Source organism: Dasypus novemcinctus, chromosome 11, assembly GCF_030445035.2.
Source record: "Dasypus novemcinctus isolate mDasNov1 chromosome 11, mDasNov1.1.hap2, whole genome shotgun sequence".
NCBI classification, from domain to species: domain Eukaryota; kingdom Metazoa; phylum Chordata; class Mammalia; order Cingulata; family Dasypodidae; genus Dasypus; species Dasypus novemcinctus.
Window position 1 is genome coordinate 80,615,128 of NC_080683.1, and position 288,358 is coordinate 80,903,485.

At 37.3% G+C, this 288,358-nt stretch overlaps 2 protein-coding genes, 1 long non-coding RNA gene and 2 pseudogenes across 7 annotated transcripts; 2 read left to right on the forward strand and 3 right to left on the reverse strand.

The window, feature by feature from the left end:
• Positions 1–17,581: 17,581 nt before the first annotated feature.
• Positions 17,582–24,067, reverse strand: LOC131280417 (uncharacterized). Its single transcript, XR_009188001.1, has 3 exons — positions 24,023–24,067; positions 19,504–19,550; positions 17,582–17,732 (listed from the first exon to the last, which is right to left on the reverse strand). It is a non-coding gene; the product is annotated as an uncharacterized lncRNA (long non-coding RNA).
• Positions 24,068–56,978: 32,911 nt separating this feature from the next.
• On the forward strand, positions 56,979–217,639 carry LIN28B (lin-28 homolog B). Of its 2 annotated transcripts, none has more exons than XM_058307202.2 (5): positions 56,979–57,363; positions 65,925–65,973; positions 73,584–73,768; positions 150,677–150,861; positions 212,815–217,639. In XM_058307202.2, exons 2-5 carry the CDS (start codon positions 65,940–65,942, stop codon positions 213,182–213,184), a joined length of 774 nt encoding a protein of 257 aa, XP_058163185.1. In that variant the 5' UTR covers positions 56,979–57,363; positions 65,925–65,939; the 3' UTR covers positions 213,185–217,639. The 2 variants fall into 2 exon arrangements, with proteins under 2 accessions (XP_058163185.1, XP_004478796.1); XM_004478739.4 differs by lacking the exons at positions 56,979–57,363; positions 65,925–65,973 and adding exons at positions 71,826–71,970; positions 72,513–72,760.
• On the forward strand, positions 143,327–146,070 carry LOC139440062 (CWF19-like protein 2 pseudogene; annotated as a pseudogene).
• Positions 217,640–239,200: 21,561 nt separating the features above from the next.
• Positions 239,201–241,622, reverse strand: LOC101414399 (microtubule-associated protein RP/EB family member 1 pseudogene; annotated as a pseudogene).
• Positions 241,623–246,246: 4,624 nt separating this feature from the next.
• Positions 246,247–285,844, reverse strand: POPDC1 (popeye domain cAMP effector 1). Of its 4 annotated transcripts, none has more exons than XM_058307204.1 (8): positions 285,677–285,844; positions 281,077–281,313; positions 277,980–278,104; positions 275,142–275,329; positions 274,259–274,367; positions 262,909–263,076; positions 261,869–262,010; positions 246,247–248,266 (listed from the first exon to the last, which is right to left on the reverse strand). In XM_058307204.1, exons 1-8 carry the CDS (start codon positions 285,708–285,710, stop codon positions 248,142–248,144), a joined length of 1,128 nt encoding a protein of 375 aa, XP_058163187.1. In that variant the 5' UTR covers positions 285,711–285,844; the 3' UTR covers positions 246,247–248,141. The 4 variants fall into 4 exon arrangements, with proteins under 4 accessions (XP_058163187.1, XP_058163188.1, XP_071074712.1 ...); XM_058307205.2 differs by lacking the exon at positions 285,677–285,844 and adding an exon at positions 285,213–285,477; XM_071218611.1 differs by lacking the exon at positions 285,677–285,844 and adding an exon at positions 284,900–285,064.
• Positions 285,845–288,358: the final 2,514 nt, after the last annotated feature.

Consider the following 288,358-nt stretch of genomic DNA (forward strand, 5'->3'; position numbering starts at 1 on the left):
CGCCCAGCGCGAAGGAGGGAGCAGCCTGCCGAGGAATGGCGCCGCCCACACTTCCGTGCCGCTGACGACAACAGAAGCGGACAAAGAAACAAGACGCAGCAAGAAGACACAGAAAACAGACAACTGGGGAAGGGGAGGGGAATTAAATAAATAAAAATAAATCTTTAAAAAAAAATAAAAATAAAAATAAAGTATAAACCATAATTTAAACTATAGACCATGGTTAGTAGCAATACTTGAATATGTGTTTATCAATAGTAACAAATGTACCATACTAATGAAAGCTGTTAATAAGGGAAAGTGGGGGAGGGGATGTGGTAGAGTATATGGGAATCCCCTATATTTTTCATGTAACATTCATGTAACCTAAATGTTCTTTAAATATAAATAGTTCCTTTTATTTTTTTTTTCAAAAAAGAGTTTAAGATTACTCAAAAGTCAGTGGCAGACAGGAATAGAATAGCTTTTTTTGAGGGAGAAAGTCCAGTTCAAAATTTATTAAAATTTCCTTCATAATGGAGGAAGATAATTACTAAATTCAAGCCATTCATTTTTCATAAAGTTGGGTCTGAGGCATTCAAATTTAGTATTACGTATGTTTGAAAATAGTCATTTTCTTCACTTTGGGCAGAGGACTTATTGATGAACATGTGATATCATGTTTCTCGCTATTTTTGTGCATAGGCTGGTCTCTTACTCCAAATCATTAGATTGCAGAGTTCTGAGGAGTCTTGTACAGGTTAGTCCTAAGCTAGATAAATTTAATAAATGTATCTTTCATCTGACCCTTGGTTTTCCACATCCATGTCAGTTAGCATGGGTTTAATTTCCATAAAACCACTTTCAATCACCAATCAAGCATTGATTTGTTCACATTTTCTCCAAGAGAAATAGTGCAGTGAAAAAGTAAAAGCCCTAATTTTCTGGGGTAGTGAGGTTGAAAACCAGGGTACGGAGTCACGGGCATTCTAGTGCTGGCCTCGATACCAGAACACTGTGATCCATTCAATCTCTCTGGTGTTAAGGTTCATCATTTGGAAACTGAGATTTATTCATCAGTATCTTTCCAGTTACAAGTGATAGAAATGTAATTTCAGTTAGTTTACAAAAAATGAGGAATTTACTAATACAATGGGATAGCTCATGGACCCCATGAGCAGGAATGAGAATAGAGCTAAGGATAGGAGTCACCATCAGAAGGCTCTGCTCTCTGTCAGAGTTATCTTTCCATATAGGACAACTAGAAACATTTCACTTCCCATCTCAAAACCCCTGTTTCTCTCCCCCTTCTCCATAATTAAAGTCCAAGGGAAGCAGATATGGCTCAAGTGATTAAACTCCCACCTACCACTTTGGAGGTCCTAGGTTCAGTTCCTGGTGCCTCCTAAAGAAGATGAGCAAGACAGCAAGCTGACACAACAAGCTGGCGTGGCATGCTGATGCAACAAGATGATGTAACAAAGAGACACAAGGAGGCAAATATAATGAGAGTTACGATAAAGCAGGGAGCAAAGGTGGTTCAACAAATTAGGCACCTCTCTCCAACATGGGAGGTCCTGGGTTCGGTTCCAGTGCCTCCAAAAAGAAGACGAGCATATAATGAACATAACTAGTAAGCACAAACAACAAGGGGGTTGGTGGTGATGGTGGAAATAAATAAATAAATAATAAATCTTTAGGGGGAAAAAAAGTCCAAACTCCTCACCTGCTATTTGACTCTTGACACAATCTGTTCTCAACCTTTTCAGTTTTATCATTTTAATAATTACTTTCATTTGTTAAGCTCTTACTGAAGCTAGGATTGATTTTAGAAGCAAGCAAGCCCAGATTAGAATTCTACCCCTATTAGCCATGTGCCCTAGAATACCTCTAGAAACCTCTATTTCATCATTTGAAAACTGAAGATAAAATACATGTCTTATTTCACTTATTTTATTCTCTATTTTGATGGGGGATGCATAGTTTCATATCTTTTTAGCTCTTCTTGATGGCCAAATGTAGAACTTTCAAAAAGGCTATATTCAGTAACCATGTACATGGCACCATATGCAGTTCCTCAAAATCATATGCAGTTCTAGTTAAAAGGGAGAGTCTGGGAAGACAGAATAATTTGGTCAATACAAAGGATATGGATTTATTTATTCAACTCTAAAATTCTGTGTCTGAGAAACAACATTCTTATTTGGTACATCTTTGACATCTAGTCTTCTGAAATGGTCTGCTAAAAAAAATTTTTTTCTTTTGCTTCTATTGTTTGTATGTCTAACCTTGCCTTTCGCTCCTGAATCCCTCTTCATTTTTAGCAACTACCACACCTGTAAGAATTCTCCACTAACAAGTCTTCATGCTTGTTGCTTTTAAGAGAAGGAAAACTGATTTAACAGAAGTTGCTCTTTCCTCGGCCCTCCACAATAGTCACCATGGAAGGTTATGCCTCCCTACAATCCCCTTGACCCAGATTGTCATTTGAGACAGGGTCAAGACTACTTAGTCAGGCCTTCCTTCTCTGAACCTTAGAAGGAGATAATGGGTTTCATGTTATCAAGGAAAGAAGCATCGCCTTATGGCTTTATTTTACCTGAACATATGTCACAGCTCCAAAATCCTTCTTTAACCTTAGCTCTACCTTAATTATCCATTGCCTTCTGTGCCCCAACCTGCTTCCTACCTCATCCTGCACTCCCAGTTTAACACTGACCTTTCCTACACTCATTCTTCAAGTTACATCTATGACTTCACATGCTAGTAGTATTTTCAAACGCAATTTGCCTTCATACACCAAACTAGACAGAAAGATAATGCATATACTTGACTCTATCTTTTCTTCCCAGAATGCTGTTAATTGCTTAAAATGTGTATACTCAGGTATGCAAGCACACATATTAAGAAGGAATTTGGGAAATCTTTGATGTTTAATGGTACTTCCGTGGCTGATCACTCACTCAGTTGGAAAGAAGTGATTTGCTTTCACTTTTCAAAATAATCTATCTAGAAGTTTATGTTTCTCTTTCCCTGGATTTCAGCACAACAGATCCAGTTACACTTCCTGGGTAATTGTAGAGAGAGGTTTGGTGGGCATAGGAGCATAAGCACAGATGGAAGTGGAAGTGGATGCTCCTAGCCTGGATGCCTGTGAAATAATAAGGGTAAGAATCATCTGCTTTCCTGTGTTCACAACTGTGCTGCTTAGAGATGCTTCCTGTCAGGAATACATGACCCTGGCCACCCCGTTTTGGGCAGGAAGTGTTCCAGGAGCACTGAGGGTGGAAAGCAGTCCGACAATCTCGCCAAGGGGCCCACATGGCCGTGTACTGCTTGCAACGATCCTCAGAGAAGTACTATCAGGCTGGCACTTGGGCTTTAAGAATAACTATATAACTTTTTTTTTCTGAACAGCTTTTTAGTTTTCAGAATGATAGTCAGGTTGATTATAACTTCAAACATTCTTAGAAGACATCATCAGATTGTGAGGCTAAGAGAAATAAATGGGCCCTTATCCTTCTGACACCGCTTTATTTCTCTAAATTCCTATTTCATCTTTTTTTTTTTAAAGGTTATTTATTTATTTCTCTCTCCTTCCCCCCTACCCCAGTTGTCTGTTCTCTGTGTCAATTTGCTGCATCTTCTTTTGTCCACTTCTGTTGTTGTCAGTGGCATAGGAATCTGTGTCTCTTTTTGTTGCATCATCTTGTTGTGTCAGCTCTCCGTGTGTGCGGCACCATTCCTGGGCAGGCTGCACTTTTCTTTTGTGCTGGGCGGTTCTCCTTACGGGGCGCACTCCTTGCACATGGGGCTCCCCTACGCGGGGGACACTCCTGTGTGGCACGGCACTCCTGTGTGGCATGGCACTCCTTGTGCACATCAGCACTGCGTATGGGCCAGCTCCACATGGGTCAAGGAGGCCCGGGTTTGAATCACGGACCTCCCATGTGGTAGACGGATGCCCTAACCACTGGGCCAAGTCCATGGCCCCTATTTCATCTTTTGTTTAATAGATGGAACAAGTGCAAAGCCTTGGGTTTCATGCTGAAAGAGATAACAATAAATAAACATAAGATACTGTCCTTGCCCCTAAAAAAACAATGAGCAAAAGCTGTCTGTGGCGATGGGGAGAGGTGTAAAGCAGGGCAGAAATATTAAAGTGTGCACGTTTACTTACTGAACACATTTTTTTTTTCATCTATGCCATTCCAGGTAATGTTCTAGGTACTGGGGATATAGCAGTAATAGGACAAACAACTAGCATGTACATTCTAGTGGAGAAAACATAAAATACAAAAATAGAAAGAAAAATACTATGTTAACTAAAAGTGCTGGGGGAAAAACAGGAAGGAACCACAAGTACAAAGCAAAGAGCTTGGAATGTTGTTAGAGTATAGTGAGCTTGGGAGAAAGTGCTAGGAAATAAGAACAAAGGGATATAGGGGTAGGTTTGATGAACCAGTTTCATCATGATTTAAACAAGTAGAGTGATATAATCTAATGTAATCTAATTTTGATTTCCTCCCCCCAAAAAATCTAATATTTTTAGAAGATTCCCCTGATTGCTGGGTAGAGAGCAACCATAGGGGAAAAGACAATGCAAGCTAAAAAGCCAGTTAGAAGCCCACTGTAAGAATTCAGTTGGTGGTGGCTTGGTTCACAATTGTTTCAGTGAAGGTAGTAAGAAATGATGGCTTTTGGAAGAGAGTCATGAGAATTTGCTTGTGGATAGGATGAGAGGTTTGGAAGAAAGAGAGAGGATTCTAATCCTTAAAGTCTAAGGATTTGGGCCTGAGTTTGTGGGTGACTGAAGCTGCCATGTATTGAAATAGAGGACACTGGAGGAGGAGCTGGTTGGAAGAAGAGTAATCAAAAATCTTTGTTTGAGATACTTACTGGACATCCAAGAGGAGATTTCAAGTAGAAGGTGGGAGATACAAGTTTGGCATTGAAGTAAAAGGTCAGGGATAGATATATCACACGTAAGAATCATTAGCATTTAGATAGTATTTAAACCACAGAACTAGATGAGCCCATTTAAGGAATGATTACAGATAGATAAATTTGAGGTAGTAAACCATCCAACACAGACAGGTAAGGAAGTGGAGGTGGATCTAGCAAAAGACTCTAAGAAGGAGCAATTACTGAGAGTTAGTGGACCAGAAGTCACATAAAGAAAGTAAAGTGTGTCAGTGTTTCCAATAGTTAATTATTAACTGGTATAACCCACTTGGAAGGTGTTTGGAAATATCTATCAAAATTCAAATGCACATATCTTTTAAGTTACAATTCAACTTGGAATTTATTCTGCAGATATATTTGAATATGTGCACAATAACATATGTGCAATATAATTTGTTATATTATATCATAGTAGCAATAAGGAATTAGTTAAATAAATTATAGTAAATAATGTTACTATGTGTAATAAAAAGAACGAGGAAGTTCTCTTTTGTGATATAGAACTCTTTAAGATACGGAATAGTCTCCAAGATAATTGTTAAGTGGGGAAAATAACAAGATGAGTCAAAAACCTATTAATAATTAGAGAAAAGGGACATTGTGCATCCTTTCATATCTTTTAAATTTTGGTTTTATGTAAATGTATTACCTTTCTAATAATTTTTTTAAAAGAGAAAAAAATGAGAAGTGAAGAAGTAGCAACAGACAGAATAAACTTTTCTTCCAGTTTTGTTACAAAGAGCAAAAGAGAAATGGGATCGTATCTGGAGTATAATAGGGTGTGCAGCTAGGGTTTCTTTAAGTTGGGTAATAGTACACTATGTTTGTATAGTGGTGGAAATAATAAAGTATACAGGAAAAATGGATAAATAGGAGAAAGAACAATTGCTATAGTGAACTTTGTAGAGAAGTGAGGATGGGATCGAGGGTAAAGGGAAGCCTCAGTTAGGAACACATACAGGTTACCATATGTAATGGGGGGGGGGGCGGAGACAGAATATGTCAGGATAGAAGACAGCTGGGAGATGTAATGTTGGAAACATGGCTATTCTCCTCTGATTGCTTCTATTATATCAGTAAATAAATAGCAAGCTGAGTATGACCAATGGACATTGGAATTAGAGAAGAAAGAAGGTCTAAGATAGTTACTTAGGGGAGCAAGAGAAGGAATAAACCAAGGAAGAATGACAGTTCTGTAAGGTCACTCATTTAAGAAGAGATCAGTCAGCACGGGTTTGCATTTTTTCAATTCAAAATTTCTAAAATTTACACTTTGCACCTACTAAGTAACAACTCTCCCTTCCCCTCTCCCCACAATCCCTGACAACCTGTAATCTACTTTCTGTCTCTATGTATTAGCTATTTCTAGATAATTCACATAAGTGGAATCATACAATGTATTATTCAGGGTTCTTTAAGGAAACAGAACTGACAGGAGATATCTGTAAATATTATGAGATTTTATAAAATTGTCTCACGTGACTATGGGGATGCACAAGTCCAAATTCTTTAGGGCAGGCTGTAAGGTCCAAGAAGCTGGCTTTCTGAAGTAGAGATGGGAATTCTCTTTCCTGACTGTTGAAATCACTTCTTCTTTTAAGGTCTTCAACTGATTGGATGAGATGTCTCTCATTGCTGAAGGCAATCTCCTTGGTTGATTGTAAATGTAGTCAGCCATAGATGCAATCAACTCACTAATGATTCAAGTACACAAAATGTCCTCATGGTATAATAAGGCCAGTGCTCACTTGACCAAACAGCTGGGCATCATTACCTGACCAAATTGACACATGAGCCTAATTATCACATACAATATTTTCCTTTTGTGTCTAGTTTATTTGACCACGCACACTATTTTCATGGCGCATCTATAATATAGCACATATCAGAACATCATTACTTTTTAGGGTAGAATAATATCTGATAGTGTGTGTGTACCTCATTTTATTTATCCATTCATCTGCCAATGGACACATGGGTTGTTCTACCTTTTGGTTACTGTGAATAATGCTGCTATGAACACTGGTATACAAGTATCTGTTTGAGTCCCTGTTTTCAAATCCTTTGGGTATATGCCTAGAAGTGGAATTGACAGGTCATATGGTAATTCTACATTTAACTTTTTGAGGGACTTCCATGTTGCTTTCCATAGTGGTTGCACCATTTTACATCCCTACCAACAATCCATGAGGTTCTGGTTTTGCAGTTTTATTGAGCCAAATTCACTGGTTAGATGAAGTTTCAGACTAGGTGGAAGTTTGAATTAAACCAAAATTAGGGCATTGCCAAGTGAGAATGATGAGGCAAGAGAGAGGGGCAAAGAAGTTTCGAGTAACTGCAAAGGAGAAATTATAGAGATCAATTGAGAAATCAAATCTGGATAAGGGGCATGCTGGATTGCTTCTTCTGAACTAAACTTCCCACAGAAAAACTGGGAAAAATATAAAGAGTAACTGCCAAAGGGATTAGAGAGGGATTATACCAGGCAGAAACTGGAAGAGTCAACATTCTACATTTGGAAGAAGGGACTAACAGGGTGTATTTCCTGTTTTACCAAGAACTGAGATAGACCCCAGTTTTGGCATGGGACAGCCAAAATTAATAATAGAAAATCATCAAATTACTAGCTTGAAGAACAGAAAACAAGGTAATGGCAACTTCAGTGCAGGTAAATTACGGGGGATTCCTGGGAAGAAGTGAGACAATGTGGGAGAGTCCCAGTTTTGTATTTAAACTCTGCCCATTTCTGTGGCTAACCTCTGAACAACAGCATGGAACAGAAGTACATGCATAGGACAGATCTCAATCAGCCCAGCTAAGGGCTAAAACTAAGAACTAAATTGAACATTGTTACTTCTGTTGCCTCACCTGCTTTGAAAGCATGTGGTTCCCTTTGAAGTTCTTTTTGTTTGTTGTGTGTTTGGACTGTCTCCAAAGGACAGTATAGTCAGATCACAAACACTCCTTGCTGCAGTTTTCAGTAGTTATATTGACCTTGATGTTATCACAAAATTCACATGTCTGCTAGTTAACTTGGCAGTTTCTTACCATTGAATATGCTTTTTTTTTTAAAGTACCTGGGCCAGGACTGAACCCTGGACCTCATAAGTGGGAAGCCAGTGCTCAACCACTAAGCCACATCTACTCCCCTGAGTAGGTTTTTTCATTTGCTTGCTTGTTGTTTTTTTTGTTTTTAGGAGGCACTGGGAACCAAACTTGGGACCTCATGTGTGGGAGGCAAGTGTTCAACCACTTAAGCCACATCTGCTACCCTAAATATGTTTTCTTTCTTTTTTGAAAAAAGATTTATTTTTTATTTATTTCTCTCCCCACTTTGCCCCCCCCCCATTGTCTTTTCTCTTTGTCCATTTGCTGTGTGTTCTTCTGCGTCCACTTGCATTGTCAGGTGGCACAGGGAAAATGCATCTTTTTTTTGTTGCTTCATCTTGCTGCATCAGTTCTCCATGTGTGCAGTGCCACTCCTGGGTAGGCTGTGCTTTTTTCAAGCAGGGTGGCTCTCCTTGTGGGGTGGACTCCTTGTGCATGGGGCACGCCTATATGGGGACATCCCTGTGTGGCATAGCACTCCTTGTGTGCAGCAGCACTGCACATGGGCTAGCTCACTACACGGGTCAGGAGGCCCTGGGTATCGAACCCTGGACCCTCCATATGGTAGGCAGACGCTCTATCAGTTGAGCCAAGTCTGTTTCCCTGAATATGCTTTCATAGATGGTTAATCCTCTCTTTGCTCCTTCTCCACCACCTCCCCTGCTTCTATACACAAAATATTCAGGTAAGAATTATTGTTTATGGACCACAAAAAAGCATTCAACATATATTAAATGTGCTCATGATTCCTACCAGAGTCTTGGGTAGGAAACAGAATAAAATTCAGAGCAAAGATGTTACTTTACATTCTCCATGGTGTCACTGAAGCCCCCTTATAACAGTTTACAGTCTACCTTTCCAACTGCAATAACTTCTGATACCGACGGCAATGCAATTCTGACTTTACCAGCATTAGGTCAGGCTGCACAGGTTCAGGGCACAGTCCCTACAGACTACCCTAATTTCAGATGCCAGCCCCAGGTTCAGGGTTTCCCAGGACATCCACACTTTTCACCAAATGGGTTCAAATTCAGGGATTTCCACTCTCCTCAGGTTTGATAATTCACTAGCACCACTCACAGAACTTAGAAAGTATTATACTATACTTATGATTACAGTTTTACTATAGCAAAAAGGATTTGAATATTTCTATATACCAGCAATGAGCAATCTGAAAAAGAAATCAAGGAAACAATTTCATTTATAAAGAAAACTAAAATAATAAAACATCTGTGATTAAATTTAACCAAGTTTGAAAAGAGCTTCTATGCAGAAAACTATAAATCATTACTGAAAACTATTAAAGGAGGCTTAAACAAATGGAAAGATATTCATTCCATGCTCATTGATTAGAAAACTTAATACCATCAAGATGTCAATACCACCCAAAACTATCTACAGAGGTAACAAATTCCCAATAAAAATTCCAGCACCCTTTTTAGCAGAAATGGAAAAACTAATCATCAAACTTATATGGAAGAGCAAGGGAGTTTGAACAGCCAAAACCATCTTGTACAAGAAAAACAAAGTTGGAAAACTCACAGCTCCTAATTTCAAACTTTATTACAAAACTACAGTAATCAAAACAGTGTGGTGTTAGCATGAGGATAGATATATAGACCAATGGAATAAAATTGAGAGCACAGAAATAAACCCACACTCTTACAGACAATTGATTTTTGACAAGGGAGCTAAATACTCTCAACGGCAAAGAAATGTCTCTTCAACAACTGGTGCTAGAAAAACTGGATATCCATTGCAAAAGAATGAAAGTGGACCCCTACCTCAAGCCACAACTAAAAATTTACTCCAAATGAATCAACAACCTAAATATAAAAGGTAAAATTATAAAATTATCTTTTAGAAGTAAACGTAGGGACATATCTTAAGGACCTTCTTAAGCAATGGATTCTTAGACTTTACACTGGAAAGAAAAGAAAAAAATGGATAAGTTTGTGGGGCAGTTTGAGATTATTTATGAACCCTCCAAAAGAGAAGGATTATGCTTGTAAACTGGTCTGTTCCTCTGGGTGTGATACCCTTTGATTGTATTAAATTCAAAGGTTTTAACTTTACTTGATTAAATCAATTTAGGGCTTTTGATTTGATGACATCACAAGGGTGTGATTCAGTGTTGAGTCCCTATCCCCTTGGCGGACTGATATAAATGGACACACACTCATGAAGACACATGGTAGAGGAGAGAGCTTTGTCATGTTTAGTCCTGGAGCCCCGAGAGAGCTGAGCCATTTTCCTGATAGTCTTCAGCTAAGTAGCTGAGCAGCTGGGAAAGCCTGAAAAGAAATGAGCTCTATGCCAGACTGATATCGTAAGCCCCAAGAGACAAGCCTTATGCTGAGATCAGAAGAAACTGGGCCCAAGGAACCTTAAGAGGAAGAAGGTAGGAGAGACCAGTCAGAGATCACCTGCCATCTTGCTTCAACATGTGGCAGCTGACTTTGGTGAGAAAGTACCTCTTATGGTGCCTTGAGTTGGACCCTTTCGGGCCTTGTAACTGTAGGTTTTTATCATAAATAAATACCCTTTATAAAAGTCAACAGATTTCTGGTACTTTGCGTCAGCACCCCTTTGGCTGACTAATACAACTGGACTTCATCTAAATTAAAATATTTTATTCATCTAAAGACATCATCAAGAAGGTGAAAAGGGAATCCACAGAATGAGAGAAAATACTTAGAAACCATATATCTGAAAGGGATTAATATCCGGATTACATAAAAAATGGCTTCGACCCAACAATAAAAAGAAAACCAACCAAATTTTTAAATGGGCAAATGGACATTCCTCCAAAGAAGATACACTGATGTCCAGTAAGCACATGAAAAGATGCTCAATATCATTAGGCATTAAGGACATGCAAATCAAAACCAGAATGAGATACTACCTCATATCCTCTAGAATGGCGATTCTTTTTCAAAAAAGGAAGGAAACAAGGATGTAGAGAAACAGTAACACTGATTCATTGTTAATGGGAATGTAAGATGGCATAGTTGCTGTGGGAAACAGTTTGGAGGTCCCTTAAAAAAATTAAATATAGAACTACCATATGACCTGGTAATCCTTCATCTAGGTAAGTATCCAAAAGACCTGAAAGCAGGGACTCAGATACTTGTATACCTCCATTCACACCAGCATTATTCACAAGAGTGGAAAGGTGGAAGCAACCCTAATGTACATCATCAGATGGATAAACACAATGTATTACATACATGCAATGGAATATTACTAAGCCTTAAAAGGGATGAAGTTCTGATACATGCTACAACATAGATGAACCTTGAAGACATTGTGTTGAGTGAAATAAGCCAGACATAAAAGGTCATATATTGTATGATTTTTACACTTACATGAAATAGCTAGAATATGCAAACTCATAGAAACATAAAGTAGAGTACAGGATACCAGGAGTGGAGGGCAGTGAGTAGAGATTTAATCCTAAGGTATAGGGAGTCTGCTTGGGTTGGGGTGATGGGAAAGTTCTAGTAATGGATGTTGGTGAGGGTAGCATAACACTGTGGATGTGATTAATCTCACTGAATAGTATGCTTGGGAGTGGTAGAGAAGGGAAGGTTTATGGTGTATATGTTTTCACAGTTTAAAACGAGAGGACCTAAAGAGACAGTGACAGCTCTGTATCACATCTACTGCAAAAGAATTGGTTACATTTTCAGCAACCAGACTGTCAACATTCAAAAAGTATAGACATCACACTGAAGGGATGGACTTTTGTGAAGGGCCCCAAAGAAACCCTGCAGGGTGACTTCAATCATAACAATTCATAACTCAGTCTCCTTGGAAAGAAAAAGGAGAGACTTCAGGTTGACCATCAGTGGGGAAATAGAAAGGAACTGGCTACTGTTCACACTATCTGTAGTCATGCACTGAACCCATCAAAGGTGTTGCACTGGGCTTCTGTTTTAAGGTGAGGGCTGTAGGCTCCCTTCTCTATCAGCATTGTTATTCACAGGAGTGGGTCTTTTGTTGAAACCTGAAATTTCTTGAGTGAAAAATATATGCTCAGGATTTGGATGAGGCCAGGTCTTGTTTGTTTGGTATCTCAAGCCTGGAAATATAAGTTAATATTTGAAGGAAAGGACACTGAACTTGTATCAAATTCAGCCACTTCAATTCAGCAAGTCACAACAGTTAAAATCAAGGACAACAGAAAATTTTTGGATAGGTCTATGTCCCTAAAAAAAGGAACAGTTCAGCAGACTGATGAATAAAATTTAAGAGTTATCCAGGGAAGCAGATTTGGTTTAAATGATTGGACTTTCATCTACCATATGGGAGGACCCAGGTTCGATCCTTGGGGCCTCCTGGTAAAGGTGTGCTCATGCGGTGAGCCAGTGCCTGTCCGGCGAGCCATGCAGCAAGATGATGATGCAACAACAACAAAAAAAGAGAGACAAAAGGGGAGGTTCAAGGCGAAACACAACAGAAACCAGACACTGAGGTGGTGACGCAAGTGACAGGGAACCTCTCTCCACATTTGAGGTCCCCAGGATCGAATCCCAGGGAATCCTAGAATAGGGAGAAGAAAAAAAAATAAAGTTATCCAGTCATGGTAACAACATAATGCCAGACCTATTCCTGATATTTTAAAGATGCAGTAATTAATTCATCTGTTGGAAAAAAAGAGAGACAATGACAATTAAATGCAATACATGATCCTGGATGGGAAATAATAACAAAGGAGGAAAGGATTGAGAGGTGAGTTGTGTTTGTTTGGTTTTTGTTTATTATTATTATTACTGGAATAATGAAAGTGCTCTAACAATTATTGAAGTGATGAATGCACAAATATGTGATTACACCACTGATTGTACACTTTAAATGGATTTATGCTTCATTAATATGTATCAATAAAATTGATTTGTTTAAAAAAAAGAAAAACTAGTTTCTACATCTATACCTTATATAAAAATATATTGCATATGGATTAAAATCTATACGTGCAAATGAAACTATAAAAGTATTGAAAGAAAAAAAAGGACTTTATTGCAACACATCAAAAATTAGAATATAGATTATAATTTTCATATCAATGTTAAAGTACTTGAACTTGATAACTGTACTTAAGATAGTTACATAAGTGAATATCCTTGTTCTTTGGAAATGTAAGTACATGGAAGTATTATATGTTCAAGGAGCATCAAGTATACAATAGCAAGACTGGGCCTAGAGGGCAGATCTCGATAAACAGACTCATCCTCTTAAGAGACATTAAGTGACAGATGAGTTTCTTTTCTCCTCTGCACAAAGAAAGTGTGTCTCCTAGCATAGATAGGAGACTGATATTTGGGGGACTCAAGATGCACCTTTGGCATTTAAGTTGGGCAGAAGTATCCAAAAAGTTTGTGAAGAACTATTATCTTTTCTTTTTCCTGAAGCTTTGGATATCCTCAGAACATTGTTCCTTGCAAGTTTGGGAGAGCAAATATTTTTGACATGAATGAGGTCTAATTTCTTAGTTAAAGGATTAGACCCCTGAGGATGTGCATTCTCTAGGTATGGAACCCTCAGTCCCTTGCTCCTGTTTCTTTCATATCAGTTCTCAACCAGCTCAACTTTTTCTAAATTCAACTTTGATCCCACTTCCCATTTCTTGCCATGACTCTAAATTTGTATTCCCTTTTCCTTCCCTTGAAAACTGCTATCTCCAGTTCATTAATGTCTCTGAGACACATGAACATATTACTTCTTTCTGTCTATCCATGTTCATTAATATCTTGAATTGCACATCTGATGTTTCCACAGTAGAGCCAGATTGTTATTATTCACTTAAAGGCAAATAACAAACCGTGGGGTCCCAAGCCCTAATTCTTACCTCTGCGACAATACAACAAAATCAGGTATTACTCTATACATACAGAGCTTGTATTGTAGGCAGGGAACACATGCACATACACACACACAATTTGGATATTTATGCAAGGAGGGGCTGCTGTCCCCTCTCCCCTCCTGAAAGTTTCCTTGGACATATGATGGAATAATGGAAAGATTCCTGGATTCGCATGTAAACAAATCTCTACAGGAAAAAGATAAGACAATTATTACCAGTTTTACAACCCATACTTCTGGCTTCCAGTTCCCCTTGAACTGTAAAAACATACTTCTCTGGAATTCTAATCAGTCGTAAATTACTTTCCAGGCCTTGCTTGTATCCAAGGAAGTAAATTTCAGTAAAATTTGTTAAGAAAGCCCTAGCTGTACAACAACATAAAATTGTTTTCTCTACAGCCCTACCACCTTACTCCCAAGTTTGCTAGTATCCATCAGAGACTTTAGTTGTCAGTATCAGAAACCCACTCTGATGGATTTAAGCTGAAGAGGAATCACTAGGAAGATTGGACAGTTTTGGGAACTAAGCGAGTTCAAGGGATTCTGGATATCAGTCAGGGCTACAGCCAGTATTACTCCACAGAAAAGTCTGGTGTAACTGTTGATGAATGCCAGATGCCATAGCTACATAGCTGCTATCAGCTGTTTTCTGCTGACAGCAAACACTGGAAACCACAGAAGAACTTCTGTTAATGCTATTGCCACCATTAGAATGGATTAGAGAACCTATCGTTTATATCATTGTTTCTGCATCAAACTCGGAACTGAAGCATCGGACTGGTTGAGCCTAGAATATTGCTTCCATTCTAGCTGCACAGGAGGATGGGAATGTGAGTCTGTCCCTTTAGGTGGAAGGTTGGTTATTACTGTAGCCAAGACAAATATGGGGAATTTTCCCAAAAAGGAAATTCAGATGCTAGGCAGCCGCAAAACCAACAAATATCCACAGCCTTGCAACTCAGCCTGTATTTCTTATCTCAGTCCTTATCTACAGCCATTCACGTGCATAAACCAGAAACCACAGTAATATCTTTGAATTGTTCACACTTACATCCAACTGTTTTCACAGTGCTGGTGAATTTTTTCCCTCTTAAGAGTTTCTTGTATCTCACCTTTTGTCTTCATCCCTATTACCAATGTCAGAGTTGAGCATCATTCCTCCTTGGATTGTTGCTATAGTATCTTCCTTGGTTCCCCTGTTCCAGACCTTACCTCTCACCTGACCTCTGGCCCCACAGTCAATCTTCCACACTGCTATCACACAGATGTCTTTCTAATATTTGATCAAATCATTCCACTACTTAAAATCCGTCAAGTGGCTGTTGTCACATTCAGAATAAAATTCAGACTATTGGAGTGGCATCCAAAGATCTTTTGATTGATCCCATTTTCAGCTTCAGCTTATTTCAATAATTTTGCAGTGTGACCTCCAGTCAGCACAAAATACTTGTTGTTCTCCAAATGTATAGTGCTCTATTACGCCATCATATCTCTGTATGTACACTTGCCTCCACCTAAGTGTGCTTCCAGCTTCCTGTACCTGCTTAACTCCTACTTTTTCCTTCAAGACCTGGCTCATGTCACCCTCTAGATAAATTAGGAACCTGTCCTCTGTGATCTCATAATCCATTCTACACATGTATACTACAGCTTAATCATCATGTATTAAATTATTTCACTTTTTTTCTCCCTCACTAAGTGATTTCTTTGAGGGTACAGTCTTCTTATCTTTCTACCTTCATTACCTTGAATATTCAATAAGGACTTGGTGATGGAATAAAGAAATTACTGGAGCAAAAAAGGAAGAAATTGCCACTGGATGGATGAAACTGAGATCTGAGATTAGATGGCTTGTCCAAAGCCACAGTTATTAATAGTTAATGGCAGAACTAAAACTACACTTCTTGATACCTAACTCACTACCCTCTCCTCTCTTCTTCACTCTTCTTCTGCAGGGCATATTGCCTCTTGTGAAAATCCCACTGTAGATTTGATTCCAAAAATTCTCTTCTACATGTGGAAGGGCCACATGTGATTTTAAGTAGAAAATATTCATAGACTACTCGGTAGAAACTATTATTTGTAGGATCCTGTTTAGCATCTCCAGAAATGTACCCAGGTTTTATCTACTTCACATACATGGAAATATTTTGTATTCTAAAGGATATGGAAGTCAATGTCTTATAACAGTCACCTGATGTGCCTCAGTGATGTTTGAGTTGATGGTACCTAACATGAGGGCAAAAATCTGGTTTGTAGGTTCTATTGTGTGCAGGTGTTTCAGTCTATTTCCATCCCACAACCCACAGGAGATGTAAGGTCTAATGAAAAGGCCTGGCCATACCATGACCCCAGAAACCCCAAATACTTATCAGGGCAGGAACTCTCAGTGGCAGGGCTCCCTCCCCCTGGAAAGAATAAATAACCAACACTCAACAGCACAGTTTATTTCCTTTCCTACGTGAAGTAGGATGTGTGGAGTTGCCATCCACCATCTTGACCCAAGCAGTTGGCCTCCCTGGGATTCTGACCACAGTGGGATCTCTTCTGATTTTTGGACCCTTAGAGCTGTGTAAGTAATAAAGTGGTCATTTGCTGAAAGTTTCTGTTGTATCTGAGCCTGTGTTCCCACAATGTACTGTGTAGCAATTTGCTCCACAGTGCTTTTGTGCTATCACCTTTGTTGACCAAATCAGATGATTGTTTATGTTCCCTCCAGTGCTTAGATGCTCTTATTGCAGCAATTTTCTGCTCATTAAAAGTAACAGGAGTGTATGGATGACCCTCACAAAGTTGACCAACTCTTCATGTAAGGCTGTAGTTATAGGGCTAGGGCAGAATCCACAATGATTGGAAGGCTAATCGTGGCTTAGTATCACGGCCCTTCCAGAAGTAGAGAAGAATTTCTAAATCACCACCCACATGGACTGTGAAAACAATAGGTGGCAAATATTTTATCTTTGAAATTGCGCTCTTTGTTTTGTTTTTGATACCAGGAAGGCTCAGCAGTTTGTCATTAGAAAAATGAAATAATAGGTTAAGTCCTAAGTGAAACAGATATTTTGAATAGAGGATATAAATTACCATTTAATGATTATTAGTATCTTGTAAATATAGGTAAGTTTAAAAATCAAGTGGCAGAAAAACACTATACAATATGATAACATTTGTGTGTACAACAGAACTATGTATTTATAAATTTATACATCAATGTAAATTCTTTTTTAAAAGACTGTAAGGATACTGCCCACAAAACTGATAATGGTGCCACTTTTGAGGAAGGACAATATATTAAGTGAAGAAAAGTTAAGATCACATGCAGCCCTTTATACTTAACATTTCTTTGTATTTAAAAAAAACAACTTCAAGTTGCATTAAATATTAATCTAGCCAATTTAAACAATTTAAAAATAACTTTTAAAAAACTTGCAAAGTGGTAGAACAGAATTTGACCTAGGTTAGACAGAATTTCTCATGCACGTAATAACTCTATTACTACAGCACAATTATATTATAAGCATGTGTACATAAAACAGTCTAAAAGCAATCTCTCATATGTATCTGGTATTTTATTGTACAGATGTAGTATAATTTTATTCATAGATCTTTATTTTGTTTCCATTCATTTAAAAAAAACTTTGAAAATTTTTTATTATGGAGTTTTTCAAAAATATGCAAAGTAGAAGACATATACATAAGGATGGAACACAGCCTCAGTGATTATCAGTTTATGGCCAACCTTTGTTTGCCTAAAATGAAAACTTTACTTTCTTTATATCATATAACTTCTTCCTCCTCTTTGTAATCATCTTTATCTGAAAATAAAGGAGATATTTTATGAATATCTGGTTCTGATCTACTCACCATTCTCAATAACTTTAATTACACTTTAAAATCCTCTTTTAATAATGGGGTGATTTAACAGAATTAACAACTATGTGTGGCAAACTTATTCAAAATCTAAATCTCCTAAGATTTTATTTGTCCCTGTGACAATTCAAAAATATAAAAATATAAAAATTCTGTGCCAATAACTATGACAGTTATATGCGTAAAGAGTTGAGTAAAATAGAAGGGGCCAAAAAAGAAAATAATGTGGACAAAAGAGATACAAAAGTTACATCCCGCACTTGTCTTTTTTTTTTTTTTTTCCCAAGCTCCAGCCTTTAGTTTTATGCCTCTTTTAAAGTCAAATGAAAATAAACTCAGATGGCAAACACAGGTCCAGTTCACTCTATCAGTGCCTCCACCTAGAATCCCCCTGGAGATACTTTAGAACTTAAAATAGTGTTCTTGTCCAATGTGCGGCAGAGTAGAACTCAGAGTCCAGGACCGCGAGCCAGGCAGGAGAGCAAGATGAATGGAGTGTAAACAGATTGGGGAAGACATCATGGCGTAAGCACAACAGTGATTCAGGACCATGGACAGTGGTACACATACGCTCCCCTCCCCTCCCAGAAAGCATTTGCCAAGCTGTCCTTGTGGATAGTTAGGTCATACAGAAAGGAATGTTACTGTATCAAGAGTGGTTAGAGGGATGGCATGAGCAAGGTTCAGAGGTCAACTGGGGAAGACGATCTGACATCCACAGAACCCAGACAAAGGCATGGTAAAAGTCTTAAAATTCAAGATAGATTTCAGAGGTCAACTCAGGGAAAGAAAAAGAATTTTGAGAACAAAGGGAAGATTGGAGTGTAAGCTAAGGGAAAGGGTTCACACAACAGTGAACCTAAAATAAGGTCCTCCCACCTTTTCATCTGAATTATATTCAATTTAAATTAATTCAAATCCACAAGCACTCAACATAGACCAATAATAATAAGGTAATGGTTTCAAACGGTGTAGCAGTTTAATATGGTTCATGAATTCCAAAAATAGATATTGGATTAAGTTTGTAAACTGGTCTGTACCTGACATGATTAAATTATGATTAGGGCTTTGATTGGACCAAGTCAGTAGGCCATTGGGTCTCTGCCCCTTAGTGAGATAAAAACATGGCAAAGGAAAGAGTTGGAGCTTTGATGCTGGAAGTTTGATGTTGGAGTTCTGATGTTGGAATTTTTGATGCTGGAGTTTTGAGCTGGAGCCCAGGAAGTGAACACACAGGAGAAGAACCCAGAGGAATAGAGATGGCTCCTTAGAGATGGCAGAACCCCTGGGGAGAGAGACAGAGTCATTTGCCTGATAGTCTACAGCTGGCCTTAGGGAGTGAGCACAGCAGCTGAGCCCAGAGAGAAATTGCAGCCCAGGAAGAGAGGAAACCAAGAAGTCTGAACTCTTGGCAGACATCAGCAGCCATCTTGCCCCAACATGTGGCAATAGACTTGGGTGAGGGAAATAACTTGCTTTATGGCCTGGTAACTGTGAGCTTCCACCCTAAATAAATACTCTTTATAAAAACCAACCAATTTCTGGTATTTTGCATCAGCACCCCTTTGACTGACTAATACAAATGGTAATTCTTGTGTAGACAGAAAAGAGTTCACATATGTGCACTGTTCTCAGGTGTGAATAGGATTGAAAAGATGCTATTGATTATACCTATTGATTATGTCCTAGGTCCTTTGGGGAACCCTCATGTCTTACCATTTGGAAGTGATTCTTAAATTCACTACCAATTCTTCTGCGCTAACCTAGAGAAGATAAAATAAACAGGATAAAAAAGAAATAAGGTAGTTAGGGGTGGGAAAATTTATGCACACTGACATGATTATTCCCATTCTCATCTTAGGTGTTTTACTCTTTTTTTTTTTTAATTTCTCAAGACACGAAATGGCTGTTTAGCGGACCTGCTTTAGGTTTTTGCTTTTGCCAGGGAGGAAAAAACACAAGTGTATGTGTGTGTGTTTGTGTGTGCACATGTACATAATAATTTTGTTGGGAGAAATGCACAAGTAAGCATAGAATAGAGAGGAAAGCTTTTTCCATTCAAGAAGAAAATCATCTCTTCCTAAGAACAAAAAGAAAATCTTCACACTATCCTTTTAAATATTTTAAATAAAGGACAATCTCTTGGAAGAAGCAAACCAAAAGTATATTAGGTAAAGTTCTAACTTCAGAGGTTCATCTCTCAGAGATTTCTGATACTGCCAACCTAGTGGGAAGAAACTGGAAAAAGAAGTTCAAGAGTATGGCAAATAAGCAAGCAGGAGTGCTGAAGGGCCATGGACTCACTTTATTGGCATAATTATCATGGGTGCAAATGTAATCTGGGTCTAGCATAGATATCTTTGTTGGCCTCTACAATGGACTTGGGGTGGTGTAACTGACTACCTGGATATTCCCAAACTTTCTCAACACCCCATGTGTACTTTTTTTCCAAATTTGTACTTTGTTGGCTATAGAATACTTCCTAGATTATAAAATCTTATCTGTCAGGGATACACAAGAAACTACACTTGTGATAGAACCTGTGTTCAGATCTTGCCTAATATATATGAACATTAAGGGCCAAGCCTAGACCATAGTGATTTTTCTGCAGATGCTATGACAGGGGATTTGAACCAGTTCCTAGAATAGAGGTAGATGGACTTTTTCTGTAAAGGTCCAAATAGTTAATATTGCAAGTTTCTTTGGCTGCATATTCTTCTTCACCATATATTCTCCTTTGGATTTTTATATACTTTTAAACAATTAAAAATGTAAAATCCATTCTTAGGTTGTGATCTGCCTAACGTCAGGCCATGGGCCATATTTGACACACAAGACATAGTTTATCAATCCCTACAAGGTAAAAGGTCTGAGGAAGATTAGAGATGATTGGTCTAAGGAAAGTATTGGAACAAGGGTACATCAATGAAATGCAAGATGTATAAATACTTTTCTAAAGAAAATGTGATACTTCTTTGCTTAAAGGAATGGTATATCCATACCATCTATATTTTTATTTCTTTGACAATTAAAATTATTTTATTCCTTGTAAAAGGATATTACATGTCCATTCCATAAAAACAGTGATGTTTGTAGGAGTAAATTGATAAGAAAGACTGCTGACAAACTCAAGAGTAGTATTCACTACCCTCCTTGATTTTCTTCTATGTGGTACTGGCAACAAATCCAAAAGAATAACACTTTCCTTCTATATTATGTGGGGAAAAATATGTATGTGTGTATTACATGCCTGCGAATGTTTATGTGGGAAATATACATAATATTTGTGTTTATGGATGTAACAATGAATGCATAGAATGTGCATAATATATATATAATAAATACACATATTTATATTATTTCCTCCAGATCACTGTTCCCACTTTTTAGGAGCTTTCATTTATAAATTCAAAAGATACATAATTGAGCTAGTATAATATGATGGATGAGTCAGTGCCTTATTTGCTCAGCCATCTAGTTACTAGTTTTGTGTGATTATTGTCTTCTATCCCTATAAGGTACTGAAAATAATCACTGATATAGCCAAGAAGTCCCCAATGTCACTTCATAGAGCAATACTCATGTCTGGAGTGAAGAAGCCTTTGTTCTTGCCTGACAACCACTGCCAAGGTATGTCTTACCTTTTTCCATTTAATTAATCAACTGGTCTTCTTGGGAAGTTTTTCATAAACATATGTATTTAGATTAATTAAACTTAATGCCAAGGAAGTGATACTGCCTGCTACAAATGGATTCCATGTGTGCTAATTACTTCACACAACACAGAACCTATGGAGAAATTAGAGTAATGACTTGGATGGCTGGAAAAAATAGGTCAGCTAGAGAAGAGCAACTGATTTGTCTAATATTAGAACAGAGCCCTACACCCCCTATGCCTGAACTAAGGCATTCAGTTGCTTCTGGAGTGTGGCAGTTTGATATGGTTATGAATTCCAAAAATAGATATTGGATTATGTTTGTAATCTGTACCTGGGCATGATTAAATTATAATTAGGGCTTTGATTGGACCACGTCATTAGGGCATTAAGTCCCCACCCCTTGGTGGGTGGGGACTCAGATAAAGGGCATGGCAAAGGACAGTGTTGAGGGATTTGATGTTGGAGTTTTGATGTTGGAGTTTGATGCTGAAGCCTTAAGCTAGAACCCTGGGAAGTACACTTACAAAGGAAAGAGAAACAAGTTCCAGGAAGAGAGGAAAGCTGAGCCCAGGAAGAAGTAAGCCCTAGAAAGAGAGGAACCCTTAACCCAGAGAGAAGCAAGACCCTGGAGGGGAGGAACCCAGAAAGCCTGAACTCTTGCAGACGTCAGCAGCCATCTTGCTCCAACACATGGAAATAGACTTTAGGGAGGGCAGTAACTTATGCTTTATGGCCTGGTATCTGTAAGCTCCTACCACAAATAAATACCCTTCAAAAAAACCAACAGGTTTCTGGTATTTTGCATCAGCACCCCTTTGGCTGACTAATACATAATTTGGTACCGAGGCATAGGGAAGTGTTTTTGCAATTACCAAAATGATGGAACAGTTTTATAAATGGGTAAAAGGTATCTTTTGGAGGAATTGTGAAATGCTTGGAAGGAAAGACCTACAGTGCTTTGAAGAGACTGTATAATAGCAATATGGATGCTAAAGAGACTTTTTATGATGCCTTAGAAGTAAATGATGAAACTATTATTAGGCACTGGAAAGGCGATCCGTGCTTTAAAGTTACAGGGAACTTAGCAAGATTAACTCCTGGTGTTTTATGGAAGGCAGAATTTGAAAATGGTGAGATTGGGCATTTAGCAGAAGAAATTTCCAAAGTAATCCTGGAGAATGTGGCTTGGCTTCTGCTTGCAGCTTATAGCAAAATACTAGACGACAGAGAGAGATGCTGAGCACTGAACTGTCAGATACAAAGCAAACAGAAGCTGATTCTGGAAATTCCAAGCCTCTGGAAATCAAACTCCCAGATAAAATGCACCATTGGAGGGCTTAACTAAACTTGGAACTTGTAAATCAGGATTGAAGATGCAGTTACATTGGAAAGACTTGTGCAAGTCTTACTGTCTGATGGCTTGGACTCCCGCTTCTTGCATGCTAAACCAACAAGGTTTTTGAGAGAACTGTATGAACAAAACTACTGTCAGCTTGGACTAAAAGGGATATGGAAATGAGAGATTGAAGGAGAAACAGCTGTAAGAGGAAAACCATGGAAGCTGAGATCTAGAATTAAGATATCACCTTAGGCCAAGAGAGGAATCCCACTCATAAATACAGAGAGGGTGAGTTTGCACTAGCGGTTGAAGAGGGTGGATGTTCCCACCTGATGTTTGGGGAGAGTTTTGCCACCCCAGGGTACAGAGAGGTTGGGACACATTCATCAAGGATTATGGCAGTTAAGGTCAGCACCCCACAGGTCTGGGAGTGGTGGACCTGTCCCCCATGGATTAGGGAAGGCCAGATGGTCAATTTGTTGCTCTGTGAGGGTTGAGCCTGCATGCCAAAGGTTAGGGAAGGTCAGGTAGTCAACTCATTGCTCTGAGTGGGTTGATCCTGTTTGCTAAATGTTAGGGGGAATGTTGTCTTCACATCACTGTACTAGGGGGTTAAGACTCTTACCCAAAGATTGGGTAAGGTGTGGCAATCACTCTTGGAGGGTGAGCTCTGGAGCTTGGTCGACACCCAGATGCTTGATGAGAGCGGAACCAAGAAAATGGCTGTTGGGCAAGCACATGGAAAGGATGGGTTTCCATAAGGCACCAAGGAGAAGAAACCATCATCTTAAGAATGACTCAGACTGAACTCAAATGGAAGATGTCCTGCAGATTTACTGAACAGTAGAGGACCTATGACTCATATTTCCCTCCCAATTTCTCCTTATTTTGGGAGAATGAAAATGTTTACCCTTTGTCTGTTCATTTGTATATTGCAAACAGGTAAATTGTTTTGTAAGTTTTAGAGGTCTATAGCAGACTGGACTTTGCCCCAAGACAAGCTCTATTTCTTTAAATTGATTTTGATAAGATTTAGTACTTGCATTGTTACCGATTTAAGTTTTTTTAAAAATATTGTTCACAATCTTGACTGGCTTGGAAGCAAGAGGAAAGAAACCCTTCAGTCTCTGCTGCAGCCTTCCCCCAGTGTGTCTCTCCTGGTGAGATGGCTGGTATGGTTTGATGAAAGTGTCACCTGGGAACTTAGGACTTAACAAGTCTTAGACCTGTCTCTTACCATATGTGTGGCCACAGGCAAATCTTTTTTCGTCCTTGTCATTGGTATGCTGGTAAAGCATACCAATTTAACAATTGGCTCTTGGGATGGGTGGTGCTATTGGGAGAAAAGAGGCCATGATTTGTAGCATTTGCTGATTTCAGTGGTATAAATACTCCTACCATGATCTATTTCAAACTATTAGCATGACATCAGTGAATGAAGAGTTGTGAAAAAATGCAAAATAGAACAACATGATTATGGTATTGCTATTATATATGTAAAATAGATGTAAATAATCTCAAGAACATAGATAATAAGATGTAGTGCAATAATGAAGAAATGATGAGTTCTGAATATTCCTTACCTCTGAGTACATATGTGTGTATTTTCATAATAGTTAAATTTTATTCAATTTATATCATAGGGCAGAGTTTTTAAATTGAGTTATGATTGACTTAAAATAAACAGCTCATATTTAAATGTACAATTTGATAAGTTTGACATATATATGTACCCATGAAACCATCAATGAAACAAAAACACTGAACATATTCATCATCCCCCAAAATTTCCTTGTGCCTCTTGTAATTCTTCCCTCCTGCTACTCCCTGCTCCCGCTCTATCCCCAGACAACCACTAATTTGCGTTTTGCCACTATTGATTGATTTGCATTTTTCTAGAATTCTAGAATTTGATATAAATAGAATCATACAGTGTGTACTCTTTTTTAAATTTTGAGTCTTTCACTTAGGCTGATTATTTTGAGATTCATTCATGGTGTTGTGCATCTCAATAGCTTATTTCTGTTTTATTGCTGAATAGTACAGACATACCTCAGAGATATTGCAGGTTAGATTTCAGACCACCACATTAAAACAATTATTGCAAAAAAAGGGAGTCACACATTTTTAAAAAGTTTCCCAGTGCATATTGCATATAAAAGTTAGGTTTACACTGTACTGTAGTCTATTAAGTGTGCAAGAGCATTCTGTCTAAAAAACAATGTACTTATCTTAATTTAAAAATTCTTTATTGTGAAAAATGCTAACCATCATCTGAGCCTTCAGCAAATCATAACCTTTTTGCTGATGGAGAGTCTTGACTCGATATTGATGGCTACTGACTGATCAGCGTGTTGGTTGCTGAAGGCTGGGCTGGCAGAAGCAATTTCTAAAAATAAGACAACAATGAAGTGTTCTTCAACTATTGGTTCTTCCTTTAACAAAATACTTCTCTGTAGCATGCAATGTTGTTTGATACCATTTTGCCCACATTTCTTTCCAAAGTAGTGTCGATCCTCTCAAAGGCTGCCGCTGCTTCATCAACCAAGTTTATGTAATATTCTAAATCCTTTGTTGTCATTTCAACAACATTCACTGCATCTTCACCAGTAGATTCCATCTCAAGAAACCACTTTCTCTGCTCATCCATAAGAAGCAACTTCTCATCCATTCAAGTTTCAGTCACACTTTCAGGCTCTACTTCTAATTCTATTTCTCTTGCTGTTTCATCCACATGTGCAGTTACTTCCTCCACTGAACTCTAAAACCCCATAAAGTCATCCATGCAGGTTGGAATCAACTTCTTCCAAACTCCTGTTAATGTTGATATTTTGACCTCCTTCCAGGAATCATGAATATTCTGATTGGCATCTAGAATGGTAACTCTTTTCCAGAAGGTTTTCAATTTACTTTGCCCAGATATATCAGAGGAATCACTATCTATGGCAGCTATAGTCTTATGAAATATATTTATTAAATAATAAGACTTCAAAGTCAAAATGACTCCTTGATCCAGTAGTACAGAATGTATGGTGTGTTAGCAGGCAAGAAAATAACATCAATCTCATTGTGCATCTCCATCGGAGCTCTCAGGTCACCAGGTGCATTGTCGATGAGCACAATATTTTTAAAGGAATCTTTTTATCTTGAGCGGTAGGTCTCAACAGTGGGCTTCAAATATTCTGTAAACCATTTTGTAAACAGACGTGCTGTCTTGCAGGCTTTGTTTACAGAGCACAGGCAGAGTAGATTTAGCATAATTCTGTAACAGCTCCTTAGGAAGTATTGAGTACCCTGAGGAAGCCATTCCTCACCACTATAGTCAGTTCAAGGCTGGCCCGGGTCACTGGTGGGTCCACGCTCCTTTCATGGCCATGGTGTTGGCGTCCCCAGAGCACTTAGAAACTCCCAGGCCACTAGTGACATGATTGCCTATGATGTGATGCGGAATCAGCCTGGTGACCAGCCCAGCAAAGCCAGCACCAGGCTCTTCTCTTAAGGACAAGGCCCTAGAGGAGCAGGTGTAGCTCAGTGGTTGAGCGCCTGCTTCCCATGTATGAGGTCCCAGGTTCAACTCCTGGTACCTCTTTAAAAAAAAAAAAGACAAGGCCCTGTCATTGCCACTACTGCTACAAGCAGCTGCCATGCTTCCAGGTGTACTTGGCTCAGAGGCCCTCCCTATCTCATCCTGCCCTATAGAATAGACAGGCAGCAGTAAGCATAAGTAAATTGTGTCTTATTTACATGAAAAATATAAAACACCAAAAAGGAAGTCTAGAGGAAGTCATTCTTTACTCTCCAAGCCACACAAGCTTTTCTGACACTTGTAACCATTCACATTGCATTGAGTGCAAAATAATCTTGACGCAGATTTGAAAAATGAAGGACATTGTATACTGATAAAGCATTCAATCCAGCAAGATGATATAATAATTATAAACTCACATGCTGGATGATATAATAATTATAAACTCACATGCACCTAATAATGGAGCTTCAAAATATATAAGCAAAAATTAACAGATGAAGGGAGAAATAGATAGTTCTACAATAATAGTTGGAGACTTTAATATACAACTTTCATTAACTGATAGAATATCTAGACAAAAGATGAATAAAGAAATAAATATTTGAGCAACATTAGGTATAAACCAATAACAACCAATAGAAATATATAGAACACTCAACCCAACAACAGCAGAATGCACATTCTTCTCAAATGCACATGCATAATTTTCCAGGATAGACCATATGTTAGGTCACTAATCAAATCTTAATGAATTTTAAAAGTTTGAAATATTAACTATTTTCTCTGATCACCATGGAATGAAGATAGAAATGAATAATAGAGAGAAAACTGGAAAATTTACATATTTGTGGAAATTAAACAACACACTGTTAAACAACAAATGGGTCAAATAAGGATTACAAGGGAAATTAGAAAATACTTAGGGAGGAATAAAAATGAATACACAACATATACAACCTATGGGATGAAGTGAAAGCAGGGACCACAGGTAGACTTATAGCTATAAATACTTATACTAAATAAGAAGAAAGATCTCAAGTTAGTAGCCTAACTTCACATCTTGAGGAAGAGCAAACTAAACCAAAAGTGAGCAGAAGGGAGGAAATAGTAAAGATTAGAGTAGAGATAAATGAAATAGACAATAGAAAAACAAGAGAGAGAATCAATGACTTCAAAAGTTGGTTCTTTGTAAATATAAATAAAATTGCCAAACCTTTAGCCAGATGCCAAACAAACTAACAAACAAACAAGATACAAATAATTAAAATCTGGGAAGAAAATGGGGCTATTACTACCAATTTACAGATATAAAAGGATTATAAGAGAATGCAAAACAATTGAACTCCAAAAATGAGGTAACCTATATAAAAGGACAAATTCCTAGAAACATACAAATTACCTTAACTGACTCAAGAAGAAATAGAAAATCTCAATAGCCTATGACAAATAAAGAGATTGAATTAGTAATCAAAATCTCCCAACAAAGCAAAGTCCAGGACTGGATGGCTTCACTGCTAAATTTTATCAAACATTTAAAGAGGAATTAATACCTATCATTTTCACACTCTTCCAAGATAGACAAGAGGAAGGAACAATCCTTTACTCATTCTATGAGACCGACATTACCCTGATACCAAAAGCAGATAAAGACACCACAAGAAAACAAAATTCCAGATCTAATATCCCTTATAAATACAGATGCAAAAGTCCTTAGCAAAATGCTAGCAAACTGAATCCAACAGATTATTAAAAGGATTGTACACCATTTCCAGAATGCAAGGGAGGCTCATCATAAGAAAATCAATTAATGTAGACACCACATTAATAGAATGAAGGAAAAAAACATATGATCATCTGTGTTGATACAGAAAAATCATTTGACAAAATCTAACATCCTTTCATGGTTAAAAAAAAACTCAGGAAACTAAGAGTAGAAGGGAACTTGTCTTAACAAGATAAAGGGAAATTATGAAAAACACACAGTAAACATCATATTCAGTGGTGAAGGACTAGAAGTTCCCCCCTAAGATCAGGAATAAGACAAAGATGTCTGCAGTCACCACTGTTATTCAACCTCGTGCTGGAAGTTCTAGCCAGAACAATTAGGCAGGGCAGAAAATTAAAGAGCATTCAAATTGGAAAGGAAGATTCAAAACTATCTGTATTTGCAGATGACACAATCTTATATATAGAAAATCCAAAGGAATACACAAGAAAATTACTATAACTAATAAACTATTTCAACAAAATTACAGAATACAAGATTATCATGCAAGAACCAGCTGTTTTTAAAATCAGTAATGAGCAATGGGAAAGGAAATTAAGAAAATCATTATATTTGCAAAAGCATCTAAAGAATAAAATATTGAGGAGTAAATTTAACCAAGGAGGTGAAATATATGAACATTGAAAATGATAAAACATTGCTGAAAGAAAATAAAGAAGACCTAAATAAATGGCAAGACATCCTATGTTCATGGATTGTAAAGACATAATATTGTTAAAATGTCAATACTTCCCAAAGAGATTTACAGATTCAATGCAATCCCTATAAAACTGCCAACAACTTTTTCTATAGAAACGGAAAAGCCAGTCCTCAAAATGATATATTGCAAGGGGCCCCAAATAGCCAAATCAATATCACAAAGGAATAACAAAGTTGGAGGTCTCACACTTCCTGATTCTAAAACTTACTACAATAGAATTGAGAGTCCAGAAATAAACCCAAACAGCTATGAGCTATGACCAGTTGATTTTTTACAAGGTTGCCCAGTCCATTCAATAGGGAAAAAAGTCTCAAATGGTATTGAAACCACTAGAAATCAACAAGGAAAAGAATGAATTTGGACACCAACCTATATATAAAAATTAATTCAAAATGGATCAAGGACTTAAATATAAGAGTCAAAACTAAAAAACTCTTAAAAGAAAACATAGGGATTTATAGGGTTTTGTTTTCTTTTGTTTTGTTTTGTTTTTGAGGTACTGGGGCTGGGAATTGAACCTCAGACCTTGTATGTAGGAGATGGTGTTCAACCACTGAGCCACACTGGCTCCTCTAAGTTGTTTTCTTCATTTGTTTGCTTGTTGTTGTTGTTTTTGTTTGTTTTTTGGAGGCACCGGGGACTGAACCCATGCCCTCCCATGTGGGAAGCAGGCACTTAACCACTTGAGCTACATCCACTCCCTGGGAATTATCTTAAGGACCTTGTATTAGGCAACAAATTAATAGATTTTACACCCAAAGCACAAGCAACATAAGAAAAAAGAGATAAATTGAGTCTCATTAAAATTTAAAATTTTGTGCATCAAACAGTATTTAAGAAAGTGAAAAGGGGTAAGGGGGGGTGGTATATGGGGATCTCTTATATTTTTTGAATTTAACATTTAAAAAAAAATAGAGAGAAAAAAAAGAAAATGAAAAGACAACCTACAAAATAGGAGGAAATATCTGGAAACCATATATCTCTGATAGTGCTTAGCATCCAGAATATATAAAGAACTACAACTCAACAAAAAAAAACCAAGCAATCCAGTAAAAAAAATGGGCAAATGACTTGAATAGACATTTCTCCAAAGAAGATGTAAAAATATCCAGTAAGCACATACAAAGATGCTCCTCATCATTATTCATTAGAAAAATGAAAATCAAAACTACAGTGAAGAAGTGGATGTAGTCCAGTGGTTGAGTGCCTGCCTCCTATGTTCTTGGTCCCAGGTTCAATCCCTGTTACCTCCTGAAAAAACAAACACAAACAACCAAAAAAAACCAAAAAAACTACAATGAGATAGCACATTATACCCAGTAGGGTGGCTATTATTTAAAAAATGGAAATTAACAAGTGTTGGCAAGGATGCATAGAAATGGGAAAACTCATACATTGTTAGCAGGAATGTAAAATGATGATGCCACTGTGGAAAACAGCTTGACAGTCCCTCAGAACATTAAACATAGAATTACCATATAATCTGGCTATTCCAATTCGAGATCTATGTCCAAAATAATTGAAACCAAGGACTCAAACAGATATTTGTACAACAATGTTCGTAGCAGCACTATTTACCATAGCCAAAAAGTAGAAGCAACCCAAGTGTCCATTAGGAAATAAATGGATAGAAACTTCTGGGAAGATGGAGGATTAGAGAGGCAGAGGATCACTTCTCTCCCAGAAAAAAATAGCTAGAGGACAGGTAGAAACTGTCCGGAGGGTTGCTCTGAGGCTTAGGACACCAGAGGAAGGTGAGACACCACCCAGAAGAGAGAGGGACAGAAGGAGTCTCAGCTGGTAGGAAAATTGCATGAGTAAAGCTGCAGCAGCAGCAGCTGGTGCCCATTCCCCACCCTTGGAACAAACAGCAGCCTGTGGACTGCAGTAGCTGTGGACTGCAGCATCTGCAGACTGAGGCAGTTTCCAAGAGAGGGGAGACGGAGGGATACAGTCTACAGCAAATTCAGATTTTGGCTAGTAAACTTGGTGTACTGCATTGGAGGGGTCCCACACTTCCAGGATGGGTGGGGCCATGACATTGTTTACCCTGAGAGCCAGCAGGGAGCTAAAGATAATTTGCCTTCTCACACACCCTCCCTACTGCCCTGGGCTGGCTACTGAGGGGACAGAGGGACAGAGGGTATGGCCGGCCAAGGGAGGAGAACAGCTTTGTTTGAGAGGTTGGCCTGCCCCAGGAGGTCATTGCTTCTGCACCAGCTAAGAGGTCTTCCAAAGAGCGCCATCTGCTAGCAGACCAGAAAAGTGCATGAAAAGAAGGGAAAAATAATAATAAATAAATTTAAGAGGCAAGCAAGTTCCTTTATTGGCCCCCTCTCCAAGGCCCTTGGAAACTGGCCTTCACCCCATTACTGGGTCTTTAGCCGTGGTTTGAGCAGTTAAACAAGGGAATCCTAAATATCTAGAACAAGTTAAACCAAGGGTCAAAGAACACTGGTAGCACATAGCTACTTAATAGTAAATCCCTAGGCAAGAGAGAAATGGCATGAGTAAACTCTGCATCAGAATCAGATGACTAGACATCAACAAAAAATCACAAGCCATACTAAGAAAAAGGAAGATATAGTTCAGGCAAAGGAACAAATCCTAGACAGGACACAGGACTTGAAACACCTAATCAATAAGGTACATAGAAATCTCCTAAATCAAATTATGAAGTCGAAGGACAATATGGCTGAAGAAATAAAAGACACTAAGAAGACAGTGGGTTAGCATGAAGAAAAATTTGAAACCTTGGATAGAAAAATAAAAGAGCTTATGGGAATGAATGGCACAATAAGTGAGATTAAAAATACAATAGAGGCACACGACAGATTTGAAATCATGGAAGGATTTTGTGACATAGGGACAGAACAGCTGAAATTGAAAAGAGAACAGAGAGAAAAGAATGGAAAAAAATTGAGCAGGGGCTCAAGGAGTTGAATGATAGCATGAAAAGCACCAACATATATGTTATAGGAGTTCCAAAAGAAGAAAAGGGAAAAGGGGCAGAAAGAATATTTAAGGAAATAATGGCTGAAAATTTTCCAGCTCTTATGAAAGGCACAAATATATGTGTCCAGGAAGCATAGCACATATTTCAATTAGAATAAATCCAAATAGACCTACCCAAGGCACATTATTATCAGAATGCCAAATGCCAAAAATAAAATGAAAATTCTGAAAGCAGCAAGGGAGAAGCAAAACATCACATACAACAGACATCCAATAACACTTAGAGCGGATTTATCTTCAGAAACCACGTAGGTGAGAAGGCAGTGGTATGATTTAATTAAAGAGAAAAATTGCCAACCAAGGATTCCTTATCTGGCAAAACTGTCCTTCAGATATGACAATGAGTTAAAAATATTCACAGATAAACAGAAACTAAGAGTTCATAAAGGGAAGCAGATGTGGCTCAAGTGATAGGGCTTCTACCTACCATTTGGGAGGACCTGGGTTCAATCCCTGGGGTCTCCTGGTAAAAAAGAAAAATAAGCAGAGAAAGCATACCTGTGTGGTGAACCAGTGCCCACATGGTGAGCTGAGGGCCTGCATGGCAAGAGTATCTGCGTGGTGAGCCAGTGCCTGTGCAAGTGAGTCACAAGGCAAGATGATGATGCAACAAAAGAGAGATGAAGGGGGCAGTCAAGGTGAAGTGCAGCAGAAACCAGATACTGAGGGTGGTGCATCTAACAGGGGAACCTCTCTCCACATCAGAGGTCCCCAGGATGTAATCCCAATGAATCCTAGAGGAGAAACAATGAGAAGAGAAGACCAAAAAGAGAAATAAGTGATACAGAAGATCACACAGTGAATGAATACAGACAACAAAAAAAACCAGCAGGGTGGGGGAGGGGGCAGGGAAGGGGAAAAATAAAATAAATTACAAAAAGAGAGAGAGGTCATAAACAAGAATCCAGCTCTGCAGGAAACACTAAAGGGAAAAGACACAGGAGAGAGGCTTGGAGGAGAGTATAGAAGTGAAGACTGTCAGAAAGGGTAACCAAAAGGATAAAAAGATGGACAAAAATAAGATATAACATATGAAAGCCAAAGGATAAAATTGTTGAAGTAAGGAATGCCTTTAGAGTAGAAACACTGAATATTAATGAATAAACTCCCCAATGAAAATACATAGGCTCATAGAATGGATAAGAAAACATGAACCATCAATATGCTGTCTTTCAAGAAACTCACCTCAGACCCAAGGATGAAAACAGACTGAAAGTGAAAGGTTGGAAAAAGATATTTCGAGCAAATAGTACCCAAAAGAGAGTAAGGGTAACTATACTGGTGTCAGACAAAACAGATTCTAAATGCAAAATAGTTTGAGACACAAGGTCATTACATAATTCTAAAAAGAGATAATCCACCAGAGAAATAGTCATAAATATCTATGTACCTAACTAGTGTGCCCGAAAATACATAAGGCAAACACTGGCAGAACTGAAAGAAGAAATAGCCATCTCTACCATAATAGTTGGACACTTCATCATTCCACTTATATCAATAGATAGAACAATTAGACAGAAGATCAACAAGGAAACAGATAACTTGAACAATACAATAAGTGAACTGGACCTGACGGACATACACAGAACACTGCACACAAAATCAGCAGGTTATACATTTTTCTCAAGTACTCAAGGAACTTTCTCTAGGATAGACCACTGATTTGGCCATAAAACAGTACTCAATAAATTTAAGAAGATTGACATTATTATTATAATTATTATTAATATTTAGGCAGTACTGGGAATTGAACCTGGGACCTCATATATTGGAAGCAGGTGCTCAAACCACTGAACTAAATCCACTTCCCAAGAAGACTGAAATTATACAAAGCACCCTTTCTGATCATAATGGAATGAAATCAATACTAGAAGGGAAAGGTGGAAAATTCACAAATATTTGGAGGCTAAACAACACACTTCTAAACAATCAGTGGGTCAAAGAAGAAACTGCAAAAGAAACTAGTGGATATCTCAAGATGAATGAAAATGAGAACACAACTTACCAAAACTTATGGGATACAGTGAAGGCAGTGCCAAGAGGGAAATTTATACCCTAAATGCTTGTAGTAAAAGAGAAGAGTTAAAATTAAAGACCTAATTGAACATCTAGAGAAACTAGAAAAAGAACGGTAAACCAATCCTAAAGCAAGCAGAAAGAAAGAAATAACAAAGATTAGAGCAGAAATAAATGAAATTGAGAACAGAAAAATAGAGAAAATCAATAAGACCAAAAGCTGGCTCTTTGAGAAGATCAAACAGAGGAAAAAAAAAAAGAGAAGATGCAAATAAATAAAATCAAGAATGAAAGGGGGGACATTATGACCGACTCCACAGAAATAAAAAGAATCTTAAGAGAATATTATGAAAAACTATATGCCAACAAATTAGATGACTAGATGAAATGGACAAATTGCTAGAAATGCACAACCCACACTGAATCTATAAGAATTAAAGGAACTCAACCAACCAATCTCAAGTAAAGAGATTGAATCCATCACCAAAAATCTCACAAAGAAAAGTCCAGGACCAGATGGCTTCACAGGTGAAGTCTACCAAACATTTTGAGAATAATTAATACTAATCTTATCTAAACTCTTCCAAAAAGTTGAAATGGAGGAAAAATAATCCCATACATTTAATGAAGCCAATATCACCCTAACACCAAAGTGAGATAAAGACTGTACAAGAAAAGAAAATTACAGACCAATCTCTCTAATGAACATAAATGCAAAAATTCTCAACAAAATACTTGCCAATAGAATCCAACAGCATATAAAATAATTATACACCATGATTGAATGGGTTTTATTTGATATACAAGGGTGGTTCAACATAAGAAAATCAATTAATGTGATATGCCACATTAACAAATCAAAGAATAAAACAACATGATTGTGTCAATTGATGCAGAAAAGGCATTTGACGAAATCCAGCACCCTTTCTTGATAAAAACACTTCAAAAGATAGGTATAGAGGGAAGTGGATGTGGAGGTCCAGAGTTCAGTACCCAGGGTCTCCTGGCCTGTGTGGTGAGCTGGCCCACATGCAGTGCTGCCGGGTGCAAGGAGTGCTGTGCCACGCAGGGGTGCCCCTGTGTAGGGGTGTTCTACGCACAAGGAGTGCACCCCACAAGGAGAGCCGTCCTGTGCAAAAAAAGCACAGCACACCCAGAAGTGGCACTGCACACACAGAGAGCTGACGCAGCTAGATGACACAACAAAAAGAGACACAGATTCCTGGTGCTGCCAGGATATCATTTTATAAGAATGCAAGCGGACACAGAAGAACACACAGCAAATGGACACACAGAGCAGACAATAGGGGGTGGGGGAGTGAGAAGTAGAGGGAAATAAATTTTAAAAAATAATTAAAAAAATTTTTTTAAAGGTAGGTATAGAAAGAAAGTTCCTCAACATAATAAAGGTATAGAAAGAAAGTTCCTCAACATAATAAAGAGCATATATGAAAATCCCACAGCCAATGTCATATTCGATGGGGAGAAGTTGAAATCTTTCTAAGACCAGGAACAAGACAAGAATGCCCACATCAGCATTGTTATTCAACACTGTGCTAGAAGTTCTAGCTAGAGCAATTAGGCAAGAAAAAGAAATAAAAGGCATCCATATTGAAAAAGTAAAGTACAGCTCTCACTATTTGCAGAGGACATGATCCTATATTTAGAAAATCCTGAAATATCTACAACAAATGATTACAGCTAATAGATGAGTTCAGAAAAGTGACAGTATACAAGATCAACATGCAAAAATCAGTAGTGTGTCTACACAGTAGTAATGAGCAAGCTGAGGAGGAAATCAACAAAAAAATTCCATTTACAATAGCAACAAAAAGACTCAAATATTTAGGAATTAATTTAACCAGGAATGTAAAGGATCTGTGTTCAGAAAACTAAAAAACACTGCTAAAAGAAATCAAAGAAGACCTAAACAAATGAAAGATATTCCATGTTCACGGACTGGAAGACTAGACATTGTGAAGATGTCCATTCTACCCAAATTGATTTATGGATTCAATGCAAGCCTACTTTACAGAAATAAAGAAGTCAACTATCAAATTTATTTGGAAGGGAAAGGGGTCCCCAAAACATCCTTAAAAAGAAGAGCAAAGTCAGAGGGACTCATGCCTCCTGACCTTGAAGTGTATTATAAACCTATAGTGGTCAAAACAGCATGGTATTGGCATAAAGATAGAAACATTAAACAACAAAATCAAATTCAGAGTTCAGAAATAGACCCTCATGTCTGTGGTCAACTGAGTTTTGATAAGCCTACCAAGTTCACTTTTCTGGGACAGAACAGTATCTTCAACAAATGGTGCTATAAAAAAACTGAATATATATAACCAAAATAATGAAAGAGGACCGCTATCTCATTCCCTTTACAAGAATCAACTCAAAGTGGATCAAAGACCTAAACATAAAAGCCAAGACCATAAAACTCCTAGAAGATAATGTAGGAAACATCTACAAGACCTTGTGGTAGGTAAGGGTCTCTTAAATCTTACACAAAGCACAAGCAACAAAAGAAAAAATAGGATGGGAAGCCAATGTGGCTCAGTGGTTTGAGCACCAGCTTCCTACATACAAGGTCCCAAGTTCAATTCCTGGCCCTGGTACCTCAAAAAAAAAAAAAAAAAAAAAAAAAAGGTAAAGGTAAATGGAACCCTCCTCAAAATTAAACACTTCTGCACCTCAAAGGATTTTGTGAAGAGGGTAAAAAGGCAGCCTACTCAGTGGAAAATATTTGGAAATCACACATCTGAAAAGGGTCTAATATCCATTGTATATAAAGAGATTCTACACTCAAAAATAAAAAGACAAATGATCTCATTAAATAATGGGCAAAAGACCTGAATGGACATTTTTCTAAAGAAGAAATACAAATGGCAAGGAAACACATGAAAAAATGCTCAACATCACTGGCTATTAGGGAAATGCAAATCAAAGCTATAATGAGATATCATTTCACACCTACTAGAATAGCCACTATTTAAAAAAACAGAAAACTACAAGACTTGGAGATGATGTGGAGAGATAGGAATGCTTATTTATCATTGGTCGGAATATAGAATGGTACAGGCATTCTGGAAGTCTTTCTGGCAGTTCCTAAGGAAGTTATATATAGATATACCATGTGACTGGACAGTACAACTACTAGGTATATACCAGAAGAACTGAGAGCAGTGACATGAACAGACATCTGCATACAGATGTTCCTAGCGACATTATTTACAATTGCCAAAAGATGGAAACAAAACAGGTGTCTATAAACTGACAAATGGATAAACAAACTGTGATATATACACATGATGGAATATTATCCAGCTGTAAGAAGAATGAATATTATACATTGAGATAATCTTTCAATAATTATAAGATTTATATTCTCCTTTTAAAGCATAATTATCCCAGTTATCTAAGTTTAATTCTGTTTTTAAACAGGCTCACTATCTACTGCTAGTCCTTTCCTACATATTCTTCACAATTTATTTTCATTTATCCCTTAAATATGAAGAAAAATGCTTTTTTGTTTGTTTGCTTGGTTTAGAAAATGATTACATGGAGGGTTTGAGACAGGGCTATTTGACATTGTCTTCCCATGTTTTCTTTATTTTCCTTCAGAATCAAAGCAATTACATAAACTTTTGTTTTTCTTTATCTATAATTTACATGTTTTATTCCATTCTGGTTTTGCTGCAGCAGTTCTGTGTAGGTCCTGTGCAGGTATTTCTTGCTGTTTGAAAAAAAAAATTGTGCTGGTGTTAATTGTAATTATCTTGATGCTTTTCTTTATTTACTTTGAGACCATTTGAATCCTTACCTTAGATTATGAACTTGATATTTTATTTTGATGGGTTTTATTCTTTAATCAGTTCCCTAGTTGCTGAAGGGTAGTGGGTAAAAATCATGGGGCTACAGGTAGCCACAGGTTTGAGACTTTATTTTAAAAGCCATCCACCTGTGTCTAGTTACACCAAACTGTTAAAATCATCCTATCTTGCTTGTTCAGTGAGATGTCCTTGAGTGTTGTTTCATTCTCTCGCTTCCAGATGAGTCACATAGTTTGGTAAAAATCAGGTTAGTGTGTTACCCCATAATATGGTAACCATTTTGATTTCTTAATTTTTTTTTGAATGGGCCAACTTCTGTTTTTCTCCATCCAATCACCTTTGTTCCTATGCTTCAAATTTGGTTCCTAGTACAGAATTGTTTCTTGCTTTCTTTCCAGGAATCTCCCTCTCTGATTAAAGAACCAGATCAGAGACAGTTAGTGACAACAGATTTATCACCACTGAAAATTTGCAGTTGGAGAAGGGGCTCCAGGCAATTTTGCCTTTGCCTTTCTTGTTGCCTCCTCATGCTTTCAGCTTGTACCCCCAAAATGGGGCATTACAGTGGACATATTCTTTTGTCTTCTCACAACCCTGAGCAATGACTTCAAGTAAGGGAATGCTTTGTTAACGCTTTAAAAGGCATATACTAAACTCTTAATTCTTACAATTCTATTTGTTACTTTATGTATTCTACAATGTTTTAAGTTTTTCAAAAATTGAAAATGAAAATCTTGTTTCATTTCTATTATTTTAAGATTAGGTTTTGTGAGTAATCAGCTTTTATATTACAGCAAATAAAATTTTAGTACATTGGCAATTTTAAAATGTAATGACTATATATAAATAATTAGAAAGTTCTTTGCAGAAAAAAATGAATAGAATTACACTTTAGGAAGCAATGGTAATGAAAAGTTTCCAAATAAAAATAAATACACTGGAGCAAGTACATAGGTTGAGAAAAGGCACTGATTTTATTGAAATCCAATGAATATTGCATTTTATACAATCTAAATATCAAATTGAAGAAAATATTGAAGGAAAAAAGGGTCTAGGGTTGCTTATTGAATTAATTGACTTATTTCAGAAATGTTAAAACATCTTAGAAGACTGGAGATGCTTTCATATTTATAGATGTGCGCTGAGTTTCCCAATTATCACAAAAGCTGTTTCAGCTCAGCAAACTATCGGCATCAATCATATACCCTAGCAACAACCTCCCAGGTGTTTGAGATGATTATGTAATAGATGCTCTCTCTCTCTCATACACATACACACACAGATATTATCAACTTGAATAAAAAAATTTTCTCATGATGCCCTAATTATTATCAAACCTCTTCCAAGTTCAGCCAAGTAGTGTTGTCTGTGCTTCAAGCCCTTGGGAAACCCTGAAGAGATCCAAGAGTCTAGGGGATCTGAGCGTCTCTTACATCACCAGAACCAACTGATTACCGCACAGCTAACTGCCCTGGGGCATTGTTTTAAAGATAAAGCATGGCTTTAAGAGTAGAGTGGATTGTTAGAGAAACACTGTTCTATGAATCAGTATTCTTAGACAATATTTTAGTCCCAGTCCTGCTAGTTCTTATTGTGTGAAACACAGTGTTCATGTGTATGATTATTGTCCAAACAACTCTTGGGATAATCATACCACCCCCTACATCTCTGTCCAGTGTAGTTCTGAAAAGCAAAGAGAATTGCCTTGAGCATCAACCACTCAGGGTCTACCAAGTCTGTTCTCTTGACATTGGCCCATGTGGCTCATATTCTTCCTTTTTAGACATCACAGCATTCTGTTCCTTGGCAATGCTTTCTGGGCTACTGCTTTCACTATCTGATTTTGGCATACTTTTTTGTGTCGCTGACACAGTGTGCTCATGGTCTCTGTTGTGTTGCCCCAAAAGTGGAAGACAGATAAGTGATAAAGAGTTCTTTTTTTAGGGATACACTTTTATCCTCCAAATATAATTCCTCATTCTACTGAAAAGATTCCCCTATGAGGGCAGGCACCATAACTACCTTGTTTACCATCACATCTCCAGAACACTTCATGGCGCTTAGGTAAGTGTTCAGTAATATCTTTCCAATGAATGAATTAATGAATAAATGTCCCAAGTCTCTCAGAAATTGGCTAGAGTATTTAATTGACAGCACAGCTTTGAAAATTATCCTTTATGGTAGGCTTCTGGTCCAGATGGCATAGACTTATTTCCCTATGCTCCTACTAAGTAAAACTTCAGGCCCTAAAATAACATAAGAGGCAACCATAGGAGAACTCTAAAAGGTAAAAAGTAGAAGGCAGAAAAACAAACAAACAAAAAGTAGAAGGCAGACTGACCAGGAACCACAGACTGGAGGAATAATACCCTATCGGCATCTTCGGACTCCCAGCCCAGCAACAACCCAGTCCTGGCTTCTCCTGATCTCAAACCTAGTACAAGAAGACAAACCCAAGTAGACTCATTCCTCCCTTGGATCAAACAAGAATGTCATCACCAGTACCAGCTGAGTCCCTTGGTACCAGCAAGGGGGACAGAGTGGGAGCTCCACTGACAAGTGGCCAGGGGAACCATTCTTTGTCCCTGTGGGCAGATTTCCTTCCTCCACGTGGAGGCACCAAGCAGACTGGCCTGGGAAAGTGCCTTTTGCCCCCACAAGCATCAACAATAGGGGTCCACAAGAACCCCAGCAGCACCAGAGAAACCAAAGAGACCAAAATAGTACAGAATAGCCTCTGAAAATTTAATTGTCATTGAGACCAGAGTTTACAAGACCCCTCAGGCTAAACCTAAGAACAGTGACTACCTGCTAAAAAAAGAAGAATTAAATAGCACCCAGAGTTTCCTAACATAATGACTAAAATGGCCAGTATACAATCAAAAATGACCTATTATATTTAGAGCCAGGAAAACCACAGCCTTAATGAGAAAAGACAATTAAATGGTGCCAATACTGAAATAAGTCAGATGTTGGCATTATCTGACATGGATTTTAGAATAGCCAATATAAAAATACTTCAGCATGTGATTATAAACTCTTTTGAAGCAAATGAAAAATAAAAAAATCTAAGCAAAAGAGAAGTTGTAAAAAAGAACCAAATGGAAATTAGAGAAGTGAAAAATGCAATAACTAAAATAAAAAACTTATTGGATGTACTCAATAGTAGATTGGAGATGAGAGGACAGAAGCAGTGAAATTGGGAGCCATGAAAAGAATTCACTCAGTCTAAACAACAGAAAGACTGAAAAAAATATTTAGCCTTTCCATGATGATCAACAAGACACTCTCTTTCTTACTATGCAGTAAATTATTTGTCTTTCTGATGCATTAATCCTACTCACATCACACATCCTCCACAGAGGCTGAATTTTAGCTAACAGGTACCTAGTTAGTGCCAGAGCCTTCTTGAAGGGGTTCTGGAACTCCAAGCAAAACGCAAACTTTGTAGCCTGCTTCTAGTGTCCATGTTAGGTTTATCAATAATTTCTGCTACCCTGCCCCTCCTTTCATCTCCCACCCATAGATATTCCTTTTATTTCCTCATACATGAGTGTCCCATCAACACTCATAAACACAGTCTGCTAGCTGAAATCTGTGTATGACAGTTCTGTGAACTCCAGAAGTTAGCTCTGTAAATTTGAGAAAGAAATTTTTAAAATATATAATCCTTAATTAAAATAATAATAAAGTTTGCTATTCATCATACATAAAAAGTAGAAATATTTTATACAAAAAAATTAATATAAAAGAAACAAATTTTGGGGTACAAGTCTTATTCCTTCCAGGGTAAATATCAACTTTTATTAATGACTCCTTAAATTAATCTTTGCTTTTCTTTGCTATCCATAACAAAAATATAAAGCTTCAAAGCCATACTTCAGCTGTTTCAGGCTTTGTAGTTTTAGCCTTTCAGACCTTGGTCTAGAAGTCTGTTTTAACTAATTAGCTTTAATTACTTACATATTCTAATTGCCCTAGCTATCTATGGCTATATCCATCGTAATCTCTGGGACTTGAATTCTTGGCACTCCTCTCATTTGCCAGATTTGGCTTCCCAGTGTTCTAAAGTTGGCTGCCAAAGCCTCTGCTCCTGGTCTCTCTCTTTCAGAAGAGAATAATAGTAGAGGAAAACATAGGCTCTAATGTAAAATATACTTCCTACTACTTCTTTCCCTATTCCTCCAAATTCATGATATAAGCTTGTTGTGGCTATTCACACACACACAAAAATTCTACAAGTGCTTAGTGTTCTAGGCAAGGTACTAGTCTAGCAAGAGAAGGGAATCACCAACAACCACACTTGCGTCTCTCCCAACTAAGTCTTTCTTCCCATCTGATCAACTAGGTTTTGTGTTTAAAATATTTTGCATATTATTTCTCCTGAGTTTAAATCCTAACTTAAGGACCTGCTTTTCTGTGTAATTGTGAGCAAAATATTATTGCTCCCTAGCCCCAAGACTCAGTTTCCTCATTAATAAGACTGGAATTATATTAGTGCTACATCACGACTCTGTGGTAAGGACCAGCTGTGTAAAACAGTATCTGGTATATGCTGAGCACCCAATAAATGTCACTCTGCTTATTTCCATTATGAAAGAATTTGTTTCCATCATCTTTCTCTGTTAAATTGTAAATACTGTGAGGACAGGGACAGTCATCTTTGTATATCATTTTAGGAGGCTTTACCTAAAACTGGCTGACCCTGTTTCACTGCTGTTATTGCCACCTCTAGCTCTACCACTGCTGTGGACTGTTACACTCCTCTGATTAGGGCTCTTTGCTATGTGGTCTACATGAAAATCCATCCATCTCTGTTGTTCTTAAAACCCTAATTCAAAGAGTCACAGGGAATTGGCATCAGGGCCTACATTTCTAAGAGCCAGTATGTGGCTTCTTGAAGTATGTATTGAGCAATTCCCATCAGATGATTCAAAATAAGTAATTCATATAATTGACCATGATTCTACATGATTTATTCAGTCTCTTCAAGTAAGGTGAACTTTGAAGCAAGGTGAACCTTAAAACAAGGTGAACCTGGTAGGAAATCTGTTATGACATCATATTTTCCCTCAATTTTTCTTTTCCTATGCTGAATCACTGGGAGAGAAGGCATGGACTTCAGGCAGTAGTCCGAAGCACATGCTGCTCCCACATTTATTCTTTCAAGTCTAGCATCCTGTCCCAGGGACTGAAGTTGGCTGAATTTTTTTTTTGAAGATTTATTTATTTCTCTCCCCTTCCCGCCCCCCCCCCCAAGTTGTCTGTTCTCTGTGTCTATTTGCTGTGTGTTTTTCTTTGTCTGCTTCTGTTGTTGTCAGCGGCACAGGAATCTGTGTTTCTTTTTATTGCGTCACCTTGTTGTGTCAGCTCTCTGTGTGTGTGGTGCCATTCTTGGGCAGGCTGAACTTTCTTTCGCTCTGGGCAGCTCTCCTTACGGGGCGCACTCCTTGTGCATGGGGCTCCCCTACGAGGGGGACACCCCTGCATGGCAGGGCACTCCTTGTGCACATCAGCACTGTGTGTGGGCCAGCTGCACACGGGTCAAGGAGGCCTGGGGTTTGAACCACAGACCTCCCATGTGGTAGACAACGCCCTAACCACTGGGCCAAGTCCGCTTCCCAGGTTGACTGAATTTTATTTAGGACTCCATGTTATAAAAATAGTTTCTTTTTTTTTTTAAGATTTATTTTTTATTTCTCTCCCCTTCACCCACCCCCTTGCCCCGTTGTCTGTTCTCTGTGTGTTCTTCTGTGTCTGTTGCATTCTTGTGAATGGCACTGGGAATCTGTGTCTCTTTTTGTTGTGTCATCTTACTGCATCAGCTCTCAGTGTGTGCAGCGTCACTCCTGGGCAGGCTTTTTTCCCGTGGGGTGGCTCTCCTTGCAGGGCGCACTCCTTGTGCATGGGGCTCCCCTATGCTGGGGATACCCCTGCGTGGCACGGCACTCCTTATGTGCATCAGCACTGCATGTGGGAGAGAGAGCGCCTGTATTTATTCTAAACATGTCCTAATGCAAAGTACTAATACCTGCACCAAACTTAAAACTGTCTTCTAGAAACATGTTTGGAGGCTACATGTTTCTGTTCTTCTATCTGAGCTTGACAGCTTTGAAGCAGTGATTCCTGGTGAGAAGTATTAGGAAGCTTGATTGTGGCTGGTGATCTAAGTCCCACTTTTCAATCCAGCTTTTTTTTGTTTTAAATCTCCATCTGTTCAGCTTCTCTTTATATATCTTAATTGGTTCAGTTCTGGGAAAAGGGAGAGAGAGTATTATTTAATGCCCCAACAAATCTCACCAGCAACTAGTTACATACCCAAGGCATAGCAAGGGAAGAAGAAAAATTGATGTGAAATTAGAAAGTAAATAGAAAAGAAAGACTGAAATAAGGAAAGAAAAATAAATAGAAAAGAAGTATATATATTTTACCTTTTTAAAAATTTACTGAAGTATATCACACATACATAAACATACATAAGCCATAAGTTGTACAGTAATAGTTATGAACTTAAAAAACAAACATATATAACATCACACAGGGATATCATACCTCAACCTACCAACAATACCTTGCATTGTTGTGAAACATTTTTAACTAATGATTATAAAGCATCCTCAAAATATTACTACCAACCAAACTATCTTATATTTGCTGTATTTCCCCCAACGCACCCATTATTATCATTTTCATATCATTTATATATGAACTACATAAACCATAAGTGTATATTAAAGTTGTGAACTTACAAAGCAAGCATGCATAACATCATACAGGGGTCACATACATTAACCCACTATCAACACCTTGCATTGTTGTGAGACATCTGTTACAAATAATGAAAGAAAATATCATCAAAATCTTACTACTAACTATAGTCCTTATCTTACATTTGTTATATTTTCCCACAACCCACTCTATTACTATTTCGAAAATATATTTTTATGACAGAAGTTGTAAACTTAGAAAACAATCATGCCCATGTGCAGGATTCCCATACACCACCCCTCTTTCAACACTCTACACCATGGTGGAATATTGGTTACAGATTATGAAATAATATCATCAGGCTATTACCAGGTCCATAGCATACATTTGGCACATTTTTTCCATACTCTGCCATTATCAACACTAAGATGCATGGCTAAGATGCATGAATATTACATTATTACTATTAACCACAGTCCATAGGCCACTCCAGTTGTATTTTTCCAATGCTTCTCCACATTCCCACCAACCTGCAATAGGGATGTAGATTTGCTCTAGCTCACTCTTGCATTTCAACCATCAATCACAATTCTCATCTCCTTCTGGGTTTACTGTGTTATTCAGTTCCTAGATTACTCTCTAGCTTTCTTTCAATTAGCATTTACATCCCTAGACTACCCTTTTCAGCCACACTTTGATTTGTAAATCAGCTGTTACTCACTATAATGTGTTACTATCAACTTTATACATTTCCACACTTTTACAATAAAGTTAATTAAAACTTCTGCATAGGGAAGCGGATTTGGCTCAACTGATAGAATGTCCCCGCCTACCATATGGGAGGCCCAGGGTTCAAACCCAAGGCCTCCTAACTTGTGTTGTGAGCTGGCCCATACACAGTGCTGATGCACACAAGGAGTGCCGTGCAATGCAGGGTGTCCCCCGTGTAGGGGAGCCCCACATGCAAGGAGTGTGCCCCTCAAAGAGAGCCGCCCCACACACAAAAAAGCACAGCCTGCCCAGGAGTGGCACCACACACACAGAGAGCTGTCACAGCAAGAAGATGCAACAAAAAGAGACAGAGATTCCCAGTGCCACTGACAAGAATGCATGTGGAACAGAAGAACACATAGTGAATGGACACAGAGAGCAGACAATGGGGGGTAAGAGGGAAGGGGAGAGAAATAAATAAAAAATAAACCTTAAAAAAAAAACGTCTGCATACATTAAACATCAGTAGTCCATCTCAGTCCTCCTCTTATCTCCTTTAAGAATCTACCACCTATCACTAGGTCTTGAAGATGCTTCCCTACATTTTCTTCTAGAAGCTTTATGGTTCTTGCATTTTTATATTTAGGCTTTTGATCCATTTTTAGTTAATTTTTGTATAAAGTGTGAGATAGGGGTCCTCTTTCTTTTGGCTATGGATATCAAGTTCTCTCAGCACTATTTATTGAACGAACTGTTCTGCCTGAGCTGGGTAGGTTTGACAGGCTTGAGAAGTATCATTTGGCCATAGATGTGAGGGTCTGTTATTTACTATCAATTCGGTTCCTTTGGTCTATGTGTCTGTTTTTATGCCATTACCATATTTTTACCACTGTAGCCAGGCAGTATGATTTAAAATCCAGAAATGAGAGTCCTCCAACTTCACCTTTCCTTTTTAAGATATTTCTGGCTATTTGGGACCCTTACCCTTCCAAATAAATTTGATAATCATAGTTTCCACTCATATAAAAAATGCTGGAGGAATTTTATCAAGATTGTTTTGAATCTGTATAATAATTTGGGTAGAATTGACATCTTAATGATATTTAGTCCTCCAATTCATGAGCATGGAATGTTCTTCCAATTATTTAGGTATTTTTTAAAAATTTCTTTTAACGATGAGTTACATTGTTGGTTAAGCTTATTCCTAAATATTTGATTCTTTTAGTTGCTATTGTAAATGAAATTTTTTCCCCTAACTTCCTCTTCACATTGTGCAATGTGACCCTCCATATGGTAGGCAGATGCTCTGTCAGTTGAGCCATGTTCGCATCCTTATTTCACCCATTTTGACCTTGGTTTTATCTGTCATAGTTTATTTTCAACACTCTTTTTGAGGCTTTTAATTACTTTTACCGATACAATCTTCATTTCTAGACTCTCTTCCAAGCCTCTCTCTCCTGTCTTTTCTTTTCAGGCTGTAGCACATCCATTAGTATATCCTGCAAAGCCAGTCTCTTGGTTACAAATTCTCTCAGTTTCTGTTTATCTGTGAATATTCTAAACTCACCCTCATTTTTGAAAGACAATCTTACCAGATATAAGATTTTTGGCTGGAAGTTTTTCTCTTGCAGTATCTTAAATATATCATACCACTGTCTTCTTGCCTCCATGGTTTCTGATGAGAAATCAGCACTTAATCTTATTTGGTATCCGTTATATGTTATGCATTGCTTTTCTCTTGCTGCTCTCAGAATTCTGTCTTTGGCATTTGACATTCTGATTAGTATGTGTGTTGGAGTTGGTCTATTTGGATTTATTCAGATGGGAGTATGCTGTGCTTCTTGGACACGATACCCATGTCCTTCAATAGGGTTGGGAAATTTTCTACCATTATTTCTTCAAGTATTCCTTCTGCCCCTTTTCCTTCTCTTCTCCTTGTGGGACACCCATGACATGTATGTTTGTACATCTCTTGCTGTCATTTAGTTCCCTGAGACTTTGTTCAATTCTTTCCATTCTTTTCTTCATCTGTTCTTTTTTTGTTTGCTTTCCAATCCTATCTTCTGACTTTTCAAATCTATTATATGATTGCACTGTATTTTAAATTTCATTTATTGTGTCTTTCATTCTCATGTTATTTTTCTATGTATGCTTTCAAATTCTTTGTGCTTATCCTATGTCTTTTTAATATCTTTAATCTCATTAGCCATCTCATTTAATTTATTAAGGAGATTTGTTGGGACATTTATGATTAGTTGTCTCCACTCCTTTGTCATCTGGAAGCTTATCTTGTTCCTTTAACTGGGCCATATCTTCCTGTTTCTTAGTGTGGATTGTAATTTTTTTGTTGGCATCTTGGCATCTGGCTTACTAGATGTATTTATTCTGGGTGCAGTTTTTCTTTTAGTTTAGGGCTTTCTTGCCCTTTCTCCCTTGCTGGTTGTGTAGTAGGAGCCATGGATGTAGTTGGTGCTATAAGCTGTGGAGGCTCAAGCTGCCTGCACTGCCCAAGGGACAGATGAAGCTTTTCCCAAGCTTTGCAGGGATAGGGACAGAACCACTGCCATATGTAATAATCCAAGTCATGCAAGCCTAGACTTTAGTTGCCCAGAGAGACTGATGAAGCTTCACACTCCATCCTCCCTTGCCTGGGGCAGGAAGGTAGCTGCAGGTGTGGAGAGCAATCTATGCTGTGAGGGTCCAAAATGACTACAATTACCCCAGTAAACTTCTGCCTATTCAATGTGTTCCAGCCAAACGTATCTACAGTTACCCAGAGAGGATGATGTAGGGCCTGCCAGCCTCTTTCCTGCTAGAGGTGGGCTTAAAGCCTAGGCTAGGGCTAAAACCCAATCTGGGTGAAAGAAATCAGTCCCTGTGATTTTCAGTCAGTCTGGCTTCCCCTCATGCCGGAGGCAGAGTCAAAATGGCAGCTACAGGCCTCTTTCCCATCTGGACAAGTTCAAACTTTAATTGTTCTTAGGGTTATACTTTAGCCAGCTGAACTTACTGATAGCTGAAGTCGGTGGCCAACCATCTCTCCCTCCCCCATTTTTGGGAAATGGAGCTTCCAACTCCAGCCACAGAACAGCTCCTGAGTTGGCTTGTGCTGTCAAAGTAGAATGATCACCAGTCTCTGTGGTGTGGCCTGTATTTTCCTGGAGAGGCTGGCACAGGTCCCCCTAGCTTCCTCCCTGCCAGAGGTGGAGCTGGGGCTTAGGCTAGAGCTGCAATCCACTTTGGTTGGAAAGAAGCCGGTCCCTACCAGAACTGTGATTTTTAGTCTGCCCTGCTTTCCCTCATACTGAGGGCAGAGTTAAGATGGCAGCTACCAGCCTTTCTGACTTGGACAGGTTCAAACTTTGGCTGTTCTTAGGGTTAAATGTTAGCCAGCTGAGTTTACTAATCAGTCGCTGAAGTTGGTTCCCAACTGTCTCTTTCTCCCCCACTTTTGGAAAGTGCTTTCCTCCCCCATGATGACTCAGAACAAATCCTCTCCTTTTTGCCCATCCTCTAAATTCTTCTCCAAGAGTCCTGGTTAGAGAGCAGACAGGAAAGTTGTCTGAAAAGCCATGTAAAAGACACTATCCAATAATTGCATGTGCATAGAGTTTATTTATCAGGTTATTCCTCACTAGAGAAAAGATGGGTCTGGAAAGAAAGGAAGGGTAACAAAGAGGCCAGGAAAAGTGCCCTGATGTACTTCCCTTGAAGTTGTGTGAGTTGCCTCCCACAACCTGGAGAAATCATGAAAGAAGCTGGCAAAGGGTCTGTCTGAGGATCAGAATGAATTTCAATTAACTTTTGCTATAAAACAAACCACCCCGAATTTCAGTGGCTTAAGGCTGCAAAATTTATTATTTCTCATCTATCTCTGGGTTGCATGGGAGATTCTTCTGGTTTGTACTGGCTTGGCTTGAAGCTAGACAGTCTTGGATAGTCTTACTTATATAAGATGCTGGTTGATCTGGGGTGTAAAGACACTTTTGAAGGCTAACTCCCAAAGAGGAGAGTCAAAGGTGTTCAAAGTAAAAATGTTGGAATCAGTATATTTAAGAAGTAGACCATTTTTAGGTACAAATTCAAGTATGTATGTAAAAGAAGCAACCATATTATCTTTTTTTTTTTTAAGATTTTTCTCTCCCCTTCCCCCCCCTCCACCCCCCAGTTGTCTGCTCTCTGTGTCTACTAGCTGCGCGTTCCTCTGTGACCACTTCTATCCTTATCAGCAGCACCGGGAATCTGTATTTCTTTTTGTTGCGTCATCTTGTTGTGTCAGCTCTCCGTGTGTGTGGTGCCATTCTTGGGCAGGCTACACTTTCTTTCGTGCTGGGCGGCTCTCCTTATGGGGTGCACTCCTTGTGAGTGAGGCTCCCCTACGCGGTGGACACCCGAGTGGCAGGGCACTCCTTGCACGCATCAGCACTGTGCATGGGCCAGCTCCACATGGGTCAAGAAGGCCCAGGGTTTGAACTGCGGACCTCCCATGTGGTAGGCAGATGCTCTATCCATTGGGCCAAGTCTGCTTCCCCACATTATCTTAACACTACCACTTTATATTAAAGTGTTGAAATCTTAAAATGACTGATAAAAGGAACACTAGCAGTGCTGAATGCAACCCACAAGGGCAAGGTATTGTGCAGAACTTGTGTTTGATTTTGGGATTCAGAATCTGGTTGAGCACTATGCATACTGTGCTTGTTCACCTTTGAAGTAAAAGTATCAACCAACATTTATTGAGAGCTTGCTACATGCCAAACACCTGCCCATTTTACACATGTAAAAAGTAAGGTTCCAAAAGGTTCATTGGTAGCCGAGCCTTCTGCCTCCAGAACCAGAGATCGTTATGCCTTTACTAGAGATCCTGTAGCCTTTCAAAATCTCTAAGGCTTTCTGACATAATGAGGCAATAATGTCTACATATCCAATTCAGGGCAAGTAAGGGATTGGTTAATATACTGAAGTGGACATACAAAACAAAAAACAAAATAAATAAAATAAACAAGAAAACTTCTTTTATGCTGATGACAACTTGAGAAAGTTGAGAAACTTGCTGCTTTTCATATATAGAGATATCATCCACCTGATTTCTAATTCTATGCTTAGCACAGGAACATCGATATTAAAATGAGGAGTGGCCAAACAGAGCCCTCTGATGATACAACCTTTAAATAACCATTAGAATAGTGTGAAGGGTCCCACCAAGTGTCTTTAGAGAGATCTCCTAAAATCTCCTAGGTCAATGGGATAACTTTGATTAGCTGTGGGGTTGCCCTTTTAATGTAAGTGCCAGATATCCTCTCATGGATAGATGCATACCCCAAATCACCTATCACTAATTTCTGTATCAAGCTGTCAATCTCAGGTAAAAAGGACAGGGAGGCCAAACTGTTCATAAGCACTTTTTCACATTTCTCTCGTTCCTTCTCTCACTGCAGTTTCCTACTGATGTAGGCAGTGGTGCTCCTAGAGGGGAAGTATTACTTTCTCTTCACACATCCTCTATGTCAGTGGTTCTTTATCTTCTGTTATGGACCTCTTTGAGAGAGTATGGTGAAAGGAGTGAGCTTTCCTACCAGCAGAAATGTATACATGAAGACACACTCAGCATTTTGCGTAAGGAACTCCTTGCAGATCATTTATAGACTTAGGATCCTTGGATCCAGTTAATAATCTTTGTTCATATCATCTTTTCTTCTTGGGATCATAAAATGAGGAAGATTAAGGAGATCATATATTATTTAAGGACTGAAAACCTGGATTTGAGGGACTCTCAAAAGTTTTCATTCCTGTGTGGGAGGCAAGCTCTAAGAATTTCAGAATCTGAGTAGAAGCAAGAAGTGTAATCTAAATTCATGACAACTCCTTGCTTCTGGTGTACCTCGTAGCAGCTGCATAATATTGCAAAAGCCTCACCTGTAAAACAGACTAGCAATTATCTAATAGTTTTGTTGTGATAATTAAATGAAACAATTATGTAAAGAACTACTATCAGGCTTCAAACTTAATAAGTATTTGATAAAAGTTAGATGTTATTATTAGTGGTATTATGACTTTAAATATATTTCTATTGAATGATTCTTTGTGGCAGATATATCGATTATTTGTATCAATATGTCATATTCTAACTATTTCCCTATTGCATATCAATATTCAATGTTGGGATGAAATATTTTTAAAGGGTAGTGAAAATGGGGGAAAGGATAGCTAAAACAAAAAGGCAGCTATGAAAACATAAATTAAAAATAAATTGTTTAAAAAAGTGAAAAGGCAATATTCTGTTAGAATGATTTAAATATGAACCTGAGCGAAAAGGTTGAATCACAATGTGAACTTTCTCTCAACTGCAAAATTCTAGTCAAATATAGGTGGATGAGGGAGAGATATTACAAGCAAGGTTGAGATTAAAATCTGAGTATTTAAGAGATCTGAACTATGACGGGAACATATGTAAGCTATGAAGGAGGCATATGAAAAAGTGATTGTTGAAATGGTCCCTCACTTGGAAGTTCAAACTCTAAAACAAAAATGTGTTGCACTGAAGGGGACCTATAGCATAGAGAGAGAATGCTGCACTGAGAGTCAGGTGATTCAAATTTGAATTCTAATCCTATTACTCAAAAGCTCAGCTCACTTAAGATGTCAGTTTGCTCATTTATAAAATGGGGCTAATAAATCATTTTCTTCCTCAAAGACTTGGGGGAATTACATGAAAGCAGTGCAAACAGTCATTTATCCAATCTATTCTACAGCTATTTCTTGGGTACCTACGATGAATCACATATTCTAGGTGCTAGGGATAAAAGCAAGCAAAAACATAGAACTAAATTATTGACAGTGTAGCATATGAAAATGACACTACTGATGCACCATCAGTAAATCTTGGTTCTTAAATTGGTTTTCCCAGAAGTGGGGATAAATTTCCTGTTAATCAGCACTCTTTCCATTTTCCTTACGCCCCTGAGAAATAGCAGGCAAGATTAGGGCTGTGCACCATCTCAGAAACCCAACCTGAGATTATAACTACACCAACAGGATACTCAAATCCAGTGGTTTCCAAGTGGGATGAACACAATGAGGACTCAGAAATACAAAATTACAACCTGATTTTTATCTCATTCTTTTAAATTTTTACTTTCTACTTTGTTTTATAATGTGCATAATGTATTAGCCTAGTTGTACATATGTACAATTTGTAAACAAACAAACATAGATATATTGGAGGTGTGGGCTCAAAAATTATTTTACTGATTGTGTGCAACATAAAAAATTGTACACCACTGCCTTAGTAATTTAAACTACAATTAAAATATAAATAAATAATAAAGATTATTTCAAAAGATAGGGTTGGATGTGGAAGTTTGATTAAAGAAAATTGTGGCTTGCAGTCTATGTAGGACTATGAAATGTACTAATAAATAGCTTTTCTGCCAAGCGTTCCTTTTCTCTTGGTCTGTTTACTTGACCAGCATACCTATTCAAATGAGGCTTTACTGGTTATTTCTAGCAAACTGCCCTGAAGTCCTGAATTAGCCAGATTCCCTCAAAAGCCTGGTATTTTTTAGTCATTAACTATTTTAAATGATATTCCTTTTAGACAACTGTTAGAAGATTTAATAATTTCTACTAAGAAAATTTTAAGTTTTTAATAAGAAAATCTTCAAACATGTATCAGACTAGTACAATGAACTACTACATACCCATTACTGAGATTCAGCAATTTTCAAAATTTTGCCATATTTGCTTTGCCTATCCCTTTTCTTTGAGAACTTAAAAAATTTAGTTTTACCATTTTTAAGTGTGTAAGTCAGTGATGTTAATTACATTCACAATGTCATGCTAGTATCACCACCTTCCATTACCAAAACTTTTTCATCATCCTAAATAGAAACTCTACGCATTAAGCAATAATTTTCCATTCTTTCCTCTCTCCAGCCCATGATAACCTCTAATCAACTTTCTATCTTTATTAATTTGCTTATTCTAGTTAGTTCATATAAGTGGAATATTTATCCCTTTGTGTCTGCCTTATTTCATTCAGCATGTTTTCAAGGTTCATCCGTGTTATAGCACATATCAGCACTTCATTTAACTCTGAATAATTTTCCATTGTATGTATATATCATATTTTGTTAATCCATTCATCTCTTGATAGAGCCTTGGGTTGCTTCAACCTTTTGGCTTTCTGAATAAATCTGCTGTGAACATTGGTATACAAGCATCTGTTTGAGTCCCTGTTTTATATTCTTTTGGGTATATATCTAAAAGTGGAATTTTTTTTTTTTTTTTTTTGCATGTGGCTATCCAGTTTTCCCAGGACCAGTTGTTCAAGAGACCATTCTTTCTCCATTGAATGTATCTGGCATTGTTGTTGAAAACCAATTGGCCATAGATATGTGAATGAGAACATGTTTAATATGGAAAGAGTTTTAAAATTCTTTTCCACAGAGGTAGCATAAATTTGTCAAAATTTATTTTTAAAAATTTTGAATAAGTAAACTTTCACACAGTTCAAATATTAAAGCTATGTAAAAAGCAAACATTAAGAAGTCTTGCTCTCACCCCTGTTCCCATCTACCCTGGTCTCCTCTACTGTCCCCAATAGGGAAACCACTTATACTAGTTCCATGTGCATCTTCTAGTGTTTCTAACTCACATATATACATATGTGAATATTTATGTCTATTTCTCTCTTTCTGTATATATAATATTCATTCTTTTTATCCTCTTCCTTTCTCACACAAAAGGTAGTACATGTGGTGTTTGGCATCCAGATTTCTGTACTAACAATGTATTCTGGAGCACTTGTCATATAAAAATACAGAGATTTTACATCCATTGTATTGATGTCCTATTGTTTATATTTATTTATCCAGTACCCTGTAAATGGCCATCATTTGGGTTATTTACATTCTTTTGCTATTATAAAAACATGTAGTCCACATACACACATTATTTCAATGTATGCAGTTATATCTGTAGGATAATTTCCCAGAAAAGGGTTGCTGGGTCATAGGGTATATTTATAATTTTGATAGATTTCACCCAATTGCCTTCTCTAAAAGTTGTGTCCATTTTGGACTCCCACCAGCAACGTATGAAAAGTGTGTTTACTCAGAGCCTCACTGAGTGTGCTGGAAAACTTTTGGATTTTTGCCAGTTTAATAGACGAGTACAAGTTTGCCACATTTTATGAATGTTAAACTTCCAGTCCACTTTTTATTTTGTTTTATATGTAAGAGAGCTCGATAGCTACCTTACAATTTGGATGACTGTCATTGCTTTATAAATGTTTAATTTTGAAAATGAGATATATTAGTGATAGGGATAGCTAGGGATTCAGCAGTCTAAAACACGCTTTTGTGACTTATTTCTTTTACTGTAATAAATGAGAAAAAATTACATGGATCTAGTCAGTTCTCTGTAGAAAGATAATTCAGTTTTCAGTGTAGCAGTAAAACCACCCAGTTCTAATGGGAATATTCTTACCCTCTTCTTAAATTCTATTTCACAAGTTGCTTTAGAGCATAAAAGATGTTGAGTCTAGTTTTTCAATATTTTAATACCCAGTACTTATAATTCATAAGTAAAATGACCTGTTTGGGATTTGCTTTCATGTACTTGGCATTTAAAGGGGGGTATGAGAAAGAGATATAATACTACATTTTATATTTTCTAAATGTCTTGCAATTATTTGCTTGAAAATGCTAGTGTACATTCCCATGCATTCATTAAAAAACTATTTTTTTTTACCTTTACTAAGTAACTGACACTGTTTTAGATACAGGAAACATAAAGAATAATAACATAGAGCTTGTTTTCTCAGGAAGTATTTTCAGACATAATTTTAAGAGGAAAGCAAATTACCACTATGGTCCTAGGTGGAAAGGTTCATTTAAAAAGAATTTGCCTTTAACTTTTTCCTGTGTCTTTTTATTCTCTTCTAATCATGCTAACATATTCCTTAGTAAGTGCTTAATCTATCGAAGTTCATCATCTCCTCTTCCCAGCACCTGATATGAAATAATACATTAAGTATTATAATGTCCCATTTTTCATTTTTTGTGGCAGTAATATGATGCCATGATGGTAATTAGTTCAAAACCAAGAAGAAAATCTCTTGATTGTTCTCGTATAACAACTTTGGGTTAGGTTTTAACAGCTTAGTTTTATTTTCTGCGTACAATAATCTCATGAATTTAAATAAGTAATACATAAATATACATTAGGTCTAAAGTTATACTTAAAGTCTAATAGAGCACCTAAAACAGTTATTTTTAAAAAGTAAAGTGCATTCTATAAGAACATCATTTGCAAACTCTACTCATAAATAAAATTACTGTAATGCTTTTAAGTCGAAGTTATCACATTTCAGATAGTGATATACAACTAATTGTTTTGTTTTTCATTTCTAGCTATCAATGCCTACATTCTTTTTACATTAAATTATATTTGGACTCATAATGCAAAGTAGGTAGCATTGTAATGAATCAGTTGAATTTGATTGATACAATAATAACTATGAATTGTATCTAAAGAATCCCTGCACTACTTATGAGTAATAGAAGAAACACTTTATGTACTTAGAAATGAAAACGAATGTTTAAAGTACATCACATTCTATACAGGTTGCCTTATATGGAAAATTGGGCAGCCATCTACACAATTTGCCAAGGTAGCTAGTTTAGAAAATTCTTAGGGATTTTTGCTTTTGATCAGTTTTCTCCATTTATCACACCTCCAGATCAGAGACGCTTTTTCTAGATGCAATTATTCCTGCCAGATGAATTGGTTTTTGAATTCTAATCCAGAAACTGTAAAGGGAAATATGGTCATTACACAGCAATGGTGTTGAGATTTGCTTATTGGTCAGAGAATGTTATCCAGATAATTAACCTTTATTTTACTTATCAATTTCAAGCTTTTCCACTTGTTATTTTTTTTTATTTTTCATTTTTACTTTCGTTCACTTCTTACACCCTGTATTTTTAATTTTTGAACACAGCTAGTTTCCAACACAATATTTAGTTTGCTGAAATGCCTACTCCTTTAGATTAGCTCCACCTAATAGTCTATAAGATAAAACTATATTCTGATTCTGTAGATAGTCAGACAATAGTTGACCAGGAATGTTTGGTTCTGAGAGAATAAAGAGAAACTTCAGGCAACAACAACAATAAAGAACTATGAAAATGTAGGGAGAGAAGACAGTGATATTTTGGGAAGATATACCCAAATACCATGCCTAGGTATTATACATATCACAGAATTTTCAGCCACAGATGTTTGCACTTTGCAGGATTAGTAAATTTGTATTTACTTTGAGGTTGGGTATTTTACTGTTTAGGAAAGTATAATGTAGATTATAACTCATACTAGGTTCTCCAGACTTCTGACACTGTCTGTAATGTAATGCTCACTGGAGTTAGAGATATATTACTAATTATTTGAATTGCGCAGTAGGAAATACCTCCTGATAAGTGGAGAAATACCTCCTGATAAGCGGAGCGTTTGTAGTGAAAGGAATGAAGAACTGATTTTGGTACTTTCTTACAGTTTGACTCCGCCAAAGTGCCAAGTTAGGGAGCTAGGAGTAGCATCGTCACACTTCCTCCAGGGGCGCCCCCGGGGATAGGTAACAGAGGGTCCCCGGGACCAAGCGCGCGTACGGCGGGACCCGACGGACAGTACCCGCGTTCCACAGCCTCCTCGGTAACAGCCCGCGGCAGCGACCGTGCGCGCCCACAGCCCGCGCGGGGACGCGCCTTCAGCGGTTGGGGCTGGGGTGAGGCGGCGCGCGTTACCGGGAACCGCGGCTGTGCGCGCCCGCCCGACCCAGGAATGAATGGAAAGTTTAATCTCGCGCGCCCGGCGCAGACAACCAATGGCGCGGTCGGGAGCTGCGGCGGGCAGGTGTGCGCGTGCCGCCGCCTGACGCAGGGCTCGAGCCGAACAGCCTGCTGCCGACGCCGGGCCCCGCGGCCCACCCCACCCCGGCCAGACCCCCTCCTCTCCGCGCCCCGCTCCCCGCCGGGCTGCGGCGGCGACAGCGATTCCGGGTCCGGCAGCCGAGCGCCGCCCTCGCTCCCCGGCCCCTCCGCGCGCGTCCCCTCGCCGGCTCACAATGTGCTGACCCGCCCGCCCGCCGCGCTCCCTCAGGAAGTGACAGACTACAGGCTCCTTCCTCCGCCCCGTCCTTCCCGACCGAACGCCACACACGTACTCACACCCTCGCCCCCGCTCACACCCGGGCTAGAGACGCGACCATGAGGCCCCGGAGGTAAGCAGCCAGTCCTCGCGGCCGTGCGAGTTCGAGTGTGGCCGGGTGTGCGCGCGGGTGCGGACACCGCTCGCGGCCCCGGGTCTGGCACGTGAGCAACGTCGAGGGAAGCTCCGCACCGAGGAGCAAGGAAGAAAAGAGGAGGCGCGAGTGCCAGGGAGGGGGAAGGACGGGGCAAGGTGGGGAAGTGACAGGTCTTGCGGCAGAAAGAAGTTGCCTTTCGGGAGCCGGAGCGCCGCGTCTTCCTTCGCCGGCCTTGATTTATTGCCCCCGTGTTGCCACTAAGACGCGGGCGGTCGATGTACTTCCGGGTTCACACCTTTCTCTCCCCGCTCCGCGCTGCTGAGGTCGGCCCTCAGTGCGGTCGCCGCGTCGCCAGCGCGGCCACCTGGTCTCGGAGCCGCCACACCGCTCGGCGGCCGGAGCCGGTTGGAGAGTGAAGGCGGGTCGCGGAGGGGGGAGGGGGGCGCGGGCGGTGCGGCGCGCTGTGGCGCGGCGCGGACTGGGGTCCTGGCGGCAGGTCCGCGCGGCCGGTGCGGGTGCCTCGGGCAGGCAGGGCCGCGCCGCCAGGGGGCGCCCGCATCTGCCCTTCGCGTTGAGAACAGAGCTGCTTTGTACCAGGCAGGCGTCGGGGATCCTTTTTGCCTCCGTATGGGTGATGTAAATTCATGAACTAAAACTAAGGATTTGAGGAGAACGGAGGAAAATGCACTTGGATGTTCGATTGCTTTTGAAAACGAAGAACCAAAGAAGAAATGATTCTTTTTCAGGAGCATTAACTGACTGCTGACTGGAACATTGGATGCGGGTGCTGTGACGACAATTTGTACTCCCAAAACTTTTTTTTTATTGGACTTTGGTAAATATTGACTGTTTTCGAGTAACATCTTACAGTATGTATTTAGTGTCCTTATTGCGGAAATGTCTTAAATGTAAGTAATAGTAAGTCCGCCATTTTGAATTGTTTCATGTAACACAGAATGAAATCTTAGGTTCCTGTGTTTCCTTGAGTTCCCTTCAATATTCCTGTGGATTTGTTTTCATTAATAGGTTTTTAATGTTACTGGTATTATTACTGTTGCTAGACCTAAATTGTCCGGTGAAGATTTTTATTCTACCGTTGTTAAATCGTGGAAAAAATAAATCATGTTCGTGTTTTATTGTAGTTTTTATTTTCTTGATCACAAATATTGGGCAAGTTAAAATTACACCGACAACTAGTAATAGAATTCATTTACAACATTGCCGGAAAAGTACGACAAAGTGATTTTTTTTTTTCGGGTCAATAAAATGCTTCATGTTTATTTTCTGTACAGATTATTACTGTATTTAGCTAAATTATGTATAAAAACCAAAGCTTTTTAAAAAGCATCTCTTAGTACAAGGAAAAACTTTAATCCAATAATGTTATAAAATATCGTAGTTTTTTTTACATTTATATAAGCTAGATTAGATTAAATTAGTTTTGATAAAGGACTCATTAATAACATGGCATGTAATAATTAGTGTTCTATTTAGAGTAATAATTAGACTCTTGTCCATTTTGGAGGCCATTCTTGCTCCCCAAATTCATTCTTTCTACATGTATGAAATATAGCAATTGAGTGTGTGCCTAAATTTCTCAAAGAGCTTTAAGAATTAACCTGATGCAAGGCCTTTTTCTAGTACTTAGCCTGCAAAGGCTAGAAAAGAATCAGATGCTTTATTTGACTTTTCCATTTTACAAATAGAATCAGCTGATCCTTGGTAATAAAATGTCCTAAGATTTTAAAAGACTGAATCAGTTTGTAATGTAAATTGGTTATCAGAACTATTTTTAGGTGCTTTTCAACCAGTAGATATGAAACCAAAGGATTTAATGATGACATTCTCAGTCATTGTCAAATTAAAGAATCTTGGCTTATATGTTTAGTGCCAGACTTCTTTCAGAAACAGTGAAAAGTTTTTGTGAAGTTAATCAGGATTTAAATTTTAAAAATATATTGGGTTATATGGGAAAATATGGTCAACCATACTTTTTTGTTAGTGAAGCAGATTGAGTTTTGGAAGGCTCAAAGTTAGTATTCAGAATGACTGGTTTTTAAAATCTATTGCACATGTCAGTTCCCAAAATGTCACCAGAATTTAAATATAGTGGATTTAGGCTTTTTCTTCATTGCACTCATTTGAGATTAAACAGATATTACCTGACAGTTTGATAATGCTTGGTGTCTGATCATGTAACTGCTTTTGGTATTTGAAACACACAATTATAATAATTTACAAGCCACAATAAAGGAAAAAAATAAGTTACTAAAGTATGACATTCTCCAGGTATTGGAACAATGTCTGTTTAAAATAATTGAAGTGTTATTCACAGCTGTCAAATTTGGGGACTGTATTAGCAAACTCAGGTCAGGAAATGATCTGTGAACATTTTGCTTAATCCAGAGTTGAGTGGATTAAAAAAAGAAAAGAGGACACTCTGAGATGAATCAATTTAAAAGTGATTAAAGCTATTGATTATGAAAGGGACATTATAAAGATTTGGCCAGCTAAGGGATTTTCTTATTTATAATTTTTAGTAGAAAATAAATTTCTTTCAAAATTCTGTGGTCTATAAATGCCCAAAGTTTTTATATTTAAATGCCTTAGAACCTATATTGTATGTGATTTCCTTGTATTTTTAAAGGGACTTATATTTTCTTTACAAATAATCTTTTTTAATGAACTGCAATGTAAAAGAATTTCTAGCTTGCCGAGCAAAATAAAGTTTCTTTATTCAAATATTAAAAAATTTTTAAAGCTAAGCACAACTAAAAAAATAGTAGAATCACATTGATTTGAGAAACTTTCCCACTACCTACATAAAAAATAGTATTGTGTTGCATTTCTCTGAGACAATGACAGTCTATGAAGTCGCTGACCATAGTGCTGAATCAAGGCAGCCATATTGGTCACTGCTAAATCTGAAAACTATTCAAATTGTGTAGAGGTTCAAGTAGCATCAAGTCAGTAGTAAATATATATATTTAAAATATGTATTTCATATGTATACACATATACAGATTTTATGTACTCTTTAATCAGCTGAAAGAATCATCTGGAAATTGTGATAGGGAAATTTTACTCTATGAAGTGTATTTACTATATAATTTTAATTTTAAATAATGTCAGTAAAATCAATGGGGTCAAAGGTTTTCTCTTTCTTTGAAAGCTACCACTTACACATGAAGACTCTTTTAAAACCAATTTAAGCAAGGAATGAGTTCATTCAAAATTTTAGTTGAGACAGCTGTAAGGTTGAGTATGAATTTAATATTTGTAAATTTTGAGGTTCAGAATATGACACTATCAAAATCAATTTCTAAGTGTATGATTATCAAAATTAAATTAGAAATCAAATTCATGAAATAAATTCCAGATATTTTATAAATAAAAGAGAAAAATACAAATAGTAAAATTACAGTGAATTTAATCTAGCATTTTGGGGAAATTTTTTATGTTTGAAGCAGGGGAAAAAAAATCAGGCTTTTACTGCCTACAATATTATTGTGTTCTACAGTGTGAGAACTGAGCACTAGTATGGTAACATTGTAGGAATTACCTGAAAAGGAATGTTGTGATAAATTTAATATTTTAGTAAAAAGTACTATTTTAAGCATCGAACTTTGACATTATTTTCCTAAAAATAGAATGGGTTGATATGCAGGATCATCAAATTAAGGGTCAAAGGTGACAAACCAGGACAAAGGGCATGCAGCTCATTTTCAAGCAATCAGTTCTAGTTTTTTCATGGCTGAACAAAAGCTTAATTATATGGAAAAGAGGACTTAGTGTTGAATCACCAGTTCTAGTGATGGAAAACATGTTTTAAAATTTCTAGAGAATATGTGATGTTTTCAAATCATTTCTTTTACAAGAGTTATTTGTGAATGAAAGGGCTGAAATGCAGCTTTTATGTTTCCCAAATAATTCATTCATGTAAAATATATTCAGACTCTATGAAAACATTTCAGATATAGTATTCTGTATGGTATAGGTTAAAAATAAACTTTGCTTTTATGTAGATTTAAATTTTTAGAAAAAATATTTTATTTTTTGCAATTAGTCTCTTGGTTTAATCTCCTTGTCTGCTACATAAAATCCTATTATTTTTATTTAATATTACATCTATTATACTAATAGGTCATTGTCTGTGATGTAAAGATGCTCAGCCTCTAAAACATCTGTTTCTCATTATTACATTAAAATATTTATTGGAAATATTTCTAATGCATTATAAGTACTCATAGTTGTTCATCTCTTGTGCTACATATTTTTAACTATTAATATTGTTATAAAAGTGTATGTCAAAATTATCTTGTTAACATTTAGATTGACTAGAAATAAATAGAAGTGTACAATTTTACTTGAATATATATATATATATATATATATTTACCAAAACTACTTGAACTAAAATTTTTATATTGTAGTTATAGTGGGCTTCAAAATACATGTTTTTTTTAAGAGAGGAGTTATGCCATTATATTGAGTATTTTCTTAATCTAAAATCATAATTGCTTTATTTTTCTTCTGTTCAATGTGACCTGAATAATGGCTCAACTGTGAGTTTTATTATCTAAAACTACTGTTTCATATGGTGGAAAATACAAACTGTTTGCTTGTATTAGGAAAACCACCTGTCTTGTGGCTTAGTTGTGCTTTCAACATTCATATCGAAGTCGAAGAACTGTGTTTATCAATTAACATGTATGCCATCCTCAATTGCCTTTAATCTCTCTTGACAGTATTCCAGTTTACTTAAATTATTTTTTCTGAACATTTTTATTTTCTATCATATATAGTTTTCACTCCAGTGTTTGAAGAGAATGCTAGAGCTGTCCATATCTTATGTGAAACCGTGTTTTATATAATGTATTATAAAATAAACTATGCATTTAAATATAAGAAAGAATGCATCTTTGGAATGTTTTTTCCTAAAAGTAATTTTCCATTTTTTCAAAAGAATAATTTTCAAAATATTTCACCAAATGTGAAATTTCCTCTTGTTGGTTAAAACTTCAATTACCAAAGATTTTTTAAGTTTTATTTTCACATGTAAATATTTCTTTCATTCTAAATAAATTATTTTCTTAAAATTTTCTCCTTCTGAGTATGATTGAGGATACAACAGTAACATTTCCAGTGATATATAAAATTACACTAGGATGCTCAGTTAAACAGTACAATAATTTATCCTGGTTTTTCTTGGCCAACATTTGAATTTATTCTGTTGATTAATTTGTAAAAAATTACAGTGAAAGGTTTTAATACATATTAAACACTTATTCAGGAAATGCAAGAAAACATTTTCATAAGGTACACGTGTTCACATTCAGTGCTGAACTTCCACATCTAATATTTTATTTGACATTTGTATGTGCTATATTTTAAGCTATAGTAAATGTAAATATTTTGCTTTAGAGTCTACTCTGGTGTTTAGGTAGCATGTTTGATATATGTTTTTAGGTAAATCATCTAAAGAAAACTTGTTTCCACAATTACACTTCTAAGAAAGAAACATCACATTTTTCTCCTATTTTGCTTTCAAAAGAATGTATTTAGTTCAGTGGTAATTGAAACACTGAGTTTTGGTATAGATCATATGGAAAGAATATATAGTAAACTGTAAGATACTTTATACATTTTAGAAAATACTAACATTTATCTTAAGTATTTTTAGAAATGTTGAAAATTATGAGGAGTATAATTAATGAAATGTTTTTTTATTGTGATTATTATTCTTGATTGCTAAGTCATATTTTGCTGACTTAAAGTAACTTGCATTTTATTAATATTAGAAGTCTAACATGATGTAAACTGAATTGAAATAAATTTCTGAGTGATATCATGCTATGTAGTTGTATTTAATTTTTAAATCCTTATTCAATTCTCTGGACTTAACAGTTTGGCAGTTTTTTAATTAACACCAGGATATAATGCATAGTAGCAGCCACTCTCCTTTACAATGAATAGTTATAGTAGTAGATTAACAATAATACATAAATACATACTTGAGAATAATATTGTTATATATTTTAATAGGATATGTGAAATCTAAGAATGTAATGTATAGTGTTTATAAGACAGACACTACGTTTTATGGTAGTAAATCACATAAAATGTGAAGTTTCCCTATGTACATATTTTATATTCGCAATAATCATATGATTAGTTTCTTATCACAGTCCTTTTTATGAAAAGATGTTTTAAATAAAGTTTTATATATAAATCTATTTCATAAGGTGTCCTAGCTATAGCCAACCCAGATTCAGAAATTCATTATCTGATTCATTCAAAAATATCTGTTGGACACTAAAGAATTCTGGTATTACAAGGAGCTAAATATATACACAATCTCTGCCACCATAGAGCCTAGAGTCAAGTTGGGAGAGAGACCATCTTCATGTGGTATTACAGTACTAATTCATGGTAGAGGCATTTTACCCAGTATGGAACAGGAAGAAAATGAGTTCTAAGTAGAGGTCTAAATGATGAACAGGTGTTTTTCTGGTGAAGGGGCAGAGAATTGTATTCCAAGATACATTATTTTTAATTAATTTTTTGGTTTCTGATAAAAGTTAGTGAGCACATTATATAAAATATATTACCAAAAGTGTTAAGTAAAAACACCTGTGAATAAAATATACTTTTTCTTGAAATAGTTGTGCATTTAAAATTAATTCTTGTCATTTTTTAAATTCAGAAAATGAAAACCACATGGTAACTATAAGAACATTTAAGATTGTAAATATTTTATATAACATTCACTTGTCTCACTCCTGTGCATATTAGTTCAGTAAATTTTGGATGAAGGGATTGTAATTTTCTTTACCAACTTTGAGAGTTTTTATACCATTAGTTAATACCAGTGAAATATATTATTAATGTCTTTGAAATAGTTCCATCTTACTTTTCCTTAAAAGGGGGGGATGTTAAAATGAAAACCAATCATAACACGGAAACATATGTAAGTTTGGATAATGAAAGGTCTGAACATCTTAATCATTCAAATTGACTGTCTTCTTTGCTAACCCTGAAAGCTCATAGTTAGATCTCTCAGAAAGCATTATTTAGCTAACTTTCTTATACCATTTGATTTTTACTTTTATTAAACTTACCATTTATGATAATTTATCATTGAATTTGAAAAGTTTTTTTTTACAAACCCTATTTGTGTTTACTCATGTTTATAAAATAAGTTGCTTTGAACTTTTCTGTAGATACAAGCTGAAAGGATTAAGAATGCACTGTGGGCTATTAGAATAGAAAAGCATACACTGGGGTTTTACTAAAATATGTATAATATTTACATCTCCACATAAACCAATTGTGCAAAATAAGATTTGGCATGGAGTTAATATAAAGGAAAGCACTATTTCAGTAATATTTAGTAATAAGTTTGTTAAAAGTTGGGATCTCGTTATCTTCTGTCTTTTGGTGGTAAGCACAAGATAACTGAAGGATTTAATGTACAGAGGTTCATGTGCCTTTTGTTCACATTCTTCCTCTATTCTTTTCAAATCTTACTCAGTGGGATTGTCATCCTTTGTAAGAAGAATCTTGGGTCAACATTCAGTAGAACTCTGCATTTGGAAAAGCCTCCATTTCCTTTTGAGAAGAATATTAAATTGCAATTTAAAGAATTTACACATATTGGTTTATTTGTGCGTTGATACAGTAGAGATAGTGTGTAAAACTTAGGTAAGGGAAGAAAGACAACCTTAGGTGGTAGCAGGTGAGTCGGTGCATGTTCAAACCAATTTTCCAAACCTTTATAATTCTGACCTAAGAATAAAAATGATAATTCAGTGGCCATCAGAAGTTTCTCTTCCAATTGCTGTACTTCATTACTCGTGGCCTATTTATTGCAAGTTTTATTGTATTGTAACCTCTGCAAGCAGATATATTAGAAACATCAATTCTTATTCATATTTTCAATGTGTGAACTGCTTTTGCTTTTTAAAATGAGTTAATGCATTTTAGATGCCTTGGTTAAATAATGGTTAAATGTATTACCATTAAAGTTATTTTTTCCAGTATTTTAATATAATTGATAGAGCCAGTATTATTGATACAGTACTATAATTAGATTCTCATGGTTAATCTTCTAAAATTTATCTGAGAATAATCAAAGTCATCAAGAAACAATATTGCTGATGTGTGGTAGGTAAGGTAGATTTTAACCTGGTATAAAAAATACTAGAATTCTTGAATGACAGTGTAAAATTAAGATTTAAAAATGTTAAAGCTATTGTTCTTGAAATTGGCATCTTTTGACTATATCTTAGTGGTCTTTAAAATGTTTTTCTAAACTGTTGTCTTTTAATAGGAATAAAACAAATTTATGCTAATTCATGATGTAATTTTGGTTTTGATGAGCTAGGTGAGTCTTAAACTGTTTTTAAAAAGTTTACAGGTCAATTCACAGAGTCAAAACCTAGGCAGTTTATAGTGTTCTAATGGGCCATTAAGCTGAAGAAGAGGCAATTAAATAGGCAATTAATATAGTACTGACTTGAGCTCTCTGATTTTAGGTTCCTCAGAAGACGATGAGGTCATTCAACAAGATTTCATCAGCCCCAGGTTAGTCTTGTCTTGTCTTTTGTCTTTTCTTTTGTCTTTTTTTCCTTCTTTTTTAAACTGTGTCACTTAACTAATGTTTAAAGAGATCTCTACAATCTTAGGAGAGAACTTGACAGTCCTTAGATTTTTCTACCGTGACTTTCCGCTTTGGTAAGATGGATACCATGTGCTAGTGTACTTCAGTTTACTCCATCTTATAAAACTGGTGTCTCCTCCAGAACTGCATGGATGAAATCTTCTAATTAACTCATTTTCCTCTCTGATTTTAGCAGTACTGAATTTTGTGATTTCCTTTTCATTAACTCAGGCAAGATAGGTAATAGATATTTAAACGTGCATGGAGCTGAATGTAAAGTATTCATCATGGCTTTATTTTTTTTTGTACCTCCCATAGCTAAATAGAGACCTGGAGCTGTTTTCAAATAATTTATTTTCACATAAATAGCAGAATATATTAAGACATTTTCCAGGGAATTAGGAAATTTCTATAATAAGGAAAGCTCCATTTAATTTGCTTTTCACGAACATGTCTCATAATTTGCTCCTCATTATCATATTTCAGAAATGACTAATTTGAACTTTTAACAGTTTAAACTTTGACTTTTGGAGAAGTAAAAATATTTTCATATATTATTGAAATAAATTTAAAGCATAACTATTTTAAAATAACAATTTATTTGATAATAATGTATTACTCTGGCTTCTGCCCTAATGAATTTAATGTCTTGGCTCTGCTCTCGACTACTATTTGAAAACATACATAAGGCTGTGACTTAACAAAGTTTAGCATTAATAACAAGTACAAGAAAATTATCTTCTTAAATCTATCAAATTAGATTGTTGGCCTCAGGAAGAAAAAGGTATGAATCAAAAGGTTTATGAAGAAACCATTCATAATAGTGTCAAATAACAATGGGTATTACCATTTGACAAACACTACTTTTTCTAGAGTGAATCCTTTGACATGTAGATGATGCTTTAATGAGAGTATCATGAAGATTCTGAAAAGTTGCTACAATATTTTAATTTGCTAACTAGTTTCCTCTTATTGATTGTGATTCTTCTTTGGGGGCAAAATGGGGGCAGTGCAGAGACCTTTTTCTTTTCCGTTGGGAAATAATGTTAACACCAATGTGTTAAGTGACCGCAATAAACTTTCATGTCTGTGTTTCCTTGTAAGTAAAAAGAGTTGGGGGAGGGGGAGAGGTACCACCTTCACCAAGAGAAAGGTTATTTCTAGAGATTACTGTAGTACATTTGCAGTTCACATTTTAAGCTGTGAAAGATTTTCAAAATCAACTGGTACAATTTCCTCACTTTACAAATGAGGAAACTGAGGCCCAAAGAAGCTTAGTGAATGGCCTAAGGCCACAGTTAGTAAATGGAGTAGAACTCTGGCCTTCAGGTTTCCAGCTGGATGCTTTTTCTCCATAGATTTGCTTCTCACACTGTTAGAATCTTTAAAGCCTGAGGATTTCTTCTCACTTGCTTCATCTTTTACTCCACTACTCTTTTTTCCCCTCCACATCAGACATATTAGCTCCCGCCCCCCAAAATTCCAAAGTAAATATTAACATAAATACCTGGCAGACAGCCAACACTCTTATTCTTGTTTCTTTGGATGAGATTTAAGTTTTAAAGAAATTCTCATTGATTGCTGAGGTGTATGTGTGTGTATGTGGGAAATTGTATGTTTATACTATTTAGTATCTTTTCCACAGACTCCAGTTATTTATTGCAAGATCTTTAAATTATAAAACATAAGGAGCATTTTTCTATGTTCAACAGGTGAAAATTACCAACTTTAATTTTTCAAACAAAACATGAAGCTTCTGTTTGTGCTGTTCTGGGCAAAGGAATGCAATGCTTATCACTAAATGGTTTTTTTTAACATGTTTTATTACTTTAATTAACATCATTTTAAAAAGATATTTGTTGAGAACACTTCAGAAGATATTTGGAAGGAGTAATAACATTTTTCCTTTTTACTAAGGGAGAAGTATGTAAATAAAATAGTATTTTTTTTTTTTTTTTGCTATTCGTTTTCTTTTAAAAGATTACTTTCTACCAAGATGATTGTCTTAAAAAAATGCCCCTTTTCTGAATTAGTTTTGCATTCTAAATGCATTATTGAAATATAACTGACCAAAAAGAAGGAAGCATTTGCAAATGCTTGTTTTTGAAATATAAAGGCAATTTTCCGGGAAAACTTAAAATTTATTATAATTGGCTCCTTATTTCCATAATTAGTTATACTTGGGGAAATGTATTGAGAAGATACGGGGGAAAAGAATATTATTACAGCTATATAAAAATTTCCAAGTTGGTACAATGCATTAAGCCAGAGCATTTTGCCTCCATATAAGGAAATTTAAATGAAATGAGAACGGAATTTTGCTTTTCTTAAACAAAAACAAAACGCCCTCATATTCTGAAGTGCCTATACTATAGACAAATACACCCAGTTGGTACTCCTTTTATTTGACTCCATATTTTAAGAATTTCAAGAAAGTTATTTGCTGAACAGTTTACCAAAACTCAGTGGGAAGAACTGGGAACGGATTGCCCGACGTGGGGGTCGGCAGTCAGCAACTTTCAGACGGGAAAGATCACTGCGGCCAGAGAGCGGGCTCCCTAAAATCGTGGCTGGCCGCCCCTCCAGCTCGTTCCAGCCGACGGCTTTTCCTGATGCCCCCAAGGCTCACGCTGATGTTTTCATGGCTTCCCGAAAGGATGGCGCCGAGGAGCCGTTTGAAGACATCTCCATTTTAGGAATGCTCGGGTGGCGGCGGAGGTGGTCATTTTCTTGCGTCCCCCTGGGCCTCCCTTCCCCCTTTGACCTCACTTATCTTAGGTTTTGGAGACTCTGACATCTTGTAGAATCGGGTCAATTTAGAAACCCCAGACCCGGGTCTGGAAATAGAGTAAAAATAGATTCTGCCAAGGGTTTTCTTGCCCTGGTGATAGCAGCAAGGTTTTCTTTTGTTTGGTGTTCTTGGGCAAAAGATGACAACTCTGAAAGTCCCTTAATTAGCGAGAAATCACCAGCCATCTTTGGAAGAGTTGGATTTCCTGAGAGATGGTGAGGTGATGGATAAAGGGAAAGGTGACTCTAGAGGAAGTTTCGGGAGCAGTAGATGGAAAGAAAGGACAGATCTACTGGCCTGGCGGTCTCGGAGCCCCTGGGGCGCGAGGTCCCTGTCGAAGATCCCGGGCTGCAAAGGCAGCGTTGTGGTTGCAGCCCTGGCCTTATTTGCGGGGAGGAGAGGACGGGTGGAGCCGCTCATCTCGGTGCCGCAGCCCCTCCTCCCAGTTTTAAGAAGAACGAAGCATTGTTTCTGGGTTAATAGAAGTCACTTGGCGCTTAAGGTTGAGAGCAACGACGGTGGGCACTGACACCTCTTTAGGCTCCTTGCATTGTACTGTTGGTACAAAAAAAAAAACCAGATTGAGAAAACTTGTACCTCGTTTTTAAAATGGAGAAACCTAAGGCTGTGATAACTAACAGGCATGTCACAGGCTATTTGCTTACATTTTCCCCCCAGTGTGTTGACGATTCTTTGTAGCTACTTGAACTAATTTTCAGGACTTTTGAAAAAGAACTATGATAAATCAAGCTACTAAAACTTTTGACTTTCACAGGTATAAAACATGCGTTTTGAGTCAAACGCAGGTTCTTTCTGGTACTGAGAACAAGTAGGAAATGAGAAAAAAATTAAAACCAGAAGACTTAAGGAAGGTGACAAATTGAAAGGCATCTAGGAAAGTCATAGAAACAGTTTATGTGAAAGAAGCCCCCTGTGAGCTTTAAGAAATTATAGTCAGTTTATAAAGGGATCTTAGGCTCAAAAGATTGGGGGGAGGGACTGGGGAGGACAAAAAAAAAATGAATCTATTTAAACAACAATGCCATATCCTTCAACTGGTGAGTGGTATTTTCTTTTCACGTTCCTTCATTTCTCTCCCTTCCCAAATTCCTTCCCACTCTTCCTCTCTCCTCTTCTCTCTCCTCCTGTTCTGTCCCCTTTTCTCTCTCTCTCTCCTCCCCCCAAAGGTATGTGAATGCATTTGCCTGAAATTCTTTGTGAATGAATTTTAGAGTATTTCTCAGTTTTACCAGTTGGAGAAAGCCTTCTACACAATTTGAAAGGCTGATGTTCCTCTCAGGAAATCTACACAACTTGAAAGGCTGATGTTCCCCTCAGGAAATGAATGAGTCGATAACCTCTGACACCAGTGACCAGTCCTGTGAACCCTACCTTAATTCCACTAATACTGGAGACCCCCAATCAGGCAAATCTGTGACTCTCGTAACTATACCATCTAATGTGGTTCAATTCTGGTATTTTACACTTTTCATCTATGTATGGATAGATGTGAATTTCACCAAGGATTCACCTATATATTTTTTATTTTATAATGAATATTCTAATTAAAAACAAACAGTAAAATATTGTTTACTCTAAATGCGTATCAGTAACAAAACTAAACTAGACTGGCTTGTGAATCTTATAATTATTTTCACATAAATAATAGCATATTCCCTCAATTTAGATGCATACTTTTTCAGATTTTTCTGATACCAATGTTGATTTTTTAAAAAGTAATTTAGAAAACCCACACAACCTATTTTAAATTAGTTTTTCTTTTATTATGTGCAATATTTATCCTGTAATGCCATTGTTAAAAGTTACTTTGTTATAAGTCAGTGTAATCAGTTTATTTCTACTATTACTGTAATGCTTAGTAAATGTTTTGTTAGCAAATAATTTTTCGGACCTTGGAGCTTTTGTTACATTTTTTAGATCATTTGGTTTTTTACATTTTTTTGTTTCTTCCTACCAGCTGGCATATCCTTATTCCTCTAGCCCCCAGTAAATAAAATGAGAGAGCCTCGCCCTCTTTCCTGAAAAAACAATAAAAGAAATAAAAGACGAAAAAAATCTTTCCAAATTGATCAGCCTTGATTGACGCTTTCCTCCAAAACTGAAATAACATCTTTGTTTATATACACTCATTTATTTCATCTCTGAACCAGTGAGCATAAATTTGTTTAGTTAAATATGGGGAGGGGATATAATGAGGTGTAGTATGTGAGTTTTTACAATAGCTTTTAGATTCAGAATCCTTACATTTTAGTTTGTGTGAAATTGTGTAGAGTTGGCAGTGTGGACATGTTTGGAAAGACAGGGTGGGGGATTGCCGGTGTGGTGGGGGAGGGTCAGCTCGTAGCTTTGCCAAAGGGAAGTGGTATCTGTACAGTTTCTCTGTAAACTGCTTGTTTAAGAAAATGGGGGGTGGGGTGGGGAAAAAGTGGTGTGTTTTAATGTTTTTTGAAACGGGAGATTTTTTTTTCAATATTTTAAAGAAAAGCCATATTAAGCATTTCTAATCAATGTATACTATTTACTGTAGTTCGATGAGGGTGGTAATATTAGTATAAGCATCTAGTAATCCACAATCGTTTGAACCAATTTGATAGGTAGAGGGTGAGCATTTTGAAACCAGCGGCCGGGTGGAGAAGGGATGGTAGGAGCCTAAATCCGTTGTTAAATCTTCGTTTCTTCGTCTCTTCTCCCCACTAGTAGTGGACATTTAAATGTCAGGGTCCGGTAAATACTGCGTGAATTTACCTTTCCTCACCTCCCCGCCCCCTGGCCCGTGCCCGCGCGGCTCCCCCCAGCTCTTTCTCTGACTGAGAAGCCGGCGCTCGCGCGGCTCCTCTTCACCTCCCCGCCCGGCGCTCCCCTCCCCCTCCCCCTCCCAGCCCGGCCGTCGTCGCGCTCTTGGGGAACAATCGCCGCTGATTGAGGTTCACTCTATGTTAGGCTGGAAAACTGGGCTGTTATTTAGGAAGTCATTAATCACATCTCCTCGCCCGGAAGGAGATGGCGGAGAAACCTGTGAAGTACAATTCCCACCAACCCCCTCCAAAATGTTCCGAAATGATAAACCTAAACACAGCCTGACTTACACGGAGGTGATAGCGATTTTCTGGTAGGATTTTTATTTCGAATTTGAAAATTTATTAGGGCATAATCAGGGAATTCTATGATTTTGCCTTACTGCAGATGTATGTTACCATTATCTAAAGTTTCACAGGGATGTAAATAGGTTTAATTAGATCTTTTGAAATTATATATTTTCCTCTCACAATTGAATTAAATATGAAGTTAGTGTCCCCATCAGGTTACTGTTAGTGAGCCCCTGAATTCTTAGGGTGGGGGAAAAGTAACATCGGTTGTTTTATTTAAATGCCTTTTTTCTTCCTAAATGAGATTGTTTAGAAAAGCTTGTGTGTAAGCGACGCGTGTGCGCATATGTGCCTGTGCCATTTTTCTAAATCGACGATTCACAAGGACCCTCCATTGTGTTTAAGTAGAAGCACGAAATCCGCATTCTGATTTATCGTAAAGAAGCGTCCCAAATTGTCTTTAAGATAACATGTTTGAGTTTTTCTTGTTCATTCATAAATTATTTTGATGTCAGCATAGATGAAATGGCGATTGGTTACCTCTTCCTCTTGCCTGCCCCTTAAGGATCCGAGGTGAAATTAGTAGCAAGAAAGCATGTAATTGACAAAGTCACGTGTGCTCAGGGGGCCAGAAACTGAAGGAGAGAGAAGAGAAAAAAATCAAGAGGGAAAGCACATTAGACCATGCGAGCTAAATTTGTGATCGCACAAAATCAAGATGTTAGACTGATGCAGAGGACCGCTCCGTTTCAAAGGGAAAGTTTTCATCTCACGAGTTTGGAACAGAGGGCCCGTGGGGCAACATGGCCGAAGGTTAATTTTCTTTTCTATTGTTTTACTGTGATTTTCTGTCTTCCTTTCTCTCCCCCCTCCCCCTCTCCCACCCTTCTTTGCTGGTCCCCTCTTCCCCTTTTACCCCAATACTGGGCATTACCCCCCACCCCCCATCACGCAGTGGGGCTTTCTGCAAACCTATTGTTATAGATCTCCAAAAATGTTTTGTACCGCCCACATTGATTCACAACTTGAAAAGCTTTCAGGGGGCTATTGTTTGAATTGTTTCAATGTGATTAAGCGCAGTTTCAGTTAGTGAGCCTAAGAAAATTTTTATACACCTGCCCCCTCCCCCATTCTACCCCAACTTTAATTGAAAGTTATTGGGGAGTGGGAAATGGCACATTGCAAATAACCCTGGATTCACTGTTGCAGCTTGTGCATTAACTGGTAGTTCAAACCATCTTCACGATTTCTCTTTTCTCCTCGCTCCCGCTGGAGAAAATAGTTTTGCTGAAAATTTCTCTTTGTAAATGGGATCAGTGTTAAATCCGCAATATGTAAGTAAAGTATCTCATGCTATAGTGTAATATATGGTTAAACAGCGGAATTAAGTGAAAAAGTACTCGAAAATACAGAAACGTGGAAGTTGATGTGATCGATTGAACCGTCCATCCCCTCCCACTTCCTTTTTAATCCTTTTAATTTTGAATATTTTATTTGAGAAGGAATCAAACCATTTAGTAACTTTTTTTTTTTTTCTGTCTTCTCTATGCTTCCATCCAGGCAGTTTTTTCTCTTTCAGTGCACACAGTGAAAGAATACAGACTGACTGACTTTTTTTTGTCCTGTTCAATCTCAGGCGGGGCAAGCAAAGGTGGTGAAGAACCGGGGAAGCAGCCGGAGCAAGCAGAGGAGGAATCCCAGGTTTTGCATGGAACTGGCCACTGTAAATGGTTCAATGTGCGAATGGGATTTGGATTCATCTCCATGATAAATCGAGAGGGAAACCCCTTGGATATTCCAGTCGATGTGTTTGTACACCAAGTAAGCAAAAACTTTTTTTTCCTCTTCACCTTTTTGCATATGGAGAAGTTGAGCAGTAATGTCAGTGGACCTACAATAATCTGACTTTTGGTGCATTGAAAGACCAAATCTTTCTTGAAATTACAAGTCAGTCTGGTGTTTAGAGTTTGTGTATGGGTCCTTCCTGGGTAATTTCCTAACCAGAAAATGAAATCTTCATAATTTCACTATTTAGATGCTGGCTGACATTATTAGCATTTCCCCCTCCTCATTCCATAGCGAAACTGCGGTAGTGTAGCTTCCGGTGTTATCGGTTACAATATACTCTGTAGCCTCTATCTACTGGAAAGACAAATGAGGACAAAAATGATCATTTTTCATGTAAAAATAACCTACCTCCAACAATAAAGCCATTTGCTGTTTAAAGAACTGTTTAGGTAATTTTATTTTCGATACCCCTAGGCACAGTAATACCCACCCCGACTATTTCATTTCTGCTTGCCCCTGTAGTTATTTATAGGGCCAAATCAAAATAATTTAATTTCACAGTAAAATAAAGAATAACATTGTTGGCCTAGTTTGGATTTGAAAGAATGTGAGAAGGGATGCTTGGTAATCCAGCATTTTAGAACTGTGCTCTGTGTGGGACATAGGTCCCAGGATACTGTCTCTTTAAGAGACTGAACTGAAAAAACATGTGGCCAGAGGCGGCTCTTGCTTGTGTATTTAAAAATGTGGCTGGCTGCTACTTCGGGTAAATTTCCACCTTTGCTTATAGTGTGTTGTAATTTTCTTAAGATTCTTAAATTCCAAACAGAATGTCATTGCTTCCCATTTTCAGTCTTTTACCCAGTTAAAAAATGTCTCTTCCCCTACTTAATTTCTTTATAGTTTTGCTGTTGTTGTTGTTTTTAATATTTGCAGTTTGCAAGCCTGGTTGTCTCATTGAAAGTAATTAAAGGAATATACATTCTTTGTAATGAATTCCTCAAAAGAAATAAGGGGTTTAGGACTAAAGAGATTTATTTTGACTTCACATCTAAGTTAAAAAGAATTGAATTAATGGCAGTTAATTTTACAGGTTGACTGGCATAGGTACATGCCGGAAATGCTTAGTATATTTGCATGAAAATTATATTTTATTTGATATTGTGTTTCATATTCCTGATAATATTTACTCCTGGTTTCTCCCAAATAATATTATCTTCAAATTAAGTATATAAACAATCAAAACATATGAAACCATTCTGTTTTGATCTGTTGTCCTGTGGTGCCTGGTAGCTTCCTGACCATGCTGTGAGGTGTGTGTTTTCCTTTCCTTTAGGCCTGGCCATCATTATTGGCTGTTTACATGTGGAAGGATCAGCATAATCTGTGAATTGGAATAGGGTTTAAATACATAAATAGACATCTACATACAGGCTACTGGATTTTATGCTTCCTATTTTATACTTCAAAATGAAGCCACATTTTCTGCTTTATTCCTACCTAAACTGAATGATTGAAATCATTGACAAATCCATCTCTCAGGTTCTTGCTTTCCCTCTTTGAACCTTCTTTAGGTTGTTAAATTGTTCTTTACGATCTCATAAATTTGTTTTATAGATGAATGAAAAAAAAAATTGCCTTCTTCTTCTTTGTCTGATCACACCTTGACATAATTTGGTTTTCAATGTTTACCTTTAAAATATTTAAGTATTAGATATTTTATTAGCCAATATTAATATAGTTAGAAATGTGAGACCTCCAGATTTAAGCTGTTTAATGGTCATTTGTTGATAAACATGCTGTATTCACTGAATTAAAAATACTGTTATGTATTGATAGCTACTGGTTTCTAGAGTATCAAAATGATTTTTAGTTGTAATCGTCTGTTATACATCATATATTTACTAAAAGGACATATTAAAGTTATGTACATGATAAAATATTTTTTAAAATAGGTGTTTTTACCTTCTCCAAAAGAATATATCAAGGTACATTTTTAAGGAAAATTATATAAAATTTAATAGGTGTCAGCATTTTTTGAGTTAAAAACCAGGTTGGAAATGATCTTTGAAGTTAAAATTAGAAAATGACATGTTAGGGGATTTTTTTGATGGTTATGTAGTATTTTTTTTTTTTTTAAACATGTCTAGGGAAAATTACTTTAGATACCAGTTGCTTTGTTTTATTTATTTATTTTTTTTGCTTTTTTTGACTTTTGAGGACTAATTAAAGGATTTTCTATCTTATGGTGGGATTCCTATAAATTGCAAATAAACTGTGTGAATAACTGTTTTGAAGGAGGCAGGAATCCTACTGATTTTAGGCAAGACACTGTAAGTAATAATTGGATGGTTATAACTGTTGTGTGCAGGTATAATGTGAGCATCTTTGATAGAATCAGTTTGTAATTCAGGACAAGTTTTTACATTTAAAAATAGTTGCGTTATTATTTCAGCTATCATTTTTATGGTATAAGATTTTTAAAAGCCTAACTAGGTCTTATACATAAAAACTTTTGCTTTTTTCTTCCATTATTTCTATATAATATTATTCCATGTAAGACTATGCATTGTAGATAATTAGCAATATTAATATTAATTGTACTGATATTTACTCAATATTTTAAATATGTGATGCAATTTTTAGGTGTTTGAAAGCACATGTGTCATTGGATATTTTTTAAGTATTTTAAAACATGTGCCTAATAATATTTATTTGGGGAAATTAAAAAAATTCATAGCTTTAGTTTTCTTGAAAATAATTTTTAAGCAAGGTACCTAGGTGTGTTTTTTTCCTCTTTCAAAAATACTGACTGCAAAACTGCACATCAAAAACAGTTCATTTGCTGTGAAATGAAGAGGATATACATGTTTGTGTTTTTTTCCAGTAGAGCCATACGTTTGTAGTTATATAATTCTATTTAAAATTTGTTGGCAACAATTCAAAGCAACTTACTTCTGGTTCCTGTGATGTCACCAACTCCTCAAAAAGCAACATGTACCCAGGTGCTGTACTTAGCATATCTTTAGAGATGTTTAGTAATAACAGGTTCTTCTATTATGGATAATGTGGGACCATTGGTGATTTAAAGTGAGAGTCTTCCTTTGACTTTAATGTTAAGGTGACTTAAAATGATCATATTTTTGTGGGTTGATAGTGAATATATGTATACTAGTGAAACATTGATAGTTTTCAATAATAATTTTTTTTAATTAGCAAAAGGAATGCATATTAGTATGTGAATTTTGTAGCAGTTCACTATTTTGAGGTATACCTTAAAATATTTCATAGAAATTTTAAAAGTATGACAATAACTTAGTTTGTAAATAGGTAAACTTCTAGGTATTTCTTAAGAATCCAAAACAAAATGCAGAGATCTGTCTCTCAATTGAAGTAGAGTAAATTCTGGTTAATACAGATTTGAAAATCAAGGTTCTTACTAAGGTGATTTCATGAATTAGAATATAACTATCTTGTAAGTGCTAATAATTAGTATTCCTATCAGTTTCTTATTTGTAATAAGTTTTAAAAATTTGCTTCCATGGTTAGGTTATAGAATAACATGTTTAAATTACCTGGGAAAGATCTGGCATTCTTGAGAAATTTTTCAAATGACAAAAGAAATTAATCCTAGTGATTTTTTCCCTCAACTAATGAATATGTAGTCAACCTGAAGAAACCTTGTCACTCTTATTAGGAAATTTAACGTGTTTAAATTACCTGGGAAAGCTCTGGCATTCTTGAGAAATTTTTCAAATGACAAAAGAAATTAATCCTAGTAATATTTTTCTTCATCTAATGAATATGTAAAAAAATCATGTCACTCTCAGGAAATTTTTGAAATATTATAAGCTTTTAATAATATATAAATGTTGGATGTTGCTTTAGGGTAGTTGCATCATAATTATTCATTCTTTTTGTTGAAGGGCAGTTACCCAATAACTACCTGTTGATGTTTACTGTCATGTAAGCTTTACTTTATTTAGACTTTGACATTTATTTCCAAAATCATCATTTCACCTAATAAGCTAAAATTTGAACTTTATTTTGTTGAAAGGATAGACAGAATCCTTTTGGTAGAATCCATTCTGTGTAGGGGTGGATGGAATCCATCCTTATAGTGCTCTCCTCAGGTCATTTGTATAGTAATGCTTTCTTCATATATTGGGTTCTTATATATTTGGAATTCTTGACTATTAAATATGATACAAAATTTACAACATAAATGAATGCCATTTATTTCACAAATATAGAAGAATGTTTTTCCTTAAGGGAAAGAGTAATTTTTGAAAGATTGTAATATAGCTACCATTATTCAGTAGGCTCAAATATTTATTAAAAATTTGGTTTTGAAATCTTCTTTCATTAGCAATTTTTAGAGCTTTCTTTCTCATTTTTATTTTTATCTTTATGAACAATACAAAACCCTACTATAAAGATTTCATATAATTAGTTTAACAGGAATATTTAAAGCATTAGTACTATGTGATATGGAAGCCATTTAGAAATAACTAATATTTAAATATATGAAACTTTTAAGTAATTTTTTACAGTTGAATCAATTGATGTAGCATTCATGCCTAAATGTTTTCAATATTAATTATACAACTTACGAAAACAAATATACTCTAATATGTTAGATAATTTATTATTTTCATAATATCATTAGCCATATCTGCTCATGTCATAGTTTAGTATAAAATTGTTTCCATTTTTTTAATATTCAGTATAGATATGATAATAACTAGACTTTAGGACAATTTAAAAAGTCAATTTCAGAAATTACGTTGTCAGAAGTTCTTAGAAATTTAAAAATTATATAAGTTACTTCTCCTTTGTAATATAATGATCCTAAATTACCAAATTTTCAAGATGAATTGTCCCTTTGACCAATTTTGAAGACTCCCAACACTAAATGGGATTAGTGTAAAATTAGCTGTTTAAATATGAAATCACATTTAAAGCCATTTAAATAGAAATTTTTATAAGACTTGAACTGTAGTTTTAAAGATATTGGATACTTTCCTTCTGATTTTGAAATGATGATGGATTTTCTAGACTCTTTAAAAATGCAAATTAGGTACATATTTAAGACATGGTCCTCCCTCCCCACCTTAAGCCATATTGTTGACATTTTTAAAAGATTATTTGTGTAATTCTTTTAAATATTTTTTCTTATTTTTGATTCTTCCTTTTAAAAAGCATTCACAACAAAGGAAGGCAATAAATCAAAGAATTGTTTTTTAAATAAATATTAAAGGCATGACAGACCTCTCACAAGTATAAGCTTAACATCTTTAACCTCTGCTTAACTCATGCCAGAGTTGTAAAGTTTCATAAGATTTAGCAGAGATGGTTAAAAAGTCTTTGATACGTGCACTCAACGTGGTGGATTAATGAGTGAGTCCTTAAATTTTGTTGTTTTTGAGTGGCAGCAAACCCTGATTATTTGAATTTAGTTTAATTCTTCCTGTCCAAGATGATATAAATACCTCTAGATAGTTTTGTATGTATTAAGTTAGCAGTTCTTTTAGTATTGTAATTACCTAAACTTTGGTAGTTAAAAATATAGTGAGCTGTAGTTTTATTTCTAAGATAAGTATGATCTAAACAAAAATAAAGAAATTTATTTATAAGAAAATTTTCAAGTCTAATATACATTTCTGACCCAATTAAAACAGAAATGTATTATGTTACATGTGACATTCTATAGATTTAATAGGAACTAAATATAAAGTAAATAAATCAGATTTTGTAATCAACTGTTTATAACTTCAGATATTTCTTCCTGAATTTTAAATAACAGGAAGTTCAGCTTGTTCAGAATATAGTTAGTATAGGTTTTGGCATTGTGACATATACAGTCTGTAAGAAACTTAAATGATTTTTATTCCTCCTTAAAATAATTTGATTATAACATTTTCTAATGTCAGAAAAGTTGATAAAAGTAATATAATCAAAAAAGAAGATTGTAGTTCAGTGAGTTGTATTTAGAAATAAGCTTTTGACTGTTCTAGCAAATGAGTAACAAAAGTGTTATATTGCACTTGAATTGCAGATTCATCTCTCTTCCATCTAGCAGCAAATCTGAAGATAGCCTCTTGGTTGCTTTTTTCCCTCTAATACTTAAATATTTGACAATTTGGAAATGTCTTCTAAATTACCGATGATTGGTAGACTTCATCTTATATCTTTCTATAATAAGATATGAAATAAAGTAGTAATACCTATCTTCAGGATATTGTAAAGAGTAGAAATAATGTTATATACACTGCCTAGCCATTTTTTGTTGATTAAATAAACTAAAATGTAAGTTGGTCTTTGCTAAAATAAAATTATGGTTAAGTTACTTTTGGTGGCCTGTACTCATGGTGAAAAATTAAATTAGCATCTTCTTTTTGTGCTTTCTTTAAAATTGGGCAAAATGAATTGTGTAAAATAATAAGCTAATTTCCATTACAGTGACTGCCAAGGCTTATTATGATTTTGTGGTATAGATTATTGTTTAATACTGTTTAAAATATAAGGATATAAATTATAGCTTGGGAATACAGAATTATAGCTTTTGTTATACAGATGTTTTTTGTTTTAATACTTTGTTGTACCATGAGATTTTACCTGTGTTATCCAGGTATACATATCCACCTTATATATTTTTCAGCATAAGCTGGGGAAAAATACTGTTATAAATGGATCTGCTATGATAATTTAATACGTATTGTTATATAGTATTAATAGCTATTTAACTGAAATAACTATTATAGTGTGGTACAGACTTTGGTCAGATAGACCTATATCCAAATCCCAGTTTATTATATGTCTGTTTGGAGGTAAGTTATTTTGTCAATATCTCAGTGGGTACAAAATATGAATGGGGGACAAAAATAGTACCTACCTAGTATTAGGTTAAATGTAAAACTTTTAACAGAGCTTGGCAGATAGTAAGGATTCAACAAGTGTTTGTTGTTCATAGTTATTCTTACAGAAAGGTAATGTGGCATAGTGAAGGAAAAAACATCGGAAATGAGAGTTTGGATTTGATTCTGCCGTTGCGTGGATATCCAACTTTTGGCAAGTACTTCCTTGGAGTGTGTAAAATATGGTCTATACAATCTTTCCTCCATGTTTTAGAGGGTTAGGGTAAGGATCAATTGAGGTAATATACAGAAAAACAACTTTAAAACTATAACAATCTCAGAGTTTAGTTTTAATCTTTATTTTGAGCAGAATATTTTAATATTTTCATCGTAAAAATGGTTGTAAGAATTTTTAAAAGATATTACGGTTATTTATTTATTTGTTTTTATTCTTTGCCTTGTCAGCTTTATTGAGATATAATTTATATACAATAAATTTCACCAGTTAAGTACATAATTGGGTGAGTTTTGACAAATCTTGTAACCATGATATAGAACATTTTCATCATCCCCAAAAAAGTTCAGCTTGTGCCCATTTGTTGGCAATTCCTTCACCTCACTTCCAAGCTTGAAAGGTCTCAGTTGTCTGTCCTATTTGATAATTGATGTGTCATATTAACTGATAAACTGCTCAGATTCCTTTTAACTTATTATATATAGGCTACAATCCAGTGTCCTGTATCAAATAAGCTCCACATCTATTTTTATCTTTTTTTCTCCCTAAGTTTGTCTCTTTTTAGTTATTTATGCCTGTCTGGAAATTACTTTTACATCAGTAGTTTCTGTTCTTATGAAATAAATATTAGTTAGTATGCATTTCACTTATGTTCAATCTTAATTTCATTTATCCTCATACTTTTTTTTTACCTAAAGGACATAATTGGGCTCACTGATGTTCATCTTTCTTGTCAGACATTTATTGAGTTTCTGTCTCAGTTGGGTTTTTGTATAAGCATTCTTAGATATATAAATCCTCAAGATATGGCTTATTGTAGAAAAGTATTAACTTTTTAAAAAATGGTTACTTTACAAAAATTTCATTGTTCACTGATTTATATATTCAACTAATTTTTACTGGTCACATACTAAGTGTAAAACACTGGTGGATGGTATATTTAATTACTCTGCCCTCTAGCTAATTATATTTTTTCTGTTTTTTCTCTTTTAGCAAACTTTTTAATAAGAATTTTACAATTCTCATTCTTTTCACAAGATATAAAAGCAAAGAATATTTCCTATGTATTACTTTCTTTTTATGAAGAATAATATAGCCACTACCAATTTAATTTAGGATTAAGGTGAAAATGTAATGTTAGCTTTAAAACTATGAGCTAAGTATGATTTCTCAATAGTCATGAAGTGTATAGTTTTCAGATTTCATAAAGAGAAGTTACCTTTGCCAATGTTTAGAATCATATTGGTTATTTTATTGAGCTATTATTAATATATTTAATTTTACCAGCTGCTTTAAAACCTTTGATGCAACAGTCTAATTTTTTAAAATCAAAACTCACTTAAATGTATTACTTTTGTTCATCTTAAAGTAGGCCTCTATTTTAAAATGTAAATTTAATTTACTAATCACTTTAAGGTTTTTATTTAGTTTTATGGTGCTATATGATATAAAGACTCCATGTAAATTTCAAAATAATTTTATTTTGGCCAGTATTTGTTCATGACCTTTTCTTTTATCATGAGTTGTAAGCAATTTCCTAGTCTATTACCATTAGTGGCTGGAATGTTCCCAGGTCCTATAATGCCTAAATTCTTTTATAAAACATTTTTTTTTTTCCATTTAAATGAATGATCTTCATTTTTAGGTAGTCTGTAACAAAAATCTTACAACAATGGGTATCTCTTTCACTTCAAATACTTAATAGATCACTGATCTATATTGTAAAGTTTAGAATGAATTATATCAACTTTTTTTGAAGGTATGATTTTAATAACATGATACTGCTTACATTATGTAAATGCTGGTGCTTAGAAAGTAATTCTACTTTTCAGCAACTTCTTTAAATAGAATAAATGATATTAGAGACAAGTCCATTTAAATAGGAAATTAATGAATCTTTCAGTTTTAACAAGGAAAATATGGTTCTCTTTTTTAGAGTTGAATAAACTGAGTCAGAAATGTAATCACAGTATTGGCCTCATGCTGTGTTTTTTGTTTTTTTTTTTTAGCTCTCTAATTAAAATTTTCAGTTGAATACTAAATCTAGGGACAGTTGGATTTGCATGTTTACCCCTTTCACTCTTTCCTCCCCCATGCCATTGAAGAATTTTGAATGGTGAGGAATTTGCGCCCTTTGGCTCAGGTTGCAGGCCTACTTGATCAAGTCAGGGAAGGGAGGGTCAGAACTATTCATGGCTTTATCTTTTCCTTGGGCCACTTGTAAACCCTGTTTTCTGCTGTGCAAAAATTCTTTTAATAATAGACTATTAGAATAAAACCCGAAGTATAAAAATGGGCCCAAAAATTGATGATTATGATTCCACATTGGTTAATTTCATTATGTTTTTTAGTCATTGCTGCTAATTTGCTGCATATAGTTTTATTTACATAAATATTATTTCTTATGGTCTTTTAAAAATACCCTGGTAGTGAAAATGTGGTGATACGATGTGCTATTTCAAGTTGAGGTTTTACACCTTTTTAATGCAGTGATTACTTATGAAGAGAATTGAATTAGTTGAATCAGAGCTCTGAAAAGCCCAGAAGTATTTTATTTTGATGTGTTTAATTTCTAGCATTTATGCTGACACTTAAAACTTGACTGAATCAATAATAGCACAAGTTTATAAGCTGTACCAATAATGATGTAAAGACTTTAAATCCAGACCCAGGTTTAAACAAACACAAAACACTTTGTTCTTATCTCAGCATCCCTTAAAAGTATACAGCTCTGGTTCAGGACCTCAGGACCACCCATCACCCTGGACATTGGATACTTCTATTTATTCAAGAGGCTTGTGAAGTATCTGTGTGACAGTGGGGGGATGGTGTGTGTATCTGTGTATGGAATCACAGTTAGGTGATTTTATCCCAACAAAAGCAGCAACATTGTTTATAAACTGAATAAAGTCCCTGCAGGATTTTCTAGTTGTAAAACCTAACTTAAATTAAATGCTTGTTATTTTACGAAAGTGCTGTTTGCAGTTTTCACATTTTCGATGCTTTCAAAGGTTAGAGTCGGCGGCCCCCATTAAGATTAACCTCAATCCATTACAGCTTTTTGGCTTGCAGGCCCCACCCATTAGTCTTGGATAGCTAATATGGAGCTTTTGTTTCTTCCTGCAAAAAGGAAAGGAAAGAAAACTGTTCTTTCTCTTTCATTGCTTAAGTCATGTGACTTCCCTTTTAGTTAGTTACAGATAGGGCTAAAGTGAATCTTAAAATGAGTAAGATATCAATGTTTTACATTTATACCAAATATTTACTGAAATGTACCTCTTAAGTAATTCATGTGTCTTATGCATTAAAATAGAGTGTTTTGAACGACTATTTATTTTATATCTATGCTTTTGTTTTTTAGGAAACCACAAAAAATATATTTCTAATTAGATTTTAACTATAAACAATACTCAGCTTTTTGTCTCTCCAATGGTAGTTTCTTAGTGTACTTATTTTTTTATCAGTTTTCTTCTTAGCAGCCTTTGAAGTTTATGAACTGTAGCTTATATTTTAGAATGGAAAACGAAGTAGGGGTGGTGGTTGGGATGATTTTAACAAGAAAAAACTGCTGGTAGAAAAAAAAAGAAATGTTATGGCATTGCATGTAGATATAAAAAGGAATTAACTAGACATATTTCTTCTTCTTCTTTTTTCTCCCCTCTCTCTTCCCCATAATAATAAGCATGTATAGCTATCTGTTTGGGAGAAAACACTATGGTTCTCAAAATATTTATATCAGTGAAATAATATTTCATCATGAAGTTAGATAACATGAGGATAAATGTTAGATTTTTAGTCTTAATTTGGTGACATAAACATTTATAATTTACTACAAACCATTAAATTTTTTTTTTTGAGGTACTGTAACTGGGGGTTGAACCTAGGACCTCATATGTGGGAGGCCAGCACTCAACCTCTAAGCCACATTGGCTCCCCTGAGTTGGTTTTTTCATTTATTTCCTTGTTATTCGGTTTTTGTTTGTTTGTTTGTTTCTCTTTAGGAGGCATCAGGAATCAAATCCAGGACCTCCCCTGTGGGAGGCAGGCGTTCATCTGCTAGAGCCACATCTGCTCCCCCCAGTATTTTATTTTTTAGAATTATTTTTCATTTGCTCTTAAACTACTCCTCAAACATTTAAATTCCATTTCCATAAACAATCCATCTATTGCCAAATAACAAATAAAATATGTGAAACAGTGGTAGTTTCAAAAGAAGTATCCTATCATTGATTTTTAAAGTATAGTGTTTTCTGGCATCTGGTATTTCCATGCAAATAAGTACTTTAAAAAGACTTGTAAGAAGAATACTATTTTAAAATTTAGTATGCATTTTATTTAAAATGTCTTATTTATTTCAATAAGTTGCTCCAGACTATTGCTGTGTTTCATAGTCTTTCCAGATCTTAAAAGGCAAAGATATTTAATCCTATGACTTTCCTATCAATGCAAGATAACCTGGTAAGTAAATTTGTAAATTTGATATTTTGTTAGTCTTTTAGGATAAAAATGAGAGAAATGGAATCATCTAATTTTCAGTAATGTGTTTCATGATGGAACTTTTTTACCTTTAAAAATTAAATGAGCACAACTTATCCCGCAGCCCATGCCTCAGCATGGTTCATGTACTTTTCTCCTTTTCTTATTTCTTAATAAACTCTTTACTCCCTTGGGAAAAAAGGTAAAATGAAAGAATTTGTTTTAGACATCTAGGAAGGCTGCATTAATTTCTGCTTATAACAGTGGGTTATCAACTTTTCAAAAACTGGTATCTGGTATGAAGTCTGTAATTATTGTCCTGGTCCATGCTTTCATTGACACTAATTTTTATAGTGAGTGACTTATTTGGCTTGTCCTTTACAGCCGAAGGGTTCATCTTCATTTAGTTAATTAATAAAGTCTTTAATTTTTATTGATATCTTAATGTTTAAATTGTCATTGAAATTTTGCTTTTGAAAATGAAAGGTCAGGATACTAAACCTTTAAATCCATGATTCCCTCTTCATTTCCTATCTGGCTAGCAAGGTAGTCATAAAATACTAACGACCTATTATAAGCATTTGAACTCTAGTACTGACATTTATCATTGAAATAATCCGTTTGATATCCTGGTGTCACTGTGAGTTTTAAAAATAAAAGATTAACAAACAAAAGCCTACTTTTTAAAAAGTTGCTGCCAGAGGTTTTCTTATGTACCACGTATTTTTTTCTCCTAACTTAACAAAATTTGATATTGAAAAATAAAAGTTGAAGAGTTTTTCCCATTATAACTCTGTTTTCTTCCTGGAGAGTTTTTCCAACTTGTGTGAAAAAAAGAAGTTTTAAAAATGGAATTTTTGCTATCTTCTTGTTTAGTCAGAGTTGCAAGGCTCATTTGAGGAGTAACATCATTTGGGAAATTGTTGCTAGTTTTCATTTGGGTTATTGTAAATATAAGGTTGATGAATGATCTAGATTCTGGAATTTTTTTCTCCTAAGATAAACTTTGAAATAAATGGGGGATTATAAATGGGATAATAATTAAAAAATGGAAAAATAGTTGCAAATATATGAAGGACCAAGTAAATGTACATTTGTTTCAGTACATATTCTTAGATCTGGGGGTTTATGTTTAAAACGATACTCTGATACTAAAAAATCCTAACAAATGATATCTGGGAAATTGTCTTATTTGTTAGGTGGTAGCCACTTTGCAGTCCTCTCACCCTTGGTATTAAAAGTGTCTTGTCACTATTAAACCATAAACATTCCTAAAGGAAATACAGAGAGAGTCAGTACTCAATCAACTCTTAAATAAATTTGCCCAACTCTTAAAAATCCAGCTAATTTCTGGATAATCTCACAAGACTGGGTAATGATTTCAGAGTGAATTCTTTATATAATAGAAAGAGTAGAATAGAACTCATTATTTTAATTTTTTTTCAAATTTCAGCTGTAAATTGAAAAAATTAATTACCCAAACAATTTAATGCCTTATTTTGTCCCCATATTGCTTCTTGCCCTAACATTATAATTTGAGATGCCACCAGTAGTTATTACTTTTTTTCTCCTTGTGGGTCTTTATTTAATCTCCTTTTCCCCTTCTTCCCTCCTCCCCCCACTCTCCTTGGGGAAGGAAGCTGGGGGCCCTGGCTCTAGAGATACCATGCAAAAGGAATCACTCAGCAGAAAATGTCTGTTCTTTAGCAGAACTTAAGAGTCATTTCTTAGAGAAGAATATAGTTGAGAAGACTTCAATAACAAATAATAGAGTTTTATAATTTATTCTAGATAAGCGTAAAATTTATTTTTGATAACTATTTTGATGCAGCCAAATACTGCCATTATGAAAAGAGAGGTCAACTTCTTTTCTGGCATTAGCAGAATCAAAGCCAGTTCTTCACTTTTCTTTCTCCACTTAACTTTGGTTACATTTTTTATACCTTTTCTATAAACTGTTGCCAACGATTTGCCTAACATTGAAGAGAAGAGTGAGTTCTGAGCCAAAATCATTGGTTAATAAGGTAACTTTAAGAATTGTAAACACTTACTGGTATTTGTAGTCTTTATGTAAATTTCCAAAGAAAGTACATATGAATTGTTTTATTCTCCATCATTTGTTGTCTAAAGCTAATCTTTGTGTCTAGCAGATTTTAGTCCAGAAGGCTTTTGTAATCACAAACTGATTCATAAAATAGACTAATAATAAACATAAATTGATATTGATCTAGAAATCTTGATAAAGGTTTTTTTTCTTATACTGTTAGTGAATTGCTTTTTGTACAGATTGAGTAAGAAAATACAGATTCAGTGGAGTAACTACAATAAAGTGTAGCATAAGATTACTGAAGGCCCCAAGTAAAAGCATTTCTTCATGTTTAAAGGCAGTCCTTTACCAAGGCTTCTTTTCTGCCAACACACATTAATCTTAACCTATATCCAGTCAGTATTGTAGCAAGGTTGATACTCATAATATCAATAACAATAATGTAAAATGATAATATTATTGTGTAACTTTTATGTAGTGTTTGCGTCTGCCAAGTTCTGTGCTAATTAGCATTTTACACATATTTTCACAACTCTAAAAGATAGGTACTATTATCCTATTTTACAGATGAAAAAAAATCATCGTAGATTAGCTGATCACCTAATTTTACACAGTTGAGCCAGCAGTATGACTCCAAAACATAATTAATATTATCATTAATAGCAGTTTTAATTCCATATTAATATGCTTTCTTGTGGTAACTGCTGGAGATCCAGTTATGAGGAAACACTGGGATTTTGACCTCGTGGAGCTTAAAGAAGAGTAGGTTAGATAATCAAATAATCACACAAATATGAGTAAAATTATAACTGCTGTGAAGAAAAGGTACATGATCTGTGAATATATAGCAAGAGGAACCTAATCTAGTCTGGGGTGAGGTAGACTTTGTTGGGGCAGTAAATTTGTGATAAAGGATGAAGAATGAGTAGGCAAAGAATAAAGAAAAGAATGAATGCAGGGTAAGTACAGAGTCTTTGTGATAGAAGGGAAAATGATACTTTATTGAATTGTAGATTTATAGAGTATTAGGATTACAAAGATCAGTAATGTCCAATCTCTGTCTTCAAGAAACTTACTTGGTAAAACTGTGTGTGTGTGTTTTACCAACAATGACAACAGAGCGATAGATGCAAGGGTACGAGCATTAATATAGGGCTTGCCCATGCTTTTAGAATCAGGGAAGGCTCCGCAAAGGAAGAGACCATTTGAGATGTACCTTGAAAACACCCAGGATTTTGCCAGTTAGAGAGGGCATTCCATATTGTAAATGTGCAAAGATGTGCAGAGGTGAAGAGCTTCTTGGAAAGGACATTGTGTAATATAGTTTCCACCTTAGAGCTTACAATTTAGTTGGAGAAATAAGAAAACTAGATATGGAGGCCTAACGGAAGGAAAAACCTAACTTTGGGGTTGGGTGCTAATAGATGGCAGTGATTTCCAAAAGGGAATGTAGGAAGGAATTGGGGTGGGGGTGCAGGAACACAGTACTGGGCAATGGGAAGAGGCAGAAAAGTGTGAGGTATCTTTACAAAATTGCAGGTCCCCCTTGGTCAGGATGCAAGTCAGTTGCACAAGTATAGGATGGGATAATTTGTCACAATATCTGTTCATGTGGGAAAGATCTAATGTTTTTGTAGTGGACATTGTTGGTTGTATCCCCAGCATCCATTTCTTCCCTTCTTTCATATCAAAACTCCAATTCTTTATTTTATTCATGTAACCACCTCTGACCCTATAGGCATATGGGAAAGGTGATGTTATCCCCAGCATAAGAGGTAGCGCTGCATCAGTCTAAGCACAGAGCATTCTTTTGGCAACTATTGTAAGTCTAGAAGAGGGAATGAGACTTAAATTGCTCCTTTCAGTCTGAAAGGAATGATTATTTACATTTCTAGTATTAGCAGAATCATTATTCTTTATTTCTGTGCTTCTTACCTTTTCACTGCCTTTATTCAGTTTCTTTGGGCAGAATTTCCACCAGTAACAATTCATTTTATATATCCTTTTATATGATTCCAATCTGGAGGATATACCTTTCAACCTTTACTGTCTCATAGTGGAAAGGCTGAGACAGTAAAGGTTGAAAGGACTATCCTACAGATTGGAATGAAATCATACAGGGTCATTTTTGACTCATGGCTCTTCTTTGTCCTCCAGGTCCAATCAGTAATTAAGTACTATTTTTTTAAAATCTCAAAATGTCTGTAATTTGTAATTCCTATCACTTGGGTCTTTTTTTTTTTTTTTTAGGAGGTACTGGGGATTGAACCCAGGACCTCGGACATGGGAAGCAGGCACTCAGCCACTTGAGCTACATCCTTTCCTCAATGAGAGTTGTTTTTTTAGTTAGTTTTCTTTAAGGAGGACCAGGGGTTGATCCCGAGACCTTGTACATGGGGAGCAGGTGCTCATCTACTTGAGCTACATCTACTCCCCCCTTGGGTCTTAATGTTTACAGCAGAGTCTTGTGTTTGACTGCTCGATAGTCCAAACCTAGAAGAACAAGGATCTGTAAATTAGGCAAATCAGATAAAGAAGTGTTAGAATTAAAGGCAGGCATATGATATGATTTAATGTCAGGTCCTGCAGTGTGAAACTCCTGAAGACATTGTGTTATAATAGGAAAAAAAGAGATTTAAAACTTAATTGGGAAATTGAGAAAAGGAAATAGAGGGAAACCTATCTTTGAGGCATTTGAGTTGCAAATTCCAAATAACAAATGTTGATGAAGTATGCGTTTTTTGAACTAAGTAATTGTTACAGCAATATTTTTTATTACTTTATTCCACTCGTATTCGACAAGTCTGAATATGTGAGTGATTTTTAAAAAATGTAAGTCCTTTGAGAAATTTTTTGCTCTCTCTAGAATAAAAACAACAAAATGATAATAATGTGATTTTATTTTCACATGCACAGTATGGAAAGGATTATGTGTATTGTTTTGTGTAAAATTCTAGAAGGTTATCATTAAATCCTCAGCTAGTTTTTAAGTTTTAAAAGCAATTTTCTATTTTTTTCTCATTGTTGATATGCAGTTCAATTCTGCTGACTAGAGATGACCTTCACTTCTAAGATATAGTTTAAAATTTTGTAACATAGTTGTCTTAAATTTAATAAAATGTCATGAAGTAATTACAGTCTTAATAAAACATATAGGTTTAATACAAGTAAAATACCTTCTCGTTGTCATTTGTAGTTGTAAGAAGGTGAATTTTTATTTTTACTTTAAGAAAGGAAGATGTTTTTTATGGCCACAGAGCAAAGAAGAAGAGCATTCTGGGTAGGGAAAATGATGCATTTGTGAAAAGGTAGAAACAGTCGTTTGTACTTGAAAATTTTATATGACATAGGGAATAACCAGGAGTCCCTATCAATTTTATATTCCCAAATTGGTTTCAGAGATGTACAAATGTATGTATTCCTTTTTATACCCAGAAGGTTATATGTTAACCTAAACTTAATCGGGAAATGTACTTTAGGTTCTATCCTGCGTTATAGAAATTAAAAACCTATGTTAAAGGAACAGTTTCCATTCAATATGTAAGGAAACAGTCTTTATACCCTTTTAGACATGTTCCCTTTTCTATAATGATTGATTAATTATCTGCTCATCCACATATTTATTAAATGTCACCCATGCATCTTCACTATACTCTGACCTTGTTCCTCATTAACTGAATTAACCTTTTTATAGCATGTTCACTTACTTTTTGGCCAGACTACTAATTTTCTTAACACAGCCACTAGGATCAGCCCATCCTGAATCATCCTATTCTTATTATATATTAAAATATGTGCCTGTTTCTGTTAGATATTTTCTCTTGTCTCCTGGGTAGTTGACTCATTCTTGAGATATAATGCTAAGCAGAATTGAGGTTGGACACCCCAATAAGTTCCTGAACACTCATTTAGCCAGCAGAAGTATTGTAATGTATCACAGAAGTATTGTATCACAAAGCATAGCCTTCCACATTATAAATTCACCATAGTCTTTGTTTCCTTTGTGCTTTATTTCCCATCTTTTCTTAAATACTATTTTAAAATCTTCCACTCATTTTTCTTCCCCTCACCACTTCTTTGTTTTTCCCACCTTCTTTTTCTCAACGTCCACCCCCACTCCTCCTTCCTGGTGTTAAGAGCTCCTGTAGGAAATTGATAATCGGTGTTTTTCTGCTTCAGAGTCTTTAACACATGGAGCTGGCTGCTAAGAGAAATTGACCAGGTTCCTGTGATCCTTGTCAGTTCCTCTGATAATCAATTTTCTTTAAGAGAAGCAGATCTTAACAAAAGAAAACTAGCTTAAAATTTCAGTCATTTGCTCATTGCAGTCTAGCTTGCATCTACTCTTCTGTTCCTGTCACTATACCATTTTATTGTAAACTTTTAGCTCTTGGTGTTCATTTACCTAATTTGTACTTGAGAGTGAAGAGCTAATTTCATGTAATTCATATATCCTGAATGATTCCAACTAAATTCCAATACTTGCATGATTCAATTTATAAAACTGCTTTCCATTCAAATAGCATTGGCTACAAACTGGAAATTACTTTATTTCTTTCCTAATTCTGTTGGCTTTCCAGCATAAACCATGGCAAACCAAGTCGAGTGCTTTTAAGTGAATCATGCTGTTATAGAAACAAATGCAGAGACCCAGAAAAACCAGGGAGAGTTGTTGTTATTTTTTTATAGAGATATTTCTTTAAACATGTCAAGTGCTATTATACTAAGATACAGAGTTAGAAGATTTGTCTTTAGTTCATGGACAAGTTTGAGCAGCCAGTTAGCCAACAAAAGGGTTATACAAGCTGTTCGGATGAGAATACTTAGAAAATGGCCAGTGTGTATTTGGACTGTCCTTCAGGCATTACATAATGGCGCTTGTACATAATGATATTAGATGTGGACAGGATTATCATAGGATGAAAGAATTAATACTTGAATGGCTGTCGGTGAGATTGAATAATGGCTAATGCAACATGCTTTTCAAACAGGTAATTCTATGGAATATTTTTAAGTGTTCCATAAGGGGAAAAAAAGATTCTTGCTCAATAAGTTTGGGAAATGCTTGGTTATACAAAATTCAACGCTTTTCTTCCTTTGATACCTGACTTTTTAACACCCATATTACACTAGACTTTGAGTTACCAAGAAAGGGATATAAGATGTAGCATTTTCTAAACTTGTTGAACACCATGTCTTTTTTTTTTTTTTTTTTTAAAGAAACGTCTCATAGGACATGGTTCCCTAGGGATAAGCACTTGGGAATGTTTGGCCAGTGGCTAGTAACCTATGTACTAGTCAATATTAACGTCTTTATTCTTTAGCCCATAATTTATCATTAAGTTAAAAAATTTCGAATGTCTTTTTTTAAAGTCTTCTAAACATTTTTAGAGATATATTTTTATTTTCCAAAGCCAGAGACAAATATTTTCTAGGGCATTAAAAAAGCTGGGAGCAGAGTTCATCTTGATATATTTAGAAAACATCAGGATAGTTCAAAATTGGAAGATGGTGGTGGTATAGGGAAGCTGAATTTTGACCAGGTTAGATTATTTGTCAGACGAAAGTAAAACAATGACAAATGATATATATTCCTCTTTAACTAGCATCTTCTGGCATTGGCCCTTGGCCAGTAGGGGTAGTACCTGGCTACCTTTTTTGTGTGTAGCAGAAGAGTTGTTTTAAAGCAGCCACCTCAGTTATTTAACAGGGCGAAATCAACTTTACTCTCATGGGAAATCTTGGTGTCCTAGAGCAGTGATTCTCAGTGTTCCCCCCAATCTATTGTACTATTGTACAAAACAATGAAAATGCATTACTAGAAAAATAGTATAAAAACAGACATACAATGGAAGCTTATTTAAAAATTATCAGGTTCCAGAGGTATAATACTTTTAAGTGCTTATTCTCAATCACTTTAATCTCTTGTCATGGTCCAGTAATGAATAGCTTACTGACCAGCACTGATCTTCAGAATCACACTAGTATTGTTTCAAGTTTCACCACTTCTATCCCTCTCCCAGCTTGCAGGTGTCCGCCATTTGCAAATGCCTAAATTTTTCCCTACTGAGGACTAAACTTCTTATTCTACAAGTAGAAAAAAAATTTTTTTTAAATATATGTGCCTTCTCTGTATCAGTGTTGTGATTTTGCTAATTTGTGGGCTGCTGCAATTTTTTAAAAAATTCAGATGAGCTGATAAATGTTATATAATCGCCTTATCACCCAAATTTATGAGTGTATATTATATATTGTACTGATATAAAATGTGTGGCATATAATGTATAAATAATAATAAATACATAATACTCTTTACTGTAAATTTCATGTAGCCAAATTGATTCTCACAGAATGCTTTTGATTTTTTTCTGAACTCTTGTATTAAGAAACGGATTATAATTGGTGAACAAAAATTTTGAATATTTTTTCTGCTAGTGAGTAAAATGAATGTGAAATAACAAAAAACATAGATGTATGTTGGGATTTTACTTCTTTGAAAATGATGTGAGCAACATCCTTGCTAAATTGGACAATAGTTTTTGAAAACTAGATGAATTTTTCCTTAAACTCCATACTATTCACCTTATAATAGGTTTTAACACTTTCTCTATCACTTGGTTATGTCTCCAGACAATCAACAAAACAATAAATCAAAAACTAATTAGTGGGAAGCAGATTTCACTCAACGGATAGAGCATCCACCTACCACATGGGAGGTCCAGGGTTCAAATCCAGGGCCTCCTGACCATGTGATGAACTGGCCCATGTGTAGTGCTGATGCATGCAAGGAGTACCGTGTCACTCAAGGATGCCCCCCACCTAGGGGAGCCCCACGTGCAAGGAGTGCACCCCATAAGGAGAACTGCCCAGTGCAAAAAAAAGTGCAGTTTGCCCAGGGTGGTGGTGCAAACATGGAGAGCTGACGCAGCAAGATGGCGCAATAAAAAGAGATTCCCAGTGCTGCTGACAAGAATATAAGCAGACACAGAAGAACACACAGCGAGTAGACACAGAGAGCAGACAACTGGGCAGGGGTGGGGAGGGCAGAGAAATAAATAAAAAAATAAATCTTTAAAACAAAACAAAAGTAATTTGTAGCATTTGTCCATTTCTATAGTGTTAATACTTCTACCATGGCCAATTTCAGTCTACCAATGTGACACCACTAACTGTAGAGCTGGGAAGAAATGCACAGTGGTACATCATTTTACACTAATTCTACCATAACAATATGATAAATATAAATAAGAACATAGACCAGGAGTTCTTAAGTGGTCTGTGAGCTCGAATTTAAATTAAAAAAAAAATTGTGGGGACATGTTTGTGCAGGTGTGTTGTGTTTATTAAATAATAGACAGTATAGTGTAGACTTAAAGGAGTCCATGGAACAAAAAAGGTTAAGAACCCCTGACAGGACCATAGAACTACTGGAAGAAAATGTAGGGAAACATCTTCAGGACCTTGTAATAGGTGATGGTTTCTTGGATCTTACACCCAAAGCATGTGCAACAAAAGAAAAAATAAAGTGGGACCTCCTCAAAATTAAACACTTTTGAACCTCACAGGACTTTGTCAAAAGGGTGACCAGGAAGCCACCTCAATGGGAGAAAATATTTGGAAATCACATACCAATAAAGGTTCAATATCCAGGATATGTAAAGAGATGTTAAACTCAACAATAAGAATACCAACAGCCCAATTAAAAAATGGGCAAAAATCTTGAATAGACATTTTTCCAAAGAAATACAAATGGAAAAAAAGCACATGAAAAACTAACGATTAGGGAAATGCAAATCCAAACTATAATGAGATATCACTACACACTTCAGAATGGCCATTATTAAAAAGACAGATAACTACAAGTGTTAGAGTAGATGTGGAGAGATTGGAACTCTTATTCACTGTTGGTGGGAATGCAGATGGTACAGCCACTGTGGTGGGCTGTTTGGCAGTTCCTAAAGAAGGTGAATATAGACTTGCCACAATAGCATTACTGGGTGTATACCCAGAAGAACTGGGAGCAGTGACATGAGCAGACATCTGCACACCAATGTTCCTAGCGGCATTATTCACAATTGCCAAAAATTGTAAACAACCTAGGTGTCCGTCAATCAATGAATGAATAAGCAAACCATGATGTGTTTACACAATGGAATATTATGCATCTTTAAGAAGAAATGAAGTCACAAAGCATATGACAGGGAAGTGGGCTTGGCCCAATGGATAGCTCATCTGTCTACCACATGGGAGGTCCGCGGTTCAAACCCTGGGCCTCCTTGACCCCTGTGGAGCTGGTCCACGTGCAGTGCTGATGTGCGCAAGGAGTGCCCTGCCATGCAGGGGTGTCCCCCTCGTAGGGGAGCCCCATGCACAAGGAGTGCGCCCCGTAAGGAGAGCCGCCCAGCGCGAAAGAAAGTGCAGCCTGCCCAGGAATGGTGCCGCACACACAGAGAACTGACACAGCAAGACGACGCAACAAAGAGACACAGATTCCTGTGCCGCAGACAACAGAAGCAGACAAAGAAGAACACGCAGCAAGTGGACACAGAGAACAGACAACTGGGGTGGGGGTGGGGAAGGGGAGAGAAATAAAATAAAAATTAAAAAAATAAAGCATATGACAGTGTGGATGAATCTGGAGGACATGTTGAGCGACACAAGCCAGACACAAATGGACAAATACTGTATGATTGCATTACTATGAACCAAATATATTTTGTAACATATTGTATGATTTAAAAAAATTGTTTATATGTATCCAGTACATCTAATTGAGAAATATGTTTTTATTCAACTGTGTTTTCTTTTTAGTTTTTAATTGTTTATATTTTCTATTATTAAATGTACAAAATAAAATTAAAAAAAAAACTATGGTCCCAAATAAAAAGTAAAATGAAAAAAACAAAAAAAAGAGCGCTGTCTGGCTCACAGTGGAATCTCACGATAGACAATTAAATTCAAGTTGTATTGAGCCATCAAGATTGCAAGGTTTATTTGTTATTGCAGCACAGCCTATCCTATCCTGACTTACTGCGGCACTACATTCTTTTCTAAGCCTTGTGTAGCTCGGAAACATTTCCTAATGTTTTTTAAAAATAAAAAGCAAGGCCACACACAGAGCCTATGACATGAGAATATGGTAGGGGTCACACCAGTTAAAAATGAAGGGGAGAAAATCAACAAGGTTGAGAGTGCAACAGGCACCTCCAATGAATATCTTTTGAATAGCAAAAAAAAAAAGACAGTAATGAGTAGAATTAGAAATTGGATTATCAAACTAAAAAAAATAAATAACCCCTGACCTAGATAATAGTAACATAATTAGGAAATGATGAGTTTTGAGTATTTCTTACCTTTCTTTTCCATATAATTATTTGTAAGTTTTTGAAATTGAATGTTTAATAATAGCTATGTTTATCAAGAGACTCATAGAATTCCTAAAATTTTGACAATCAGCTCTTGTGAGTGCTGGTACAAGCCTGCTCCAACAACTTGCTGCCTTGACTGTTTCTTGCATTAAAAGGAAAGAAACTACTGTAATTACTATCATTTCATGACAGGCACATAATCTGAATAAAGGAAAAGCCCTACAGAAGACAAACATTAAACACTGCAAAGATTAAACATTATTATTTTTTTACATTTCTGCCACAGAGTGGTGAAAACTTCATTGAGTTTCCACATAGCTCCTGGAGAACCACTGTCTTGGGTAACATAATAACATGCAAATGAAAGAAATTTGCATTTAAGTGTAGTCAGCCAATAAGTACAAATGATTTCCCAGATGCCTTTTTGTTTTGGTTGCGATAGGAATTTTTTATTAGGCTTGAGACCTTCATAATTCAAAGGAGTAATGAGAGGGCATTCATTAAGAAGATAGAATGTAGAGAACAAACTTCAAAGACTTAAAATTTTCTGCCTTTTTTTTTTTTCACCTTCTGCATTGCATTGATGTTATATGTAATATTTTTATCCAGGAACATATTTTTGAGCTGTATGATACTCTAACACTACTTTCTGCAGTTTATAAGGTTATTTTATCTTAACACTTCTTTTTCTTCCCTTCCTCCTTTCTTTTTACTTCAATACAGAATTTGTTTTATGTTACCACAAATTTACTGACTTGAAACAACACCCATTTAGTAGCTCACAGTTCTATAGGCCAGAGGTCTGGCACAGTTGGCAGCATTTGCTCCTTGATTTATCACAAGATTGAAATCAAGCTGTGTTCTTATATCTGACACAGGTGCTCTTCCAAACTCATTCCTATTATTGGTAGAAATCAGTTCCTTGTGGCTGTAGGACTGAAATCTCTGTTTTCCTGCTTGCTGTCAGCCAGGAACCACTGAGCTCCTAGATGCCACTCTCAGGTCTTTGCCTCATTCCTCTTATATCTTCATGCTAGCAACAATGTGTTGAATCCTTCTCATGCTACATATCTGTCTTCCCTCTCTATCACCAGCCAGAGAAAACTCTACCGTTAAAGAGACCCTGAGATTAGTTTAGGTCCAACCAGATCACCTCCTTTTTGATTAGTTCAGAATCATCTTATTAATAACTTTAATTACATCTGCAAAAAAAAATTTTTTTTTCTTGGCCAAATAAGGTAATAATCACAGGAAAGATATCCCATTGTATTCAAAAGGGAGGGAAACAAAAGAATGAGGGTCATCAGAGGTCATCTTTTTGTTTTTTAAAGATTTATTTCTCCCCCCAGCCCCTCTTGTTTTTTGCTCTCTTTGTTCACTGTCTGTCCATTCGCTGTGTGTTCTTCTTTGTCTGCTTGTCTTATCCTTTAGGTGGCAACAGGAACTGATCCCGGAACCTTCCAGAGGGGAGAGAAGCATTCAATCTCTTGTGCCACCCAGCTCCCTGGTCTGCTTCATCTCTTACTGTCTCTCCTCTGTGTCTGTTTTTGTTGCATCATCTTGCTGTGCTAGCTTTTCGTGCAAACCAGCACGCCTGCATAGGCTAGTACTCCTGTTTGGGCCAGCTCGCCTTCACCAAGAGGCCCCGGGAACTGAACCCTGGGTCTCCTAATGGTAAATGGGAGCCCAGTCACTTGAGCTGTATCTACTTCCCCAGAGGTCTTCCTAAAATTCTGCCTAATACAACTATAGTAAATATATCATCTCTTCTTTAAACATATTGATGGCCAATATGTTAAAACTTTTAATATAGTTATAAAAATTAAAAATTATACTTGAATCCAATAGACAATTACCTTCACATAGAAAGTTTCTAGTGTAGATATGAAAGTGTACTCTCTTAAATTAGTAATTTAAAGTAGTGAGGTTAGAATACTAACATTAGAAATAGAAAACAATAAAGTAGTTAAATCAAGAAATATTGTATTAAATTCTTAAGTGAAATTAGTAATTATAATTTTATTTTAATATCTGTTTAATAAATTTTTTATTTCTAGTACTGTCTAAATGTTGATTCAGAAATTGAGTTCAAAGTTCATTATCTGATCATGAAATACCTCATAGAAATGTATAAATCTAAACTCTTGCATGTAAGTATACAATGTTTATTTAATGGATAAATCAAAATGTAATTACGGATTTGTGTAGATACCCAAGAAGTTAGCCACAACAGACAGTTCAACTAATTTGCTTGGTCAAAAAGAACTCGCTTCACTAAGGTAGAAGGAAGAGATTGAAACTCAGAGTAAATTACAAATTAGTATTTTTTAGAAATCAATCCTATAAAAAGACAGGCAGAGATATAGGGGAAAATGAATTTCATTTTTGATAATGTAAATATTGCTATCAGCAAAAACGTACAAAAATCAAGACTATTACTATTGAATTATAATTTGTCCATACAAAGGAAAAACTTGTAACCATTCGTTCAGTATTTTTTGAATACCTACAATGTGCCAAGCATTTAGTTAGGCTCCATAAATAAAAGAATATATTAGCTCTCAAAAAGTATTTAATGTGTAGTATTTTGTTGAGGTGGAATAAGACAGGAAAGGAAGTGGGAAAGACAACTCATTTATTAAGCATTTGTTAAGGGTCAGGTACTGTACAAATTTATCTACCAGTTAATTTTATTATTTCATTTTAACTTTATATTAACTTATCTGGGGTAAAATGAGAAGATAAGTAAAGAGGTGAGAAAAGTCATAGAATTAATTAGTATTCTCATCTGTGACTGAAGAGCCAGTCTCCATTTCCATTAGACTTTTTGGGGGGAGGATGGAAATTTAATTTAACTTTATATTCAGTAGTTATAATATTTCAGTGAAGATTTTCCATGCAAAAGGACCTAAAGTAAATTGATGAAATTTTCTCTTTTAAAACCAAAGCATCTTTTCATTCAACATCTGAGATTGAGTAATGAGTAGTGTAGAAAAGCAAAGAACTTTATAAATTAACATAGATTTATTATTAAATCAACATTCTATTATGCCAAAACTAGATATTTTAGAATAGCTATGATGTAATTATACTTGTTTCTATCATGGAAATATTTAGAGCTATGTTGTCCAATATGGTAACCACTAATTATATGTAACTATTTACATTTTAATTAAAATTAAATAAAGTAAAAAAATTTGGTTTCTCAACAACAGTAGCTACATGTGACTAATGACTATCAGTTGGACAGTGCAGATATCAAACATTTCTATCATAGAAAATTCTATTAGTGCAGACTTACAGTTTTCATTTTTATTCATTAAGAAAAGACATGGCCCAATGTACGTCTGGTAGAAGTCAGTTTTATTTTTGCATGTTTAATTAAAGTCATACTGTAGATTCCTCCTTTATGTTTCTTTTGAATGCTAAGAGTTAAATTTTAAGAGACATTGTTATAATTTTTTAAACTATTAGATGGTTTACTGTATTAAATAGTATATATTTAAGATTCATCCATGTTATTGGATATAGCTGTAGCTGATCTACTTTCAGTGCTGTACGGTGTTCCATTATGTGAATATATCATCATTTAATTCTATACTTAATATTACTAATATTTTTAATCAGTATTTAGGCTTTTAGTTGTTACTAACAATGATGTACTGAACATTCATTTACAAATCTTCAGGTGCACATATGCAAGATTTCTTCCAAGGAAACATACCTAGATTCGTCCCTAGAAGTAGAATTTTTGTGTCTAGGTATGTGTATTTACAGTTTGATTAGGAAATGCTAAATCGTTTTCTACAATGGTTTTATGAATTTCCAGTCCCATTAGCAGTGTGTGATATTCATTTGTTCTGTGGCATAGCTATTGTCACTCTTTGAAGATTTCTAATCAGTTTGATCAGTGTGAAGTGATATCTCTTCAGAGTTTTAATTTACTTTTCCATGATTATTAATAATATTGAGATCATATTTGTATGTTATTAGCCAGTGTTTATGTTTGTGTTTCCTTGTTGTGAAAAATGTGTTCATGTCCTTTTTTTTCCCTCTTTCTATTATGTTGTTTTTTCACACTGATTTGTTGGAGTTCTTCATATAATATGGATGCCAATCCTGTTTTCGTTTTTTGTGTTGGAAATACCTTCTTCAAGTTTGTGGCTAATCTTTTTATTTTTTTCATGATAAATTTTTTTCTGTCCCCTCTTTTCTTTTCCTTTTTCTTTTTTACAAAAAAATAAAAGGTTTACCAAAAAAATAAAAATAAAGCAGAAAATACAGAGGTTCCATATACTTCCCTTCCCCCCATGCAGTTTTCCCTATTATTGACAATTTTGGTAACTGTTACAACTGATGAAAGAATTTTGTTATAATTGTTATTATAACAAATTATATTATATTATAGTCCACAGTTTATATCAGGTTTCACTGTTCTGTATAGTCCTATGGGTTTTTAAAAAAATATTTATTCTAGTAACATATATACAACTAAAATTTCCCATTAAACTGCATTCAAATATATAATTTAATGGTGTTAATTACATTCACAATGTTGTGCTGCCATTAACATCTTCCATTACCAAACTTTTCTATCACCCCAAAAGAAATTCTGAACCAATTAAGCACTGACTCCCCATACCCTACCTCAGACCCTGGGACCTGTACTCTATATTCTGACTTAGGAATTTCTTTTATTCTAATTATTTCATATCAATGAGATCATACAATATTTTTCCTTTTGTATATGTTTTATGTTACTCAACATGATTGTCTTCATTCATATTGTTGCATGTATCAGAATTTCCTCCCTTTTCATGGCTCAAAAATATTCCTTCCTAAGTAGATGCAACATTTTATTTATCCATTTATCTGTTGATAAACATTTGGGCTCCTTCCACCTTTTGGCAATTGTGAATAATGCCACTGTATACACTGATGTGCAAATACCTGCTTCAGTCCCTGCTTTCAGATCTTTTCAATATAGTGAGATTGCCAAGTCATATGGTAATTCTTTCCTTAACTTTCTAAGAAACTGTCAAATGATTTTTCACAGTGGAGACACCATTTTATATTCCCACCAATGAATGAGTGTTCTTTTCCACATCCTCTCCAATAGTTGTTATTTTCTGTTTGTTTTTTTAAATAGTAGTCATTCTAGGGCCTGCGAAATAGTATCTCATTGTAGTTTTAGTTTGCATTTCCATAATGGCAGTTGATGTTGAGCATCTTTTCATGTGTTTAATGGCCATTTGTGTACCTTTTTTAAAAATAAGAATGTTTATTACTACTACATAGCCTTCGATTCCCCCAAATTCCCCCTTTTCCTCCCCCTCCCCTGCCCTGTTGTTTTTGCTGTGTCCATTTGCTATGCGATCTTCTGTATCTATTTCTCTTTTTGTCTTCTGTTCTCGTCTTTCTCCTCTAGGATTCACTGAGATTCGATCTTGGGGACCTCTGATGTGGAGAGAGGTTCCCTGTCATTTGAGCCACCTCAGTTCCTGGTCTCTGCTGCGCTTCTCCTTGACTCTCCCCTTCGCCTTTCTTTTGTTGCATCATCATCTTGCTGCATGACTCACTTGTGTGGGCACTGGCTCACCGTGTGGGCACTCAACTTGCTGTGAGGGCACTCGGCTCACCGTGGGGCACTCAGCTTGCTGTGTGGGCACTCAGCTCACCATGCAGGCACTCACACGGGCACTTGACTCGCCACACAGGCACTCGCGTAGGCATTTGGCTTACCATGCAGGCACTTGGCTCACCATATAGGCACTGGCTTACCCCGCAGTCACGCTTTCTCCTTTTTCACCAGGAGGCCCCAGGGATTGAACCTGGTCCTCCCATATGGTAGGCAGAGGCCTTATCACTTGAGCCACATCTGTTTCTCCATTTGTGTATCTTGTTTGGAGAGGTGACTGTTAAAGTCTTTTGACTATTTTAAACTGAGTTTGTTTTTTTGTTGTTGAGTTGTAGGATTTCTTAATATATTCTGGATATTAAATCCTTATCAGATATGTGGCCTCCACATATTTTCTTCCTTTGTGTAGGATGTCGTTCTACATTAGTGATAAAGTCCTTTGATAAGCAAAAGTTTTTAATTTTGATGAAGTCCCATTTATCCATTTTTTCTTTTGTTGCTCATGCTTTTGGTGTAAAGTCTAAGAAACTATTGCCTAACAAAAGATCCTGCACATACTCCCCTGTTTTCTTCAAGGAGGTTTATACTTTTGGTTCTTTTATAAAGGCCATTGATCCATTTTGAGCTAATTTTTGTGTATGGTGTGAGGTAGGGATTCACCTTCGTTCACTTGTATATGTATATCCAGTCTTCCCAATGTGATTTGTTAAAGACACTATTCTTTCCCAATTGGATGGATTTGGCAACCTTGTAAAAAATCTGTTGATCATAGATGTGGGGTTGTGTTGAATCTGTCGATCATTTTGGATAGAATTGACATCTTAATGATATTTAGAATTCCGATCCATGAACATGGAATTTCCTTCCATTTTTTTAGGGCTTCTTTGATTTCTTTTAGCAGTGTTTTATAATTCATAATGTGTTCATGCCCTTTGCCTCCTTGGTTCAATTTATTCCTAGATATTTGATTCTTTTAGTTGCTGTTGTGAATGGAATTTTATTCTTGATTTCTTTTTCAGATTGCTCATTACTAGTGTATTGAAACACTACTGGTTTTTGCATGTTGGTCTTGTTTGCACCACTTGGATGAATTCATTTGTTATCCCCACTGGCTTTGTTGTGGATTTTTCAGGATTTTCTCTGTATAGGATCATGTCATCTTCTAATGGGGAAAGTTTTACTTCCTCCTTTCCAACTGAATGCCTTTTATTTTTCTTACTCTGGCTGAAACTTCCAGTACAATGTTGAATAATGGTGGTGATTGTGGACATCTTGTCTTGTTCCTGATCATAGAGGGAAAGTTTTTAGTCTTTCACCATTGAGTATGATGTTAGCAGTGGATTTTTAATATATGCCCTTTGATATGTTGAGGAAGTTTCCTTCTAGTCCCAGTTTTCTATTGTTTATATCAGGAAGGGGTGCCCCATGCGCAAGGAGTGTGCCCCGTAAGGAGAGCTGCCCACCGCAGAAGAAAGTGCAACCTGCCTAGGAATGGTGCTGCACACACGGAGAACTGACACAGCAAGACGACGCAACAAAAAGAGACACAGATTCCTGTGCCGCTGACAACAACAGAAGCAGACAAAGAAGAACATGCAGCAAATGGACACAGAGAACAGACAACTGGGGTGGGGGTGGGGAAGGGGAGAGAAATAAACAAAATAAAAATTAAAAAAATAAATAAAGCATATGACAGTGTGGATGAATCTGGAGGACATGTTGAGTGACACAAGCCAGACACAAATGGACAAATACTGTATGATTGCATTACTGTGAACCAAATATATTTTGTAACATATTTGTATGATATAAAAAAATTGTTTATATGTATCCAGTACATCTAATTGAGAAATATGTTTTTATTCAACTGTGTTTTCTTTTTAGTTTTTAATTGTTTCATTACTACTTAGCTTTGGTCTGTCATCTTGCTATTTTTTTCCAGTTGTCCTTTCTATTGGTTGTCCTTTATTCCTTCTTTCTCTCTTTGGATTGATCAAGTACTTTTAAATTATTCTATTTTCTTTATTAGCTTTTGATTTTACTTTTTAAAATTACATTTAGTGGTTATATTAGAAATCACAGCATGAACCCTCTATTTTTTCAGGGCACTTTGCATTAAAGTTTTTACAAAGAATTTCATAGTATCTTATGAGAAGCTGTTGCTTTTAATGTAATTGAAATTATTCATTATATTTGTGATTTGTGCTATTTGTGTTTTTAGGGCTCTATCCTCACTCTGAGATTATAAAACTATTTTCCTTCGTTTTATTTTTAAAGCTTTAAAATATTTTCACGCTTAAGTTTCTGATATTTCGTGTTTATGTTAGCATTAAGATTACTTTTATTATTGAATAAATAGCCACTTTTAAATTTTTTTCAAGTCAAATTTTAAAAGTTTCAGAGCCCAAATCTTGTTTACTTCTTGTGGGTATCAGCCCAAGTAGCAATTCTAAAAGCAATAAACTGCTCATCTTGTAAAATTATTCCTTTCTATAGCATTGTGCAGAGAAGTTATTTATTTTTAAGGTTATCATTAAAATAAACCAATACTTGATAGAGACATTAACTTTTTACTTTACTCAACCTTTACTCAACCTTTACTCAAGTGAAGATTCATGGCAAATAATTTTTTTTTCTTTTATTAACAAATTAATTTCTTTTATTTATAATAATTTCTTTTATTAACAAATTAATCACTTAACTTATTTTTTCAGTTCTTTTATGGGTCAGACATTGTGCTAGATAGTTAGGATACAAAGATTCATTAAGTCATGGGCTCTGTCTTTAAGGACCTTGCAATACTGAATAGGGAGAAAGAGCTTTAAATGTAGAAGTTCATTAAAGTGATAGATGCTCTCATGAAAATTTGTACATTAGGATTCCAAAGGAGAAAGTGTTTGATTTGTCAGAGTGTTAAACAATATTTTATAGAAAAGGTGATTAGTAATCTGAGCCTTGTAAGACTAGAGTACGTATTAGGCAGATATCTACGGGAAACAATTCTCAGCAAAAGGAGCATTATACCCAAAGCTTGGCATTTTTAGGACACTTCAAATATTTGATTATGGCTGAAGGGTGAGGGAGCAGTTAAAGAGATAATTGGGGTAAGAAGTATGCTACAGTTTGGCCTTTAACTTATTGACACTGGGGAACCATTAAAGGATTTTTAAGCAGAAAAGTAATTTGAACATATTTTTATTTTGGATAGTTCCCACTACATTATACTGAGGATGAGTTCGAGGAAGGAAAGAGCCCTGAAGTACTAGAAGAAAAATGATGAAGGCCTTAATGAGGCAGTGACACTGGAGATAAAGCAGAATATGAGAGATGTTAAGAATATACCAAGTATTTGGTAAACTAGTGGATGTAGAGAGTGAGGGAACATATGCAGATGACAGCTAGATTTCTGGCTTGGGTGAATGAGTGAATGGGAGGGACATAAGAATGAGTATTACAGAGAAGGAGAAGGCACCACAAATTTTGGAGGCAGGATTATGTGTTCATTTTCGAAATGTAGCATGGGGCCTTGTGGTCATCTACTTGGATATATGGGTGTGAATCTTAGACATAGGGTTTTATATTTATAGATTTATGAGTTATCAAATTTTATGACAGTGTTTTATTCCAAAACAAAATGTAGTGTGCGAAGAAGATTGAAGAACAGAACTTTGGAAACTAATAGTAACAAGATGGATTAATGAGATACTTGAGGCATTCTTTGTAGTTATGTGAAAATAGAAAAGTTTGGACCTGGATATTACTTATCTTTTTTATAGGGACGAAGGAAATAACTATGTGTTTGCAATGAAAAAACATTTACTTAGCAACATATAAGTAAACACATGTAACGTAATATGAACTTTAAAAGCATATGCTGTAACTCAAAATGGCTTGGGCTTACATAATAAAGGAAGATTTTTTAGATAATACAGATTTTGTTTTGTTTTTTTTAAAGATTTATTTATTTCTCTCCCCTCCCCCCCTCTCCGGTTTTCTGTTCTCTGTGTCTATTTGCTGCGTCTTCTTTTTCTCCGCTTCTGTTGTTGTCAGTGGCACAGGAATCTGTGTTTCTTTTTGTTGCGTCATCTTGTTGTGTCAGGTCTCTGTGTGTGCAGCACCATTCCTGGGCAGGCTGCACTTTCTTTTGCGCTGGGCGGCTCTCCTTACGGAGTGCACTCTTTGCGCGTGGGGCTCCCCTACGCGGGGGACACCCCTGCGTGGCAGGGCACTTCTTGCACGCATCAGCACTGCGCATGGGCCAACTCCGCACGGGTCAAGGAGGCCGGGAGTTTGAGCCGCGGACCTCCCATGTGGTAGACGGACGCCCTAACCACTGGGCCAAGTCCGCTTCCCGATAATACAGATTTTGAACAAGATTAAAAGAAATAAAAATTTTAAAAATGTATCTACATATATCCTATATATCCATCCATACATACAAACACACATATGTTTAAATACTACTGGGAACATACCTGAGTTATAAAAACAAAGAACAAAAAAATGGTTTTATTAATGTGTGGCAATAAGAGACACTGCATATTATGGGAACTTCGGGGCATCTTAGTAAGAAAGAACTTACAGGATTTGGGTTCATGTTAAGTGATTTGGGGGAGAGTCAAGAAAGTATTTGCTCTGGATTGGCTGCTATCAGAAAGCAAGGGTGATTTTGTGATTTAATATCAGTAATTTTTATTTGCTCTGGATTGGCTGCTGTCAGAAAGCAGGGGTGATTTTGTGATTTAATATCAGTAATTTTTATTTAGAAGGCAGGAAAAATGTAGCCAGGCCAAAACTAGAATTGGTAAAGAGGCAGCAGTCATTTATACTGGCTGAAAAAAGGGGATGTTTGGTCAGTTTTAAAGTTGGACAATGCTGTTGTTTTTGTGTCTGTTCAGATAAAGTGACAGAATGGCTTTGTCTGATGTTGGTGTTCCCTGAAATGGTTTGTGTTCAACAAGAAAACAAACACCCTGGCCTAGCTGTCATTGCCAGGGTAGCTCCCAGCAACATGAGGCCAGGCTGACTGATAGTGCCAGGACTACTCCAGGCTCCAGGGACTGTTTGTCTTTCTCCATATGTAACACTGACAAGGAAAAAAGGAGAATTTAGCAAAGGCTTTGTTGTAAAGAGAAATGTTGGGTGTAGTTATGAAGTGCTCTAGAAAGTCTGTCTTTGGGGGTACAATAAGGAAAATAATTATGGGAGTGTAGTGGAGATTGGAAAGATAAGAAGACCAGTTGGTGAATGGTTTTAATTGATAAACTTTGTGCACATTTCAGGTAGATCTCTGAACCAGGTTATAGTGTAATGACATTAGTGTTTGAGCACAATACAACTGCCTTTTAAAATTATTTCATGTTTAGATTGAACCCAGGATCTTGTACATGGGGAGCAGGTGCTCAACCACTGAGCTACACCTGCTACCCAATGAAAGTTGAGTTTTTCAGTTTTGTTTTTTTTTTCGGAGATACTGGGAATTGAACTTGGGACCTCATACATGGGAAGCAGGTGTTCAACCACTTGACTTACATCTCCTCTCTTAGGTGACCATTTTATTTATAAAAGTAATGATGGTTGTTTAATGAGTGAAATATTTTATTCCAAATATATTTTAATTTCAGAAAGGACAGTTTAATTATACGTTGGAGTCTTATCTAAGTAAACTGAGTAACATACGTAAATTAAAGATGTATGTATCTGAAGAATGAGGTAAACCAGTTAATATTGTTGACATTGTGTGACCATGGATCTTTGCCATATTAGCTAGATTTTTATTATTAATTAGGTTTAAATGACTTGTAGAATTTTTTTGGGAAATTGAAAGGCAAATTACAAAGTAAGAAAATCATTTATAATACATGGACAAAGAGCTAATATCCTTATGATGTAAAGGACTCTTGCCAATTAGCAAGAAAAAAACAAACCTTATAGAAGAAACACCCTTTTAGAAAAATGGACTAAGAACAGGAACAGAAATTCATGAAAGAATTAATGTAGAAATTAAAGGGATGTAAATTTAAAACAGTATTTAATAGATGAAATTTTGTCAAGTTATTATTAGTAGTAATATTTTAATAACACCTGATGGTGAGGTTGCAGGAAAATGGACAGGTTTCATATGTCTCTGATAGAGATAAATACTGACATAAATTTCTAGAGTATATTTTGACATTGTATGTCAAAAGCCTTTAAATAAGGATGGATAGGCACAAAAACTTTTATTACAGTCCTTTTTATACTACTAGAAACAACTAAATGCTCATGATATGATTAAAATAAATTATGAACATCCATATAATGGAATACTATATAGTCAACTTTAAAAATGATGTTTTAAAACAGATAGTTAAACTGTATTCAGAAGTGCCTTCTATTTCCTTGGTGGAACTTTGAGGACCACTGGGAAAGGGGGAACTGAGTACATCTCCAGCCTACCTCAATCAGAGCAGTTTTGATTTTATTTATTTATTTTTAAATAAATGCTTCAAATAAAAGTTTGCCTGGAAAGAATATGAGGAAGGGGACAGTGTTTGACTGCTAAAACAAAATTTGGAAACCAAGGCCTTAGAATGTTCAGTGCAGTGGAAAGATATTCACATTACCTTGTGAAATTACCAGAAAAAAAATTAATAAAAATTATATCTTCACCTGTCTATGCATATAAAAAGTGGAAGTCTATTTAAAAAAATGATAATGATGGGGTGGTATTTCAGGTGATTTTTACCCTTTGTTTTCCTTATCTCTCTTTTTTTTTTAAATGAACAGGTATTATTTGTGATATGGAAAAAAAGCAATAGCAGCTACTTGTAAATACTTTCAAAATGTTAGCAAATTTACATGCAAAGCCTCCTTTAATGCTGCTATGGCCAGAACTTTAAGAGCCAAACTGTTAAAGAGAACTTTTATCTATATGATAGCTATGTTATAACTGGACCCTATTGTACTCGTATTTCTTATTTAGTAGGTAAGATTGTTTGTCAAGTAAGAACACAAAATAAGGAGAACTTGGATCAAAAAATGTTTATTACACTTAAAAAAGAGAGAAAACGGTCCCTTAACGTAAAATAATAATTGCTAAGTATAGCATTTACTTATACGCCAGGTACTGTTCTGAGCAGTTGACATGTATTAGCTCATCTAATCCTTACAACAAACCATGGGGTTAGGTGTTATAATTATTACACATGGAGAGCCTAAGTAGTATGACCAAGAGCAGCTTGCTAGTAAATAGTGTGGGTCTGTGATTCAGACTACCTAGGTACATTGCCAATTGTTTTCAGAGTTTCCTCTCCTTGAACTTTGATTCATATTATTAATTCCCTTAAATTTCAGAAATAGTTTACAGGTGGTAGAAATGATCAAACATATAGCTATGTTAACACATATGGACTTATTTTATATATTGTTTGTATTTTCAGTTTATTATCTCATTTTTTTAGAAGCCTTTGACTTGCTCTGCCGTGGCTTTATTTGTTGCCACCATCATATGCAGTGAACCAGAGGACCTTCTAAGTGGATCAGATGCCTGTTTTTGTTAAAAATGTTTTAGAAGTCTGCGGTAGCCCTTGGACCTGAGTTACTATGTATCTTTCTAAGCAAGCTGAATGAATGCCAAGTTCATATTGATAGGTATGTTGTTTAATAGTGCCTTTAGGACACATATAAATCTTTTGCCCCTGGAACATATACAAATCACAGGATTTTGTACTTGGTAGCATTTCCTTTGGTATTATTTCCTAGTCCAGGCTTCCCGCTGTCAATTAGAGATTTGAATTATTAATGGAAGTAACTGATTGGGTTGAATCATCCACATATTCTCTTTTGCATGATTCTGTGAACCTTCACAGACTTAGGTGTCAAAGCTGAGAGATATCATAGTGTATTTAGAAACCATAATCTTTATGTATATGCTTTTTTCCAACACAGTCAGTGCATTTCTAAAATACTCTTTTGATTTGATTGTCAGAAAAGAATGCTAAGGGAAGAGGGAAATGTGTAAGAGAAAGGAAGAAATATTAATAAGGGCAGTGAAGTATGCAGAAGAAATATAGAGAAGAGAGGAAAATAAATATTAGGAAGTGTGCTAGTGAATATATCATAGAAATGAAAACATTGAAAGATGAAGAGCTGAAGAATATATTATTTTATGCCTGTGAATAAAACGAACCCTTCTCCAGTTTTTCTTGATATGTGGAAGATCTTCTTTATAAGAGACATTCCATCTCCTTGGTCCTCTCTGAGGGGCACTGCCAACTAGAGATTAGGTCATGTGGGCTGAAAGAAGCCCTTTAGGGTGGTGAGTATCCAACCTGCTGTGTATTTGGCAGGATCCTTGGGTAATTGGCTGTTCGATCCCCAGCTTGTTCACAAATATAAATGAGGCCTTTGGGTGGAGAAAGAAGAGTAAAGACATTGCTTTCCGACCTTTGAGACTCCTCTTGGTAGAGTTGCCATGGAATGTAAACAATTATTGGAAACATTTTGAGCTCCCTCATTGAGTTCCTGTTCTTAAATACCCAGACTGCCATAAGCACCCATCCCAAATTTCCCCAGGAGTTGGAGTGACACTAGAGTGAAAACCTGTGTCAGTGGCTCCTCTGCTTTCTTAGAGCCAAACACAATGAGGTACTGGTTGCACTAGTTATGTTGTGGTGGTAAATGTATAAAAAGCCATGCATCCTTTTGTTTTGTCACTCCAATGTTCCTGTTCTGTGGATGAGTTAAATGAAGTAGGCAAATTATTTGAGAATTCTGGAAGGAAAATACTTTTCAAATACAGTGTTTTTAAAACCAGTAAACTTAGTATTTTTACATATCCCTAGTTGGAAGATAAGTTTTTAGACAAGTATTTAAATATTAGAGAAAGGAGGAGGAAGAGAGTACATAGCACAATCATTAATGAAGCCTTCATTTAAAATTATGTCTTTTTTTCTCCCTGCCTGGTTATTTATAGTCATGTAAAAACCCTAATGTGGTATAGCTTGGACATCACTTTACATGTATCCAGTGAAAGAATTAGAGCAGAATTGTGGAACTTGTTTCATGCCTGGGAAGATGCCCTGGGGCTTTGTGACCCTTCTGTGATCATTGGAGCAGGCTTGGGCGCACTTGAAGAGATCCTCTGATTTTTTTTTTTAGATGAGGAGGGTTTGTGTATTCTTCACCCAAGCATGCACTAGCCATAAAGGTTTTCTCCCATGATATATAATACTCCGCTGCGTGATAATAGATTGGAAGATGAAGGTAGTTATGCAGATAATAAAAACATTTCAAAACAAATGATATTTCGTAGTCATTACTTTTGTTAATTCCTTTAAATCAATAGGGCTGAATAGTGTAGAGATGGAATTTATTTTCAAACCTCCTTTAAATCTTTATGATATAATTCTGACTGCATTGCCCAAGATGGAGAGTCATTAGCCATGTGTGGGTATTTAAATTTAAATTAATAAATATTAAATTTAATAAATATTAAATAAATATTCATTTGCACCAGCAATATTTCAAGTGCTCAAAAACTACATGTGGTTAGTAGCTCCTGTATTGAACAGCACAGACTAAAACATTTCCATCACCATATAAAATTCTATTGGTCAGCACTGCTCTAAAGGATATATTCTTAGAAGAGATCATCAGTGCTGCTGCATCTGTATTTTACAATACAAGAGAAATCATCATGTGTTTTAAAATTATGCAGAAATATTCTTGTACCTTTGCATATCACAGTGACGGTAGATTTGTGAATTAGCTAAGTTTACTAGGGTGAGGACTGTTTTAGTCGAATTAATCAGTAATAGAGGTTCTCTGTAGTAGGCTGTAGCATATATAAAGTTGGGCTTGTGGGAAACAGCATTCTGTAGGTAGTGAAATAGAATGCTTATCTCAAAGACATGTAATATTTTGGGCAAGTTAATTTGGGCCTTAATTTCTTCATCTCTAAATTGAAGTTAAATACTTTTTAAAAATGCTTTTTGTTCTAATGGTATGTAATCTGGGCATTTTGATCCCTCAGGTACAACTTTTATTTTTAAAAAAGATTTTGAATGGAGGAGGTAATGGAAAGGAAAAGAGAAGGTGTTGATAAAATTGCTAAGAGAACACTTCCCTTATTCAAAATAATCTTAAGACAGAGCAGTTAGCTGTAAAAACCACTGTCAGAACCCAGGAATATGAGGACTCTTTTGGTCTTATGTTGTAGCAGCTTTTCATAAAATACTGCTTTCATCTTGTCATCCTTCTGCATAAAAACCTTCATTATTTCTGAGGTTATACGGACCCAGATTTCCTCTGATCACTAGCTGTGTGACCTTGGGCAAGTTACATAACCTTTCTGCCTTGATTTCCTGTTTAAAAGATGCAGTGATTGCACATAAAAGCCTTTTTTGTAGTGTTGAAACAAAAAGAATTTTATTTGATCATTCCATGTAATACATACTACTCACCTCTCTTTTTATTCTAGTCCTACTCTCAGTTTAACAGCCACTCCTAGTAACATTTAGTGTTTCTGAAGGAGGCTTTTCTGTAAGGTGATGATTATTCAGCATCTATTTCTCAAGCAAGATGGGGAAGAGTATCTGCTATCTTTAAAACTGTATATTAATACAGTTTCTGCTAATGTGTTTTACCTGAGGAAAGACAAACAGAATGCTATGCTTGTGAATTAACAATTTACTGTCCAACATGTACTAAATAAAATATACTCTCGTGTGGAAAAATAAAAAGGTGCAATGAAGTGATATGTTCTCCTGGAGCTTGCAGTCAATTTAGAGAAAAAGTCAAGTGATTACAATAAAGGATAGGAAGGTCTGTCATAGACATGTTCCAGGTACTATGGAAACAGAAATGAAGGTTGTCCAAGTCTGGACCAGGATAAAGATGAAGAGAATAGTGGAAGGGTATTCCAAGTAGAGTAAGCAACATGTGCAAAGACTTTTGTAGGGGGGTTATGTATAAGTAAAGGAGTTGAGTAGCATGCAAAGAGTGAAGCCAGGGAATATATGCAGAGCAGAAAATAAAGGACTAAGAAGTTTAAACTTCCTCCTGAACGCTGTGGGAATACACTGAAAGTTTTTAAGCTAGTGTTGTATAAGTGAGGGTGTCATGGATACATGGGGAAAGAAGGAACAAATCTATGCTTTAGGATGTTCACTCTAGCAGCAATGTGAGAATGGATTAAAAGCAAGGAGACCAGTAGGAAGTTGTTATTCCAGGCTAAATGAAAAATGACAAAGGCTTGCATTATGAAAATAGAATGAAACAGATTTTATAGATAAGTAAAATCAGTATTAGGGAGTGGATGTAGCTCAGGAAGTTGAGTGCCTCCTTCCCACGTACAATGTCCAGGGTTTGATCCTCAGTACCTCCTGAAGACAAAACAAATTAAAAAACCAACTGGGAAGCCGGTATAGCTCAGTGGTTGAGTTCTGGCTTCCTTCGTATGAGGTCCTAGGTTGAATCCCCAACCCCGGTACCTCAAAACAAAACAAAAAAAGTATTACTTGAATTTAGTGACTGGCTGATGTGGGGTTCAGGGAGCTGTATGTTTCTGCCTCAAGCAATAGGATGATGATGGTGACTTTTCCTTGGGTAGGAAATACATAAAGAAGAAAAGACTAATGAGGTAACACAATGTGTGCCTAAGAGGCTGAACTTTGGAGCCAGACCTCTTGGTTAAAAATCCTGGCTTTGCCATTTAGTAACTCCATGTCCTGGACATGTTTCTTAGCCTCTTTGTGCCTCACTTTCCTCACCTGGAAAATGGGACACTGGTACTTACCTTACAGGGATATTGTGAGAACTTAATGAGTTAATATGTAAAATGCTTAGAGTAGTTTCTGGCATAGTAAGCACTGTAAGTGTTTGCTATTATTATTAGTGGGCAAACATTTTAAATTAAAGTTTTACATATAATGAATGAGAGCCCTGTGGGATATTTTATGTGGCAATTATGTAATAAGTGGTTAGTTATATGAGGCTGTTGCTCCAACCTAAACTGGTTGTTCTGGACAGGTTTGCTGGTTAGTTATTATTCCCATGCTTCTCTTTACTCCCATCTTGGGAATTTCCTTTTTCTCTTTACTATTTCTAGATCACATATTTTCCTTTTACTTGGCCTGCTTCTACAATGTTTTGTTGGAACATATCCTCACTGCTTCCTAAGAAATAGTACTAAGGAGATAAAATTTGCAAGACCCATGTGTCTGATAGTTTAGCTACTATAAAATTCATAGGGAAATCATTTTCCCTCAGAATTTTGAAATAATGTCTTATGTCCATTGTTGCAGTTAAGAAGTTACATGCAATTCTAATTCCTGTTCCTTTCAATAAGATCCCGCTATTTTTCTTTCTTCATAGTGATGTGGGCTATGGGTGGCAGGCTCTTTGTCTCTTCAGAGATAATCTAAACTATCTGTGACTTGTGGGTGTGGGATGATGAAAGGCTGCAGTCCTGCCCTTGGGGAGCAGGAAACAGTTTAACAATGCAAGGTCTATAAACTTTAAGTATTCAGGGGAAATGCAAACCAAATATGCTAAAGGCTTATCTAGAATGTCTGGAGTCCATGCTTAAAGCTTACCTAAGATGTGGAAGATATATATGCTAATTGAAGCCTATTGAGAACTGAAACAAAGCGACCATTTGGCCTTTCCTCGCGGTATAAAAGACATTTGAAAGTCTTGTTCAGGGCTCGGGATTCAAACAGAAAGCGCCCGAGTCTGGCTGGCTGTCAATAAACCATTTTTCCTTCTCAAAATCATTCCTGAGTCCTGGCCTCTCTATACACAAATAATTGAGCCTCTCTCAAATTGTACAACAGTTGAAGCTTTTAATGTTTTTCGTTCTCTTGCTGGGTTCTGAGTTTTCTCAGTGATATGCAGGCTACTTAAAATATATTATCTTCATGACTTGATCCTTTCAGTGTCAAAATTCATGTCCTCCTATTCTTGGAGTTATTTTCTGTAAGGGTCTTTCCACTTTACTTAGTTTTCTTTTTCTGGAACTCCTACTGGTGGGTGCTGGGATTTTTGTTTGTTTTTTAATCATTTCTCTCATTGTTCATCTTCTTTGTCTCTGTGCCTTTTTTGGAGTATTTCATCAACTTTACTTTCAAACATTTCAGCTGAATGTTTTATTTCTCTAATTGTATATTTAATTTCCAAGAGATTCTTGACTTGTTCCTTGAATGCAATATGATCTTTTATCTATCTTGAGAATATTGATTGCTGCAAGTGTTTGCTAATTCTTAGATTCCCCCTGCCAACACCCCCTTTTTTGCCTTGGCTGCCCATTTTAAATTGAATGAGGTATAAAAGTGTTGATCCAAAGCTATATATTAGGGGGAAGACTTTATTCGCTAGAGGGCTGAATGGGTACTGACCTAGCCAATTTGTTGTGTGTCCCCTAAATACCACTACTTCCAGATATTTTTGGGGAAGGTAGTTTACTCAGGAACATCCAATCTCTAGCCTAGGAGAATGAGTATAACCAGCAGTGTTGTGGTAGCTGAGTAGGGGAAAAGGGGCTAGAGGTGGGAATAGGCAGGCACCTCTCTGTTCTAGTATGTTTTCATTACAGTGTCTTCCTCAACCCTCAAATGTACCTGCCATTTCTGAGAGCAGAGCTTCTGTTTCAACCTTGCCAGAGAGTAAACATCTTTAAGTTTCGCTCATGTGGGAGGCAGGTATATTAGTTTTATATTACTGACATAAATTAACAAAGACTTAGTGGTTTTAACCACAAATTTATTTATCTTACAGTTCTGGAAGTCAAAAGTACAAAATGGGTCTCACTTGGCTAAAATTAGGGGGTCTGCAGGGCCACATTCCTTTCTGGAGGCCCTAGGGGAGAATCCGTTTTCCTCCCCTTTCTATCTTCTAGATACCACCCCACTCCTTGGCTCTTGGTCCTTTATCTCCATCTTCAAAGCCAGCAATAATAGGTCATTGTTCTTTTCTCATATCACCAACTCCCTTATTTCTCTTCTGCCTTCTGTCTTCCCCTTTTAAGGACCCTTGTGATTATAGTAGGCCCAGTTTGTTAATCCTAGATTATCTGCCTATCTTAAATTCAGCTGATTAGCAAACATTAGTTCCATCCAAAACCTTACTCCCCTTTGCCATATAACCTCACATACTCACAGGTTCTGGGGATTAAAATCTGAACTTCTTTGTGGAGCCATTATTCTGCCTACTAAAGTGGAGTCACTTGGAGGGAAGGGTCTGGGGGCCAGATTGCTCCTTTTGAAATGCAAGGACATGAGAATTAGAAAAGGAAGACCAGCATTCTAGAGATTTTAACAAATTTTGGGATGAAGGGAAGTAGGTAAGACCTGGTAACTGATTTAGGGCAGAGAAGGTTTCTAGCTGAAGGGGGAATTACTATAGGTGAGATAAGAGCCAGTTTGCCTGCAGAATTCTAAAAAGTCTTAGAATTCAGGTATAAGACTGAAAACAGGGAGATCTGTTGAAAACTGAATTCTATTTTTTTTTTAATTTATTTATTTTATTCCCCCCCCCCCCAAGTTTCTGTTTTCTGTGTCTATTTGCTGTGTGTTCTTCTTTGTCTGCTTCTGTTGTTGTCAGCGGCACGGGAATCTGTGTTTCTTTTTGTTGCGTCATCTTCTTGTGTCAGTTCTCCGTGTGTGCGGTGCCATTCTTGGGCAGGCTGCACTTTCTTTCGCGTTGGGCGGCTTTCCTTACGAGGCGCACTCCTTGCGCATGGGGCTCCCCGATGCAGGGACACCCCTGTGTGACACGGCACTCTTTGTGCACATCAGCACTGTGCATGGGCCAGCTTCACACGGGTCAAGGAGGCCTGGGGTTTGAACCGTGGACCTCCCATGTGGTAGACGGACGCCCTAACCACTGGGCCAAGTCCGCTTCCCTGAATTCTATTAATCTATCCTCCATGCCCTGCATATAAAATACCAGCAACCAGATACTACCCTTATGTAGGAGATTGGAGATTGGTTCATCGGGTTATGGGTTACATGTTTTTGTTTTTTCACATGTCTAGTAATTTTTGGTTCAGTGCTGGGTGTTATGTAAGTCAGTTTTTAAATGTCTGGGTTTTTTTGGCTTCCCATGTAGAGTATTATAGTTTGATTAATCAGGTAAGCATACTGCTGTGCACTTTGGTCCTTTGGAGACTTGCTTTTTTTTTTTTTAATTTATTTTTATTTCTCTCGCCTTTGTCCCCCACCCGCACCCCAATTGTCTGTTCTCTGTATTCATTCGCTGCGTGTTCTTTTGTCCGCTTCTATTGTTGTCAGCAGCATGGGAATCTGTGTCTCTTTTTGTTGCATTATCTTGCCGCGTCAGCTCTCCGTGTGTGCGGCACCATTCTTGGGCAGGCTTCACTTTTTTTTGCGCTGGGCGGCTCTCCTTACGGGGCACACTCCTTGCGCGTGGGGCTCCCCTAGCGGGGGACACCCCTGCGTGGCGTGGCACTCCTTGGGTCCCTCAGCACTGCACGTGGGCCAGCTGCACACGGGTCAAGGAGGCCTGGGGTTTGAATCACGGACCTCCCCTGTGGTAAGTGTATGCCCTATCCGTTGGGCCAAGTCTGCTTCCCGGAGATTTGCTTTCATGTTTTATCAGTGTGGGTCTCGAATAGCCTTTATTCTACTGCTAATTTAGCCCTACTACTACTAAAGTATGGCTTTTCTGAGGTCTGATATGAATACTCCAAGGTCTCCCAGCCTGTCTAAGCATTTGAATTTTTCAGCTCTCTGCTTCCCAGTAGCTTTCCTGCCTTGCCTCATAGAATTTTATCCTGTGTATGTACAGTTCAGTGTCAACCCAAAACTTAAGGGAACTGCTATGCAGATTTCTAGGCCTCTCTTTCTCTAAGTTCCCTCTTTTCTGGTACTCTTTCCCATAAATTCCAGATGCCTTGGATTCCTGAACTTCATTCTCTGATATCTCAACTGAGGAAGACTGCCGAGCTCTCCTTTTGTTTCCATACAAACCCTCCTACTCCACCTTCAGGTCCATAGTGTGGTCTGAAATGTGCTCTAGGCAGAAGGCTGGGCAAAACAGGGGGCTTAGTTAATGTTTCCCTTGCCTTAAAGATCACAGTCCTGTGCTGCCTGTTGTTAAATATCTAAACACATTTATTTCATATTTATATCTGGTTTTCTAGTTTATACAGTAAGAGGAAAGTTCTGTACCAGTTACTCCAAAGTGGCCATGAGTGGAAGTCCTCTCTCAGTGTTTTGGCTTTCTGCATTTCTCCCTACTCCAGCAGCGCAAGAACTCTGGTAGTGTCTCTAAGTCATTTATCATTGTATCTGGGTGCTTATCTAAATACATAATAAAAGCTTAGTAAATTTGGCCAAATAAACACATGCCACAAGGACTCTTTAAACACTGATATAACCATTCATTACTTACATAATTCTAGGAAGTAACATTCCACTTGACACTTTCTTCATGTATAAAAATGAACATAATAGTATTTATGTTGAGTATATTTTAAGTTTAAAGAACCAATTTAAATAATATAAAAATTGAGGTGTTTATATTTAAGTACTCTAATTATAGAGTATTAGCATAGTACTGTTTTTGAAATTATTAGATGTTTCAGGAACCTTAATATTGTCTTCAAATTAATTTTCTTGCTAGTCAGAATATGAATTTATAAAATATAAAAAGATACAGAGTTGCTTTCTTTTTTTCTTGATTGTAATAATAGTATATGGTCTTTATGAAAAATTTGGAAACTTATAAAGTATCAAGGAGAAGAAAAAATTCCCTATAATTTCAACTGCTCTTACCATATTTTTCTGTTTTCTTTCAGCTTTTTGTTCTATGTACAAACATATAGTTCATATATAAGTCCAATTTTAAAACAAAATTTGAATGATGTATGCTTTTTTTGGGGGGGGGGGCTGGGTTTTCAAGCTACATAGCTTGGATTACTACCCAGAATAATTTTTCTTGCCTCCCACTTGCTAGACCCTAAGATAATGCCAAATATTTTAGATATTCAGTGTGGCTGCAATTCACTTCTTGGTTCCAATTTTTCTACCACTCAGGTTAGTCTAGGTTATGTTTGGGTAACAAACAACCTCAAATTTTCAGTGACATAACGCAATAAAAAGCTTTATCTCTCTATTACATGTCCAATTTGGTCTGTAGGCGCTTCTCATGGTTCTCATTTCAGGACTCAGATTAATGGAGGTTCCATCTGGAAATTTATATCCATAGGTGTTGAGGCCGGAAAGGGATATATGGTAGATTGTGTACTGGCTCTTAAAATTTCTACCTGAAAGTACACAAGCTACTTCTACTCACATTTCATTGGCTAAAGTAAGTCACATGGCCATGCTTAACTTTAAAGGGGATAAGGAAGTGCAAACTTGCCACAAGCTAGAAAGAAGAGGGCAACCAGATTATTTGTAAAAACTGTAATGGCTACCACAGTGACATTCAATTTATGCATGTTGCATAATTTAATGATGTTCTTGCAACTTAAATGATTTTTACTGTATATGTATCATCCAAAAGTATGATTGTAAAGTCCTTTCCAACCTCAAATATTATGGCTCTATGACAAAAACTGCATACTCACTCCTGGCAAGATGTTGAAAATTACGTTCAATAAATGTAGTGAAAATATTAATATTCCATATTCCTCAATGGCAGTTTCAAAAAAAATAATTCAGAAGCATTCTTCATTGAAAAAGTTTCAGAAGTTTGAAAGATGAATTGTAGGACATCTTTGTTCCTATGTTGAATCACTAGCAGTATTTATCAGCTGCTTGCATCTTTGAATTTAAGGGTCTAATTTGGAGATTTTAAATGACCAGATTACTCAGCTAACTTAAATGTTCTTTGTTGGTTGAAAATAAACATGAATATTTAAAATATTTATTTTATGATTTTAAGTTATTCTGTGTTGTCATTGAAAATACCTCAAGGGAAGGGCTGTGACTCAAGCAATTGAGCTCCCATTTACCATATGGAAGACCTGGGACCTCTTGGTAAAAAAAAAAAGGAAAAAGGCATCCCGAACCTGCAAGTGTCACTGAGAGGCACCAAAAAGCAGATAATGGAACCAGATAGAAAAATAAATACATAAAAATACCACCTCAAATGCGAGTGTTCTTCTAACAGCAACATTTATTTTATTTCGTGCTTTATGTTTAAATTTTAAGTTTAATTTTATTTCTGACTTTTATCTGTGTTTGTAAGCCCAATAACATTGTAACAGTTCATTGATAAATTGACTTTGACTCTTAAAAAATATTAGCAAGGGTTCACAAGCTGATGTAACTGTATTATCTAAAAATACATAACTGACAAAAAATTGTGATTTCTTTACTCATTTGTAATACTCGAGTCAACATTTGAAAGTCTTACTCATTTTATATTCACTTGTGTAATACCAACAAAAATAAGCAAAATAGACACAAGTGCCCTATCTATAGTACTCTAGTTACTTGAATTATAAATATTTTAAGCAATCTCAGCCTTCCACAATTCATCTAGCACATTGGATGGTATACTTAGATTCTTCTCTGAATACATAGAGACAATGGTACTATTTATATCATCAGACAGTTTGTACATTTGACATTCTTACTACAAAGAAAAAATGCAAAATTTCAATAAGCATTTCCTTCTGTCTGGCAGTTTTTCCCTCATATTCAATGTAGTAAATTATATCATTTTTTTGGCCAGGTCATTAAAGTTGTTCATTTTACACTAAAATAAATTACAGCCTTATTTTTATTCTGTTTGAAAAAGACAGTGACAAAATACTTTCCTAAATTTCATTGTTTGAAACACATGTATGTTTGGGCAATTTTTATTTTCATAACAGAGTACCCTAATGTCTAATAACTGTTTGCCTTCAAATGATGATTTTCAGTGAGTTTTGAGCACACTTTTTCATTTTGTATGTTGTACCCTTAGTGGAAACAGTTGAAAAATTTGTTATAAAATTTCTTGCCTGCGTAATGGGATTTGTTTTACTGTGAGCCTATGACTTCCCACATTTTCTCCCCTCTTAATTTTTTAGAGAAGTTGTAAAAAATCATGCAGAAAGTTCAGAATTCCCATATTACTCCCTCCCACATACACACAGGTTTCTTTATTAACATTTTGTGTTAGTATGTTGCATACTTTGTTACAATTGATGAACAATATTATTTTAAGTATCCTACTAACTATAGTTCATACTCTTCAAGTTGTGCAGTTCTAAGGGTTTAATTTTTTTTTTTATTCTGGTAAAATATATACAACCTAAAATTTCCCCTTTTAATAACATTCAAATAAATAATTCAGTAAGTTAATTAAATTCACAATGTTGTGCTGCCATCACCATCAGTCATTACCAAAACTTTTCCATCACCCCAAACAGAAACTCTGTACCAATTAAGCATTACCTCCCCATTCCACTCTGAAATTACATATTCTAATTATTTCATATAAGTGAGATCATACAGTATTTGTCTTTTTGTGTCTGGTTTATTTCACTCATGTCTTCAAGGTTCATCCATGTTGTCACATATATCAGAGCATCAATCCTTTTTATGACCGAATAATGTTCCATTATGTGTATATACCACATTTTATTTATCCATTCATCTGTTGTATTCTGGGTTCTCTAGGGAAACAGAAATGACAGAAGAATCTGTAAATATTATGAGATTTTATAATGTTCTCTCATGCAACTGTGGGAATGAACAAGTCCAAATTCCATAGGACAGGCTGCAAGCTGGGAACTCTGATGATAGTTTTTGATGAATTCTTCAGGAGAAGCTGACTGTCTGGAATAGAAATGGAAATTCTCTCTCCTTTTATTTTCTTGTTGTGTTTTTGTTTGTTTGTTTGCTTTGTTATTTTGTCTTTGGAAATTCTCTCTTTTTACTACTGAAATCATCATTTCTAAGGATTGGTTAAGAGGTATATTAGTCTGCCAAAGTGGTGCTGATGCAAAGTACCAGAAATCTGTTGGCTTTTATAAAGGGTATTTATTTGGGTAAAAGCTTACAGTCCCAAGGCTATGGAAAGTCCAACTCAAGGTGCCGTAAGAGGTACTTTCTCACCAAAGTAGTGCCCATGTGTTGAGCAAGATGTCGGGTGATCTCTGCCTAGTCTTCAGTGCTTCAGTTTCTGGCATGGGGCTCATTTCTTTCTGGGCCTTCTCAGCTGCTCAACTGCTCTGTTTTCTTCCACTGCAAACTATCAGGCAAATGGCTGGGGTGCCAGGATCAAACATGACAGAGCTCTCTCTCTCTTCTTGTGTGTTGTCTTGAGTGAGTGCCCATTTATATCAGCTCTCCAATGGGGTGGGGACTCAACCTGAGTCAACACCCTACTGACATGGTCCGGTCAAAAGCCCTAAATTGATTTTATCAAGTAAACTTGAAACCTTTGAATTTAATACAGTCAAAGGGTTTCACACCCAGAGGAATAGTTAACAAACATAATCTTTCTCTTTTTGGGGAATTCATAAATAAACTCAAACTGCCACAAGAGGTTCTCATTGCTGAAGGCAGTATTCTTAGTTGATTGTAGATTTATATCAGCCATAGATGTAACTAATTTACTAATGATTTAAATCCACAGAATGTCCCCACAGTAACAATTAGGCCAGGCTTGCTTGACCAAACAAGCACTTTGGGTACCATTACTGGCCAAGTAGACACATGAGCCTTCACATCTGTTGATGTGAAGCAACTTTGGTTGCTTCTGTCTTTTGATAATTGTGCTATGAATATTGGTGTGCAAATATCTGTTTGAATCCCTGCTTTCAATTCTTTTGAGTGTATACCTAGAAGAGGGATTGCCAGGTCTTCCATAATTCTATACTTAATTTTCTGAGGAACCGCCAGACTTTTCCACATTGGCTGCACCATTTTACATTCCAACCAACAAACTACTGTTCTACTTTCTCTATATTCTCTCCAACATTTGTTTTGTTTTTAAACAATAGCCATTCTAGTAGCTGTGAAATGGTATCTCATTGTGGTTTTGATTTAATTAACCTAATGGGTAATAGCATTGACCATCTTTTCACGTGCTTTTTGGCCATTTGTTTATTTTCTTTTGAGAAATGTCTATTCAGGTTTTTGCCCATTTTTTAGTGGGGTTGTCCTTTTGTTGTTGCTTTGTATGCATTCTTTATATACTCTGAATATTAATCCTTATCAGATATGTGATTTTCAAATATTTTCTCCCATTATGTAAATTGTCATTTTAATTTCATGCTAAAATCCTTTGATGTACAAAATATTTTAATTTTGACCAAGTCCCATTTATCAATTATTTTCCTTTTTTGTTCATGCTTTTGGTATGATGCCCCCATGTTTTCTTTTAGGGGTTTTATAGTTTTGGTTCTTCTATGTAGGTCTTTGATTCATTTTTAGTTTATTTTTGTATATGGTATTAGGGTGGTATCCACATTCAGTTTTTTGCATAAGGATTCCAGTTTCCCCAGTACCATTTATTGAAGAAACTATTCTTTCCCAGTTGAATAGACTTGGCACCCTTGTCAAAAATCAGTAGGCCCTGGATGTGGAAATCTATTCCTTAACTCAGTTTGATTCCATTGTTCTTTATGTCTGTCCTTGTGAAGAAACATACTGTTTTGATTACTGTTGCTTTATAATAAATTTTAAAATTGGGAAGTGTAAGTTTTCTACCTTTGTTTTTCTTTTTCAAGATGTTTTTGGCTATTGTGGGCCTCTTATACTTCAATATAAATTTAATGATTGACTTATCCGTTTCTGCAAAGAAGGCTGTTAGAATTTTGTTTTGGATTGTATTGAATTTGTAAATCACTTAGGATAGAATTGACTCTTAATAATATTTAGTCTTCTAATCCATGAACACTGAATGTCCAATCATTTATTTAGGTCTCCTTTCATTTCTTTAAGCAATATTGTGTTTCCATGTACAAGTCCTTTACATCCTTGGCTAAATTTATTCCTAGATATTTGATTCTTTTAATTGCTATTGTGAATGGAAGTTTTTCCTTGATTTCCTCTTCAGATTGTTAATTACAGCTGTGTGGAAATAATACTTGTTTTGTCCTGAATCTGTGTCTTAGCACATTTCTTTTTAAATGTCTTGGTTATAGTTAAGATATAGAAAACAATTTTAAATGTTAAGGGTGGTTATTCTTCACAAACATCGGTATTTAGCAAAAGAATAGCTCTCAGAGTATTATGACTAGGCATGTAATACATTCACTTGCTGGTAAATAATTATGTGCCTGGACCTTGCCACATCTGTGTAGATCATATGTGCTCTAGTTGTAACTGCTTTTTTTGTAACACAAAAAAATCTGTGTGATTTTTTTGAGTAGTCATATACTAATAAGAAGCTTTAATGAAATACAATACAGAAGTGTAGTATTCTAAATCAATGGCATAAGTTTTGTGTTTTTTTTTAATGATTTATTTTATTTCTTTATTTCCACCCCCACTTGTTCGTGCTCACTGCCCTCTTTGTTCATTTGCTATGTACTTTTTTGTCTGCTTGTCTTCTCTTCAGGAGGCACTGGAAACTGAACCTGGGACCTCCAGGGAGAGAGGCTCTCAATCACTTGAGCCCCCCTCAACTCCCTGCTTTGTTGTGTCTTTCATTGTCTTTCCTTTTTGTGTCTCCTTGTTGCATCTTGTTCTGCCAGCTCGCTGTGCCTGCCGGTTACACCAGCTTGCCATCTTGCTCATCTTCTTCAGGAGGCACTAGGAACTGAACCCAAAACCTCCCATGTGGTAGATGGGAGCTCAATTTGTTTGAGCCACATCCACTTTCCCAATGGCATAAATTTTAATACATGCACTGAAAGATAGCAGTAGACACTCTTCTGAAATCTGCGCAAAAATTTGTAAACTTTTTGGTGACAGGTAACATATTAGGGATTCCACTGACATAATTTTGAATGTGTAATGTGTATGTTGTATGTTATAGGTTTTTTAATTCTTCAAAAATATACTTAAAATTTGAAATTCAAATCAAGCAATTTTCTGAAACATTTCCCTGAACTCCAGAGTTTATTAAATATTATAGTTTAAAAATCACTCTTTTGAAAGGACTTCGCATGAGGACAGGGAGGGAGAGTATGGAAAACCAAGTTCTTCTTTTTACATTGGATAAAGCCAAAAATATGTTTGGAATTTTTTTAGTTTCCTGTGCAGCTTGAGAAATACCTAATTATTCCTCATTTCCAAAGGGCTAGTAGACACAACTCTCATTGATTCATCTTCTCCACTAACTATCCCCATCAACGATCATTGTTCTGGGTGAATACCATCTTCAAAGCCAAATCAGCTCCTTGTAAAGGGTAGAAACTGCTTTAGAGAAAAGGTTCAAATGTAACTGCTCTCAGAAAATGTGCTAAAAGGAGAGCAAGATCTATCAGTTGTTCTCTGAGGCTTGGCGATCTGTGCTCCTCCACATCTTCCTTGTTTCTTTCAATTGCAGGCATCATCAGTACAGCAGCCAAAAGGGTGGGGTGTAAAATAATTCTGCAAATTACACTTAAGTTCTTATCTTCATTTTTTCTCAATTCCATTCATATTCATATTCATTCTTTCTCATTTACCTTCTCTCTCTCCTTTCACCCTCTTCCCTTTTCCAATTACATAAGCAAGTATTATAAAATGTCAGATTGTAAGTCACTAGAAACTGTAACTGCCTCATATATCTTTTATTTAAAGTCCAAAATAGTGTCATACACAAGCATGTCTTACTAACTACTTTATAAAGATAATAATAACACCTTCATGAATTAAAAAATTTAACATTTAGGAATAACAGGATTATCTCACCCATAAAGTATGTCTGTGTCCAAGATGTATTTTTCCAATATTTCTAAATGAAAAATTTGAAACTTACAAAAAGTCAAAAGAATATTAGCACTGACCACCATATACCCACCATCATGAATCTATAATTAACATTTTACTATATGTGCATTTTCATAGAACTCTTTTTTTATTATCTTTCTATTCATGAGTCTACTTGGTGCCTTTCAAAGGAATTACAGATATCAATAATCTCTCCCATGTTAACTTCTGCATGCATATAATTAACTAGAGTTCAATATTTCTTTTGCGGTAAAATTGATGTGCAATAAAATGCACAATAGTAAGTACATTATTCAGTAGCTCTGACACATGTCTGCAATTTTGTAACCTGAACTCTTCATATAGAACATTACCATCACCCGCAAAGATCCCTCTTATCCTTTTCCCGTCAATCTACACACCCATCCTCCTGACCTAACCACTAGTCTAATTTTTTCCCCAACTATATGTTAGTTTTGCCTCTTGTAGAATTTCAAGTAGATTGAATCATAGTCTGTATGCTTGTATAAAGCTTCTTTCACTGAGTATTTTTTCTGTAACTGGTCATGTGGTTGTAGCTTGTGTTTAAAACTACCTTCTTCCACTACCCATTCCATATTCCCTTTACCCTCAGCAAGCGTCTCAGCTAGCTGTGGTTCTTTGCCTGGTTGGGTGACCCAAATCTTCATTCCTGAAGTTTATGGGCCATTACTAATCTTGCCTGGATTGGGTTGCAGTTTTCCATTGACTTTAATCACAAGGTATGGTAGTACTAAGACTAGTCCAAGGGATTTCCTGTATTCTGGGCATATTCTTCTTTACCTCCACTGTGTACTTTATATACCGTGAAGTGCGTTTCTTGATCATAAGCAATGCTGTATGGGGTACCATGATGGTGGATAATGCATTCCATACATCCACACATGGTAGTTTTGACATGAGCAGTACATGCAATGCAGGGAAGCCAAACCTGTATCCAGAGTATGTGTCTACTCCAGTTAGAACAAAATGCTGCTCCTTCCATGAGGAAGTGGTCCAATATAATCAATGTGCCACCATTTAGCAGGCAGATCACCTCAAGGAATGGTACCAAATCGAGGACGGAGTGCTGTCTCTGCTGCTGGCAATTGGATACTTAGCAGTGGATGTAGCCAGGTCAGCATTGGTGAATGGAAATCCGTGTCGCTGAGCCTGTATATAACCTCCATCCCTACCACCATGGCCACTTTGTTCTGGAGCCCATTGGGCAATGACAGGACTGACTGGGGAAAGAGGCAGACTGGTGTCCACAGAAAGGGCATCTTACCCACTTGATTATTAAAATATTCCTCTGCTGAACTCACCATGTGATGAAATTTTACATGAGACACAAATATCCTCATGTTTTTTGAACACTCAGAAGGGCCTATCCACATTCCTCTCCCCTAGACCTCTTTGTCATCAATTTTCCAGTCTGTTCCCTCCAGATCCCTCACCATCTATCCAAACCCTTGACAACAGCACATGAATCAGGATACAAACACACCTCTAACCATTTCTCTTTCCAAGCAAAATGACAGTCAAGTATATTGCTTGAAGTTCTGCTTACTGGGAGAACTAATCCTTCAGGGATATCCCAGAAAGCGGCTGCAGTGCTGCAGCTGACCAATTCATCTTCCTCATTCAACTGATCGTAAAAATTTCCCAAGAGGCCATGGCTGTGTGCTGGGAGAGAAGATAATGTTGAAGGAGTTGGGGATGTGGGCATTTGGGCCACTTTTGCAATCTGGGCCTGCTCGAGAATGAGCTGGTAAATACCACTTTCATTTTGTAAAGGAGTGCTGCTGTGCATACCCAACTTTATGACTTGGCAGATCAGATAACACCCAGTTCATGATAGGCATCTTAGACCTCATGGTCACTGGGTGGTCCATAATTAAGGGTTCAGTCTCTATTAAGCCCCAGTAGCAGCCAAAAGCTGTTTCTCAAAAGGAGAGTAGTTATCTGCAGAGGATGGCATGGCTGTACTTCAAAATCCTAACTATACTGTGACCTGTCTATAGCAGCCTGCCAAAGGCTCCAGACATCTGTTTGCCACTTCTAGTACCTTTGGATCTGCTAGATCGTATAGAACAAGTGGTGGAATAGCTTGCACAGCAGCCCAGACCCATTGCAGAGTCCCCTCTCATTCCAGTTCCCACTCAAAACTGTCATCCTTTCAGGTCATTTGGTAAAGCATACCCAAATGAATATATTGCCTCTAAAATCCAAAGAGGCCAACTAGGCTTTGTGCCTCTTTTTCGGTTGTAGGAGGGACGAGATGCAACAGCATATTCTTCACCTTAGAAGGTATATCTTGTCATGCTCCATACCACTGGATGCCTAGAAATTTCACTGAGGTGTAAGGCCCCAGAATTCTTGCAGGATTTATCTCCTACCCTCTGACACCAGTAAGTCTAGAGTAGTTGCTACTTCTTGCTCACTTGGACCAATCAGCATAATGTCATCAATATGATGGAACAGTATGATTTTTTGTGGAAGGGAAAGGTAATCACCGTCCCTGCAGACTAGATTATAATAGGGCTGGAGAATTGATATATCGCTGATGTAGGACTGTGAAGGTGTATTCCTGGTCTTGCCAGCTGAAAGCAAACTTTTCTGATCATCTTTATTAACAGGTATCGAGAACAAAAACATTTGCCAGAAAAATAGCTGCACACCAGGTACCAGAGGATGTACTGATTTGCTCAAGCAATGATACCACATCTGGAACAGCAGCTCCAGTTAGAGCAGGGATTCTTAACATTTTTGTTCCACAGACCCCTTTGCCAGTCAGGTGAAAACCATGGACTCTTTACTAAGTTCACAGTATACTGTGCATTATATAATAAATATATTAAACTCACATCAACACATCTCCACAAGAAGAATGTTTTTTTGAATTTCAATTCAATCTCCCTAGTTAAGAACTTGAGTTAGAGTGTTAAGTTTATAACTATCTACCGCCATTCAAGATCCATCTTTTTTCTGCACATGCCAAGTAGGAAAGTTGGGTGGGGATGTGGTAGGAATCAGCACCCCTGCATCTTTCAAGTCATTCAGGGTGACGCTAATCTCTGTATTCCCTCCAGAAATGTGCTATTGCTTTTGAGGTACTATTTTCCAGGCAGAGGCAGTTCTAATAGACTTCACTTGACCTTTACTATCATAATAGCCCTTACTCCACAAGTTAGGGAACCAGTGTGGGGATTCTGCCTGTTGCTGGGTATATCTATTCCAATTATGCATTTTGGAGTAGGGGAAATAGCAACAGAATGTGTCTGGGGACCCACTGGACCCATTGTGTGACAGACCTGACCTCCATAAACCCCTCTTCTGGTTGATCACTGTCATGTTTTAAGATTCCTGGAATTGATGTAACTTCTGAGTTTGCCTAATAATCCCTGAAATATTGATCATTTACCCTTCCCCAGTGGACAGTTCCCCTGGTAATAGGCCATATGTCAATTTGGGGAAAGCTGGAAGGAAAATTAGCATTATAAATTTTAGGCAGTGTAGCAGGGTTCTTCACTATGGGAACCTTGTCTTCCTTTTATTCATGGAGTGCTCAGTCTGCAAACTCTCAAGTCTGAGATCAATTAAAGGGCTGTGACTCTGTCATTGTACAATAATTCTACTTGGACTTTTGTTCACTTGGCCTAGAACTCTTTTGCTTACACAGATCAAGAAAGAATTAGGTAACTGCCCTTTTATTTAACTTCTAGGTAGCCCATGATCTAGACAATGTCATAGGTCTCTCTGCGAGACAGACTGTTTTGATTACTCCTTTAAATCTGCTATCCACTGTGGTAGCCATGCCCACCTTGTCTTTGGCGATTATGTGCTGGCACGGAACTTTGTGCAAATTCGGAATCAGATCATCTCCATTGTGTTTCAGCATCTTAGTTCAGTGACACTAGTTCCCACAATACTTACTATCTGACCTACAGTGCTCTTAGGGGAATGATGGAGTTAGTCTCACGAATTTATTCCTTACAGCCCTGGGTGTGTTCCCTGGACCTTTCTGAGACAAGGTGAGCAGGTTTTACATGATAAATCCGTTCTAACATTGTAATCTCTCTAAGCATTTGGATCCCCTCATCTGCATTGTATCAAGGCAGTTCTGGCATTTTGACCTCAGGCAATGTAGGCCACGTTTTGGACCATTCCAGCCACCTGAACAAACTGTTAGAGCTTCAATATTGAATGTGAAATACTCTGCTTAGTGGGGCTACGTCACTAAATCCAACCTAATTCAATTTAAGGGTCCTACCACTATTATCCCACACCTTTAATATCATTCCCACACATATTTCTCTGATTTCTGCTGTTAATTGGAAAAATCATGCAGTTCTTTTGGAGTGTAGGGGAGCTCTACATGGGTCACACTTTGTACCTCACCTTTTGGGTCCTTTTGGCACTTCAGTCTAGTTATAAGTCTGGAAAAAAAGAGGGGTGGTGGGGGTGGTTCATAAGAAGAATTGCAAGCACGTTTCCTGAGGGCATTCCACTGCAGTTTTATCTGGTGAAACAGGATTAATCTCTTTAGTCAGAGATTTGAAGGTTGTTTCCTCAGGGGAGGTGTTTGCAGGTTTATCAGGCACAGCAGGGTTAATCCCTTCAGGTGAAGGTTGTGTTTGGCTGATTCCTCAGGACACATTGGAGATTGTATTGACTTGTTCCTCAGTGCAGATGATTACAGGTTTATCTGGCAATGACTCAGCAGAATTTAGGGTTTCAGTATTCCTACTGTTATTATTCTCAAGGCATATGTGCCCATTCCAATTTCAGAATCCCATTCCTTTCCCATCAATGCCCTCACCTTAATAGCAGACACCTGCAAGATGTGGGAATCAGTTTTTGTAATTCAGCCACTTTCTGAATGAGACCCTAGGTCTGGTGTTCCTAAATCTAAACTCTGATTATATGAAATAAGATATTCTTTCATGGCCCACATAGAAATAGTCACATCCTTCATCTGGTGCTTAATTTGAAGACTTGAGTTTATGCCTTTCTTTTACAGCTGTATCTAGCATATGTAGGAACAATCTGGCCAACATCATTGTACTTTGTAAGTCCACAAAACTCTGTTAAGGTGTCAAAAAACACTCTCACCCAGAGCCTTGCCTCTTATTAAGCATTGGAGTAGCATATTGTGGTGATATTTTACATATCCCTATTTTGTATCCCTATTGCCAATTCATACCATGGATTATCAGTGCCATATTGATTGTCGGAAATAGTCATTAGCACCTTTGAATCTAATAAGGTTAGAGAGCCAATTCCATAAATCTCAGAACCCACTCAAAAATCTTGTGTTCTTAAGATTCTTTTTTTTCCAGAACCACCCCCGATATCACAATTATTCATGGTTCTCCAATGAAACACAATGAACAGGAGACACACATACACACACATAATGTAAATATTATGAGATATTTAAAATAGGAATTGGCACATGTGACTGTGGGGATGGGCAAGCTGGGAATTCTGATCATGGTTTTTGATGAATTCTCTTGGAGAAGCTGGTTGGCTGAAGTAGAGATAGAAATTCTTTTGACTGCTGAAATCACTTCACCTTTTAAGACATTCATCTGATTCAGTGAGAGGTTTTTCATCGCTGAAGGCAATCTCAGTTGATTGTAGATCTAGCCAGCTATAAATGCAATCAACTTACTGATAATTTAAATCCGTGAATTATCCTCACAGTAACAATCAGACCAGTGCTTTCTTCTCTTTTTTTTAAGATTTATTTTTATTTCTTTCTCTCCCCTCCTCCCCCTTGTCTGCTCTCTGTGTCCATTTGTTGTGTGTTCTTCTGTGTCCGCTTATATTATCAGGTGGCACTGGGAAACTGTGTCTCTTTTTTGTTGCATCATCTTGCTGTGTCAGTTCTCAGTGTGTGCGGTGCCACACCTGGGTGAGCTGCGCTTTTTCCACGTGTGGCGGTTCTCCTTGAGGGGTGCACTCCTTGCGCACGGGGCACTGGGAAACTGCGTCTCTTTTTTGTTGCACCATCTTGCTACATCAGGTCTCCGTGTGGATGGTGCCACTCCTGGGCAGGCTGTGCTTTTTTCATGTGGGGAGGCTCTCTTTGTGGAGTGCACTCCTTGTGCATGGGGCACCCCTACATGGGGACGCCCCTGCGTGGCATGGCACGCCTTGCGCACAGCAGCACTGCGTGTGGACCAGCTTACCACATGAGTCAGGAGACCCTGGGGGTTAAACCCTGTACTCTCGATATGGTAGATGGATGCTCTATCAGTTGAGCCACGTCCGCTTCCCTTTTTTTATTTTTTTTAGGTACTGAGACTGGGGGTTGAACCCAGGACTTCATTGTGGGAAGCTGGCACTTAACCATGGAGCCACGTTGGCTTCACTGAGTTGGTTTTCTCATTTGTTTACTTGTTTGTTTTAAGATTTACTTATTTATTTCTACCCCCTCCCTCCATTGTCTCCTCTTTGTGTCCATTTGCTGTGTGTTCTTCTGTGTCTGCTTGTATTCTCATTAGGCGGCTACAGGAACTGGTCCTGGGACCTGAGAGAGAGGCAATCATTCTCTTGCACCACCTCAGCTCCCTGGTCTACTGTGTCTCTTATTATCTCTCCTCTGTGTCTCTTTTTGTTGCGTCATCTTGCTGCACCAACTCTCCACTTGAGCTAGCACTCCTATGCCGGGCAGTACTCTGCACAGGCCAGCGCTCTGCGTAGGCCAGCTCGCCACACAGGACAGCTTGTCTTCACCAGGCGGCCCTGGATATTGAACCCTGCACCTCCTCTTTGGTAGACAGGAGCCCAATTGCTTGAGCCACATCAACTTCCCTGCTTGTTTGTTTTTGTTTTTTTAGGAGACACTGGGGACTGAACCTGGACCTCCCATGTGAGAAGCAGGTGGTCCACCACTTGAGCCCCTTCTGCTCTCCTCGCCATACATCTTTTGAGGGACACTTGAGTTGCTTCCATCTTTGGCAACTAATGCTGCTATGGATATCAGTGTGCAAAAATATCTGTTTGAGTCCATGCTTTCGATTCTCTTGTATATATACCTGGAAGGGGAGTTACTGGGTCGTAAGGTAATTCACTTCCTGAGGAACCGCCAAACTATTTTGTACAGAAGCTGCAACCTTTTACATTCCCAGTAATGAGCAAGTGTTCCTTCTCCACAGCATTTCCAACACTTGTTCTTTTCCTTTTTTTTTTTTTAATGGAAACCATTCTACTGGGTGTGAAATGGTATCTTATTGTGATTTGCATTTCTCTAATGGCTAATGATGTTGAGCATCTTTTCATGTGCCTCTTGGCTATTAGTATGTCTTATTTGGAAAAATGTCTATTCAAGTTTTCGTTCATTTTTTAAAAATTGAGTTGTTTAGCTTTTTATTTTGGGGTTGTAGGATTTCTTTATTCTGGATATTAAACCCTTATTAGATTTGTGGTTTCTAGATATTTTCTCCAGTTGTGTAGGTTGTCTTTTTACTTTCGTGATAAAGTCTTTTGATGGAGAAAAGTTTTTAATTTTGAAGAAGTCCCATTTATCTGTTTTATACTTTGTTGCTCATGATTTTGGTGTAAAGTTAAGAAACCATTACTTAAGGTACTGAAGTCATTGTCCTGTGTTTTCGTCTAGAAGTTTTATAGTTTTGGTTCCTGTGTTTAGATCTTTGATCCATTTTGAGCTAATTTTTGTATGTATTGTGAGTTAGGATCCTCCTTCATTCATTTGCACATGGATATCCAGTTTTCTCAGCACCGTTTGTTGAAGAGGTTGTTCTTTCCCACTTGTCAGGAATTGACACCCTATTTGAATCAGTGATGAGTTGTGGTGAGTTATTTCTGAATATTTCAGAAATATTTCTGAGTTATTTCAGTGATGAGTTATTTCTGAACTCTCAATTAAATTCCATTGTCCTGTATGTCTATCTTTGTGTCAGGACCATACTGTTTAGATTACTGTCCCTTTATAATAAGTTTTAAGTTTGGATATTACAAGTCCTCTAACTTTGTTCTTCTTTTTCAAGATGGTTTTGGATGTTACTCTTTGATACCAATTTGATGATTGACTTTTCCATTTCTGCAAAGAAAGCTATTTGAATTTTTATTGGAACTATGTTCAATCTATGGATCATTTTGGATAAAATTAACATCTTAACAATATTTAGTCTTCTAATTCATGAACAGAGAATGTCCTTCAATTTATTTAGATCATTTTGATTTCTTTCAGAAATGTTTTATAGTTTTCTGTGTATAAGTCCTTTATATCCTTGGTTAAATGTATCCTAGATATTTGATCCTTTTAATTATTGTTGTAAATGGAATTGTTTCCTTGATTTCCTTTTCAGATCGTTCGTTATTAGTGTATAGAAACACTGCTGATTTTTACATGTTTCTCTTGTACCTCACCACTTTGCTTTAGTAGTTTTGTTGTGGATTTTTGGGATGTTTCTCCATATAAGAGCATGTCATCTTCAAATGGGGAAAGTATCACCTGGTAGGTTTTAGAGGAAACAGAAAAGTGTAACAAGAAAATTAGGGAATTAAAAGTGGGTATGAGTTGAGTATACAGGCCTATTGGAAACCTACTCCTTAATATTTAAAACGTTAGTCTTGTAATTATGGTTTTGAGAGACCAATGAAATATTCCAGAGTATGCTACATTAGGAACCATAGTGTACAAGGGCTTTTGGTGTTAAAGATCTGGCTCTGAGTTCTGGTTCTGCCAAGTATCATTTGTGGCCTGAGAGGTTTTTCATTTGTGAAAAACAGGAAATCACAGCTTCTTTTCCCTCTTTTCCTCCCACTTTCCCCTGTTCCCCACCTTTCTTAATTTCCCTGTCTGCCTCAAATGTATGTGGAGCAATTGCTATGTTTCATGGATGGTTTTAGACATGGGGATGTAGGAATGTAAAGTTAGGATCATTGCCTACAAGAAGTCTGTAGCCTTATATGAAAACAGACATATTATAATTAGGTACAATAAATCTTCTAATGATGATATATACTGTGTGTAACTGGAGAACTGGAAAGGGAGTCTCTGTATATGCCCAAGAATGTCATGAATGGTTTTGAAGAAGAGATAATGGTTAACCTGAAACCCATTGATAGAGAGGGGTTTCCCAAGTGGGATCTGGGTAAGGATCAGTTGGATTAAATGAGATAAAAGGTGAAAGCATTCAGCTGTACCTATTATTGAATAAATTCTAAATGTATGTTTGTTTTCTTCCAGATAGGGAGCAGACTGAATACTCAAAATAATAGTATATACTGTATATTGAGCTACTAATCAGGGTGCTAAGCACTGTTTGGACTCAAATAATAACTTAATAGATAACATCCCAGAAAATATGACCCCAAGTTTATAGATATGAAAATTGGGGTACAGAGGTTTTTTTTAGCATATACATGGTCTTACAGCTTGAATTGTGAGTTGTAGGATCAGAATTCAAATCCAAGATTCAGATACTTTCCATTATGCATTTTAAATACCGTAATAATAAGAATTACCAGTTTTAGTATGTCTTCCCCAGTTTTGGAGTTCTGGACAGACAGAGGGTCTTACCTAAACTTTCCTTTGATATTCAAGAGAAGTAGGAAGATCTCATATCTTAGATTCTAGTTATGTGAAATTTAGAATAACTTGACTGAAACTAGACAAGATTTTATTAATTTTTATATTAAAAATCTCAGGAAACATTGAGTTCTACAGTGCCACCGCATTTCTTTTAGCTTCTCAAGGGATTTGAGTTAACTAAAATTATGCTTCTCTTCAGTGAATTGGGAAATATTAATAATGCACGAAGAGAAATTTCAGCATTGACTAAAATATCTTACCAATATATTTCCATCTATTCCACATAGACAAGCAGAATTTTTTCCTCACAATCTATATAAGTAAAAAAAAAAATTCTTAAAAAGACAGAAACCTGTGTTTTATAACTGAAAAAGAAAAGAGGAAGATCTTCAAATGGTAAACAACTTCTCCAAGATTATACAACACGTTAATTATGGAACCAAGCCTAAAACCCAGATATCCTGATACTTAATCCAGTGATCTTTCTATTTTCTTCTTCTGTGTGCCTCAGACATAATGATCCCTGGAGTATGTTGGCATATGTTCCAGAAGCACAGAGTTCTTTTTTTTTTTTTTAATATTTATTTTATTTATTTCTCTCCCCTTCTTACCCCCGCCCCAGTTGTCTGTTCTCTGTGCCCATTTGCTGCGTATTCTTCTTTGTCTGCTTCTGTTGTTGTCAGTGGCACAGGAATCTGTTTCTTTTCATTACGTCATCTTGCTGTGTCAGCTCTCCGTGTGTGTGGCACCATTCTTGGGCAGGCTGAACTTTCTTTTGCACTGGACGACTCTCCTTACGGGGCGCACTCCTTGTGCGTGGGGCTCCCCTATGCGTGGGGCTCCCCTATGCAGGGGGCACCCCTGCGTGGCACGGCACTCCTTGCACACATCAACACTGCACATGGGCCAGCTCCACACAGGTCAAGGAGGCCTGGGGTTTGAACCACGGACCTCCCATGTGGTGGGACACCCTATCCATTGGGCCAAGTCAGCTTCCCGCAGAAGCACAGAGTTCTTAAGAGTCCTGGACTTACTCCCTTCTGTACAACTTCATTTTGCATAACAAGTAATAATCGCCCTTCTCTAATTGCATATTATTATTGTATAAAAGCTTTTTTTTGCCTCATAAAAATATTAAAAAAGAAATGGGATATATTTAATTTTCATTTAGGTTTTTTTGCTCCTCAGCCTACTAGTATTAGCTGTAACTCCAGAAATCTGCTCTTTTCTCATAGCATACCTATATCAAATAGCTCTGCTGGAATTAAATTCTTCTACAATTTAATTTTTTATTATATCCTCATTATATTACCTAACAATTGATAGAAATCACTTAAATTTATTGTTGTCATAGTTAGTCAGCCATCAAGATAATAGTTAACTTGTTCAAAGAGTAGTCGTAAAGAAGGCCAGAACAAGATTTTTAGAGCTTTTGTCTCTAAGTTTGCTGTGCTAGATATCCTTTTGTGAGGAAATACTTGGAAGAGTCTTGAACATATTTGTGTGTTAATAATACAACATTCCTATCCATTTTATTTTTTACATTTTTCTATTTAAAAAAAAATATTTAGATTACATAAATGTTACATAAAAAATATAGGGGGGAAGCAGATTTGGCTCAATGGATAGAGCATCTGCCTACCACATGGGAGGTCCAAGGTTCAAACCCAGGGCCTCCTGACCCATGTGGTGAAGCTGGCCCATGCACAATGTTGATTCGCACAAGGAGTGCTGTGCCACGCAGGGGTGTCCCCCACGTAGGGGAGCTCCATGCACAAGGAATGCGTCCTGTAAGGAGAGCCGCCCTGTGCTAAAAAAATGCAGCCTGCCCAGAAGTGGGACTGCATACACGGAGAGCTGACACAGCAAGATGATGCAACAAAAAAAGATACAGATTCCCAGTGCCGCTGACAAGAATACAAGCAGACACAGAAAGCAGACAACTGGGGTGGGGGAGGGGGCGCAGCGGGACAAGAGGAGAGAAATAAATAAAAAATAAACCTTTAAAAAAAAATATATATATATATATATATTTATAGGGGATTCCCATATGCCCTTTCCCACACTTCCCACATTTGCCCCCATTAACAGCGTCCTTCATTAGTGTGGTACATTCATTGCAATTGATGAACGCGTTTTGAAGCATTGCCACTAAGCATGGATTATATAGTTTACATTGTAGTTTATACTCTTTCCCACACAATTCCATAGGTTATGGTAAAATATATAATGGCCTGTATCTTTGGTTGCCGTGTCATTCAGGAGAATTCCCAAGTCCCAAAAATGCCCCCATATTACACCTGTTTTCCTTTTCCCTGACCTCAGAACTTTCAGTGGCCACTGCCTCCACATCAATGATATAAGTCCTTCCATTGCTAGAATCACAATAAGTCTATAGTAGAATACCACTAAGTCTTCTCTAGTCCATAGTTCATTCCCCAATCCTGAGGATTCTGAGATGGTGATACCCACTCCACCTGTAATTGAGAGGGAGTTGTAGCAGTTTGATATTACTGATAAATTCCCAAAAAAAAATAATTGAATTATATTTGTAAACTGATCTTTTCCTCTGGGCATATTAGATTATATTGGATTGATAGGGCATTGAGTCCTCATCCTTTGGTGGAGCGGGGAGGACTCAGAGATAAAAGGCATGGCAAAGGACAGAGTTGAGAGTTCTTAATGTTGGAGTTTTGATGTTGGAGTTTGATGCTGAAGCCTTAAACTAGAGCCCTGGTGAGTAAGCTTACAGAGGAAACAGAAGGAAGCCCCAGGAAGAGAGGAACCCTGAACCCAGAGAGAAGTAAGACCCTGGAAGGGAGGAACCCAGAAGTGTGAACCCTTGCAGATGTTGGTAGCCATCTTGCTCCAACACTTGAAAATAGACTTTGTTGAGGTAAATAACTTAACCTGGTATCTGTAAACTCCTACCCCAAATAAATACCCTTTATAAAAACCAACCAATTTCTGGTATTTTGCATCAGCATCCCTCTGGCTGACTGATACAGGACTTTACTTCCATATGGCCAATGGCTGGGACTCTCTCGCAATTGTAGGCTCTTTCGGTTCCTTGGTATGGTGGTTGTCCATCATCACCTCCTTATTAGTTGTCCTGGGTGAGTCCAATGAACTGGAAAGTAGGCATTGCAACTCCATTGAGGCTCAGGTCCTAGTTGGCACATGGACAGTCCAGAGATTCAAGTCTCTCGGACATACACCTACCAACTCTAGCACCAGCTATAGGTTGAAATAGAAGGGACTGAAGAGTCATGTGTAGGGAAACCACAACTGAATCCAGTTCTGTCACACTGAGGAACACAAACTCCAAAGTAGAGCCCACAGGCAAGGCACCAAACTCATGAGCTATCTGCCCTGACCATAGTGCTTCAGTGTCTCCAGAGCCCTCAGGAGCCCCACTCTTAGTTTCTAATTTGGCAGTCAGTGAGATCCTGCTGAGATGTGCGTAAGCGTAATCTCTGGAATACCTCCCAACTCACTTTGAAGTCTCTTAGCCATATAAATTCATTTGTCTTTACCTTTTCTCCCTTTTGGTCAAGATCTTTTTCCAGTTGCATTGCTAGTTGCTGCTTGGTAGTAATCCCTCAGTGCCAGGGAAGCTCATCCCTTGGAGTCATGTCCCATGCTGGGGGGAAGATATTGCATTTATATACTGTGTTCATTCTAGAGAGAGGCCACATTTGAGCAACAAGGAAGGTCTCAGAAGGTGACGTATAGGCACCCTATAATACTATGCTAAGTTTCAATTTTAAGAGTAAAGGTTCATAAGCACAGTGATCAATATCAAGGGCCCATCAATGGACTATCCGTCTTTGTGCTTGGGGAATTCTTGCTGTTTCATCAGAGAATGTGGCAGAGTTCCCCAGGATCTCATCGTTTTAACAGTAAATTGTTACATAGACAAGTAATACTTTATTGTAGGTGATTTGTATGACTCCTGAATCTTTTGCAAAACCAATCCCTCCCTTCTTTTTTTAGTATAATTGTGGCAGTCTCTTGCTAAGACTGTTAAGTTTCTTTGTAACAAGTATCTCCACATATATTCTATTTCTGAACAGCCAAGATAATTGTCAAAGAACTTCTTTTTTTAGCACAGATTTCATCTCACTATTTCTAAGGAAATCAGCTCTTCATTTTAGACTGTGACATGCTTAGGATGGTGTTAACAACCCAGCCCCTAGAGAGTACGGGTCAGGGAGGCTGCGAGACTAAAGGACACCACCTGGTACAGTGTCAGACATAAGTTTTATTTATTGGGACTTAGCAGAAGAGGTTCTCTCTGGTGGTGGCAGTCCAGAGAATGAAAATAGCACTCTTCAAAGAGGTGGGGAAAATGAGGGGCCTATATATAGGGTTTCAGAATAAAGATATTTCATAACAAAGTTTCTTCTAGGGTCACATGGAGCTCATAAATGGAATCTAGAGATGTTATTTTAGGAAGGGATTGTACTGGCCTGTAGAACATTACAGTCTAAGGATACTATTGTTCTCCTGTGGGGAGGTCTCTTACATTTTAATTTGTGTCCTGGATCATACAGGCGACTGCTTACTGCAGGCTGAATTTTCTGCTTACTGCAGGCTAGAGACTCCATGGACCCCTACAGATGGCAGTCAACACTTTCCATTATCTGGCCCTAATTTGCATTTTCCAACCTTATTTTTGGTCACTTACTTCACAGATAATATGTTTAAATTAAATTATGCTACTTGTCATCCCCAAGTATATATTTAATTGTCCTGCCTCCCAGGCATGTGGTTAAACCATTATCTCAGTTTGAATTACTGTCTTCTACCTCCATCAAAATCTTGCTTCATCTTCATGCCCTTAAAAATGTACCTCATGTGTAAAATCTTCCATAATGTCTCCACTCAGTGTAAACTCCTTCTCCTTGGCATTTCTGTAGGTTGGGAAGTTTTCTTATATTATTCATTTAATAATTTTCTTCCACCATTTTCTGTATTCTCTCTCCCTAGAACTCCAGTTAGTTGATTATTCTCCTGGATTCATCCTCTATATTTCTTTTTTTTCTAGTATGCATATTTAATTTTCTTGACATTATTTTTAAACTGGTTTTCTAATCTTTTGCTTTCAATCCACTTAATTCCAGCAATCATTTTTAATTTTCTAAGAGTGAGTTTTGTTGTTGTTGTTGTTCTCTAGCTGTTTTGTTCTTCTTTTCATTATGTTCTTTTCGGTTAATTATCTCTGGAGCTACTAATTAGATGATATTTTAAAAATTATTTTGTTCCCACTTTTATCCTGGCTTTGCTTAATTATGCCACATGTTTTATGATCCTTGGTTAGTTTTCCAGATATATAAATGGGGAGTAAGAATTAGGGGTAGGAATTATTTAAGGTTGAGTGGGTAAATAGCCAGCACTTATATTTGGTGGCTTCCTAATTGTCAGAATGAATAGGGGTTTGTGTTCAGGATCTACTTTTTGACCAATTGATCAGATATTTCCTTTAGTCTCTTTAATAAGGGCCTCATTGTTTGCCTTAGGGTAATATTTGGCTGTTTTCTTGTGTGTATGTGAGAGTAAGGGGTAGAAAAGCAGATTGGGTCTCTAGTCCATATATAGATCTTTCATTGACACCCTCTCCCCGCCCCCATTTTCAAACCCACTGTAGTCTCTCTAGGGTTCTCTTAGGAATGTTGGTCCCTATGTTTACTATAACCCCTTCTTAGGGTTTTCTAAGATATGGCTCCAACTCAATTAACCAGTCTTTCTAACTTCCAGAAATTTGTTGAATTCTCTTATCTGACGATATTACCTGTCTCATATTCTTCCTTACTGTGGATTTATTTCTTTTTATCATTTTACAGTCATTTTGATGGCTTTTAAGTAGTTACATGAGGAGCATGTCATTCATACTGCCATCTTGAACTGGAAGTCAGCTTATGCTTCCTAGAAAAGAAAATATTTTCTCATTTTCATAGGGAATCACACATAAAACCAATAGACTTCGGTGCCTTCCCAATCTAGTTGGAGAGAAAAATAGCACATGCCAAAAGAGATAAGTAATCCCATTACTAGCTGGAGCTCTGGATAGAAATAATTGGCATTATTATTATATTCTTTGAAAGTCATTTTAAAAGAGTTGGGAAGAGGAAAGAGAGTGAAAATCACCATTTTAAAATTCTGAAACAAATACGTACCACAGTGAATCTTTAAAAATTGGAATAAAAGGAAGTGGGAGAAAGGGAACCATAATTGATTGGAAGAAGAGGAACACTAATTAGAGGTGTTAGATGAACTAACATAATATATGCATATTCAAAACTTGTCTGTCCCATTGTAAATACATGTATCTTAGTAGGCATCTCAGTAGCTTCTAAATGTTGCTTCATCATTTGTTTGGTCATTCTTTTGTTCATCTATTTAATGATTGTGATTCACCCCTAGAGAGAATAAACCACTCTTTTGCCCAAACAAGTGGCCCAGATGAAAATATAAGCCCAAACTCCAAATAACCTGACATATTGGTTTATGTGCAGATTTGAAAAAAAATTACATTCTTGGTTAAGATAGGGAAAACGTCATTTAGAAGCATGTCAAATAGGGGTGATATTTCTTTAGAAAATATGGGTAGAAGGAAGAGCAAAGAAAACAGATCTATATTAACTTTTTTTTTTTTTTGAGATTTATTTTTTATTTATTTCTCTCCCCTTCCTCACACCCGCGTTGTCTGTTCTCTGTATCCATTCACTGTGTGTTCTTCTGTGACCGCTTCTATCCTTATCACTGGTACCGGGAATCTGTGTTTCTTTTTGTTGTGTCATCTTGTTGTGTCAGCTCTCTGTGTGTGCGGCGCCATTCTTGGTCAGGCTGCACTTTCTTTTGCGCTGGGCAGCTTTCCTTACGGGGTGCACTCCTTGCATGTGGGGCTCCCGTATGCGGGGGACACCCCTGCGTGGCACAGCACTCCTTATGCGCATCAGCACTGTGCATGGGCCAGCTCTGCATGGGTCAAGGAGGCCTGGGGTTTGAACTACGGACCTCCCTCCCGTGTGGTAGGTGGACGCCCTATCCATTGGGCCAAGTCTGCTTCCCTATATTAACTTCTGAGTGGAGTCAGAATAATTTTATTGCCATGAGCCAGTATAATCCTATAAGCATTTTATTCCATATATACTTTTATGCAATCTCACCTTGACACTAAAAATAAGAGAAGTTATTTTATATAGTAGAAGTAGGAACTAGAAAATTAGACTTTGCATGAGTAATTCACTTAACCTGGCTTTTTTTTTTTTAAAGGGATTTGGTTAAATAATCCTTAAGGATGTTACTGATTTATCGTTCTTTTAAAGTGCTTGCTAAGTAATAACTATTTGCAAGGAATTGTGCTAGGCCCTTTGGGAAACAATAATAGATATATATCACAGCCCCTGGCATTTAGGAAAAGATAAAGAGAAATTTGATGTAAGGCAGACACAAATATCTGCATTACGTGGCAATGTACTGTAAAAACTATGTAGAAGAATTACTTAAGTAAAAGAGGAGAGAATTTCCAACTTGGGGTTAGTAAGGATGATTGCATAAGGATCACTTGTACTATGCTGGAAGCTCAAGTAAGATTTTGATAGACAGTTACAAACTAGAAAAGTGCATTCGCAACCAGCCCAAGCTGTAGTACAGAGATGAAAAAATATGATGTGCATTTAGAAAAATACAAGTGCTAGCTTTACGACCACAACAACTACAGTGGCTGCCGGTGGTCGTTCGAAAGTGAGCGGAGTATCGAGGAGCATAAAGAACAGACTTAAATAGCCAGAGCCGAAGTGTTGCGTCAAGCTAAAGCCAATTTTGAAAAGGAAGAAAGGCGTAAAGAACTTAAGGGACTTCAAGGTGAAGATACATGGATGCTGCCTGATGTGAATGAGGGAATTGAACAATTCTCACAGGAACACTCTGTGAAGAAAAAGAAGAAAAAAGACAAGCATTCAAAAAAAGTAAAGAAAGAAAAGAAGAAAAAGAGCAAGAAACAGAAATATGAAAATGAGTCAGCTGATAGCTCTTCAAGCTCTGAAGGTAAGTGGGTTGAGGCTATTCCATCTCAGACTCCTAGCAAAGAAAAGGCCTGGAAAGCGAAAGACAGTAAATTGGAAAAAAAAGAAGGCACCCAAGTTAGTCAGAGGGATGAATGGATGACTGTTGATTTTATGTCTGTTAAAACTGTGTCATTATCACCACTCAAAGCTGAAAAAGAATCTCTGAGGAAAATGGAGCAAGAGAAAACCCAAGCAGTTGAACAGTCCAGACTATTGGAAAGAGAATTGAATCCAAACTGAAGGATGGTGGGACAGGTCTTCCACCAGAAGATTGTAATGTATCGTCAGTTACTGAAGTTTCAGAAGTAGAAGATGGCTGGATTAAGCTGGCTAAGGATGTCGTATCAAAGAATAAAGGAACAAGCTGAGAAACAAAATAGAAATTTTGAGGATGTTGTAGCTGAAAGACACAGGTCAATGGAAATATTTCAATTGAAATTAGAAGAAGCTGAAAAAACTGCATCCAAAAAAGATTATAGACGAGAACAGTGGAGGAAACCAACATATTCTATAAAGTACAAAATAGTCAAGAAAGTAGAAAATCAGACTTAATAAATTATATTTCAAGGGATAGATAATGGTCTGACAGATATTGCAAACAGTATCAATAAAGATAAGTTTATTGATGATGAAAAAGATAATAGATCTAGGTCTTTGGATGTATGTAGAAAAGAATCCAATCGAAGGCAAAATCAAGAGTTTTCTTCTCTTAGAAATTTGAGACCTAAATTCTTGAGAACCTCTGATGACGAAGAACTGTCATTTCACAGCAAATGCAGAAATTTTCAACCATCAAGTTCATCTTCAGCATTGGTAGCTCAGGGTTCTTTAACTTGTGGTTTTCAAAAACCCACTGAGAAGAGAGAGGGAAATTTGTCATCATGGAGTCGATCTAACAGGAGAGGAGAGGAAGATAAGAGCCATTTAGAAACTAGTAGCAGTGTTGACTACCAAAATATTCCAGAACATCTGCAGGACACAGAGTCTTCATTTGCTGGAAGGAGTTCAGAGGATGAGTCCATCCATATCTTGAATGTTGATGAAAAGAACAAGTTGGGTGCCAAGATTATCAAGGCAGAGATGATGGAAATATGGAATTAGCTGAACAGCTTAATGCTCAACTTGAAAAGGCAAATAAAGTCAAAGAAACTACAACACAGATATCATCCAGAAAATCTGGGAAAGAGAATGAGGATCATTAAGAAATGATCCTTGTTAAAACAAATCAGTCTGGAAGAGAATGGCCTGTGAACACACCAGGAAAATCTCTGAACTCAAAAGGAGAAAGAGGAGACAGATGGTTCCAACCCATGAGGAAAAAGAAAGGGTCAGATACTTTCACAATGATGATAATCTGAGCCTAAATGATTTAGTGAAAAATGAAAAGATGGGAACAGCAGAAGATCAAAACAGGCTTTTTATGAGAATTGCATCTTAGTTTATGGGAAAAACAGATAGAGACTGTTACACTCTGGATGACATGTTCGTCTCCAAGGCTGCTGAAAGAGAACGTCTTGGTGAAGAAGTGAACCACAGGAAAAAAGCTATTGCTGAGCACCAGAGTCTTACTAATCAAATGGAAAAGTATCTTATTGTTTTGACAGCTCTCAATTTCCCAAGCATCTTATTGTAGCAATAGGTGTTAAGGTTTATTTATGTTTACCCAACTTTTGGTCTCTTACTATCAGGGCACTGCTTGATAGTCCCGTTGCAACACCATAGAGCAACTACCTTATTGGATGAGGACATCTGGGAGGAAATTCAGATGTTCAGAAAATCACTGGTAAAGATGTTTGAAAATAAAGGATTGGACTGCATCTTTTTGGAAACTAACATGGGCATGAAGAAACAGTATCTTATGATTTATGAATGCATTCCTCTCCCAAAGGAAGTGGGTGATATGGCTCCTATCTATTTTAAGAAAGCCATAATGGAATCTGATGAAGAATGGTCCATGAGCAAAAAATTGATTGATCTATCTTCAAAAGATTTCAGAAAATCTGTACCTAAAGGCTTGCCTTACTTCTGTGTGGATTTTGGCCTCCAAGGAGGGTTTGCCCATATTCTTGAAGATCAGAACAAATTCCCTCATTAATTTGGAAAGGAAATCATTGGAGGAATGCTAGATATAGAACCAAGACTTTGGAGGAAAGGAATCTGAGAAAAGCTTTGAGGACCAAAGGAAGAAAGCACTGCAGTTTGCTCCATGGTGGAAACCGAATGACTTCACCAAAAGTAAAAAGTGTTGAAATGTCACTTTCATTTTTTACCTCCTTTTTAGATACCTTTCAGTTTTATTTCCATCATCTAACTAAACAACTGATCTTCAGGCTATAGGGAAAGAGAGTCATAGCAACAGAAGGGTGTGGGACACTGTCAACTCTCAGTTGCTTCTGTGGACTTCATTTTCATAACCATGGAATAAGCCAGCTATACTGAATGACCTTCTTCACATTCCTGTTCTGTTCCTAATTCTTGGTTTTCTTAAATATTCAGTTAATTGTAGAGAAGGACCTCTCCGAAAGAATATCTGGGCCCTAGCAAATCACCAGTCCAAAGAGAAGTAAGTCTGCTTCAAAATTGTTAAGTCTGTTACCTGGATTATTTTACAATTTTTAGAAAAGTGACATATTCAGTAATAATCGAAATTACATTCCATAGGATTTTGTAGACGATCTCTTCATTTTCAACCATCATATAATATCATTGCTATTCTTTTTGTTAAAGGAAAAAGAGTATCCCAAAAGTAATAAAGAATTGATAATGAAAAAAAATATATATATATATATATAAAAAGGTACAAGTCAGCTAGTTTTACTATGGGAGGGGTTGTGTGTTAGAATAATGGGAAAGGAAAATGTTATTAAAGATAAGGCTCTCACCTACAACCTTGGAGAGGTAGCATAGACTTCTGAGACGGGAAAATACATTTAAAATTTATTCACAGAGGATATGCACAAATGGAGCATGCTATGGAATAAGGAAGAGAATGATGTTGAATATTAGTCATACAAGTAGTATGAATCTAAATTGCCTTCTGTACTAATTTGGGGAGAAGGGCAGTAGATAGAATAAAAGAAAAGTATTATTTCAGAATATCATGAAGAATAAACAGAATTTAGTGGTTCATAAAAACTGAAATTTTATTTCAGATGTGGAAAAGCATCACTTACATATACTTATCAAAAATCATAATAATGGAAAATCAAATTTACTTGGTGAATCTATACCCATATAATAGGATCTGTAAAGAGATAAATAAATGATAATCTTTAATATAATAGCAAATGAATGAACTATGAGAGCTCCATTTAAAACTGTTGCCCCTTTTTTCTTATTTCAATAGTTGAACTTTGCTCTACTTCATCTGAATTTAAAAGAGAAATAACCTACTTTCTTGAATAGGGAGTGTTTTAGTTTGTTAAAGCCTGCCAATGCAAAAATACCAGAAATGGGTTGGCTTTTATAATTGGACTTTATTAGGGTAAAATCTTATAGATCTGAGGCTGCGAAAATGTCCAGATCAAGGCGTCATCAGAGATGCTGACTCACCAAAGGTTGGCTGCTGGCATATACTGGACTCATGCCACATGGCAAGGCAAAATGGCAGCCGGTCTCAGTGTTTCCTCCAGGTTCACTGTCTGCTTGAGTTCACCTGTGGTCCATCAGGCATATGGGGAGGTCATCTCTCCCCAGGCCTCTTCAGTTTTGGCCTGCTCCGCTGGTCTTTCGGGATTTCTCTTGTCTTTCTATGGCTGTAGGCAATCCTGGAGCCCTCTCTCACATGGCAGGGTAAAAAAGGCAGCTCTCTTTCTCTCTGTCTCTCTTCATGTTTCTCCCATTTATGTAAGACTCCATCCAGCAAGAGGGCTGAGACACACCCTGGGTCATGCCTTCATACTCCTGTCAAAGGCCCCAACTGAATTCAATCCAGTCAAAGCATCCCATAATCTAATCAAGGCCCCATAACTGAAGTAAACTCATCAAGTGATCGAATCAAAAGGTCCCTTAACTGAATCTAACCAGAAGGCCCCACCACATGTAGTAGGTTTACAGGCACAGGAATGGCTTAGCTTAAGAACATAGCTTTCAGGGTCCACAAAAGACTCGAACCAGGACAGGGAGGGAGAAAGGGAGTGAAAGCAAAAGGACTATTTATAATTAGTGAGGAGGATGCTTAGAAGATATAGTAAATTCTAAAGAGAAGATTCTTTAAAAATGTTAGAATAACTTTGAAAACAACAATTTGATATTGAAAAGAGTGTAGGCAGGTGTGAATTTTGTTTTCTGCATAGCATCACAAGGCTGAAAAGGCACTTTCAAGTTGTAGACTACTGTAGAAAGAAATTCACAATGTTAGATTACCTGCACTTCTTTTAGAAACAAGTTAAAAACCACCGTATTCATATACCATCTTACTGGCTGGTTTCATAGGTAGTCTCCTTCTGTGAGTTTTGATTTGCTCTGTGTAATTATTTGATTATATGTAATTATTTAAGCTGCTTTTATAATCATAGATTAGGGAAGAGTGAAAAATTTCTAGTCCAGTATTTCCCCAAGTATGCTAGTCACCATATTTAAAAAGGAACGGACTCTGGGATCAATTAAGTCTGAAAATCGCTGAGTTCAACACAGTTCAACAAGATTTTTATTTTGGTTTGGGGGGGTGCGCAGTGGGGAGGGCTCAAAGACTTTACTATGATAAAATGCATTATGACTTACCTGAGGAGGAAAAACCTACAGTATTATACAAACTTATTTAATATCAAAACCCTTTTTTCATGGAGCCTCTTTCAGAACCACTGTTCCTCAGATAACACATGGGGAAACCTAAATCCCTTCAATTTACAGACAAGCAGAAAAGAAATTAAATGGCTCATTCAAGATATATATATACTTGAAGGACTGGGCTTAAACCAAGGTCTTTTACCATATCAGTGTTTTCTTCCTTTTGTCCCCATATTTAGAAGTCTTTAAAAGCTATGTAATATTCCAAATTAGATCTATAAAATGTACACAGAAGGGTTTGAAGAAAAAAATAAAACTAATGATATAATTATTTTCCACTTATTTTGAATTGGCACATTGACTTTGATTAAAAGAGTATGATTGAAAGAGCCAATTAATATTTGAAACCAAGTTAACAGTTTTGCAATTAGGAAACTTTTCTTTTTCCCAAAAAATCAATTGTCTTTCAATTTATAAAGATCTACTCCCATTTGAATTATTAAAAGCTTGAAGAGTCAAGTTATGTGTATACCAGAAAACTTCCCCATTTTTCCATAAGACAACATTTATGGTTTAGTATCTGTCATTCCAGACTCCATATTTACGTAAAAAAACCTTCTATCTTTTTAAATCGTTTTTATGTGGATATCATCATGATGATAGACACACTATTCTTTCTTTTCTTTTTTTTTTTTTTTTAAGACTTTGTTTCTGCAAAGCCAGCCAGCAGGTATTGGAGGGATAAAGGGTAAAAGTTATTCTTGCATATCTGGGAATAGCAAGCACTTAGTTGGAGAAAACGGTGACTTTAAACAGTTGAATCAAAGGTAGTACCCTGCTACTTATATTTTTAAACAATGTTCTTTCTTTTTAAAGATTTATTTTATTTATTTCTCACCCCTCTCTCCATTCCCCCCGTTGGATGCTTTCCATGTCCATTTGCTGTATGTTCTTCTGTGTCTGCTTGTATTCTCATTAGGCAGCTCCAGGAACCAATCCTGGGATCTTCCAGAGTGGGAGAGAGGCGATTACTCTCTTACGCCACCTCAACTCCCTATTCCACTGTGTCTTCTTATTTTCTCTCCTCTGTGTCTCTTGGTCCGTAATCTTACTACACAGCTCTCAGCGTCAGCTGGCCCTCCTGCACTGGTTGGGTTTCCTGAGCTAGGCGGCATTCCTATGCAGGGGGGCGCTCCTGCACGGGGCGGCATTCCAGCATGGGCCAACACTCCACGTGGGCCAGCTCACTGTGTGGGCCAGCATGCGCTCACCAGGAGGCCCTGGGCATCGAACCCTGGACCTCCTATATGGTAGATAGGAGCCCAGTTGGTTGAGCCACATCCATTTCTCACAATGTTCTGTCTTAAGCAACATTTCTCCCTTCCCTAATAACTAAAGTACAATACAGACAGTACGCAGCAGCACACTTGAAAGTGCTAGAATCAGAGAATAAAAGAGAGCCATATGCCATCCCACTTGTATTTCCTCTGTGCAAAGCCTTTTGGGCTCTTGATACGTCAAGCATTCGGACACACTATACGTTAATCTTTTTTTTTTTTTTTCTCACTAATATTACATGCTGGTCTTCCCACATCAAAACATGTAGATCTTAAAGCATCTTCTCTTAATAGTTCAATAATATTACATTATATAGCTCTACTGTAATTTACTTACTTTCCCATTGATGGACATAAGGGTAGTTGTAATTTTTTACCAGAGATTATTACAGTGAGTTTTGACCAAGTCCTTTTTTGAATCCTTGCTATAAGTGTGTCTGTAGGAGAGTCCTTGGAGTAGAATAACTGGGTTAAAGGATAAGCACATTTAAATTTATGTGTTGCCAAATTATATTGAGAAAACAATGTTAGTTTATTCTACTATTGCCAGCATTGCAAAAAAAACTTTATAATGGTGTACGTTTCACTGAACTTAAAGAAACTGCCCCCCCACACACAAATAATGACTTTATGCTTTTTTAAAAATGGATTACAGAATATCTTTCTGTGTTAATCTTAAAATTATAAGATGATTTTAGAGATGATTTATAAGGCAGTGATAATCATTCTCTCTCTCTCTCTTTCCCTTCCCCCTCCCTTTTTTTGGAAAAAATTCCAAACCTCTTTACAGAGCAAATTGTTCATGGAAGGATTTAGAAGCCTAAAAGAAGGAGAACCAGTGGAATTCACGTTTAAGAAATCTTCCAAAGGCCTTGAATCAATACGGGTAACAGGACCTGGTGGGAGCCCCTGCTTAGGAAGCGAAAGAAGACCCAAAGGGAAGACACTACAAAAAAGAAAACCAAAGGGAGATAGGTACTCATTTTACTTCATTATTTATGAATTTATTATGTTTGGAAAAGATTTCTGAAAATATCTTCATCTTTTTTTACCTTATTGGACTTGATATAGTCTAAACAAATTATAAAATGAAATGAAATAAAATGCCACCAGCATGTATTTGAGTAGAATATATTGGGAATATAGGCTGTGCTGCAGTTGGAATTGCAGAGAATACTGAACTGAGCATTCAACAGAGAACACTGAGTGGTCCTCCGGCAATCAAACTCACCCAAATGTTTTGAGACCATAAATGAGGCACTGAAGAAGTTGGCAAGAGGCAGAGGTGCCCTTCTGTAATCCAAAAATTGTCAATGCCCCCTCATTGTTTTCAAGTGGAAATACACTTACTGAATTGTTTGTTTTTAAAAGATAATTCATATATAGAAAATTGAAACATTAAAAACTACAAAGAATTAAGAAAAAAATAACTTGAAAAATCCTAACCATGGGAATCATAGTATGTACACTATTGAAATTTGCTATATTTTTCACTTTATAGTATATCGTGTAACATTTTCATGTTAATTATTAGCACCTGCCTAAATTCCCCCTGTGTGAATGTACCAAAATTTAACTTAAACAACATTATGTTAATGGTTATTTACATTGTTTCCAATATTTGGAATTTATCAAAACACTAAAGTGGAAATCCTAATATATACATTTTTGAAAAGTTGTCTGATTATGTCATTAGAATAAATGCTTGATAGTAAAACTTCTGGATTGAAAAATATACAGTTTACATATTTTGATATCTATTATCAAACAGCTCTCTGGAAATAAGGCTAGTATGCAATCCCTCCAAAAGCGAGAGCGCTCATTAAATGTTGTCATCTTTTAATCTTTTCAATTACATAGGTTGAAAGAATCTCATTGTTTTTCTTTGCACCTTAAATTACTAAAGAGGTTGAATATATATATATATATATATTTTTAAAGATTTATTTATTTAATTTCCCCCCCTCCCCTGGTTGTCTGTTCTTGGTGTCTGTTTGCTGCGTCAGCGGCACGGGAAGTGTGGGCGGCGCCATTCCTGGGCAGGCTGCACTTTCTTTTCACGCTGGGCGGCTTTCCTCGTGGGCGCACTCCTTGCACGTGGGGTATCCCCACGCGGGGGACACCCTTGCGTGGCACGGCACTCCTTGCGCGCATCAGCACTGCACATGGCCAGCTCCACATGGGTCAAGGAGGCCCGGGGTTTGAACCGCGGACCTCCCATATGGTAGACGGATGCCCTAACCACTGGGCCAAAGTCCATTTCCCTGAATGTATTTTTATAAGTAATTTTTCCCCATGAATTGCATGTTTCTTGTCCTTTGCCCATTTTTCTGTTGAGAGGTTCATTTGTGTTTTTGATTTGTAATTTTTCTTTGGATATTTAGGATGCTAACTTTTGTCTCAAATAGATAGGAAATATTTTTTAAGCTTTAGAATTATATTTTAGTTTTAATTATGATAGTTTTTAAAAATAATATTGAAGTTTGAATGTTTGCATAGGCAAGTCTGTGACTCCTTAATGCAGGGGATCTTAACCTTTTTGGTTCCATGGACCCCTTTCCCAGTCAGATGAAAACCATGGACCTCTTACTAAGTCCACGCTACACTTTGTATTATTTAACAAATACATCATACCTGCTCCAACATATCCCCACAAAAATAATGTTTTTTTGAATTTCAACTCAAACTCGCAGACCCTTTGTTAAGAAGCCCTGCCTTAATACAATCTGACATTTATTATTATCTCGCTTTTGATATAGTTGTGGTACTAGAAAACTAAAAATACTCATATTCATCTGTATTTTATCATTTCTATTACTTTATCTTTTAATTTAATGATCTCCTATCTTTGGAATATAATTTGTTGTTGAAGAGAGGACTATAAGGATCTAACATTTGTTTTCTCTCCATGTTGCTAGTTAGTTGTCCCTATGGCATTTATTATCTAGTCTATAATTCCCCACTGATTTGAAAAGCCCCCCAGTAAGGAAATAAATACAGTTTCACCTAAATTTTAGGAACCCATTTTGTACAAAAGAAAGTCCATGAAAATATGTGAAAGTTTAATGTTACACGTAACGGTTAGAGTGGTTTTTGGTTCTAAAAAATCCTTTATCTTTCCATGTCTTTTAGATGAAATCATTAATATAGACTTCTAGCATTTTTCACATGTATGCTGCATTATAGTCAGTAAGGGAGGGAGAGTAATAGAGGCTGAGAGTAGAGAAGATAGCAGGACATCCCATCATGGAGAAACTTGTCAATCATTGTAAAGACTGACTTTTACTCTGGGGAAAATAGGAAGTCATTGGAAATTTTTAAGTTGAAAAGAATTGTGATCTACCGTCTACACATATTTTGGCAGCTGTGACGAGAACATAGTGTGAAGAGGCAAGGGTAGAAGTTTAGATACCCCTTAAGAGACACTGCAATAATGAAGGAAAGAGATTGTGGTGACTTGGACTGGGATGATAATAGTGGAGGTGGTGTGCAATAATCCCTTTATGTTTTGAAGATAGAGACAATAGAATGGATCTTATATGGACTGTGAGAGAAAGAGAAAAGTCCAGGATGACTCTAAGGTTTGCTTGAACTAAACAACTAGAAGGATGGAGGAACCATTTATTGAGATTGGGGAAGATTGTGGGAGGAGCAGGAAATCAGAAGTATGTTTTGGACGTATTTAGTTAATATTTACATATTAGACATTCAAGTGGAGTTATAGATAATGTAGATGGATGCATGAGTATGGAGGTCCAGGGATAGAGTTATAAAGTAAAAAGATGATATTTACAGCAGTAAGACTAAATGAGACCACCAAGAGTGTGAGAATACATAGAAAAGAGGACCAGAACCTGGGCTCTGGGACATTCTAGCATTTAGGGGTCAGGAAGAATAGGAGAGACATTAAAGGACATTAAGTAAGAGGGATGGAAATAGGAGAATCAGGTGATAATTTTGTCTCAGAAACCAAAGAAGAAAGTATTTCAAGACAGAGAGAGTATCAGGTATGTTAAATAGTGCTGATGATCAAATAAGATGAACACTGAGACTTAACTGTTTAGCAACACAGAAGTCATAGTGAAATTGACTAGAGTAGTTTCAGTGGACTGGTGGGAGTGAAAACTTAAGTGGGTTGTGTTCAACAGAATGAAAGAAGAGGAGGTGGAGACTGTAAGTACAGACAATTTTTGAGAGGTTTTCTTATAAATTGGAAGCAGAGAAATGAAGTGGTAACTGAGAAGGAGAGATTGTAGCTTGGTGAGGAGCTGGGGGGAATCGTCCAGTAGAAAAGGGAAAATTGAAGATAGAAGAGGGAGGAAGACAACTGCTGGAGTAATTTCCTGGAGTGGGTGAAGGAATTGGGATTTAAAGCACAAGTGGAAGAGCTGGCTACAGGAGCACAGATGGTTCATTGTTCCAAACTGGAAGTAAGGCACAGCAGATGGGTACAAATGCAAGGAGATAGGTAGATATGAAAGTGGCATAAAGTGATATTTCTCTTTTTGTACTAATTTTAAAAATTTTTTTATTTTTAAAGAAGCGTTAGATTACGTAAATGTTACAACAAAAATATAGGGGATTCCCATATACCCCACCCTCTCCTGCTCCCTCACTTTCCCCCATTAACAACATCTTTCATTAGTATAATACATTTGTTAAAATTGATGCACATTGAAGCATTGCTACTAACCATGGTCTGTACTGTTCATTGTAGTTTACACTTTGTACACTGTATAAATGTATAGGTTTTGTGTGGTACAAAAATGTGTAATGGCCTGTATCCATCAGTGCAGTGTCATGCAGGACAATTCTGATGTCCCAAAAATGCTCCATGTTACACCTATCCTTCCCACTCCCTCCCCTTAGAACCTTTGTTGGCCACTGCCTTTAAATCAATGATACAAGTTCTTCCATTACTAGAATACTAATAATTCTACTTTAGTCCATAGTTGCATTGCCCCTTATGTTTGTTCATTCCTCAATCTTGAGGATTTTAGGATGGTGATGCCCATTCTGTTTCTGAATGAGAAGGGGCTTAGATTCCATGGGATGGATGGAATTGTCTTGCTTGCAATTTAGATACTCTCTATTCTGGGTATGGGCATTGTGTGGGTCTCTACCCACTGAGATAACACACTATTACAAGTTGGACATTTTTGTATTCCATAGACCATGCCTCAGATGCGTCCTATCCCACATATTCCCCTTACCCCTGATACTCTAGACCAGTAATTGTCCCCTGCCAAATTTGACAAAAGAACATTCCCACCATTGTAGTTTTAACCAAAGACCTACAGATCTCCTGAGTTCACCTGTTCCTTCCTCCAGCCCTCCCCCCAGTTCCATGGATAGTCCAACCTGACCTCCCGAACCTTTTCCCCCTCATATTCTGGGACTGTCAAACCCAGTCACATCACTGTACCACTATCACCCCATCTATTGCCCAAACACCCCATCCCCCTTATCATAGATTTTTCCCTATTGAGCATTGGCTCACCACCCTCTACTTTCTTTAGGTCTCTTGGTAACCTATCTTCCAGAGTCTAGCTGTGTGGGTCTGCTCTATTTGCTTAGGTCATATCAGTGAGTGTCATGTAATATTTATCCTTCAGTAACTGGCTTATTTCACTCAACATAACGTCTTCAAGATTCATCCATGTTGTCCCGTGTGTTAATACTGCATTCCTTCTTATAGCTGAGTAGTGTTCTATGTATATACCACAATTTGCTTATCCATCTGTTGATGGACACTTCAGTTGCTTCTAACTTTTGGCAGTGTCACTATGACCATTGGTGTCTGTATATCTGTTCCTGTCCCTACTTTCAATTCTTCTGAGTATATACCCAGCAGTGGAATTGCTGGATCATATGACAGTTCTATATTTAGCTCCCTGAGGAACCACCAAACTGTCCTCCACAATGGCTGCACCATTCTGCATTCCTACCAGCAGTGGACAAGGGTTCCCTTTCCTCCACATCCTCTTTAATGCTTGTAGTTTGGTTTTTTTAGTAGCCCCCAGTCTAATAGGTGTAAGAAGATATCTCATTGTAGTTTGGATTTGCATGTCCCTAATAGCTAGTGATGTTGAGCATCCTTTTATGCTATTTTCTTAGTGAAATTTGAAGCAAGGTCATCAACTGAGAGTCATGGTAGAAGGGAAGGTTTTAAAGATTTAACAAGAAAGGAAAAACAGGTTACCAGGAGATGGGGTGGGGAAAGGAATGAGAAGTTAAGGGTAAATACAGAGTTCCTATTTGTAATGATAGAAATGTTTTGGTAATGGATGGTGGCGATGGTAGCACACTATTGTGAATGTAATTAACAGCACTGAAAGCTATATTTGAATGTGATTAAAAAGGAAAATGTTAGATTGTAAATATGGTAACAAAATTAAAAAAAATTTTTAAATCCATGGAGGGAAGCGGATATGGCTCAAGCGATTAAGCTCATACCTACCACATGGGAGGTCCCAGGTTCAGTTCCCAGTGCCTCCTGGAGAATTTGAGCAAGACAGTAAGCTGGGGCAATGGGTGGGTGCAGCAAGTTGACATAACAGTATGATACAAGAGACACAAAGAAGAAACATAATGAGAGACCCAATAAAACAGGGAGGAGAGATATCGCAAGTGATTGAGTGCCTCTCTCCCACATGGAAGGCCTCAGGTTTGGTTCCCAGTACCTCCTAAAGAGAAGACAAGCAGACACAGAGAGCACACAGTAAATGGAAAGAGAGAGCAGACAGCGAGCACGAACAATAAGGGGTGGGAGAAATAAATAAATAAAACAAATCTTTTTTTAAAAACACCTCCATTATAAAATGATTAAGTTTTTAAAAAAACATGAACATAACACTACACAAACAGTGAACCCTAAGTTAAACCATAGACTGTAGTTAATAGTACAATTATAAGGATGTGCTGTCATCAGTTATAACATGTCGATGCCAATGCAAGGTGTTAATAAGATGGTATATGGGAATCCTATATTTTATGTGTGATTGTTCTGTAAACCCACAACTTCTCATATAATAAAAAAAAAGTTTAAAAAAATGGAAGAAGGTGTGAAATAGAAAATAGAACAATGCATCCATTATGGAAAACAGGTGAAATGTTGGGCTCTACTAAAGACCCTCCTAAGGCTAGTGGGCATGAACTTAAAATAAGTCAGTGTGATTGTGCTTTTCTCTCCAGCCATCATTGACTTCATGACCACATCTAGGGAATAGGCAGAAAAATGTATTTAACTACAGTTGGGGTTTTCCTAGATGAGAGTGATAAAAGGAGAGAAGCGAGGACACTGAAAACGTATGCAAGGGAGTGACCATTGTGATGGATCATTGTATGTAAACCGGGTAAGGAGTGAAGACACTGATATGGTGACAGTCTCACAGACTATAGTTGTGATGGGATCAAAGAATTGTGCAGTTGGGGTACTGGAAGGAATGAGCTGGCAAGGTAGAAAGTGCTGATAGTTCCAATCACCTATTATACGTTTTTTTCATCTGAAGGACCAGCTCTTGGATTAATTTCTATTATATAATACTGTTTTTCCTAATACTTTCTGAGGTTATTCTTATTATTTCCTTCCTTTTTTATTTATGTGCTTTTGTTATGAAAATTTTCAGAACACGAAAGAGAAAAAGTGCTATAGAGAACACTGACATACCCACCCATATAGTTCAGTAATTACAAACATTTTTGCAAAACCATTTTAAAAGATATTACAGATGGCATAGCACTTTACCCTTTATCTTACAATCAAAATAAAAATATTTCCCTAATAGAATCTGTATTGGTCAGCCAAAGGGGTGCTGATACAAAAGACCAGAAATAGGTTGGTTTTTATAAAGGGTATTTATTTGGGGTAGGAGCTTACAGATACCAGACCATAAAGCATATGTTCCTTCCCTCACCAAAGTCTATGTTCATGTGTTGGAACAAGATGGCTGCCGATGTCTGTGAGGGTTCAGGCTTCCAGGGCTCCTATGGGCTCAGCTCCTCTGTATTCTCCACAAGGTCAGGTGTAGACTATGAGGCTCTCTAGGTTTTGCATCTCTCTCCATAAGGTCAGCTGTAGACTATCAGGTGAATGGCTCTGTCTCTCTCCCTGAGGTTGCAGTTTAAGACTTCAACATCAAACTCTAACATCAAAACTCCAACATTTAAAGCCCTCAACTCTTTCCTTTGCCATGCCTTTTATCTGCAAGTCCCCACCCAATTGACACAAGAAGTTTACTTGATTAAGTAATCAAGTAATCAATCCAGTATAATCTCATATGCCCAGAGGAAAAGATCAGTTTACAAACATAATCCAATATATTTTTTTGGAATTCATCATTAATATCAGACTGTTATAGTATCTAATATCCAGCCCATATTCAAATTTTCCCAGTTGTTAAAAGCCTATCATTTGGGGTATTTTTTTTCCAAGCCAGAATCCAGGGAAGACATATGCCTTTCAGTTAGATGTTACAGTTAGTTGTTTTCTCTTTTAAGTCTCTTGTAATCTAGGACAGTGCACATGTGCACACACATACACATATACCCACCCGCCCTTTCAGGAAACAGTTCTTGAAGAGACCAGTCCAATTGTCTTTTAGAATGTACATGATCTGGTTTGATTCTGGTGTCTTTTAAACTTGTTTCTATCTTATATTGCCTATAAATTGAAAGTACTAATGCAAAATGTTTAACTTGAATCTAAGAAAATCTTTTCAAAGTAACTGCCAATTTTTAGGCAATAAAGGTGTTAGAGGAAAATTTCTAAAAACAGTAGGATGAATCCAGATCATGATTTGGCTTTGTTCCTTATGATTAGATTGAAGTTACCCATCTTCGGCAAGAATATCATGGAAGTGATGCTGTGTTCTTCTCTTCCTATCCGGATGGCATACAGTTTTGATTTTTCCCATTACAGATGATGTCACCTTTGCCTTAATCAAAGTGGTGTCTGTCAGACTTCTCCACTTTACATTACTCTTTTTCCTTTTGTAATTAATAAGTATTTTATGGGAAGAAACTTTAAGGCTGTGTAAATATCCCATTCATCATACTTTCAATTATTTATTATATCACTGTGGACAATGTCTTCCTTTTTTTTCCAATGAATTATAATCTTTACCTATCATTATTAATTTTATTGCTCAAATTGTCCCAGATTTGGACAGTAGAAGCTCCTTCAGGCTGGTTTCTGGGTCCTTCTGACAAGACTCATCATTCTTTGATTATTTCCTTCCGTATTGGTATAAGATGTTTTCATGCTCATTTTATAGCCTACAAAATATTTTAAATAATAGTATTAAATAATTTATTTGGGTTTATGAAATACAAGAAAGCTAAAATTCCTATTAATTTCCATTAAAAGAGAAGTAAGCATTGGTATAATTCTGTATATCTGATTTGCTTGGAGTGTTATTTTTTTATTTTATTTTTTAAATTATCATACGGTTCTGTGAATTTTATTACATATAGAGGTTCTTGTAATCACAGCCATAATCTGTATAAAGAACAGTTTATCACCCCAATATTCATCTTGTCCTATACTTTTTAAGTCACCCCTCCCTACCCTATAATCCCTAACAATCACTGACCTGTTTTCCATTACTATATTTTATCTTTTGGTGAATGTCATATAAATGAAATCATACAGTGTGTAACCATTTGAAATTGGCTTTTGTCAATCAAGAGATTGCCTTTCATATTTATCCAAGTCGTGTGCATCTCATTTCTTTTTATTGGTAAGTAGTATTTCTTTTGGATGTGGTACTGTATCCATTCATCTCTTGAAAGACGTTCAAGTTGTTTCCAGTTTGTTGGCAATCATGAAAGGATTTTGTGTGAATATAAGCTTTCATTTATCTAAGTAGATCTAACCAAAAGTGGGAATGCTGGATGTCATGCATATATGTATAACTTTATAAGAAGCTGCCAAACCATTTTCCAGAGTTATTGTACTATTTTGTCTTCTTGCCAGCAATATATGAGAATTCCAAATGCTGTGCATCTTCACCAGCATTTGGTATTGTTAGCCTTTTTTATTTTAACTATTCTAATAGGTATGCAGTGGTATCTCACCATAGTTTTAATTTTCATTTCCCTGATAGCTATTGATATTGAGCATCTTTTTATGTGTTTTTGTGTCATCCTTTTATCATTTTGCTGAAGTGTCTGTTTATGTCTTTTGCCCATTTTTTAGTGGGTTGTTTTCCTTCTGTTGAACTTTAGAGTCCTTTTTATATATTGTGAACATATGTCCTTTGTCAGATATATGGTTTGCAAATATTTTCTCCCATCTGTATCTTTTCAGTATTTTAAGTGTTTCTGACAGAGTAAAAGTTTTAATTTTGAATCTTTTATTGGTCAGGGCTTTGATTTCATATTTAATAATTTAATAATTATCTTCCTAACCTCAGCATTCAATGATTCTTTCCTGTGTTTTCTACTAAAAGTTTTATCGTTTTGTATTTACATTTATATCTATTATCTATTTAGAGTTAGTTATTTATAAGGTATGAAATTTAGGTTAAGTTTCATTTTTTGCCTATGAATGTCTAATCATTCAAACACCATTTCTTTAAAGAACTATTTCTATAGGAATATTTCTAAATTATAAAGTTTAGTTTCTGTCATTTCAGGCTAAAAAATAGTTTCAAGTTTTATCACATGGAATTATGTGTAATAGACTCACATTTGGTTCTGTCATTCAGGGGAATTTATTTGTTCTGTTGTAATGTTTATAAATAAGTTGGAACTATATAAAGAATTATGACTTTGTGGTACGAAATTATTTTAAAGATAACTTCCTTAATTTTGAGTAAAATAATTACAGAAGTGGGATTTTTTTCCATTGTCTTTATCCTGCTTAGTATCTAGTTAATCATTAGCAGTATAAGCTTTTATTTTAAAATCTATACATTTTCAAATGTATAGATTTTAAAAGTTTGAAAAATTTTTAAATTTGAAAAGTTTTCATAAAATTTCAAATGAAATTACTTCAGATTTACTTTTATTTACTTTCCTGTGTAATTCAAGTAAAGAGATTTTAATATCCCTAAATCTTATTTACTTTTTCCTGCGTAATTCATGTAAAAGATTTTAATATCCCTATAGAACTTTCTTTATAATAAAATGAAGATTGTTTTTAAGAAAAGAGTAAGAATTCTTAAAAAAAAAAAAAAATCCTTGTGCTTCTTCTGAAAACTAGCCCTTACCTGGTACCTTTTTATTCTCTAAAAATAATTTAATTCATTATGTGGGAAAAGAAGTAACTTCTAACATGGAATGGCAATTTTGGGGGGGAGGTGGTGGGGATTGTAGAACAATTATTTTGTTGCCACTATTGATTTTTAAAATTTATTTGAATTAATCATGTCACTTATATCATATCATAGATCATAGAATTAAATATTTTCTTTAATAACATTTTAGTGCATATTAGCAAATATGTCAGATTTATATAAATAGATTTGGATTGAAACAGTTGGTCTGGAAATCTTTCTATGTAGGTTAGATTATTTTAGTCCTTAGTAATTAATGAATAAAATATATGTGATTTTTTAAACACTTGAAGTGCATTTATATATATCGAGTTTTGTATTTTTATTGTTTTATGCTTTCTCTTTTTACCTCATTTTGTTTTAATTTTTTCTGGTGTAGTGACTGTCTTCTTTGTTCTGTTTAACCCTGTATATCTTTAGGCCCAACCACACACTTCAAGAAGTACTATTCATAATAATGCAAGTTCTCTTCCAATAATATTGACTTGAGATTTTAAAAATAAGTTAGAAAATATACCAACATTCTACTGCTCTCATTCCATTTTATGCAATATTTAATTTGCTTCCTTACATTAACATAAGAAAAAGCTTTTAAATTTTCTGTGTCAGTTGAAGGTAGAAAATATTTTATTTACAAAGAAAGTTAATTGTTAGGATATTCTGTTTTTCTGTAACTTATGTTGAAAATTAGGGAATTCTTTTTGTTTTATCATATTAGAAAGATTTGTTAATTTATTCTTAGATGCTCTTTATTTAGACTTAAAAATTGACTATGATATTTAACATTCTTGTGGTTCAATATTAAAATGGCATATTATGATATTTTTTACCAATTATGGTCAGAAAAACAAATGTGAACATAAAAAATTAATTATGATGTTTAATTCATTCTCAGAAGATCTAACCACCTTTTTTCTAAAAGTGAAGATGTGTGATAGTACATATATTTTTACAGGGACTCAAGTTTATGGTTTCAAATTCCTCAATTTGCAAGAAGGTTTTGGAAACCATTAGACTTTATGTCTAATGAGGCTTTCCTCATTTTAGAGATGCATGTTTCTATTTATTTATTAAAAAGAAAAATATTTATTTACTTTCCTCATTCACCTTTAGAGCCAGTTAAGCTCTAAACTAACTAGTGGTAACTCTGCCCCACTCCTACTCACCCCTCCAGCAGCTAGGAAATCTGGTGCTATATTTTTTGAAGTCTCCATAGCAATCCTGAAAAATATAAATCTGTACTTAGCTTTATGAGGCTCTTCTATTAAGGAATATCTATTTTACCTTAAAAGTGCTTTCAATGATTTTATTTTCATGATTATTGTATTCTCGAACCTATTCCCAAAAGAACAAAAAAAAAAAAAAAAAAGGTTTTTTAAGTGCTAGAGATGTTTGCCAAATGTAAATCAACAAATTCCAATAAATAACTGTTTCACCCTGATACTTGTGTGATTAGATTTAGGAATTTGCTGTTTAGTAGGTTCCTTTTGTGGAAGAGAAATCTTTCAGGCATGAATTGATAGCCCAAATCCTTTGAGGTCTGTCTATTCTGACCTATGACCCCTATTCTTACAGGGTCAACATCTGAGGGCAGGAGATTAAGGCAGTTTAAAGACCGGAATGGTAAATGGAATGGAAAAATTAGCCAGCACATTTTGGGTGCAAAACATCAAAGTCACCAAATAGTTTGCTTATTTTAAACCTGGCTTATGGGTGTAACAAGCTAATTTTTTTGTGTTTGTTAGACTCAGAAAAAAATAATAAACATAATTCACTTCAGGATAATATATATATATATATAAAGTTTAACCGTTTAACTGTATAATACAAAATAAATTCATAAAGTTTAACAACTCAAAATATCAGGAAATAAAAAAATAATATGTCATAGTATAATTTGTCCAATTTGGATACTTAAATTAAATGTAAAATGGGAATGCATTTACCTTAGCTCTTACTCTGGGATACTCAAATTTAACGATGTTGAATAACATATATGCACTATATTAGCTGCTAATTTGAAGTGACTGAGAATTTAGTTGTAATCAGATACTGTGTTTACTTTTCAGAAAAAAAAGTATAGAGAAAATAAAAAAATAGGTAAATTGATCAAGCAGAGACAATTTATCCTTTTTTTTTTTCCTTCTTTGCCTTTCTGAGACATTGCTCTTATTTAACCTCTTTATCCCCTTAAAACATTCCTTATGCTTTTAAATTACATGTTTTTTATTGTAAATCCAAAATTTGGTCCAGCAGCTATTTCTTCTGAGTTTCTGTGTTTGGTCCCTTGTAAGAAATTCTCCCAACCCTTTATTCTACATTTGTTTGTATCCTGGACATCTGTGAATTTGCATCTTCTGCTTTCTACTAATGACTAGGAAGGTCTGGAGTTGAATAAGTGAACTATTGCATCCACGTTTTCATTCATCCATACAGCCACGAAGGAAATGAGTACAGCCATACCCAAGTCTCCTTAATTCTTCTGCATTTTTTATTCTCACTAAATTTTCTTTATTATAGACTTAATTTTAGGGTGGTTTTCCAAGTCCTTTCTTCTTGTGATTATTTGGCCAGAGATCTCTTAATGAGGCAATTATAGTTGTTTCCTTCATTCACATTATCTTAGCAGATGCTCTCCCTGCTGTGACCTCTGTTCAGACCAGGCAGACAATGTGCCATTCTCATCACCCTCTGCAAGACATTGTATGGGGCTGAGCTTCATTTGGCGCTGCATAGGTCTCCAAGATGCCTAAATGAAATGGTCAGAAGCCAAGTGGCAAATAATCATGATTTTAGGTTGATTTTCTGATTGCTATTTTATTCTCAGCACAATAAAGAGTAAAATAATACCTACAGGAAAAAAAAGTTAAGTAAGATAATATTACAAGTAGAAATAGTGGATTTAAGAAGCATCTTTACTTGAGTCTTCCTTTAGACTGTGGCCTTGGTAAAAAATGAGATCAAATATTTATTGTATGGTCTTAATATAAGTGGATTGTTAGACTTGGGTAATATTTCAAAACTTTGAGGTCACTTCAAAAAAGGAAGTTAATTTAATCTTTAATATTAAGTATGTACTTTTAAAAAAATGAACGGGCACACAACATTACTTTTAATGTAACCTTTAGATTTTAAAATATAAATTCTCGTGTTTTATTCCACTAACTATGATGTCTGATCTGTTTCTGTGTGAACAGAATGCAGGCTGATCAAAATGGTGATGATGCCACAAAAATATTTCCATATTTACAGTGCTAAACCCCTCTACTCAAACACTAGCCCTATCCCCAAGCTCAACTAATAATCCAGGGAATTACAATATTGTTAGCAGTCTCCAGCCAGCCTTTCTTTATTCTCCATTAATAAAGAGTTATAAGTCAAATTCTGTTCTGTTGAAATTGATGAGCCCATGCATGCAAATGTTATTTCAGATTTATACTGGAATTTTAATTTTTTGAAAACTGATTTAAATACACAAAATAAGAGCTACAATGTGAACTACTTTCTTATTATAAAGATTCTTTTTGCTGTTCTAATAGGTTTATATTTTATTATAATCTGCCTCCACTTGCTAGTAAGGGGTAGTAATTTGGTAGTTTCCATTATTATAAAATCAGATTTATAATCAGCAAGTTTCCTTATAAAGTGATTTTTTAAAAATATAAGCATTTTTACATAGTGAAGGGCTACTTTTTAAGTGTAGATTCTTTAGATATAAGCACAGAAAAAAAAACTGAATTTAAAAAAAGTTTTGGAAGGGAGAGAATGGTCTTCTGATCACCTTTTCTTAAAAGAAAATCAAGCAAGTTTATTCATGACTTTTTACCTCTAAACTTTTTAAAGTTAGCCTACCTGTTATATTTTAAAATTGATTTAAGGAACAAAAATCAAGAATTTTCCTTCCTTGAATGGCAGTTATTTGTTTGCTGTTAGAGTCTATAGAAAATATCCCAAATCCCTGAAATAGCTTCAAAAAAATATACTTGTGCCATTCTTCAAGGGCTAAAAGATTATCTATTCTGTTTATATTAATAAAAATGAGATCATACAATATGTACCATTTATGATGGCCTTCACAACTGGAAAACTGAGTGTGTGTGTGTGTGTATATTATATATATGCATTTTTAAATATTTGTTTATCCCTCCCCCTCTTGTTGTTTGCACTCGTTCTCTGCTCTTGTTCATTGTGTGCTCTCTGTGTCTGCTACTATTCTTTTTTAAGAGACACCAGGAACCAAACCTGGTACCTCCCAGGTGGTACTGGGCTTGAGCCACATCCACTCCCTGCTTGTTGTGTCTCTTGTTGTGTTGCCTCATTGTGTCATCTTGTTGCATCAGCTCACTGCGCCAGCCTGTTGCGTCAGCTCACTGTCTTGCTCGTCTTCTTTATGAGGCACGGGGAGCTGAACCTGGGACTTTCCATGTGGGAGGTGGGTGCCCAACTGCTTGAACTACATCCACTCCTTCTGAGTATATTTTTAAAAATAATTATTTTTAAACTCTTGCAGTTTTTCAAGAACACTAAGGACAACTACATTTCATAGTTGTCCCCATTAATTGGAAAAGCAGGGTATGATCATATGTAGAGGAGCCAAATTGCCTAGTGCTGTATCTCAACCAGGGCCTCTTTATACTTAGCCACCTCTTCACTAGCCATTCTGCACTGTCATAAATAAAAGCTACTGTAAACAGCAAGGCTTTTATAGGGTCGCTGTGTGGAACTGCTCTTTTCTACTTGACTGATTCCAGGCTCTTCTCTCATTTCAGCATTTGCTTTTATTCCTCAGTTTTAATGGCCCATTTAGAGTCTCTTCTTGGGTTTATTAACTTTGTACTGCAATAAGAGAAGAAAACAAAATAAAAGACCTAGGGTTTGGATATGAAGAAACAAGTGCTTTGTTATTCACAGACAATATGATTTTATATTCATGGCTTTCTACATATAAATTATTGAAATAATTGAAATAAATAAAAGAATTTAGCAAGATTACTATTTATAATCTAACATAGATATCAAATAAGAACGACTGAATATCAGGAATTTAAGTACTATCCTAGAACCCAGGAATTAACAATTAGATACTGTAAAAAGGGTTCATTTTACAACTGGAACAAAACCTGTAATATACTGTATTTAGGAATAAGTCCGAGAAAATTATAGAAAACTTTTTTTGAGAAAATGGTAAACTTACATTGAAAGATATAAAAGCAGACCTAAATAAATGGAGAAGGGTATTTTTTTAATGAATGAGAAGACTCAATATTTCAAAGAGAGTAATTCTTCAGTTAGATTTTTTAAAAATTTTATTTATTTAATTTTTAAATTTTATTTATTTCCCTTGCAGCTTTCTTGCTGTCTGCTCTCTGTGACCATTCACTGTGCATTCTTCTGTGTCTGCTTGTCCTCCTTTGTTGCGTCATCTTGCTGCACCACCTCTCTGCAGGCTTGGGCCATCAGCTCTCTGCGGGCCGGGGCCAGCCTGCCTTCAAAGGAGGCCCTGGGATGTGAACCCAGGGCCTTCCGTATGGTAGATGGGAGCCCAATAGATTGAGCCACAGCCACTTCCCAGTTAGCTTCTTTTTAGTTCAATGCAGTTATATTCAAAATTCAAATATGGGGAAGCAGATTTGGCTCAATGGATAAAGCGTCTGCCTACCACATGGGAGGTCCAGGATTCAAACCCAGAGCCTCCTGACCTGTGTAATGAGCTGGCCCATGTGCAGTGCTGATGCGTGCAAGGAGTACCATGCCACACAGGGTTGTCCCCTGCATAGGGGAGCCCCAAGCGCAAAGAGTGCTCTCCCTAAGGAGAGCCACCCAGTGCGAAAAAAGTGCAGCCTGCCCAGGAGTGGTGCCACACACACGGAGAGCTGACACAGCAAGATAACGTAACAAAAAGGGACACAGATTCCCCATAACGCTGACAAGAATGTAAGCAGACACAGAAGAACACACAGCGAATGGACACAGAGAGCAGACAACTAGACAACTTGGGGGGGCGGGGAGAGAAATAAATGAATAATCTTTAAAAAAAATTTCAAATATAGTTGACCCTAAAAAATTTTTTTAAAAGATTTATTTATTTCTCTCCCCTCCACCCCCAAGCCAGTTGTCTGTTCTCTGTGTCTATTTGCTGCATCTTTGTCCGCTTCTGTTGCTGTCAGCAGCATGGGAATCTATGTTTCTTTTTGCTGCGTCATCTTGTTGTGTCATTTCTCCGTGTGGGCGGGCCATTCTTAGGCAAGCTGCGTTTTCTTTGGCTGTGGACAGCTCTCTTTATGGGGCGCACTCCTTGCGCATGGGGCTCCCCTACGCAGGGGACACCCCTGCGTGGCAGGGCACTCCTTGCGCGCATCAGCACTGTGCATGGGCCAGCTCCACACGGGTCAAGGAGGCCTGGGGTTTGAACTGCGGACCTCCCATGTGGTAGACGGACACCCTAACCGCTGGACCAAGTCTGCTTCCCGATCCTAAAATTTTGATTCAGAAATTCATACAAACAGTTTTGTCAAAGAAAATGAAAGAAAAGACCTCTTCCAAAGAGATACCAGTATTATAAAACTGTGTAAGCATATGTAATTACGTGATAAAATGAAAGGACAAAGACCATTGGAAAAAAGAGGAAAACACATGTATTTTTATATATATATATATATATATATATATATGTATATACATGTTTTATATATACTCTTGAGAGTTGGAATTTCAGATCTTGGAAAAGAACAGATTAATAAATGGTCCTGGGAAAATTGTTGTTCATAGAAAAAAATAAGGGGAAACGGACTTGGCCCAGTGGTTAGGGCGTCCGTCTACCACATGGGAGGTCCGTGGTTCAAACCCCGGGCCTCCTTGACCCGTGTGGAGCTGGCCCACGCGCAGTGCTGATGCGCGCAAGGAGTGCCGTGCCACGCAAGGGTGTCCCCCGTGTAAGGGAGCCCCACGTGCAAGGAGTGCGCCCCATAAGGAGAGCCCGCCCAGTGCAAAAGAAAGTGCAGCCTGCCCAGAAATGGCGTCGCCCACACTTCCCGTGCCGCTGACAACAACAGAAGCAGACAAAGAAGCAAGACGCAGCAAATAGACACAGAGAACAGACAACCCGGGAGGGGGGGAATTAAATAAATAAATAAATCTCTAAAAAAAAAAGAGAGAAAAATAAAATAAAATTGGACCCCTACCTCATGCCATATTTACAGACCTAAAAGTGTAAAACAAAACTTTACAGTTGTATAAAAGGAAATATAGGAGAGCAACCTAATGACCTTAGGTTTGGGAAATATTTTTTTGAAACAGGACACAAAATTTACAACCATAAGGGATAAGGTTGATAAATTGACTACTTCAGTATATAAAACTTCTGCCGCCAAAAGGTTCATTCAGTAAGATAAAAACCACTCTATTATGGGAATTAGGGATTTAGACCTTATGCAGATATGGAGGAGCTGGGAAAGTGAAGGTATGGAAGGGAAGAGTCAATGGATTAAAATAGTCACTAACTAGTCCTTCAAAAGCAGTGGGTTGAGTGGACACATTAGAGCTTGCAAGGAAATCCAAAAAGACAAACACACCTGGCTATTGAAGTAGAAGTGGGAAAAGGAAACTCCTGGAAAGGTCTATGGAAATTTCTGCCTCTGTATAGCTACCACCTCTTTGAGTTTGCAGACAAGGGCTAGTGGTAGGCCTGGGGCTGCTGTTGGTCAACAGAACCAGCCATGGGGAAGACAAGCCTTTGAGGGAGCATAAAAGAAAGAGGACAAGCTGGGACCTGCTGAGCAGACCTGTGTCTGTCACCACATCAGCCAACGATGACCTTCTAAGATAATGGCTTCTGCTTCACTTTTGACGTACAAATCTTGTGAGTTTCTCTTTTGGCTGACTAACCCAGAACCATAAAGAGAAGAGGATTCTGGGAACTATAATTGCTTACCATAACCAAGTTAACAATGCAGTCTGCTACTGACAGTATAGCGAAGTTAGAAAGTAAGATGTAGAATGTGAAAATACATGTGCAAAGCATATAATTGATATAAAGAATTCATATCCAAATATAAAAAGAACTATAAATTTTAAAAAACTCAATGAACAAACAGTACTTTGTAACAGCAGAAAATAAATATTCGTTCAATAAATAAGACACCATTTCACTCCCATCAAATTAACAAATTTCAAAGTCTGCAATACCAGGTATTGTAAGACAATATTATGTAGTATTATACCCTACTGATGGAAATCTTAATTAGTACAATGGAAATTGTTCATATATTTAATTTCACTTCTTAGGGCAGTGTTTTTCGAACTATGGGATGGGACCCACTACTGCCTTTTGAAATAAATTTTAATGAAATAGATTTGAATGGAATAACAATCATCAGAGCCCATTGCATGCATGTAGTAAGGGTAACGTCTTTCAAAAATTTAGGTTGTGCTGTGTGTGTATGTGTGTATGTAGGTACTGAATCATAATGTAAAATGTTTTCTCAATATGTCATGGTCACATGTACACAAGGAGAATTGTACAAAAATGTTTATTGAAGCATTGTTCATAATAGCAAAAATCTGGAAATAACCTAAATGTCTGTTAACAAATAAATGGTTAAATTAGGGTATATTTTTAAGTGATATTGTTGTTAAAATTAGTAGATTAGAGCAATATTTATCAATGTGAATAATTATAAAAATTTAAAAGCCCACTATAATTTTCAGTAAAATATCAAGTTGTAGAGTAATGCATGCAATATTACTTCCTCAATATTAATTTTTAAAACAATATTATGATATTATGTATTGGTAAAACATAATATGTTTATTTATTTTCCATGGATACATACATGTGTGTGAAAAAATATCAAAATATGATAAACCCTGAATTCATGATAGTGCTTACTCTGGCGAGACCTAGAAGAGAATGAGGTTAAAGGAGTATACAGACTGTTTAACCATTTGTTCAAGTTATTTTGTGTCCTTTAGTAAGATATTTATGTAGATTCTGTATCTTTCTTGTGGTTTTATTCTTAGGTATTGTAGAGTTTTCTATGCTCTTGTGAATGAACTTTTCCTTCAGTTTTCACTAGTTATTGCTTCTAAGGGGAAAAATTATGGATTGGGGGGGGATAGTTTTGTCCCTTCTCCAATAGTTATACCTGTTATTTTGTTTTCTTTTCTCATGGAATGGACTAGAATTTTCAAAACAGTGTTGAATAATGCTAATGACAGAGAGCATTCTGTCTTCTGATTTAATGAAAATGTGTTTTAATATTTCAAATTAAATCTATTTGCTAATGTTTACCAATAAATAGCCGTCTTGTTTAATTCTCTCCCTTTTGCTCTCTTTTGCTCAGTTTTTATTGTGGGTGACTGCTGGATTTTATTTAATTTTTTATGGCTGAATAATGTATATACCACATTTTACTTATCCATTCATCCATTGGTAGACACTGGGTTTCTTCCATCTTTGGAAATTGTGAATAATGCTATGAACATCAATGTGAAAATATCTGTTTGTGTCCCTGTTTTCAATAATTTTGGGTATATACCTAGTAGTGGGATTGCCCGGTCATATGGTACTTCTAGCCTTAGCTTTCTGAGTAACTGCCAAACTGTCTTCCATAGTGGCTACACCATTTAACATTGCCAAGAGCAATGAATAAGTATTCCTATTTCTCTGCATACTTTCCAATACTTGTTATTTTCTGTTTTTGTTTTTTTTTTGTTTTAATAGCAGCCATTCTAATGGGTGTGAAATGGTATCTCATTGAGGTTCCTGCCCACTTTTTAATAATTATTTTGGTGGAATGATTGAGTCCTAGAGCCTCGTACTCTGCCATTTTCCCACAATACCCAGCATTGGTTTAATTTCTAAATTTTTTATTACCTTTAGATACCAAAAAAGCAAATCTCCCTTTATTGCTGTTCTAAAATACTCTTGTAGCTATTCATTATTCTTCTATTTAACTTTAAAATCACTTTGTTAGGTTTTCTCATCATTACCAAAAGAATCCTGTTGAGTATTTCAAAAGGAAATCTAATTATTTTATTCACCAAATTTCTGTAGTTCAGGAATCCCAATTTTATAGTTGGTCAATGTAAGCACAATACTAATTAATAGAAATTTTATTTTCCACAATGAAGCCGTACATACATAGCTGATAAACTATTACTTTAGTGCTTGATCTAATTATTTTTCATGCTCTAAGAATTGAATTAAAATAGTCATTGGACATTTTTTGATGGCAGCAGTTTAATGTTCTTTTCATATTTATTTAAAAATTTATCTCTGACATTTGCTATCGGTTTGCAAGTTTATAATAGGGAAAACTTGAATCCAAGACCAGAAAGACCTTGTCAAATATAAAAGGGAAAAATAATGCTGCAGGTATATGTTACAGGTTTATCTTAAACTATTAGTGGTAGTAATGGAATGAACAGATAATCCCATCACAGATTGAAAAAATTCTAGGAATGCCAGAAGGCACTGTTTGTTTATTCTACCTATGTTTTTTACAGATAGGCCTGTTTAGTTTAATTCTGAGCACCATAAGTCCACTCATTTTAAATTAAATTTTTTTAAAATTATAAAGGTATCATGTCTGCACACACTTAGATAATGCTAAAAAAATTTACTCAGTTTTGGCTCAGGAAGTAAGTCTGGGTGTTCTGTCGGACATAGCAAATTGGTGTGTTGCTGAGCAAAATCTGACAAAAACTCAGAACTATAAACTTGGCCATATCTCTTTCCATATGATCAGTAGATGATATGTTACCTATACCATCTTCTAAATAAAATTTAAAGTTGACATATTCTCTTATCCATATATTATTTTTGTTCTGTTTTCTTAAATGGTATTTTTCAATTAGTGATTGTAATTAATATTAAATGCTTTTTAAACGTCTTAAAATCACTTTATATTTTTATATTATCAGGAGAGCACATTGCCCCATTAATTTTCTTAAACATTTTTTTTCTTTTGACAGGCAAAGGTCACCAAAATATCCAAGAAATTTTGATTTAGGCACTGTGATTCATTAGGAAATTCAAGAAATGATATAGAATATGTAAGGTTGTATTTTACAAATGATACTTTAAAAGGTATATAGGGTTGACATAGATCAAGTGAATATATTTTTTAAAATGCAGTTATTAATGAATGAAACAGATATACAGGAAAATATAGTTGTAATTGGATTGTTGAGGTATGTTTTATTCCGGCTTTGTTCAGTTTTCTCAAGGGACTTTAAAAAGTAAAGGTACTAGGTATTATATAAAAAGGAGTAGGCCCTAAGATATAAAATGAATTCTGTTAATAGTATTCTCCATGAGGACAAGGATCTGATCTGCATTATTTATCATTCTATTTCTCATCCCAGGTGCAAAATGTGACCTATAAGTACTCAATAAATATGTATTAAATAAAGTAGTCATTACCTTGGGCAATTAACTTTTCCTGGGCCTCAGTTTCTTCATCTGTAATTCTTTCAGTTATTCCACCCACTTTTATTAAGTACCTACTAAGTGCCAGGCATCATTCTATGCACAGAACATACAGCAGAGAATGGGATCTATAAGAGTCTTGCCATCCTGGAGCAATGTTTTAGAGTGTGAGACATCAACAAACACAGATATACCAACAAAATTATAGCATTAAGTAGTGATAACTGCTGTGAAGAAAAGTGTAGCAGAATAAGGAGCAGAGTTGTCATGGGACTGGTGTAGATTAAGTAGTCAGGAAATCTGAGCAGAAACCTGCATTCAGTGAGGAACAAGCCTTATGAAGATCTGGGGGAAATGATTTCTTTTCAAGAGGAAAAACCCATGTAAAGACAAGGCTTGAATGAATTTAGTGTGTTTAAGGAGCCACAGCTGGCCATTGTGTCTAGAGAGAAGTGTCTAATAAGAGTGAGGTCGAAGGTGAGGGCAGGGGCCAGATTATAGAGGATCCATCATGTTTGTTTATGAATGTTGATTTTCTTCTTGGTGAGATGGATAGCCATTGAAGGGTTTTTAGGAAGCGAGTTTTTGTTTTACAAAGAACACTTTGGCTTCTGTGTGGAAAATAGGCTATGGTGAGGCAAGAATAAAAGCAATGAGACCAATTTAGATGCTGTTAAAATAATGCAGGTAGGTGAGAGATGATGGCTTAAATCAAGGATATGGATGTGGACGTGCTAAGAAGTTGTCGGACCCTGGATGTATTTAGATGCCACAAGAATTGCCAGTAGATTGGCTTTAGAGTGCAAGGAATTCAAACACTACACATTTCTGGTGTGAGCAGTTGGCTGAAGGATGGTGCAGTTTACTGAGATAAGGAATGGGGACAAGTAGATTTGGGGTTGGGAAATCAAGAGTGCAGTTTTGAACATATGTCTAAGCTGCCTAAAAAATGGAGATGTCAAATAGACATTTCAGTGATTCTTTCTGAAGTTCAGATTAGAGGTTGGGTCTAGACATAAAAATTTGAGAACCATCCATATAATGAAAGAATTTTCAGCTATAGGGAAGGTTGAGAGCACTTTGAGAAGAGGGTCAAGGACCTAGAACAGTTTAGAGACTGGGAATAGATGATATAGCTAAGGAACAGTGGGCAGGGAAGGAAAACCAAGAGAGTGGTTCCTCACATACCAAGTGAAGAAATGTTTCAAGAAGGGGATTAACTGAAATGCTGCTGAGAAGGGGAGATGAGAGACAACCATTGGATTTGGCAGGATGGAGGTCACTGTTCGCTTTAACAAAGAATATTTCTAGTGCCTATAAGTGAGTTAGATTAAATGTCTATTTCCTTTGGGAAGAATAATCACATTTGTTTTTACATACATGCCATGTAGTCTTTTTTAAAATTTTTAAATTTTTATTTCCCTCCCCTTCTCCCCCAACTCCCCCAGTTGTCTGTTCTCTGTGTCCATTTGCTGCATGTTCTTCTTTGTCCGCTTCTGTTGTTGTCAGCAGCACAGGAATCTGTGTTTTCTTTTTGTTGCGTCATCTTGTGTGTCAGCTCTCTGTGTATGCGGCACCATTCCTGGGCAGGCTGCACTTTCTTTCGCACTGGGCGGCTCTCCTTACAGGTGGGGCTCCCCTACTCGGGGACACCCCTGCGTGGCAGGGCACTCCTTGCACTCATCAGCACTGCGCATGGGCCAGCTCCACACAGGTCATGGAGGCCCGGGGTTTGAAACTTGGACCTCCCATGTGGTAGGTGGACGCCCTATCCATTGGGCCAAGTCCGCTTCCTGCCATGTAGTCTTTTTGTCATCAGTTTGGGGAAAAAAAGGGATTGAAATCAAAGCATAAAGAATCATTTAAACGCAATGTCTCATATATCTTTCCTCTTTATTATTTTTATTTTCTTACTATACTATATAAGGAGTCTAATTTAATATTTTTTGCTTCATTTACATTATCCAGTGTAGTGTTAATATGGTTATCACTGATTGGGGATCGGGTGGGCCTAGTGAGCTGATAGACATACCCCAGAGTATCAGGTAGGATTACCTAATATGACATTTCATAAAGATAAGAAACCAGGAATCTATCCCCACGTGGACAAAAAGCTAAAAAGACTGCTCATAGAATTAAGAGAACTGATCCAAGAGTAAGCAGTATACTTCTGTTATAATTTTAAAGGACAAATACAGTGCTTTGTTTTTCGTTTGTTTTTTTTTTTTTCACTTTTAAAAATCTTTTATGTGGTAATAGATACATAACATAAAATGATTTTAAGCATTTTAAGTGGACAATTCTTTGACATTGAGTACTTTGGCTTTCACCACTACCTATTTCCAGTCTATTTTCATCATCCCAAACCCAAACTCACACTTACTTTTTAAAAATTCCCCATTCCTCTCCCTACCTCAGGTAACCACTATTTTGCTTTCTGTCTCTATGAACTTGCTTATTTTTTGTATTTCATATAAGAGAAATCATAAAATATTTACCCTTTTGTGTCTGGCATATTTCACTCAACATGATGATTTCAAGGTTCATGTATGTTTTAGGATGCAGCAGCACTCCATTTCTTTTTACAGCTGAATAATATTCCATTTATGCATATACCACATTTTGTTTATCCATTCATCTGTTCATAGACACTTGGGTTGCTTCCACCTTTTTGGGTATTGTGAATAATGCTGTGATGAACACTGATGTACAGCTATCTCCCTGAGTCCCTGTTTTCAGTTTTTGGTATACATACCTAGGAGTGGAATTGCCTGATCATATGGTAATTCTTTGTTTAACTTTCTGAGGGACCACCAAACTTTTCCTTAGCCATTTTACATTCCCGCCAACAATGAGTGAGTGTTCCTATTCTACCACACCCTCTGCAATTCTTATTTTCCATTTTATTAATAGCCATTCTGTAAGGTATGATGTGGTATCTTATTGTTTTAATTTACTTTTCATCAGTGGCTAATAATTTGAGCATCTTTATATGTGCTTATTGGCCATTTGAAAAACTTCTTTGGAGAAATGTCTGTTGAAATTCTTGGCCCATGTTTTAATTGGGTGGTTTGTCTTTTTGTTGTTGAAATATAGAAGTTCTTTATGTATTCTGGATGTTAAACCCTTATCAGTTATATAGTTTCCAAGCATTTTCTCCCATTCTGCCAGTTCTTTTCACTTTCTTGAGAATGTCCTTTGACCACAAAAGTTTTAAATTTTGATGAAGTTGATATTGTCTATTTCTCTTTTGTTGCTTGTGATTTTGGTATAAAGTCTAAAAATATATTGCCTATTAACATGCTGAAGGTATTTTCTATATTTTTATAAGAGTTTTGTGATATTAACTCTTATATTTAGAACTTTGAACCATTTTGAATTTTTTCTATGTTGAAAGGTAGGTGTCTACATTCATTCTTTTGAATATGGATTTCCAGTTGTCCCGGTACCTTTAGTTGAAGATAAAATTTTTTCGCCATTGAATGGACCTAGCACTCTGGTCAAAAATTACCTGGCCATAGATGTATGGATTTATCTCTCGACTCTCAGTGTTAATCCATTCATTCATATGTCTGTCTTGATGCCAGTAATTACTGTGGCTATGTGGTGATAAGTTTTAAGTCAAGAAGTATGAGTTCTGCAACTTCATTCTTCTTCAAGATCATTTTGGCTATTTGGTGCCCCTTGCAATTTCATATGAATTTGAGAATCAGCTTTTTCAGTTCTGCAGAAAAGGCTGTTAGAATTTTGTGGGATTGCATTGAATTTGTGGATTGCTTTAGGAAGAATTGACATCTAACAATATGTCTTTCAATCCATGAACATGGGATATCTTTCCATTTATTTTAGTCTTTATTTCATTAATATTTTGTAGTTTTCAGGGTACAAGTTTTTTACCTCCTTGGTTAAATTTACTCCTAGCTATCTTATTCTTGTAGATGTTACTGTAAATGGACTTGTTCCTTGATTTTGTTTTGAAGTTGTTCACTACTGGTGTACGGAAACTCAACTAACTTCTGTGTGTTGATCTTGTACCCTACCACTTTGCTTAATTTGCTTTCTTTTCTTTGAGATTTTCTATGTACCAGGATTATGTCATCTGTGAAGAGGTATAATTTTTTTTCCCTTCCTTTCCAATTTTAATGTCATTTATTTATTTCTCTTGCCTATTTGGTCTGGCTAGAACCTCCAGTACAGTGTTGATTAATAGTGGTGACAGAGGGCATTCTTGTCACTTTCATAGTCATAGAAGGAAAGCATTTAGTCTTTCATCGAGTATGGTATTTAGTGTGGGTTTCTCATGAATGCCCTTTATCATTTTGAGGATATCATTTTGAGGATATTCCTAGTTTTCTGAGAGTTTTATCCTGAAAGGTTGTTGCATTTATTCAAATAACTTTTCTGCATCAATTGAGATGATCATATATTTTTATTTTCCTTCATCCTATTAATCAACACATTGGTTGATTTTCTTTTGTTGAATCATCCTTGCATTTCCAGAATAAATCACACTTGGTCATAGTGCATAATCCTTTTAATATGCTTTTGGATTTGATTTGCCAGTATTTTCTTGAGGACTTTTGCATCTATACTCACAAAGGATATTGGTTTGTAAATTTCTTCTTGTGCTGTTGTTGTTTTAATTGTTTTATTTGAGAAGTTGTGAGTTAACAAAACAGTCATGCATGCTGTACAGGATTCCCATACATTGCCCCACCACCAGCATCTTACATTGTTGTGACACATTTGTTTCAGCTGATTTTATCTAGCTTTGTTATCAGGATAATTCTAGCCTCATAGAATGTTAAGAAGTAATCCCTCTTCTTTTTTTTGGGAGCCTTTGAGAAGGATTATATTAAATCTTCTTTAAATATTTGGTAGAATTCTGCAGTGAAACCATAAGGTTCTCAACTTTTCTTTTTGGGGGCATTTTCGATTACTGATTCAATCTCTTGTTAAACATCTGATGATATTTTCTGTGTCTACCATCAGATTAGGCCATTTGTTTTTTAGGAATTTTTATATCTAGAATTAGGATTGCCAGGTCATATAATAATTCTTTGTTAAATTTTCTGAGGAGCTGCCGAACTGTTTCCCACAGCAGCTGCACCATTTTACTTTCCCACCAACAATGAACAAGTGTTCTTATTTCTCCACATTCTCTACAGTTCTTAATGTTTTCTGGTTTTTTAAAAATAGCCATTTTAGTGGGTATGAATGGTATCTCATTGTGGTTTTTTTAAATAATAGTAAACTATTTATGGAGAAGGTTTAGATTTACCAAAGAATTACACTGAAATCATTGTGGTTTTGATATGCATTTCCCTAATGGCTAATGATTTTGAGCATCTTTCCAAGTGCTTTTTGGCCATTTATTAATCTTCTTTGGAGAAATGTCTACTCAAGTCTTTTATCCATTGTTTAATTGGGTTATTTGTCTTTTTATTGTTGATTTGTAGGAGTTCTTCAGATATTCTAAATTGGATATGAGGTAGCCACGTTTTTTTTCCCATTGTGTAATTTAGGCTTAGTGTGCTCTTTTTCTAAATTCTCCAGTTGTGAGGTTAGGTTTCTGACTTGAGATCTTACTTCCTTTTTGATGTTAGCTTTTTGAGTTATAAATTTCCCTCCCCGCACTGCCTTTGCTGTATTCCATAAGTTTTTGGTATGCTTTGAGTTCATTTTCATGTGCCTCAAGATATTTCCTGTTTGCCCAATTGGTTGTTGTGAGTGTGTTGTTTGACACACATTTGTGAATTTCTAGTTCTCCCTCTTATTTATTTCTTAATTCCATTGTAGTCAATGAAGATAGATTGTATGATTTCAAGGTATTTGAATTTATTGAGACTTGTTTTGCAACCTAGCATATGGTTTCTCCTGGAGAATAATCCGTGTACACTAGAGAAGAATGTGTATTCTGCTGCTTTGTGGTGAAGTGTTCTATAAATTTGTTAGATTTAGTTGTCTCATGGTATCGTTCAAGTCTTCTATTTCCTTATTTATCATCTGTTTAGATATTTTACTCATTATTGAAAGTGGTGCCTCAATCTCCTGCTATTAATGCAGAATCAACTATTTCTCCCTTCAAATCTGTCAATATTTGTTTCATACATTTTTGGAGCTCTACCATTAGGTGCATATGTATTTATAATTGCTATGTCTTCTTATTGAATTGACCCCTTTATCAGTATATAGTGACCTTTTTTTGTTCCTCATATTTTGTTTTTGTGTTCAAATTAATATTTAGGTCTCTGCCTGACAAATCTAGCTTCCTTAGCCTTTTCGAACTCAAATCTGTTTCCTCAGTTCTGTGAGACCAGTGGACTCTGTTTGGGTTCCCCCTTCCTGTAGATTTGGAATTGCCATTAAATGGTAAGCAAGAGCACTTGTGTGGTTTTTCTCATCTAATTCCCTTTTCCCAGTGACCTGTTGTCCAAGGTGTAAAAATAACTGTTTCATTTATCTTGTCAGATTTTTTAGCTGTTTAGTTATGGTGGGAAAGCAATTCCCACTGCAGTTCATGGATAACAGCAGAAATCCAGAAGTATATATTTTGTTCAGTGATTTCCAGTTTATTATTTTTGTACAATTTACTTCTCTATTAAAAGTTTTTGTAAGCAGTCTCATCATAAAATTTTTTACTTGAAGTCTGTTTTATCTATTAATATATAGCAACTCCAGCTTTCTTTTGGTTACTATTTACATGGTATACTTTTTCCATCCTTTCACTTTCAGCCTACTTGTATCTTTGAATTTAAGGTGAATCTTTTATAAACAGCATGTGGTTGGGTCATCCTTTTTTCATCCATTCTGTCAATCACTACCTTTTGACTGGATGGTTTATATCATGTATTTTAATGTAATGATTGTGAATACACAAATTCATTCTGCCATTTTGCTATTTGTTCTTTATCGTATACTTTTTTGGTCCCTTAATTCTTCCATCAATGCCTACTTTTATATTTATTTTTTTATTTTTGTATTTACCATTTTGAGTTTCTTCTAATTTCTTTCTTTTTTTTTTAAATAAAAGTTTTATTAGTGAAATTGTAGGTTTCCAGAACAATCATACATAAAATACAGGTTCCTACACCCCACCCCACCACCAATACCTTGCATTGTTAAGGAACATTTTTTATAATCAATAACACTTTTTATAATAATAATATTTTAACAATAGTTACATTTGTCACAGTTGATGAGAGGGTATTAAAATAGTACTATTACCTATCATCCATTGTTTACACTAGATGTATTTTTTCTCTTCTCATTTCTCTTCTCATTTCTGTATTCTTATGAATATAGAATATAATGTTCATGTATTTTCTTAGTGGTGACCATGGGACTTAAATTTAACATCCTAAATATATATATAGATACCTTTATTGGAAGTCTTCATTTCTTTATGTCCTTTAATTCACTCTCTGATGTCCTTTCCTTTCAGTCTGAAGAGCTCCTTTTAACATTGCTTGTGGAGCAGGTCTAGTGGTGATGAATTCCCTCAAATTTTATTTGGGAATGTCTTCACTTTCCTCCATTTTTGAAAGAAAGTCTCACCAGATATAAAATCCTTGATTGCCAATTGTTTACTTTTAGCATTTTAAATAATTTATCCCACTGCCTTCCTGCCTCCATGTTTTCTAATGAGAAATTGGCTCGTGATATCATTGGGACTTCCTTGTGCATAAGACATTGCTTTCCTCTTGCAGCTTTAAGAACTCTCTCCTTGTCCTTTGCATTCAAGTTTCATTACCCTGTGTCTGGGTGGGACTATCTTGGAGGTTAGCCTGTTTTGAGTATGTTGGCCCTTGCATGTGCTATTCCTGTCTCTCATTAAATTTGGAGAGTATTCTGCCATTATTTCTTTAAATATTCCTTCTATTCCTTCCCTCCTTCTTCTCCTTCTGGAATTTCCAGTACTAAATTTGTATGTCACAGTGTCCTACAGCATTTTTAGGATCTGTTGCATTTTTAAATTCATTTTTCTTTCTATTCCCCAAATTGAATTAATGTTATGTTTGGGGTCACTGAGTCTTTCTTCTGCCAGTTACACTCTGCTGTTGAAACTCTCTAGGGAATTTTTTTTTTAAACAATGTCTTTTTTGCCCCACTCCCCAGCCAAGATGGCTCCCTCATTTGTGTGCTCGTTGTTTGTGTTCATTGTCTGCTCACTGTTTTTGCTTGTTGTCTGTTTTGTTTTTTCTTTAGAAGGCACAGGATCTGAACTCAGGACCTCCTGTGTGGGAAGCTGGCACTCAACTGCTTGAGCCACATCTGCTTCGGTTTTTACTCATTGTCTGCTTGTTGTCTTGCTCATTGTTTATGCTCATTATCTGCTCATTGTTTTTACTCAACGTCTGTCCATTGTCTGCTCATTGCTTGTTTGCCTTCTTTAGGAGGCACCAGGAACCAAATCCAGGATCTCCCATGTGGGAGGCGGGTCCTCAAGTGCTTGAGCTACATCCGCTCCTGGGAATTTTTTTTTTTTTTAAGATTTATTTTTTTATTTATTTCTCTCCCCCTTACCCCCTCCATCCCCCCCGGTGTCTGCTCTCTGTCCATTCACTGTGTGTTCTTCTGTGTCCGCTTGCTTTATCTGATGGCACTGGGAAACTGTGTCTCTTTTTTGTTGCATCATCTTGCTGCATCAGCTCTCCATGTGTGCGGTGCCACTTCTGGGTGGGCTGTGCTTTTTTCACATGGGGCGGCTCTCCTTATGGGGCACACTCCTTGTACATGGGGCACTCCTACACGGGGGCACCCCTGTGTGGCATGGCACTCCTTGCACGTGGCAGCACTGCGCATGGGCCAGCTTACCACACAGGTCAGAAGGCCCTAGGGATCGAATCCTGGACCCTCCATGTGGAAGACGGATGCTCTATCAGTTGAGCCACATCCACCTCCCCCTAGGAATTTTTTATTTCAGTTATTTTGGTCTTCAGCTCCAATAATTCTATTCGATTCCTTTTTAAAATTTCTATCCCTTTATTGAGAGTCCTATATTGTTCAGTCATTGTTTTATTCATATTCATTAGTTCTTTCTCCTCGTTTTCCTTTATCTCCTTTAGCATTAAGCATCATCTTTTTAAAGTCATCTTTTTGGTATGTCCAAAGTTTGGTCCTCTTCCTTGATGTTTTCTGAGCTCTTATTTTATTCCTTGGGATGGGCCATCATTTTCTGTTTCTTTAGGTAGTAATCTCTTATATATATATATACACACACACAAAATTTTTTTGTTGTTCTTTAAGAAGTTGGGAGTTAACAAAAGAATCATGCATACCATGCAGGATTCCTATATGTTGCCCCACCACCAACACCTTATATTGTTGTGACACATTTGTTATAAATGATGAGAGAACATTATCATAATATTACTGTTGTCTGTAGACCATAGCTTATATTTGGTGTGTTTTTCTCACAAACCATACTATTATTAACACCATGTATTATTGCTGTGTATTTGTTATAGTTCATAAGAGAAAGTTCTCATATTTATACTGTTCACCATAGTCCATCATTCACATTGGGGTTTACTGTGTTATGCAGACTCCTGCCTTTTTCAGTCCATCCAAAGTATACACTCAGTGGCTCTCAGTTCCATCACAGAGTTGTACTGTCATCAGCTCAGTCCATTTCAGAAGGTTTTCATTAATACAAAAGGAAAAAATCCCATACCTCCTTATATCACCCCATTGTTGACCCTTAGCATTGATATAGTACGTTCTTTGCCATTTCTGTAAAAAAATTACATTACTGTTAACTATAGTCTATATATTATATTAGTTGTATTTTTCCTTATATCTCCATATTCTTAACACCTTTTAATAAAGGAACATTCTTATTTTAGTACTATTAACCACAATTATCATCCACCACCAAAATCAGTCCTTAGATTATCCTCTAGCTTTCTTTCAATTGACGGTAACCTCCCTAGACTACCCCTTTCAGCCACAATCACTTTTATAAATCAGCAGTGTTTATTATACTCACTATAAGGTGTTAACTGTCAACTCTAACCATTTCCCTACATTTAAAATTACCCTTATTAAACATTCTACATACATTCAGCATCAGCTCCCCCTTCTCAACCCACCTTCTATCTCCTAGTTTAACTCCATGAGTTTACTCATCATATTTAGTTTATATTAATAAGACCATACAATATTACTCCTTTTGTGCCTGGCTTATTTCACTCAACGTAATGTCCTCAAAATCCATCCATGTTGTCATATGCATCCCAATTTCATTTCTTCTTACAGTGAAATAGTATTCCATTGTATGTATATGCCATATTTTATCAGTTTTTCTGTTGATGGACACTTGGGTTTCTTCCATCTTTTAGCAATTGTGAATAATGCTGCCTGAGTACATCATTATACAAATGTCTGTTCTTGTCCTTACTTTTAGTTCTTCTGAATTCTGGAATTGCAGAATGATGTGGCAGTTCTATATTTAGCTTCCTGAGGAACCACCAAACTGTTTTCCACAGAGACTGCACCATTTTACATTCCATCCAACAGTGAATGGAATTTTCCTGTTTCTCTACATCCTCTCCAACACTTGTAGTTTTCTGGGCTTTTAAAAAATAATGGCCATTCTGTAAGGCATGAAATGATATCTCATTGTTGTTTTGATATGCATTTCACTAGTAACTAGTGATGTGGAGCATCATCTCATGTTTTTTGACTATTTGTATTTCTTCTTTAGAAAAATTTCTGGGGAAACGGACTTTGACCCAGTGGTTAGGGCATCCATCTACCATATGGGAGGTCCGCGTTTCAAACCCCGGGCCTCCTTGACCCGTGTGGAGCTGGCCCATGCGCAGTGCTGATGCGCGCAAGGAGTGCCGTGCCACGCAAGGGTGTCCCCCGCGTGGGGGAGCCCCACGCGCAAGGAGTGCGCCCATGAGGAAAGCCGCCCAGCGTGAAAAGAAAGTGCAGCCTGCCCAGGAATGGCGCCGCCCACACTTCCCGTGCCGCTGACGACAACAGAAGCGGACAAAGAAACAAGACGCAGCAAATAGACACCAAGAACAGACAACCAGGGGAGGGGGGGGAATTAAATAAATAAATAAATCTTTAAAAAAAAACAAAAAATAAAAAAGAAAAATTTCTGTTCACATCTTTGGGCCATTTTAAAATTGGGTTGCTTGTCTTTTCATCATTGAGCTATATGACCTTTAACATGGAGATCAGACCCTTATCGAATATGTAGTTTCTGAAAATTTTCTCCCTATAAGTTGGCTGTCATTTCACCTTCTTAACAAAGGGAGAGCCCCACTCTCAAGGAATGTGCCCCATAAGGAGAGCTGCCCAGTGTGAAAAAAGTGCAGCCTGCCCAGGAATGGCGCCACACACACGGAGAGCTGACACAGCAAGATGACGCAACAAAAAGAGACACAGATTCTGGGTGCCACTGACAAGAATACAAAGCGGACACACAAGAACACACAGCGAATAGACACAGAGATCAGACACCTTGGAGAGGGGGGAGAAGGGGAGAGAAATAAAAAATAAATCTTTTAAAAAAACAAAGTCATTTGAAGCACACAATGTGTATAATTTTGAGAAGGTCCTATTTATCTCCTTTTTATTTCATTATTTGTGCTTTGGGTGTAAGATTTAAGAAACCACCACCTACCACAAGATCTTGAAGATGTTTCCCTATATTTTGTTCTAAGAGTTTTATGGTTGTCACTTTTATAATTAAGTCCTTGACCCATTTTGAGTTAATTTTTATGTAACATGTGAGATAGGGGGTCCTCTTTCTTTTAGCTATGGATATCCAATTCTTCCAGCACCATTTATTGAATAGCCTATTCTGACCCTGCTGGGTGGATTTGATAGCCTTGTCAAAAATCATTTGACCATACATGTAAGGGTCTATTTCTGAATTCTCTATTCAGTTCTGTTGGTCAATATGTCTATCATTATGCCAGTGCCATGCTGTTTTTTGCCACTGTAGTAAAATAATGTGCTTTAACATCAGAAAGTGGGAGTCCTCCAACTTCGTTCCTCTGATAATTGGCTTTTCCATTTCTTTAAAAACTGCTGTTGGAGTTTTTATTGGGATTACATTGAATCTGTAAAACAATTTAGGTAAAATTGACATCTTAAAGATACTGTTCTTCTAATCCAGGCACATGGGATGTCCCTCCATTTACTTAGGTCTTCTTTGGTTTCTTTTAGGAATGTGATTGTCATTTTCTGAATACAGGTCCTGTATGTCCTTGGTTAAGTTTATTCCTAAATATTGTATTCTTTTAGTCACTACTGTAAATGAAATTTTTTTTCTGACTTCCTCCCTAGAGTGCTCATTAGTACTGTATATATAAACACTATTGGTTTTTGCATATTAATCTTGTATCCCACCACTTCGCTGAACTCCTCTATTTAAGTAACTTTATTGTGGATTTTTCAGGATTTTCTAGATATAAGATCATATCAGTGAATAGTGACAGCTTTACTTCTTCCTTTCCTCTTTGGGGGCCTGTTATTTCTGTTTTAGCTAGGACTTCTAGCATACTCTTGAGTAACAGTGGTGACAGTGAGCATCCTTGTCTTGTTCTTGAACTCAGCGAGAAATCTTAATCTTTCATAGTTGAGTACAATGTTAGCTGTGGGTTTTTCATTTATGCACTTTACCAGGTTAAGAAGATTTCCTTCTATCTTTCATACTGATTTTTTATCAAGAAAGGGTGCTTTTTTTGTCCAATGCCTGCCTTTGTCAATCAAGATGATCATGTGATTTTTCTTTAATTCATTAATGCGGTTTATTACACTAACTGATTTTCTTGTGTTGCAATACCCTTGCATACTTGGGATAAAGCCCACTTCATCATGGTGCATAGTTCTTTTAATGTACTTTTGGATTTAGTTGGGAAGTATTTTGTTTTTTGTTTTTTGTGTTTGAACATTTGTTTTTTTGCTGCAAAAAGCTTTATTGTTTACACTTGGTTCAGGGCTCATTAGAGGGCTACAAGATGACAGAAAGATGCCTCCTGCCTAGAGGGGCTCAGGCAGAAGCCAGGATGCTGGGGGAATAGAGCCCCCCTCCCCCCCCCCCATGGCCTCTGGGCTCTGGAGGCTCCTAGTTGTGCTTGAGGGTGGGGCTTTCAAAGAGATACCCACCCGGGCCTGTGGGCCAGCCAGCCTGCTGAGGTTGATCAGGTAGTCACCTTATCTTTTTGATCAGTTTCACCTCCCCATCAAGGAAATGGTTCTCCGGGAAGTCACAAAGATGGGGGTCTGTGTTGGCAGATCCCAGGGCATGCAGATCCAAAAGGGCCTGGTTCAGAGTGTTCTCCAGGACGAGGGCAGCTTCCATGGCATCCAGGGTATTACCCCACTCATCTTTGGAAGGCTTCTGCACATCCTGGAAGAGGGCGCAGCCACAACACTGATTTTGCATCTTCAAGAGATGCTTGGCACCCTCGCACTTCTCCTTCGCCAACTCGCAAAAGAAGTGGTCCACACCCTTCAGGGCTACATCATCACAGTTGAAGTAGTAGCCCAGAGAGAGGTAGTTGTAGGAGGCCTGCAGCTGCAGGGTGACCAGGCGGTTCACAGAGGCCTCCATGTCAGTGGAATAATTCTGAGGGATTTGGGAGGTCATGGTTGGTCGACAATGAGGAACTAACCACAAAAATTGATGTTAGCTGGTCCCAGCAGTGGGGGGTGGCTGAGAAATTGGTCCCAGAGGTTGCAACTGGAGAAGCAGTTGCAAGGTGGCCGACGCTGAGGAGGTGTGGGGAAGAGCCCCGGGTCTGTTCCATTCACTATTGAAGCAAGAAATAGATCCGCGGGACTGCAGGGCGTGCTTGCTGAGGATTTTTCATCTTTATTCATGCAAGAAATTGGTCTGTAATATTCTTTTCTAATAGTATCTTTATCTGGTTTTTGTATTAGCGTGATGTCTTCCTAGAATGAGTTTGGGAACATTGCTCCTGTTCAATTTTTTGGAAATGTTTAAGATTAGTATGAGATCTTTGTTGTTTTTTATTTTTTGTGGTTTTTTGTGGGTTTGTTTTTTTTTTGCAATGATGGATACAAGCCATGTTAAATTTATCAAATATTTATAAAAGCGTATGCTCTAAAATGTAAAACATAATGTAAACCGTTGACCATGGTTAGTAGCTATGTTTCAGTATTTGTCCATCAGTTGTAACCAATGTACTATCCACATGAAAAAGGTTGTTAATATCAGAAGGGGGGAAAGGGAAAGGATGTTGAGATATGGGAGTCCCCTATATTCTGTATGTGATCTTACTGTGACCTGAAACTTCATTGAAGACAAAATGAAAAAAAGTAAGGTACTGGGGTAAATGCCACTGTACATACAGGACAACAGATACTGCAGTGATAAAAGGCAAAACGTCAAAAAAATATTTTTTCGTATTTTTCATTATTTTTTTAATATCCCAATTTTATTTACTTTTAGTTTTTCTAAATTATTTTGTATTTTCTTTCTTATGTTTAAACCTATCATTATTATTTCATTTTCCTATTATTTGTATTTAGTGATATTCTTGGCTTCATTTTTTAAGAAGTTTTGGATCACAGAAGGGTTACAGCTATGGCAGGGGAGGATCATTGGTGTGGGGTGTTAGTGATGGGGAATACATGGGAGGAAGTTCACCTGGGCATATGTATAAGGTATATAAATGTGTTCAAATGGCCATAGCCACAGTGAGTGGAGATTCATATAACAACCGAAAGAATACTGAATTCCCATTCTGGGGAACTCTGCCACATTATCTAATTGAACAGCAACATTCACGCAAGTACAGGGGCAATGACTAGTGAAGAAGGAGGGTCCATTGATGGGCCCTTGATGTTGACTACTGTTTTTAGGAGTCTTTGCTCTTGAAATTACAATTTAGCCTAGTGTTGGAGGGTGCCCAAGAGTTACCTCCTGAGAGCCTCCATGTTGTTCAAATGTGGCCTCTCTGTAAGCCAAACTCAGCATATAAATGCATTATCTTCCCCACAGCAGGAGACATGACTCCCGGGGATGAGCCTCCCTGGCACTGAGGGATTACTACCAAGCACTGGCTGATGATACAACTGGAGAAAGACCTTGAATAAAGGGGGAAAAGGTAAAGACAAATGAGTTTATATGGCTGAGAGACTTCAAAGTGAGTTGGGAGGGCATTAGAGAGGTAACATTTATGCACGTCTCAGCAGGATCTCATAGACTGCCAAAGGATATACTACTACTGAGGGCTCTGGAGACACCTAGGTCCTATGGTCATGACAGATAGCTCCAGAGTTTGGTGCTTTGCCAGTGAACTCTATATTGGAGTTTGTGCTCCTGAGTGTTGACAGAGGTGGACTCAGATGTGACTCTCTACACATACCTCTTCTGTCCCTTTTATTTGAACTTATAGTTGGTGCTAAAGTTGATAGATGTACATCCAACAGACTTAAATCTCTGGGCTATCCATGTGCCAGCTGGGCCCTGAGCCTCAGCAGAGTTGCGACATCTGCTCTCCAGTTCGTTGGACTCACCCATGACAACTAACAAGGAGGTGAGGATGGACAACCACCACACCAAGGAATCGAGAGAGTCTATAACTGCAAGCAGGAGAATCCCAGCCATCAGCCGTATGGGATCTAGGCGCCCTCTCAGTTAGGTGGAGTGGACATCACCATCCCAGAATCCTCAGGATTGGGGAATAAAATATGGACTAGAGTGGACTTACTGGTATTCAACTATAGACTTACTGTGATTCTACCAGTGGAAGAAATTGTATCATTGATGTGGAGAAAGTGGCCATTGGAAGTGCTGAATCAGGGAGAAGAAAAAGAGGTGTAATATGGGGGCATTTTCAGGAATTGGAATCATCCTGAATGACATTGCAATGCTAGATACAGGCCATTATATATCCTGCCGTAACCTACAGAATTGAGTGGGAGAGAGTATACACTACAATGTAAACTATAATCCATGGTTAGTGGCTATGCTCCAAAATGTGTTCATCAATTGCAATGACTGTACCACCCTAATGAAAGAAGTTGTTCATGTGGAGGAAAGTGAGAGATGTGGGGAGTGGGGCATATGAGAACCCCTTATATTTTTTTATGTAACATTTTATGTAACATAAGGATCTTTTAAAAATAAATGGTAATTTATTAAAAAATTTTATTTATCCCACCCCCGTTGTTTGTGGTCGCTGTCTGCTCTCTGCGTCCATTTGCTGTGTGCTTTCTGTGTCTGCTCATCTCTTTAGGGGGCATCTGGACTCGAACCTGAGACCTCCTGTGTGGAAGAGAGGCACTCAATCACCTGAGCCATTTCAGCTCCCTGGTTTGTTGTGTCTCTCGTTGTCTTTCTTCTTTGTGTCTCTTTCATTGCATCACCTTACCGCACCAGCTCGCCTTCTCCAGGAGGCACAGGGAACTGAACCTGGGACCTCCCATGTGGTAGACAGAAGCCCAATTGCCTGAGCCGCAACCGCTTCCTTAGATCTTCTTTGAATGATTGGTAGAATTCACTTGTGAAGCCATCTGGTCCTGGGGCTTTTCACCTTGGGGATGTTTTTGATGACTTTCATTACTTGTACTGGGTTGTTATGGAATCTCTTTCTTCTAGAATCAGTGTAGGTTGTTTGTGTGTTTCTAGGAATTTCCCCATTTTGTCTACATTGTCTAGTTTGTTGTAGTATGGTTGTTTGTAGTATCTTCTTATAATCTCTCGTATTTCTACAGAGCCAGTGGTAGTATCCCCCATCTCATTTCTGATTTTATCTATTTGCATCTTCTCTGATTTTGTCAGTCTAGCTAAAATATTGTCAATTTTTTTTTTATCTTGAAGAACCAGCATTTGGTTCTATTGATTCTTTATTGTTTTTTCCTTCTCAATTTCATTCATTTCTGCTATAATCTTTGTTATTATTTTTTCTTTCTGCTTGCTTTGGGCTTAGTTTGCTTTTCTTTTTCTCATTCCTCCAGGTGTGCAGTTAGGTCTTCAATTTTAGTTTTTCTTCTTTTTTAATATCAGCATTGAGGGCTCTGAATTTCCCTCTCAGCACTATTTTTGCTTTATCCCATAGGTTTTTATATGTTCTGTTCTCATTTTCATTTGTCTTGAGATATTTACTTTATTTCTCTTGCAATTTCTTCTTTGGCTCACTAATTATTTAATAGTGTGTTGTTCAATCTCCATATGCTTGTGAATTTTCTCTTTTCCCACCTATTATTGATTTCTAGCTTCATTCCATTATGATCAGAGAGGGTGCTTTGTATTAGTTCAGTCTTTTTACATCTGTTGAGACCTGTCTTGTGACCCAGCATATGGTCCATCCTGGAGAAAGATCCATGAGCACTTGAGCAGAATGTATTTCCTGTTGTTTTGGGGTGCAGCATTCTATAAATGTTTGTTAGGTCTTGTTCTTTTATCATATTATTCAAGCTTTCAGTTTCCTTATTTATTCTCTGTCCAGTTGTTCTATCCAATGCTGAGAGTGGTTTATTGAAGTCTCCAACTATTACTATAGAGATGTCTGTTACTTCCATCAATTTTGCCAGTGTTTGTCATGTATTTGGGGACACCCAAATTAGGTTATAAATAAATATTTATGACTTTTATTTCTTCTTGGTAAATTGCCCCTTTTATTAATATATAATGACCTTCTTCACCCCTTGTTTTCTTGTTAAGTATTTCAGGCTCCCACCAATTATACTGGCAGTGACATACAGTCCCCTAGTATATGTATAGGGGTTACTCTGCTTCCTCTGGAACAGGACCAGGGACCCACAATGACCTTCTTCATCCCTTTTAACATCGAGTATGGCTAGTTCCATACTGTGTTGGGGAAAGGGGTGCAGATGAAGCCAACAAGATTGCTATGAGCTTCTTCTACCTTTTTTTTTTTTTTAAGATTTATTTTATTTATTTAATTGCCTCCCTCCCCCGGTTGTCTGTTCTCTATGTCTTTTTGCTGCGTCTTGTTTCTTTGTCCGCATCTGTTGTCGTCAGTGGCATGGGAAGTGTGGGCGGTGCCATTCCTGGGCAGGCTGCACTTTCTTTCACACTGGGCAGCTCTCCTTACGGGTGCACTTCTTGCGCGTGGGGCTCCCCTACGCGGGGGACACCCCTGCATGGTGCGGCACTCCTTGCGCGGATCAGCACTGTGCATGCGCCAGCTCCACACGGGTAAGGAGGCCTGGGGTTTGAACCGCGGACCTCCCATGTGGTAGTAGACGGACGCCCTAACCACTGGGCCAAGTCCGTTTCCCTCTTCTACCATTTTTTAAGTTGCATTTTTTTGCTTTAGCACTCAACCAGTTACTTTAGCCCTTTAAGCATAAGGTATAAGTTGCTATACAGTATGAGTGGGAATATAGGCTCAAGCACAACAGCAATTCTTAAAAAATAACCACTTTATTACTTATATAGCACAAAGGGTCCAAAAGAACATGGGAAGAGGTTCTATTGTCGCTGGTCACCCAGGGAAGCCAACTGCTTTGGTCAGGTCAGTTGATGGTGGCTCTGCACACCCAACTTCATGTCAGAGATGAGTGACAACTATGCTGCCTGAATACTGGGTTTTTATACATGCCAGAGGAAAGGCACCCTGCTTTTGAACAAAAAGCATGTAGCAAATAACCTTTGTGCATTGTTCCTATCCCGGCAAGCAGCTGTAACTTTGTTCCTGGTTTCTGGTTCAGGGTACAGTGAGGTTGTTCTGTTTCTGGGTAGCTTGTTTTTCATGATTGAGACCTAATTTCTCCCCCAGGCTTCAATATAGAACCATACTAAAACACCTGCAGTCAAAAAAAGGAAGAGGGGAAATGTGAGGGGTGGGGGGAGATTGTAGATGGAGATCGGTGAAGACTGGGAGCTGGCCCCTGAGCTTGTCTGTGACTTCCCCAAGAAATTGTTTCCTAGAGTTTTGAGGAAGGTGACTGCTAGTTTTTGCTAGTTGTTTAAAGATTCAGAATGGTACCCTGAAACATCTTATGCTACCATCTTGGTCTCTTGGTCATCCAGCCGGATAGACTTTCTACCGTCTCTCCTATCATTATTGAAAGTGGTATATTGAAATTGCCAACTATTATTATAGAACTATCTATTTCTCCTTTTGTTTTAGTTTGCTAGGCTGCCAGAATGCAAAATACCAGAAATGGGATAACTTTCACAATGGGCATTTATAAGTTTGCAATCTTACAGTTTCATGATAGAGAAAAATGTCTAAATCAAGGCCCCATCAGGCAATCCTTTCTCCCTGACTGACAGTGGCCCTGGGTTCTTTTCTTATATGGCAAGGCACATAGTGGCATCTGAAGGAATTTCTCTCCCTTCTGGGCTAACTTCCTTTCAGCTTCCTTCTTTGTGGCTTGCTCTCCATGTTTGTGAACTTCTCTGTCTGCATATTCATCCATTTAGAAGGGACTCCAGGAAGAGGATTAAGACCCACCCTGGGTCATGCCTTCCTGAAGTAACCTAATCAGAAGATCCCACCCACAATAGTTTCACACCCACAGGAATGGACCAGCTTTTAAGAACATGATTTTTGGGAATATATACAGTCTCAAACTACCACCCCCTTAAAGTCTGTCAATTTTTGCTTCATGTATTTTGGGGCTCTGTTGTGATTTGCACATATGTGTATAATTATTATATCTTCTTGCTGGATCAAACCTTTTATCTATATGTAATGTCATTTTTTGTCTCTTTATAATGTTTTTGACTAAAAGTCAGTTTTTGCCTGATAATAATATAGCCACTATGGCACTCTTTTGATTACTCTGTGCATGGAATATCTTTCTCACCCTTTTCCCTTTAACCTCTTTATGTCTTCATACCTAAAGTGAGTTTCTTGTAGACAGCACATAGATGAATTATGCTTTTTTCATCCAATCTGCCAATTTTTGCCTTTTAGTAGGGGAGTTAATCCATTGTTTTAAAGATTATAACAGAAGAATTTACTTCTGCCATTTGGTTGTTTTCTGTATGTCTTGTATGTTTTTTGCCTTTCAGTTGCTTCATTACTGCCTTTTTTGTGTATTTAGTTGCTTTTTTTTTTATATAGTGTACTCCTTTCATTCCCTCTTCTTTCCTTTTCTCCATATTTTTTTAGTTATTTTCTTAGTGATTACCTTTGTAGTTACCATTAAAATCTTAAACTAATAGCAATCTTAGTTTGTTCTACTAGTCCCAACCTAGTTTCAGTAGTATGCATACTCTCTATTTCTATATATTTCCATCCCTCTCCCATTATATTGTTACTGTCTCAGATTAAATCTTTATATACTTTGTATGCCCATTAATGTAGATTTTAAATATTTTTTACACCTTTGTCTATTAAGTCTTATGGGAAGTGTGGAAAACAGTTGCAAACCAAATGTACAATATTACAGAATTTTTTAAATATAATTTTTTAATTTTTTAAAAAGATGCTTGGATTACATAAATGTTACGTAAAAACTACAGGATTTTATACTTAGTTACATAGTTACCTTTACCAGTGTTCTTTATTTCTTCTCATGGCTTTCAGTTATGTCTAGTGTCATTTTATTTCAGCCTAAAGGGACTCCTTTTGGATTTCTTGTATGGCAGATCTTCTTGTAATGAACTCTTTGGGACTTTGTGTATTTGTAAATATTATAATTTCTGCTTCATTTTTGAAAGATAATTTTGCTAGATCTAGTATTCTTGGATGATAGTTTTTTTCCCCCTTTTAAAAACCTTAAATATATCATTCCACTGTCTTTGGGCCTCCATGGTGTTTTATGAGAAATCCATCCACTGTTAATATTATTGGCAAATGCTTCCATGTGACAAGTCACTTCTCTCTTGCTACTTTAAAAATCCTGTTTGTCTTTGGACTTGGGCGATTTTTGCTATAATCTGTCTTGGTATTACTCTTTTGGAATGGATCCTGCTTGCAGTTCATTGAGCTTACTGGATATGTGTATTCATGTCTTTCATCAGACTAGGGAAGCTTTCAGCCATTATTTCTTCAACTACTTTTCCTGCCCATTCTTTCTCTCTTGTCTTTCTGGAACTCTAATGACGCATGTGTAATGCTTGATGGTGTACCACGGGTCCTTCTTTCTCTTTTCACTTTTCTTATTATTTTTTCTTTCTGCTCCTCATACTGAATAATATTATCTTGTCTTCAGATTCACTGATCCCTTCCTTCGCCTGTTCAAATCTGCTGTTGAATCTGCCTATTGAGTTTTTCATTTCAATTTCTAAAATTTCTGTTTCGTTCCTTTATTTAATTCCCAGCTCTTATATTGTTCAAATAATGCTTTTCTAATTTCCTTTAGTTCTTTTTTTTTTTCCCTTCTCCACCCCCCACCTCCACCCTGCTCTTTTTCCTATGTCCATTCACTGTGTGATCATCTGTATTTCTCTTTTTGCCTTCTCATCTTTCTCCTCTAGGATTCACTTGGATTCGATCCTGGGGACCTCTGATACGGAGAGAGGTTCCCTGTCAATTGCACCACCTTCATTCTTGGTCTCTGCTGTACTTCGCCTTGATCCTCCCCTTTGTCTGTCTTCTGTTGTGTCATCATCTTGCTGTGTGACTCACTTGCGCAGGCACTGGCTCACCATACGGGCACTCGCATGGGCCCTTGGCTCACCATGTGGGCCCTCAGCTTGCCACATGGGCACCCATGTGGGCACTGGCTCACCATGCAGGCATACTTTCTTTTCTTTTTCACCAGGAGGCCCCAGGGATCAAACCCAGTCCTCCCATATGGTAGGTGGCAGCAACCCTATCATTTGAGCCACATCCACTTCCCTCCTTTAGTTCTTTGTATACTAATTCCTTTCAGTCATTGAACATATTTACATGAGTTGCTTTAACATCGTAAATGAATTAATGTATGTACTTCCTTGGGGATGGATTCTGGCAAGTTCTTTTGTGGGTGTGTGTATGGGCCATATTTTCCTGTTTCTTTGTGTGTTTTGCTATTTTTTTATTGAGCACTAGATATTCTATGTATTCTCTTGTTATAACTCTGATAATCTAGTCCCCCACTCCACTAGCTTTGTTGAGATTTTTTGTTGTTGAGGATTGAAGCCATCAGCTTGTCACTTTTGCAGATTTTTTTGCTCCCAAACAGAATGGAAAGAGAAAAAAGAGAAGGAAAAGAAAAAAATAAGTACTGCCTCCTTAAGAATCCTCTGCCACTTATGCCAAAACAGTGGCTACCTTCAGAGTGTGCTAGATGTGAAATAGCTGATCAAAAGCTATAAACCTCAATTCACATTTCATACCACCAGATTTGGGAGGACCAGGTCCTTATAGCCCATCCTGGCTCCAGCCAGCTGCACCAGGAGCCCAGGCTATAGACTCCAGTGCCGCCTGCCATGCAGCTGGGGGATTGAGGCTAATAGCCGCTGCCTAGAGTGTGAAATTCACCAGTATTCACCATGGTTTACTCCACCTCCTCCCTGGATGTTGCACAGTGTTCCACTAGATGCCAAAGTTCCAAAAAGTTGATTCAGACAATTCCTTCCAGTTCAATAGTTGTTTTGTTGGAGGACTGATTTCTGGAGCTTCATATTCTGCCATCTTCCCACAGTCCTTTCTATAGTGAAGATTGTAATAATATTTTTATCTTTCCTTTGAACCAGCCAACCAAGTAATATACTAATAAACACAATGAATGCTTGGAAAACCAGCCAATATTGAAAGAGATTTGGGAACTAGGAGTCAAATTAGTTTTGAAGAGATGAGGTGAGTTTTGGTTACAGGAAGACACTCAAGTGGGAATAATTTGTTAGTGATCTAAAAAAAAAAATTGTAGAAAAAGAAATGGACTGAGTTTGCCAAGGGGAAATGATAGGCAAACATAGGTCAGGGTCTTGGTAAGGTATTGAGAATGAGACAGAAAAATGTCAAAAAGACAAAAAGAAAATCAATATATTAGAGCCTCCTAAAAAGCCAGATAAAAGAATAGTTTTTAGAATATAGGAATAGTGAGAAAATCCCCCATGCTTAAAACCATATTCTACATAGATTAACTTCTTTATAAATTGTTCATCTGCAAAATATTCTGACAGAATGTATGCTCCTATGTTATTCTGAGATTTGATTGTTCGAGACTTTGAGATATCAATCAGAAAATAACTGATCATTGGGCAGTGAACTACATACAGGAAGCACAACATCTGTTAGAAAACAAATTAATTTGCTAGTATCTCATCAAAATGCAAGAGTTGGAAATAGTGAAGAAAATCCCAGTGGTTAAGGAATGGTAAATTGAAATTTAATTATGGAGCACCCATAAGAGATTTGAGTATTATTATTTGGGGATTTACTTGGCTTTCTTTTCTGTTCTTACGAATGAAAAAATATTTTTTTAAGCTTTTCCTGTTATTTCTTTTTTATGTTGACTCCTAATTCAGGACTTCAGACCTACCATGAATTATCTTACCATTGTTAGGGTGGGATGCTTTAGGAATATGACATCCATGATTAGGAAAGAAAATTGCACCTATTATTTATATAGATACATAGAGCTTCATAGTTCATAAAGCATTTACAAATATTTATCTCATTTGAGTTTTACAGTAGTTGGTGTGTTTTTTCTTCTATCTCTGCCTGTTGATTAACATTCCTTTGTAAAAGGTAGGTGCAGAGGAATGGATGTGGCTCAGGCAGTTGAGTGCCCACTTCTGGGTTCAGTTCCCAGTGCCTCCTAAAGAATGCAAACAATGAGCAGACAATGAGCAAAAACAACAACAACAAAAAATAAAACTAGTTGCAGACAGGTCAGCTTCTTTACACAGCCATCACTATTGCTTTTGAAAAGATATAGCATCTTTTCTTTCTTAGACCATTTATAAAATTCTACATTTTACTATATATAAATATACTATCAGCAATAGTCATCACCATTTACCATCTAGGTACAGTGGACTCTTTAATGTTTCTAATATTTTTAGTCATTTTACCTATTCTTTACAGATATAAAAATAAAAAGATGATGAAAAACACCTGTATTAGAATTTGAAAGAATTTAAGTGTAACATACCCAAATTTTTTTTCCATATTTTTCTGGATTGAAGATATACATATCCAAAATGGGCATTGTCCTTTGAATACAAGCAACTGTTTATCAACTCTTGTGAATTAACCTGGAACATACCCATCTAGTAATTACCAATCCACCTTTCCAGTGCATCTCTAAGAGGCTTTAGTTCATCATTACCTCTGGTTCTTTTTGTGCTTGTATGCTCAAAATGCAAGATTTTTTTTTTAAGATTTGTTTTTATTTCTTTCTCTCCCCTTCCCCTCCTCCCCCCATTGTGTGCTCTCTTGTGTCCATTTACTGTGTGTTCTTCTCTGTCTGCTTGTATTCTCATCAGGTGGCATGGGAATCTGTGTCTCTTTTTTTGTTGTTGCGCCATCTTGCTGCATCAGCTCTCTGTGTGTGCAGCGCCACTCCTGGGCGGGCTGCGCTTTTCACACAGGGCGGCTCTCCTTGTGCATACTCATTGTGTGTGGGGTTCCCCTACACAAGGTTCACCCCTGTGTGGCATGGCACTCCTTGCACGCAGCAGCACTGTGCATGGGCCAGCTCACTACACGGACCAGGAGGCCCTGGGTTTGAACCCAGATGCTCTATCAGTTGAGCCACATCCGCTTCCCCTCAAAATATAAGATTTTTAAAACTTTCACAGCTCAGAATTTTGTTGAAGAGTGGACATTTTCTCTAGTTTGTCAGTGTAAAACATTTTCATTTTCAGACATTGATTAAAAATAAATCCAGTGATTTTTTTTCATTCTTTTCTTCTTCCTTTCAGTCACTACTTTCATCATTTGTGCACTTATGAATCATATTGTATGCACAACCTTCATAAAAGACAAATGAATATTGTCACGTGTCCTTTTAGAAAAAAGTACTTGTTGAAAAACATTACCTGATGAAGCCCTCTCTGTAGAATGAACTTAGTGGAGACAATACACGTTTCTTTTTTATCCTTAGAAATATGTCATTCACTTAGCAATTCTTGAGTTAGAGAAAATTTTTTCTAGAATAGTATCTTATCTAAAGACTCATAATCTGAGATTTAGCTTATACAATAAACTCTCTTTCATCCTTAGAGTCTATAGCCTGCTATCTGTCTCTTTGTATTTATGTTCTTATTCATCTAATAATTGTGAAATACCTTCTTCCTTGGTTTTCTTCTCTTTGCCATCATGGACAGAAAATGAAAATTTAAAAATTCCCAAGTGTGTCCGATGAAAGTTTTTTTTAAAAGACTACAAAAATGCTTTCTCCAGATGTATTTTATACCTTCTGGAAAGGGCATGCAAAACTTTGGACATTGCAAGAAGAAAATTGAAGGATGGTGAAATAGTGATGATTTCCCCCCCCTATTTTATGTAGGTAATTTCATCATTATTTAATATCCCTAATATTTTAATTTCCTTTTATCATTGTTAGAAATAATTCCCAGGAGTATATGCTTTAGGAGATCTAGAAAATGCATGGTTTTCCACTGAAGTATGAATTTTTCCCTCCACATATGTTGAATTCAATCAAATTACAAAAATAAAACATGTAAAGAGAACTTCACATTCAATGTGATAAATAGCATTTTGCCATTTGCAACTATATTTTTAAATGTTTATTAACTTAATTATATTCGTTTTAATATATATTAAATGTATGTTTATTTAAAAGGTCAAGTATTCCCCAAATACATTTGCCTGCTTTTACGAGCACCTGCCAAAATATTTTTAAGATTTTTTTTTAGAAAAATTATTTAGTGGCTTTGTTTCTTTTGTCTTACTAAAAGAATGAACCAGGGGAAACGGACTTGGCCCAGTGGTTAGGGCGTCCGTCTACCACATGGGAGGTCCGCGGTTCAAACCCTGGGCCTCCTTGACCCGTGTGGAGCTGGCCCATGCGCAGTGCTGATGCGCGCAAGGAGTGCCCTTCCACGCAGGGGTGTCCTTCCACGCAGGGGTGTCCCCCGCGTAGGGGAGCTCCACGCACAAGGAGTGCGCACCATAAGGAGAGCCACCCAACGCGAAAGAAAGTGCAGCCTTCCCAGGAATGGCGCCACCCACGCTTCCCGTGCCACTGACGACAACAGAAGCCGACAAAAGAAACAGGACACAGCAAATAGACACAGAGAACAGACAACCCAGGGGGAGGGGGGGGGGAAATAAATAAATAAATAAATCTTTAAAAAAAAAAAAAGAATGAACCAGATTCTTCATGTAAACTTCTACCACCCAGATCCAGAGGATGACCAAAGGAGATGAAAACACTATCGTTTGAATACTTAAGGAATTATCCTCATAACAAAGCCATTTTTGGAGTATAGGATATGCAGAAATAAATTAACAGATAGATCCTACTGGTCATCACTTATTAAGAGTATTGTGCAGACAATCCTGTCCCCATCCAGGGATTTATCTGTTCTTTTCATATTTACCTTCAGTGTTTACCTCTACCCATTGCTAGATAGCTATCTCTTTGTGTCCATGATCATGTGTTCAGGGTCACAACTTTAAAGTAATTCATATAAGGAGACAAGAATCCTTAAGGGATCAGTGATCACAGCAGAGATCTGTGGGGATGCCTTAGCAGCTTGGCTATAAAGCTTTAGTCACAGAGGAAGCTGGATGGCATGAAGGGCAGCCTCAACCACTAGGGAAGAAAAAAAAAGTATCCATGAGACCAGGGATATCTTGCATGACTTTACCCTTAAGCTCTAATTTTCAAGATCAAACCTCCACAGAGGTGATAATAGCACAGTTTAGAGGTTATCTGAAAGTAGTAGCAATTTTCCTCATTCAATTTCCACCTACCTACCTACATGGTGAACAATTTAAGAACTGCAGATTCTTGGCAAAGGACAATATATAGTCAGTCACAGGAAGACCAATTGGACTAGAGGGGGATGTGGACAGGGGTCATTTAGTTCCCATCTGTACTTCATCATTTTCCTCAGCAGTAACTGGTGCTGGAGCGAGAGATCAAACTTATCGATCATTAGAGGCCTTTCCTTGGTGATTTGAGTGAAATAGTTTTAACTCTTTCTGATTCCAAGTAGCCATAGAGATAGGAGATGGTTTGGCACAGTCTTCTTTTGCCTCTTGCACATGAATTAATTCTTAAAGTGTTATTTTGGATAGATGCCACCAAGTAACATGCTCGAAGACTTTTGGCCCTATATAAATATTTTTTATGCTACATATATAAACACTGTCAAAATAGACAGTTTATTCATAGTTCTTCCTAATTAGATAATATAGAAATAATTCCATGTTAATAATTAAATATTAATTCAGAATACAGCAATAGGTATGTTTTAATACTCTCTTGCCGTAGAAGCTCAAATGCTACTAGCATTATTACTTGCATCAAAGGTAACTCAGTCAAGGTAACTGCTAAGCTTTGAATAACCCAGAAAATATTCACTTAGCAAAAACTAGGATAGCATCTTTTAATCTAGACCAGTTTTTTCCTCCGGGTTGGAAACAACCAGTATAAATCTGGAACTGTTATCTAACCTTCTGTACAGCTCATCAGTCATGCCACTGAAACTGATTCTTGACCTCTATATATCTTTCTCCTTTCTTTCCTTTGAAATTTCTCATGCTCTGTCTTCCTTCTGTGTTTTAGTAGGGAGGTGTATGTGTGAGAAAATATGAGCTAGTCACTTTTTATTTTGCAGTCCTTAAATTTTGAATATCTAAGGTAATTTTGTACCTAAGGTATTTTTTATTGTATTATTTAAATTCTTTCATACCTTACTGTCTTGATGTTTACATCCACTTCTCCAGATAGCAAAATATTACTTCATTCATCAAGTAATTGTGATGAAATACCTCTTTTAAAATTTCTTCTGCTTCTGATCAAATATTTAATAGTAAAAAAATAAAATCAGCATACACATGGGAGAAGATAAGACTTCAGAATGACTTGTGAAAATAACACCAACCTTAAAAATAACCCTGGCTTACAAAACCAAAATCTAAAAGAAATCATATGTTGAGCAAGAAAAAAAATTTTGTAAAAGTTGACATAAAAGCAGCAGTGGAATTGTATTTCTTCAGGCCAAGATAATGTTTATTTACAGCAGATGTCACACCTCTGATGCTGGTGGATTTGAAATGATCTGGTGAAAAGCAAGTGGCCCTAGAGGCTTTAAGTTTTCAGTAAGTCCGCTGTAATAGATAAATGGCAAACATTTGCGGACAGTATGTTATAATCTAATTATTTCATCTAAGCAAACATCCAATTTTAACCATTTCAAGGTAAGTTAAATATTGAATGTCTTCTTTTGAATATTTGATGCTAGCACCAACCTTCTTAAAAAATTCTTTACTTAGTGTGACCAAATATGGTAAATAAACTGTCCTTAGTTCCAAAAAGCATGAATTAACCCCTCTGCAGTTTGGCTAGTTAAAACAGTTACTGCAAAGACACGAGGCTTTGTTTAGTTGTGTGTGTGTGTTATGTCAGTGACCTGGTCACTCCTCCTTAGTAGTCTTGGGGTTCTGGGAGTAGCACTTGCAGAGTGTCCACTGCATTTCTCTTTCATTATCAACTTCTTTCATTCCCCCAAAATTGGAATGCATTAAGCTTTCTGTGCCTGAATACATCTTTTCTCCCTGTTCTGTTTTGGGTTTGTTTGGTTTTTTTCAATTTTTTCATTAGCCATAACTTATTACCCATTTGGGATGTTATTTGTTACATAAAAGAGAAATAAGATTTCTGTTTCAAATAAAGATTTTAACTTATGACCTACAATTCATTATTATATTCCTTCTGGAGTTATGGTACCAAGTAGAAAACTCTCAACAAATGATTATTGTTCAGTGGAATTGCTATAAAAGATACCAAGTACTTTCAAATATAATGGAATTAAATAAAAAATGTCTGGCTTATGATTACACTTGATTGAAGTACTCTTACATGGAAAAGGCTCCCTTTGCCCTCAAAGACTGTTCTCCTTCTATGCTCTCCTCTCTTTTAAGGCTGCCACCCGCATCCAGTACCCATATGGAATCTAAGCCCTCACTTGACATAGATGTGCAATGGACACAACCAATCCAATGTCCACAGAGAAAATGTGGAATGGGTATGGGAACGGTAGCCATGGTGGCTGCTGGGTGTGGGGAACGGGAGGAAGAGATGAGATGTGGAGGCGTTTTCGGGACGTGGAGTTGTCCTGGATAGTGCTTCACGGACAATTACGGGACATTATAGATCCCCCCAGGACCCACTGGATGGAACGTGAGAGAGTCTGGGCTAGGATGTGGACCATTGACTATGGGGTGCAGTGATGCGCCGAGATGAACTTACCAGGTGCAATGGATGTGTCATGATGATGGGTGAGAGTGTTGCTGTGGGAGGAGTGGGGGGCGGGGGCGGTGGGGTTGAATGGGACCTCATATTTTTCATAATGTAATTTAAAAAAATAAATAAATAATTAAAAAAAAAAAAAAGGCTGCCACCTGTTTCATCCCTACTTCTCTTGAAACCCTACACCGCCATTCATTACATACCAGTACCTCAAGTTTTCCATCTTATCTTACTGTTTTTATGAGATGATGAAAGGTCTGTGAATAGAGCTATTACTGTATTTTAGGTGGTTTTTTGAGATACTCTGATGCACTTTTAGCTGGGTGTTAAGAGATAGAGAATAGCAAAAGCTGATAAACATAAGACAATACAAAAAGCAGTCAGAAGACATCAAATGAGATAAAAATATGTAAATATATAAATCTTACTGTTCAATTATCTAACTATTCACATATTTCATTGGCATCTAGTTGTTCATTGGCATAGATGTTCTTATGTGCTTTTTTTTCTGTTAGTCTTTTCATTTTTATGAAAATTATTGAATGGGTATTATAAAATGTTAAATCCACTTCAGGCAAGGCATCTGGATAATTTCTCATTATAAAATGAGGTGATAAAAATGTTAGAACAGCAGTTGGTAAGTGAAAAACAACCTTTGAACTGAGGTTTGGAAGAGGGCAGAGGGTATTCATTTCCACTGCTAGCAGTATTTGTGTTTTGAATTCATACTGATTCCAAAAGCCAATAGACTGACCCTTGCTTACAATGACTAGAACTAGGCAATACAGAAACCATCCAGACATCTACTATTTATTTACCAAAAAGAACTGGTTGGCAATTATGCTGAGTAAAGTTTACTTTTTCCTTAATACTATTGAGTGCCTATCTTTAGGGTAGTCTAATTAATCATGTTATTAAACTCTATCTATGATGGACTTTCTTTTTTCTGTAAGTATAGAAAACAGCAAGAAGAAGTTACTAATGACACTCCTTTTGGCAAAATGTTTTTGTCAAATATTTCTATTAATAATAGTTTTTACAAAAAGCAGAGATCTTATGTTTATATCCATAAGAAAGTAAATTTCTATTAAAAGACAATATGATTTGGCCATTAGGATAAATGTTTATAGGAGTATCCATATTAAACAGTTTTATATACTTTTCAAAGTTATTTTAGTTGTAGGCTACAGAAGATAAAGAATTGAAGGAATTATTATGGATAATCAATAAATGTTAATTGGTAAAGATGGTGAAATTTAGAGAAAGTAGCAATTGATTTGAGAGCTGTAAATTATCACCCATTTGATGACATGGTTGCCTAAACATTGAACCCATCCTTGATTGATGAACTAAAGATGAACAATATCCTTAGAAACAAGGGAAACACTTCTGAAGCCAAACTCAGTAGGTTTTTGCAATATTTTCCTTCTAAAATATATAGGGACTAGTAATGGTAAAAAGGTTGTGGGTTTCTCTGATATCACAGCCAGAAATTTCAGGGAGTCATTTTTAGTTCCCACTGAGCTATAAATATGGAAGGAGATAAAATACACTCACACTTTTCTTTTCCTCCCTCCTTCCCTCCCTTCCATCATTCTCTCCCTCCCTCCCTCCCTCCCTCCTTCCTTCCCTCCCTTTCTACTTTTCTGAGGCATTAGTGACATGTTAGAAACAACTTTTTGGAAGATGTATTCTGTTTTGAACTTTATTATGCATTGTTGGGATTTTAGAGTGTTCCTTTGTTAAGACTGTAAATGCTAAACTTGGGTGTGTACACAGCTGCAGTTCTCAACTAGCTGCACACTACTGTCTCCTGGCAAGCTTTTAAAATACTGATGGCTGGGGCTCCACTCTCAAAGATTCTGATTTAATTGGTCTGGCTTAGGACCCAGGCATTCATATTTCTTATAAACTTCCAGGATAATTCTAGAACAATTGGTATAATATAAAAGGCCACTGTCAGATGACTAACAATAATGAAGGTCATATTACAAAATGGAAATGGAAGCTTTATAATTTTAATTCTAATTATTCTATTGCTTTTTAAATTATATAAATAATATATAAATTTTTTCTTGTTATTTAATAAAGAAACTATACAAAAGTTTTTGGAGTAAAAAAGGAAGTTCCCCTTCACTTAACCTCTTTACCTCCCTAAAATATAGCCCCTTCAAGTTACTGTTAATGCTTCCAGAGGATTTTTTTCTAATTATTATTATTTTGCCTCATTCCTTTTAATATCTACAAAGTATTTCATGGTATAAATGGGTTTTAAATGTATTTGTCCTTTTAACTTATTTAGAGCTTGGTGGGAAGGACAAGAACTCTAGCCAGAAGACCTGGGTTTGATAATAAATGCTTATTTTATTGTTAGTATTATTATCATTTAGTTTTCCCAGTGTTTTACTGCTCAGGACAGTGCCCTAGTGAATATGTTGGTTCTCATCATTGTGCTTATTAGTGACTATTCCTGTTGGGCAGAATCCCAGAATTAGAGTTACTGGTTCAGAATATGTGTATATTAATATTTTGAAATATACTGTCAAATTGCTCTCTAAGAGAGGTAATCTCAATTTACATTTACTGCAATCAGTAGGATCTAATCGCAGTGTTTCACACCTAAATAAAATCATTCACAGCACACAGTGACTTCATGGGCTAACTAAAACATCAGGCTTCTTTATTTTTTTACTGGAGTTCTGTCAGGTCCATTTGTTAGCACTAATTATAGCATATCAACCAGAAGCTCTGATTTACAGTTGTAAACATATGATTGAGAGTAGAATATTTTTTATTAATTAATAAATTTTGCTAGCAAAATTTTCAATGTACAGTGCAGGAGGGATGGAAATAAAACTGGGTCAAGGCAGTGAAAAGTCTGGACTAGACTAGTCCCAGCCTCTCATTTAATAGATGGGATAGCTCAGAAAGAAACCAACTTCCCTAGAGCATAGTGACAGAGCAGTAAACCAAATCTCAAGAAGAATCTACTTCAAATCTTGTGTGTGTGTATGTGTTAACGTTTTCAATTCAGGCTCCTATATTTTTTAAACTTACATATAACATAATTACATCAATATTATAGGGTATAAAATATTTTTACATAGATTACAAAAACGCTAATGAAATTTATTTTCATTGAAAATTTCCTTTTACAGAAACATTGTGAGTCTTAATTTCTTCATCAGTACAATGTAGATATTGTACTACCCACTTCATAGGGTTTGGGGGAATATTAAATTACACAATACATTAAAAAGCTAGCACAGGCTCCCACCTCCACCCTGGCAGGTCCAATCTGCAACCTTGGCAAAGCCAGCGCAAGCCACCGCAGAGGTGGAAGAGGCATTCCAGGCTGTGGGAGAGGTGGGTATCTGTCTACCAGATGGACTTGTGCTTGCTGCCGGCCATGCTGCTGCAGGTGTGGGCTGGGGAGGTGCCCTGTAGCTGTGCCTATACCAGTGGAAGAGACAACCCAGTCCAGGCAGAAGTGCATCCTTCACAGCTTCTACATGTAATTGTGAAGTACCTATAGTACAGGGGGTAACTCAAGCACCCCACTGAAATACATGATCCAAGTGGTCCTGGGGCCACCCCCTGCTATCCTAAGTATGAGAGTGGATCCAAAGACTTCTCTGCCATAGTCAATGGTTGGAGACCATTTGGGCTAGGAAAGCTGGCCTGGGGCCTGGGCATACTGGCTATAGTTAATAGTAATACTTTCTTTGGCAATACTCTTTCATAATCTGTTACAGATACTTCACAGCAAGGCAAGGTGTTGGTGGTGGGGTGATATGTGGGAACCCTGTATGATGTTATGCATGTTTGTTTTGTAAGTTCACAGCTTTTACTGTACACTTATTGTTTATGTATATTCATGTATGAATGATATACTTTTAAGGTGGAAAAAAAAGTATATCCAGTTCCCTTTAGCTAGGAGACTTACTGATATACTCATTGCAAACCCAATTTTTGGAATCCTCCAGAGTGGTCAACTTTCAGTTACATAAGGAATAGATGGAAGGTGGATGTAACTCAAGCAATTGGGCCCATCTACCATGTGGAGGGTACCAGGTTCGATTCCTGGGGCCTCCTGCTGAAAAAGCAAGCTGGCCCACGTGGCGTGGAAAGCTGGCTAGCCCACATGGCACAGAGAGCTGGTGTGACAAGATGACGCAACAAAAAGAGACACAGAGGAGAGACAGTGAGATACAACAAACCAGGGAGCTGAGGTGGCTCAGGAGATTGAGTGCCTCTCTCCCACATCAGAAGGTCCTGGGATCAGTTTCTGATACCTCCTAAAGAGAAGACGAGATGAGAAGACAAGCAGACGCAGAAGAACGCACAGCGAATGGACAGAGAGAGCAGACAGTGCAAGAGGCAGGGAATAAATAAGTAAATAAATCTTTAAGGAAAAAAAAGGAATAGATGTATGGGAAGCAGATGTGGCTCAAATGACTAAACTCCCACCTAATACATGGGAGGTCTGTGGTTCAGTTCCCAGTGCCTCCTAAAGAAATCAGTAAGCTGGCATGATGGGCAAGCGTGACAAACTGACGCAACAAGAAGCACAAAAAGAAATACATGAGAGACTCAACAGAGCAGGGAACAGAAGTGGCTCAAGTGATTAGGCACCTCCCTCCCACATCAGAGGTCCCGGGTTCAGTTCCTGGTGCCTCCTAATGAAACAAGGAAGATGAACAGACACTGCAAGTGCAAGCAAAGTGGGGATGGGGAGAAGTAAATAAATCTTAATTTAGAAAAAAATAGATGTAGATTTTTGTAGATTTCTCTTCAGTATTCATCATGATAAGATGCATATGCCTCGATAATAGTAGTATGTGTTTTTTAAAGTACATAAGCAAAAAGCCAAAGGGAAAAATTCCTTTATGTAAAAATGGTTGTCTTATGAATAAGCAATAAGATTTGCAATTTTTGCAATTAGGAAAATTCTTACTGCCAAAATATACATGCTCTCCCTAGGGTGAGAGCTGTTTGTTGTATTTAAATATGAACAATTCTATTTACTTTACTACTGTTTCCATTTTCCCATGGTGATTCACAGTTGGCACCATCATCAGTATTTTGTGTTTGCATATGTGTGTGCTAGTTTGCCAGGCTTTCTGGAATACACTCTTTATTTCTTGATTCCTGTAGACATAAAATGAAAATGGACCCTACTTCTTTGTTCTAAACCCAAAGACTCCAGCTCCTTCATTTCCTTAGGATCTTGATGTGTAGATTGTAGTATAATTTGCATAGGATTTTAAAAATTCATTAACCCACAGGAACATGTAACCTGTAACAAGCATTGGATTTACCATTAAATTGCGATCCTACTGTAAACTTCAGCCTGAAGTGCAGTAATATAGTATTCAGGGATGTATTATTTTTATGTGAACTCTTAATAACCCCAATTTCATATTTCTTATCCTAGAATTACCAGTACATTCATATAATCTATGAAATAAATATCTTTTCACAGTGCTTTAGAAAGTGGTTAGAGAATGGAAAGCTGAAGAGGAAACTACAATCATCAATATATGAAAAGATGCTTAAATTTAGTGGTTACTGGGAAAGATACATTAAAATGACCGTGAAGAAAACTAGCAGTGCAAGTGTGATGAAAATGAGGAGAAATGGAAACTACCCACCCCATTTGGAGGCCAATTTGATACTGTAAAATAAAAATAGTCTCCAGTATTACACTAGGTATACATCCTACAGTATCTTGCACATATGCATAAAGAGATATACAGGTGGTAACCATTTATGTGGGTGAATGGACAAGGTCTGTTGTCTATTTGGGGGCCTGTTTTGTATGCCCCCAGCCCAACATCCATTTTTTTAAATTTTTTGAATGTACTTTTTTAAAAAACTAAGATTATAAAGTTAAAAAATTCTTTCAACCTTAGAACCATAAATAAATAGAATGCCTCAAATGGGCTTGATTTTGTCCTTAGGGCATCAATATTGTGTTGCTGCTTATTTAAATACAGTTCAGTTAGACTCACAAGAGTGCCAGTGTACGCCCATGCGTTCCAAATGGTGACTTAATTTTGTTTGCCAGTGCCTACTCTATTGAAGAACTGAGTTTTCATTCTTGAGAAGAAACTCGAGGAAGGGCACATTTCTTGTTATAGGTTCTAAACCTTCAAGTAATTTTGAAGAGTTTTTTTCTGAGGATTGCATGAAGGCTATGAAGTTGGAACAGGCAACTCCTGGGTGTGAAAGCTTTAATTTATCTACCTCACTTATTTTTTTAATTTGTGTAGCCATAGTCTCTATTTTCCTATTTTATGATACTACAACTATTCCTAGACCCTGTCTTAAACCTAAGAGTTATGTATTGATGGGAACAGCTGGACATTCAAGATGTTTTTGTGTTGTTTTTTTTTTAGATCCCGTTTTGTACATGAAATATTAAGCAAATGATGCAATGTTGCACTGATGGTTTAACCTATAAGAAATACCCTAATTTCGGGGACAGAGAAATCTTTCTCCTCTATGCGGAAGGCCTGCAAATTGAAATGTGGATCGAGACTATTAGCAAAAGTTTGTCCCTTAGTTATTGCACCTGATTTTTTTTTTTTTTTGCCAAGTTGTGCCTTTCCTTCTAGAACTGTAAGTGAACATAGTAATATTACCTGTTCAGACTCTGAGGTAGATGTTACAGAGAACACACCAGAGGCTTTCTCACTGTAAGCTAATGCCTTGTGAATGTATGATCTACGTAGAAACCCCTGCAGTTTTACCTGCTGATGCTTTCTGTCTATTGGAGAATAAATTTGGATGACTCCCAACCCCCCCCAAAAAGATACATACAGGAAGTTTATTGCAGAATTTTTCGTAATAACAAAAATTAGAAACCACCTAAATGACTCTTAAAAAGGGGCAGATAATTAAATTATGGCATAAATTTGATAGGATATAATAATATGAATGAACTAGGTCTGCATTATGACTACATAAATATCTAAAACACAATATTAAATGAAAAAAAAACCAGATACATACAATATGCCACATACACTTAATACAGAATTTAAAGATACAAAACAGTACTTTATTTGGTTTATGAATATATATGAGCAATGTTGTAGAAGTATAAACATACGGAGTAGAAGGATTCACACCTGATTCATGAGATTGGTTGTCTCTTAAGGAAGAGATGGGATGAGACTAGAGAGGGATACTAAGGGAAGGGAATTTCATCTGTATCTGTAATGTATTTTTAACATCTGAAGCAAATGTAAAATGTTATTCATTAATAAAAAACTGTAGCACTGTATCTAGAACATAGTAAGCTTTTAAAACTCACATAATTACATAGTTCAGAATGGAATTAAAGTTACAAAGTCCTAAAATATTTGTTTTTATTTATTTGGCCATTTGAAGTGTTTCTATTTGATCTATTGTTGACATTTTCCTTCATTTAAAATGCTTTTAATCTTATTTTGGAGGTCTTTAAAAATTGATTAATTTTATTGTCATCTTTCATCTTTTAAAAAGCTTCTAAAGTAAGAAGTAACATTTTTAGAATGTATTAGCTTATTAAAGTTAAAATATAAAATAATTTTATGAAGAACTTGATGAATTGCTAAGATTAAACTGAACATTTTTGTTTAGTGTATCTTTATGTTTGATATGTGAGAAAATGTCCTTTGTACCATTGTTTCAGCATTTTGTAAAATACTTACCATGGATAACTTTGTTTTTTATGTTAGGCTGTGAGAATGTATATAACAAAACATGATTATATTTTGTATAGTCTTTTGCTTTTAAGGCTATATCCTTATATTTCTTCAATATGTAGCTATACATGAGCACAAATACACACATCATAGTGTAAAATTCATTCAAACTGGTGGCGGACTTGGCCCAGTGGTTAGGGCGTCCATCTACCACATGGGAAGTTCACGGTTCAAACCCCGGGCCTCCTTGACCTGTGTGGAGCTGGCCCATGCCGCAGTGCTGATACACGCACGGAGTGCCGTGCCATGCAGGGGTGTCCCCCGCGTAGGGGAGCCCCACGCGCAAGGAGTGCACCCCATAAGGAGAGCTGCCCAACGCGAAAGAAAGTGCAGCCTGCCCAGGAATGGTGCCGCACACACGGAGAGCTGACACACAAGATGATGCAACAAAAAGAAACACAGATTCCCGTGCCGCTGACAACAAAAGAAGCAGACAAAGAAAACGCAGCAAATAGACACAGAACAGACAATCAGGGTGGTGGGGGAAGTGGAGAGAAATAAATAAATCTTTAAAAAAAAAATTCATTCAAACTAACGAAAGCAAACTGGATTGGGAGAAATGGGGAGAGTGAAAAAAGGGTACTGGTACCATGTACCATTTGTATGGAATATGTAGTCTGGTATCATTTGTGAGCCAAAAGGTAGCTGCACATTTCTATTTTGGTGTCAGTCCCTTGGGAAGGAAGGCGTTTCATAATGGGGTGTGATCTGCACTCATAGTAAGAGTGATTGACATTGAATGATTAAATAGAAGAGAATAAATACCACTCCTCCCCTTTTAAGGCCAGGCATATATACACTGAATGCAAATCTTTTCATTGTGAAAGGCAATCTTGCCTAATGATAGCACATATCTGAAAAGCTAGGAGGGTAAATTAGCCATGCATATCAAAATGCAAAGAAATCAAAATCATATAGCATCTTTTAAAAATCACTTTTATAGTCCAAATATAATGGTAAATGCAGATACAGATTATGATTGAAGACTCCATTTGCAAAAGTGGAATCCTGAAATCAGACCCTTGGTCAATGAGTGGACAAAATGGTTCCTTGAATTGGATAACACAATGCATACATAGCACAGTGACTGATAAAATTGATGTGTCCGCCACAGAGGCTGCTCTATTACTGAAGCCTTTAACCTATTTTCTCTCTCTTTGAAAATGAGCTCCTGAGTGGATGTTATCCTCAAGGAAGTGAATTTAATTCCAAAGAAGATATTTTATAGATAAGCAAATTTAATTTTAGGAATTTACTTACCCATTATAGAAGAGAACTATGTGGGAAAACATTATAAGTAATGAGGTTATATTTTTCAAAGATGCCATTTTTGAGTGTTATTTTAGGTACCTAAATTTCAAGCATTAATAGTAATTTTTATTTTTCTTTAATTTTGCATTATCTCTTAGAAAACATAGCTGAAACAATATTGAATCTGCATTGTGATGTTTCATTAATTTATTATATCAAGGTGTGTTATTATACAATAAATAATTTAATCAGTATATGTGATTTCTTGTTTTTCCCCTTGACTTTTTGAAAATATGCCATACTATAAATACTTGTTAATTACTGCAAAGGATAAATACCCATCTTATGAATCTGTTATTCTAAAACCTGTAAGGTTTATTGATACCTGGAGATGCAGGAAGTAGTTACCCTAGTTTTTGCCAACTAAAAAAAGAAATTCACCGTTTGTATCCTATCTCAAAAGATTAAAATGTACATGCAAGTACTGAGGAAGCTACATATACTCCTTACTAAGGTGGTAGTTACTATTTTGTCTTTGAAATATAAAGTAGTATAAGTTAATAAGCTTGTTATTCTAACACATTATTATTGTGTTATTATTTTGTTTTTGAAATATAAAGTAGTATAGGTTAATAAGCTTGTTATTCTAACACATTATTATTATTATTGATAATAATTAGTTATTAATTATTTTGTTAACATAGTTGTAATTTTCAATCACCACCTATTTTACTATTATTTCCTAAATGTTTTGACCTATTATTTGTACTACATAATGACAATTATGTAGACATAAATGTTTTTGGAAAATAAATTTAAAATAGAAAACTCTTACAATATTTCATTTGGAGACAAATCAGTAAGCAAATTCTATAACCAAAAGGATTAAATTCCTTTGTTAAATTTCAAGTTTCTTATTTTTTCTACTTTATGATGTCTTATTGTTTTTCTTTTTTTAATTAGAGAAGTAGGTTTACAGAAAAATCATGCATAATGTCTTGTTTTAAATTTAAAATGTTAAAGAAGGAAAATGTGATGGAAATTGAGTAAATATATAGTCCAACTAACTTCCTTGCTCAGCTTTTAGAGGCTAAGTTGAATTTTGAAACATCTAGTACAAAGACATCCCTTCAGTGCACATTTAAAAATTAATTATTACTGGACTTATGTTTATTTCAACTTAGAAAATCCACCCAAAAGAAAAAGTAATGTGCTTACAAAGAAAATATAATAATTTTCCCCTTCACTGAATGATCATCAACCTTTATTAATCCAATCTAAGAATTTAGAAGCATTCTTTTATAGCAGTATTCTGATTCAGACATTCTATTGCTTTAGAATTACTTGGTAATTTGCTAAACCTCTGACTTTCTTAGATATTGGATTTCACTGCATTACTTAATTTGTATATGGGGGCGGGGGGGGAGGGAATCTTTCCAGTTCAGGTGGTTCCCACAATCAAAATAATCAACATTCAAAAAATGTTAAATTTATGAAACTTAATTCAATCTGTAATTTTCCCAATTGCTATTATATATGTCAGCAGCTGTATTTTTAAGGGTCTTTTTTTTAAAGCTTGCTGTTGAATTTTGGCTGCCCTCTAGTGGGCTAAACTTCCCTTTGAAAATAATCTAACAGCCTATGTAAGGAGTCCCTAAATAAGGAGTCAGCTTATATTTTTTCTTTCCTGTTTCAGTGCTCTCGTTTTTCACTGGTGAGTGTGTTTGATACCACTAGTTTTATGACTTCACCCATGGTTTTTGATGATGATTATCTTCGAAGCAGCCAGTGTTATAAATAACATAGGTTTAAGAAGACACTTAATGAGATTGTTTGTTAGTATATTTTTCACTTGTTACATGTGTTTGATGACAAATGCTACCTCTATCTAAGATGTTTGTCTCATTCTTGTTTGCAGATGCTACAACTGTGGTGGCCTTGATCATCATGCTAAGGAATGCAGTCTACCTCCTCAGCCAAAGAAGTGCCATTACTGTCAGAGCATCACGCACATGGTGGCAAACTGCCCGCATAAAACTATTGCACAGCCGCCCGCCAGCTCTCAGGGAAGACAGGAAGCAGAATCACAGCCATGCGTTTCAACTCTGCCTAGAGAAGTCGGGGGAGGCCATGGCTCTACATCACCACCATTTCCTCAGGAGGCGAGGTCGGAGATCTCAGAACGGTCAGGGAGGTCACCTCAAGAAGCTTCCTCCACAAAGTCATCTGCAGCACCAGAGGAACAAAGCAAAAAGGGGCCTTCGGTTCAAAAAAGGAAAAAGACTTAACATTTCTTACCGTATCGTTTTCTTTACCCAGTTGGGAAGTCTACCTCATGCAAGTACAGGGGAACAGTATTTCACAAACAGCAAGCTGACCTGGAATTTTAACTACTGTTGAGGAACTGTGAATTTTTTTAAACAGACAAATCACTCTAAACAAATTACACTTGAGCAGGGTGCCGTGTTTTATGTTACTCAGCGAATGAGACATTGTGTGTATCTATATGTGCATGCATGAGAGGGAGAGAGCCTGAGTTTGTGTGAAAAGATTTTATATTTAGAAATGTAGACATATATATAAAGAGGGTTTGTCTTTATATATGTGTGTATATGGAAATAAGCACACACCCTCCCTCACATAATTGGACATCTCCAAGAACTGAATAGCAAGTGAAGCATTTTGGATGGTTTCAAAAATAACCCCTGTAGTTTTTTTTTGAAATTCCATTTCTTTTTTATTACATAAACATAAAAACATGACTGTTACCTTTTGTGTGAACCAAAGGATACTTCACATCTCAGAGCTGCCAATCATACGGTACTAAGGGATTTTTAAGACATCCAGTTCTCCCAGTTTGGGATTGCCTTTTTTTTTTTTTTCTTTTTTTCATACCGATAGAGTGGCTTTTTTTCCTGTTCAAAGGCAGTACCTTAATTTCAAATGTTTATGACTGCCATAGCTTTTGATTCTGGAATGCATAAATCCAGAAAAGACAATGAATGTGTAATTTCTGTGCCGATATCTCAATGTTTTAAATTAATATGTCTTGATTGTAAATTAGATGCCTATTAAGAGAAACAATGGGGAGGGTAATGTGTAAGTGTGTAGTGACTTGGTTGTTTTAAGTGATGTTTTGATACCAACTCATTGTGATTTTCTATGTGTTGTGAGGTTTTTAAGGGATGGTGGCAACAGCAGCTTCCCATGACAACTCAATTCTTATAACCATCGCGTAGCACAGGGGACCCTCCTTGTTTACTACTGAAGACCTTGGAGGAAAACTCCAATTGTCTGGTATATATTTTTGATGGCTGTTTTATTCCCCCTGGAGAGTTATTTAACTTCTTTTTAAAACAAACAAAAACAGTACAGAAGTGAATAAAACACAGGGGTTGAGAATGAAAATTGCCCAATATATTTAACCTGTGAATGATACTGTAAGTGCAGTGTTTGGTAGAAGACAACTAGAGTGATAAAGACTGGGGCAGAGGTATCAAGCCCTCTCCTATCAGAGCGCTGGAAATACTTTATATAATAAAACTGAGCCTCTAGTGGTTCCCTTCATTATGTATGCTAAAGTAACCTGTATGGTGGATTCAGGATGAATATTCATTGCTGAAGATAATCTTCTCACATCAGTTCTCAGTTATATGAATAAACTGGCTCAGGACCAGCCACAGTATTGATCTCTTCAGGTTTCAGTCAGGAAAAAAAATTTATTTTGGTGTCATCCTGGTTCTAGATGTTATGGGTAAATTTCTGAAATAGCTCCATGTAGGTATCAATTAATTAAAATGCTTAACATTGGCAATAAATGTACTTTTCTATGAGCCTATTGGTGTACGCTCAGATAATCAGATAAGGAAAATCATATGATTCAAATGAGACATATTTTTCTGAACCATTTGCTCCGTCCTCCACTTGTCTTACCATGGGAGGCTTGTATAGTTGCTGCTCCTTCAGCAAGTTACACATAAGGAGAAAATGCCTCTGATTGGGCCACCAGTCTACGACCGTGTGAGAATCTCCGTGGTATATACTGAAATGTCAGTGTGCTGTAATGCAAAGCTTACCTTTGACGATATTGAATGTGATATAGCTATAGAGAAATACTTCCTTGCCTTATGTGAGGATTGTAAGCTTATTTAAATTATGTAGACAAATCAAAGTGACATTGCTTAATTTTTAGCAGGTATAATAAGCTGGTTAACAGTGAAAATGTAAAAACAAAGTCACTTTGAAAATTCAAACCAAAGTTTCTTGACTTTATGGAAATAGAAAATTATGTACTTAAAAATTGGACATTCCCCATTTACATATAAAAAGTTCAGAGCTGAGATCACTGTTTAAAAAAAAAAACCTTATGGGTGCAATTTGAAATCATTTTAAGCATCTTACCAGACTGAACTACTAAGAGCACATACCAAACCTATCTTATGGTCAAAAGTTAGGGTTTATTTTTTATATGAGAATATTATCACTATTACATAACATGCTCAGGACAAAAAACTTTGCTCAGGGAACATACCATATAATGTTGTTGTTGTTTCTTTACAGAACAGTCTATAGTCCTGCTTTCTCAAAACAAACCAAATAATGTAGACCTTTATGTAAGTGTTATGTACTATTAGCAACTACCTCTGAGTTTGACATAGATCAAAATTCCTGAATAGATACCAATTTCCCTCTTTTTATTTCATGTGAAAAGAACTCTAAAGCAGAATTCCTGAACTTGCATATGTGAATATCACTGATGTGAACATAGTTCATTTACATGGGTGAAATTTTATTCTGTTTACAGCAAAAGGCTACCTCATAGTTGATGCATAGCACACCTTTATGCTGCTCCAGCCTTTCAGGTGGCTGATAATCCTCTGGTACAGAACCTAATTATCTATATTATAGACAACAATTCACAACTGCATGTTTCTAACAAACACGTGTGAATAATGAAGCATCTCATTTTAGTTAGTGAAGTCTCCAAGCATTTCCTTAAAGTTATCATGTATTTAGTTTGAAGAATCACGGGCACTCTTCAACTTAAGCAAAACAGAACACAGAAGCAATCTTGGAAATAAAATAACTGCTTTGCCCAGATATAGGGAGGGCGTGGGAGGGGGTAGCAGGAGGAGAGGCGTTGGGGTGTATTCCTGTTGGGCAAACAGTATAAAAGATGCCAATCTCACTCATTTAACTACTTGTCTGTGCTACCCTGAAGCCAAGCATACAGCAGCATTATTGTCCTAGGCAGGTCACCACCAGCACTGGCTTACCAAGGAGTGAAGGTGCAAGGCCATTCCTATCTGCTAAGGTGTAGGGTCTGTGTGGGAAGTGCCAGTTTGCAGGGCTTACTCAAGGGGGCCTCCGACACAGTTGTCCCTTGACCTCACCCCCATGTCAAATGGAATCCTTTGATTGGTCGACATTCCAACATTGAGATGATTCCTCAGAAAGGTGTGCTGCCAGTCTCTAGCCCTGGGGGCTGTTCATTTGCTACATGGCAGATAATAATGGAAACGTCTTTATACTTAAACATTTCTAGTCTTCACCAGAAGACTTTGATGTCTTTTTTTACAGTGAAAAGATTTAGAAAGATTTTTGCCTGCTTATAACTTGGGTGTTTAGTGTGCAATGTAGGGAAAATGATGAAGAAACGTCATGTATTACTAGCATCTGTCCACCTCCAAATCTAGGATGTTTTCATTACCGATTTTTTAAAATTCTGACTCAGTTTTAATTTTGCACCAGTACGGCCCCAAGTTACTGCTAGTTGTATTTAGTTTGTGAATAGAAACCTGTAAGTGTTAATAGATTTTGTAACATTCACTGTAAGATGGACATGGGAAATCTCATTAAGTCTTAAACTTAATTTAAATTAATTTATCTGTTTTCTCTAAGAAATGTTTATCATAAAATATATATGTGTATTTTCCCCTTTGGTTATAAAATTTGGGAAAGTATGGACAAGTGCACCCGCACTGACTTTAATTTCTAGATGTCTTAATGAGATTTATTTTAGAGAAGACCAAATTGTGAAAAGCATCAAATTCTGTCTTACATAAATGTCAGCCTCTTTAAGATGTGGTGGCTGTGTGACCTGCGTCATAGTTGTTAGATTTCAGTAAGAGGTTGGCCTATGATTTGCATTTAAGTTTTACCTTTGGAATGAAGCTGCAAAGATACGGTAAAGTGCTGTACTATGAGAAAGTATCATATTTAATCCATCTGCAGCTTAACACTTGTCAGAGTTACCAGCTTGAAAATGATGTCGTTGACTACCTCTTGAATTATATCTATCAGCCACTGGCGCCCACCACCAAGCTGGCTTTAACTAGTGTGTGTTGCTTTTTGGTATTAACAATTCTAACCATACTAGAGACCAAAGTGAACGCTGTTTTCTATATGTCTTTAATATGGTGTTTTACATAGTGTTTTTTAAATTATCCTGTGTAGTATTTAGATTACCTCATTGTCCATTTTGACTTGCCCATGTTGTTTACAAGTGAAAATTGAAAACACTTGAATTGTATGTTTTTTAAAGGACAAAAAGGAAATGTTTAGAATGTCATTTCTCTCATGTGCAGTCACCTTTATGGACTAAAGCACTGTTTTGCCTTTCTGCAGACCATGGATTTTATATTCTCACTTCATGCCTAATGTCTTTTTCTGTCAATTATGGATATTTTGAGGTTTAAAAAAATTACGTTGATTAAAAATAAAACATATAACGTTGGCATTTATGATGAGTTTTGCAGTCTTCATTTAGGTGATTGCTAAATTAAGTGAATGGATACAAAGCTATTTAGATAGTATTCACACCAATCTGAGAGTAAATTAAACGATTTTAGCAAACCCTCAGATAATGGAGATTGTGAATATGGGACTTGTGTACGACATACAAATAGTGAATAAATTCATTCAAATGTAGGCAGGGGTGGGGAGGGTGCTGTCATCACTAGGACTGTCCCTGCATTGTCCTGCATGGATTGGACAAGCTTGTGAATTAAGGCACATACTTCATGTCATCAGGAAGAGTGTTGTGGAACAAAAGTTTTCCAATACTTTTGGAAGAACCATTTTAGAATTTTTCCATAATTTTTTCTCCAATAATATAAAAGTATTTGAAAAGAAAATCGAAACCAGGTTATACCAGTACCAGTGATCTAAGTGTGAATATAGATTTATCATACTATTTTTGCAATCTTGGGGTACTCTAAAAGCAATTTGATAAAATGTGTTCTATAAACAGGCCAATCTTAAAACTGAGCCCATTTTCCACATTGATAGCAAGAAGCCTCTGTACGGATGGATCACTTTTCTTAGGATGTGGAGGGCTCTATTATGAAGCTTCATGAGAAGATGATTATATAAACATTCCAACCATGTTTAATTTTGCTGATAGTTATATAAAGATTAACTTTTTGTTACAAAAATAGCATTGTACTTTTACCATACAGAATATGGAAAACAATAATAAAAATAATACATAATCCCAATACCTGCAAATAGCCATTAACATTTGTATTACTTTCCCTCCAGGTTTTTTTCAAAAACTATACATGCACATATACAAGAGTGATTTTAAAAATAAAATTAGATTACATTATATATGGTTTGGAGCTTTACACTTTTTCCTTAATATCATACTATTCCATTCTATCAATAAACACTGTTCAAGAACATTCGTGATAAATGTGTGGGTGGTTTGAGGACCCAAGACTCAAGCTGAGCATAAAGGATGGGCCTCTTGGAAGGGATAAGGAAGGGAATCCTAGGCAGAAGAAACAGTGTAAACAAAAGGTCAGAGTCAAGAATAAGTGCTGCATGTCCAAGCAATCAGTAAGGAGACGAATTTGGTTAGACAAAGTATAAAAGAACTGTTAGAATGCGTTGGAGGGCAACTAGTGTAGACAGGACCTTGAGGGGCTGTAAACTTTAAAAGAAGCACCACATCCACCTCCAGCTTTTTTCCTAAGGGAACTTTCCAGTTCTCTGTGATACTACAGGGTGATGGAATCCCAACAAAAAGTCGCAGTCTTACTGAGCTGAGAAACAAATTCAGGGCTGGCAGTGGACAAAATTAAGGGACAAATACCAGAGAGCCACATCAAGAAAGGAGCCGTACATTCTGCATACAGACTCAAGTCATTGACTCTTAAGACTCAGCAGAAAACAGCAGCTGGGAGCAGGGCCGGGGATAGGGTGAGGCCAGGAAAGCACCTAAGGCACAAAACTGAAGGAGGTGCTCACTTTCTTGATGGTGCCTTGCCCGAGGCACCTCCCTTGCCTCTCCCTTGTCTCTGGCTGGGAGGCCAAAGGAGTTAACAGAGAATTGAGCAGCCATCTAGTTCTATGGATATAGACACTGAATTTCAATTACCCAGTTAGAGAGGGTTTAGCTAAACACCCTGGGCTTTTTGTCTAGACCCCAGAGCTATATCCTAAGAACAAGGAGTCCTGCACTAGGAGTGAGGCTCACACCCTAGGAAAACTGGCAAAATTGAAACAGATAAGCTATAACAAAGCCTAAAACTAACTCTGGATGGGATGAAGGTGACTAGCTGGTATACTATCTGCCTATAAAAAGAATACTACCCTCCTTGGAAAAAGATAGTCATAACCTCTCCAATTTTTCAGCTACAACGTCTGGCATCCAATCAAAAATTATGAAGCATACTAATATGCCTAACGAATTGGAAGCAAAGAAAAGCAACAAAAAATAAAAACATACATACATATGAATCAGATATTGAGATTATTATACAAGGACTTTAATAATAACTTTGACAAATAGAAGGAAGAGATAGATACAAGTCAAACAAATTCTAGAACCAAAAACTGCACAATTCACAAAAAACAGGATAAAGGCTTCTTCCCATTTCTGGTTGCTCTTTAAACCTCAGTGGTCATTTTGTGGGAACAAAGGAGAACTGTCAAGAGTTTGTATGGACATGGATTCTCAGAAGGAAATAACTAATTTTGATATTTTGATTTAACTCCTGGAGTCCCTCTCCCATCATTGGAAACCTGGGGCTTTGGGTGATCTGAATGTTTAGATATGTTTAGAGCTACACACCCATATTTTAATGCCATTGCTCCCCACATGTAAACTTCACCACATCCTCCTTTCCAGGGAAAAAGTATGAGGTTATAGTTTTACATGGTGGGTAAGATAATTCAATAACTAAAATATAGGTAGTCCAATATGGTTCTGTAATTAATGCTTTCCCCCCTAATAAAGAACAAATGTGAAGCCTATTCGGGGTAATAGAAAGACCCAGAATCCTAGACTTTCCTTATGCATATATGGAGCACTACACCTACATACCTCCAGCATAAGCTTTTTGTAGAAGCCTTGAGATGAAGGCCTGGCTTGCTAGACTAAATTTAAAACTTGCTTTCTGACAATCTACCATTTCATGGTAGATTCTGCTCCTGTTTTCTCATTTTCTCGAAATGGAATATTTCTCTCAAAAGCTCTTTCTGTGGGTTCTTTTGTTTTGCTTTCCTTTCTAGAAACAATGGGAAAAAAATTTTAAGCTTTTACTGTTACTGAAATATCATTTCTGTCATATTGCTTATTTATTTTTTTGACAATAAAATATTGCGACCTTTATTTAAAATAAAACACAAGTTGGCAAACCTTGTGAGACAACAGAAAGGCAGTATTCACTTGCAAGGGCCTCATTTATTTACACCAAATTTAACACTGTTAGCAGTTCACAGTCAGATAACAGAGTAAGAATATAAAATTAGAAAAGACAACTGAAAATATAAAAATGATTAAGGACAAATACCTGACAACTCTGGTGGTGTGGCCCATGAATGATGCATTTTCAGTTAAATCCCATATAACCTCACTGTATTCCCTCAGCAGCACACACAGGCCCTGGCCCTCCGGGCCCTGCTCTCTGTGCATCACACATATACCTGCACAACGTGGCCTTTGGTGTAAATGACAAAAAGTTTTAAGGAATCTGAAAATTCATATATATTAGGACAAAGTTCTGTCAACCACCACCATGTTCAAACTTATTTTTTATCAAGGAAGCATAAAATTGGTGTTTCTCTACTGATAGTCATTGCAAAATCAGGATGCAAAGAAGGAAAAGTTTCGGGCCCACACAAGAGGCAGGGGGTCCTGAGTAAGCATTAAAAGCTCAGTCTCTGTCCAAGGAAGCACATCCACAATGACCCTGCTTCTGTTCACCAGAGGAAGAGATCTGATTTATTCCCCTTTGACTTACTTCTCTCCTTTTCTAATGGGCACAACAGTGTATATGTACTCGGGGACACAGAACATGTACCCTCTCTGTGTATCTGAGATATGAGGATCTGCAAATATCTGCCCCAAAGAACTATAAGTTCCTCATTGTCCTTTCTATTTTCTCAATACTAATTTCCCTGAAGGACAATCAGCCTAATCAAGGTGATTTACTTTTTAAGATCTCAAATTTCCTCATAATGGAACCCAAGAATACTGACCACAGTGAAAAATGACTTGCAAAAATAGAAGACAGCTGGTTTATCTGCCCCTCATCTACTAGAAACATCCCTATCTTTTGGTTTTCTTGCCGCCCATAATACACAGTATCATACTTCTGAATTGTAACAAGCAGTACTTGGGGTGCACCATGAATGAACCTAAAAGACTGCACTAGTTTTTGAATCAAAGAATACATTTGATTTGGCATACCTGCATATTATTTTATTGGATTAAAATAGCTGAAAATTAAGTATCCAGATATGTGAAAATATATTATTACCCAGAAGTTCCATTCTCCAACTAAAGTTCATGGTACTTAATTACATAATTTAAAACCCCTAACCTGAAGGTCACAGGCAAATCTACACAAGTTCCAAGCACACAAATTCCCTGTATTTCATTTCTGAAAGCCAAAGCCAAGGCCTGCTAGCATTTGACTGTTCACCTCTGCTGTGAGTTATAGATAACTAGCATGCTCAGAAATCTCAGACTTGGTGGGGACTGCTAAGGTAGGCAGCTCAGGTGGATTTACATGTGTTACCCAGAAACCTGCTGTGGCGAGTACAATGATGGACTCAGAGGATGTGTATCATTATTCTGCCCTGAATATGATGCGATCTGAGGGCAATGTTGTACCTCCCCTAGTGACTCAAAGTAGATATCATTTCTACATTAGGTCTACAGATTTGAAAATCTGCTCACAATGCCATGTGTTACCTCTGGCGGAGTTAACAGGGGCTTTGCTACTGTGTTCAGGCGCCTCCTCAATGAAGAGGTATTCCTGAAAAGAATACAGTTTTTCTAGGAGAGGTAAACGATTTCAAATGTAAAGATGAACACGGACACAAAGAAGTGCACTTGGAGGGAGAGAAGGGTCCAGTTAAAGCATCTTTCCCCCAGTTCACCAAGTGAATAGCAGAAAAGTGCAGCATCTGCGAAATCAGCACCCTGTGTGGGCAAACACCTAGGTTGGAAATGCTCACTGACTTGGGTTTTGAGCCACTGCCACTTACTTGTGAAGCTCATTTCCACTAGTTCTAGTTCAATAATTTTGCACAATCAGCCAAACTGACAAATCTTTTCTTCTGCAAGATTTGTGAAACTCATCTCTGAAGGTGCAATCGTCTAGGGATTCGTTCTCAGTTTAGAAGTCAGCATGTTGCCCTTTGTAATTTCCAGCCCAATACACACACACACACAGACATTCTGAAGAGGTTCGAAGAATCTGAGAAATTGTACATGTTTCTGAGTACAATATTTTTACTTTAAGAGTTTCTTTTCTTTAGAATGCATGTGTTTGCTTTGTTTCTAAAATTAATCAAAATTTCTTGAAGCTGTGAGCTATTATCTAAAATTCAGAGGCTCAACTTCTATTTCACTTTTGAGCTGCTCAGCGGTCTTTCTGCTCCAGTTTGTAAAAATTCTTTAAAGGACCAGCTCCAACCTTGAGATTTTCCTTATATCTCAATTTCATGGTTCATTCTGTTCATTTGCCAAAAAAAAAGCAAAAGGTTGGACTCAAACTTAATTATTATAGGATGGGTAATGCTGCAAAATCAAAGGACAAGGAAAGAGAATTTGGATTTTAAGACATCAAACCAAACTTCCTGATTGTGGGAAGATGGCAGCAAACTAGTCAGAACTGAATGCTCTCACAAAAACACTGGAGAAAGAGCCAAAAGCTGTCCAAGGAACCTGCTTTGGGAGTCAGCAGACCAGGACAGAGCTACACAACTCCCAGGAGGGTGAGGGACAGAGAGATGAAGAAGCCTAAACAACAAAAGTGAGTGAACAAGCCCCTGTGGCAGCCAGGAAGGGCTCCCCTCTCCTACCCCAAGATATTAAGCCGGGGTAAAACCCCTGGCTCACTGCAGCCAACTAAGAGGGAAAGAGATATCTTCCTCTTTGTCAGCTGTTTCAAGGGAAAAGGGAGGAGAGGTCGGGGTGCTTTTCTTCATGAATTCGGCCAACAGAGTCCCCTTTGAATCTCCAATCTGGAGATTCAACACAGGAGCACGGCAAACACCTCCATAGGAAGGCACACTGACTAATGCCATCTGCTGGCCAGTCTGGAAATTGCGTGGACAAAACTGTTATCTGCGCTCTCTGTATACAAACCCTGGGAGAAAATCTGCACCCCACTACTGAGTCCCTGGTCCAATTTTGAAAACTTAAGCTGGACAGTTTTTTTTTAAAGATTTATTTATTCCCCTCCCCTAGTGATTGTGCACTCACTGTCTGCTTTCTGTGTCCATTTGCTGTGTGTTCTTCTGTATCTGTCTTCTCTTTAAGTGGCACCAAGAACCAATCCTGGGACCTTCCAGTGTGGGAAAGTGGCACTCAGTCTCTTGTGCCACCTCAGCTCCCTGTTCTGCTGTGTCTCTTATTGTCTCTCCTCTGACTCTTTTTGTCGCATCATCTTTCTGCGCCAGCTCTCCTGTGTGGGCCAGCACACTGCATGTGTCAGCACTCTGCATGGGCCAGCACTCCATGTGGGCCCACTCTCCACTTGGGCCAGCTCACTCCGTGGGCCAGCTTGCCTTCACCAGGAGTCCCCAGGAAACAAACCCTGGACCTCCTATATGGTAGATGGGAGCACAATCGCTTGAGCCACATATGCTTCCCTGGGCAATTTTAAAAACTGAGAATAAGTTGAACCAAACATCAAAGAAGAGCTGTGGAGAAAAAAAAAAAGAAAAAAACAAAACAAAACAATAGGCAAGAGAGAGAAATTAGCCATCAGAGTAAATTCATCAACATATTCAGATGCCTAGACATCAGCAAAAAATTACAAGCCATACTAGGAAACAGGAAGAGATGGCCAAGCCAAAAGAATAAATCAAATATCCTGAAGAGGTACAGGATTTAATACAATTAATCAGTAATAATCATACAACTCTCTTAAATCAATTCAAAGAATTTAAAGAAAATATGACTAAAAAAATAAAGGATATTAAGAAGACACTGGGAGAGCATAAAGAACAATTTGAAAGGTTGCAAAGAAAAGTAGCAGACCTTATGGGAGAGTCAAGGGATGAGATTAAAAATACATTCGGGGTACAGAAGAGCAGATTTGAATTGCTTGAAGACAGAATTAGTGATTTCAAAGACAGAACATCTGAACTAGAAAAGGCAGGAGAACAGAAAGAGAAGAGAATGGAAAAAATGGAACAGAGTCTCAGGGAATTGAATGACAACGTGAAATGCACAAACATTCACACTGTTGGTGTCCCAGACAGAGAAGAGACTAAAAAAGGGGCAGAAAGAATATTTGAGGAAATAATGACTGAAAACTTCCCAACCCTTATGAAGGGCATAAATATCAATGTCCAAGAAGGACAAATTCGAAAGACCTATCCTGAGACACCTAGTATTCACAATGACAAATATCAGAGATAAAGAAAAGATTCTGAAAGCAGCAAGAGAAAAGCCAAGCATCACATACAAGGGATACTTGATAAGGTAAGTGCTGACCTCTCATCAGAAACCATGAAGGAGAGAAGAAAGTGGTATGATGTATTTAAGGTACTAAAAGAGAAAAACTGCCAGCCAAGAATTTTGTATCTGTCAAAACTGTCCTTCAAAAATGAGAGTGAGTTCAAAGTCTTCACAGACAAACAAAAACCAATAGAGTGTTTTACCAAAAGACCAGATTTGCAAGAGATACTGCAGCTGAAAGGAAAAGACAAGGGCAAGAGATTTGGAGAAGAGTTAAGAAATGAAGATTATTAGGAAGGGTAAAATAGAGGGTAGGAAGACAAGACAATAGGACAATATGACAACAGAGAGCCAAAGGACAAAATGGATGAAGTAAGTAATGCCTTTACAGTAATAACACTGAGTGTTAATGGATTGAACTCCCCAGTCAAAAGGCAGAGACTGACAGAATGGATAAAAAAGTATGAGTTGGTATATTGTCTACAAGAGACCCACCTCAGACAAAAGGACACAACCAGGTTAAAAGTGAAAGGCTGGAAAAATGTATTCCATGTAAATAGTAACCAAAAAAGAGCTGGAGGGGTAGACCAGATAAATGTAAAATAACAATACTATAGCATATGAACAATAATTACTCAGTGAAACTGGCAACTTGTTCCTGTGATCAGTATTCTGTAGTTTTTTTCATACAAAATAATCACTTGCTTTTAACTGAGGAGGGCTGGAGAAGAGTTATATTTCTGGATACTTCATTTTTATTTAACCATTTCTTATTGATCTATCTGGAGCAATAATGATTTAGCATGACCACTGCAGAACAAGATTTTGAGTTTTTCTGCTTCATAAAATTATGAGTTGGCAAATTGTTATCTTCTGTAATTTATTCCAGTAAGATATGAAGAATTCCCAAATAGGACTTTGATTATCTAGAAAGAATTATGGCCTAAATGGAAATTAAATAATTAAACCAATAATTTATTTCATTCTTAGAGATGATGTCAAATAATTAGAGCTATAATATAAAAATTAGAATTATGTTATAATTAATATCTAGTATATTTGAATTATTATTTACATTTATAAATGTTTGCTGCTGCTATGCTATTTTTTTTAAAGATAAGGCATTCTTTTTTTTTTTTAAGATTTATTTTATTATTTATTTTTCTCCCTCCCCTGTTGTCTGCTCTCTGTGTCCATTTGCTGTGTGTTCTTCTTCTGCATCTGTTTGCATTCTTGGCAGCACTGGGAATCTGTGTCTCTTTTTCTTGCGTCACCTTGCTGTGTCAGCTCTCCGTGTGTGTGGTGCCATTCCTGCGCAGACTGCTCTTTATTTTTTTGCATGGGATGGCTCAATGTGTGGCACACTCCTTGCATGTGGGGCTCCCCTATGTGGGGGACACGCTGTGTGGCATGGCACTCCTTGTGCGCGGCAGCACTGTGTGTGGACCAGCTCATCACACATGCCAGGAGGCCCTGGTTTGAACCCTGGACCTCCCAGATGGTAGGCAGATGCTCTATCAATTGAGCCATGTCCCATTGATTATATTAATTCAATCTGAACTTGCACTCTGTTTTAAAATTTGTAATTTCTTTCAATCTACTTTTCTATTTATTTTACAATTTTACAATAAAGGACTTTTTTTTTTTAAGATTTATTTATTTCTCTCCTCTTCCCCCTTATCCCCCAGACCCGGTTGTCTGTTCTCTGTGTCTATTTGCTTCGTTTTCTTCTTTGTCCACTTCTGTTGTTGTCAGCGGCACAGGAATCTGTGTTTCTTTTTGGTTGTATCATCTTGTTGTGTCAGCTCTCCCTGTGTGCGGCACCATTCCTGGGCAGGCTGCATTTTCTTTTGCGCTGGGCGGCTCTCCTTACGGGGCGCACTCCTTGCGCGTGGGGCTCCTCTATGCAGGGGACACCTCTGCGCAGCAGGGCACTCCTTGCGCGCATCAGCACTGCCCATGGTCCAGCTCCACGTGGGTCAAGGAGGCCCAGGGTTTGAACCACGAACCTCCCATGTGGTAGACGGGTGCCCTAACCACTGGGCCAAGTCTGCTTCCCCTTATAAAGGACTTTCTAACAGCAAAAAAAGAAGGCATCAATTATACACTTTGGATCGATCACATGGTATGGGAATATATCTCAATAAAACTGCTTAATAAACAAATAAATAATTGTGCAAGTAGCAGAAATAGCAGCCATGTACAGAAGAGGAAACAGAGATTGAGAGGTGAGGAATTTTCTTGTTTATTTGTCTGTTTTTTGGTTTATTGTTATCGAAATAATGAAAATGCTTTAATAATGGTTAAACTGATGAACACACAATTATGTGATTATACCAAATACCATTGATTGTACACTTTGGATAAATTGCATGCTTTATTAATATGTATCAATAAAATTGGTTTAAAAAATTTTTTCATGCACCCTGGTTCAAACAGACATAATATTGATTCTTGTCCTTCCTTACTGCTTTTCCAAATTTTCCTCTAAATGTGTGGCATGCCCCCAACTGCTGGCATATCAGGTATTATTTACCTTTCCTTTGGATCATCATATGGCATTTTTCAAGCCATTAGATTTCTTTCTGCACTGGCTCTTACTTCTTCATGAAATTCTGTACAATTTTCATTAACTACTCTAGATAGTAATAGCTAGTTCTGTGTTAAACTTGCTTCTGCAGTCGCCAAAGTAACCCATTAAAAAATAATATAATCTAATTTTGACCATAATGAAGTATTTATTGCAGAAAATTTGGAAAATACAGAGAAGGGGCTGAAATGTGAGAAACTCTTGCTGTAATTTCTGGTAGTATCTATTTCCTCAGGTGGCAATTTTTTATTGTTACTATTACAGAGCATTAATAGGAAAACATTAGATTCCTAGGGAAACATTTTTTTTGGTTTTTCTTCCTATATGTCTTTTTAAAATTTTTAATTATTTAATAAAATATTTAGATTACATAAATGTTACATAAAAAATATAAGGGATTCCTATATGCTCTGTTCCCCACACCACCCACTTTTACCCTCATTACCAATCCTTCATTAGTGTGGTACATTCATTGCAACTGATGAACACATTTTGGAGCATTGTCACTAAGCAAGGATTAGAGTTTACATTGTAGTTCACACTCTCTTCCACACAATTCTGTAGGTTATGGAAATATATACAATGGCCTGTATCTTTGGTCGCAATGTCATTCAGGACAATTCCCAAGTCCCAAAAATGCCCTTGTATTACACCTGTTTTCCATCTCTCTGACCTCAGAACCTCCAGTGACCACTGCCTCCACATAATGATATAAGTCTTTCCATTGCTAGTATCACAATAAGTCTATAGTATAGTACCAGTAAATCTACTCTAGTCTATAGTTCATTCCCCCTCCTGGGGATTCTGGGATGGTGATGTCCACCTCTAATTGAGAGGGGGCTTCAGTTCCATATGGCCAATAGATGAGACTCTCTTGCTTGCAGTTGTGAACTCTCTCGGTTCCTTGGTATGGTGGTTGTCCATCATCACTTCCTTGTTAGTTGTCCCGGGTGAGTCCAATGAAATGGAGAGTAGGCGTTGCCACTCCGTTGAGGCAGGGCCTAGCTGGCATATCGATAGCCCAAAGACTCAAGTCTCTTGGACATACCCTACCATCTCCAGCACCAACTATGGTTTCAACTAGAAGGGACCAAAGAGCCATGTGTAGGGAAACCACTACTAAGTTCAATTCTGTCACACTGGGGAGCACAAACCCCAAAGGAGGGCCCACATGCAAGGCACCAAACTCATGAGCTATCTGCCCTGACCAGAGTGCTTGGGTGTCTCCAGAGCCCTCAGGAGCCCACTATTTGGGGGTAGTGTCTAATTTGGCAGTTGAGATCCTGCTGAGACATGCATAAGCATACTTCTGGAATGACCTCCTGATTCACTTTGAAGTCTCTTAGCCATATGCACTCATTTGTCTTTACCTTTCCACCTTTAGGTCAAGGTCTTCTTCCAGTTGCATTCCTAGTTGGTGCTTGGTAGTAATCCCTTGGTGCCAGGGAGGCTCATCCCCAGGCATCATGTCCCACACTGGGGAGAAGTTATTGTCTTTATATGCTGAGCTTGAGAGAGGCCACATTTAAGCAACAAGGAGGTTCTCAGGACATAATGCTTAGGCATCCTATAATACTATGATAAGTTTCAATTTTAAGAGTAAAGGTTCATAAACACAGTCATCAATATCAAGGACCCGTCAATGGGCCATCCTCCTTCACTAGCCATTGCCTCAGTACTTGGGCGATTCTTGCTATTCAGAGAATGTGGCAGAGCTCCTAGGGAAAATTTAACATGGAACAAAGCAGTTGGAAGTGATTCTGGTTTATTATTCTGTCTTCATATAGGATTACACCCAACCATCTCAAATGGTTATTTCTAAAACCTGTTGGAGAAGATACTACAAGGTCCTTTAAAACCTCATCACAATGTCTAAACATTCCAACACAATTCCCAAGCCCATTCCAAAACAAAACAAAAAAAAACCAAGCAGTAAAAGTTGTGAGCCAAGGTTTATTTATGAGATATCATTTGGAAATTCAATATGGGTAGAACTTACAGTGTTCCTTTAAGAAAAGTTTATTGTGAAATAATATTAAAATTACAGAAAAGTTGCAAAAATAACAGAAAAATAATACAGAGAATTCCAATATACCCTCTACCCAGACACCCAGATTTACCAACTTCTAGCATTTTGCCACATTTGTTCATCATTCTGTAAGTCAATTTATCTATCTATTTATCTATTAAATATTTGAGAATAGTTTCCATACATCATTCTTCTTTGCCACTTATACCACATATACTTCCATGTATATTTCCTAAGAACAAGAATATTCACTTATGTAACCATTAAATACAATGATCAAGATCAAGAAATTTAGTATTGATATAAAGCATGCTGTCTATATCCCAATATTTCCAGTTGTCCCAATAATGTCCTTTAAGACATTTTCTCCTCTACTGTTAGATCCAGTCTGGGATCATATATTGGATTTAATTGCCTTTGACTCTCTAGTCTCTCTCTCTTTCTAAATTGTGGCAATATTATACAAAATAAAATTTCCCATCTCAACTACTCCCCAAGCTTACAATTCAATAGATATTTCTTCATTAACATTTTTTCTTAATAGAACACTGTTCCAACTAAAGTTTTCTTTAGAGTTTATGTAAAAGTTAAACTATATAATATAACTTAATCTAAATAGCTTGTCCTAATGTAGTCCATTTTACAATGGGAGTCTCTTGGAAGTGTAAAAATTCATTATATTCACTTTTAAGAAATGTAGCAGAACCACAGTTTAATAATCATGTGATTTAAGACTACAAAGCTACACTAATTAAAATAGCATGGTACTGGCATAAGGATAGACATATAGACCAAGGGACTAAAATAGAGAACCCAGAGGTAAATCCACACATCTATGTCCACATAATTTTTTTAACTTCATTTTTTACATTTAATAATTGAAAATATAAACAATAATTAAAATATAAAAATAAAATACAGTTGAATAAAGACATGCATTTCTCAATTAAATGTACTGGATACACTAAAATTTTTTTTGAATTATTCAATATTACATAATATATTTGGTTCATAGTAATGCAGTTGTAAAGTATTTGTCCTTTTGTGTCTTGGCCAGATAATTTTTGACAAGCATGACACATTCATTTAATTGAGAAATAATAATCTTTTCCACAAAAGTAACTGGAAATCCACAAGCAAAAGAATAAATCTGCTCCCCTACCCCTCACTATATAAAAAAATTATTCAATATGTATCAATGACCTCAATGCAAGACCTAATATTATAAAACTTTAACAAGAAAACATAGGGAAATATCTTTAGGACCTTGTAGTAGGCAATGGAGTTTTAGGTTTTATACCAAAAGCACAAGCAACAAAAGAAAGAATAGACAAAATGGACTTCATCAAAATTTAAATCTTTTGTGCATAAATGGGACTATCAAGAAAGTGAAAAGACAACCTAAAGAATGGGAGAAAACATATTTGCTAAGTTTAGTATCCAGAATATGAGACCTCCTGCAACTGCAACTCAACAACAAAAAGACCAAATCATCAAATTAAAAAATGGGCCAAGGATTTGAATAGATATTTCTCCAAAGAAGGTATTCAAATAAGCATACAAAAAGATGCTCAATATCATTAGCCATTTAAGAGATGAAAGTTAAAACTACAATGAGATACCACTTCATAGCCACTAGGATGTCTATTATTTAAGAATGTGAATTAAAACATTTTTGGGAAGAGGAGGAGAAATAGGAACCCTTGTACATTGTTGGTGGGAAAGTAAAATGGTTTAGCCGTTGCGGAAGTTTGGCAGTTCCTCAGAAAGCTAAACATAGAATTACCATATAACCCAGCAATTCCACTCTTTGGTATATACCCCAAAGAACTGAAGGCCATAACGTAATGTTCATCACAGCATTATTCATAATCGCCAACATATGGACGCAACCAAGGGTCCAACAGCAGATGAATGGGAAAATAAGAATGTGGCATGTCTATACAATGGAATATTATTCAGCTGTAAAAATAAGTGACGTGTTGGTACATGCTACAACATGGATGAATCTTGAAGACATCATGTTGAGTGAAATAAGCCAGACATAAAAAGACAAATATTGTATAAGTTCTCTTATAGGAAATAATGTCAAATAAGCAATTTACTCGAGAATAAGAAAATTCATAGAGACAGAAAGCATAACAGTGGTTACTAGGGAGGGTGGAAGGAGGGATTGGGGAATTATTACTAAATGAACATGCAATTTGATTTGGGGTGACGAAAATTGTCTGGAAATAGTTGTGAAAGTTACACCATATTGTCGATGTACTTAATATCAAAGAATTGTCTACTAAAAATGGTTCAAATGATTCTGTTATGTCGATTTTAACATATTAAAAAAATTTTTAAGTAAACATTTTTAAAAAGTCTCTTACCGCCATCATAAATTACAAAAAAATATTTTCAAAACGAAGAGTAGGATGCATTTCAGTTAATGCCTGATGTCACTAGAGGGCACTCTTCACTTGCTCTCTGAAACATTTTACATTGCCTCCGTTACTATTAGAATTTCTGATATTTCATATGATGGATATACTTAGCTAAGAAAACTTCTGACTGAAAAAAATAAGTAGTTATAAGTAGTGACATTATGGGCTCTCTGAGCAAAGGAGCCTTCTGCAGAAGACAGAGGCTATTACTGTGGAGTTCACTTTGCTAAAGGGATATTGATATTGATTACTTTTCTAGGACAAAGGAACTTACATGAGTGTTTCTGGATCCTGTGACAAAAAACACTTCACAACTGTAAATATCTATATTGTGCTAAATACTCATATTGCATAGATTCTTCATCTACCTTTCCAGCAATAAGAATATAAGACTTCTAAATTTTTGGTTGGGATTTTAGTACTGAAAACTTGTGACAATGTTTTCACTTAGACACCTTACTAAGTCTGTCCATTCTCCCATTATCTTGGAGGTAATCATATCTTGTTAAAATGTACAAACTATCACCCAGGTGTTCTGGATATTGGATTTAATTGTGTGAACCTAGAAGCCAGAGCAAATGAATTCCAAAAGAATTTCCAGATATAATTTAGTGAAAATCCATTTACGTATCAGTAGTTGCTGTCATAATAGCTTTCATTTTTATAGTGCTTTATAGTTTTTTATAAAATGCTTTGAAATTTAGTTCCCATGAAACCGTTACAAGGTAAAGAGAGGAGATACAAATATTCCTGTTTTACAAAGGAATATATAATTGGGCTCAGAGAGTCTACATAAATTGCTCCAGTCCAATAACCATTCTCTTCTCCTGGATATCAGAACGAGGCAATATGCTTCTTTCTGACCCGGTTATTTAGGAAGATATAGGGAACCAAAGAAAATGACTAAGGGAGTTGACAGAATCAAATTGCTCTCAGGGAGACTGTTACATTTGCTTTGATCTGAATGTTTTCCATCTTTGCCACCCACTTCTACGATTTACTCTCCAAACCCACCCTCACACGCCTCCTGCTCCTTTCTTTTTCTCCTAGCAGGGAGCAAGATCAGGAGAGCCTCAGCCTGCAGGCCTGGACCTGCCAGCAGCTGCACCAAAGTCATCTGTGCTTGTACAATCTGAGAAGTGACCAGACCAGCGTTTCTCAGCGTTTATGACCCATTCCTCACCTGGGACTTTTCAGGAATCCTGATGCCCTGGCTCCCCCCCCAGATTATTGCTAGCAGAATCTCTCAGGTGACCTCAGGGCTGAAAATCACCGTTCCAGGTTTATTGAGTCAGTACCTATGAGTGGGGCTCAGAATTTTAACTGTTCCTTGAATGTCTTATAAAAATTTGAGTATTGAACTTAGTGCAAAAAAAAGAAAGGAAAAAAAAAGGCAATTTGCTTTTCATGAAAAGCCACTGGGCTATGAACAAGAACACTTGGTATTACTCCTGGCTCTGTCCCTTATCTTCAATTTTCTCAGTACCACTTTCCTAGTCTGTTAAGTAAGGGGCTTAGGCTAGTTGTTTTGCAAATTCTGGTCCCCTTAACCACATCATCAGCATCATTTAGGAACATATTAGAAAGGCAGATTTACGGGCCCCACCCCAGACTTAGTGAATCAGATATGCTGGGAGGAGGGCCCCGTAAACTATGGTTTATTGACCCTCCAGCTGGTTCTGATGCAAGCTCAAATGTGAGAACCCCCAGTTGAATTTACATACTTCATCTGCTCTGAAACCATTATTCTGTCGCCTCTTGAGGAAAACCTCATTCAACACCATTCCAGAAGAGCCAGAAGCTGCCTGCTTTGAGAACATTTAAGAATCCCTATGTATTAGTCAGCCAAAGGGGTGCTGATGCAAACAAAGTACCAGAAATCTGTTGGTTTTTATAAAGGGTATTTATTGGGGGTAAAAGCTTACAGTTACAAGGTCCTAAAGTGTTCAACTCTCAGGTACTTTCTCATCCAAGTCTGCTGCCACATGTTGAAGCAAGATGGCGGACAATCTCTGCCTAGTCTCTCCTACCTTCATTCTCTTAAGGCTCTGTGGGCTCAGCTTCTTCTGATCTCAGCTTTAGGCTGGGATAGGGCTTGTCTCTCAGGGCTTACTACATCAGTCTGGCATAGGGCTCACCTGCTCTGTTCTCTTCAGCTGCAAACTCTCAGGTGAATGGCTCATCTCTCTTCCTGGGGCAGCATGTTCCTCTTCTGTATCTATGGACCTCTCTTCCTCTTTTCTCGCGTATCTGCTACTGTCTACTTGATTGGATGTCCATTTATATAGCCCACCAAGGGGGCGGGGACTCAATCCTACACGCTGTAATGATGTGGTTGAATCAAAGCCCTAATCTTAACATAATCAAATAAACATAAAATCTTTGTATTTAATAAAATCAAAGGGTAGCACATCCAGAGGACAAGAGCAGTTTACATAGTCTATACCTCTTTTTGGAATTCATAAATAAAATCAACTGCCACACCCTATGAATGTGACAAAATGAAACATAGAAGGAAACGGATGTGGCTCAAGTGCTTGGGCTCCCACCTGCCACGTGGGAGGTTTGTGGTTTGGTTCCCTTCTCCAGGTTCTATTGACCTTCTCTCCATCCCTTTTATTGTCAGGATTTTTCCAGTGTGTGTTATGCTTATCCATCCTGCCTGTTTTCAGATTATGAATGATCACAATGGAGAGATCAGCAAGGGGGATTGGTTCAAAATAAAGCATTACATGTGGACCACAGCACTGTCCTTCATTCTCTTCTCCTCATGAAGATCATTTAACCTTGGGCCAGGGTTTTCCAACCACTGGCCATCTCTGAAAAGTACCTTTTCCCTACCTAGCACTTTCTGGAGATACTTACATGAGTGAGGGACAGTTCTTTTCTCTGCCCTGCCTACCCTTTTTCCAGCCCAACAGGTCCGGAGAGACTCCAGGCTGTGAGGGTTGGGCCACACATTCCTTTGTCAATCTCCACAGTAAGCAGAAGGGGTCTTGATCACAGTTTCATGCCCTGCCCGTCTCTCAGGTCCTAGCACTGTCTTTACAGGAACAGCCAGGATTCCAGGAGCCTGAAGATTTCTATGTGATAGCCAAAGTAGAAAGGGCGGTGAGTCGACTATGTATACTCATGAGGACACAGAGGCTCTGAGAAGTTTAACAACTTGCTCAAGATCACACAATCAGAGCTGGTTTTCAGAATCGGGTCTGTTTGACCTCAAAGTTATGCCCAAGGCAGAAAGACTCTGCCTCCGGTTCTAGGTCTTTTAAATTTGTGCTTCAGAGCTGCTTTGTCCTAAGAGGAAGGTCGAAGTGAACAACATAGACAAGAAATTTCTTCAGGACAAAAAACCAAAAACAAAACATAAAAAACTAGGACCCCCATATTGGGGAATAATTTTAAAGGTCAGTTATTTTAATTTTTCTGTTTTCTAAGAAAATGCCTCTACATATAAAAAAAAGCATAGAAAATATAAAGGAAAGAATCAGGATCAAGGTATGTGCTGGTAGCATTACATTTACCATCTAAGAGGATATTTTTTAAAAGATTTATTTTATTTATTTATTTCTCTCCACCCCCTCATTGTCTGAACTTGCTGTGTGCTGTCTTCAGGAGGCACCAGGAACTGAACCTGGGACCGCCAATGTGGGAAGGAGGTGCCCAATAACTTGAGCCACCTCCATTTCCTGCCCTGTTGTGTCTCTCACTGTTTTTTCTTCTGTGTGTCTTTGTTGCAACAGCTTGTTGTGTCTGCCCAACTTGTCAGCTTGCTGTCTTGCTCGTCACCCTTAGGGGGCACTGGGAACCTCTGTTCCCTGCTTAGTTGTGTCTCTCATGATGCTTTTCTTCTTGTGTCTCTTGTTGTGTCATCTTGCCATGCCAGTCTTCCATGCCTGCCCATCATGCCAGCTGGCTGTCTTCTTTAGGAGGCACCGGAATTGAACCACGGACCTCCCATGTGGTAGGTGGGAGTTCAGTTGTCTGAGCCACATCTGCCTCCCCCACCTAAGAAGAATTGAGAGAAGAAGAACATCAGAAGGAGCAGACACTGAAGGCTGGGAGACGAGGGCTGGGTCCTGGCTCTTTTACTACCTCGGTTTTCTTGCCCAAACAAATCTATTTAAGCCTCAGTTTTCTTATTTGTAAAATGGTGATCATAATAACTAACTTGCAGGATTGCGGTTAAAATATCAAATTGTGTACTTTAAGGGCCTGCCTGTCCCAGTCTTTTGTAAAATAGTAGATACTCAATAAAGTAGCTATTACTAGATCACTTCATACTGTAATTATTCTTATTAGCAAAACCTATCAATACTGCTTTTGTGGCTTTCAGCTTGGAGGATGCCTAGGTGCACCTTCCTTCAGTCATGTTACATCCAGTTTTATTCAACTGCCTCAGTCACACCACCCAAGTTCACACCCAGTGAGACCAAAGTCAAATTCCTAAGGTATACCAGTGGGGAGCACCCCTCCCATGCTACCCCACCCTGGTCCCCAAGAACCCCTTAGTCTGTCTCCAAAAGAGGTCAGTGGTGACATTTCCAAAGCAACTGGTGTTGGAAGGATCTAAGGATTAAGGTGAAACTGACCATTCAGAACAGACAGGCCCAGATGGAGGGGTATGTTCTGCCTCCCCTGATCATCAAGCCCCCAAGGAACCAGCCAGAGATGGAAAGAAGCAGAAAAACATTAAGCACAGTGAAAATATCAGTTTTGATGAGATTGTCAACAATGCCCAACAGATGCTGCAATGACCTTCAGCCAGCAAACTCTCTGGAACCACTGAAGAGATTCTGGGGGCCTGTTCGGCCTGTGGGCTGCCATGTTGATGGCTGCCACCCTCACGACATCACAGATGATGTCAAAGTGGTGCAGAGGAATGCGCAGCCAGCTAGGAACCACAAAGGAAAATATTTCAATGAAGGATTGACAACCCCCCAAAATATATACATATCAATACTAATAAAGAGAAGAGTTAAAGGAGATCAGATAAGAACAACAAAAGTAGTGGGAAGTGTGGGCAAGTGTGAAAGGGGGAGGGAGTGGGGCATATGGGACTCCGTTATATTTTTCATGTAACATTTATGTAATCTAAAGCTTCTTAAAAAAAAAAAAAGTAGTGGAAAGCACATTGGCAAAGATTAGCTAAGCCCCCAAGATGACAGAAGTGAATCAATTCAGAGCAGATTAGGAGATTGGTTTTATGCACAGCAGAGTGAGCCTATTGGGAGGTGGAGTCTGAGGTCTGGCCGTAGCTGAACTACATCAAGAGAGTGTGTACTTCTCCTCAAACAGCTCTGCACACATGGCATGACTGCATGTAACTATCGGCAGATATGAGGAGCTGTAAATTTTCATCATTTGCAGATAAGAACCAAATGGCCATATCATTTCCCTATCAAAGCTTCCATCCTCTAAGAGCTCTTTCATAGTTGTGACTTTCATTTATTCAGATGTGGAATAGTGTCGTTCAGTTCCACCCACATTTGGTTCTGTTGGCCTGTCCTTTAAGGAGTTGCAGCATAAAATCCTAAGTAATGGAATGTCCTTCTCAGAGCAGGTCCTGGCTGCTGGCCCAGCAGCGTTCAGCACCACAGCCTAACAGGCAGCTGTGACAAGCAAATGAGGGGGAGAAAAATTGAAAGGTAGATCTGAAACCTGGAAATAGGAGAGATTCTCTCAAGACAGGATGAAGAAGGATGATGAGAGAACCTGAAAATCAGTGAAGAGAGATTTGCCTCTAATAAAAAACAAGGATTAATGTAGCATTATGTAGCCAGGGGTACAAGAGGAAGCTGGTACAGATGACGTTGGAAACAATGCAGTGCAATAAAAAGGTCCAAGTGTAGAGTAAGAGTAGAATAAGAACGTGGTTGAAAAGAAATAGGGTTTATTGGGATAGTAAGGAGGAACTGTGGAAAGTGTTGAGACCAAGTACACAACTGGGCCCTGCTTGCTTCCCGTTGGTGTTGTGACCTTGGACCAGTCGCTTGCCATCTGCATTTCTGTTCTCTCCCATCTAAAACAGGGACACTAATGCTAGTCTTGCCACCTTTGCAGAACTGTTGAGTTTTCAAATGTGGCATAAGTAAAAGACCTTTGTCAAATTCAAAATGATGTGAAGGAACTTTGAGCATGAACTGTGCCCACTCCAGCTGTAGCAGCCTAGCACCAGCCAGGCCACGGGTCTGAGCCCACAGCTGAGGGCGGAAAATGGGGGCAGAGCTGACACTACCAAGGGTGTGACGTTTCAGTTGGGGTGTAGGAGTTTATCACAGGGGCACCCCAGAAGGGTAACATGGGTATTTCAGACAGAGGTGGGCACATGTATGATGAGCTCAGAGAAGGGTAAAGGGTAAAGGGGAGGAGTGATTGAATAAGGGAAGGGCGTTGGAGGTCATGCTAAGACTGTGGACATTTCTGAGCAGGTAAGGGGGCCCATTAGGGTGGTTTCAGCTCTTGTTTTCAGCTACTACTCGGATAGCAGTCTGAAGATCAGTTTGGAAAGGAGTTAGAGAAACAAGGTGGGACTCTACTGCAGACACCAGGGGAAAGCGCAGAGGCAGGCAGAAATGGGGTTGTCCTCAGGAAATGCTGTGGGCAGAGAGAGCAGAGAGTGGAAGAAGAGGTTGGGGAGCAGGCACAGCATGAAAAAGGTGACCTCAGGATTCTGGCAAGAGTGGCTTGGTGGCTGGTGCAGTAAATCACTGTATTTAGGTTGTCCTACATGAAATTGGTTGAAGGTTCTCCCAAGAGGACCTTCAAAATGGAGAATTCATGTAGATCAAACTATTACAAATATAAAGCTGAAAGGCAGCAATCCCCATATTTTTTGGTCTTAGGGCCTGTATTAGTTTCCAGGCTTCTTGCTTTCAGTTTCTGGCTAAAATGGCTTCCTCTCAGCTTCTATGTCCATTGATTTCCGTTTCTGGCTCCAGGTCTTCTCTCTCAGCTTCTGGGTTCCTCTCCATCTCTGCAGGTTTTTTCTATATCTGCGGCTTTTATTCCTCCTTTTAAAAAGGACTCTAGTAAGAGGATTAAGACCTATCCTGGGTCATGCAATCTAATCAAAGGCCCTTAACTGAAGTAATGTAATCTAAAGATCCCACCTACAATAGGTTTACAGGAACAGGAATGAATTATCTCTAAGGACATGATTTTCTGGGGTCCAGAAAAGACTCAAACTACCACAGGACCCACCCCTAGCAGTTGAAAAAGTTAGGGACACCAAAGAGTTCTGGTTTATGTGTGTTATACCTCTAGATATTTACTTTATTAGAAATTAAAACTGTCACTTAAAATATTTGTTATTTCCTTTAATAATAATAATAAATTCATTACATGTTAACATAAATAACATTTTCTTAAAAATAGTTATTTTCTAAAACTGAAACAGAAAATAGTAAAGAAAAGAACAGCATTGTTTTTGGAAATGTTTTGAAAGTCTGGATTCTCTTAATTGGCTTCTTTATTCAGTCTCTTGCAATATATTGTTTGGGTTGAAGTCTATGAAGAAAATCTGTACTCACACAGATATGTAGTTGTAAAAGGGAGGAGTACTTCAATAACCTTTCAAATAATTATGGCTATTCTTGATACTACACCAAAACTCAACAAGTGATAGTTTCTTAAAAGTTAGTTGCAATGTGGAACCTGAAACCATATCAATAAACTTTTTTGTACTATTACATTAGTCTGGTTTGTACTTGGAATGGATCTTATGTGTGTACATGATTTTGCAGCACTTAAGTTACTTACAGAGTAAAAAAAAGCAGGTTGTAAAACTAAATGAACTTCATTTTTATAAAGGGAAGGATAGGCAACAAAATAAAATACTTATGAGAATATTTAGAAAATATTGGCTTGCTGAGTTATGCAGATACATTTCAAAATAAAAGATCAAAGAGTTGTAGTCACTAATAAAAAGAACAAAAAGCCACTTACCTTATGAGAAAAACCTTTACATATCAAGAAGCTGCCAGGCTCACAATGGTGGATACGAGTTTTTCAAAATTCTCATTTTGCCCAAAAGCTCAAAATTTATCATTGCCAACAAATATTACCATTCCCTCAATGGGCAAGAGGAACAGAAAAGAGAAACATGTTAAATATAAACTCAAAAGACAGTAAAATGGGACACAACCCCCATTCAAATCCCAGAGATGTGGACAAGTCCCCAAAAGTAGTTGTTAGATTAAAATAAAAATAAAAATTAAAAAAACAACATAATACACAGAAATTCTGGGGATAATTGGAAAAATCGCCAGAGAAATGATCAATGAAAATTAAACTCTTTATCTCAAATACCTCAGGGTTGAAACACACCCTGTATTCATCCAGGCAACAATGCCTCTTACTTTTTAGCAGGGATGCAATTGGTCAGTGACACCAAATGGCTTTACAGGGCAGCTTTCCTTTTGGGCCAATGTCTAGGCCTACACAGATTCTAGCAGCCCTTCAAAGCCTTGAGAACAGCAGGTTCCAGGGGTTCCAAGGTCTAGCCCTTCCGTCTTAAACACAATGTCAAACACATCAACTCTGTCATGTTTCATTTTATATTTTGAAATATGGAAGGATATTTCAAATACTCTCAAGGCGTTTACTTATTAAAACGTTCTTTGCCAAGATTTCACATTAGCTTAAAATTCAGTCTTTCCATTTCTCTACTGAAGTTTCCACTTCAACATTTACATAAAAACACCTTCTCCAGCAGTCAGTGTTTCCAGCAACCACACGGGGAGCCCCATGCCAGCCTCATTGTTCCCTGGGTGAACCAACTAACTAGATGGAAATACTGCTCTGCTACAAGGTAAAAGTTCCTATGGAAAAGGAGTGAAACTTGGGCAAAGTGTACTTTTTAAGAGATACTTTTTGCTTATGAAAAGAAACTAATGAGTCCTTTAAGAATAATACAAGGGAATATTTTACAGTTAAGTACATGATTTGGAGTGAAGAATTTGGATGTTGCTCTGCTGGTCGGGGTTGTTAATACTTTCCTTGTTCCTCCTGGGGGACCCCTTCACTGGGTATGACAAAGCCTTCATCTGTGGCATAGAGAATACCCACAATCCTCTGCAGTACAGGTAGTTTCCCCCCTCATTCTCCAGAAAATCAATTCAATGTTCTTAGTGTCCCAAAGTAGAAATCTCTCACCTTCTCCAAGTGTTCCACGGTAAGTTTCAATAGGTTGACCTGGTAATTTCAGTAGGTTGACCTGCTGCGTCAGTTCAGCTGCCTCATCATCTCCATTTCCCACACCAGGATTCTCTCACCACACCTGGGCCAGCCTTAGGAGTCGCATAGTTCTCTTTGTTGACATGGGCCTCTGTGGAGCTGCAGTCCTAGAGCTGAGAGGGTTCTTTGGTTTCTTCAGAGGTGGAGCAACAAGGGAAGGACCCACTGCCATTTCTTGATCTTGCCTATCAGCTTCAGGATCATAGTCTTTTCAATTCTTGTTTCTTCAGGGATAGTGTCTGTGCCACATCCTGTTTGCATACTGGAAACAAAGACCTGGTTTTCTAAACACTGGACACAATTCTTCAATCTTTGTCAAATTCAACTGCAGAGACTTACTGATCCACACCAGCATGTCATGTTGACTTAGGTTTTCACTGATCACTAATGTTGAGTACACATTCACTGCCATCTTCAGCTCTTGGTGGGAATGTGACCACTGCCCTTGCCCAATGCTGGTCCCATCTTTGTCTCGTTCAAACTGCCCAACCAAAAATAGTTTTGATGACTTCATTGTCCATCAGTCCAATGGATATTTTTCCATCTTCATCTAACTTGGCCTCTCAGCAGCATTCTTCACTGTTGTCCTCTTCCTTGAAGCACTTTTCCTTTGGCTTTCATGACAGCACTTTCCTGGTTTTCCTCCTACCTCCCTGTTCACTCCTCAGTTTTCCTTGAAGGATGGCCATTCTACCTGCCTATAGCACTGGCATTCATCAAGACTCAGTACTAGACCTCACCTTTCCTCCTTCCCTTCTCTCTCACCCACACCCACAGCTTCACATGCCACCATCAACTCAGAAATCTGTATCTTCAGTCCAGACCCAATCGACTACTTGACATCTCCTGGCTATCCCAAAGGCCCTTCAAACTCAGACTGAAAAAAATGTATTCAATCTTTCCACTCAAACCTGTTGTTCTGCCATGTCCCTAGCCAGAGGACATCCAGCAATAAGGCAAGGCAGGTTATCTTGGATATGCTCCTCTCCTTTACTACCACTTCTGCTTCTACAAATCCACAGCTAAATCCCGTCAATTTCACCTTGCAGTGGACCACAGAAAACACCCAAGTGGAAATAAATAGAAATTTCAGATCTTAGAGCAAGGCTCAGATAAGGGAAGTTGTTTCAAAGCTGGCTCACCAAGAATTCAAGACTTGGAACTTGGAAATTAGGCCTAGACAACATGGCTTACTGAGTGACAGACTAGTCCCATTTACGGTATTAAATGAGCCTTCCCTCTGGATCAAGTTTTGGGGCTGAGTTGGGCAATCCATCTCCTGTTTCTCTGTCGAGTCTGTTAGGTGCCAAGGACCTGCAACTAAAGGCCAAGAGATGGGCTGTCAAGCTCCCATTCTAATACCTAGGGCAGATGACAGAAGGAAATCTGGGGTTCTCAAGAAGACAAAGACTGGACTCCTTTGCCCACCAAAGAAAAGCCCAGAGGAGGGGTTATGCCTCCTTCATGTGGCTCTCTGTATTACTCAAAGTCAGGAAACTAAAGGGAATGTTCAGATATAGTGGAATAGAAAGTTGAAATCCTTATATTGCCTCAGTGAAGCTTTGAAGGCTTCCCTGTTGCTGCTGCAGTCAGTACTACACTGCCTAATCATCCTTTTCTTCTCTCTTTTCATGATCAAAGACAGCCAAGATGGCAGAACCAGGGCCTTTAAAAAAAAGTAAAACTGACCTAAGTGCATGGCCTGCTCACACTACCTCAGCCAGAGCAATTCCCACGACTTCTGGAGGTAACTAAAACAACTCTAGTGTTTGAGTACAGAGTTACAGCAAAATCAACTCTATTTCGGAAGAATGAAAGAAAAAATAAGGATATTTTCCAAATAAGAATTTATTTGATCACATTACAATACATGAAGATATTTTAAACCATAAGGCTCTGTTCAGAAAAAATGTATCTTTATTATGAGTCAATGTAAATGGCATCTAAAAAAAAGAATGAGGGTCCTATAAATAAGGTCTATATAAAGCATCCATAAAATACTTGCGGACTTCAAAACTAGGTTAAGACAGAAAAATCTGTAAATAGTACTTAAAAGCAGGTTTCTTAAATTTATGACACCTACAAAATATTGTTATATACAAGGTATTTTGGGGGTTCCATGACAATCAAAACATGGAAAAAGTGAGAAAAAACATTGTCCCATGATGAGCAGAACCGAAGCAGAGCTGACTGCCTCAAGCCTGCAATCCCAACACAGCAACCTGTCCATTCCAATCCTCAGGAATTGACTTAAGTAGGTGGGAATTTCTAATCACTGCAGCTGGAGATAATTTAAAAAAGAGGTTGGGAAAGTAGGGTTGGGAAGAGGGAGGGAGGAGAAACCCAGAGAGGGCAGGGTCAGAGGTTTCTGTGGTGCAGCTTTAGGAATGACTAAGGAAGTGGTGGGGGGAAAAATTAACCAGGTAGATCCTTGGAGCATTGTCCTGGGGTCTGCAGGGAGGAGGGCACTGAATGCTGCAGGGAGGCACTGACACGCAGGCTCAAGTCCTGGATTGGGGCCACCACACACTAGCCTTAAATCTTCTCCAGAGGGTAAAGTCACTAACCGGGTGCAGACAGGGTGAAGTGTGCAGGTTATATCCACTTTCCCGGAAATTATTTCAGCATCCAGGGGACCCTGTCTTTGGGGCTGTGATGGGACTTGGGTGGCAGGAGTTGACAGCTCCAAATCAGAAAATCAGAAAAGCTCTAACACATGAGAGAATGAGACATAAAGAAAGGGACGTCTCCTATAATATATGGTGTCAGCACAAAGCACAAAGGTCACAAACGTGTCCAATGATCAAGGTGACACTGAAGGATAGAAACACAAAAGGCCCCATGAAGCAAAGGATGGTAACGGTAATTAAAGATAATTATATAGCGCCCATTATTACTTATTTAAGAGATACAAGTATCAGAATCTATTTAGTGTGCTATTTTTATAAACGTAAATATTTATGGGGGTTTTCAAACGGTTATAAATGATACACATGTTCTATTATTATAAATAGAAACATTCCATATTCACACAATTGACTTGATGTGTAGAATTTGGTTTACAATAGAAAATTTTGAACTTTGATCAAACAGGTAAGTGAATGACAAAAACACAGGAAGCATCTTATTTTGGAGTTTTGGTAGTAAATGTGTTGTTTTTTAAAAAATCTATGCATTACACAAAGATATGCTTGTTACACAAAGATACACTTATTCATTTGTATGAGTTAGTTTTGAGTCACCGGTAAGAGATCTTAGACTTAAAACTCTTTTCTGTATTCTTTTTTTTTTTTTTAAAGATTTTTTATTTATTTTTATTTTATTTTTTATTTTTTTATTTATTTAATTCCCCTCCCCTGGTTGTCTGTTTTCTGTGTCTTTTTGCTGCGTCTTGTTTCTTTGTCCGCTTCTGTTGTCGTCAGCGGCACGGGAAGTGTGGGCGGCGCCATTCCTCGGCAGGCTGCTCCCTCCTTCGCGCTGGGCGGCTCTCCTTACGGGGCGCACTCCTTGCACGTGGGGCTCCCCTACGCGGGGGACACCCCTGTGTGGCACGGCACTCCTTGCGAGCATCAGCACTGTGCATGGGCCAGCTCCACCCGGGTCAAGGAGGCCCGGGGCTTGAACCGCGGGCCTCCCATGTGGTAGACGGACGCCCTAACCACTGGGCCAAAGTCCGTTTCCCCACTTTTCTGTATTCTTATCTGCTTCTTTGCTAAAGTCTATGTGGGAAGGCTGTTCAACTGCTTCTCCTTTTCTCTGAGTCTTATTGTCTCCCTTAGAGGTTCATGTTTATTTAAAAATCGTTTCATGTTTCTCATTCAGGCAATGTGGTTCTTTTAAGATTCCTAATCTTGGAATTGGAATCTTTACTGATACCCACCCACACCTATATACACACCCTCTCTCACACACACACATAATAAAACAGTGAATTGAGCTTATATCACCTAATTTTAACAGGGTGCTTTTAAAAACTGGTTGTTCCCAGTGCTACAGGGAACAACTCCTCAGTATGCCCAAGCTGATCATCACTGATAACCCTCTCTCCATGCCTGGAACTGACAGAGTAAAACAAGCCTCAAGATGGGAGAGGTAAGATAAGTCCAAAGTTATATAGATCTAGAGAGCATTCAAAAAACATGGCCTCTGCTAAAATCACTTTCAAATCTGGGAAAGATATAACACGTAATTACTCCATAGAGTGATTCTGGAAATCACTCTTATGCATCTGTAAACTAGGTGGGCTACATGACCTTCCTCCAATGGTTAAAGGAAAGAGTGTTAACACTATTTCATTATAGTTACACACGTGCTCTCAGGCACAGAAGGAGAGAGTTCAACCTAATATGTCTTTACAATCTTAAAGCCAAGGCTAAATCACCTTTGCTTCATTTCCCCAAAATAAATTCCTAATTTAACAAACTGAGGAAACCACTAAGGTAGCAAAACAAAATATGCATTTTTACTGTGTTAATACACCAACATCTGAAATAGATGTTAGGAGCTGGATTCCCAATCCCATGTACATTTCCTCAATGAGTGAGCTACCATGTAAATTTTATTCAAGTTAAATTACTAAAATAATTAGCTCTGAAAAAAGTGGATTTAGTGAAACAAGGTGACCCTACATTGGCTTATTTCTGTACCTTCTCAACACAAATCACTCTCTGTAAATGATGCTTCTTTTGGCTCAGGTTACCTGGAAATCACTTCTTTGGAAATTTTCTTAGCTATTTCTCCTAGCAAGGAACCAACACAAAGTTGTCTCAAGTGGATGAAATGAAACAAATGTGAATGAGCATGACATAACAAATCCCACTCAACGGGCTTCACTCAAGTGGCCAAGCCATTCAATTTAGCCAGGCGCCACAGTCACATTAACCAGCTGGACTGATGATCTGAGCAAAACTGTACCAAGCACCACTGTTTCCTACTGTAGGAGAGAAGTAACATCTGGAGCCAAGTCCTCGCAGCAATATCTAGGATGGGCACCAAAGGCGTGCCCTGAAGGATCCATCTGCTCACCACAGCTGTGTGCGCACTCAGGGTTTGGGCAATATCTGGCATATATTTTGAAGAGACATCTATACCTTTGGAGTACAAACTTCAGAATACAGAAGAGTCAGAATACAGAGGAATGAAGATGATCTCTCATTTATTTCATACCTGTGACATTTGCTAAGCCATGACTCTATCCTCCCTATTCCAAGTAAAGTGTTTCCCACACCAGAGCGGGTAGGACAAGATGACTCAAAAATCACAGGTGAATGGAGTTTAGACAAAGGTTGATACTGAGCGCAGAACTGCTTCCATTTATTATCTTTCCAGCTTCAGGTTTTAGATCAGTTTATAAATGGCCTAATATAAATGTAATGTGAGCAACGTTTGATGATATTGGTTCATTATCAAGCTATCTATTCAATGACCAAAGAAGTAAGGTGATCTAGGGTAATAATGCACCTGACAGTAGAAAAATAACCACCAATCAAATCACTTCTTTCTGTAAAATTTCCCATTAAAAAAATCAATTGAGTTTTCAGCACATTCCAGATGTGTCTCCTGTAATTATGTACTACTTATAGGCGACTGAACTTTTAAAAATTTAAAATGGAGAATTTATAAGCTTTAATAGAAAGTGTTTTAATCCAAGTAATCAAAATTTTAAATTTTATTTTCTATTTCCTGTGTTTTTGTTGCCTCTTTCTAGAGTCTTGTATTCACTTAATCAAGGTACTGATTAAATGTAGATTTGGTTAAGTTAATCAAGTTAGTATGGTAAACACTTAACCAATAAAATAACACTTATCAAACTCTAAAAACATTAACTAGTATCTCTAATCTCATCTAGAAAAATCCAAGGATATCAGAATGCTTTAATGTCAATCCTGTTGATACTGAGTTGTTTTTTAAACTTTATCTTGTTTTAGAAATACCCAAATAGATTATTATTTTTAAATGTCAATGCATATTTGGATTTACAAAATTGGGAAAAGAAAATAATTGGCAATCAATAATTGTATACTCTTGACATTCAGAACATTTATTTGTTTCCAGTGGTATAAATTTACTGATTTTACTCTGAAAAAAAAATTTTAAAAAACAAAACAAAAAAAAACTAACATCAGACAAGCCTTAACTGTGGGACACCCTAAAAAATAACTGGCCAGGACACTTAGTACTCTTCAAAAGTGTCAAGGTCATGAAAGACAAAGACTGAGGCCTGGGCTATCACAAATTTCAGGAGACTAAGGGGATGTAACTAAATGCAATGTGGGATCCTGGATTGGATCCTGGCCAAAAAAAAATGACACTAGAGAGACAAGTAGCAAAACCTGAATAAGGTCTCCAGGCTATTATAATAGTAGTGCATCAATGCTAATTTTCTGATTTTTATTCTTTTACTGTGGCTATGTAAGATGTCAACATTTGGGGAACCTGGGTAAAAGACATTTGGGAATTCCTTGCACTAATTTTGAAAATTTTATAAGTTCAAATTATTTCAAAATGAAATGTTAAAAAACAAAAAAAATGTTTTTAATGAATTTTTAAAAACCACCTGAACAAAGCTTGAGATTCTCTGGTTTTTGATGTTACCTCAACTTCGATTTCAAACCTACACTGCTTGTTAAAGATATCAAATGGATGACTCCATTGCCAAGGCAGTGAACAAAATGTCTGTGAGGAAAAAGAACCACAATTTGGAAAAATAAGTGAAAGGCATTTACGCTGAGAAAGCACAAAGATTCTTTTTAAAGTTAAAATGATAATGTTTAGAAAATAATGTGAAAATATGTATCTCAAAATAGAAGTAGGTTTAGGCAGAAAGCTCAGTAAAACAATTATTTAAAATGCTGGCCAGTAAAAAGGACAGTAAAATAATTTTCCATTTTTGACCCTTCTCACTTTCTTGCCCTCAGACTCTACCAGTCTGAACGTACTAAAGCAGAATAAATTAAAAGCCATGAAAAAGTGCTGGTATTTCTCAGGATCTCTTCAAGACAATTTCCATCTCGGCAACCTGAATTCTCTCTGATCAAGGCAAGTGATGCAGTTTCAATGTATTTGAAGACATGGGTTCAAAGACCTCATCGTCATCTTCTACCCCTTCTTCAATTGGCTTCATTTTGGAGGAGACTCGCTGGTGTGGGGATGCCACATCTGTCAAAAGTCATGAAAAGGAAAAGCACTTAATGAAAACCTGCCCTGACGCTGGTGTGATGTGTCAATGATAAACTCCAACTGTAAAATAAAATTTTATTGACATCTATAGCTCGTCTCAGGAATGCAGTTTCCATAAACATTGTATTTTCAGTCCAATAAAACAAGAAAGTCAAGAAGTGATTCTCGGTCCTGAGAACAGGTGTGCAACGGATTCTACTGTAATATGAGCTTCTCAAACATATGCAGTTCTCAGGCTGCCCAGTCTGTTTAGGATTCAACATGCATGTTCCTACATTAATGTCAGACACAGTGACTGGGGTCCCACATTGAGCCTCAAAAGATGATTTAGTTCCTAATTTTCCAGTTTTACTGTAAAACAATGGAACCATCTGAAACACCACCTAAAAGAACATTATTTTTTGCCACCGCCATTACAGCCACTCCCTGCACTGATACTGGGAAAGAGAGACAGGAGTCGAGGTCTTTGGGAGGGAAGTACAATCCCAAATAACTGAGGGAAAGAGCATCCTCAAGGCTTTTTAGGATGCACACTTAATCAAAGGAACTAAGAAATGATTCATTCATTCAATCACCCATTCTTTCATGCATTCACCAAATGTTTATTAAGCATCTACCACATAAGGGAAGCTTGAAGCAGAACAGAGTACTGTTTAAAAGTAGGAGTAGATGTTATTATAGACAGGTTCACAGGCTTTGCAGGGTGCCTAATGAACAGCTCAGGTGACAGCATGTGGGCATGTCAGCTGCTAACAACATAAGCTCCCCTCCATACAGTTACCACGTTCAAGGTCAGGATCCACATTGTCAGTGTCTCCATCTGCTCCACCCACAAGTCTGCCACATACTTGCTGCCCAATAGCAGGACAGAGTAGCATTCAGTCATTCGGCAACTGCTGAACTCAGGCTGGGGGTAAGACTGATGATGGAAGGACAATGGGTGAAACTGGACTCTTCAAATATTTGCCACCCAGCAAAGGAGAGTGGAGGGATCCCATTAAGAAAGGATACAGATCAGTTATAAGATGAGCACAGAAATTTTCGAGACCAGCTGTTCATTGCTGGCAAGAGTGAGCAGCAGATGGCAGGGCCCGTCAGCACCAAGAGCGCTGAGCAGCGGGCATGGAGGGGAACGAGGCACCAATACGCCCTGGCAGGGAGGACCTGTTACCCCTGCACTCAGCTATTAATGGGCAGCCAGTTCCCTGGTCCCTGGTGTGGCACGGGAGGGCCGGCACAAACAGTGCTCAAGACCAGAGGCTCAGGAAACGTTTCCAGGGTTCAAATCTCTACTCTGATGCCTCTTAACTGTGTGACCTTCACTCGTCTCCTAAACCACTCTAGGTCTGTTTCCGCATCTTTAAGAAGATACCTGGATATTCACAGCTTCTTAAGGTGGTTGGGAGGATCAAACAAAATAATGCATAGAGTGCACATGTCAGGGTGCCGGGCACAAAGAAAGTGTCAGTCAGTGTCTTTTATTATTAACTTTAAAGTCACTGTTGTATACCTGGGAAAATGCCACCCCCAACACCCACATCTTCCAAATACATAGATAATAATTACGCAGGGCTGGACTTTGATAACATTAACACATGTCTGTTGTACATACATGGGAATCATTCACTTAAAAACAGGTAAAATCTGTAGGGCAAGTTCTCTTTATCCCTTCCCAAGCAGGTGCTATCAAATGCACCAAAGCACTTCTAATTCACATGACTACTCAAATGGAAATTAGTACTATCCATGTGATCTTGGATAAGTTACTTCACTTCTCAGTGCCTCGATTTTCTCACCTATAAAATTGGAGGAATGACTGTACCTACCTCATATGGTAGTTATGAAGATTAAATGACTTAATATTTGTAAAGTTCTTATACCCATGCCAGGCCTGGAATAAGTGCTTTCTTCATATTGGTTAAGTAAATAAAATTAATTAATGAGGCCTAAATAAATATAAAACTTGTTAAAATTCATCATCACCTATAGAAATGGTCAATAAAGGCAATGGGACTCATGCTTGAATGGTGGTTTGTATTTCTCAGTCTAAAGTGTCCTTAGTGCAGCAAAGTTGTCTTTAAAAAAAAAACAGCCATGGCTTCCATCGTATTTTAGCCACAAGTTATAACTGAGCCTCATAAAATATTAACTTAGGATGAGTATCTACATTTAGATAAAATCCTTAGAACAAAACAGCATGTCTAAAAGCATTAAGCCAAACCAACAAATAACATACAGTATTTAGACACAATTGTAACACATAGCAGAAACATGCCCAGTATGACTGGGGAAGTGGGCCTTCCTGGTGTGCAGTTTTCAGGCCTGTCCAGCAAACCTGATGTGGCATTCTATAGTACCCAGAGGCTGGTATCGACATAGTTTGTTTGATCCTCTCAACTACCTCACTATTGCTGTATATTTCATTGACAGAAAATGAAAAGAGAGCCCAATACAACTAGAAATGGTCAAGTGAAAACTTTCCAAGAACTTTCACTTTCTCTGTGAAAAGATTTATTCTCTTCCCATATTTTCTGAAGGAAGAAATGTGGTTCTATATGATACTGGAAAGGATAGTAAAGCAAAAGCACCCCCAGTCCTTGGGGTGACTCCCAGGATAGCAAAGGTGGGCCTCTGTCCACTTTCTAGCCCAGGCTCTGGCAAACTCACTGTCCCTCCCCCCAAATCCAACCTATCCTTTTCCTCTTGCTTTTCTCTCCACCTGTAATGGTCCCTCTACTCGAATCCCTACACACCAAATTCCTGTCCCTTCCTCAAGGCTGAGTTCAAACTCTCTCTTCCACTGTAGTCCTCCTCAGTTCCTTCTGCTGGGAGATTTTATCTTCCTCATCAAAATGACAGCCCAGACACGCTCTATATGAAATTGTGGTCACAAGTGCTTGCATTCCTCCCTTATTGGAAAACAAGCATCTTGAGGGACATGACCATGGCCTCTTTACTCTGCAGCCTCTCAGAAGTGCCATGTCAAGTCCTCGATCATTACTTGGCATGTGGTGATGAGCTCAATCCCTTATCCAAAACTCCATATGGGGCCCTTAGAAAGCCAATCCTGAAGACGGAGGAAAAACAAATGGTCATCACATTTTAATATCGGATGGGTCAAGCCCCAGCCCTACCCATGAGGCACCACCAGCATTCCTCAAGTGCAGGGAGCTCTCCAGTTACAGTACAACCTCACTCTGGAAAGGGACTGTCCTCACTATATTGTCAATCATGCCCCTGAAGGAAATCCCTTTCTTGTCCTAGCATGGGGTATGAGTGCTATCCTCTTGAGCAACCATCACAAGATTTGACAAAGAACATCACCGGCCACAAAGTTTTCATCTAATCATCAAAGAAAATCACGGAAAGATTGCAAGGTGCTAGACATGGAGTTAACTGTTGGAGAAATAAAAACTGAAGCAGAAATAGTCCTTGACTCTAATTTTATTTCTCAGAAATTCAAAGCACTTTTGAGACGACGTCATCCTCACTGCATCCATAATATTAATTCTACCCGAATTAATTTACTTAATACTTAGTTTCTGAGTAATTAATAAAGCAAAGACAACCTGGACAACCTATGAAAGAAAGCCGAGAGAGGTGGCTACCATGGATGAATTCATTTCTCACTAGAAGGGAAGCACTTAGAAATACTTTCTGGGAGAATAAACCAGGTGACCCTCACAGCCTGACAAAAATGAGTTTATCTGCTAATGTTCTTTTCATGCAGAGAATACCTGACTCGCAAACAGTTCAGGCTCTGTGACTGAGCTACCAGTCCCCCAAGTCTCAGGCCCCACAATAACCTCTATTATATGCCTCTATTCATATACTAAGAAATTGCTCTTTTTTCACCATGGCAGACACAATGGCAGATGACAGGAAAATGGCCCTGATGTGTCACTGCTAGATTCAGAATCACAAGGCTGATCACTCTTTGTGTCACCCTCAGTTAGCCTGGGTCTCCTACACTACCAAGGGACAAATATGATGTACACAGCCACAAAAATGAAAGGATCACCTGGCCCTACCTGGGAAGCTATAGAGCCAGCTTCCTGTCATGCCAGAAAAAAGCTGTGAAGAGCAGGGAGCTCACCTGCTGCCTAGACATGGTAGTCTCCAACCTCATCAGGGGACTCACTGGCCAAAAGGAAAGATGTCGAGTCCATCACTACTCAGCTAGACATTATTTCTTTGTTCACTAATGAATCCAAAACCAACTTGGATTATGAACAAGAAAATAAGGGTATATTATATACTTCAAGGGAACTTTTTTACATTTCCCAAGTTGAACAGTAATAAATTCTTTCTACAAGTTAGCCTGGTTTTTCACCAGTTTTATGTACTGATGCATCATCAGAAATTTGCCCAAAGGCCCAACTACCTTACTGAGATGTGAGAACACAGGGAGAGGAGAGAGAAAGAAAGAGTGCTTGTCTTTGGTTGAGTGCTTTTTAGGTTACTTTTGCAATTCAAAGATGTTACTATGAGGTTCCTCTGTATAGTGTAATATTTTTCATTTCTTCCAAATTCTAAAAGGGCCAAATAGTCTTTATAAATAAATTTTCCAGGAAACTGATTCTTATCCTTCCTCTATTAAAACCACTTTTAAATGTTGTAAAGGAGATCACGATGATGGTTGCACAACTCTGTAAATATACCAAAAAGGACTGAATTGTACACTTTATATAGGTGGGTACTATGGCTTATATCTCAATAAAGCTGTTTAAAGAAAACAACCACTTTTACAGGTAGGGAACAGGAATGGTTCACTGTATCCTCTGATATAATTGTGATCAGGAAGAGATCATTATTATTACTTTTTGCTATTATCAATACTCACCTTCCAATTTACTGGGCCCTATCAATTAACAAGATTTCTTATAAAAGACTGAAATGCAATCCAGACTTACTGGGTGTGAGTTTGTTAAGCAGTTATGTCAAGAGTTATTTTTGCTTGGGGGATGTTCCATGATGTTACACCAAGTGGCAAAAAAAAATCTCTGCCGAAGGGACTTATGTACAAACCTTCCATAGATACCAATGTACCAGCAGAACAGATTTTTACTCTGTGCTCTACAAATGCTCTATGTTCAGGTGAGAAAGAGAACTGTAGCACCAGACAATAATCCTGAGGGTTAAGAAATAAAAACCCAAAAACACATACCTAGAACAAACACATAAGCAAAGACTAAGCCTTAGCAGTATAAGTTCTAGACACAATGGACACCTCCACTCACGCCTGCTTGTGGGGGTAACAACATTGTAGGCACGGTCTCACCTCAGCAGACCTGTTCAGAGAGTGGTTGGCGCTGGACCTAGCTGAGGAGGATAGGAGGTTGCTAGTAAGATCCACTGTGTGTCCCTGAGAGTTGTTGCTTATGAGTGTAAACTACACAAGGGCCTCCGAGGAGGCCCACACACCTTCTCTCTCCTCCTCAAGTCCTGTTCTAAAGAACTGCAGGAGGGAAATGGATGTGGATCAAGTGATTGGGCCCCCATCGATCACATGGAAGGTCCCGGGTTCAATTCCCGGGGCCAAAGCAAGCTGGCCCCCGTGGCAAGCTGGCGCATCAAGATATGACTCAACAAAAAAAGACACAGAGGAGAGACAATAAAAGATGCAGGAGATCAGGGAGTTGAGGTGGCACAAGAGAGTGAGCACCTCTCTCCCATTCTAGAAGGTCCCAGGATCGATTCCCGCTGCCACCTAAAGGGAAGACAAGATGACACAGAAGAATGTACAGCGAATGGACAGAGAGAGCAGACAGGGGGGTGGGATGGGGTAGAATAAATAAATAAATCTTAAAAAAAAAGAAAAAACACCTGCAGGAGCCCTCTTACACACGTTCCAGGGAGGTCTTATGTGACAGCCAGTCAAAATTTCGGTGTTCAGAATAGGAAAAAAATTAGGTAAGAAAAATTTCTTTTGTCAGAATTCTGTCCTAATAAAGCTTATTTCTATTTCAGTGTGCTTCTAATTACATGAGGACATATTTGTTGTTGTTATACTAGAATTAAGGTCATGCCTGTTCTGGAGGGCTGACAAGCTAGTTTGACCTTCAAAGAAGTAGAATATTATTGTGTAAAGTTTGTCAAGTGACTTTTCTCTCTGCTTGAGAAACACATTTTTTAACAAGGTGCAATACTTTGGTAAACTATCCAACATAATGTTTCTCTTTCTCCTTTTAACTTTGATATCATTTTCTTCACTGCTTTCAAAGTGTTTGTATTATTACGTTTGACCATCTGGCTGACCGCTTCATCAAGTAATTAAAGACCTCAGACGGGTTTAGAATTTTATAATTAGATTATACAATTTTTGATGAATGGGGTTAGGACAGGATTTAATGGCTTCTTTGCTATAAAGGATCATCATCCCTTTTCCTGCCTTTGCTTATTTATATCATAAGATTTTGTTAATTAAAGAAATTGAATTTGAGGTAAAGCTTTCTGAACAATAGTGGTGATGGTAGCTAAGGCCTTTGGACCTAAAAGGAGGCAAAACTAATATAAGGTTGCAGTGAATCAGTTTTTTTCATTGTAAGATCTTTTACTAGTTGATATCTGTGTGTATATATATATATTAACTTGGCAATTGTTAAATTTTTTATTCAAAGATTAAAAATCTATAAAACCCCTTCACCTTCATTTTACAGATGAGACAACTTTTAGTAATTCACCCAGGGTCACAGAGCTAGTGAGTAGGGCTGTGTGAGGGTAAAGGCCGTGTAACGGATGCCCCTACTGGCGGAGGCATGCAGTCACACAGGAAACACATATTCCTCAACCCTTCAAGGGGAAACGCAGCACCTACCTCACAGGGTAGCTGGAAGGATTAAATGAAATGTAGGAAAAGTGGTCAGATGTGTCAGCCATTACACCAGTGGCAGAATATCCCCAAACAACCTTACTCTTACATAGACATGGATCATTTTAAAGTGAAAAAAAAAAAAAAAGGCAAGCAAGAACTTACAACAAATTCCGCACCTTCTTTGTTTCAGTGCTAGGTGAGTGGCCCTGACTGGTTTATTTAACCTCCCTTAGCCAGGCTGCACTCCTCTACAAAATGGATGTATTTCTTTTCTCTATCTTGGTGGGTCTGAGAGCTCTTCACGGGCTCCTCCCCTATATCCCTACTGCCTGACCACAGCTCCTTCTACCTTTTTATGTAATTCATGCAAAGCTTTTGGTTTATATGTCTATGTCTGTTCAAAGGTAGAATGAAATACAAACTGAATTGAACAGATTAATGAAACCAGCCTTTAAACCAAGATCACTCTTTTGGCTTTTTGTATCTTTCCCGGTAAATAAAGACATATGAGAGCTGAGAGAAATGCATTACGTCAGATAGGCTGCTAGTCTTTGCAGATGAGAATACTAACTAGATGCAAGCTAACTTAATTTAAAGTATATTTGTACAACTAGATCACATGAAACTACTAGACTGTCCAGAGAACTCTCAGGACATTTGTAACAAAGAGTGTTCAAAGAGATTTTTTTCTCAGTAAGAAATCTTTTTAAATATTTTATAGGATCCTAAATAATCATAAATTTTAATAATAATTTCTGAAAATGTACATGGCTAGACTAACACAATCTTTCAAAGGTGACTTCCAACTTGTTATATTACCTATACTGCCTCAAGATTTTAAAAAATACTCAAACCATAGGTTATTTAACTCCAATTAACGAAAATAAAGTTTTGCAACTTTCAAGGCAACATAACACGTCCTCCTGTTGCTATGGAATGTCTGTGCTCTGCACCTCCAGTCAGTGATGGAAATGTCAAATGCAATTTCTCTGTGTGTGTGTGTGTGTGTGTGCATGTGTGCGCACACCTTATCCATTATGTGTTAGGAACTAAATCTTCTAAGGATGAGAAGATGGCAGTGCCCTGATCAGCATCTTGGCCCAGGAGGAGAGAGAAGAAAGCTTATATTGACACAAGGGCATTAAATCCTCTCCAGGGCCCTGCTGGGCATCTTGTCCCTCCTCCCCGCTCTATTTCACTATCAAATATCTGAACATGAAAACCAAGGAAATGAAGCAAGAGAAAAGTGAAAAGAGTTAAATTAACTGTACTATGAGCTACTGAATAGAGAGAAAGGATCGATTTTTTTCTCAGATTATCTCATTACTTTACTTTTTCCCCTTTAAATGATCACTGAAGTGGAATACAGAATCTGTGTGGTAAAAGAGTAGAGATCTTGCTTAGGATCTGGCTTCGCATAATGTGCGTAAAAAGAGAGCACAACATAAAGGCAGCAGCGGGAATTGTGTCAAAACAGTTCACTTAAAATTTCCCTTCACCCTTTTTTGAACTTTATTTCTGTTTGAGCTTCATTTACTGTGCAATGCTATGAAATATTTTTGTGGCATTGTATCACAGACTCTTTGAGACCTTTAAAAATAGTGCCTCTAACAGATTCTGTGCAAGTCTCTAGACCTAACTACTCGTAGACAGGAAATACAAGAAACATGTTATTCAATAACACATGGACACAATCAGCAATATTCCAGAATGCAGGAAATCCTACAGCCTCACTACTCAAAGCACAGTTCAAGGACAAGACACACAGGCATCACCTGGGCATTTGTCAGGCATATGGAATCTCAGGCCCCACTCCAGACCTGCAGAACCAGAGTCTTAGCTTAATAAGATCTCCAGGTGATTCACATGCACATCTGTGTTGAATGATTTCTATTCTAGAAGGCAAATAATTGTTTAAAAAACACAAAAACACACAGAGACAGAGATGGAGGAGTCTATAGATTAAAAGAGACTTGAGACATTTATCAACCAAATGCAAGGTGCAGATATTGCTTGGATCCTGATTCAAATGCACTGACTGAAAAATAATTACGAGAAATAGTTATATGCATTTTAATGATTAAGTCCACTCATCTACTTGGGTTAATGAATAGATGCAATAATGTAAAAATGGTTTCATTAGGCAAACATATAAATGTAATTTTTATAGAACAGAGTTGCTTATAATTCTGTAGATACATACTAGGCATAGTGAAAGCTAACAAAAAACTAAATGACTTTGGAGACCATCACTGGAAAATTTTAAATGTTTCTATGTAGAATCTCAGTGCAAAGAATAAGGCAACAGTTTTCACGGAAATGGATTGTATTAAACAGTCTATAATGACCTATTTGCAGTATTGCTTGGCCATAATGAAGGAGTCAGGGGGTGGTAAGTTTCTCCAACTCGGTAGGATGAAGTGGAGCAAAGGGACTTTGGACAAGTCTCTACCTTTCCCCTGAATGCAAGCAGACACAGCTTCAAAGGGGCGAGAAACAATAGCTGCTGGGCTCCACTCTCAGGGTTGTCAGGCTCAAATGCAGGAGTGGTCACCGAAGTGACCCAGAACTTAGAAAGCACCAGTAAAATGTTATGTGCATCTTTTTCTTTTCTTTTTAAAGCACAGAGGTAATATGGTCAAAAAGGGTTGGTTTTAGAATCAGACAGGATACTAAACTTGTAGCCCAGCGTCACCACCCCCTGTGAAACTGGAACCAGTAAATAACTCATATTCTCATTTTTCTCCCCTATAAGTACAACTATTACCCACTGTGGTGGGTTGTGTTCTTGTCAGAAGACCTGCTTCCCCTCCCTCTTCCTGTGCAGCCTTGACAGGAGGATTAGACGACCCCCATTGGTATGGGGCCTGGACAAGGGACTTCTCTGGCCCATGGAATGTGAGTGGAAGTGGTACATGCTGCTTCTCAGCAGAGGTTTAAGTGCCACCTCTCTTGTCCCATTGCCAGGCGGCGGCTGCCCCTTGGGCCAAATCCCAGAGTGAAGAAGATATGGCAAAGAGCAGTACCTGGCCTGCACTGAGCGAAGGAAGCCTCTCTTTCTTATAGCCTCGGAGAATCTGGGGGACTATTCGTGCCTCATCACCCAGCACAAGCTGCCTAATACACCTCTCCAGGCAGGATTATAGTGAAGATGAAATGCGATGATGTACATAGAGTGCTTAAAAAAACAGCTATTACTGTCAAAAAATGTTGGTTCCTCTCATGTCATTAGCATCAACAAAGCTGGTACTATTGCTGGGATCAGCCAGCTATGGTTGCCCCCTTTAGTAGATCAGAAACCAGGATTATCAAGAGCTCATGTCACTTATTTTAGAGACCTAACATTTACTAAGACCTACCACATGCTCAAAATGTGATATATTTTGTAATTTCAGCCCAGTAGTCCTGAGAAATTGCTTTTATATTGTCTGTTTTACAAGGAAAAAAATATGTAATAGGGGAAAGGTAATGGCATCAGGGCTGGAAAAAGGAAAACAAAAACAGCCTTTGACAGTTTTGAGCTAAAATCTATGTAAGAAAAACAAGAATTAACCAATTTTTAACAAATTCCATGCTAAGGTGAATTAAAAAATTCATAGTATTACACACACCCAGATAAGTACATTGTGTAGCTCATATGCATTTGTATTAATTTTTAAGATTTTGCATAACAAACCCGAGACTAAAAAGTTAAACAGTATGTTCCTATTTTCAGTACAGCAAAGAATAAGGGATGCAGATGTGGATCAAGTGATAGAGCTTCCGCCTACCATATGGGAGGACCTGGGTTCAATCCCTGGGGCCTCCTGGGTGAAAAAGAAGGAGAAAGCATGCCCACATGGTGAGCCAGTGCCTGTGCAAGTGCCTGCACGGTAAGCCAGTGCCCGCGCAAGTGAGTCATGCAGCAAAGATGATGACGCACCAAAAGAGAGACAAAGGGGACAGTTAAGGTGAAGTGCAGCAGAGACCGGGGACTGTGGTGGCGCAATTGACAGGGAACCTCTCTCCACATTGGGGATCCCCAGAATCGAATCCCAAAGAAGACAAAAAGAGAAGTAGATACAGAAGATCACATAGTGAATGGACACAGACAGCAAAAACAGCAGGGCGGGAGGAGGGGAAGGGGAAAAATAAATATCTTTTTACAAAAAAGAACAAGTAAGTAAGGGAAAAATGCATCCCTGCATTTAGGACAACATGTTTCTCTACAAACACTGAAGCTTCAATTATCCACAGAGAGAATGGCTTCTTGGACTCAACTCAAGATTTACTATAAGAAAGGGGGAAGGAAACACCCCAGGAATTGTTCTGAGAACCAGGCCTGCTCTGAGACATAAGGCAGTTCATATCAGATTAGAAAGGTCATATAACTTCAAATCTCATAGCTAATAATCATTAGAGGCAAGATTAGAACTCAGGTCTGTATAGACAACGTGTGTGACTGATCAATCATAACTTGAAAAGTATGTTTCTGGAGAAAAAGGGCAATACAAATGTTTACCTTACAAACATATTTTAATTCTATGTAAATAGTCTCTAGGTAAACTTTTTCTAAAATACCATTTAACCTCCAAAAGATTTAAATTTTGCAATAAAATACTATTAAAAAATCAAGTTTTAGAAAATGATGTACTGCTTGTTCTCTGTGCTTCCTATGCAAGACTCTAGAATGACAGAAAATTAAGACTACAAAACTAAAACTATTTTATAGGAAAAGTAATTCAATATAGTATTTAACTGTAATTACCTTTCTGCTTTTACCAAGTAGAGTAACCTCTACACATGTAATTTGCGGCTGGCCTTGTTGATAGGCGGGGCTAATTTCAGATAGGTATCAGGGTCCGAGAGACTGGCAGTGGAAACCTAGGGGTTGAAGGGGACCAGTAGATCCCAGTAAGCCTGGAGTTGCCTGCCCGAAACTTTACATTGGTGGCAGGCTAGTAGGCCAGCAAGTGCTCTGACTTGCGGCGCTTGGCAGGAAGATAGATGCCCGCCCATTTTTCTGCCGGGGGCCGATAACGGGGGTCCTTACCTTGAGAGCGTGGCGAAGGGGTGGGAGCGAGGTCCCACGGGGGTGAGGCAGCGGTCACGTCGGACCGGCCCCGGTCCCTGTTCGGGCGCCAGTTGCGGCTGGGGCGGCTTGCACCCCGATGCTGACGGGGGGGTTTGGAGGGGTCAGACTAGACCGCAGTGGCGTCTGATGCTACGGCAGACAGCATCAGAGGGGCTCTCAGGAGTGGAGGATGCACGGCAAGGGGAGGAAGAAAGCCGCGGAGACCAGGTCTGTGCGCAAGTCTGGTTTATTGCGGAAGGGGACACAGCTTTATAGGGTTAGGGACTGCGTAGAAAGATTTAATAAGTGCAAGCGGGTACTGCTTCCTGATAAGTGATTGTAAACAGTTGCTAAGCAGAAGGCTGGCTGAAAAGTTTAAAATAAAAAAATAAAAAAAAAGTGAGAGCTGGCCAGATGTTGGGCTAGGCAAAAAATAAAAAGAGAGAAAGCAGCGCCGGCCAGCCGTTAGCAGCAAAGGCCTAGTCAGGCGTGGTCACCTTATCTAAGCCCAGTGGGCAGAAGCGGTATCACTTCTTGCCGCACCATTTGCTACTGTAGCAAGCCGAGCGCCCTTCCTCCCACAGTAATTAAGATGGGTCCATTTAAAAATGTTTATTGACTGCAAATTTGTTTCAAAAAGCCAAATAATACAGTCAATATGCTGGTAGATTTTACAGTTTGGCCATCCTCAGTTAATATTCAAAATGTTATTTTAGAATGAAATGCAAGGATCTGTATTCATCTTTTAGGTCCACAGTGCATGTAAATACCTAGCTTTCCCTTTGGAAGCTTATACTAAACAAATTCCAGCTTCTCCTGACCAAGCAATACTTAAAATCCTTAATCCAATTTACCCAAAGTATCCCAAAATTACAAACCAATTGCATAAATATTTAGGACTGTTGAATGTTTTTGTTTTTAAGCTACCATAGTTAAAATACAATTGTATATATTAATAGTTTTTATTATATGCAGAAGAAATTGTATGCCTTTTTGCTATTTCATGTGAATTTGTTCGTGTGAACAAATTCTTATACATCATTTTGAGAATAATTCTTACAATAATTTTAAGCATCATTCTTAAAACAATTTAGGTTACTTCATTTGACATACCAGTCCTTGATCTCTGTATTGTTAGTGTTACTTAAGATGTTTTAAAATAACCCAAACTAAGAAGTATGTAGGAAAACTTGTATCTTGGTGGGTGAGTGAATGAGGTAGTTTACATTACTGAGTGGTCCTCATCTTCAGGGATATTCCATTACCCAATAAATTTGTTACCTCTTGGTGCTTATGCTGTGAGACAACCAGTCAGCAGTAAAACATCCAACAGCTGTTTTTCTATCATTTTAAAAGTATTGCTGGGTCTAGGTTTTCACTTTAACTAAAATCATGAAAAACAAGGCCAAATATCCACCAAACTATGTCAATGCCTTCATACTATTTCAGTGAACCAGTATTTAAATAAAGTATATGGCAAATAAGTGAGCAATTTCTGTAATAGAAATAAGAGTTCTAAAGCTGGATTTTAACTGATGTGCAATATGGGTAAAAGAAACTAGAAAAAATTTGAATGACTAATTTTTATTGTTACCTTCAGGGTACCAAATAGTTACGTGCAAAGTTATTTTTCTGATAAAAGCTTTCATTTGTCTATTGCAATGGCATCCATCATATCCCCAGATTGCATATTACCAATTTGGGGGCAACTTACGAAGAGAAGAAATACTGGCAGTCCCCCGAAGAAACTGGTGCAACCCGTCTTCACTGTCACTGGAGCTGGCTATACTGTTTCTCATTTCCAGCATGGAGATTTGTGTGCAAAGGCTGAGCTGGTGATCCAGCGTTTTGGCCTTCTATAAAGCAAAGTTTTAATATTTCTAAGTTTTATGGGACTTGAATCAATAACTCTACAAGCAACATTTACTTTTCCTTGATATAAGTTAGTACACAAAAAAGTAAGTGCTCAATTAACATTAGCAATGATTTTCATTATTATTATATAATTCAGTGTACTTAATAGCCTATTTATTACTCTAAAAAATAATAAGCACCAATTAATTTGATAGACAGCCTAGACAAGATGACTTTGAGATATCACATACGCATACTCATTCTTCCTGGAAATCCTTAATAAACAAAGGGCACTTATCACAGAAACAATGTTTTGCAATTTCTCTTCTTTAATCATTTGAATTCCCTTCTAAGCAAATGTGGGGAAATTAAAATAAAATTGCAAATTCGCAAGATCTATACAGCACTGAACTCCTTCAGCCAAGAGCCACAGGCTTTCCACCCCACACCTCTCCTGCTGTGAATGGACTCTCCTGGAGGGGGCCTGACCAGGAAGACGTGCAAGACTGGAGACTCTAGGGCTAAAGTGCCCATTCCTGCATGCTGGGGTTTGTCGGTGTTTCTGTCTACAACCTCCCAACTGTCCTCCCTTCCCTAGCCTACTCCAATCCTACCCCCTACCACTCACTCACTGCCTTCCTTAGATTGCTTAAAAGATTCTATGTGATAGTACCACTTCACTGCAAATGGAGACCTCTGACATTTACAGACTCCTCACTAAGTAAAGGCAAGTGTATAATTACAAAAATACAGAAATGATTCCCTTAGGGATCTTGAAATTACAAGCACTCCACTGCTTATAAAATATGACTAATTAATGAATTTCAGGAAAAAATATACTGGCTAATGTATACATAATACATTTATTTAACAAAATTAATGAATTAAAAAAACACTTACTTTATCATTTAATGTAGGATCATTCAATGAGTATAGCTTGTTTGTAATATCTTTTCCTATAAGATACCTAAATATTTCATATAGGAAAGGTTCTGACTCCAGAAAATAAGTTAATCTTTCTCTTGACCAACATAAGAATCTGCAGTTATCATCTGCAATAATGGTGACCTGCCAAAGAAACAAACATGCAAAGTGAGAAGTACATCTGGGGAGCAGATGTGGCTCGAGCAGTTGACTGCCCGCCTCCCACATGGGAGGTCCCAGGTTTGGTTCCTGATGCCTGCTGAAAAAGCAAAACAAACCCCAGACAGCCAGCAAAACAAACAAAAAAACCAACTCAGGGAAGCCAAAAAAAAAAGAAGAAGAAATACATCTTTTGATATGATTATGACTATGGTAATTTTGGGAAAGAGAAAAGTAGACTAATTTAGCAGATATGATAGCAATAGTTTGTCCAATTAAATTAAAATAAGATCCAATTATATACAAGTTTTTATAACTACATACAGAATTGTATTTTGACACAAGCCACCTACAGACTAAATGGAAGCAAATTCTGAGTTTTGTTACTGTTTTGTTTTTTGAGTTCTTGTGGCAGAAGAAAGGCCACTGTGTAATACACTGCTGAACAGTATACTAGACTGATGGTCCAACTAGAGGTAAGACTTACAGCTAACTATCACCCTGTTGTTTAGGTTTAAGTATACAGGTTCAAATGAACAAGCTAAGGTAGACTCATGAGGCAAGTTTCTGCCCCCAATCACGGCAAACACATGCTAGAGGTTGTGAAAACTGACTCATGTGAATCGGTTTAAGAGCCCAGCTATTGCCGATGAATGTGGCTGGTTAGGACCCGTCTCTGAGTCCTTCTGTCATAGCTTTTTGAGTGTGACCCTTCAGGGTTATTCCAGGAGGGTCCACTGAGGACACACAGAGACCCCCAGTTAGTTCAGAACTGGGAAGCCAGACCTTTCCCTAAAATATTGTTACATAGACTGTATTGCATGTTGAGTCGGGCAGTCCCCAGATCAATCTTTTCTCCAGAGACAGAGGCCCTGCCCTTGTCAGGACGTCCTTCTGCCCATTCAGGTCCTCCTCCTTCTCTGTGCATCACGATGACACCCTATCACCGAAGCAGAACTCTCATCTGTTGGCACATCTGTCTCTCCTGAGCACTCTCATGACATGGATTGTGTATCTTCATGTCTGAATGCTTGGCTTCCCACACAAAGTGCTGCCCAATGGATGTTTACTGAATGAAGCAATTAACAAATGAACAACAAATACTGCTGATGGCAAAGACCATGTCTACATCCTCAACATTAAACCCAATGCCCACTGAAGTAGGAGATGAAATAAATTTTGTTAAATTGACACAAGGTCATAGCTGGGCCTAGCACAAGTATTTCCAAAAGAGCTCTTTCCTCCTTGTTCATCACATAATAAAACACACTTCAGATGATAAGGGGGGCTCTTTATATCTACTGAAAGAATACAAAAAAAAGAGGCCAGAATCAGATCTTTAGCAAATTAGAGGGGTTTGTTAGTTTAAAAAGTGGGGAAATGTTCCTAGGAAAAAAGTTTGCTTCTTATTTATTATATTAGAAGTCAAAATCCCCTCTAGAGAAAAGCAAAATCAAAACCACAGTAAGATACCACTTTATATCCACTAGGATGGCTATTTAAATAAATGGAAAGTAACAAGACTTGGTGAGGATGTGGAGAGGTTGGAAGTTCTTGTGCTTTGTTGGTGACAATTTGTAAAATGGTGCCACTACTGTGAAAAGTTTGGCAGTTCCTCAAAAAGTCAAAGATAGAATTACCATATGACCTGGCAATCCTGCTGCTATGTATATACACCCAAAAATTGAAAGCTGCACCAGTGTTCATAGCAAAATTATTTACAGCAACCAAAAGGTAGATACAACCCAACTGCCTACTAACAGATGAATAAATAAAATGTGGCAGAGCCATGCAATGGAATACTCTTCAGCCATTAAAAAAGAACGATGTTCTGATATATACCAAAACATAGATGAACCTCAAAAATATCATGCTAAGTGAAATAAGTCAGACACAAAAGGACACATATTGTATGATTCCACTTAAATGGAATATCTAGAATAAACAAATTCATAGAGCTAAAAGTAGAGTAGAAGTTTCCAGGAGTTGGGCAGAAAGAAAATGGGGAGTTATTGTTTAATGGGTACAGAGTTTCTCTTTTGACTGATGAAAAAGTTTAGGTGAAAGGTGATGGTGATCATAGCACAACACTGTAATTAACGCCACTAAACCATATATTAAAAATGGCTAAAAGGGCAAATTTTATGTTTTCTATATATTACTATAATAAAAAGAAGGGATCAAATCCCAAAAATCTAATAGATTTGTATTTAAGAAATTTACCAGCAGCTCTAAGACTCCATAAAACACTAAATTTCATTCATCCTTTTAATATGTACTATTACAGACATCCTTTATGTTGGACACTGTTCATGTCACTGAGCATACAATAATGAACAGGAAAGAAAAGGTCCTTGTTCCATGAAGCTTACATTCTGGTGGAGGAGGCTGACAATAAATAAATAAATGGGCCAGTCTCATAGGACAGTAAGTGTTTTGACAAAGATAGAACAGGGGAAAGTGGTAAGGAGTAACTAGAGGGAGAAAACGGCACATAATGCCATTCACCTTATGTATGTATTGTACTTTTAAAAGTTCTTTCACATTTATTATATAAGTGGTTGTTGCAGTTTGGCATTATTTATGAATTCCAAAAATAGATATTGGATTATTTTTAACTGGTCTGTTCCTCTGGGCATATTAGATTGTATTGGATTCAGAGGTTTCACTTATATTTGATTAAATTATGACTAAGGTTTTGATTGGGCCACCAAGGGGGTGGGGATTCACAGAGAAAACCACACAGCAGAGCAGAGAGTGAAGTATTGATCCTGGAGCCCCAGGAAGTAAACACAGAGGAGAAGAACAAAGAGGAAGAGAGACAGCTCTATAGACACCGTAGAGGCCCTGGGAAGAGAAAGCCTGATAGTTTACAGCTGACCTTGTGGAGAGACCAGAGCAGCTGAGCAGCCCAGAGAGGAACAAGCCCCAGAAGAGAGATGAGAATTATCTTAGCCTACAGCTGATATTGGAAGAAGTTGGGACCACAGAGCCTTAAGAGAAAGAGGAAGACTGGACACTTGCAGATGTTGGAAACCATCTCCCTCCAACATGTGGTAACAGACTTCAGTGAGGAAGTATTGGTAACTTTAAGTCAGACTCTTCAGAACATTTTAATTATAAGTTTCTACCCCAAATAAATACCCTTTATAAACACCAACTGATTTCTGGTATTTTGTATCAACACCCCTTTGGATGACTAATACAAGATTTGGTACAAGAGAGTAGGGTCATGCTTTTGCAATCGCCAAAATGCTGGAATGGTTTTATAAATGAGTAAGGGTATCCTTTGGAGGAACTGTGAGATGCTTGATGGAAAAGGCCTAGATTGCTTTGAAGAGACTGTTGATAGGAATATGGATGCTAAGGAGACTTTTTATGAGGCCTTAGAAATAAATGCTGAAACAATTATTGGCAAATGGTGGAAAGGCGATCCATGTTTTAAAGCTGCAGAGAACTTATCAAGATGGACTCCTGATGTTATATGGAAGGCAGAATTTGAAAATGGCAAGCCTTGGCATTAGATATTGGATTATGTATGTAGACTATTCTGTTCCCCCTGGGCACATTAGATTGTACTTAGAAGAACTTTCCAAAGTAAATTTGGAGAATGTGGCTTAGCTTCTCCTTGGAGCTTATAGTAAATGCTAGATGAGGGAGATAAACTGAGAAACGAACTGTTGGACACAATGAAACCAGAAACTGATTCTGGAAATTTCAAGTCTCTGGATATCAAGCCCTGTAGAGGTTTTATATGGTTATGAATTCCAAAAATAGATATTGGATTATGTTTGTAATCTAGTCTATTATTGGGCATGATTGAGTTATGATTAGGGCTTTGATAGGCCATGTCATTAGGGTATTGAGTCTCCACCCCTTGGTGGATAAAAGGCATGAAAAAGGACAAAGTTGGAGCTTTTTTAAAAAAAAATAATTAATTATTTCTCTCCCCTCCCCCTCCCCAGTTGTCTGTTCTGTGTCTATTCACTGCGTGTTCTTCTTTGTCTGCTTTCTGTTGTTGTCAGCGGCATGGGAACTATGTTTCTTTTTGTTGTGTCATCTTGTTGTGTCAGCTCTCCGTGTGTACGGCACCATTCCTGGGCAGGCTGCACTTTCTTTTGTGCTGGGTGGCTCTCCTTATGGGGCGCACTCCTTGTGCGTGGAGCTCCCCTATGCGGGGGACACCCCAGCGTGGCACGGCGCATCAGCACTGCACGTAGGCCAGCTCCGCACAGGTCAAGGAACCCCGGGGTTTGAACCGCGGACCTCCCATGTGGTAGACAGACGCCCTAACCACTGGACCAAGCCCGCCTCCAAAGTTGGAGCTTTTGATGCAAGGGTTTTTGATGTTGGAGTTTGGTGCTGAAGTCTTAAGCTGGTGCCCCAGGAAGCAAGCACACAGAGGAAAGAGAAGTGAACCCCAGGAACAAAGGAACCTTGAACCCAGAGAGAAGCCAGACCCTGCAACGGAAGAACCCAGGAAGCCTGAACCCTCACAGACATCAGTGGCCATCTTGCTCCAACATGTGAAAATAGACTTTGGTGAGGGAAGTAATTTAAGCTTTATGGCTTGGTATCTGTAAGCTCCTGCCACAAATAAATACCCTTTATAATAACCAACTAATTTCTGGTATTTTGCATAAGCACCCCTTGGCTGACTGATACAACCCCCCCAGATGATAGTGCCCCATTTCAGGAATTGACTGAACTTGAAACTGGTAAATCAGGATTGAAAATGCAGTTGTCTAGGAAAGACTTGTGGAAAGTCTTGCTGTCTGATGGCTTGGACCCCTGCTTCTTGCATGCTAAACCAACAGGCTTTTTGAGATAGCTGTATGAACAAAACTGCCGTCAGCCTGGAATAAAAAGGACATGAAAGGGAAAGATTGAAGAGCAAACAGCTTTAAGAGGAAAACCAGGGAAGCTGAGATCTGGAATTAAGACATCTCCTCAGGTCAAGAGAGGAACCCCACCCATGTGGACAGAAAGGGTGAGTTCACCCTAGTAGTTAATGAGGTTGGATGTTCTTGCCCACTAGTCAGGGAGAGCCATCCCAGGGTACAGAGAGAATGGAGCACATTCTCCAAGGAGTAGGGAGGTTAAGGTCAATACCCCAAAGGTCCGAAAAGTGGTGGGCCTGTCCCCCATGGATTAGGGAAGGCCAGGTCGCCAACTCATTTCTCTGAGAGGGTTGGACCTATATGCCCAAGGTTAGGGAAGAATGTTGTCTTCATTTCACTGTACTAGCGGGGTTAAGACTTTGCCCCAGAGGTCAGGGAAGGTGTGGTAATTACCGCAAGGAACTTGGAGGATGAGGTCTGGAGTTCAGCTACCATCCAGATGCTTGATGTTGGGGAAACCAAGAAAATGGCCATTGAACAAGCCTGTGGAAGGGGTGGGTCCCCATAAGGCCCCAGGGAGAAAAACCCATCATCTTAAGAATGACTCTTAGACTTCAAAATCTAATGAAGTATACCCTGGAAGTTTATGGAACTGTAGAGGACCTGTGACTCATGTTTCCCTCCCAATTTCTCTTTTTTTTTTTTAAAACCATATTGTCTTTTTTTTTTTTTTTAAGATTTATTTATTTATTTCTCTCCCCTTCTCCCCCCCACCCCGGTTGTCTGTTCTCTGTGTCTATTTGCTGCATCTTCTTTGTTGGCTTCTGTAGTTGTCAGTGGCTTGGGAATCTGTTTCTTTTTGTTGTGTTCTTGTTGTGTCTGGCAGGCTGCACTTTCTTTTGCGCTGGGCGGCTCTCCTTATGGGGTACACTCCTTACGCATGGGGCTTCCCCACGCGGGGGACACCCCTGCGTGGCACGGCACTCCTTGCACGCATCAGCACCGCGCATGGGCCAGCTCCACACATGTCAAGGAGGCCCGGGGTTTGAACCGCAGACCTCCCATGTGGTAGACGGACACCCTAACCACTGGGCCAAGTCCGCTGCCCCCCAATTTCTCTTTATGATATTTTAAGTGTTTATCCTTTGTCCATTTGTATAGTGAAAGCAGATAAATTGTTTTATAAGCTTCAGAAGTCTACAGCCAGATGGTACTGTGACCCAAGAAAAACTATATTTCTTTAAACTGATTATGATATGATTTTGTACTTAATATTGTTCTGAAGTAAGGGTTTTTCAATATTGTAAGGTCTTTTTAGAATTCAGAGGGTGGGGTGTAGCAGTCTGGCATTATTTATGAATCCCAAAAATAGATACTGGATTATGTTTGCAAACTGGTCTGTTCCTCTGGGCATATTAGATTGTACTAGATTTGGAGGTTTCATTTTTACTTGATTAAATTATGATTAAGGCTTTGATTGGGCCAAGTCAGTAGGTAGGTTTTTCTCACAGAGAAAACCACAGAGCAGAGCAGAGCATGGAGTGTTGATCCTGGAGCCCCAGGAAATAAACACACAGGCGAAGAACACAGATGAAGAGAGACGGCTCCATAGTCAAGGCAGAGGCCCCGGGAAGAGAGAGCCTGATTGTCTACAGCTGACCTTGTGGAGAGACCAGAGCAGCTGAGCCAAGAGAAGAATGAGCCCCAGGAGAGAAACCAGACTTCTCTCAGTCTACACTTGATATTGGACGAAGCTGGGACCACAGAGCCTTAAGAGGAAGAGGAAGACTGGATGCTTGGAGATGTCAGAAGTCATCTTGCTTCAACATGTGGCAACAGTCTTTGGTGAGGAAGTAACTTTGAGTTGGACTCTTTAGGGCCTTGTAACTATAATCTTCTACCCCAAATAAATACCCTCTATAAAAAAACAACCAATGTCTGGTATTATGCATCAACACCCCTTTGGCTCACTAATACAGTGGTTTCTCAAAATTGCCTTGAAGATAAGACAGGTATTCTTCATTTTATAATTGGTAAATGAAAGGCACATACACACACACAAACATACTCAGGAACACATGTTAATGTGTGGTGGAGTGAACACTTCTGACTACCAGTGCAGAAATATTTTCCCACCAGAACCCTACCCCAGGTATCCAGCATTCATCAGAATGGCCATATAGAAAATAACTATATGGCCAAATGACCACGCAGTTAGACGCAAAGTTCACTGAGGTCCCTAATAAACAGAATGGCTAAACCCAAACTTATGAATGATTACTTCTTAATGGTGAGATTGATAGGAAAAAAAGTATAAGGTCAAGCCAGTCTCGAGGAATTCTCAGAAACAGCAGGAGATGGGGAACTAAACTCAAGGCAATTGATTAATATTCTGTAGGAGCAATCAGAGAAAGGTGGGCTCTGGGCATTCCTGGTGGTCTGGCCATATATGCAAGCACTAAAGAAAGCATTAGGAGAATTGAAGTCACAGACCATCCCTTAGTGTCGCAAAGCTGTTATCTGTGACTTTGGAAAATATGATTCATGTGCAGTGGGGGAAAGTATTAGGAGAGGAGTTGGAAATTATCCAGGAGAAGAAAAAATTGCAGTTGGATGGTATACAAGGCATTTAAATTTTCTTCAACTCTTTGAATTAACCAACGTTTCCACTGAGGTAATGATACTTTTAGCACGATATTATAATTTGCCAAGTTAAATCTAATTTTTATTGGTGGTTGAAAAATACTGTAAACCTGTTTAAATTATTATCAAATTAAGTTTAATAATAGTGTTCAAATAAGTCACAGTACATAAGAGTAATTTTCAGGTCCATAAAAGCTGGTATTTTGTTGGAAGCTGGTAGTTAGTGTGTTAACTGAGGTCATTCTAGCTGGTTGGACTGCAGAACATAAGAACAAGGGTGTGGTTGAAAAAATTGTGTTCACCCCAAGATATGTTGCAATCCTAACTCCCAGTACTTGGGAAGGTGACTTTATTTGGGAAAAGGGTATTTGCAGATGTAATCAAGTTAAGAAGAGGTCATAAAGGCTTAGGGTGACCCCTGAATCCAGTGGTGTCTATTCTAGAAAAGAGAAGGAGATTCAGACACAGAGGCACAGGGAGGACTGGCCATGTGGAGACAGAGGCAGAGGTGGAGCAATGCATCCACAAGCCAAGGGATGCCAAGGATTGCCAGCAACCACCAGAAGCCAGGAAGAGGCAAGGAGGGATTTTTCCTAGCACCTTCAGAGAAAGGAAGGCCTCAAGGACATCTTGATTTCAGACTTCCAGCCTCTAGAATTGAAAGAGTACATTTTTGTTGTTTCGAATCACCAAGTCTGTGGTCATTTGCTATGGCAGTCCTAGGAATCTAATACAATGGGCATTCTGGGGAAGTGCTGACTGTGTTAGAATTGGAAATGGCAGTTTGACAACAGTCCTCAGCAGAAAATATTTTCCCCCCATGGGCTGTACCACATTCCTCATACAAGGAATGTGAAAATGTCCTAGATGTGGTCTATTCAACCTATACTTATTGAATTCCCATTTACACTAAAATATAACAAAGTCAGAAAACTGGCAAATTGAATTTCTTCACAGCTTAGCCAAAAGATTTATTTAATACTAAGATAATGTTTTAGTTAAATACCAGTTAAAGCAGTGTTGATTTATTTCACAAGAACTTGGACATGCCTCAAAGACATCCCTCTTCCCCTGGAGTCAATAAAACTTTGACTTTCAGGCTTCACAGCATAGGGCATGCTACTGACTAGGGGAAGACAACGGGGGAGATAGGGAATGAAAATAAAAAATTTTAATGGTAAAGTTCATTAGATATAAAACAACCATACAAAGAAGAAGAAACCAAACACAAAACACTATTTCTACCTTTTGTAACATCGATACTCAAGATTCCATCAACAGTTATAAATAACAACTTTGGTCTGAAAGCACCAAAATGACTAAGTATGTAGGGGAGAACAAACTGTTAAGTTCAGAAATTTTTTTCTCAGCTCTATCACTATGCCTGCTATGCTCATAATTAGTACTCGTTTTCCAGAACAATAATCATCGTGCAATTGCAAAGGACAGTTGTTGAGTCTGCTTGCCTTTTCTTTTCCTCTTTCACCCTAATGTTTAATCTGTTAGCACCCCCACCAAAAAATGAGTATAAAGACACGAAATGTCAAAGGAAGTAGCTCTTTGTCAAGACATATGTAACTTTGAGTTAGGGAAAAATTAGATTAACAGGTAAAAAGCATGTGGGTGGACAAGTTCCACAACTGCTGATTTTAAGTGTTCTCCCATAGGCACAGACCTTGGCCCTGGGAGCCCATGGTATGTGTCATTTGGGAACTTCCTTCAGTAAGAGGCAATATACTCCTACACAGATATGCAACTGCTATATTTACTTTTGGTAATGCCAACAGGAACATTTTGTATAACAATCAAAATATAATCTTTCCCCTTACTCTGATGGAGTCTGCTCCATTGTACAGGATGCCGATGTGACAATGCTAGAAGAAGGTTTTACCTATTGGCAAATTAGGAATTGCCATGCCAGATTCTATGTAGAGAAAAGCTGACTGTTGCTCAGTAAGGCTGAATAAATGACCTAGCTATGGCAATTCAATTTTGGTCTTGATTTTTGAACTGTTGCAGAAATTATCTGCAACTTTTTTCAACAACCAAATCCCAAGGCCCAGTCTCCAAGAAGAGCTATAGCTAGTGACAGGGATTCTTTTTTTAATTAACCTAACTGTGTAAATATAGTTTGAAGTCCAGTGGAAAAGATAGTACATGCTAGCGTCTCTTGCCTCTCAGGGACCACTTCTTTCAGGAAACAAAGGAATTTAGTTCCCATCCCTTCTCCAAATTCCAGTCTCTGGGATTGTACTAGACTTGAGTTACTGTAAAAAAACAACTGCACACAAGAGAAACAGATGCAACAGATGATGATGGGCTTTGGAAGTAGAAATTGGGGGAGGTCAGGAAAGAAGGGAAGAGGAGAGGTAACTCTACACCAGTTTGGAGGTGGTAGTGATTAAAGACACAAGAAGAAAATAAATCTCAGTACATAGCTGACTGTCATGATACACAAGGTAAGAGTGTAAACCAGAGGAGAGAGGAGCCAGAATGCAGAACCAACTTTCTGCTTCTGTATCATAGGCCTGGCCAGCTTGGCAGTGCACCCAGAGAGCAAACCTATATTGTACTTTCTACTAAGTGCACATATTTCCAACAAGTTGCACAACTATTCAGGCCAATTATTCAAGCAGAGTGGGAGCAGGACAGGGCTGAAACTATGGTAAATGAAGTGAACTAAACTGCATTTCAGTGAGTTTTCTCCTTTATCTCCTTTGTGGCATCCAAAAATAAATGGCTCTACAATAAGATTTTACCATTGAAGAACACTGACATTTCAAGTGGTAACATCCCTTTGCATTTTACTTCCAACCTAAACAAACTTACTCTCTTGTTCATAAGCAAACCTGTTCTCTGGATTTTCTGTAATGATCTTTTTTTTTTTTTTTTTAATTTTTTTATTTTTTATTGACTTTGTAATAATATTACATTAAAAATATATATGTAATGATCTTTATCCAGAGGCTGAGACTTAAAGAAAATGCTCCCCCATTTTGTTGGCTACTTTCTGACCAATAATGAAGTGAGTAAAACAGGAGGACTGGGCTCTTACAGAAAGAATCAGAATTAAGTGCCATATAATATGGCAATTTTATTTTAAGATACAAAAAGAAGCACACTGAGTAGTCCATGGTCAAACTCCATTCTTTACCCTAAAGCGTAATCATTAAACACAAGAGGGTAAAGTGATTAGCTTTTTCACAAGCATTAACAAAGTAAATTCTCTAGAGCAAGTCAGTTTTCTGTAATGCCCCAATAAAAGAATTTGATTTCAGTGTTTTAGGAACACTGATTATATACAAGCGGCATTTTCCTTTTTACCCCCACCACGAATGCATTTGATGATTTCAGTGGAAAATTTTTTTAAAGTTCAAACAAGCAAACAAGGAAGAAAATAAAAAGCAAACTGGATTTTCTGTAATGATCTTTATCCAGAGCCCAGAAATAATGATTTTAACACTATGACCAAATTAGAAAATATCTTTCCAGACCCTTTTAAATGCACATATATACACTCTTCTGTGTAAGTGTTAAAAAAATGGGATCATATAATATATACCATTTGGTAAGCTCTTTTTTTTTTTTTTCAATAAATCACGGGCATTTTATTTAATATGGTTTGAATTTTAAATGAGACATGAATTTGTTTAAGTCTTCCTAAAAAACATGCCAAAACATACCTGGAATTTTTCACCTTTGTGCATCTGAGTTGATCTAAATTCAGGAGAATCTATAAAGGCACAGGGGTAAATGTTATGCAGAAAATGTCCTCGGTAGGAGACCTTCATCCTGATAAAAAGAAATTAGTGTTAATGATATACACAAAATATTTCACAAATAATAAGATAATCCTTAAAATCTCAATGGTCTTATGGATTTGTATTTGTATTAAAGTTTTAGAGACTCTGCAGATGACTGAATGCATTAAAATTAAATTAAAAGCATTTCTTGAGGCAGAAGTATTTCTTTAAAAAATGTTTAATTAAAAAGAGAAGTGTCCAGTATTGAACCAGATATGTGCCTGGCCACCAATTGATCTGATCTAGTGATTAGCATCTCTCTTTTGGCTGGAGGGATCATATGATTTATTATTCAAACTAGACCACTTTTTTGCTAGGGAAAGAGTTAGTATTAATAATTGAGCCAGAGCACACATTGGGACTCTCCCCAGAAGACTGATATTACTAGAAGTTACATTTACGAGATTTAAAAAATAAATGAATTCTGAAACATTCATAAGCTTCTTGAATTTTAATGCTTAGTTTAAACGTACTTCAATTTGACTCATTCATTTTAAATAAAAGATTTTTTAAAATGTTAAAAAGATACACAATTGAAAATCCTGACATGAACAAGATTCACCATGATAAACTCTACCTACCTAACTCTAACATGTTGCTTTAAAGTGATACAAGATGTACTTGTAACAAGAAATTTCACCAACAACACACTCTGGCGGCTTTCTCCATTAGCTGGCAATCTTCCATTCTATTCATCTCCTACCCAGAGGCCTGGATGAGAGTCAAGGCAAACCAGGGGTTTCAGTTTTCATAGAGCACTTACTTTCCCTTCAAGAGGATACTCAGACGGTCATCAACTGAGGTTTTATCCTCTGCAGCATAAGTCTGACCCTTTTTTAACGTCTGGATCATGCAAAACTGTCCAGTTAATCTTCTGAACAAATCCGGAGACACACGGAGTGGTTCAAACAACCGTCGGTAGATGCCACTGAGTTCCTTTTCAATCTTCACCTGAAATTGCAGTAACACAGCTATATTGAAACATTTACTTCTGTGGTCTAAATATGGTTTAGGATAAACAAATCTGTGATACATACATACCATCACCCTTCTGTATTGAGGTCAGTGGAATCTTACACAGAGAGTAAGTGGTGATACACATTTCTATTTTAGATGCTAAAAGGATATTTTTGTGGTTGGACTAAAGTCCGAGAGCATAATAGAATTGGAAGTATTGACCATACTTCTTCCTAACAATAACTGTAAAGCAACAGTTGAGATTTTGAATCGTGTCACAACATTCACCTTCCCAATCAGCACTTTCTATAAATAACACAAAACCTTTTCATGTTTAGAACATTTTTGTTTCACAAGAAATTACACTAACTTTTAAATAGTATAGCAAGAAGCTAAACACATAAAAGAAATTATGTGAAAACAATTTTATGGGAAAAAAACATAATTTAAGCATTTTATCTTCATGTATTTATTATTTAGTGCACCAATACAAGAAAACAAATATCCACAGCTGCAATCACTACTTCCCATTAGTTTATTCTCAAGCAAAGTGAAGGGAAAGAGCAGGATGTAGCAGTCTCATGCTAAAATAAACACTGCAGATGGGTGAACCCCCTGGAGAAGAAGTCGACTACTGGAGGAAGAGGAAAGTAGAACGGCTTAATCACCTCTGTTGTAACTCTCTAAAGTCCAGGTTACACCCCTCTTTGGGCTCAGCACTAGTCTCTGGAAGTCACACTAATTGTGAGGAAAGGAAACTGTACATGCTGTGAATAAATTCTGGGGTCCACACTGAATGGTCACTTATCCCAGTGAAATCTGTCAGACACACTATAAATCTTACAGACCCAGAATATGAGAGCTATTCAGACATCCCTCTAGCATTTGCAATGCTCTTCCTCGGCCTGCTGTTTCATTTTAATGAAGAACCAGTCTTTACTTTTCCTTTTAAGTAGGTTTATAGTTCCAGAAGAATCAAAAGCACAGATACTATGTGATTTACCTACTTGGTGCTACCTTTGCATAGCAGCTTCTGAACCTTATGTTTTGGAGTTTCTGCAAATTCTGTTATTCAGGAACTGTAATCCTCATTATTACTATCAGCTACCTCCCCCACTTCAAAGCTCTAGTAATAGGCTTTTAAAATAATTTTTTCTTCCAGTGTTCCACTTGCAGCGTGCACACTAACCAATGTGGCACAGTAATGAACATACGAGATGAAAAATCTACTGACTCATATGCATAACTTGCTCATCCTGCAAGTTTCAGCTCAAGTCCTAATTTTCTATGAAGTTCTCTTTATTGATGTCCATTTTGAAAGAATCTACTCTTCATATATATATATATATATATATATATATATATATATATTTACCACCTACTATGTGCTAGTCAAGGTTGATGGGAAGAGGGACTACAACCTAAGTGTGGTAGATTATATTATTGTTCCCAATTACTTGCTGCTCCCACCTCCTATCCAAGGATTATATTTCACTCCTGCCCCCAACACTATCAGGCTTGGCCATGTCACTTGCTTTGGCCACTGAAATCTGAGAAGTGACATATGCCACTTCTGAGCAGAAGTGTAAAGAGACATTGGCTGTTTCTCTTTTGTTCTCTTACTTTTCCCTCTGCCATGAGAATGCACAATCCAAACAGAAACTGCTGCTTCCGCACTGATCTTGAAATGAAGATATATGGAATAAAATCATAGCCACCACATAGCAGCCAGAGCCTCCTTGTGAGGTGAGCGAGGGCAAAAAAACAACAACAAAAAAAACCTTTTTGCTGTTCTAAATCACTGAAACTTTTAGGTTGTTTATTACAAACAGCATAGCCTAGAGCGAACTGACCAATTGAGTCGGCAAAACAGACTAGGATACTATGTCTGAGCAGGTTACAATTTAGACCAATCTCTATTGCATGTATCATCTGTATCGTGAAAATTGTAATTTCCTATGAACTGTCTTGTTTTCTAATAATTTTCTATGTGCAGGTCTGACAATGAATATAAGATGAGGGCAAGCATTATTTCTTTTTACTTCACTGAATGTTTGCTTGAGCTTAATGCAGTCAATAAACATGCATGTAGTGATTTCCAGGAGCCCTGCTGTTTTCCTACTCTACATCTTTTCATTCTCGGAGTCATCAAGAAAACACAGGAAAAATATGATTCGACAAAAAAAAAAGTTAAATACTGCTGTTTTGGTACAACCCACCAAAAACGGTATTTCCTTAAACGAAGATTTGAGGCATAAGAAAAAATACAGTTATTAAAATTTTAAAAATATCATGAACTGTTTGTATATCATTACTATATTTATGGAAGTTGCCTATTAGTAATTGATTTTTAACTAGGCAAAGATATTCCCAAGTGACATTTGAATATCAACAGAATAAAAACCAATCATACTCATGTTCTCCCATGTCTAAACTGCTCTCATGATTTAAAAAGTTGTTTGTCAAACAATTTTCATGGTATTCAAATATTTCGCTTTCGGGCATATATAAAGGGGAGGTCTAATCTTCAGAGGAATTATATGACAGGGATTAAAGATATTAGAAGCTCATTCTTAAGTCTTAACAAAATATTTAAAAATAATTTTAGCTTTAAAATTACTTCCTTATTAAGTTTGGTAATTACCGGTCTTTTTTTGTACAAAAGATATGAAAGATGCAAAAGGTTGACGCCCAAAAACACAGAGTTCCAGATCATTATATCCAACGCACATCGGTAGAGAGTGGCCCAGACGATATAAAGGGTACATCCTGTTGAATAACCAAGTTAACATGTTAGATGTCTAGAATACAGCTTCAGCATGTCAACTAATAAATCTGTTATCCTCTGCATATAAAATAATCAGACACATTTTAAAAATACTTAAGCATTATGAAAACCAAATATTGTATTAAGTTCCTTTTGGGGTTTTGCCCATTACAAGAGAAACATGTGCTTTGGTGCAGAAAGTTTGTGAAGTACAGAAAATATTTTTAAGGGAGGGACATTCATAATTCTACCACTTAAAGACAACCCCACTGGATATTTAACTCTTCCTTGGAGTCTTTACGCATTTTTACCTGATGCCAAGCATATTAAACATACAATTTTAAAACCTACTTTCTCTTACTTATTGCCGTGATTTATTTTTAATAGCTATACCTGATTAAACCATAATTTACTTAACCACCTCCACCCATTGTTGGAATGACGAGATTTTTTGGGGGTATAATTTTTGATATTTTAAATAGCAACATCTTTGTACATAAAAATTTATCTGTATTTCTGTTGTTTACTCAAGGTAGATTTCTTAAAGTTAAGGTAAATGAACTTTATAGTTTTTGATAATATGAAGAATTATTTTCCCAAAAGATTTGTACAAATTTGCATCCTGCTAGTAAGAAAGGCCAGCACTGAGTTGTCAATGTTATAAAATTTGAAAATTCTTATTTTGATGGTGAGAGAGTACATATTATATTGTATTTTGCATTTCCATGTTTACTGGTGGAGCTAGATATTTTACTAAAATTTTTTAGTCTTCTGAATTTTCATTTAGTGATCATCTATCTATAGGAATCTTCTGTTTTTTTCTTATTGGTTTTCTTACTTTAGATAAAATGTCCCAAGTTGTTTTTTTTTAATCAATTTTTTGGTGGGAGAGTTAATATGTATTTTTAATTTAAAGTAAAATTGTCATTATGACAAATATATCAATGACATATACATGCAAATAAAAAGCTAACCTCTTTTTTAAATTACAAAGTTATTCATTTGCAATTTTTTATTTCATAAGAATGCTTTGGGGCATTTGAATAAGAGTCTAAAATGTAAAATTTTCAATGTTGTTTAAATATACTATTGTTTAAGTATACTATTTCACATCAAATATTTAAGGAGTTAAAGTATTACTTAAAGAAGACAGGGTATTGTAATGGAAGAACTGACTATGAAACTGGAGGACCTGAATTATAGTCCTGTGCTATTTTTTCTCATCTTAATTTTCGACAAGCCATTTAAACCATCCACACTTTGGTTTCATCTTTTCTAGAATGAGGCTGTTGGAAGAGATGATCTCCTTGGTTCATTCTACTGCCAAAGTTCCATCATAAAACTTATAATTATCTGTTACTTTTTCATAGGGTGCGTTTTTTTTTTCATTCAACACCCTGCACCTCCTGCTGTAATCCTTACCTTACTTACCAGCTGTCTCAGTTGGAAACTCCGTGAGCTTCAGCTCTCATACTCCAAGCCAACAACTCATACCTTCTATTCTATTTCTGACTTCCCTCAAATCCATCCCTTCATTCCCCCACTACCTTTGCAAAATTTCTCTACCATGCCATTTTTCACTTGGACAAATGAAGTAGCCTCTCACCTGATTGCTCTGCCTCCAGCCTCACCTCCTAGCCACTGCAGATCCCAACACCTCCCACTCTGCCCCCACCTCACTCCTTCACCAAACTCTCCTCAATGCAGCAGCCAGTTACCTGCCTAGAGCAGTAATCAAACCATGCTATTTGTTTCCTTTAAAAACCACTTATTGCTAAGAGGAAAAGTCCAAATTCCTTAGCATGCACAGAAGTCCAATAAGCTGCCTTCCAGCTACTCTTCCAGCCTCTTTTTCTACCATTCCTTCCCATTTTTCATACATTTTAGGCAGGATGAGTTACTTGTCATTCCTCCAATCTGCTGAATTTTCCCTCTCCTCTGTGCACTTTGCCTGTAGGACTCCTCACATTGACAGAGAAATCCCACTCATCTTCCAACAGCCAGCCCCAATGTCATTCCTCACTGGGACCTTGTTCCACCTACCGACAGAACCTACTGCCCTCTCCATTCACCCAGGCCCTGCACTACAGCATCTGACATGCCACACTGTATGGTACCTGCCCATCTCTTTCTTTCCCCAGCCCCATGGGAGTAGTCTCTCAAGGAAGGAGACTGCCTTTTTCAAACTTTGTCTGATACATTATAGATGCTCAAAGTGCACCTAATTGGATAGACAGTCAGAATAAACACACAGAGAATAATCTGTCAAGAATTACTGCTAGAATAAGATTCAACTGCTTTGCTATTTTTATAGAAATTAATCCAATCAGCTTCCCTAGGGTTACTGAGGCCAAAAAAAAAAAAAAAAAAGAAGGTTTTATTTGAACTACTGTATCTGGATAGTTGCTTTTGTTCCGAGTTTTGCTTTACTGGCCACAGCAAGTAAGTGTCTTTAAAAATAATAATAGTTAAGACTATGTAGTACTTCCTACAAGCAAGGCACTATTCTAAGTCTCATGCAGTACACACATATCCAAACACATACATACACACACACTCTCACCAGTTCAGTGTCACAGCAACCCTAGTATTATTTTTACCCTCATCTGATATGAGGAAATTAAAGCATAGAAAGGTTAAATGACTTTTCCAAATTACACAGTTAGCAAGTGGTAGAATAAGGATTCAAATCATAGTCTCACTCCAGAGTCCATACTCTTATATATGAATAGATTTTCTGATATCTGAAAAACCCATACAAAAGATGCAAACATATATATTTTATTCCAAATAAGTAAGGGATATGGCAATATGAAGGCCTACATTCTAAATTACTTGATATACACAAGTAGATAATAGAGGCTTATTCCTCTTATGTGCTATAGATCTGACAAGGAATACTCTGAAGTGACCACTGCAAAGCATTGACGCCAGTTATAGAAAAGCTATGTGAAGTTTGAGTTAGATAACTTACCTATACTTAATATTCCTCTAAGTAGTATCATATGAAGGTGAAGAGAAGTTGGGATAATCAATCCAACTGCAAAACAAATATTTGCTGCATGAAAAACTAGATGATGTATCTCTCTCCAGTTCTCACAGGTGGTCTCGTTGGAAGGCACGAGTATAATACTATCTAACTCAGGAGTGAAACCTATTGCAGTAGATTCTGCCAGTGGGCTGGACTCAGTATAATTCATCTTGAAACTTCCTGTAAAAACAAATAAACAAAAGAAGAATCATAAAAATAGCAGCTGCACCTTATCACCCCTATGGCTGTTACACCAAAATTATTTCCATGAACTAAAAGTTGATAAATAAGAATCCTCTGGTGCTTATGAACTAGACAGACTGGGGTTCAAATTCTGGCTCATTCATGTATGAAATGTATCTACTTCCGTATATGAAAAATAGCATTTCATTTGCTTTAGATAAAATGAGATGAAATATATAAAATACTTAGCATAGTGCACAACTATATATTAGGAGGTAAGGGAGGAAGAAGTAAGGGATTTAACCGGTCCAAAAGACAAAATTACCAATGTTCATGCCTTACAGCAATTATAAAGCTATTTAGAAAAAGTTTCTATCATACTCCCAAGGGTGACACTGACTATAAACACAAGAAAAATAACTGGAAGAAATGATTTTTTGAATGCTTTTTCTAAAAAAAATTAAAATGCTCTTATTTATTATTTAAATATTTAAGATACTTGGAAGGCTCTATTTTTATACTATTGTTAAATCATTCTATCCTACATATATACATCGTACATAATTGTATTGCTCATAATATATAATCATATTTTACTATAATCATTTTATACACTCAGAGAGATAAAATATTTAAGCCTTCTTTTACTGTCTAATTTAAAGCTCTACTTTCTTTCCCATAGTAATTCCTGTTGGTTTTCATCTCACAAATTAAAAAGGAGTAAACTGGAAGTTTACTTACATGTAGAAGGGTTCATGAAGACACATTTAACTATTTATTTCAATCTTAAAATCCACAGGAAATATATTTAAATGAATATACGTTTTATAAATACTTACATTAAACTTAACACAAAGTGGCACTATATCTTAACTATATTTCTTATTCTTGGTAGCTGGACCTTAAAAAACTACATCTATCATTAACTATATAAACATGGTCGTAGACAATAACAATATAGATTTACAGAAAATGTGAATTATTCTCTTTCAGAGAAAGAATTCCAAAAGAACTCAATATACCTTTAATTTTAATTTAGAAATATGTAGTTTTTCCCAAGTAATGTTATGCAACCAACCCTACTTTTCTATTGATTGTTTACAACATACTGACATAAAGGTTTTTGGTGGTAGAAAAATAGGTTAGGCATTTTGAAAGGACATTAATAGACAAACATGAAAGAATTCCACATCTCTTAAAATTATTTTAAAAAGTACAGATTAACAAACTGTAAATGAAATTATCAAGTAAAGATCTCTTTACGGCATTCTGAAATAGCTCTTAAGTATAATAGTAATAGTTACCCTAGATAGTGATTTGCTACAAAAAAGGGGAAAAAATCATAAAAATTCAACTACTGTCCAAATACCCAAATCAATAAAAATATAACCCAAATCAATAAAAACATTGGGATGGGGAACATTATTATTTTAATGACTCTAATTATACCAAGTTTGCATTTTATGGCCACAATTTCTGCAGGAGAAAGAACGAGGCTAAATGTCCTCTAACATTCATAAGCTAAGGTCAACTACCTTAGCATAAATAAATAATATACAAATAACAACTACTATTTATTCCTGTGGCACTTGAGAATGTACTTTCACTCTCATTGTCCCATTTATTCCTCCTAGTACCCTGTGGACAATGTCTTATCCATCTGTGTTCTTCCTGGACCTGAAGTACTGAGAAGGAAGGAATGAAGGAGCATTAGCACCACACCATAGATAAGGAAACTAATGATCAAAGAAGTTGAATAACTTGCCCACAACTTTAGAATCTGTTTTGTAAACAGTTAACTTTTCAGTTAATCAGAGCTATTTGCAAGCTTGAAATGTAAAGTATTATATATCATTTTTATGATCTGCATAAAAAGAGCTCAGTTTCTGGGGGGTAAATTAGCCATACTGAGTAAGTGTAGTGTTAACTATTAAACACAAGTCCCACAGTGTGCAAGATATTCCTCTGCAGAGAATGCCACCGAGAGAGAGGTGAAAACAACACCAAAGGGATACAAACATGACAAAGGGTTTAGAAATCACTTTTCATTGTCCCCAAACTTCAATATTCTAGACTACAGACAGAGCAGGGGTTCTTAACCTTTTTTGTTCCAGGGACCCCTCTACCAGTCAGGTGAAAACCATGGACGCCTTACTAAATACACACTAGACTGTGTATTATTTAATAAATATATCACACCCGTACCAACGTGTCCCCACAATAATGTGGTTTTTGGTTTGTTTTTTTCATTTCAAGCTCACAGATCCTGTGTTAAGAACCCCTGCTACAAGCATGCTTAGTCTTTCTGAGCTTGAGAGACTCAGGTTCTACATGACCACCAGGGAGCCACATAAGCCAAGGAAAGAGTCACTCCATTCCTTGGGTCTGTCACCTCCTTGTCCCTAGGCGAGATGGCCTCTGAAATCCCTTCAAGTTCTCATAGTCTATGACTCTAATACACATTTATATAAGTAAGTTGATCAAAACTTATTGCCCCTCACAGTCACCCAGTTATACCTGCCTTGACAACTACTCCACTGCAATTTAATGTCAGGCTTTTAAAAGTTCCTAAAAGAGGCATCAATTCCTAATCCAATAAAAATTACAGGGACATTACAATCTACCGATCCAAGACCCAGAGAAATAGTAATATTTTTTAATTGGTGGGATCATTCTAAAATATATTTTAAGATGCACCACTTCTTATTAAAGATACATATAAGAACCACCGACTGTGAAATGTCAGTTCCAACTGTAGGTAAGTAATGGTCGGATCTTACTGGCTTTGGTTTATTTGATCACTAGTTAATGGATATAAGTGGCTCACTGTCCTGCTATAGAAAATGAATGTGTCTAAGGAGGAAGATTAGACTGGTAAATTGATAAAAGAAATGATCTTTTCTCCCATTTGTTCCTCACAGTCTCTTTTTCTAGTAAAGTCCTGTTTATCCGCTGACTTTCAAATAGGTTTGCAGTTCCAAACAGCCAAATGATGAAATTAAATATACTAAACCTTCACCAATCTACAAAAATGTAAAAGAAACAGCACTGAGCAAAAGGCATGCTAAAAGACTTACTCGGTTCGTTCTGGGATTCTAACGGAATTTTTGCACATCTTCGGAATGGCAAATGGCATTACGTTGCTAAGAGCTGTTCACACTTATTCATGCTTTGTTCAAAGCAGGCAGTTCCTGGAACTTATCTGGCCAACAACCTGCTTGCCAAAGCCTAGGAAACGAGGGCGTGGGTGGGTGGCCAGGCGCCGGGTCCCTAGCCATCGACATTTCCCAGGTGCCCGGCTCACCTAGCTCCTCAAGAAGGAGGGTCAGTATCAACTGTTCTCCGTACTTAACCAGGCGCTGTCCGACCGCGGGAAGCGGAGCGAGCGGGGGCGGCGGGTCCAGCCAGGCGCCGCGCCCCACCTCGCACTCTGCGCGCGGCCGTGCAGGGGGACCCCCGTGAGCTCACCCGCCGAAGGGCCTCGGAGACGGCACGCGGGGCCAGGGGGTGCCAGGCGGGGCCTTGGTGGGCTTGGGGGGCGGGAGCCGGGGAGCGCGGCGCGGAGAGGAGAAGCCGAGCTCACCAAAGGGACTGCCTGGAGCCGAGCCGCGGCAGCTGACTACTTAGGGTCGGTGGCTGCGGCGCCCAGACTCCGCCGGGAAAGGGCGTCCTCCAAGGACGGGGAGCCCCACGAGCGCGCGGCCGCCGAGAGCGGGCAGACGCTGCGCTCCCGACGGCCGAGACGCTGAGGACAGGCAGCCGCCCCCGGGGCGGGCCAAGTTCCCAGCGGAGTCGGGATCCAACTTTCGCTTCCCGACTGACGCCCGGGAGCACGCGGCCGCGAGCAGCCCTCCGTGCGGGGAAAGCCCGCGGCAGCCGCGCCTCCCGCCCGTTACCTTGCTTTCCTCCCGGCACCGAGCCTGGGCGCTCGGGGCCAAAGTTTGGGGCGGCGCGGCCCGGAGCCCGGGGCACACGGACGCAGCGGCTCGACCGGGGCCCGACGCGGGAGCCGCGGCTGGTCGGCGGGTCCGAAGGCTCTCCCGCCCCCGCCGAGTCCCGGCGCCCGCAGCCGCTTTGACTAAAATAGGCATCGCGGCGGCGGCGGGAGGCGGCGGCCGGGGCGCAGCGCGCACGCGCCCGCCGTCCAGGCCACCCCGGCGGGCGGGGCGCGCGCCTGGGCGCCGGAGACCCCGGCCCGGCCCGGCTCCCCGCGGGCTCCGCGCCCCGGCGCTGCGTGTGCGCAGCCCGCGGTCAATCAGAAGCGCCCTCGTAATTCTTTCTTCTTTTTTCCGTTCTGCTTCTTGATTCTATTCTTTTAAGGTCCTGGGTAGGGGCGGCGGGGAAGGGGGCACTGTGGGACCTGGGTGTCGGTCGCTCATCCCCAGAGGGAACATTCGAGAAGCTGGGTCCTAGCAGGGAGAGAAATCGGGACAGGAAATGAGAACTGGAATCTGCATTTCCCCTCGGAGTCGAACGACCCACTCGGACTTCCTTTCTGGAACTCTCGCCTGCATCTCCTTCCTAGCAGGGACTGAGCCACAGGAGGCCACGCGGGTCGCAGGAAACCGCCCTCAGGACCTGGCGAGTGGCTGGAGCAAGCCAGGCCTTTGCCCGCCACGTGCCACGCGGGAGGGACATTTGACAAATGACGCTACTGGTTTTTTCAAAGTCGAAGGGTACGTACCCAGAACGTGCATTCCCATGGCGTGAATGCCCCTCCGTGGCAGGCGAAGTTCCACCTGAATTTGCCCCAGGAGTGATAGATTTGGAACTGTCCACTGGAAAATAAGATGTGAAAGTATGCCCCAATCAATCTTTGCTGCTTATAGAGGATAACTATTTGGGCTAAGGGGTGCAGGGAAAGTTAATGAAGAGGTGGCCTTGGGAGGTGGGATGACCAAAGAAGGTTAGGAGGGCATCCAGCCTCCACCTGAAGCGTCCCGTTGTGGGACAGAATTTGTACGGGTTATTAGAGTGTGAGCTCACTCGTGTGCCAAACATGATCTACATTTTAAAAGAACACAGCCGACTGTATACCGGCACATTTTAAAGTGAGTGCCTAGCTGTACATATTCACCAAGTCTCTCTAATGAAGAGGTAGTGCAGCCTGATGTTCAAGAGCAAGGGCCGGAGTGTCAGACCGAGTTGGACATCTGCCGGTGGTGCTTAACCAGAGCTGACTGTGTCATCTTGGAGAAGTTACTGTCTTTCTGTGCCTCAGTTTTCTCTTCTGTAACAGTGGATTGATGATGATAATTGTGCCTACCTCAGATTAAATTATTTAGTATATATATATAAAGGATTTAGACTCCTGCTTGGAACATACATTCTGGTTTATCACTGTACAGTATATTATACTTATAAAGCTCCTCTAACATGTCAGGAATTTGATGTAACTATACAAAATTGGTTTTCAAGGCTACTTCCTTTTAGAGTCTGTTGCTTTCTAGGCGTTCGGTAGCCATTTTAGTATCTGTATCAAAATACAGTTTAAGGCGGGGCAATAATTATAGTTGTGCCCAAATATTTTGCTACATGGTATTAGTTGTTAAGGTTGAATACAGTAGTGAACACTGGAAATAACACAAATTCCAGCAGTGGGGGATTAAGTAATTATAGGACATCCAAACAATCTTCTTTTAAGCAACCATTAAACATAATTTATAGAAAGATATTATAGACTAATTAAATAGAGCAGGGGTCAACAAACTATGGCCCACAGGTCCAGATAACTGCCTGGTTTTCTTATTTATTTATTTGTTTGTTTGTTTATTTATTTATTTATTTCTCTACCCTTACTCCCCGTTGTCTGCTGTATGTGTCCATTCTCTGTGTGTTCTGTGTCCACTTGCATTCTGGTCAGTGGCACCGGGCATCTGTGTCTCCTTTTGTTGTGTCATCTTGCTGCTTCAGCTCTCCGTGTATGTGGCGCCACTCCTGGGCAGATTACGCTTTTTTCTGCGTGGGGTGGCTCTCCTTACAGGGTGCACTCCTTGCGTGGGGCTCCCCTATGCAGGGAACACCCTCGCATGGCACGGCACTCCTTGCGCGCATCAGCCCTGCACGTGGGCCAGCTCACCACACTGGTCAGGAGGCCCTGGGTTTGAACGCTGAGCCTCTCATGTGGTAGGTGGACGCTCTATCAGTTGAGCCAAATCCGCTTCCCTGCCTGGTTTTCTATATCATGAGAACTGAAAAAAAAATTGTTTTCATTTTTAGTGGTTGAAAAAATAAAAAGAAGAATAATATTTCATGACATATGCAAATTTTGTGAAACTCAAATTTCAGTCTTCTAAAGTTTTAATTTAGAAATAATTTCAGACTTATAAGTTGCAAAACTAATAGAGAATAATATCCAATATACCTGTCACCCAGATACCCAGATTTATCAACTTTCAACATTTTGCCTGCTTTCTTCTTTTTCTTTCTATTTTTCTCTCTTCTTTTTCTTTCCTCCCTTCCTCCCTCCCTCCCATCTTTCTTTCTTCCCTCTTTCCCTCCTTCTCTTTCTCTCTCTCGTCTCTCATCTATCTTCTAAACATTTGAGAGTAGGTTGCATAATTATACTCCTTTACTACTTAATACATCCATGTATATTTCCCAAGGTCAAGGATATTCACTTTTGTAACTGCATTAAGTAAAATTATTGAGTTCAAGAAATGTAACACTGATATAAAGCACACAGTCTATATTCCATTTTTTCCATATATCCTAATAATACCCCTTAGGGAATTTTCTGCTCCATTATTAGATCTAGTCCACGATCATGTATTGCATTTAATTGTCATTGACACTTTAGTTTCTCTCTCTCAAAATTGTGGTAACATATATTCAGTATAAAATTTGCATTTCAACCACTCCAAACACAGAAATCAGTGACATTAATCATACAGTTTTGTACTGCCATCATGACCATCTATTACTGAAACTTTTCCATCACCTCAAACATAGACATAGCACTCATTATGCATTAACTCCCCACCCCACCCCCACTCCCACCCTTTCTGTCTTTAAAATTTTGCAATTTCTGGTTATTTCAGGT

Excerpts from the sequence above, each read along its gene's own strand:
- LIN28B (XM_058307202.2), top strand. The coding sequence starts at position 65,940 with ATGAGGTCATTCAACAAGATTTCATCAGCCCCAG. Across the intron at positions 65,974-73,583 it reads CAAGATTTCATCAGCCCCAG|GCGGGGCAAGCAAAGGTGGT; the intron begins GTTAGTCTTGTC and ends GTTCAATCTCAG. Across the intron at positions 73,769-150,676 it reads TCGATGTGTTTGTACACCAA|AGCAAATTGTTCATGGAAGG; the intron begins GTAAGCAAAAAC and ends ACCTCTTTACAG.
- POPDC1 (XM_058307204.1), bottom strand. The coding sequence starts at position 285,710 with ATGTTCCCTCTGGGGATGAGCGACCGACACCCAG. Across the intron at positions 278,105-281,076 it reads TAGAGGAATATTAAGTATAG|GATGTACCCTTTATATCGTC; the intron begins GTAAGTTATCTA and ends GTTATTCAACAG. Across the intron at positions 263,077-274,258 it reads ACAAAGGTGAAAAATTCCAG|GTCACCATTATTGCAGATGA; the intron begins GTATGTTTTGGC and ends TTTCTTTGGCAG.